The 282,379-nt window shown below is 43.4% G+C and overlaps 3 protein-coding genes and 1 long non-coding RNA gene across 14 annotated transcripts; 3 read left to right on the plus strand and 1 right to left on the minus strand.

Annotated features, from left to right (window-relative positions):
- Window positions 1–603: 603 nt before the first annotated feature.
- HS6ST1 (heparan sulfate 6-O-sulfotransferase 1) lies at window positions 604–40,330 on the plus strand. The gene is made up of 2 exons (XM_031451182.2): window positions 604–1,206; window positions 37,111–40,330. The coding sequence occupies exons 1-2, from the start codon at window positions 680–682 to the stop codon at window positions 37,817–37,819; spliced, it is 1,236 nt and encodes a 411-aa protein (XP_031307042.2). The 5' UTR covers window positions 604–679; the 3' UTR covers window positions 37,820–40,330.
- A 28,804-nt stretch (window positions 40,331–69,134) lies between these two features.
- UGGT1 (UDP-glucose glycoprotein glucosyltransferase 1) lies at window positions 69,135–175,416 on the minus strand. Of its 2 annotated transcripts, XM_031451183.2 has the most exons (41): window positions 175,206–175,416; window positions 170,191–170,326; window positions 165,336–165,418; window positions 162,958–163,088; window positions 152,453–152,565; window positions 150,500–150,674; window positions 149,274–149,370; window positions 148,261–148,339; window positions 145,760–145,860; window positions 144,964–145,063; window positions 143,766–143,826; window positions 139,795–139,886; window positions 137,860–138,010; window positions 135,738–135,857; window positions 134,557–134,642; window positions 130,941–131,076; window positions 128,847–128,978; window positions 123,958–124,122; window positions 111,885–112,005; window positions 109,174–109,272; window positions 108,376–108,399; window positions 107,779–107,873; window positions 105,704–105,910; window positions 104,704–104,835; window positions 103,781–103,911; window positions 100,706–100,801; window positions 98,556–98,658; window positions 97,606–97,685; window positions 96,358–96,547; window positions 92,281–92,439; window positions 91,636–91,721; window positions 89,838–89,922; window positions 88,668–88,756; window positions 88,041–88,145; window positions 86,560–86,644; window positions 85,340–85,522; window positions 83,974–84,134; window positions 82,804–82,918; window positions 75,547–75,663; window positions 74,931–75,099; window positions 69,135–73,159 (listed from the first exon to the last, which is right to left on the minus strand). In XM_031451183.2, the coding sequence occupies exons 1-41, from the start codon at window positions 175,261–175,263 to the stop codon at window positions 73,134–73,136; spliced, it is 4,674 nt and encodes a 1,557-aa protein (XP_031307043.2). In that variant the 5' UTR covers window positions 175,264–175,416; the 3' UTR covers window positions 69,135–73,133. The 2 variants fall into 2 exon arrangements, with proteins under 2 accessions (XP_031307043.2, XP_031307045.2); XM_031451185.2 differs by lacking the exon at window positions 108,376–108,399.
- An 89-nt stretch (window positions 175,417–175,505) lies between these two features.
- LOC116152971 (uncharacterized) lies at window positions 175,506–195,950 on the plus strand. 2 transcript variants are annotated; one of them, XR_010380528.1, is made up of 4 exons: window positions 175,506–175,757; window positions 179,947–180,096; window positions 191,529–191,624; window positions 192,902–195,950. It is a non-coding gene; the product is annotated as an uncharacterized LOC116152971 (long non-coding RNA). The 2 variants fall into 2 exon arrangements; XR_004136588.2 differs by lacking the exons at window positions 191,529–191,624; window positions 192,902–195,950 and adding an exon at window positions 181,281–187,536.
- Window positions 195,951–208,814: 12,864 nt separating this feature from the next.
- SAP130 (Sin3A associated protein 130) lies at window positions 208,815–281,180 on the plus strand. Of its 9 annotated transcripts, none has more exons than XM_031451190.2 (21): window positions 208,815–208,962; window positions 210,604–210,724; window positions 217,413–217,648; window positions 218,367–218,525; window positions 219,696–219,807; window positions 221,087–221,211; window positions 222,854–222,978; window positions 231,631–231,778; window positions 231,929–232,019; window positions 232,231–232,335; window positions 236,909–237,050; window positions 239,654–239,775; window positions 243,346–243,648; window positions 244,347–244,524; window positions 248,311–248,415; window positions 262,346–262,704; window positions 266,818–267,066; window positions 267,243–267,368; window positions 278,706–278,809; window positions 279,978–280,091; window positions 280,260–281,180. In XM_031451190.2, the coding sequence occupies exons 2-21, from the start codon at window positions 210,610–210,612 to the stop codon at window positions 280,416–280,418; spliced, it is 3,177 nt and encodes a 1,058-aa protein (XP_031307050.1). In that variant the 5' UTR covers window positions 208,815–208,962; window positions 210,604–210,609; the 3' UTR covers window positions 280,419–281,180. The 9 variants fall into 9 exon arrangements, with proteins under 9 accessions (XP_031307050.1, XP_064340730.1, XP_064340729.1 ...); XM_064484660.1 differs by having other exon boundaries at window positions 266,821–267,066; XM_064484659.1 differs by having other exon boundaries at window positions 244,350–244,524.
- Window positions 281,181–282,379: the final 1,199 nt, after the last annotated feature.

Consider the following 282,379-nt stretch of genomic DNA (forward strand, 5'->3'; position numbering starts at 1 on the left):
TTCCTCGGGAGAAGCGGGGAGAGGGACCCAGGCCCCAAAGTCACCCCCTGCCGCGAGCCCCCTGCAGCCCTAAAGGGCTGTCCGCGCCCCGCTACACGTTTCCCCAGTCGGTCCCCACGCTTCTGCAGACGGAGATCAGTTCCCTGTCCTCGCCGCCAGCCTCGGTGCGGCGTCGCCGCGGCCCGGAGACCCGCGTCCCAGAGCCCAGACCTGGCCTGCAGCCCCGCGGCTCCGGGGGCGGGGCCGAGGATCGGCGCGGGCGGCGACAGCAAGAGACGCGGCGGGGGCGGGCCGGGGGCGGGCCGGGGCGGGGCGGCGGCGGACTGCGGAGACGCGGCGGCGCGCGGGGCGGCGCAGAGCGTTCTCGGCGCGGCGCGGAGCGGAACGGCGGGCGCGGGGCCGCAGGGGGCGCGGGCCGGAGCCGGGCCGGAGACGAGCCAGAGCCGAGCCAGAGCCGAGCCAGAGCCGAGCCGGGCCAGGGACGGGCTGCAGAGCCGGGGCCGGGCGGAGAGCTGCCATGGCGCCGCGCAGGGCCGAGGCCCGCGCCGCAGCGGGCGGCCTGGGCGCCGAGTAGCCGGGCCGGGCCGGGCCGGAGCGCGGGCGGCGGAGGCAGCTGCGCCCGCGCCCCCCGCCCTCCAGGCCCTGCGCCCCGCGCCCGGGCCGCCGGCGATGGTGACACATGCGGCGGCGGCGCGCCGGCGGCAGGACCATGGTTGAGCGCGCCAGCAAGTTCGTGCTGGTGGTGGCGGGCTCGGCGTGCTTCATGCTCATCCTTTACCAGTACGCGGGCCCGGGGCTGAGCCTGGGCGCGCCCGGCGGCCGCGCGCCGCCCGACGACCTGGACCTCTTCCCCACGCCCGACCCGCACTACGAGAAGAAGTACTACTTCCCGGTGCGCGAGCTGGAGCGCTCGCTGCGCTTCGACATGAAGGGCGACGACGTGATCGTCTTCCTGCACATCCAGAAGACGGGCGGCACCACCTTCGGCCGCCACCTCGTGCAGAACGTGCGCCTCGAGGTGCCCTGCGACTGCCGGCCCGGCCAGAAAAAGTGCACCTGCTACCGGCCCAACCGCCGCGAGACCTGGCTTTTCTCCCGATTCTCCACGGGCTGGAGCTGCGGGCTGCACGCCGACTGGACCGAGCTCACCAACTGCGTGCCTGGCGTGCTAGACCGCCGCGATCCTGCCGCGCTGCGCACGCCCAGGTGAGCACCCGCCGTCGGGCCGGGGCGGCGGGGTGCCGGCTCGCGGCCGCTCCCCCGGTCCAGGCCCCTGCAGGGCTTTCCTGGGCCCGCCCTACCTTCCCTGCCCTCTGAAGGGTCCCTGCTCGCCGCCACCCTTCTGGATCCCCTCCTGATGTCAGGGCGCCCGAGGCCCCCAGTTCGTCTGCTGCCCTCCCATCCCATCTTACCTCCTCCTCGACGCCTCTTTCCTCTGCCCCAGCAGCCGCCGCCGGGCTGCACAGCACCTGGGCTGCCCGCGATAACCGCCCCCTGCCCGCGGGCGGTCTCCTGCCGTGCCCCAGTTGTGGGTCCAGGCTGGCCTGTGTCGTCGGGCAGGAAGGCAGGTTTCTTTGCGTGTGTAGCGCACCTGGAGTCTTCGCTTTCGAGCGCCGCTTTCCAGCCCAAAGCAGAAGCGAGGGAGGTGAAGTGGATTTTCCCCTGTACTTGTGAGCCACCCACCCCCCGACCCGCCAGCCTGCCTGGAGAGGAATGGGGAGGAGCTGCCGGGGAAGGGGGTTGGCTCTGCCTTGCCCGAGTGTGTGCAGGTAGAACAAAGGCCCGGGTGTCACCTGGGGCCGGGCCGGGAAGGAGGCCGGGCTGCCGGCTCCTGCGAGCTGGCTGTGAACGGGGACCAGAAGCGGGCCAGCGGCGGGTGCCGGGGAGCCGAGCTGGCCGGGGGCACCTCTGTCGCCAGATGCCTTCCCTGGGGACCCCATTTCTGTGGAGGTTGGCAGCGCAGGGCTGATCTGTGGGGTCACAGCTCTCCTGGGAAGCGACTTTGTAGCCAGAACACCCCGCCACCCACGGCTGAGTTTCCAGCGGTTAAAGTTGGGATGCTTTTTCTCCTGTTGGTACTGGTGCCCTGTGAGGCCTCCTCCGCAGACTGTCTGGGCTGGGATGGGTCAGGAGGGGGGTCTTTCTTCCCTGTCTTTTGTGTATCTTCCGTATTTGCCCGAAGACTACGTTCACCCACAGGGTGGGCATGGAGGAGCTTGTGTGAGCCAGGTAGCCCTGTTTGTCAGCGCTCTTGCATCGATGGTGCAGGGTCTCGGTGCTTTTGGGGGGTGAAGTTTGGGGACCTGGCCTGCTCCGAGCTCTCTCTGCTCAGCCCTTCAGTCCTTCTCCTGTGCTCTTTCCCAGAGTATGGGGAAATTCAGGCCCTCAAGTAGTGGAAGTAGAGGAGTCGTCCCACTTTCCTTTGGCTGCTCCCCTCCCCCCACCAACAGCAGCTACCAGCCTGAGAGGTGATGTTCTAGGTCCCTTAAGGCTACATCGGTTGCCAGTCGGCCTGCTCAGGGCCCTTGAAGCATTGTCTCCTGCCAGGCCTGGGTCTGCCCCACACAGCTGCCTCACACATCTGGGGGGGGGTGTCGCCCCACCCCCCATGCCCCTGCTTCCTGAGGTCTAGCCACTCTGTGCTGGAATGAGCTGGGCTTGTGCATTTGCAGTCACCTGCTCATCCATCCTTGTGCTCATCAGAGCTATTGGTTCCTGGAACTGGGTGCTGACCAACCCACATAGGCCCAGGTGGGCACCTCTCTGCCTGCAGGATGTAGGGAAGTAGAGGGGATCCCCAGGTGCTGCAGGAGGGAGGCCCCGGTGCCCCCTCCTCCAGGTGGGCATGTGTAGCAGGGATGGAAGACACAGCTGGTCAGCCGGCAGCTGCCTCCTGCCACAGTGGGCTGCCACCTGGGCCTGGCCTGAGAGTTGCTGAGCTCAGCAGCGGGCAGCAGTGGAGGAGGGGTCTCCAGGGTCCTCAGGAGGCCCGCCCTCTGCCGGCTGCTCTGCTCGGGGGAGGGGGCTGTGCCACCAGGCAGATGATGGAGCCATGCTGTCCGTCAGTGTCACCCACCTCTCCCTTTGTTTCTGGTCCAAGCGCTGGATAGGTTGCTTTTTTAATGAGCTTTTTGGAGAGGCTGGGGCAGTCTTGGCTTTGTGCCTTTACAAGTCACCTGCTGAGTGCTCCCCTCCCCTGGGCTGGGCTGGGGTGCTGGGGGATCAGGAGGCAGCTCTCCCATCTGCCTGGGGACAGCACCCGGCAGGGTAGTGGCAGTGCACAGCCTCCATGGGATGCCTGGTGCTGGCTGGTGCCTGGTTTGGGGAGCCTCACGTGTCACCCTCACCCTCCCTCCCGTCCCCCCCATGGCCCTGAGGTGTGGGAGTGACCACCTAGCTGGTGAACTGAGCGGGGACAGGGCACTCGGAACTGGGCCCAGGTGAGAGTCCTTTCCTCCTCCTGTCTGGCTCCCCAGGGTCAAGCGCCTTGTGGAGGTTGGACGAGTGCCTCCCGCTGTGAGCTTTGCTTCTAGAATCTCTCCACCCAGCCTCTCCTGGTTCCTGGTGCCAGTGTCTGCAGCATCAGGGGCCTGCGGGAGGTGGGCCTGGCGGTGCAGTGCGGGGAAGTGAGGTTTTCACGGCTCCCGCGCCTCCTCATGACGCAGCGTCAGCCCAGGTGGCTCTGAGCTGGGCATGCGTCGAGGTGACAAGTGGAGATGGACGGGTTTTCACCGCCTGGCTGGTTTGGAATTCTGAGCATCTGCTTAGTGCTTCCTGACTGGGAAGAGAGAACAGGTGTGCCCGCTGAGCGTTGGCATGTCCCTCTGTGGTCCTGTGTCCACACCTGCTGGCATCAGCCAGGGGTGCTTGTGAGGCCCCCAGGAAGGACAGGCCTCAGAGGGGTGGCTGTCCACGGGCTGCAGGCAGGAGGCCCACTGCTACCAAGGGCCACTGTGGTTCGTTCTCAGCACCCCATGCTCCATGTCACCTCAGGCCAGAATGTCCCTCCTGCCTCTTCCTGTTGGCCTGAGGAAGACAGAAGAGGGGACACGTTCAGAGTCTTGCCTGGGTTGCCCTGGAAACGTCCTCAAAATCATACAGACTTTATTTGGGCTACCTTCATGGGGTCTTCTCTGCAGTGGGGCCCCTCAGGGGCTGCCAGCATCCTTGAGGTGACCCAGCAGAGGCTGAACTTCCTTGCAGGAGGAAGGAGTCCTAGCTCGTCACTGCTGTGTGCCTGCTCGGTCCTGCAGCCTTGCTCTGGTCACACACCCTCCCCCGCCATCCCAGAGTCCTCTCTGGTTTCAGAAAGCTGCTGGTGCTGGCAGCTGAGCCCGAGCCACCCTCCACCCGGCGCACCCTCCTCTCCTGCCGCTGCTCTGCTCACTGTTCCTCTCCCTTCAGCCTCAGCTCTGCTGTCCCTTCCTCCAGGAAGCCTTCCCTGGCAGTGCCCTGTGGCCTTAGGTGCCCTTGGCTACTCTCCATCTGCCATCCTGGCCAGTCTGCAACATGTCAGCACTGGCCAGAGGCCGAGTGGGTGCTGCCAAATTAGGCACCAACGAGAACGTTCACCTCCTGGTCCCGCAGCCTCTCCAGGAGCTGCACTCTGCCCACCCTTCCCCGAAGCATCCTCTGCTGAGTCAGGTTCAAAGAGTTAGCCTGGAGGCCAGTGCCAGTCCCAGAGAACCTCGGGGGCTCCTTGGTGGGCCCAGCCAGGTTTGATTGGAGCATTTCTAAGGCACTGGACTATTTGCACCTTGCCTTCACGATCACTTTCTTACGTGCAATCAAGGGACAAAACCTCACTTGCCTGCAGTGAGGCAGGTGTTACCCAGAGCACGTGACAGGGACAAGAGAGCGGGGCCTGGTCACCTGAGGGACCTGGTTGGCATGTCACCATGGCCTGAACCACCCAGTCATGCATGGGTTGAGATGAAGGGAATGTAAGGTCAAAAAATGCACAGTTAGATTTTCTTCAAAAAAAGGAAATTAAAAAAAAAAAAACCTTTTTAAGCAAATGCATGAGAAGACAAACTTTCAAGTGACTTACCGGTGATCATTTTAAATGGTACCCTGGTTGTGAAATGATCGTGCCCCGCGACTCGTGCCTTTAAATACTGCAGGATTTGCAAGACCAGGGCTTTCTTGTAAAACTGGAGGCATTGCCACGTGAGCTGGACTCAGTGCTGGGGCCTGTCTACCCCCAGCCCCCAGCCCCGGAGCCCAGGGGCCACGAGAGCCCCTGGCCTTTGTGGAGTCAGTTGGGGTTTCTTTCTCAGTAGAAGGACCGAGGGGTTTGGCTGCTGCCCTTGGAGAGTGGCAGGTGGCCAGTGGGGGCCTGGCTTTGTCATCCTGAAGGGGCCCTGAGTCTTTTTCTTTCACATTCCACCCCCTTTTGTTACTGTTTTAAAGTAGTGATTACAGTAGATAATTGGGAGGAAATTAAGAAGACAGAAGGAAAGTCGCTGTATTTTCCGTGCATATCTTTTCTTTTCATTATAACTGGAACCACAATGTAAATTCTCTCCAGATGTTATTCCATCTCATTGAAAACTTCATACCTAGTGGCTGCAGGCAACTCACCCCTGGGTGCCCTGGAGTTGGTTCTCTGTTGTTGAAGGTGCAGGTGTCCCATCTCTGGCTCCTGTAAGTCGTGCTGCACTGGACATCCTTGTGTCTAAGTATTTTGCATAGCCCTGATCTCGTTTGAAGTCCCCAGGGGTGGAACTTCTGAGTTGATGGTCTGAATGTTGGTGTGCTGTCAGTAGAGATGTCAAATTCCTTTTCAGAAAGCCTGCACCTGACTTTGTCACCACATGTGGTACTAGAGTGCCCGTCTCGGTGCTAAATATCATCCTGTGTTGACAGAGTTTACTTTCTTAAGGGAGCAAACTGCATCTATCTGTGGTTTTTAATTGAAAAGTCCCACCTGACAAGTACACCCTTGGTGGGGGCATCACTTTGTGGAGGGCTGGGCCCAGTCACCCCAGATGCCTGCCCGTCTGGTCACAGAGACTGAAATGCCAGGCTGCCCGGAGTAGGGTGCTGCTCTGCCATCCGGGGTCTGAAGGAGAGGGGAGATGGGGGCCTGAGTCCCAGGGGGGCCAGGGTGCAGGGAGGAGGAGGTGCAGACAGGAGGCTGGCTCTTGTCCCCTGAGCAGTCAGCAGGAACTTGGAATGGGTCATCCTGTCCCCTCACATCCCCCTACCCCAAGCAAGCATGTGACGACTGTCCCCACCTTCCTCACAAGAGAGTCAAGGCCCAGAAAAGGTATGGAGGTGGCATTCCGACGCCTGTCTGTCCCCAGGCCTGAGTGCCCTGCCCTCACCCCAGCGCCCCCAGCTGGGAAGACTGATCTGATGAGCACAGCTGCCATCGGGTCCGCCCAGCCAGCGGTAGAGCCCCAGTTTCCGCAGCCCTGGGCAGACATGGGCAGCTTCCTCGGTTTACTGGGGAACATCTGGTGGCCAGCACCAATACGGTAGTGAGACAAGAACCAGGCCACGTCCTCCCAGTTCTGGCGGCGCCGTGCTGCTGGCAGCTGAGACCCGCCACAGCGCATGGGGGCCTCCTTGGTGACTGGGTCCTTCTCGGGTGGTCCTGGGCCTGCAGCCACCAGCCCCGCCACCTGGCCCTGCTGGAGGGGTGGTGGGATTCAGGCCAGGACGTGGTTCAGCTGGTATGCGGGAGTGGGCGCAGGCCCTCCCGCCCAGGTGGGTTCTGAGCCCGTCTGCCCCGCAGCGACTTACAGCCATGGATGCCCGGCCTCTTCCTGCGCCCACATCCTGGCCTCGCTTCCAGCACTTGCAGGTGGCAGCCGCGTGTGCGGGGACTCTTGTTCTCGCCTCTTCCAGGGAACTCAGTTGGCTCTTTCTCTTTCTGTTCCGTTTTTGCTGTCTGTTTTGGGTGGGGGGGCGGGTGTTATGCAGAAAAAAGGTCGTAAGCGTGGCAGGGGCCCCGGGAGTGAGATGCTGTCCCAGTCACAAAAATAGGCAGGCCTGTGAGTGATGGCTGCGGAAGGTATGACCTGCAGCGCCCGAGGGGCTGGGCGGAGGCACCTCTGCGCAAGGTTTTGCAGGACCAGTGGGAGTTTGGGCAGGAACCACAGTTACTTCATCATCTGCGACCCGCGGCCAGTTGCTGGGACAGATGGTAACAGAAGAGGGCCATGGGGACAGGCAGGCAGTGTGCATGGAAGAGGGCGCTCCCAGAGGCCCAGGCATTGGTGTCCAGTCTGCCCTCGTTGGCAGGCCTGTCACTGCCTGGCTATGGTACTTGTGGCCCTCTGTTCTTCCCTGGGTAAAACGTCCCCTTCCGGGTATGGCATTGTCCCAAGTCCCCCGCCTACAGGGCTGGTTATTTTGAAAAAGCGTTGCACAGGCATACCCACACCCCAGAGAGTTAAACTGCTGCTCCCAGATTGCCTGCCCCAGGGTGGACGCTGTTGGAGGGCGACAGGGTCGCGGGGTGGGTCAAGGGAGAGGCCTTCCAGCTGCTGGAAACCGCACACATCCTGCCCCAGCCTTGGTGTGGGCCTGGGGCCATTTTCCTTGCCGGGGCAGCAGAAACCAGCCAGGGCAGCCCTGCTCTCCCCCGCCACTGACTGCCTCGGCCGGGCTCCCTGCCAGTCCTGTGGATGCTGGGGATTTGCTGGGGATGCGCAGAGCCCCCACCCCGGCTGTGGGCCTGGAGCCTCGGCTTGTGAAGGTCCACCTGCAGGGCAGGGACTGACACACCTGAGGTCCACAAGGCCATGGCAGGCCCAGCTGGGAGCCAGAGGAGGAGCGGGGAGCCCCTGGGCAGCCTCTCTCACCTTGGGTCTGGGGCCAGTGGGTCTTCGGGACACAGAGGAACCGCTCCCTGAGCCTCAGTTTCCCATCTCTAAAATGGGGACATGGAGCTTGTCATTGGGTTCTGTAGAGGAACCAGGGGCCTCTTACCCATGACTTTCTCTGATCTTATGGTCTTTCTAGACCCAGATTGTGTCCACGTCTTATTGGAGCCGTGTCCACACAGAACTCCTCAGAATTCTGCGATGCGGGAAGGGGCGCCGGTCCTCATCTGTGCAGTACGCTGTCCGCAGCTTCCCACAACCCCACACGAGGGAAGGGGATGGGGCCTGGGGCTTTGGGGGAGAACACTGGGCCGCCTGTGAACATGGCCCAGCACGGGATAAGAGTCAGAGCAGATCAACAGTTGCCTAGAAAGATGGTAACTAGAGAAATAAAAACTCTGGAGCTGATTGTTTATGAAGCTGTAGAGTTGAAGGGCGTCATTGGCCTTGAGGGACCCCAGTCCCTACAGGCAGGACCCTCCTCAGAGGTTGCAGTCGCCCCGGCGCGCAGGAGTGGACATTTAAACCCTCGAGTCAGGCCAGTCTGGGTTCCAGCCCTGGGCCTGCTCCCCATCTGAACACACTGGGAACTCTCTGAGCCTCATTCTCCTGACCTGCTTTGTGGGAGGACTCAGTGCGTAGTCAGCTCCAGAAGCTTCTCTTTTCCCCCCAAGACGAGAAAAGACAGAGGTTGTCCACGGGCAGCCCAGGAGAGGGGAAGTGGGTCTGGGAGAAGACAGCCCAAAGCAGAGGAGGGAGCAGGAGCAGCAGGCAGCCAGGCCCCACCTCAGAGCCAGGGGACCCTGAGTCTGTTCCAGGGGTGGCAGCTGAGCAAGGGTGGGGATCCTGGTTCTGCCACGAGCAAGCTCTGTGATTTCTCTGCCTTTTTCCCATCTGTAAAATGGGCACACTGACAGTGTTTGCCTCAGAGGTCAGTGCTTAGAATTATGCCTGGTTCTGGGGGGCGACAAGGCATCCCCTCTGGGGACAGGGAAGAGCCCTTCAGCATCAGCTAGGAGTTCAATTCCTGTCCCTGCTCTGAGTTGATCAGGTCAGGGGCCCGTAGGGCACTTCCCTGACAGCAGCTGAAGTCTAGGGAGTTTTCTGGTATGTCCCCCAACTGTCACTGGCCTTCCAACATGATGACCTGGGATGTGCTGTGCTTTGGTCACTGGGGTCTCCTGCCCACCCTGGGCTGTGGCATCAGGGACCCCCTGCCCTTTCCTGCCTGAGCCCACTTGACAAAAGGACTTTGCGGTATTCCCTCCCTGGATGTCTGGGAAGCCCCTGCCGGCCTGGCTGGCAGCCCAGATCCAGGGGCCCTGTGATCCCAGCCAGCGCGGAAGGACAGTGCGTGTTGGTCCTGGTGTCTGGTGTGTGTCGGCAGCAGCTTGCCTGCCTGTGCCTCTGAGACACAGCCAGGAGAAACTCGGGGAGGGGGCGCAGAAATGCCAGGTAGGTCCCACAGCCTTACTCCTCTCCCCTCCAGGGGTCCCATCTGCCCTGGCTCTGGGCTGCAGTCACCCACCCACAGGTGAATGGAGTGGAGTGTTTACGAGGTGATAGCCTCTGTCCCTCCCCATCACCACTGTCTGGTCTCATGTCTCCCCCACCCTCTTTTACACTTTCACTGCAGACACGTGTAGCCCTTAAACAGCACACAGCGCTGTCGGGTGCTATGCACTTTCTAGGACCTGCATCAGACTGTACTTGACCTTCTGCACCTTGGCTGTCTTCACGCAGCCTGGCTGTCGAGATTTATCTGAGTTGGTCCATGACACGCATGTTTAATTCATCCGTTGCTGGGTTTCACGCCATTTGTCTAGACACGTCTTCCCTCTTGCTGGGCTTTGTTCTGTGAGCAGACGCGAGGCGCATTTCACAGACCAGGTGACAGCGACAGGGTTGGCCTGCCCTCCCCAGGATGTCCATCCACAGCCCGGCTGGACGTGGCCAGCGCCCTCCGGATGGGCTCCACTGGCCAACCCCCCATCCAGCCACGCCCGAGGCTCCCCACCATTTGGCCTGCCAGGTGGTGTCATTTCTGCCAAGCCAGCAGCCGAGAGATGGTCCGCTGTGGTCTTAGCACGTTTCCTGTGATGAGGGAGACAGGCATCCCATTCTGTGGTTCCGGCCACTGAGGTTTCCTCCCAGCTGCTTGCCTGTTCACGTCTCCTGAGAGGAGGCTTGTCGTCTGTGTGTATCCTGGTCCGAAGTCGTGTGTGTGATGTGCTTGCTGGGCACGCCCTCTTGGTTGTCCTTTCACTGTGTGTGGCTCTGGGCATTTGGTTTACCGGCGCCTGCACAGGTAGGGGCCGGGCACGTCCCTGCCCTCCAGCTGACGGCACCGGGAGCACGCACAGAGGGTGGAGGGGACTGTGCCTGCTGACCTCTGACTCCTCTTGGACCCCCTGTGGGGGATCAGCCAGAAACCCAGGAGGCTGAGTGGGTAGACAGACGGCCGACCGGCCAACCACCCTCGCTGCAGCAGGGACACACCCAGGGCCTTCGGCGGGGGTCCTCTGCAGCCCCCAGGGCAGCAGCCACACGCGTCCACCAAGTCCAGAAAAGCCGAACAAGCAGGCAGAACCTCCTGCGGTGTCTCACGCCATTAGCCCTGGTTTATTGGAGTCCCTGTGAGACTGGGTTGAAAGGCTCCTGAAGCCAAAACTAGAGCCTGTAGCCCACCACTCTAGGGTCATGGGCTCCTCCTTCCCCTCCTGATGGAAATTTGGGCGAGGCTTCCCCAGAGCAAGGCCTGCCCTTGTCGCCCCCCAAGCCTGGCCTAGGAGCCAGAGGCCACTTCCTGTATCTCCACCCCGATGTCCAATCCCCCGGCTGCAGCCACACCCCAAGGACTCACCCCTGTATGGTCCTCTGTGGACAGAGCTTTCTCCTGGAAAGGAGCGTGGGGGCAGGGCAGTCTTGGAATGCAGCCCGTCCCCACCCCCAGCCCCACTTGGCCCTGGCCCATATCTGCAGCACTTGCTTCTTGACCACCTTCCTCAACTGGTCTGGGAGGAGTGGCCCTTAATTCACCATCCATCTGAGAGTGAGACAGCTTCTGCCGCCCCAGGGCCCCCAGGAGAAAACACAGGCACACGTGGGCAGTGGATGAGCATCTCCTCTCTGAGTTACAGGCTTTAAAGGCTCACTTGTAAATATTTACCTCCCTGGAGCACTGGTGTCCTTGGAAAACGAGGACCTGCAAACATCGGGGTTTTGTGTTTGCATCATCAGGGAGCAGTGAGGCCAGGGTTTACTCTGAATCCTGGCCCAAGTTCACTGTCTCGAGAAAACCTACTGCAGCAGGAGGAAGTCCTCCAGCCAGACCACAGCCAGGGAGGGAAGGGCTTGGGGAAGGCGCTTTTCCATGCACCCTGCTTACAGGTTGTGCACCGTACTGAGGCAGGGTGAGCTGGGGTCTTCCTTTACACCTGACTGCTATGGCCCTGCTTTGCAGGTGACGAAACTGAGGCTCCGAGAGACTAAATAACTTGTCATCCAAGGTCACACGTGGCAGGGCTGGAGTTCACACTCCAGCCTGCGGCTCCAGGGTTTCCTGTTAAGCCCTCCCCAGCGACAAGGGGCAGACAGGGTCCCCTGGGAGGGGAGAGCCAGGCATCACCTGGGCGTCTGGTTCAAGCTTGCCACCCTGCCTCCTGCGGTAGAGGGTGATGTGGCTAATTCGAAGGCAGGCTTTCTCAGCAGCCTAAGGCGGTACAGGGATTCTGGGAGGAGGCCCCGAGTGACCGCTGACCCACCCTCCTGGGGGCCCAGCTGGATGAATGGCCGCCTGCTGGAAACAGCCAGGCTGCTTGGTCTGATGTGCCTCGAGGCAGGTGGGACCAGGGAAGGCAGAGAAGGTCTCCCAGGAGTTTGGAGGTTTCTCATGTCACCTTGGGGAGGGGCCCCACCCAGGAAGGCACAAAGCTGGGGAGCAGGTGGGCTGCAGCATGAGAGCACAGTTCCCACCTGTCTGGGGGGCCAGGCCTCACCAGTCCAGCCTCACACCCTGACCATGGTGCTCTGCCCCCAGGCCCCCGCAGCCCCTGGCCTCTGTCCTGAAGGAGAGGCTGCAGCTCGGCTGCAGGACCTCCCTCCTTCATGCCCTCGGCGAGCAGGTCGGCAGACAAGCAGGTCTGGGCACCTTATCCTGCTTGGGCACGTCCAGACAGCAGGCTGCCTGTTGGCCCACCATCCGAACCCTGCACAAATTCAGGGCCTCCCAGGTCCTGCTTTAAGACCATCCGGCGCCGGCTGTCAGGAAGCCCAGGACTGGAAGAAGTTTGTTGCTTTGCTTTCCTGGAAGCTGGGCTGGCGACGTGCCCAGCGGAAAAGACTGTTCTTATCAAGTCAGAGGCGGTCAGGTTTCAGCCAAGTGGGTCAGAGGCAGGCGACGGAACTGGTGTGGGGCCCAGCCGGCGCGGGAGCGGACCCCCATCCTCGGGCACTGGGTCAAAAGGGGGCCCAGCAGGTGCCAGGCAGGACTCTTCATGGGGCCCAGACTGCGTGGGGGTCCCCGGCGGCCTGGCCGGCCTTCATCTGGCCCACTCCACAGCTCGGGCCCCTCTCGCCTTGCGGGGCCCCCATGTTGCCCATCAGGCCCACAGAGCGCTTGAGAAATAGAGGCTGATGGCCAGTGCCCCGGGCCCTCACACCACGGGCCCCGTCCTCAGGGCTGACACTTCCCAGGAGACCCTCTCTGGGCTCAGAGCAGTTGAGAGTGGCACAGCTCCCCAGGGGCTGAGGGGCCCCATGTGGTTGGGGTGGAGGGCCAGGCTGGCCCAGCAAGGCTGAGCAGGTCCTTTCAGTCCCTGCCAGGCAGCCAGGTGGTGGCGGGCATGGAGGGGTGGTCCCGGAGCTGCAGGTAGGGCTGACTTAGCACAGCCCTCGTGGTGGGTCAGAGCTGGGGTGGCGGGCAGGGGTGGCGGTGCCTCCTGCGCAGCCAGCACATCATGTGAGCTGTTTCGGGTCATTTCCAGAGACAAAGACTTTCAGAGGGTCTGTGGGTTACCGCAGAGCCTGAGGGTGGTGGCCTGATAGTGTGTGACCCTTGGTCACCGGCCTCCCCCAGCCCACACCAGCTCTAAGCCCTGGCCAGCCACACAGCCCACCAGCACAGGGTCCTGACCCTTGTGGGCCAGCAGCTGCTGCCTGCTGAGGAGGCACTGAAAACCCCAGCCTTGACTGGCCTTTGAGTTATTTTAAATTTGTTCAGCCCCTGACTGAGCCCTCACTCTGTGCAGAAGGGTGCTGGTGTGGGATCCTGGCCCCCGGCCCTCCCTGCCAGGGCTGCCCAGATGTGGGAGGGCCCCCAGGTCTTGGCTTCCAGCACCTCCCTTGGGTTGCACTGGTGGCCCCCAGTTCACAGGGTTCAGTGTGAGCAGTGACCCCTCGGGTGTGGACTCTGCTGTTTAGTGACCAGGCCACACTCTGGTTTTCTCCAACGGACATCAGGTCAGGGTCCCTGGTGACACACATTTTGCTCTGCCCAGTCTGGGTGCACCCTGGACCCCCACTCACTCTGCCGGCCTCTGGGCTCTTGGCCCTGGCTGGCAGGCACTGTCCCAGGTGCGCTGTTAGGTGGCTCCACCGTCCTCCTGTTACCGATGGGGAAGCAGAGACACAGAGAGGTCAGGGGACCTGCCAAGGGTCACATGGCCCAGGCAGCAGACACGAGCCAGCGTCCTGGGGCCTGGCTGTCCCACCCACACCCCTGGCTGCAGCACTGGGCCAGTGTCCTTCTGGAGCCGGTCCTCAGGGAGGGGGCGATGCTCCGGGTGGGCTGCCTGTCCTGCCCCAGGAGCAGTGACTTACGAAGGGAAGGGCATCGCAGGGATGCAGCCGGCATCGCGGGCAGGGTCGGAGGTCGCCCAGAGCCAGCCCAGTCGGCCCCATGTACGGCAAAAAGAAAGCTCAGGGTTGTGGAAAATTTAGTGCTAGGGCAGAAAACTGTTTTTTTAAATATTTACCTTCAGTTCTTTCTCCTCAAAACAGTGGTATGTGCTCTGGCTCAGGAGGTGGCCGGGGAGTTGTGGGGCGGGATGGCATCCTCTGTCCGAGGCCGTCTGCAGCAGCCCAGGGCCCAGGGCCTGGCTGACCGCCTCCGTGCTGCGGCCACACTGTGGGTGGCCGGGGGTCAGGCAGGCGTTCCTGGGGACAGGATTGGCTTCATGGGTCAGACGGGTGTTTTCTGATGGACTGGGCCTTGGCTTCATGCAGGGAGAGGATGGTGGGCCCGTGAAAGGCCTGGCCCTTCACCGCTCAGCCTCAGGCCCAGCTGGGACCTCTGGGTGGTTCTGGCTGGGGAGGCGCGGGCCATCTGGGCCCCAAGGACACCCAGCTGTGGTTTCCACAGGTGTCGGGAGACCCCTGGGGGGAGCAGACTCTGGAGGGGCCGTGGGTCTTAAACTTGCACACTTGAACCTCGGGCTGGGGCTGGACTTCCTCGGGGACGCTGGCCACCTCCCCAGGGAGAGGGCAAGGTGGGATGTGGGGGGCATCCCAGGGCAGACCCCAGGCTGCATTCGGTCACACACACCCTGGCACACGTACACACTCCCGGCAGCAGCTTGCGCTGTGGGGCCGGCAGTGACTCAGAAACATCCTGGAACAGGAACCCCCTTCCTCCTCACGAGGGGTGGGTGCTTGGGACGTTTCCTCCTGTTGGAAACCCCTTCCCGCTGGTGCCCTTTAAGAGCTAAGAGATTTTTCCACTCCGTGGCTGGGCCACCCCCCACCCCGACCCTGCCCCTTCAGAGCAGGCCCGGATGGGACGGAAATGTGCATACATGGAAAATTCGCTGTCTTTGCAGACTCCGGGGGTCAGGGTTGAGGGTGCAGCCTGGAGCCGAGCCCTCAGCCCCCTGCCCGCACTAAGGGCCAGGCGGCCACCACAGCGATGGGACTCCTGGGACAGCTGGACCCTGGGGCTCCCTGCCGCCCTCCTGGGAAGGGGACCCCAGCTGATGGCCTTGAGGCGCTCCCTGGGTCTGGCACCCTGGCTGTCCTCACACACCCGGAACCTGGCAGCAGCTCTCCCACGGGAAGAAGGCTCAGCTGGGGTGAGGGGCTGCGGTTTTGGAGGGGAGATGCTGGCTCAGCCGTGTCCACCTCAGGCTCATCCTTGGGGTGGCCTCATGGATGACTGGGGGCTCCTGGGAGCACTGCTGAGCTGAGGGCAAAGGTGACTGTAGGCGGGGTGCCGGCCCCGGTCTCGAGGTATCCCCAGTGCTCCGCACGCACCAGGCTGTCACTCAAGGTGGCCAGCCCCTGCTGTCCTCCCTCCTGAGTTGTCCGTCAGGCCTCCCTAAGGAGATTAATTACAAACTGGCCGCTGGACCGAGAGGGGCCTGGAAGCCCTTGCTTGTGGTGGGAGGGGCTCTGGGAACGGGCCTGCGGGAGGGGCTGTAGACCTCCAGCCACGGGAGCTGCTCACATGCTGAGCTGGAAGCCCAAAGACAGCCCCACGGGCTCAGCACCTCTAAGGAGACACCCCAGGCACCCACATACGTGGGACCCCCAGAGAGACACAGTCCCCCGAGGTACACACATCACACCACACGCACACACCAGTCACACGCAGGCCCCTCCATGGACGCCACTCCTCCGGGGCCCCAGCCAGGGCCTGACATCCCATGCTGCCCCGGCAGGGGAACCTGGGTGCAGGGTGTGGGCAAGAAGGGCCCACAGGACCCCCGGCCCCGAGCTGGGGTGCAGCCCTCTGCCCAAGCCCCCGGACCCCTGCCTGCCAGATGGGCAGTGTTTGCAGGGCTGGAGAGGGTGAAGGGCCTGCTGGCCTCTGCCCACCAGCAGCAGGGGCCCTCAGGACAGACTCAGGCCTCCGTGACCCGCCTGTGGGTCCCAGCTCTCTGCTGAGGACCTGACACAGAGTAGGTCGTGACTTTCAGAGACAAGCCTGGCTCAAGCCCAACTGGCACTGTTGAACTGACAACCACTGGGTCCCCACCCCCCCATGCCCACCCCCCAGGATAAGCACCAACAGGCTATAGCTGCCGGGGAGAGGCCACACGTGGCCTGGCCTGGTCTCCAGTTTGAGCCCCAGAGGGGAGGACACTGCCCAGTATCTCTTCAGTCCACCCTACTGTCACAAGTCTGAGACCAGGGAGCTCTCAAAGGGCCACCAGTCGTTTCCCCATCACCCTGGGCTTCATGGGGTGGTTGAGGTCTCCTGACCTCTCTGTTGGCTGGCCTCTGGGAGTCCCCGTCTGCTGGGAGGACAGGGAGAAGCAGAGCCCCACCTCTCGGGGTGGGTTCAGGTCACCAGCACCATGGAGTGCAGGGTACAGGGGCTGTGTACCCTGTCCCCACAGGGGAGGCAGGTGCTTACCAGCCCTGCTCTGTCCAGCCAAAAACAGAAGTGGGGTTCTCGGCCAGGTCACACTCTTTATTTTCTCTGTGGTCCCCTAGAGAGCAGAGGAAGTATCCCACCCTGGGCGGGCTCCATCTGTCACCCTGTTCACCCTGTCGACCCTGTCGGAGTAGATGTACCCAGAGAAGGGCCACCCCTGCTGTGTTTCACTTGCCCAGCTCCGGGCTGGTCACAGACGCTCCATCATAGGAGAGCCTTTGTGTGTGTGTGTGTGTGTGTGTGTGTGTGTGTGTGTGTGTGTGTGTGGTAATATATACGTAAGAGTTACCATTTTAACCATTTTTGAGCATACAGTTTGGTGGCGTTCAGTACATTCACCTTGTGCACCCAGCACCACCAGCCATCTCCAAAACTTTTCCAACTAAAACTCTGACCCATTAAGTAGCTCCCTGTCCCCCTCCCTCAGACCACGACAGCCACCGTTCTCCTTTCTGTCTCTGTCAGTTTGACTCCTGCAGGAACCTCGCAGAAGTGGAATCCCACAGCATTTGTCCTTTCGTGACTGGTTTATTTCACCGAGCATACAGTTCTCAAGGTTCATCCATGTAGCAGGTGTCGAGGGTTTCTGTGCTTTTTAAGGGCGAATAACACGCTATTGTATGTATAGACCGCGTTTTGCTTTTTTCGTTTATTTTTCTACAGGCGCTTGAGTTGCTTTCACTTCCTGTTAACTGTCAGCAGTGTTTCTGAATGGACATGCGAATACCTATCCAATCTCTACTCTCTGTTCCTTTGGTGTGTGTCTGAACGTGGGTTTGCTGAATCAGGTGGCAGTTACATGTTTAATTGTTTTAAGCAATCACCGTCCTGTTTTAGTTTACTGTCAGGAATGCATAAGGTTTCTCCACGTCTTTCCCAACATGTCTCATTATCTGCTTGGTGACTTGTCATGGCCCAGGGCAGGATGGTCTAGAAGGCAATGCAGGAAGGCTGGGGTGGGGGTTTCTGGGGGTCTCAGGAAGAGACTGGCAAGGCCAAGTTCGGACTTGGTGGGTCCAGGCGTTGGGGGAGTCCAGGGTGCAGGACAGCACTTCGTGGAGTTTGGGGCGGGTGTCCAGCAGAGGGGCTGGGTGGGTGCAGGAGTGGGTGTTCCCCACCCAAGAGGCTCCAGTCCACTGTCCTGGAGCTGAGCTGAGACTTGGCAGCTGCATGGCATACTTGTCCCTGCAGTGGCCTCAATGTGGGCCCGTGACCCTGGGAATCCCAGCATGGCCAGTTCAGCTTCTGCCCTGTTCAGCATAGTCATTCCGTGGTCTGAGGCTAATTGGGGGACTAACTGGCCACAGACCCCTCCTCTGGCACTCAAATTCCTAAGGCTTCCCACCTCCCAGGTTGGTCGGTAATTCCTCGGCCCCCGTGGGTCTGGTGGGTCTATGCTCAGGGTGACTGCCTTCTTCCCCAGTGGCCTGAGGCCACACGTGCCAGGCCCCCCAGTGTCCTCTCTGCCAGTCTGTCCCCAGGGGCCCATGCTGGCCAGGCTGAGGGTGCTGGGAGCCTGCGCCGACCTCTGGTGGCCTCGGGGACCCTGGGCTCATGACAGACCTTTCCACAGGGTCACCGATGGCTGTGGGGGGTCCCGGGTCTTGGGCCTTAGCAGGCTTGGGACTCCTCCCCTGGGCGCAGGGATCTGGGCGACCAGCAGGATGTTGGGGCCCGGCTGGTGCCACTGGGGGGCCTGTTGCCTTCACATTTACTTCCTGTTTCCCACCAAGATTGTTGTCACATCAGGGACAGTGCGGGAGTCTTTGCCTCCAAGGCCATTGCTCAGGGGCCGAGGCCCTGGACGTGCAGGGGGAGGCCTTCTTGTCTGGCAGGAAGGACCAGGCAGCACACTGGAGGGCTGGAGACCCCAGTCCCTGGGCGAACCCTCCAGACAGTTTGGGCCACGTTTTCATTCTTCCTTGTGAGAAGGTTTGGACATGTGTGTGTCTCCAGTTGTGAGGCCCCTGCCTCGTGGCTCCCCACCCCCACCCCAGGGCCCCAGGCGAGGTTGGCCATAGGGTACTGAGGGTGTGGGTACAGGAGGCCGTGCAGCGGGGTCTCTGTCCTGCTGCACAATGCACACACACCCCACCTTGAAGCGCCCTCCTCTTCTGGGCCCCAGTGGTGCCGTCCACACCCAGGCCCAACCTGCTTCTCCACGCACGCTGCACCCACCCTGAGGCTGTGGCCTCAGCCAGCGGGAAGCCCATCCCCAGGTCCTTTGGGGCCTGTGGTTTGCTGTTGCTGCTTCAGCTCAGAGACCCCTTCTCACTAAGGGTGGGAGGAACTGTGGTTTCTGGGAAGTCTGGAAGCCACCCTCCCCGCCTCCCCACTCTGTGCCAGCGGGACGCTGGCTAGGTGGATGAGGGTGACCACCACCGACTGCCTTTGGTCTGGGCTTTAGGGAGTGAATGTCGTGCTCCCGGGTCAGTTTCATTCCCAACCTCAGAGCCTTAGTTGTTCTCTGAGTCCTCCGTCTCTCCAGGCCTCGCACTGGCCCTGGGGACCTGGGTAGTTGGGCCAGGCCAGTGAGAGACAGGTCAGGAGAGGAAAACAGCCCTGTATTGTGTGACAAGGTTGAGAGGTGGGCCAAGGCGGGGAGGGTCCCGGGGGAAAGGGGGGGTCCCTGGAACAGGACGGGGTTGGGGTGGGGACCAGCGCTCCTTGCCAAGGAGGCCGGTGTGCAGTGTGGACTGAGGGGCCTGGCCGGTGTGGGGGCCCCGCTGCACACACGGAGGGCTTGGCCGTCAGGGCAGGAGAGCGCAGCTTGGAGGGTTGCTGAGAGGGGAGTCGCTCCCCAGGGCCCCTGAGACAGAGACCTTCAGGCCCTGCACAGCAGAGGGGCCTGTGGCTGCACAAAGAACCCCAGACATGGGCCTGGGTGCCAGGACCCAGGCTGGGGTGGGCCCAGGGTCAGCTGTGCCAGGTGGAGGGCCAGCAGCATTGAGTGGCTCTTCATAGACCCCCCTCCACCCCGGCCTCCCAGCTGGCAAGGCCTACCGGGAGCCCCACAGACAGGCCATGGACCACTTGGGGAGCTTGGAGCGATGCATATCCAGGTAGGACTGTTGGCATGACCCTGCATCTAGGGGAAGGAGATGAAGGGGGTTGGATAACCCTGGGCTGCAGCCCCCTGCACTTGCCTGGAGGGGTTGGTTCTCCAGTCAGGGCCCCGGGGCCCTGATCTCTGGGCCTAGGCTCCCTCTATCCCTCCCTGGCTCTCACACACTGGTTATGATCTGTCTCTGAGCCCGAGGGAGGCCCCAGGTTCTGGGTTCCATCTGCTGCCGCAGCAGGAGGGTGGGCAGCCTGTTGGTGCAGTGCTGGGTGCGTGTCCACTGCCTCAGGAAAAGTGCTCTGGTACCCAGAGGCGCCAGTGCGACCAGGCAGGGCCTCCCTTGCCCGGCCTTCTTTTCCATGATCTCCTGTGAGTCAGGCCTCCTTTTCCAGTAGGAGCCTGTCAGCTGACTGTACCCCATCTGCCCCTGAGCCCCGCTGGGTGCCCAGTGAGTCACACCACGTGCCCTGGCCTGCAGCCCTCAGAGGCCCTGAGCCTGGGTCCCCACTCACTTCCTCAGATGCGGCTCTGGCTGCTTCGGGCACCAGTGTCCCCACCCGAGGGCCAGCTTATCCCCTGCAGGACAGCCCAGCCTCCGCTCAATGCCCATGGCCCAGGGAGCTCTGGCCTGTTCACGTAGTACCTTCCCCAACCCATACCCAGGGGTTCCCAGGCAGACTGTCAGCCCTCCCTGAGGACAGGATGCTAGACCCAGACCCTCTGGCATCCTCCCCTGCCCTCCCCCGTCACCAGGCGCGGGACCCCTGCTGCTGGGCCTTCCTGCCTGCTCTCCTGGGAAGCAGGTCCCTGAGCTCCTAGGAGCCGAACACTCTGTCTCCTTTAGTACATGCTGGATCCTGGGGTGTGTGTGTCCAGGATGACCTGGGCCTGGGCCCCCTGCTTCCTTGTCCACATGTGGCCTGGGTGTCCCTGCCTCGAGCTCCGGGCCTGAGTGTATGGTGCTGGAGGGGCCAGGAGCCCGTCCAGGCCGGTATCCCACCTGGTTTGGACTCCGCGGAAGGACGGGCCTGGGCAGCTGGGGACAGCCCCTCTCAGGTCTCACCCCTTTCCCCCAGGCTGGTCCCCGTGACGGTGCAAGGGCCTGGGGCTTGCCAGGCCCCGGCCCAGTGGCCTCCTGCCCCAGCTCTCCCTCCAGTCCTTCCCGCTCACTGCTGCCCCCGCTGCCTCCCCAAGGTGGCACCCTCCACCCCCAGACAGGCCCAGGCCCCTCTGCTGGGCATGCAGGGGCCTCCTCCTGGGCCAGACCATCTTCCCCACGGCCACCCAGGGGTCGGGGAGCATGGTGGGACTTCGCCCGGGTGGGCCCAGGGAAGTGTGTATGTTTGGCTGATCCTGAGCAGGGAGGGAGTTGGATGGAGGGAAGGGAGGGCCGAGAACCATCGATGGGGAGGTGTGTGCTCAGAGGAATCGCACCGCTGGGCCCCTCGGCCATGTCACATGCAATGTGAGCAGCCCCAGGGCCTCTGCGCTCAGGGCCCAGCAGGGCTGCTGGAAATTGTCCTGGCGGGGACCATCCCTCAGGGTCTGTCCAGAGGCCTCAGGATCCTGGCACCACCTCCGCTTCCTGAGCACACCTGTACCTCCCGCAGATGCAGACGGAGACAGGCCGGCTGATGTCAGGCAGCTAGGGCTGGTGCCAGGAAACGAGAAGCGGGCTTGGAGAGGCCCCACATTCTGGCCTCCGGAGACCCCGGATCACACGCCGGAGGCCCTTCCACTGAGCTCACTCGGAAGCGGGCACTGGCTGACGCATCTGCTGAGCTCATTTGGGGCCTGGAGCCCTCCCTGCCTGAGGCCCCAGCCCCGGGAGGCTCAGCGCAGGGAGGATGCAGCCTGGTGAGGCCACTGCTCATTAGGGTGCGTGGCGCCCCCAAACCTCTGGGACCCCCTGTCCTTTAACTGTGGGCGCTCCAGGCCCCAGCAACAGGCACTGGGTGTGCAAAGCAGCTCCCTCCCACAGCCAGGGTTCTGCAGGTGAATCCTCAGCCCTGGGCCTGCACACAGGCGCTCAGCAGACAGGTGGACAGACAGACTCCTTGTCATTTTAGCGCGAGAGCTGAGAGCAAGCATCTCTGCCCTGTTCCTTGTCTTGGAGGAAATGCATCGACTCTTCCCTACGAGGAAGGTTCTAGGTTCTTTTGGATACTTTATCTTTTAATCATGAATAATTAAATTTTAGCAAGTACTCCTTATGCATCTGTTGACATCGGTGACCTGTTGATGTGACGAATCTTGTATATGGACCTTCTGTGAGACCGTCCTCGTGTACCTGGGATACCCTGACTTGCTCGTAGTGTCATATACTGGCGTTTGATTTGATAAGATATTTGTTCTCAATTTTTTGCCTCTCTGTTGAGAATGAAAAGGGCTGTAATTTTTCTTTCCTCTCATATGTTTGTCTGATTTTGATACTAGGATTATGTTGACCTCGTGAAATGAGTTAGGGGTGGGACGGGCATACATTTCTTTAATGTTAATAGAAGAGTTTGCATAAAGTTGGATAGTCTGTTCTTTACTATTTGGTAGAGGTTTTCTTTGTAGGAATTGGTTCCTCCCACTTTTTATTTTGAAAAATGGCAGACCTACATAGTGGTTGAAATAGCAGTAGAACCTTAGCCCCTTCACCTGGACACATCGATCGTTAGCGTGCTATCATTTGGACACACGTCCCCTTGCGTGAGTGCTGGCTCTTGTCCTTGGCGTGTCCGTGTGTGTGTCTATATATGTGTCCATGTGTGTGGCCCTTTTTTGTTGCATTTTGTTTTGCTTCTTTTTTGGAAGAACTGTGTGAGAGCAGGCTGCAGGCCTTCCTTACTACTTGAAAACTTGTAGGGAGATTTTTAACTACTGTTTTGAATTTTTTAAGCTTCTGGGGCTACTTGTGATTTTCTGTTTGACTGATGGCTCCCTCCCTCCTCCCCTCCCTCCCTCCCTCCCTCTCTCTCTGTCTCTTGCGTGTTCTCCTGGTGCCCCTCCCCCCTGGCCCCCCTCTCCTTCCCTCATGGCTGGTCTGGGGGTCCCTGGGATGGCCTCCCTCGTGCAGAGGGCATGGTGTCTGTATCCTGCGGTGAGGAAACGGATGCTAGAGACGTTCCCTGGATTACCTGTCAGGGCTCCCAGCTCCTGCGTGGCCGAGCTCGGGGCAGGTGGGGAGACCCGTTCCCTGTGCTGACAGCAGCACAGTTCCATGGGCATCCTGTCCCAGCTCCTCCCGGAGACCCCGGCTCAGTTGGCAGACACACATGGGGTGTGGACAGCTCTGATAACCAGGAGACTCGCCGAGGACCTCCTGAGCCTCAGTTTGCCTGTCTGCAGAGGGTGTCTGACAAGTGTGCCCACCCGGAGGCTGTAGGGATAAAGCGAGTGAGTGCGGCCACCCTCACCCCCACCTCCAGCCACAGAAGCACTTGGTGGACGGGCCCCTAAAGTGGCCTGGGGGTTCCTGGTTCTGTAGGGGTCGGTTTCCCTGGCCCCAGGACCAGGACTGAGGGACACTGCTGGGTGACCACCCTCCCAGCCCATCGGGCGCTGCCGCTGTGGGAGAGCAGGGACCACGGGACAGGAGAAAGCGGACACTGCCCTTCATTTGGGCATCAGACGGTTTCTGTCGGCGGTGTGCTGTTTAGGCTCTGAATTTCTCTATCTGGGGAGAAATAGTTTCCTTTCAAAGAGTATGTGAGGCCATCACTCCCTGGCCCGCTCCACGCCTGTGTGGGGGGCATGTGGCAGCCCCCTACTCTGTTCAGAGGCTCTATGGGGCCACGAGTGCGATTCTCCTGGGAGGAGGGGTGTTGTGGGGCGTGGAGCCAGCCACCAGCTGTAGGGTCAGCAGGCTGAGCCTGGAGTGGGTACCAAGGATACCCCCAGTGGCCCTCAGACCAGCTCAGCCCTCCTGACCCTCAACAAGCAGATAACTGATGGCTTCGGAGACGTGTGCAGCCTCTGAAGGGGCCCCCCAGGCCTCTGACTCCAAATCTCCAGTGAGAAAATCAGGTTAGGTCAGGTGCATAAAAGGCCTTAAATCTTTTTGTCTGTGTGTTTGTTTTGTGACACATGCTTGGTTATCTCAAATTGGGAAAATACAAAAACATTAAAAGCAGAAGAAAAAGTTGCCCCGAGCGCCAGGCCCGGGGGCGGACCCACAGCGGGTGGTGTGTTGTGTTTCTACCTCCTCTTTCCTCTGTACCCCAGGGTGTATGTTTTCCAGAACAGGCATTGAGTGGTAACGTGAGCTTTGACTTGGTGCTTATGCACACAGGAAGTGTGCTCCTGTGTCATCGCAGAGTCCTCAGAAGGGCTGTCCCTGTCTCCGTGGAGTCACCAGGTGTAGGTTTCACACCATGTGCCCCTGAGCTCACTGTGGGCCCTGAGCTGTTGGTGACCTGGCAGGGACAGCGTGTGCAGAGCTATGTCGTGTTGAGGGGGCCTCTGTGCTCGGTCCCCATGTGGGGTGTGTCCCTGGCACAGAGACTCGAGGCTGGCGGTGCCACAGGTCCCTGCATCACCCTCCTTGGACCCCGACAGGTCTGCATTTACAGGCTGGGAGGACGTGGGGGCCGAGTTTGAGCCAAGGCCTGGGAGCAGGAGGAGTGAGCCCAAGAGCTCTTGGCCGAGACTCAAGTTGATGACAGGGGAGGGGAGGGGAGGCTCCAGAAGGGGGTCTCCAGCCAAGTCAGACAGCACCCAGCCCCACCCTGTCACCTTTTCTTCACCCCAAGGTGGGAGCATGTGTGTTCAGGTGGGGATGTCAGAAGCCAGAAGGCGCCGGATATACAGGCATGAGATGTGAACGGCAGCCCCACGGGGCCCTTGGGCCTGGGCTGGGGTCCCCTACCCCAAGCAGCACCCACTTAGCTGGACCACTGCCCGGGAGCAGCTGGCAGGAGCTTGGAGGGCAGAGGGAGTCCCACTTCCCTGCAAGGCCCCAGGCAGAGCACCGCTTTTGAAGCTGGGTGGAGAGTCCAGGGCTGGGGCCGACGCTAACCACGGTGGGTTTGGGGACAGCAGGAGTTCCCAGAAAGCCTCCAGTCCTTTGCTTCCTGGAGAGGGTGTCTCTGGAAAGGCGTGTGCTTGGGTAGGTAGAGGGTAACCCCAAGCCTGGCCTCAGCTGGGAGGACGCTGCCAACACGTCCTCCTGTGGCCCAGACCCGGGGCAGGGCTTCCAGAACCCCCGGCAGCCACAGCCACCTGCCCCTGGGACCCCCTTGCCACCCCCCAGCTAATCAGGGCAGCGCCTTGGCGTCTCTGCCGCAGAGCCGGGGGCGAGGTCGGCCGTGCTGTTTTCAGGGAACTTCGCTAACCTTGTTTATGAGTTGAGGGCAGATTTTCGTGCGCCCACATGGCTCTTAAGTGCTATCGGGGGAGGGGCGGGGCTGCTGAGGTATTTCCTGAGCCTCAGCTAGGGAGACTTGTGTCCCTTCATCGTCAGCAGCTTGGAATTCTGAAACAAGGACAGAAATTTCCTTTTTTCCAGCTGTTTGAGAACAGCGTACTTTCCTTGTTGAAACCACGACCCCTTTCTGTGCCTGCCCCCGACCCCCTCCCCTCCTCTGTGTCCTCAAGATCTCAGGTCAGATGTCACACCTCCGAGGCCAGGCCTGCCCTGACCCGGAATCAAGCATCTGATCACTTGGCACTCGCTCATCTGCGTCTTTCCGGGTCATGTCTCCAGCCAGTCCAGAAGCTGCAGGAGGGCAGGGCTGTAGCCGCCCTGCACACAGCAGGCGCAGCCGTGAAGGAGAAGGAGATCAGTCAGACTGGAGGGGACCGTGGAGTCCGGGACAGAGAGGGGAGGTCACCGAGCTCACACCCTCAACCCGCCTGGCTGTGAGTCCCTGACCGCTCTGCATCACTAGGCTGTGATGCTTTGACACATGCTCTTCCTCCTGATCCTCGCGGGAGCCGGGGAGGTGCAGAAAGTAGTAACCAAGGCTCAGAGAGGCCTGCGGCTCTCAGGCCACATGGTGGGGGTGGTGGCAGCTGGCAGAGCATGACCCGCCCCCTTTGTAAGGACACCTCAAATCAAAGTGACAGGGTGCAGAGCCAAGACCGCTCCCGCATCCTCACCCCACTCTCTCACCCCACGTTCTTAGGCTCCTTCCCGGGGCCGCTGTCTGGGACAGACAGTGCCCATGTCTCCATGCTGACCCCGGAAAAGGGGTGGGGACCCTAGCTCCCAGGACCGCCCCTCTGAGCCAGCACCGGGCAGGAATTGGCAGCCAGGGCCTCCCAGGTGGGTTGGGAGACAGTGTATGAACCTCAAGGCAGGAGTTTGCCTGGCAGGAGGTGTGCAGGCCGGGGATACCTGGGGAGGGGGCTTCTGTTGGGGGCTGGCTGGAAGGCCCCATCCCCAGGTCCCACACTCCGGAGTCAGACGACCCCCATCACCCTGGTGCGCTGCCCTTCCTGGGCCTGCTGGCACCCCCGTGCAGTTCTGACAGCCCCCTCCCGACAGCTGGTACGTACCAGCTCTCCCCTGCAAACCGTGTCCATCCCTCAGGACGTAACAGCCCTGGAAGCGGGGAAGTCACAGAGGCCTGCGTCTGGAGCTGGGGCCCAACCCCTCGTCCTCCGGCCATGCTCTCCGCCTTCGCCTCCGGGCGGGAGCTCCTGGTGGTGGCTTGGGCTTCTCGCTGGGAGGTGGGCTGTGAGGCAGGATGGGGAGCGCAGGGGGCAGAGCCGCTGAGGCACTGAGGTCGGGGCTCACAGCCGCCCGGCTCTCACCCCTGCCGTCCCTCCCACCTCGGCAGGGACACGCGAGCCCCAAGAGAGCCCAGCCCCTCTGCGTCCATCTAGCTTCGCAGTGGGATGAGAGTGCTGCTGGGACTCCCCCCAGCTGTGCCTGTGGTAGTGTCATCTGCCGTCTGCCAGCAGGAGGCGGGAGCTGGACGGGGCTGTGAGCAGAGGACAGCCTGTCCCTGAAGCCGGCCCAGTGTCCCAGCAGGGTGCTGCCTGCGGTGGGGAGGGGGAGACCAGGTCCGGGACTTCAGCTCTTCCCCGCCCGGGACAGTCGCCTGGGGAGCTGTTAGAATGGTCACAGCTGCCGGGTGAAGTGGTTCAGCTCAGGGCTGGTTCATCCTCACTGCAGGTCTGGCTGTTTTCCCTCTGAGCAGAACGCTGATTCTTAATTAAACTGTGCCTTGAAGGAAACGGATTATAGATTGTATTCATAGTTTAGTTAAAAATACCGCCACTCCTGACTGTTGTTTGGCAAGTGATCAGCAGGTGGCCGGGGCCAGCCTTGCAAGTGACATGTTTGTGTGCCTTCTCAGGGCTGTGGCTCAGCAGTTGGACAGTTCTCATCAGGCAATTACAGTTTGGTCCGAGGGGCCTGAGCTCCAGCCCTGGCACTGCCACCAGCCAGCTCTGTGACCAGGTTTGCTATGTAGCCTCTCTGGACCTGTTTCCTTATCTGCAGAATGAGGCCATTTCCTTCTTTCAGGGTATCTGAGTGTTCAGGATGAGCAGGGTAAAGATGGAAGCTTCACTAAATTAATTAATTCAGTTTTTACTGAGCCCCCTGATGCCCCAGGCCTCATCCCAGACCTGGCCGGCCTCACCCCCAGAGTTCACGCTCTGATCATACCTGGGTCCTTTGTGCATTGGCCCTGAGTAGCTGGATTAGGTTCAGAGACCTAGATAGGGTGGCAGTTTATTCCTCTCTCTTTGAAAAGGAGCCCAGTGTAGACAGGCCAGGCAGGTGGGACACCCATGGGAAGCACCAGGATCCCAGGCTCTTTCTCTTGTCCTACCATCCCAGAAAGCAAGGCTTTTGCCTCATGGTCCAAGATGACTGCTGGCGCTCTGCAGTCACACCCACATTCCAACCAGCAGGAAGAGAACAGGAGGGAGGGGTGTCTAGGGACATCCCATGGCCAGGTGTAGTCACACAGCCACACCTGGCTACAAAACACTTCCTGGGTTGCTTCCTCCTCTGAGACGTCCATGCTGTTTGCTCAGCCGTGGAGTCACCTGGGCCCATACTCCTATCGCTGGGCTCTTCCCGCTGTCTAAGGATTCAGCTCAGTGGGTGACCCAGGGAGGCCCTCCCCACTTTGCTGGAGATGCGCAGGGCAGAGAGCAGAGTCGTGAGGCCAGCTGGATGCCAGCCTGCGGGAGTCCACAGTGTGTGTCCCCCCTGGAGAAGGACCGCAGGGCCCCTGTGCCTGGTGACCTTGGGCCGTCATTCTACTCGCCACCCCTCTAGCTGGGACGATCTGTGAGGGGCCTGCGCCAGAACCCAGAGCTTCCATTCCGGTTCTGCCAAGGATTGTTGCAGCTTTAGGCTCTGCCCGCTGTGGGTGTCCCAGGCCCAGGGGCCCTGGGAGGAACACAGGCACTGGCCTGTCTGCGCGCACCTGGTGCCTGACCTCTGGTGCTGTGGGGCTGCTCTCCTGACCAGGTATTTTTGGAAGCAGAGTCTGTTCATCGACAAAAATAACGGCTGTGAGTTCACAGCTGCTGTGCGGACATGTTGCCCAGGAGGGACGGCCTTAGGCCAGCGTTTCCTAACTGCATCTGGAGACAGCTCTCCTGCCCGCTGCTGCCAGCTCAGCGCTCCGTGATCTGGGCTGCCCAGAAGGTACCTGGGAGGGCGCTGGGCTCCTGGGCTGAGCGCTGGGTCTGGGGCAGGGAGGTGAGGGCGGCCCGCAGAGACGCTGCCCATCCAGTCAGGTGCTGGTTCCCTCTTGTACTCCCGGGGTGGTCTGTCTTCCCACCCAAGCTGCTCGGAGCCAGGCCCTGCCCCAGGGAACTGTGCCTGCAGCCCCTCCCTGTGACAGGAAGGCACTCATCTGCTCCCACCTCACCCTGGGAATCAGCGCTAAAACCAGGCTTGCATTTTCCCTGAGGCACCAAATCCCTCATCTGGATTCTGTGCTGCGTTGTTTTACTGCGTGAACTGCACTCCCCAGAGCTGGCCTGACCCTCATGCAGCACTTACCCAGGCTAGCGGACCATCGGGGACAGCCCGAGGTTGGCCAACGGGGGTCATAACCTAGGCGGTTCACGCCATGACCCCCTGAAGGCTGTCATTTTCTTCCTGTGCGGGGGACCCAGGCCTTGTGGGGGAACCAGCTTCCCTGCCCTGGGATGCCCATGGGCCCTGGGATGGGACGGTCATCAGGGTGGGCTTCCGGGGGCCGGAATGCACAGTCTGTCCATCCACCTGAGCGCTCCTATGGCTGTCTCTCCCCGGGTCCTCCTCAGAAATTCCAGATGCCTCTCAGGTTGATTTAAAAAAAAAAAAAAACCTAACCATCTGTACCTTGGCATCATGGTGAGACCTTTGTCCTCATGAAGGGGGACTGCAGTACATAGTTGGGGCAGAAGGGAGTTAAGAAACCCCTCACAGAGCTTGCCTGGCCACTCTGGGCCCCCAAAGTTCATCAGGGGGCAGTGAAGTGATGTGGCAGTGAAGGCAGTACCGCCACGGCATTAATTTTTTTTTCAGTGACTGTATGTCAAGTAATACAAGAGTGTTTCTTTAAAAAAAAAAAAAAAGCTGTCATTCTAATTCTACGTTAACAGCATCGTAACCCACAGTTAGGGTGCTTACAGCTCTGCTATCACTGATAGGAAAATCTACCTTGGTGTCTGAGTTTGTTCCTGCAACTTAGACCCTTGTTTACAAAACCCCTGCCCTTGGAGCCTGCAGCCCAGGAGGGGAGAGGAGGGGGTGGCATCCCCAGCTGGCGTTTTATCATAGAGGTCACATGCACACGAAGCTGGCCCTTTCTGATGGCCTGTTTGCACCCCAGCACCCCATCCCAGGCAGCAGCAATGTTTTCTAACCTTTATTCCTGTGTCTCAGTTATTGAAGTCCCGTGTGCTCACTGCAGACAATACAGAAGTATATAAATAAGGATTTCTGGTCAAGGTGGCAGAGTGGTAGGACCACGAGCTCGCCTCTCCTCGCGTCTACAACAAAGCCACAAACAACCATTGGGGAAAAAAAGACTGGAACCTAGCGACGAAGATCATCTTCAACTGGAAACATAGAGGGAACCACAGCAGGACGGTAGGAGGGGCGTGCTCGCAATATCATCAGACCCCATACCCCTCAGGTGGGCGACCCACAGCTGAAAAATAATTAAGTCGCAGAGGCCCTCCAACAGGAGGAGAGTTCTGAGCCCCACATCAAGTTCCCCAGTCCGGGGTTCTGGCATTGGAAAGAGGAGGAGACCCCAGGACACCTGGTTTTGAAGGCCAGCAGGGCTTAGCTCCAGGAGCCCCACAGGACTGGGGGGAAAGATACTTCACTCTCTTGTGAAGCGTACACAGAATCCCTCTCGCAGGCACCAGGTCCAAGGGCAGAGGCGTGATTTCATAGGAACCTGGGCCAGACCTGCCTCCAGGTTTTGAAGGGTCTCCTTGGGACATAGGGGACACTGCGGCTCACCCTGGGGACATAAAAGCTGGTGGAGGACATTCAGGAGTGTTCATCTACGTGAACTTTCCTGGAGGCTGACATCTTGATTGGATCGTTAGCACCAAGACTGAGCCCCACCCAACAGCCTGCGGGGAAGCCTCAGGCCAAACAACACACAGGGTGGGAACACAGCCCCACCCATCAGCAAACTTCCTAAGCCACAAAGGCCTCTAGACACAGCCCTACCCACCAGAGGTCCAGGACCAAGCTTCACCCAGCAGTGGGCAGGCACCAGCTCCTCCTGCCAGGAAACCTGCATAAGCCTCTAATCTAGCCCCATCCACCAGGGGGCAGATACCACAAATAAAAAAACAATCCCAACACCCATGGAAGGAATCCACAAACACAGGCCAGACTCTACTCTGGGACCAGCTGGACCCTGGACCTTGGGTGACAAGGGAGGAGTGCAATGCTGGGACGCATAGGACGTCTCCCACAGAGGGCCAGTTCTCCAAGATCGAGAAACATAACTAACCTACCTAAAAACACAAACAGAAAGAGACAATATGAGGCAGCAGAGGAATATCTCCCAGGTCAAGGCACAAGATAAAATCCCAGAAGAAGAAATAAGCAATGAGGAAATAGGTAATTTATCCAAGAAGGAGTTTAAAGTAATGATGGCAAAGATGTTCAGAGAACTCAAGATGAATATAGATACACAGAGTGAAGTTTTTAACAAATTGGAAAATACAAAGAATACCGAAACAGTTTAATAAAATCACTGAAATGAATAACATGAGAAGGAACCAAGAATAGACTAAATGAGGCAGAAGAACAAACAGATCAGTGAGCTAGAAGACAGATTAGTGGAAATCACTATTGCAGAACAGAAAAAAGAAAAAAGAATGAAATGAAAAGAAATGAGGATAGTTTAAGAGAACTCTGGGACAACATGAAGCACACTAATATTCACATTATTGGGGTCCCAGAAAGAGAAGAGAGAGAAAAGACCTGAGAAAATTTTTGGAGTGATAATAACCAAAAATTTTCCTAACTTGGGAAAGGAAACAGTCACCCAAGTCCTGGAAGCACAGTGAGTACCACACAGGATCAACCCAAAGAGGAACACACCAAGGCACATAGTGATCAGATTGACAAAAATTAAGGATATGGAGAAAATATTAAAGTCAGCAAGAGAAAAGCAACAAATAACATACAAGGGAACTCCCATAAGGTTATCAGCTGATTTTTCAGCAGAAACTCTACAGGCCGGAAGGGAGTGGCACGATATATTTAAAGTGATGAAACGGGGAAACTTAAAACCAAGGATACTCTATCCAGCAAGGCTCTTGTTCAGACTTGACAGAGAAATCAAAAGCTTCACAGATAAACAAAAGCTAAAAGAATTCAGCACCACCAAGCCAGCTTTACAACAATGTTTAAAGGAACTTCTCTAGTCATCAAACCATAAGAAAAGAGAACAAAAAGAAGAGGAAAAAGGAAAAAGACCTACAAAAGATTGCTGTGGCAATTCAGGGTCTTTTTTGGTTCCATATAAATTTTGGAATTGTTTGTTCTAGTTCTGTGAGAAGTGTGAGTATTTTGACAGGTGTTGCATTGGGTCTGTAGATTGCTTTGGGTAGTGTGGCCATTTTGATAATGTTGATTCTTCCAGTCCAAGAACACAAGGTATCTTTCCATTTCTTTGTATCATCTTCAATTTCCTTCATCAGTGTTTTACAGTTTTCAGAGTATAGGTAACCTCCTTGGTTAAGTTTATTTCTAGGTATTTTGCTGTTTTTGATGCAATGGAAATGTTTATGCCAGTTAGAAAATTCAGATTTTTGAAGTTAAAAAAAAAAAAGTGGACTATAAATGGCAAAATATCCTTCTTTTTTATGGGTGACTTGTATTCCATTACATATATGGTGCATCTTCTTTATCCACTCATCTGTTGATGTGCACTTATGATGCTTCCATATCTTGGCAATTATAATATAAATGTTAATAGCAGGGTGTGTGTATCTTTTTGAATTAATGTTTTTGTTTTTCTCGGATATATGCCCAGGAGTGGAACTGCTGGGCCATATGGTGGTTCTACTTTTAGGTTTTTGATAAACCTCTGTATTGTTTTCCATAGTGGCTGCACCAATTTACATTCCCACCAACAGTATCCAAGGGTTCCCTTTTCTCCACATCCTTGCCAACATTTGTTATTTGTGTCCTTCTTGATGGTGGCCATTCTTACAGGTGTGAGATGATACCTCATCGTGGTTTTGATTTGCACTTTCCTTGATATTAACAATGGTGAATATCCTTTCATGTTCCTGTTGGCCATCTGCATTTCCTCTTTTGGAGGGATATGTGTTCATATGCTTGCTTGCTTTATAATTGAAGTACAGTTGAGGGGAGGGGCTGTTGTGCTTCGGGTGCTGGCTCTGGCCTCTGCCAGTCCAGTGTCCCCATCATTGGTTAAGTGTGGGAGATGCAGTGTCGACCTCCCAGTCGGGACTGTGGGCTCCCACTTGCCTGATGCCCACAGGACGGGGCAGGAGAGAGAGGGGTTCTCTCCCCACCCCAGCCTTACCGCAGGGCAGGCCCTCCAGCTCCTGCCACTCAGTCACCTCGCAGCTGCCACCTTCCAAGGAAGGAACGCAGGGCTGCACCTTCCAGAGTTTTCCCAGAGGCCACCTGCGTGTCTGTCATCGACAGAGCCCGGCTCCCATGCCCCTGGTCCCCCAAGAACTCAGACGCTTACAACTGCAGAGCCAGCCACTCCCTGACAGCAGTGTTTGCACCAGGAGCAAAGCGCAGCACTTGTCCACTAGGGTCTCACGTGATTGTGGGGTGCACTAAAGCTGTGCACACGTAAGTGTCAGGACAGCCAAGGTCGCAGACAGCATTAAACCGAGCGTAAGGAGACACGGGTAGCACGATCCGGGCAGTACATCACGTGGGCTGTCGGGAGTGGTTGTAGCCCGTGTGGGCTGGAATTATTTCACAGCAGGAAGTTTCATTGAAGTCAGATGTTTTCTCTTTGAAATCCGTGTGAATTTTGCGCTCCCACTGCCATGTCCCATCCAAGAGCGTTTTCCTGTGAAATGGACCAGACCCTTTTCCGCCTGGCCCTGCCCACCTCAAGCCTGCACTGCCCCCTCTCAAGTCATGAAACTGTGTGTCCCTCTGTCTCTGGGATGCCTTCCTGCCCTGTTGGTGAGTGGTGCTGCTTGTCACCTCCTGGCTTCCTTGGTCCCATGCCATGCCGCACCTTGCTGCTGCACCCAGACGTGCAGGGCGCTGCCCGGAGGGTATTGTGGTTCTCCAGCCAAAGGACAGCCCCAGCTGGCCCAGGAGTCTGGCCACCCTCACAGTCCCACAGGGGTCCTCCCCTCCTCCCTGGACCCTCTCCCTCCCTTCATCAGCACGTGGAGGGTGAGGGAAGGGCTATGGACCCCTGGAGTTGGTGGGCACAGCGGTGGGAGGGGGCGTTGGTGGCAAAGGTTGGGGGGGGGACCTGTGCTCTATGGGGAACTGAGGCTCCTGGTTTGGCAAGAATGCTGGTTCCTCTGCAAGGCCAGCTGGGGCCCCACAGGTGGCCCTTGGGAATTGTGGTTTTAAATTTTTTTTTATCACAAAGTGTTGGGAACATACGAAAAAACTTGTATGATGTGCATAAGAAACAGCGCAAAAGTAAACACCTGCACCCTCACCACCTGCCTTAAGCAGGAGGATGTGGTCATTGCCACCGAAACGTCACCTCCTCACCTTTTTCTTTTTAATAGTTTCAATCTATATGTTTGAACCACTGAATAGTATTCTTTTTGGTTTTATTGTTGGAAACTTGGCCCACAGTGTCATCATACTCTATTAAATTTTCTTAATTTGCTTTTTTTCCTGCAACACGTGACTTACCACGTTTACCCGGGTTGATGTGGGCAGCTGTAGTTGGTTCATTTTTGTTGCCGAGCAGTGGGCCGTGGGAAGAATATACCATTTGCGTACACACGCCCGCGGGGTGGATGTCTGGGGCGGTCCCCGGCGGTGTGCTGGGGATGGCCTTGTCCATGTTTCCTGGGCCACGTGGACAAGGCTTCCCTGAGATGTGTGTCCAGGAGAGGCCTCGAGGTGTGTGTGCCTTCAGGCTCCCCGTGAAGACACTCCCTGACTGTGCCCAGCCCACATCCTGGAAGGAGTGGTCAGAAGTTGCCATCGCCCCACTTCTGTCCTGCTGCTCACTCCCGTGGGCATCACGTTGTGCTGAACGTGTCATTTTCTCAGTGACTAATGAAGGGGAGTGTCTCTCCATGTGTTTTTTTAGCCGGTTTCCTCATTGTTTCCTTTTTTTTTTCAATAATCCACATGCTTAATGACAAATAGCTCCAAGGGAGTTATGATGAAACCCAACAGATCTATTTTGCTTCTCCAATCTCTACAAAGAACTTCCTGCACCTCTTTTCAATAGTCGTCCTGTACTTACCTCCATATTCCTAAATAAGGCATAGAGCTATTTCCTGGTTGATTGATTAAAGCATTATCTGTGTGCTCTCTGTTTTGATAGACGAAATGTTCTCACCCTTCTCCACACCCCATCCATCCTCTGAGTAGCATTAAAGCTCAAGTTTTTATTAAATCAGTGATCACTGTGTACATTATGCTGTTTCTAAAACAAGTGTTTTCTTCTGAGCCTAGTAGTGTGCTTCATTTCTTCTTTCTGTAACTTTTTGTTTTTCTTGGAGTTAACAGTTGCCCTTGGTTTTACTTGCTTTGTCTTCTGTCTTCATAGACTTATTTTTTTCCAAATGATTCCAAAGATCCGCCATGTACCTACCATTCATTCCTCTTTTTTTTTTTTTTCCACACGAGTGCTCTGTTGTGTTGGGTAATCCACACAGACAGGACAGGGTCCACATTCCTTTTTTTGGAAAAGGCCCAGCAGGATGCACAGTGAGTATCCTAGGTCTCTCCTGGGCTGGAACCCCTGTCTCCCACGCTTTTTTATATTCCATTTACTGGTTGCGATACATAATCTAGGATCTCCCTAAAGCAGGATTCACAGAAAACAGATTTCCCAAGCCCTCACATGTCTGAAAAAGTGTCTGCTTTCCCCTCGCACCTGGCTGACAGCTTGGCTGGTTATGAGATCAGCATTTCAAAGCCATTGCTCCATTAAGTCTTAACACGTGGTGTTCCATAGAGAAGTTGAGTCATTCCAACAACCGACCTTCTTTACATATTCCAGTTTTCTGTGCACCTGCTTCGTGGGTCACCTCTCTTACCCTGGGTCTGGTCTCCACTTTCGTCTACTGGGCAGTGGGTGAGCCATTTCACCCAAAACGAATTATAGATTCCCCTCCTCACTGTTTCTTTAATCATCTCCTCCCCCATGTCCCCTCTCCCCTCCTGCTGGAAGCCTGGAGGGCAGGCGGATAGGGGGTGGGGCGAGGGCAGGACACGGACTGGCCAGGCACAGCAGGGGGCCCAGCATGTGCAGTGGCCCGCACGCAGCACAGCACAAGTACACGTGTTTCTAGGTGTGTCCCTGTGTCCGTTGCTCTGTCTGCCCATCTGTCATGGCCTCTTCAGAAGCAGTGTCCTGGTCAGGGTTTATAAATGTCTTAAACTAAGACTCTAGAAAGCTGGCCCCAGGGATGGACTGACCTCCTCGTCCTGGCCACGTTTAAGGGCTTCTCACCTGCCCACACCCACCAAACCAAGCGGAGAGGAGCCTGGCTGCCCCTCCTCCCCCAACTCCAGCACTGAAGCCACTTGGGGCCTCCAGGCAGCTGCTTAAATTCTTCCCCTGGGGGCTGAAGGTGCTATGGGAGGGGTCCGCCCTGAGGCTCCCTCTGCCTTGTCCCCTGCTTAATGCACACACAGGAGTCAGCTCCCGCCTGCCTCCTTCCCTACCCTAGGGTGAGCGGAGAGGTCAGTGTGAAGTCACCGCTGTGACAGAGGCCCAGGAGGGAGTGTGTCTGCAGCAAGAGGCCTCCCTGGGAGGCAGTACTGGCCAAGGTCTAGAGTATGAGTCAGAGTCAGCCAGTGAAGCAGTGAGGGGTACACAGCTCATGCAAAGGCCCTGGGGTGTCTCCTGCAGGAGCCAGCAAGTGGGCCAGGAGGAGGTCCTGGTGGGAGTGTCAGGTTCGGGCTGCAGGGCTGCCCTGCTGGAGGACTGGCACAGGAGCTGTCTGCAGAGGCTGAGAGCAAGTGGTCAGTGTCTGGGCGGGGGCGGGGCACGTGGGGGGCTGCTTCTAGAGCTCGCGAGGCCTGAGGCAGAGAGCAGACAGGAGAATTCAGGCTTCGGGGAGGGGTCAGGGGTCGGGATGCCCTTCCTGCTCTCTGCTCCCTGCTGACTCCCTCCCCAGCCCTCTCCCCAGTCTGCCATTCCCGTGGTTTCTGGATGTGGCCCCTGAAGCTGGGGTGACCTCCAGTGGTACCCCGCCACCTTTGCCCTTGCTGGTTAACATGCCCATACCTCAGGCCCTCCCACCCCAGAAATGTGGTCAAATCAGGGCACGGCCAGCAGACCCTGCCGGGTGTCTTGTGCCTCAGGGTAGTGGGGAGGGGGGCGCTCTTATTGGGCCTCAGTAAGAAAGGGGAAGTGTGGGTGCAGCTTCTATGTTGCCATCTGGGTAGGTCTGGGGAGGGTCCCTCTGGAGTAGTGTGTGGGGCCCAGCTTTTGAGAACATTCTAGACTGCCCACCCCAGCAGTTCTCCTTGGCCTGAGACCTGCCCCACGCTGTACCGGCAGCCACTTTGCCAGCCCTGGAGAGGGCCTCCGAGGAGGGCTGCAAACCCTGCTGGGGCGACCCACACATGTCCCAGGCTTGTGAGGGGAACACCCAGCACCAGGGCCAATCATTACTGCACGAATCATCCTAGGGGCCTGTCACCCAGAGGATGGGGGAGAAGGGGCGGAGCCTTCCCTGAGTCTAGTCTCCCATGGTCCAGATGCCCCTTCCTTACAGTGCAGGGAGGTGGCGTCTTGGGAATAGTTCCTGGGAGGTGGTATAAATTACGAGTTACGGCTCACCCGGGGCTCCTGGGCTGGGTGGTCTGGTGCCCCACCGCCACAGGACCTCTGCAGAAGCTGGGGTGGAGTGAACCTGGTGGGAGGCCCTGACCAGGCCTGCTGTGCAGTCTTCAGCCTGGGACTGGGTGGCACCAAGCCGGCCACTGTGCACAGCTCTGTAAACTGCTGGTTGCAGGTGGCGTGGGCCCTGGGGCCACCCTCCTCCATCCAGCTGCAGGGCAAAGTCAGGTTGTCCCTCCCAAGGAAAAAGCGGGCAGGAGGGCAGGCCTGGGGCTCAAGAGAAGGCCCTGGAGGAGACCCTGGGCCCAGGTTCGGTGTTCAGACTCCGGGCTGCAGCCTCCTCCCTCCTTTGCCCAGAAACGGCTCCTGCGTGTCCCACACCTGGTGCCCTGGCCTCACCCCCTTCCCGTCTCGTTGCAGGAAATTCTACTACATCACGCTGCTGCGCGACCCCGTGTCCCGCTACCTGAGCGAGTGGCGGCATGTGCAGCGGGGGGCCACGTGGAAGACGTCGCTGCACATGTGTGACGGGCGCACGCCGACGCCGGAGGAGCTGCCGCCCTGCTACGAGGGCACGGACTGGTCAGGCTGCACGCTGCAGGAGTTCATGGACTGCCCCTACAACCTGGCCAACAACCGCCAGGTGCGCATGCTGGCCGACCTGAGCCTGGTGGGCTGCTACAACCTGTCCTTCATCCCCGAGGGCAAGCGGGCACAGCTGCTGCTGGACAGCGCCAAGAAGAACCTGCGCGGCATGGCCTTCTTCGGCCTGACCGAGTTCCAGCGCAAGACGCAGTACCTGTTCGAGCGGACGTTCAACCTCAAGTTCATCCGGCCCTTCATGCAGTACAACAGTACGCGGGCGGGCGGCGTGGAGGTGGGCGAGGACACCATCCGGCGCATCGAGGAGCTCAACGACCTGGACATGCAGCTCTACGACTACGCGCGGGACCTCTTCCAGCAGCGCTACCAGTACAAGCGGCAGCTGGAGCGCCGGCAGCAGCGCCTCCGGAGCCGCGAGGAGCGCCTGCTGCACCGGGCCAAGGAGGCGCCGCCAAGGGGGGACGTCGAGGAGCCGGGCCGCGTGCCCACCGAGGACTACATGAGCCACATCATCGAGAAGTGGTAGTGGCAGCCGGCGGGGCGGGGTGGGGGGCCCGGGACAGGACGGACGGACAGGCTGACACATGCGGCCCCCAGAACTCCAGAAAGAGAGCCCTCATCCGCTCATCTGAGCCAAGTCGGGGGAGTTGCGGGGGTGGGCTCCTCCTGCCCTCCCAGGCCGGGGTCTGAGAAGTCAGCCCGGGAGCCTCCTGGGTCCGAGGGATGCGTGCTTGCTGGATGGCCTGCCCGGGTTGGGGGCAGATATGTCCCCGCCCTCCCAGCCCCCACCTCACTATCACGACAGCCGCAGGTTTGAAGATGAGGAAAGGCCAGCTCAGTGGAGAGCAGACCCGCCAGGCCAGGAGCGTGATTCTGCCCGCGCTCTCCCCAGGCTCAGGCCACCCAAAGCCTCTCAGCCTCTGGGGACCCCCTGGCCCCAGTGCCTGCGTGCAGCCCCCTCCCTGGGGACACAGGCAGCCTGAATGGAACTCCCAGCTCGCCCACCCCTTCTGAAGCCAAGAAAACTAGTCCAGCCCCTGGAAAGCCCACTTTCCTCTCTGGCCCAAGGTCAAAAACCACAGTCCGGCTTCATGCTTTGGGTCGGGAGATCAAAGCACATCCCCTGGTGTGCCCCCCCCCATTTTCCACAGTCTACAGACTGAGGGGATATGGGGAGACAGGCCCCAAACTGCACTTCCACGGGCAGAGAGCATCCCACAGTGGGAAGTCCATGGTGAGGATGCAGCTGCCTGTGTCCAAGCAGTCCCCCCAGCTGACCTTTGGGGTAACCACCCAGCCAGACCAGCTCAGACAGGGAGAGGGGTGGAAACCTGGAGCTCTCCCTGCCCCAGCCTCCTTTCTGACCCTCTGGGCCTTGTTAGTGGACTGGCCACAGCCCCACGACTCCATGAGTGAAGTTCCATCAAGCATGCATTGGCAGGAACACTGCAGACCATAGCCACTGCCCATGAGCCATATTTTGGGGCCATGGTGGCTCATGACGGCCAGGAAAGAGTACTCGGGCTTCCAGATTCTCAGCTTGGGTTGGAAAAAACAGCTCTGGGTGGCTCCCTAGTATCCAGATGCACAGCCCAGCACCCCGGGCTTCCCCATGTTTCCCTGCACCCCCGCCCCTGCCAGCTGCTCGGGCCTGTTCCCAGCAGCCCTGCAGATTGGAGAAGCCATGTTCAGTTGATTGTAGAACTCTCCCCACACCCATCCCCCATGTGCTCAAAGAGGTCAGGCCAGCACTTCTTCCGGACGTGCCCTCCCCGCATGAGACCCGAGCTTTGGGGGCTGAATGTGAGCCCCACCCGAGGGGGACGGGCACCCTGTCTCTCCAGGAGGAGCCTGTGTGCCCCCAGGCTGCCGCCTGACTCAAGGAGGGCAGATCCTGCCCGGGTTCCCCACCCCAGGTGCTCGCCTATGGAGCGAAGAGGTGGGAGCATAGAACCTTGCACAGCGCAGGATGCGCTCAGGTGTGGTCCAGTGAGGGGCTACCCGGAAAGCAGCGGCTTGAGTCCTTGCTGGTCTGGCATAAGGGCCCCCTTTCAGCTTCCTACCCTGGCCACGTCATCTTGCAGTCCAAGGGCAAGTGGTCAGCCGGCTGGGGTGGGCCCCATGCCAGCCCAGCCCAGGACCGCCTCCGGAGGGGACGTTATGCTGAGGAGGTGAGCGCTCAGGCGATTCAGTGGCTCTTGTAGAGGAATGCAAAGGTCAGCGTGGGGGTCTGCTCTGGTACTTGGGGGTGGGCCGTGCTCAGGAGAGCCCTTGGGGTCTTGCTGTGGCCCCCTGTCAGGCAGAAGGCTCAGCCCTGTCCTGCCTGAGCCCCTGGGCACCCGTCTGGTGGCCTGGCTCCTGCAACCCTCGTCAGGGTGGGCTCCTGCGTGTGCAGGCCTGAGCGCACGATCTGTTCTGTACATAATGGAATGTTTAACTTATGGCCCGTTGTCCCAAGTCACACGGATACATGGCCTCACGGTTTCTCTGCTGCCCCTGGAAGGAGGTCCCGGCTCTGCCAGCACCCGGGTCCACCTTGGTGCCAGGGACCGTGCCCCTCAGCTGCTGGGGTCTCCCGTCCAGCACTGCCCGCCCAGGCTGCCTGCTTTGCGGGGAAGGCTCCTTGTGCCCGCAGCATCTTCTAGGCCGCAGGCTGGGGCTCCAGGGAAGGGGTAACCCCCTACGATGGGCTCTTCCCAAAGCTGAGGGACAGAAGTAAACACAAAGTGAGGGAACAGCCCCCCACATGCGCCATCCTGCACCATCCTCTCCCGGAGGAGGACCCGGGGCCGGCAGAACTGTCCAAGCAACGAGTCTGTGAACTTTTTGGGAACTGGAAGGGTTTAACTTGAACCCAGGAGCGTTTAAAGCTTTATTTATTTATAGCTTCTTATTAAAAAAAAAAAAGTGTTGAGAAGAAACCTTTGGTTACTCAAAAACGAGTCAATGATGGAAAAACCAAGTCATAATCACTTAATTGTTTTTGTCTAGGTCAAGAAGGAATGTTAGCAGATGAAATAAACCCTGAAAAGGAGCACTGGTGTGCGTGGTCTGTGCCCACACAGCAGCCTGCCCAGGGTGGCGCCGTCCCAGTTCGATTTTTCCCAGTGAGCATCTGAGATACGGCAGTCAACACTGGAGCAGACAGGTGGCCCTCAGGGACAGGCAGCGCAGTGAGAGACGAGGGCGCACAGGGTGTCACTGATGCTTTGTGAAAGTGAGATCTGACCATCAGCACCGCAGGGAATCGCCTCTTAATCATTCATCATGTATTAACCATCTTTCATTGAAAAGTCAGGCGCTCTCTTTCTAAGTGACCCTCTGCCGCTCAACTCTTAATTTTGAAAGATTGTGAATGACAAGTTGAGAGACTAGTTCACGGACACCAGCAAACCCCTAGCCTAGATTTACCAGGATTCACAGTGCGTCTCGTTTTGTTATCCTGCGCTTCACTGGCTTTCTGTCTCTGTACACACACATCCCACACGTCATACACACGGGGACACGCACACGTTTTTTGGAAACATTTGAAGATAAGTTGCAGTCCCCAGAATACTTCTAAACAGTTCAGCGTGTACCTCCTAAGGATAACATTCTGCCCCCAAAATACACCATTATCATATCCCTGAAATATAACTTAAATACAAAAATACTAGCTGATGTCCAGTCCACCTCCAGGTTTTCCAGCTGTCCCCACGATGTCTGCCGAACACTACTGTGACCCACACAGGGCTCAGCTGTCACGCCTGTCCCATGTCCTTCCACTGGGCAGAGGCACCCTCTCTCTTCCTGCATCTTTCTTAGCATTGACATTTGAACATCGGCTAGTTGTCCCTTAAAGGTCTGCATGTGTCCGCTTTCTCATGACCGGATTCAGTTAAACGTTTTGGGCACAAATGCTGCACAGGTGAGTTGGTTCCCTGGCTGCTCGTGGAGTTTCATTCTCTGTCCCATGGGTCGGGAGGAAGACCCTTGCTCGATTTCTGAGTCCTGATGTGATCACGGGGCTCACTGCTCTTTCTCCGTGGAGATGGATCTGTTGTGCTCAGAGGTTGGGCCAGCTGTGAGGGCCAGGGGCCTGGTGGACCAGATCCACCCTGCTCCTGGCGGGCGCTGTCCATGCCAGGCCCCAGACCCCCAGGCCTGGGGGCGTCTTTTCCTCCTGGCGGGCGCTGTCCATGCCAGGCTCCAGACCCCCAGGCCTGGGGGCGTCTTTTCCTCCCCGTCCCAGTCTGTGTCAGGGGGACACTCCTGCCTTGTGGGTGCGGGAGATAGACGTAGATGCAGCCAAGCTCAGGGCAGTGGGGCTGATGGGGCCAGAGCACATCCAAACATCTGCACTATTTCAGTCCTGGGCAAGGGGGCCGGGGCTCACTCCCCACCCCCCACCCACCCCCGCCTGCAGAGGAGGAAGGACCGAAACCCAGGGGATGGTGGTCAGTTAGGACCATGGCTGTGCCTGGGGCAGAGGCGGCCCGTTCTGCTCACCCCGGCGCTTTCTCTCGTCCGTGGGGGAGGCAGGGTGGGTGGTGGTCACAGCTGCCCCTTAAGATCCAAACACCTAGCGTGTTCTTGACCATCTGAGTCCGCGAGGCAGGGCCCTCTGACATCGAGGCAGAGTCCCGCAGGGGGGTGTAGTGAGAGGAGACCCCATGTAGGCCAAGTCACAGCCTGTCCTGGACATCCAGTGTGCAGCCTCTGCCTGCTCCTCCCTCGGTGAACCCAGGGGGAAAGCCCTGCAGGGCCCATGTGAGCAGACAAAAGCCGAGTTAGCCCTGAAAACACCTCCCCACAAAGATAAGAGCTTTCATCATCCCCCTATTTTTTTTTTTTTTTTTTAGTGAATGTAGATTTATTTAGAGAGCGACATACTGCATAGACTGTAGGCTGTTTCAAAAGTCACGAGACAGGCCACGAGGCATGGGGGTTGGGAGCTCAGGTTAGAGTAAAAGTAGGCACACATTCCACAGACAGGGTGCGGGCCGTCTCCGAAGGGGAGGGAGCGAGAGAGGCGGCCCATCTTCCCACTGTTTAAAGTTGAAAGTCACTTCTTTTTATTTCCCTTCTTTTTCACTTTTTAAAATATTTTTAAATTTTTTTAAATTAAAGTATAGTTGATATTCAATGCATTAGTTTCATAAAGGTCACTTCGAGGTCTTCCTGAGCCCGAGACCCGGTCCCAGCCCTGTCCTTCGCCCCCCTCCCTATGCTTGCCTAACCTGTCACCGTCCACCCCTCCTGTCCCCCTGCCCCTCGGGCCCCCCCCCCACCAGCCTCCCCACCCCCGAGTCCCTTGCTGTTTCCTCCTCACTCCCGACAACTCCAATGGCTGCCACCTCCTGGGGCGGCTGCTCCCTCTGCTTCCCCTGAATCCTCAGCCCTGGACCTCCACGCCTGCCAGGATCCTCCTGGGGAAAGCAGGCCTGACTCCCCATCCGGGGCAGGGCAAGCGCCCTTTGCCAAGGCACCTAGAGGGCCATGCTCCCGGCCCAGGGCACGTGGGCTTCTCGAGGGGCCATCACCAACCCTGAGAGGACCAGAGCCCAAGGTCCCCTCCAAGACCCAGAGGTCTTGGGGAGGAGCACCCCAAATGACCGGGCCCCACCCCAGCTCCTGCCCTCGCGGACAGGGACAGGCACCCACCCCCTTGCCAGGGCCTGACATGGGAGGCTTCGCCCCAGGCATTCGTGGGGGCTTGGTCTAGGCTCCCCTCCAATCCCCCAGTGGGCACAGCCCGTTGTCAGGTCAGGGCTTGGATTCTGACCGGCCCACTGTCCTGCGTCGGCCCTTCTCCGTGAGATAGGAAGGCTGCTGTTAAGGGCTCACCTGGTTCCAGAGATGGAGCCGGGCCCAGGTGGGCCATGCCGGCCACTCCAAGCCACACCACCTTGTCTCCAACCCTGATCATAGACCAGTCACTGGGAAGGGGGGCTGGTTAAAAGCAGAGCCCTGATCCTCCCCATGACCAACTCAGTCTCCCCCACAGAGCAAGGCCACACAGGTCCCCACCTCTGGACCCACCTACCAACTGTCCCTTTAATCCTCCCTTTCCCTCACAGGACCCTGATGAACTGATTTTCCAGGTCCCTCCCCCCCACCAGCCCCACCCATCCCCACCCACCCCCACCCAATCAGCGCCATCTGGTTTCCTGCCCTAGGAGTCGGGTGGGTAACCCACTTGTCTTCTCTCTCTGCCAAAGACCCCCTGGCCTGCTGGGCCTCTCCCTTCCCTGCGCTCCCAGCCCAGCCCTCCCCGTCCTGAGGCTTCTCCGGTGGGACCTGAGTTTCCGGCAGGCCCAAAGGAGAGGCGTGAATACGCAGCACTGCCCAGACTCACCCCTAAAACATGTCCTTTTAAAGAAATTGCTCACATCCTGACTTTAAATTTCCGTTCTCTCTGAAGTGTGATTTAATTTTTTGCATTCGTGTGTTCCAGTTAACCATGTCTCCTGGTGAGAACCAGTGTGCTAGGGGTCCCCCGGCCTCCTCTGCTTCCTCTCCCCTCTGGGTGGCAGACACCTGGGCACAGGGGACACTCCTATTCCCCAGTGATGGGTGGCAGGGTGTTCATGAATGCTGTCCCCTGCTACTTTGTCAAGAAGGCCATCAGGGCCCCGGCCAGGACCACCAGCCTCTGTCCTCACCAACTCCTCCACATGGTGTCCAGGAACTCGGGTCATCCTCGGTTTGGGAGAGGCAAAGAGATCTCTCCTGTGGGCTGGCCCTGCTCCAGCCCCTTCTCCTGCCATGACGACACCCCTGCCACCAGCAGGCATGGGATTCTTAACCACCCCCGAGACAGATGCCCCCAGCCCACCAGCCACAGGAGGCCTGCTGAATGCCTCGGCGACACCTCCACTCCACTGCAGTTGACCGTCCTTTGGACACACAGCCCCGAGGCCCTGAACAGGCTGCCCCTGGTCCTCATCCCCACTGCAGCCCAGCCTGGTCCTGGCAAAGGCGCACTGGTCCCTGGTGCCTTCCCCTCCATCTCTGCCCGGAGTCCCCCCTCATGCCCCATCCCGGGCCTGTCCTCGCCCACCCCACCCCCATCGTCCTGCCCACCCTGTGGCTCCTCAGAACCCGGGGATTCCTCTGTGAAAGGAAGCCTAGGACTGCGGGAAACACTTTTCTCTCTCAAACAAAAAGCCAAGCATTCAAGATACAGCCTCTCCCAGACTCCAGGGAGCCAGCTTGGAGCCTCGGGGCTGGGGCTCTGCGGGCTGCTTTGTTCTGCCCCAGGCCTGCCCTTCCCCAGGAGCCAGGAGGCCCGGATTTGGGGCCCGGGAGCTCCAGACAATATTGTGGGGGAGGTGTGAACACATCAGTTTAACAGCTCACAGGGCCATCTCCGGGGAGAGCCTCTCACACAGGGTGCTCGAAGGGGCCCCGGCCAGAGGGCTCCCAGGACGGCAGAGGCTGCCTCATGTGACCCACACGTTCTTTAGGAAAGATGTTTTTCTTGTTCTGTTTGTTATTGACATACAGCTGATTTACAATGTTGTGTTACTTTCTGGGGTGCAGCATAGTGACTCAGTTACACATATAGACCTGAAGATCATCATATTAAGTGAAGCCAGAAAGACAGATATCATATAATATCACTTATATCTGGAATATAATATCACTTATATATGAAAAAAAGGAAACAAATGAACTTATTTACAAAACAGAGCCAAAATCACAGACATAGAAGACAAACTTATGGTTACCAGAGGGGAAAGGGGTGGGAAGGGATAAACCGGAAGATCGAGATTTGCAGATACTGACTACTATATATAAAATAAACAGCAAGGTCCTGCTGTACAGCACAGGGAACTATATTCAATACCTCATAATGGCCTATAATGAAAAAGAAGATGAAAAGGAAAGACATCAAAAGCTCAGTCCGCCCGTGCGCTGCCACTGCGTGCTGAGAGGTACTGCACGGGACGTGGCCTGGACTCCACGCCGGAAGTGACTTGTCTACGTCAAAGGATTCCAACCTTGGGCATCGCTGCAGAGCCTGCTGGCTCTGTCCTCCCTGCCTGCCTCAGCAATAGAGCCCCCATCCTCCACGTATCAGTGGGCACATAGCCAGCCAGGGTCTAACCTACACTTCACAGCCCCTCATAATGACGCCTGACTTTTCCACCTACACCCATTGGCATTTCTGGGTTGGTGGCTGCTTCTGCTCTGATTCTGGGATACGTGAGGCCAAAGAAAACTCAGGAACTTACTGCCATGTCAGTCCTTGGGTCTCAAAGGCCCAAGCTGGCCTGTCTTCTTTTCTCTATCTTTTAGAGCCAAGATAGATATAGATAATAGATAGATAGATAGATAGATAGATAGATAGATAGATAGATAGATAGATAGATAGAAAGAATATGCTATAGATAATATACATTGTAGTCTATATAGATATAGAGAGAGAACGCTAACTTACCTCTCTCTGTATACATGTCTATAAAATATGCTATCTCTACCTCTGTCTCTCTCTGTCTCTCACTGTATATAAAACATCCAGGGTTTTTAGTTCTACTTAGCAGGAGGAATGGGGAAAAGTGTGTCTACTACGTATTCCCAGAAGTGGGGCCTTCCTATCTAGAAGAATTGCATTTTGAGCAAGCTGCCTTTGGACATGGTTGTTCTTTTCTTTTTTTTTTTTTTTATTGAAGTATAGTTGGTTTGCAATGTTGTGTTAGTTTCAGTTGTACACCATAGTGATTCAGTTATGCATGTATATATTCCTTTTCAGATTCTTTTTTATAGGTTATTACAAAGTATTGAATATAGTTCCCTGTGCTGTACAGCAAGATCTTGTTTTATATTTTTTATCTATTTTAAATAGAGTTGGGCAAAAAATGCTGGGTCTGCAGTTTTATTTAAACAGAACGCTGAGCAACCATGAATCATGAGCTTGCATCGAAAACCACACAACTTCATTTTTAGTCATGTGTTTGCATATTTCTTTTCACAGAACAGGGCCCAAGGGTCAGGGATCAGCCAGCTGTGGCCCGTCTGAGCTAGACAGCCTGGCCACTATGCTCGCAGGGCCACGGTCCCCGCACACGAGGCCACCCCGCTTCCTGCACCCTCTGCATATCCACACACTCAACTGCAGTGCAGACAGCCTCCTGGGAGCCCCAGGCTCAGTGCTCAGGCCCCCTGGCCCCGGGCCCTCCCCGCACATAGACTCGGCCCCCGTCTTGGGTAGAGCTGGCCTCCACTCCTGAGGGAGGCACCCACTGCCTCTCCAGCCACAGCTGCCCTGTCACCCTCCAGAGGGGCCACCTTGACCTCCCCACTGTGCTTGTCGGCCACCAGCCCCCAGCTCAGGGTGGCCACCTGGGGCCACGTGCGAACGAGGTGTCTTGACTTATGTTACTTTCTGAGCAGGTGGGTTCGTCAATCAAGCCACCCGTGTGCATCCTCACAGCACATCTCATATCCCTTCTCACCCCCATCACCACCACCTGGTCCGCTTGATCATGGCAACAGCCTCTTCTTGGGGCTGCTGGCTTCCCTCTGGACCCTCTGTGTGTCCCCCACACCACGGCTGGAGCAGCCCTGTCAAAACTGAGCCACGCCAGGTCTCTGCTCCAGCCCCTCAGCAGTTCTTTGTGTCTCTCAGGGGAAAAGCCAAAGTATTAAGCACAGCAGACAAGGCCACATGTCACCAGACGGCAAACTATGGCCCACAAGCCACATTGGGCCCACAGCCTGTTACTTAAATCACACACATTGGTCCATGACTGTCTCTGGCTGCTTTCCTGCTACAGTCGTTCATCTGGGACCACCAGGAAGATACTCAAGTAGCCCCATGGAGAGGCCCACGGGGGAAGACCAAGCCCCCAGCCAAAAGCCAGCGGCGCACTGCAGCCACCTGCATGCACCGCCTTGGAATGAGGCTCCGCCAGCCCAGTGAGCCTTCAGGTGACCGAGGCCCCAGCTGACCTCTGACACCAAGAGGAAACTGCCCAGCTGAGCCTTTCCCCAGGGCCTGACCCAGAGAGTCTAAGAGCACGACATACAGATGTTTTATGCCACTTGCAAAAGGCCTGCTTATAGTCCCATCCTTTCACGTTCATTTGGCAAACACACCTCTAATTACATAAAAACGTCTGCAGGCAGATACGTGTGTGAATATATTTGTGGGTAACCCTTTATATAAACGCAGAAGAATGGGTTCGTTCTCATTTATTTTAATCCTTTTTCTTTTTCTTTGCTTGGCTCCACATACCCGCCTCCTCTCCCACCTACCTCTTGCCTCCCGCACAGACTATCTTCATAACCTCATTTGCATTCCATACATTCTCCATGGCTCCTGTCCACACTCATATGTAATAATCATGAAGCACATATATGCATTTCAATGCATATGAACATATACACATGTGTATCAAGAGAGGGTTTTGGTTAGTACACTTTACAAAGGAGGACCCTGCTTCACACTTTCCTGCATCTGGATTTTCTCACCGAATGACATCTCGTAGAAATCCCTGTGACGTCTTCCGCCCAAGCAGTCACCGCATCTCTTCCATGGCTGCCTGACGTTGCAGCTGTGGACGGCCTCAGGGTACCAGTGGTACCTTCGCTATCCCACACGGCCTCACCTCCACGCTTGATTTCTACGACGACTGCCCAGAGTGGCTGCTGGGCCTGATGTGTCTTTAATTGTAACAGCTGCTGCCCGACTGCTTTCCAGGGGGCCTGATGTCCAACCCCAGGAAGACCTGAGCTTTTTCTTGCTGCGAACACAAGCCCACCCATGTGTGGGGATGTCTCGGCTGCTCGGGGACCAGACTGCTCCAGCTCCCACAGCGCTGTGCAAAGCCTCCCATAAAACCACGTCCCATTGTTTCTCCAACTTTCCTCCAACTAAACTTCATTAGCTGGTCAACACCACTAGGTGTAGATAAAAATCACACCCCAGTTGCCCTCTAGAGTTTTGCTCTCAGAGACGAGACACTGCCCATCAGTGGTCCAGGGGACAAGGATAGCTTGGGTCTCCACCCCTGCCCTCGAACCCCGTATCCAGGCCCCTCTGGTGTCCTGCCTGTCCAGAGGGAGCTGCCAAACCACACACACATGTGGGCACCCCTCCTGAGGGTGGGAGTCAAGTGTCAGAGGCAGAACGATCTAAACTAGGGATCCCCATTACTCTCTCAAATCAGAGAGCTCTCAGCACCTCAGAAATACCTAAAGGGTCCATTAATTAAGGAGTTAGGTCTAAACATTTAACAAGTATGTATATGCTAATAACTCAGTAGCTGTTTGAAAGTCACATACAGAAGTTTACAAAGAGATCACTTTTTAAATCAACTATACTTCAACAAAAATTATTTTAAAAATTTAAAAATAAAAAAAATTTAAGAGATCATTTTAATTTCATTTTTATCTATCTGCCATTAGTTACTAACGGGACATGTGGGTTTGTTGGACGCTGCACAGCTAATCAATCCTTGCAGTCAGATTGTACGCCGCCTGCTCTTTGGTGACTTCCACGTGGTACTAAAACCCACCTTTGTGAAGACATGGTCACGGAACAGATCGCACTGTCACCCTTTGCGGACACAGCCAGGACCCACAGCCAGCAGCCGCCGCGTTCAGCAGAGGGCGCTGTGGGCCCCAGAACTGAGCATGCGTTGCTCCTCCCTCCGGAGGCTCCGGACGCCCCGCCCCTCGCCCCTCCACCTGCGCCCGCAAGAATCGGAAAAGGTCTGGAAGCAGAGACAGGTCCTGGGCCGGGGCCTGGTGTGCCCAGGCAGGAGTCTGGCCCGGGGGTTGTCGCTAGCATGGAGCACAGGCGCCGCGGCCCCTGCTCCGGTACTGTGCGCGCTGGTCTCCAGATGCTCCCCAGGACGGCGCGGGAAGCAGCCGGCGGGAAGGGGCCCCAGTGGTGGGATGCGCACCCGCCTCTCGACTGTCCTCGGCCACCGCAGTGCCGACCCTGAAGGACCGCCAGTACCCTGGGCAACTTCATACTTGGCCACCTGACGCGAAACCAGGATCAGATTCGCTCTGGCAACGAGCCAGGCATGGTCCACCGTGCGGTCCCCGGAAGCCAGTGAGGCCGGAAGACTGAGTACTGTCGTTTCGGAAAAGGATCCAGAAATGGCCTTGGGCAAAACCTGCTTTGCAAGTTAAAGATCAAAGGCCCTGGAGGCCTGAGTTCCAGAGACAAAAAACTAGGCTTGAAGGAATAAAAGATAAACTTTATCTCCGTTACACTAACTAGTATACCTAGTCACCATAAGACGAGAAGCTCAACTATAAATTTTAACCCTATCTGTTCCTGGGCTTTCCTGCAGAAAATTCTCATGCATTCCTTTCCCCTCACAGCACTCCCTATTCCCAGTAGTCCCCATGGAGCTGCCTGCTGCTGATCGAAGTTTGATGGTTTCTGGAAATTACCAGTGATCAGGAGACAAACCCTCCCTTTGTGTTATAAAGGCAGCTCACCCCTTCTCCTGGGAGCTAGCACTTTTTTTTCTCGTCTTCTTTCTTGTGTACAAGCTAGCTCTTTCAATAAAAAGCTTTGCTTGCCTGGGAGTCTTGTGGAAGCGGTACTCATTTCTATGGTGTTGCTATCCAACAATCTGGAAAGGGCCCGGTAGTACCAGAACCAGCCCCGGGTCCCTCTGCGGCCTGTGCAGTCTCGGAAGCCATCCGGGGTTGGGGCCCTGGCCTGAAACACAGCTGGGGACGCAGTAGATACTCTATATAGGCGTTTAAAGAACGGACTCCACAAAAAGAAGACAACAAAAAATAGGCAAGCGGTATTCACAGTATTTACTTTTTAAGTGAATACACAAGCTGTTTTTCTTGTTTTTCTGCATATTTCAGACTTTCTAAACTACACAAGTTATCACCAGAATAAAAATTTTTAAAGCAATGGTTGACTCATAAAGCCACGAATTCCTCTCCATCTTAGAGAGCTAACGTCTGGAAGGGGGGGTCTCAAACTCAGACGCCTCCAGGTGCCTGGTGAGTTGGGTAAATGTGAGGTCAGGGCTGAGCATAAGCAATAGGGAGTGCTGGGGACTGCGGCCAACCAGCTGCTCTGAAGGAAGCAGGCTCTTCCAGCTCCAGCTGTTGCCAAGATCATCTTTAATCGTCATAAAAGCCCTGAGGGCAGGCCCATTTTGAAGCCAGAAAAAAGGGACACAGAGCCCGAGGTGGCAGCGCAAGAAGCCGCGGCACGGCGCTCGTGGGACGGGTCAGGAGTGCAGGAGCGTGGCTCGGGCGCCACCTGCCGGTGGGCGTGGCCGCGCCTTCTCACTCGCTCCGGGCCCCGACCATGGAGAGCTCGTGGCGCCTGGGGGAGACGGGCGGGGTATGCAGTGATGGTGGGACTGATCATGATCCAGGCAGTGGCTGCCTGGCCTCCATTCACCCGCGCAACGCAGCCGCTGTCTTGACTACGGAGGAGGCGCAGCGAAAAGACTTGGAGACTCATAACTGTCAGTGTGGGAAGCATACCAATGAAAGTTAAAAGGCTTACAAAGGAGACGCTTTAAGGTCTTGGGGGTAAGGAAGATTTCTAAAATTAGATCAAAAAGAGCATAAACCAAAAAGGAAAAGAATGGGATTTTTTTAATTGTCTACATTAAGAAGTTTTGGTCTTTAAAAGACACTGTAAAGAAAATGGGAAAAAAAAGCAACAAACTGGAAAAAAAAAAAAACCACCAATATTTGCAGTACATATACTTGAAAATGATTTAAATCCAGAAAAAAAAAATGTGTGTATATATATAGTCAGTTACAATGTGTCAATTTCTGGTGTACAGCACAATATCCCAGTCATGCATACACATGCATATATTCATTTCCATATTCTTTTTCATTAAAGGTTATTACAAGATATTGAATACAGTTCCTGGTGCTATACAGAAGAAATTTGTGTTTTTAAATCTATTTTTAACATTATATATATATATATACATCTTTTTTAAATAAGTCTATGTACCAAGAAGAAAAAGACACAGCTCAATAGCTTAAAACCTAAAATATCCTACTTCTTAGGAAAGGAAACAGGAGGGCCAGTAATTAAGAAGATGCCAAACCTCCCTTATTTTCAAGAAAACATACATTAAAACAATGATATGCAATTCCATACTCACTAGATTATCAAAAATTCAAATTTCTGTCAATACAGAGTGTTACGAGAGATTTAGGGAAAAAAGAACTTTCCTGCACAGCCAGTGGAATCGTGAAATGGAGAGATCACTTTGGAATCCAGCTTGGCATCTGATCCAGGCAGACACCTAACAGAGGTGCCACCCCATCACCCGGGATTCCGCTCCTTCATACATGTACCCTAGAGACAGGTGAGCACATGTGTGCCAGGACCCATGTCAAAGAATGTTTGCGGTCATGCTGTTTGTAACAGCAAAAATCCCCAAATTCAACCCAAATGGCCATTAACTGGAGGAGTGGATGGCCTATATTCAGTTTTGTATGGTCTGATCTAATGCGTTGCTTTAAATTACATATGTTATGTATGTAGGAGAGAGAACTATTAAGAAAAGTAAAGGAATGATTAATACAAATGTTAGAAATATGATAACCTCTAGTCGGGAAAGAGGGGCAATGACCAGAGAGGGGTTGGGTGGGGAGGAGTTGCTTCTAAGATACCTGTAATGTTCTCCTTCTCAACTGGAGTGAAATACATTGTTTTAGTTTGAATCTTTAAACCGAACAGATGTGTTTTATACATATCTTCTTTGTATAGGACATATTTCAAAATTTAACAAGAATGTAGAATAAAACCCCACACTGATATGTACTATGTGTTGGCCCACGTTTTTATTCCTATCCAGGTGCAACAGACTTGTTAAACACCCACCACTGGGCCGGACCAGAGAGGGAAACCTCCATCTTCAAGAGGCACCCCTGGCTTTCCAGGCCTGCCTCTTCAGTAACTCCAAGCCCCACTGACATGAAAAGATGTGCGGACCCACACACCAAAAACTACCAAATATTGCAGAGGTAAATTAAAGAAGACCTAAATAAATAGAGAAACTATGTTCATTGGTTGGAAGATGCAGTATTGTTAAAATGTCTGTTCTCCCCAAATTGATCAAAGGTGAATTCAGTTCTAATCAAAATCCCAGCAAAATTTTTTGTAGACATTAAGTTGATTCTACAATTTATATGGAAATGCAAAAAACCTTAAAAAGCCAAAATAACTCTGAAAAAGGATGTACACTACTTGATTTCAAGATTTATTAGAATGTCACAGAAACCAGTACAGAAAGCAAGAAAAAAAGGAAGGAAGGAAATAAGAGCAGAAGTCAATGAAATTGAAAGTGGGAAAAAATAGAGAAAAATAAATGAACCCAAAGCAAGTTTTGAAAAGATCAATAAAATTGATAAATCTTGAGTTAAACTGATAAAAATAAAAAGAGAAAAGATACAAGTTACCAATATCAATATAGATCCTAGAGATATTAAAAGGATAAAAAGAGAATATTATATTTTTTAAAAATAACATATAAATTCAACAACATAGATGAAATGCACCAATTCCTAGAGCCACAAACTATCAAAACATACCCAAAATGAAATAGATAACCTGAATGAGTTCTATATCTATTAAAGCAATGGAATCTATAACTTAAAAGCTTCCCCAAAAAAGACAACTTCATGCTTCGATAGTTTTCCTGGAGAAGTTTATCAAACATTTAAAGAACTAACTCGAATTCTATACAATCTCTTCCAGAAAAAAGAAGAGAAGAGAACATGTTCCAACTCATTTTATGAGGCTCCAAAACCAAAACCAGAAAAAGACCATTGATAAAAAAGAAAACAATTGGTCAATATCTCCCATGAACCTACATATAAAATTCCTTAACAAAATATTAGCAAATTGATTTGAGCAATATTTAAAAATAATTATGCACCATCATCAAGTGACATTTACCCCAGGAATGCAAGGCTGGTTCAATATTTGAAAATCAATCAATATTATCAATAGGCGAAATAAAAAAGAACACTCACATTATCATATATCAATTAATGCAGAAAAAGAATGTTATAAAATTCAACACTCATTCATGATAAAACTCTCAGAAAACTAGAAATAAAAGGAAAAATCCTCAACTTGATAAAATGTACCTACAAAAAAAAACTATAGCTGGCATCACATTTAGCAGTGAAAGACTGAATACTTTGTCCTTAAATCAGAACTTGACAAGGATATTTGGTCTCACAAATCTTATGCAACATAGTGCTGGAAGTTCTAGCCAGCACAATAAAGAAAGAAAGAAAAGAAAAGGCATACATATTGGAAAGGAAGAAATAAAAGTGTCCTAATTTGCAGACAACATGGTGATCTACATAGAAATCCTTAAAGTAATAAATGAGTTTAGCAAGGTTGCAGGGTACAAGATAAACATTCGTAAATCAATTGCATTCCTATATACTAGCAGGTGAAAACCAGAGTTAAAGACACAAAACTATTTACAATTCCTTCAAAAAACTAAATTAAATATGTTATAAATGTAACAAAACACACAGAACTTGTGTGCTGAAAATTACAAAACATTTATGACAGAAGTCAAAAAAGCTTTGAGTAGATGGAGAGATAGACCGTGTTCATAAATTATAAGAGTCACATAGGAAAGATGTCAATTCTCCCCAAATTTCTCCCCAAACAGAATGAAACTAAAGGCCAGAAAGATTTTTTGGTAGCTACGGAGAAGAGTATTTTAAAATTGACATGGGAAAAGTTAAAAGAACTAGATGAGCTAACACCATTTCAAAAAAGAAAAACGAAGAGGGAGGAATCACCTACTCAATGTTAAAACTGTACGTCTGCAGCAATCTGGACTGAGCAGTACTAACAGAGGGACACACACACAGAGCAGGGAAACAGCACAGAATGTTCCAGAAATATGGAACTCGCAAACAGACACACACAAATCTGCCCAAGTGATTTCAGACGAAAGTGCAAAAGTAATGCCATAGAGGAAGGATAGTTTTTTCAGCAAATTGAGCCAGAACAATTGGACAGCCTTTGGCAAAAATGTGAATCTCAACCCTCATTTCACACTTGGAAAAAATCTAATTCTAAATGGACATGGATTTAAATATAAAATGTAAAACTATTAAAATTTTTACAAAGAAACAAATCTTCAGGACCTAGAGCTAAGTGTAAAGTTTTTAGACCGAAAAAAAAAAACTGGATAAATTGAATTTCATCAAATTAAAACTTTTGCTCCATAAAAGACACTGTTCAGAGGATGAAAAGACAAACTACAGAGTAAGAGACAACATTTGCAAACCACTTAATCCTACAAAGGACTGGTATCTGGAATATACAAATAATTCAAAATTCAACAGCAAAAAACAAATGAACAACAATCCAATTAGAAAAAGGACAGCTAACATGAACAGGAGAGATATAAATGGAAAATCAAGCAAAAAGATGTTCAACATCTTTAACCACTAGAGAAACACAAATTAAGATCACAATAAGATATCACTACACATCTATTAGAATGACTACAATTAAAAATAGTGACAACACCAAAAACTGGTGAGGAAGCAAAGACATTGATCTCTTACACATTTCTGATGATAAAATGGTACAGCCAGTGTGGAAAATAGTTTGATTTTCTTGTATTAGCCTAATTATGTATTTACAAAACAACCTAGAAACTGCACTCTTGCACATTATGCCAAAGCAATGAAAATTTTTGTTCACACTAAAACCTATACACAACTTTGTTTTCTATGTCCAAGAGTCTATCTTTGGTTTGTAACTAAAATTTGTATCTTTTTTTTTTTGGATTACACATGTCAGTCATAACATATGATATTTGCCTTTCTTTGTCTGACTTACTTCACTTAAGGGAAAGGGTAGGGGAGGGATAAATTAGTAATTTAGGATTAACCAATACACATTACTATACATAAAATAGATAAACAACTAGGACCCACTGTATAGCACAGGGAACTGTATTAAATTTCTTATATTAACATATAAGAAAAGAATATGAAATATATACATGTATAACTGAACCGCTTTGCTGTACACCTGAAACTAACACTGGAAATCAACTATATTTCAGTAAAAAACAAAATTTTAAAAATTCATGTTTATTTTTTTAAAAACCTATACATAAATGGTCATCCAACTTTATTCATAACAACCAAAACTTGAAAACAGTAAAAATTTCCTTCCTGGGTGAATGGCTGAAAAAATGTCTCTAGTGTATCAGTACAGTGAAATACTATTCAGCAGTAAAAAGTAACAAACTATTAATATACACAATAACTTAAATGGGTCTGAAGGGAATTATACTAAGTGGAAAAGAGTATATATCGAAAGATGACACTGTATGAGTCTACATTCTGCATGACATTTCAGAAATAATCAAACTACAGAAATGAAGTACAGATTAAGGATTGCCGAAGGACGGCGCAAGGGTGCTGGAGGTGACAAGAACCCTAAAGGATAGTAAAGGAATTTTTTCACAGTGATAGAACAGTTCCATATCTTGATTGTGGGGGTGGTTATAGAAACCCGTATATGAGAACAGATCGCTTGTAACCACACACGCGCACACACGCGCGCACACGCGCGCCCATTAAAAACCTGGTGAAAATGGAATGAGATCTGTAGTCCAACTAATAGTGTTGTATCATGTCAGTTTCCTGATTTCCACATTGTCCTGCAGTTACTTCTTCACTAGGGGAAGGTGAGGGAAGAACAAATGGATCTCAGTACTGTTTTTGCAACTTACTGTTGAGTCTAGTTATTTTTTAATTAAAAGTTTTTTAAAAGCTAAAAACGTTTACAAAAAGAGGGAAGGTATGGCTCAGTGGTAGAGCGTGTGCTTAGCATGCCTGAAGTCCTCGCTTCAATCTTCAGTACTCATAATAAACAAACCAACAAACAAACCTAAATACTCCACCCCCTCCAAAAAAATAGAAAAAAAAATTCAAAAATGGAAAGGCAAGCCACAAATGCAGAGCTTTGCAAAACATCTATTTGACAAAGGAATTGTGTCTAGAATCCACAAATAATTCTTAGAACTTAATAAGAATACAAACAGCCCGATTTTTTTTTTTAAAGGACAAAATATTTGAACAGATACCAAAGAAGATACACTGGTGGCAAACAAGCACATGAAAAAATACTCAACTTCACTAGTATTAGGGAAGTGCAGATTAAAACCTCCACGAGCCCACTCCACACCCACTAGTATGGCTAAAATTTTAAGACTGACCATACCAGGTGTTTGCAAAGATACAGTGAAACTGTAAGTTTATACCCTGATGGCGGAAATAAAAAGTGGTGAAAAATCGTTTTGGAAACCAGTTTGACAGTATCTTAAAAAGTGAAACATGCACTTTCCATGCGGACCAGAGTTTCCACCCCGATGTATAGACCCAAGAGGAGGGAAAACATACGTCCCCACAAAGGCTTGTCTATGAACGTTCAGAGCAGCTTTCTTTTTCGTGGCTGCCATCGTGATGACTCAGCAGGAGCCTTCCAGGCAGTGAGGGGCAGAGGGCAAATTTACACACTGCAGTTCCTCCGTGTTTAGAGCTCAGTTTCATTCCCACAACTCATGTGGGTATTTATACTCGTGCAAAGGGTTGTGGGCAGGAAGCCCGGGGTGGGCCTGGGAACGGATGTGGGGGACAGCCCATCCCTACCCACCCCCTACCCCAGCAGAGACATCAGCTCGGTCTATCACCCAGTCCTAGAGAAACTGCAGCCCCGCCCAGCCACTCCAGCCCTCTTAAGCAGCTCTCTCTATAAGTAGGAGCCTCAGTGCCCCGCCTTACCCTTTGACGTTCCTCCCACCTCCAGCTCCACCTCCCACAGCCGCCAGAGCCAGCTCGCTAAAGCATTCTTTCCTTCATCCAACTAGCAAGCAATTTTTAAAGTGCTTTTATGCAGGGCTATTGACGATGCAAAAAGTGTGTGTGTGTATGTACGTATGCATGTATTTATAGGCATACTCATAGACTGCTGGTTCTGGGAGGCATTTTGCAACTCAGATTGTTTTTAAACCTTAAAAATGTGCAAACCTGTCAACCATTGGAGGAATTAATCCTAGAGAAACAGTTTAGCTGTTTAAAAAAAAATAGCTCCCAGCAAAGTATTTATAATAAGAAAAAATAGGAACAATTTTTAAATGTTCAAGAGAATGCAGAAAAATTATTCCCAGCCTCAAATTCCATACTAAGCCAAATAGCATCAACTGTCAGAGCAGGATCAAAACATCTTCAGGCACCTAAGGACTCAGAAATACCCGCCATGTATTCTTTCGTAGGAAGGATGTTCTTTGGCAAAACAGGGTAGGAATTCAAGAGAGAGGAAGCCCAGGACATGGGGCTCCAACAGCAGAGAGGCAAAAAGGGGTCTCCTGTGATGGAGACTGGGGGTGGCGCTGGCCTTGATCCTCCTCCACCAGGATGGAGGCCAGACTCACATGTCCAGACAATCTGAGGTGCATGTGTATTCAGAAAGATGACAGTAGGACATTTAAATAGACCTATTGGAGCACTTGCCAAAAAAAAAATTAATGCACAGTAAACTAAACAAGTGACAGTAAGAAACTTAACTCTAGTTAAAATAAAGTAAGCTATTTCAACAAGGAAAAAAGTTAAAACGCATAGCTTGTTTCAGAAGTAAACAACATTCACATAGTGATTAGACCACTACTGATTTGGCCAAATAGATAAGCTTCTGTATACATCTGTGAGGGCTGTCACAACCAAGTACCACTGACTGGATGGCTTAAACAATTGAAATTAATTTTCTCACAGTTCTGAAGGCTAGAAATCCAAGATCGGGGTGCTGGCAGGGTCAGGTTCTGGTGAGAACTTCTTCCCGGCTTGTAGACAGCTGCCTTCTCGCTGTGTTCTCACTTAGCATTTTCTCTGTAGGTGCACAGCCCTGGTGTCTTTTCTTCTTCTTTTTTTTTAAAATTTTCGGGGGGCAGGTGATTAGATTTGTTTTATTTATTTATTTATTTATTTATTTAATGGAGGCACCAGGGATTGAACCTAGGACCTCGCACATGCTAAGCGTGCGCTCTGCCTTCTCTCATCTTCCTCTTCTTGTAAGGACACTAGTCACATTGGATTGGAGCCCACTCTTATGACCTCCTGTAGCCTTAATTACCTCTTTAAGGCCCCATCTCTAAATACAGTCCCGCTGAGGGTTAGAGTTGCAAGATATAAATTTCCCAGGGACACAATTTAGTCCACTACAGCACTGTACTCAGTTACATGGGAGGGGACGTGAGCAGACAGGAGACATCGCTGTCGGGAAGCCAAATAAATCCTCAGTTACCATGAGTATCAAGAAATAACACTCTATAAGTATATTCTTGAGACGTCTGGAGGGAATACTGGAAGAAATAGCTTAAAGAGTTGGAAAATATTTGCCTCTGGATGGAGCAGAATGGGTCAGCAACTTGCTGATTTTTTCATGTATATTTTTAAGCACTTTGATTTTTTTTTTAACTTTCATGGTAGACATTGTGATGGACTTGCCAAAAGTCACTCCTCAATTCCCCCAGCCCCCTGTGAGAAAGCAGTTAGGGGAAACTGGAAGAATTGACTTCAGCCCAAGGGCTGGGCTTGACTGATAGCAGTGACTGGCTCCAGGGCAGGAAAGGCTTTCGCAGTCTTCTAGAAAGTTCCTCTCGACAGGAAAGATGGGGTTGTCACTGTGGGACGACAGTTTCTCCCACTATGTTGACAAGGAAACAGGAAGCATCCAGTGCCATGGGGGGCTGTCTTAGTCCAAAGCTGATGCTGTGGCTGGCAGAGCAGAGAAACAGGAAGAACCTAGGACCTTTGTGACATCTTTGAACACCTGAATCACTCAGCTGGAAGATGGTCCTCACTCTGACTTCCGATATGTGAACTAATACATTTTCTTATTTGGTATGCCAGCCCAAGGAGGTTTTCCTCTTATAGGCACCTTAAAGCATCCTAAGACATACAACTCCATTCATGTATAGAATTGTCAAAAGTAAAACTGTAGCATATATAGTATGGTCCTATTTTTGATATATATGTATATGTGAATATATATGCAAATATGTGAAAATATTAATAGTAGTAATTCTTGGTAGTAGAATTCCTTTTTTTTTTCTTTTCCATATCCATCAAGTTTCATTCAATAACAAGTATTGCCTGTGTGATTGGATAATTTTACTATATTCTTTGTTTGTTTTGCTGATTGTCAATCTTCTTTTAAGTTTTATTTAAAATATATTTCATATTATTTGGTAAGGGCATTGTAAATGTGGCTTTATTTACACATAATAAATACTGCTAACTCTTATTCAGTATGAAGCCAATATTACCCTAATACCAAAACCAAAAACTTTTCAAGAGATAAAACTACATCTTATGAATATAGATGGAAAAATCCTCAACAAAACACCAGCAAACTGAATCCAGCAATGTATAAAAAGAATTATATTTCATGACTAAGGGGGAATTTGTCTCAGGAATGCAAGGTTGGTTTGATGTCTAAAAATCAATTAATGTAACACATCATATCAATAGAAAACAAAAACAAAAACCACATGATCATCTCAATAGACACAGAAAAAAAATCTGACAAAATCCAACAAACTTCATGATAAAAATATTCAACAGAATGGGAAGATAAGGGAACTTCCTCATGTTGGTAGAGGGTATCGATGAAAAACCAACAGCTATTATGTTGGTTTTTCCCTTGTTCACAGGAACAAGACACGGATGTCCACTACCACCAATTCTATTCAAAATTGTTTTGGAAGTTTCAGCCTGGGAAATTAGGCAAAAATACAGACATCCAGATTGGAAAGGAAGAAGTAAAACTGTAACTATTCACAGATGACCTACTCCTATATATAGAAAATCCTAAAGAAATCCACTAAAAACTATTAAGCTTCTCAACAAGTTCAGCAAAGTTCAATATACAGAATCAACTGTATTTCTCAACATTTGCAATGAACATTCCAAAAATGAAATTAAGAAAATTATTTTATTTATAATAGCATCCAGAAGAATAAAATACTTAGGAGTCAATTTAACAAAAGAAGCGTAAAACTTACACTATGAGAACTATAAAACATTGTTAAAAGAAATTAAAGATCTAAATAAATAAAAGACATGGACTGGAAGAACTCATATTGTTAAGATGGCAATATCCAACAAAGAGACCTAAAGATTCAACAAATTTCAGATTTTTTTTTTTTTTGTGCAGAAAGTAAGAGACTAATTCTAAAATTCATATTAAATTTTATGGGACTCAGAATAGCCAAAATAACTTTGAAAAAGAAGAACAAAATAGAAGGCTTCACACTCTTCTTTTCAAAATGTACTATAAAACTACAGTAATCAAAATAGTGTGGTACTGCCAGAAAGACAGACATATAGACCAGTGGAGTAGAACAGAGAGTCCAGAAATAAACCCTCATATGGTGCTGGGACAACTGGAAAGCCACATGCAAAATAATGAAGTTAATCCTTTACCCCACACCACAGACAAAAATTAACTAAAAATGGATAAAAGACTTAAATGTAAGAGCTAAAAACTATAGAATTCCTAGAAGTAAATCTTCATGTTCTTGAAATTTGTCAATGGATTCTTGAATATGACAAACTGTGTGAGCAGCAAAAGAACAATAAGATAAAAAGACACTGTCAAAAGTGAAAGGACAACTCACAGAATGAGAGAAAATATTTGCAATCATAAATCTGATGAGAGCCTTGTATCAAGAAGATATAAATAACTCTTTCAATTCATCAATTTGAAAAAAACCCACAATTTTTAGAATAGGCAAATTCATCTTTTCCAAGGAATATATTTAAATAACTAATAAGTGCATGAAAAGATACTCAACATCATTTTTCATTAGGGAATACAAATCAAAGCCACAAGGAGATACCACTGTACATCCAATAAGATGACAATTTTTTAAATAGAAATATAACAAGTATTAATGAAGATGTGGAGAAACTGGAAAACTTGTGCATTGCTAGTGGGAATGTAAAATGATACAACTGCTGTAAAAGGCTACTATGGAAATTCCTTAAAAAGTTAAATATAGAATGGCCATATGATCCAGCAATTCCACTTCTAGATGTTGACCCAAAAGAATGCAGGGGCTCAACCAGATACTTGTTCCCCAATGTTCACAGCAGCACTATTCATGAGAGCCAAAAGACAGAAACAAACCCAAAGTCCATTGACAGATGGAGATATATATATATATATATATATGAAATGGAACATTACACAGCCTTGAAAAGGTATGAAATTCTGATATATGCTCTAAATAGTGCACTAAATTGTGTTCCCACTCCCCAAATTTGTATGTTGAAGCCTTAACCCCAATGTGATGGAAGCTCAAATAGGGCTTTGAGGGATAATTAGGTTTAAATGAGATCATGAGGGTGGTGATCTCATCAGGAAATTTGTGCTATTATAAGAGAAAGAGACACCAGAGCTCTCTCTCTCCGCGCCATGGGAGGACACAAGAAGGTGGCCATCTGCAGGCCAGGAAGTGAACCTGACCATACTAGGACTCTGATCTCACACTTTGGGATTCCAGAACTGTGAGGAAAAAAATCTGTTGTTTAAGGCAGCCAGTCTATGGTGTTTGGTCATAGCAGCTTGAGGCAACTAAGCCCCCCCTCCAACATGGGTGAATACTGAGAGCATTATGCTAAGTGAAGTAAGTCATACACAAAAGGGTGACTATTGTGTGAGTCTACTTCTATCAGGTACCTAAAAGAGAAAACTTCATAGAGACAGAAAGTAAAACAGAGGTTACCAGGGCCTGGGGGGAGGGGCAGTGGGGAGCTGTATAATAAGGAGTTTCGATAGGAGCTGATAAAAAAGTTCCGGAGATGGATGGTGGTGATGGTTGCACAACGTTGTGAATGTACTTGATGCCACTAAATTATACACACAAAAAAGGTTAAAGTTTGATCAATTTTATGTTATGAATATTTTACCACAATCAAAAAGTGTAACAAAAATACACAGACTTGACAGAACTAACAGTAGAAACAGGTTTCTACACAGTTACGGTTGGAGATTTTTTAATTAAGGTTTTGATTTGCATTTGCTTCATGATTAATTAGGATATTTTCATGTGCTTATTGGTCTTTTGTATATCTTCTTTGGAGAAATGTCTATTCAGTCTTTTGCCCATTTTTTAATTGAGTGGGTTTTTGTTTGCTTGGTTTTTTGTTTTGTTTTTGCTGCTGAGTTGTAGGAATCTCTGTATATTTTGGATATTAATCTCCTACCAGATACATGATTTACAAATATTATTCTTGTTCTATGGCTTGTCTTTTCACTCTCTTGATAGTGTCCTTTGGTACACAAACTTTTCAAAACATTTTGATGAAGTCCAATTTACTTTTTCTTTTGTTATCTGTGATTTTGGTGGCATAATTGCTAACTTGGTAGGATTCAACTTCATTCTTTTGCATGTGGCTATACAGGTGTCTCTGCATCACTTTTGAAAACAGTGCCTTTACTTCATCAAATTGTCTTGGCAGCCTGTTGAAAAGCAATTAACCATATATGTAAGGGTTTACTTCTAGGCTCTCTAGTCTTTTCTGTCTATAGCTCTATCCTTATGCTAGTGCCACACTGTTTTGATTAATGTAGCTTTGCAGTAAGTTTTAGAATTGGGAAGTGTGAATCCTTCAACTTTGTTCTTCTATATCAGGATTGCTTTGGCTCTTCAGAGTCCCTTGACATTCCATAGGAATTTTAGGATGAGTTGTTCTATTTTTGCTGAAAATGCCTGTGGGATTTTAATAAGAATTGCTTGAATTTGTAACTAAATTTAAGTAGTGTTACTTCAACAATTATTAAGTCTTTCAATCCATGAATGCAGTATGTCTTTCTATTTATTTAGATATTCTTTTATTTTTAATTGAAGTATAGCCAATTTCCAATGTTGTGTTAATCTCTGGTGTATAGCATAGCATAGTGATTCAGTTACACACACCCACACCCACACCCACACACACACACATATATATATATATTCCTTTTTATTATAGGTTACTACAAGATATTAAATGTAGTTCCCTGTGCTATACAGTGGGACCTTGTTGTTTATCTCATTTAGGTATTCTTTAATTTCTTTCAGCAATGTTTTGTAGTATTCAGTATACAGTCTTTCGCCTCCTTGATTAAGTTTACTCTAAAGAAAATTATTATTCCTGAAGCTATATAAATTGAATTGTATCCTTAATTTCCTTCTTGGATTGTTCATTGTTAGTGTATAGAAATATAATTGATTTTTCGTGTGTCAAGTTTGTATCCTACAACATTGCTAAATTCAACCTTTTGTGAATTCCTTCAGATTTTCTACATATCATGTCATCTGTGAACCAAGATAACTACCTCTTCTTTTCCAAATTTGGATAGCCATTATCTTTTTTTTCTTGACTAATTTCTGTGGCTAGAACTGCAGTACAATTTTGAATAGTGGCAACAGGAGGCATCCTCATCTTTCTCCTGATCTTAGGGGACAGCTTTCAGTCTTCCACCACTGAATATGATATTAGCTCAACTGGGTTTTTCATATATTGCCTTTATCATGTAGAGAACATTCCACTTCTATTTCTAGGTTATTAAGTGGATTTTTTTTTGCATTAGTTGAGATGATCATGTGGCATTTTTCCCTCATTCTATTAATGTGCTGTATTACATTGAATAATTTTCATATGTTGAACCACACTGCTCTGAGGCTAAATCCCACTTGCTTGTGGTATATAATCCTTTTAATATGCTGGAATTTCATTTGGTAGTATTTTGTTGTGGGTTTTGCATCGATATAGATATAGATATCTATATCTATATATCTATATATCTATATCTATATCTATGTCTATATATAAGGGACATTGGCCTCTAATTTTCATGTAGGGTCTTTGTCTGGCTTTTGGTGTCAGTTAGCTAGCCTATAGAATTAGGGAGTGTTCTCTCCTCTTCATTTTTTGGGAAGAGTTTGAGAAGGACTGGTTTTAATTCATCTTATATGTTTGGTGGAGTTCACAGGTGAAACCATCTGGTCTTAGATTTTTCTTTACTGGGGTGTTTTTGATTACTGATTCAATGTCCTTACTTGTTATAGAGCTAGTCTGATTTTCTATTCCTCTTGCATCAGTCAGCTTTGATAATTTGTGTGTTTATAAAAATTTACCCTTTTAATCTAGGTTTTAATCTAGGTTATTCAACTCGTTGGTGGACCATTGTTCATTGGACTTTAATAATCCATTTATTTATTTCTGTAAAAGCAGTAGTAATGTCTCCACTTTTCTTTCTAATTTTGAATTTCTCTCTCATCAACCAGGACTTGTCAATTTCATTGATATTTTCAAAGAACCAACTTTTGATGTCACTGATTTTCCTCTAATTTATAAAACTCTAATTCATTTATCTCTGCTCTAATCTTTATTTCCTTCCTTCTGCTTGTTTGGGTTTAGTTTGCTTTTCTTTTTTTAGTTCCTGATTTGTATTTAAGTTATTGAGACTTCCTTTCTAAGTAGGAATTTACTGCTGTAAATTTCCCTTTTAACACTGCAGCCCATTACTTTTGGAATGTTGTGTTTTCACTTTTATCCATCTGATGGTTTTAAAAAATTCCCCTTGTTTTTTCTTTGACCTGTTGGTTATTTAAGAGCATGTTGTTTAATTTTTGTGAATTTTATTACTGTGAAATTTCCAGTTTTTCTTCTATTATGGTATCTAGTCTCATTCCATTGTGATCAGAAGACACTTTGTATGATTTCAGTCTTGTAAAATTCATTAAGAATTGGTCTGCAGCCTACCGTATCATGTGTCCTGGAGGGGGTTTCACGTGACTTGAGAAGACACATTCTGCTGCTTTGTGGAGTGTTCTGTTTACGTTTGTTAGGTCTATTGGTTTATAGTGTTGTTCAAGTCTTGTGTATTCTTATTGATCTTCTGTCTGGCTGATCTATCCATTTTTGAAAACAGGTACTGAATTGTCTAACTATTATTGTCAAACTGTTTTTCTCCCTTCAGTTCTGTCCATTTCTGTTTCATATATTTTGGGCTCTGTTGTTAGGTGTGCACAAGTTTATCATTATTAAATCTTCTTACTTGATTGGACCCTTTATCAATATATAATGTCCTTTGTCTCTTGTAACTTTTTTGAATTAAAGTCTATTTTATCAGACAATAATACAGTCACAACAGTGACTGGTTGCTATTTGCATGGAATATCTTTTTCTATCCTTTTATGTTCAAACTGTCTTTGTATCTGATACAAAGTCAATTATTGACAACATATAGATCATGTCCCCCGCCCACCCACCCCCACCATCTCTGCCTTCTAACGTAAGAGTTTAACCCATTTACATTTGAATTAAATACTGATAAAAAGTTACGTACTTCTGCCACATAGCTATTTACTTTCTGGGTGTCATACATTTTGTTCCTCAGTTCCCCCATTACTGATTTTTTTGTGGGGAGTATTTATTTGAACTTTCCTCATTCCCTGCTTCTTTTGGGTTGTTTCACATTTTTTTAAATTTAAAATTTTCCTACCTCCTCCTTTTTGTTGTTTTGATTTTTGGCAATAACTATTTTTTCACATGGTTGCTCTAGGAAAAGCAATATGCTTTCTCAGCTTACCACAGTTTACCCTGCATTATAGTCACTCCAACTCACATATAATGTAATAGTCTCTTAACTGCCATCCCTTGTGCAGTTGTCATGTATTTTACTTCTACATGTTATTTACCAAAAATACAGGTAACATATTTGCTTTAAGCAACCAATAGTCCCTTAAAGAATAAAAAATAGTATATTAAAGAATAAAAAATAGTATAAAATCCCATATTTACTGTTTCCCAGTGCTTTTCATTCCTTCCTATAGACCTAAATTCCTATCTGGCATCATTTTCCTTTTAGCCAGAAACGTTAACCAATTTTTATAGTCCAGGTCTACCAGCAATGTATTCTCTCAACATCCAGTTATTCTGAAATAATTTTATTTCATTTTCATTTTTGAAGACTATTTCCCCCACATAATGTTACAATAGCTTCTTTTTCTTTGGGGAATTTAAAATTTTTATTCCACTGTCATCTGTTCTTTTCTCCTGATAAAAAGCCAGCTATCATTCTTACTGCTGTTTCTATGTATGATGTATCTTTCTTTGTTTTCCTGGCTACTTTTAAAAGATTTCCTGTATCTTTGGTTTTCAGTGTTTGACTATAATGTGCCTGGGTGTGGCCTTCTTTATATTTATCCTGCATTGGGGGGTGGGGTGGGCTGGAGCGGTGGTGGTGGTGACATAGGGTGAGGCCACAGAACAACAGAGAAACCAGAGTTTCACAGTTTTGTTACATCACAGTTCACACCACACAGGACCACTCAGGAAGCACGAGGGCTGGTCACTAGGAAGGAGGCAAGGGAGGAACTGTGGGCAAGAGCCTTTATTGTGGTTTCTCCAGGGAAGGATGGGTCGGGCAGGCAAGAAGGCTTAGGACTGACTGGCTAATTTGAATAGTTTCAGTGGGCTCTGGGGCATAAGAGTTGCCCTCGATCGTCTGGTATCTGGCCTTGGGAGATGAGAGTGAGTGTATAGCAACCCAGAGCTGAGTCCAGTAAGTGAAGTGGTTAAGGTGTGGCCTGGATTGGCTGCTCAAGATAACCAAATGGCCTTTAGCCAGGGCCTCAAAAACTGGGTCAAAACAGCATTTTTAAAAAATCATATTTCAAGAGTCACTAAGGCTCTTGGATCCATGAGTGTATATTTTAAATCACATTTTGAAAAATTTTGGCCAATATTCCTCCAAATATTTTTTCTTCTTTTAAAACTCCACTTATTTGTTAAAATGCTTGATACTGGCTCACAGGTTATTATATCTCTATTCATTAATTTTTTTCCCAATCATTTTTTCCTCTTTGCTCCTCAATTTGGATAACTTCTATTAATCTATCTTCAAATCCCGTGATCCTTACTTCTGCAGTGTTTAATCTTCATTTAAGCTCCTCCATGAAATTAGTTTTTAGAAAGTTTATCTCTCTCCTAAAATTCCCCATATCTTCATCCTTTGAATCTATTCATTCTTGTTGTTTCTTCAACAAATTTATACTTATTTTAAAATTCTTTAAACATTTTGTTTTTAAGTCTCTTCGGTTTATTTTAAAATTCTTATTTGATAACTTCAGCATCTTGGTTGTCTGTGGTCCTGTTTCTTTTATTCTTTCCCTTGGTTATGAGTCATATATTTCTGTTTCTTATGTCTGATTTGTGATTGTGTGCTAGGCATTCTGAATGATAGACTGTGGAGACTCGAGTCAGTCACTTTTCCCATGAAAACTGTTCAGAGTCTTGTTTTAGTAGGCAGTGAAGTTACTAGCAGATCATCTACATTATTTGAAGGCTTGATTTTTGGCTTTATTAGAGTGTGTCAATTCTAGTCTTGCCCTTAGTCCTAGGGCGTAGACTTGCTCAAATTTAGTGGAAAGTCCCAAATATTTACCAAGCCTAAACGTCCCCTCTCCAGCACCAGACATCTACTGAAGTCTCTGCTGAACTTTTCCAGCCCTTCCAGCTGTTATTTTCTGTTTTGGTTTCTTGGAATCCTGTCTTATTCACGTATAATTTAGGAGTCAGCCGAGGATTTGAGGGGAGTGCGCAAGGCAAATTCAAAGCCCTGTGGCTCCTTCATTTCTGGAATTTCCCCCTTCAACCTCCAGCGGCTCAGACAGCTGTGAACTCTGCCTGGGCTCCCCAGCCCTGTAAGACTGCCACTTGTTTTATTCCCTGTGTGCCGCAGGAGGAACAGTCACTGAAATGTGGATCTCATCCAACGTGCTTTTCCTCCTTCAGTGTTGAGTCCCCTCCAGATTTTGCCCATCTCTGGTCACTTCCCAGTGCATTTCAACAGGGTGTATAATTACTGGTTGGAGGGCTAATCTGACACGATGTTCTTGTCATTACTGGAAGCCACACTGTAATCAAATGTTTAAATGTTATTTAAAATGAAATCCAATTTCCTTTTCTTTCTTTATCTGGGTGATGGTTATACAAGTGTGTTCACCTTGAAAATCTATCAAGGTGACACGTTTGCATAGTTGTGCCTTCACGTGCTGTACGTCAGTAGAAAGTTCATTATAAGAAAAAAAGCAATTTCATGTTGGTACCCAGTTTAAAAATCCCTCAGGGGCTTTCTGGTGGCCCCAGGATTGAACTCAGACCCCCCTCCAGCACCTCTCTCCTGGCCATGACTGGCCACAGAGCTTCACCAGCAGCTCCCTGAGACACACCAGCTCTTGCTCCTCCCTCTGGCCCCATCTCTCTCTTCTACATGAATAACTCCTGCTCATTCCTCAAGCTTCAGTTTAAGCATCGTCTCCTTCTAGGGGCGCTTCCTGACCACCAGATGCCTGCCCCTCTCCTCCACCTCAGGTGCCCTCCGTTGTGTTCTAACAGCCACAAGATCCCCTTTCCAACGTCCACCTTGGCAAGAGCACCCATCACACTACTTCCAGTGTCCAGTGAGCACCTGAATAGCAGGAACCCCACCTTTGACCCCAAATCTAGCCCCAAAGTAGGAGCCCAGAGAGTCTGCAAAATGAACAAAGCCTGCGCCACCCTTCCTGCTACAGCTAGTACTTCTGGGGCAGGTCCCCAAAGCTGGGGACCTGGAAGAGACAATCCAGAGAGCTGCCTGCAGCTGGACCCAGCTCCACCACCACAGGCTGTTTGGGTAAAGCTCTGCTTCCTGCCCAGACCTGCTGCTCCTGTCACAAGGGGTGGGACTCGGTGCTCTTAACGACCTGCCCTTCCTCAACATAAAAGTGAAATGACTGACCAGACAGTTTTAAAGAAGAGAAGGAAAATGTTTATTGTGTTCAGCAGACCTTGTTTTCATTACAGTACCAGGAAATTCATTCTCAGTTCATTTCAGGTGCAGAGGGCTTTGCAGGCATTCAGAGGCCCCGCGCTTGTTCCCAAGCAAGGAGCAGCACCTGGACCTGGGCTGCACTTAATGGAGGAGGATTACAGTCAAACAGAATAGGTACAAAGGGTTTTCTAAAGTACATGGTTTCTTTTAAAATTCTAATGTTTTTCTCTGTTTTTCCATGTTTACCTTATTACCAAAAATAACTGGTTGGAAATCATGGTACTTGATTATCTTTTTCTCAAATTGTTGACTTTAGGTTACTATAATTTGCTACTTTTACTTTGAAGAGGAATTATGCCCATTTCTGTGGAAATCTAAAAGGTGACAAGTAAGGCAATGCGTAAGTTACAGGGGGATGAAGGCCTTAGCTCACACCCTAACCTGGGTCCTATCGCAAAATCGGCCACACCTGGCCTCTGTGTCGCTAGGGCACTGGGAGAGACAGGAGATGGCCTCTGGTTTGCAAAAATCATTACCACGGAGTTGAGACTTCTGGACTACTTCTGGGGAGCATGCAGCTGCTTACAGCCGATTTTGTGGTTTGTTTTTATAAACTGTCAGCAGTCAGGGACACGCTGAGGAGGGGAGATCCTCCACTCAGGGCACTGACTCACGCCCCCTCATTTCTGTGGTAGATCGAGAGATCAGAGACCACATAATGAAAGAGAAACTGGTATCCTCCAGATACTCTGAAATAACAACGACCTGAGTTTATGAAGCCTAATTTTCTTGAATTCAACCTGGTGGTCACCAAAGTCCTGATTAAGATCGTTCCTCATTATACACACATGATTTTAAATAAAAAATGTTATCCCACCAACTAGACACATAACAGTTATAATTAAGTTGATTCATCGTCCCACAAAAATATCCCCATAAAAATCAAATACTTAAAAAACAAGTTATTAAAGTTACACAATGGAGTAGTTATTTAAATAACTGCACACAACGCACCCTCCACTTGTTACCAAGAGAAAGACTCCACTCTGTAGTTTTACGCAAACATTTCCATTTCCATGAAACTCGATACCAGAATACTAAACATTTCATTCAGACAAAAAAAATGCACTAAATGTTCCCTTGTAAATTGATTGGATTATTTCTCTTATTCATGGCAATTTTGGAAACAAACTGCTTTCAGGTACCCAAATTTACTCTTAGGGGAGAAGTGGGTGAAGGGGTATCATTTTATACTCACTGCTATGAGGCTGGTGTCTGACCTGTTCCAAGTTACAATGTCAGCAAAGGATGATCCCCTCTGCTTCCTCCCTATTATCCGTGAGACTGCATCCCCATCCCTAGCTGTCAGCCCTTCATCCACGGACTCTGCAACCAGATACACACTGTTCATGATATGAGGACCTGAGGACGGCAGAGTAAATTAAGCTCCATTCTTAGAAACTACGTCTTAATTTTTATAAAACCTTTGCTCGCCCCAGTGCTGAGTCCACACAATACATGGGCCTACCCAATGCGTGGGCACTTGGTAGGTGGACAAACAGCTGTCTGTTTCCATTTGAAACGCCATTTGGACAGATTCAACACTTTCTCAAGCTTATGGTAAAAATAAACACTACAAATCATTCTCAATGTGGAAGGTATTGAGTACAATTTTAAAACCAAACACAGGCATGCTCCCACAGCCCCCAGAGCAGGCTGTGTACCCCTGTTTTGACCTCAAACACCACTGTTTACAGAACATGCATGTCATTTGGACATGTCGCATTGCTTCGTATCACTCTGGCACTGATTCAGAAGAAAAATTTTCCATTACGGCATGATGAGAGAAAAACAAATCCATGAGACATAAACAATGGTTAAAAACAGTGCTCTGTGAACAGTTTCTAGGAGCCTGAAACGCATCAGTGAAGTCAATTCCTGTTTCTTGGCGAAGATCTCTCCTGTCTATCTTTTCAGTCACCATTTGCTTCCACACAGTAGAGACAACAGACAAAGGCCACTGAGACCAAGTTTTCGTGGTAAAGTCACTTTCGAGGGCATCAGAGGTTCACTGTGAAACCTGTTTATGCCACATGAACCAAGAATTCCTGGCAGGAGGAGGAGGGCCCTAGGCCATTTCAGAAGAAAGCTGGGTCTTACATGTTTAGATCCAACAATCAGGAAGACTCAGGGGGGTGACAGAGAAGGGGCAATGATACACACAGACAGAGGACAGATGCCACACTGCGCCTTCCTCACACAGGACGTGTGGGAGAGACCTGGCAGGAACCTGGGCCGAGGACCCAGGGAACTGGCATTTAGAAAGCACATCCCAGTTACTCCCCCCCCAGTTCATCGCCTGCTTGAGCTCCCAGGAGACGAACTGGGGAAGTGTACAATTCCGCCCCTGGTTGTAGACAGAAGTGGCAGCAGCAGAAGCCTCTCTGGCGGCTTAATCAAGCCTGAGATGAAGGCGGCCAAACGTTTCCCACTCTCACACATTCCGTCCCTTCGGCTGCTCTGACCAGGTGAGTCAACAGCAACGGTGTTGAGGGGCCGTGTTAGTCTCGGATCAATTTATCGAAAGAAGTTTTGGGTTCCCTCCTCCCTAATTTTTAACGAGATTACAAAAGCAAACTCAAAAGCTCCCTCAGACAGACTAAGAGACCTCTGGGCTAACTTTTGCATGTGAATATGGAAAAAATGAATTACTTGATAGCTGTCAGAAGACTCTAGAAGGAGGGAGGGCCACGCTGCTGGGCCCTGGCCCTCACCCCTACATGGGCCAAGGACACCTGGAGGCCCCGCGGTGGGGGCCGCCCAGCACTGCCCGGTCACCGGGAAAGGCCGCTGTGGGAGGGCTGTCCTGGGCCGCTGAGGGGAAGACAGGAAGCCACGACTGCAGGGCTAACCCTGCTTCAAGCTGCGACTCTGTGGCATCCATCAGAACGGGCAGAGCCCTGGCCAGTTCCGCAAGGCCAAGGCAATCCACCGCACTCGACTAAAAGGAGAACAGGACAGCGTATAGGAAAACATGGACACAACAAGACCTCTCCTGGCCTTGGATCTGGGCCTTTTGTAGAGAGAAGCCAAAGCCATGTCCCTGGGGTTTGAGAGAGAACAACCCTGCAGAGAGGGAGAGGGCACAGGATGCGGGGACCTTGCTGAGGGAGCCCTGAGCCCGTCAAGATGGATCCTGGGGGGCCTGACTATGGCTTATCCAGCGAGGAAATCCACGACAGAGCTTTCTCCCGAAAGTGGGAAGAGAAAACAAAGACTGTCACAAATATAAAAATTGCTTACAAAACAATGACCTAAAAAGTTCAGTGGGGCTGGGTGGAAAAGAAGGTGGTTTTTGCTTCTGATCAGTCACAATGGGACTAAGGGTTTATAAAAGAGAACAGCTCACTCCTGGTCTCCCTCCATCACCCCCCACCCCCGCACTCTGGAGCCCTCCTGCTCCTGATGCATCCCGCCCTCACCCAACCCACCCCCACTATCCCCAGATGAGTTTGCCCCGAGCCGACCCTGAAGACACACGATTGTTGTGGGGTTTCAATTTGATGGGGAACCTGATGCCCCGGGTGGCGCAGACCCGGGCGGTGCAGCCCTTGGGCAGAGCTCCCGAGCTCCGGCTGTGAACTGAGGTAAGGAAGGCCGCGCGCAGCCCGGGGGTGCTCTTGGCTGTGGGCACCACAGGGCTCGTCGTCGTCCTCCAGGGGCCTCTGCCACCTCCCCCTCTGGTGAGAAGACTGCTCTTCACGGCGTCGCCGAGTCTGGCCACTTGGCTCCCTCTGAGGTGCAAATCTGGATGCAGGGCCCGCCGGCGAGCAGAAGTCACAGTCCGCGGTGGGCCCCCCGCCCGGCCGGGGCATCAGCAGTTGTATAGACAGATTGGAAAAAACTAGCATTTAATATAAAAAGTGTTTTTCAAACGGGGTCCTTTCCTGTATTTCCTAGCCTCCTCTGGAGATCATAATTCTTCACGTTTCTGAAGTCCTGCGTGTGGAGGAGGACCATTGAAAAGAAAAAGGAGATTATCTTCAAGTTATAAAAATACAGATTGGGCATTTTCTGGCACTGAAACCTACTGTTTGTACCCCACCTCCACTGTATCTCTCTTTTTAAGTTTCTAGGAGCTTCAGTTTGGTGTGTTTTTATTATATTTTGAAAGCAAAAACAAAATTTATGGTTAAATTTTTAAAAGCATCGAAACTACCTGAATACCCCCAAGTCCACCTAAATTGTGTTCACAAGTACAATATTTATTCCTAGTAAAAATGTACATATGTTTAGTTGGGAGTCTTCTGTTTTTCATTTAATAACAGACAAAAACATTTTCCTATGTGGCAGTGTAAGCTCATTTACCATTCTCTATTCTTGGATGTTTAAACTGTTTTTAATGCTTTTGGCTTACAAATAATGATAAAATAAATGTCTCCATGTATATGATTTTTTTTCCTGTGTTGAATTATTTCTTTCAAGGTAAATTCTCCAGAGAAGAATTATTGAGGATATAAACATTTAGTGGCTTCTGATGACTGAGTCAGTGCTTTATAACAAGGATTGTACAAATGCATGAAGATCAACAAGGTACACCCAGGAGAGTTTCACCACCATCTCCCCAACAAACGGCATTATCAATATGTACATTTTTCTATGTACTATATATTAATTCCTTTAATTTCATTACCATTTCCTCAAATTCATTTATTATTTGTGTTTTCCTCTTATTTAAATAGTATGCTACATTCTTTGCCCATTTGCCCATGAAAATTCCTGAAATTTTACTCATGAATTTCAATTAATTATTCTCATGATGAATATCTAGCCTTTAAGCTGTGATTTTTAATATCATGTTATAGTTACATCTAGGTGAATCACTCAAGATCCATGTTCTATAATTGCTTTTTTCTGGAGGGGGGCAGGGGAGGTAATTTGGTTTATTTAATTTGTTTATTTGTCTGTTTTAACGGGGGTGCTTGAGACTGAACCCAAGACCAAGTGCATATTAAGCACATGTTCTACCACTGAGCTACACCCTCCTGATCAACTGCTTTTTAGAATTAGTTTTGAGCTGAACAAATGAAAATCCAGAGCCCAGCTCACTAATGTTTACAAAAGGCCACTTTTGTATCCTAATGATTTTTTCAGACTGGCCATCATTCGAGATAGACATATAGCAGAGGAAACAGTATATGAAGACTAAGTCCTTTCTATTCTTGGTTTAAATTAAATATAAACACTCCAACCCCAGCCCAATATGCCTGTTTGAAAGAATAATACTTTTTTCAAACCAATATGTACTTTGTCTTGATCCTAAGTGCGTTCATTCACTCATGCCTAGACAGATTTAATGGAAAACCAAGGAATCTGACAAGAGGGCCCCAAATAACGTCAGGTTTGGGCTATGTATCATAAAACTTATGAACCTAAATAACAATAAGCACAATTAAAGCACCCTTTCTGAAAGAAAGAAAGAAAGAAAGAAAGAAAGAAAGAAAGAGAAAGAAAGAGAGAAAGAAAAAAAGAAAAGAAAAGAAAAAAGAAAAGAAAAGAAAAAAGAATAAAAGGGCAGCAACTGTCTTTAGTAAATACTGTTTAGAAGCCCAACTGAATAAGGAAAGTGAAAAATACACACTAGCAGATATCAGGATGGAAGGATTAACAAATGATTCTTCTTTTCCTTTTATTCATTATCCTGTTTGTGAAACCAACAGAAGTCAGAAAAGCCAAGAAGCTTTACCTAAAGCCAAAAGTCTGTACTCACCTTCTCGGCTTGGCTCTTTTGTCGTCTTGTCTCTGAACAGTGTTCCTGATTCCTTCTCCTCCTGAAAGCGGGTCTGCAGCTGTTTGATCTCCTGATCGTAATCCTGCCACTCCGGGACAATTCGAACAGCCGCCTCCAGCTTGGGCTCTTTGGTCATTGGATTGTTACACTGCACAAATTGAAACGACAGACTTCAGCTGATGTGAAGAAAGGGTGTGTTACACAGAATTCAAAGCTGTTTCTGTTCCTGGGCTACAAGTCCCAGCTGGACAAAAAGAACCATACTGAGGAACCAAATGATGTATTTATTAGCAGAAGCAATGTGGCAGCGGGTTATATGAAGCTTCTGCAAAGAAGCCGTGGAGCGCTACCAGAAGGTAGGAAGAGAAAGTCCATTTGGAAAATTACAAGGCACAGAGTGATCTGGAAGACAAGCAGTAACATCACTGATTTTCAGCAGTGAGAACGTCCCCTCCAGACACTAGAGGATTTGGCTTCCCGCCGAGGTGCGAAGTTCTGCAGTCCCTAAACTACACAAGACAGGGAAAGGCTAAATAAATGTCTAGCTGTACGTCACACTGGACCAAGATGCAGAAAAGAGCCACAGGCAACTCACCAAATCAATTGTTTTTGCCTTCTTCTTAGAGGCGTCATCACACCACGTTTCACACCAAAGCCATTCTTGAGGGAGGGATTTAATTGGCACCTGATGGATCATGTTATTGGGCAAATCCTGTTTGGTAAAGATGATAAAACACAACAACCTGAAGTTTGGGAGAAATTTGAATACATGCACAGCAAATGAGTGATGTGAACTGCTTACATACCACATGCCAATCATAAATATTTAGAACGGAAATGGTCCTTACCAAAAACCTCAGAGAAGCTAAAATATTGATTTATGGTGTTTTTAAAAACCACAAAGTTTAGAGGGTCCATAAAACATCTACCCATAATAAGCACCTGAAAAACCTGAGCTTAAAACTCACAAATAGCCTGAATGTAGACTTCCCTCAGTGACAGCAATTCTAAATCAACTAAGCATAGACTGTGGTTCTTGTCCTTCACACGGTCTTACTTAAAGGAAGCTCTGAATCCGCCCTGTCCACTGAGCCCACGTGTTTTCTAGCCAACTGTACTCTGTGCTTTGAAGCTTTTTTCTCAGGAAAACTTTTGAGCTTGACACAATAGAATGTTCCATTGTCCTAAGCCACAAACCACTGACACGATTCAGGAATTCCACCACTTCTGGGTAGATACACAAAAGAACTGAAAGCAGGGACTCAAAGAGATACTCGTACTCATACACCAATGTTGGAAATAAGCCAAACGTCCAACAACAGATGAACGGATAAACAAAATGTAGTGCAAACATACAATGGAATCTTATCTTATCTCAACAGGAAGAAAATTCTGATACGTGCTACAACATGGACGAATCTTGAAAACATTCTGCTGAGTGAAACAAATCGAACACAAAAGGAAAAATATTGTATGATTCCAAAAGTACCTAGAATAGGCAAGTTCATACAGACGGAAAATAGAATGGAGGTTACCAGGGGCTAGGGGCAGGAGAAAAGGGAGTGAGTGTTTAATGGGTGCAGAGATTCTGTTTGGGACAATGAAAAAGTCCTGGAGCTGGACAGCTGCACAACACTGTGAATGTCCTCAGTGTTACTGAACTGTACACGTACAAATAGTTAAAATGGTACATTTTATATTATGTACATTTTATTTTACCACAATAAAAAATAATCAAGGTAAAATAAAAACACTCCCAGACAACAAAAACTGGAAAAAATGTGAACTTGATGCTCAGGGTTAAAAGTAAAGGATATTCTTCAGACAGAAGAAAAGGGATCCAATATGGAAGCCCAGAAATGCAGGGAAGAATACAGAGTAACCTAAAGGGTGACTGTGACTAAACCCGAACAGATAATGACTATTTTAAACACAGATTTATAATACAGAGATCTAAACTACATGACACCAAAGCATGAGGGGTGAGGGTAAATGCAGGGGTGAATTTTAACACAGCATGTGGACTTGCAGCAGAGGCTGCTAGGAATGCAGATTTCTAGGCCTGATCACACACCTACTGAATCAGCCTGTGCAGATGGGGCCCAGAAATTAATGCTTTAATAAGTTCTTTGCATGATTCTCTTACATATGCTAAAATTTGAGAAGTGCTACTCTGATGTTTTCACATTATCTGGTAAAGCAGTAAAATATACTAATTAATATTAGCCTTTGCAAAGTCAGAAATGCGTACTATAATCTCTAGGATAATCATTAAAAATTATTTGTAAAAAGTGATTACTTTAAGCTAATAGAGGGAAAATGGAATTATAAAAAATTCTCAATCAATCTGAAGGAAACTGACTAAGGAGAAAACAGCATCACAGAACACATGGAGTAAGTAAGAGGCCAGAGAAAAGTCAAACTTCTCGGTGATTTTACATTAACTATAAACGGGCTAAATGTTCAGATTAAATGGCTGTCACACCGAGGAAAAAACAAACAGATATAAGCTATTATAAGAAATAAAACATAAGGACAAAGAATGATTGAAAATAGAAGGTTAAACTAAAAACTACCATGTAATACTAACCAAAAGGAAAAACCGGTGTAGCTGACTCAGATGAAACACACTTTAAGCTCTCCCCACCAAAGGCATTAACAGAGATAATAAAAGGTCAATTTGTCAGAAATACATATAATTTCTAAGTTTCTAGGCACTGAATGATATAGCCTCTAAGTACATCAAGCAAAATTGGACAAGACCAAAGACAAGAAAGATTTCACAATACAGAAAAAGATTTTTAACACAATCTCTCGGTAACTAACAGAAAAAACAGACAAAACAAATATAACAACATTTTGCTAAACCTGACCTAACAGACATACATAGAAAAACAACACACCTAACAACTGCAGAATATAAAACCACATTAAATGTTTACCAGAACTGATCATATCTGGGCCAAAAAGCAAAGCTCAACAAACTTCAAATGCCTGAAATCATATAGGATACATCCTCAGACCAGAGCAACCAGGCTAGAAATTAATAACAAGCACACAAAGTAGCTGGGAAATCTCTATGTATTTGGAATCACTTCTAAATAACTCAGGAGTTAAAGAAGAAATCACATGGGAACTAGAAATATATTGAGTCAAATGATAAGAAAAATACTACATATAAAATATGTGGAATGTAGCCAAAGTCTTGCTGAGACAGAATTTAGAAATTCCAAATGCATACATAAGAAAAGACTAAAAATCAGGAACTAAACATCTATCTCAAGAAATCAGAAAAAAAATCAACAAATTAAATGAAATAAAAGGTAAGAAAACAATAAAGAGCAGAAATTAGTGAAACAGAAAAGAAACACAGAGACAGGATGAAAACCATTTAAAGCTCGTTCACTGAAAAGACACATAAAAGTGATTTATTCCTGATGAGTTGACCAAGGGAAAAAAGAGAAAGCACAAATAAACAATGTCAGGAATTTAACAAGAGAGGAGGGGAGAGAGAGAGAGAGAGAGAAAACATCAATACAGACCCTACTGACTTTGAAAAGATAACGTGATGAAACCATTCTGGCTCTTAATATACATTTTTCATAGTTGGTTAAACAGTGCGTTTAAGATCTGAGCATGTCACTGTATAAAAATTATATCTCATTAAAGACAGACAATGAGAGGATAGTATAAACAACATTAAGACAACATATTAGGAAATTTAGGTATAACTTAACATAGATTTATGAAATAGAAAAAATATCAACAGACCCATAACTATAAAAGAAAGTGAGTCATAATTTAAACACAACGGAATGTCTATGTGGCTTCACTGGTGAATTCTACCAAACATTTAAGAAAAAAAAAATGAAGCCAATCTTACACAGACCAATTAGAGGTAAATGAAAAAGAATAAAACCCAACTCATTTTATTAAGCCAACATAGCTTTGCTATCAAAGCCTGACAATATTACAAGGCACTGTCATATAAATATATACATGCAAACTTCTTAAACAAACACCAGCTCTGAAACTTCACCTCTTCATAAAAGCAACCAAAGAATCGAGAAACATAGAATCAACTTTTTCAGAAGTTTGCAATTAACGAAAGGCTTGCAGCAATCCAAGGAGTCAACAAAAATGGCTGAATGTTGGTAAGAACAGTGAGCTTTGTGGTGTTTTAACTTACCCTATTCCCATCAGTCTCAAAAAATAACAGTCTGCATTTCCATACTGGGGGCAAAGAGAACAAGGCTGGAGATCTTTCAAAGCTTCATTCCCAAAACAGACTCATCATTTGATGTGACTGGTGGCTCAACCTAACTTGAACTTGCTCAATGTGAAAAGCTTCTCCTCGGCAGCACTTGTTGGATGTATTACGCTTCCTAAGGCTGCCTGAGGCAGAAAAGACTAACCGAAAATCTTAAAAGGAGAAGCAGAAGAACAAGATGTCCACAGGAGGCTTTGAAAAGAGAAGGCATATTCCTGGGAATGCAGAAGGCCACGTATGTGTGTAAGGCTCTGAGTGTGCTCGGGGCTGTGTGCGTAACCAAGAAAGACCTAAGAAGGTTTAAGGTCTCCGCTCTGGCTGACCTTGAGGCTCCAGGCAGGGAAGAAGGCTAAGGTAGAGTTGGAAAGTGCCCGGCTGATTCTTTAAGGTGTGTCCCAACATGCATCCAAAGGTCTTTAGCAAAGACTGGGAGTCTCAGTGGTTCTGAGCACTTAAAATAATTTCTGTCCAATTTTAGGTGACCATAAGCTAATCAGGCAGACAAAAAAATGCAGACTTCACAGAACTAGTTTGGAAATCACAAAAACAAACAAGCAACTAGCACAACAAGTAGCAACAACAAACCCTGGAGAGGGAGCAAAATCTAATTTCCAGAGTTGCTACACTAGATTATTTGAAATGTTCAGTTTCCAACAAAAATGAAGAGACACAGAAAAAAACAAAAACTAGAAACTATGACCCATATATGGGGGGAAAAAAAGCAATCAATATAAACTATACTTTTGGAGGCCCAGACATTGGACTTAAAGACAAAGATTTTAAATCAACTATTTTAAATATGTTTAAGCAGCCAAAGGAAACCACGTCTAACAAAACAAAAGGAAAGTAAGAGAATGATGTTCCAAAAATTAGAGACTATAAACAGAAATAATACAAAAGAACCAAACAGAAAATCTGGAGTTAAATACTATAATAACTGAAGTGAAAATTCAGTTTGCCCACAGATTTGAGCAGGCAGAAAAAAAGAATCAGGTCAATTGAAGATAGGTCAATTGAGATTATCCAGTCTGAGGAGCAGAAAGAAGAAAGAATAAACAGTACCTCACAGTTCTGTGGGAACCATCAAAAATATCAATACACACATAATAGGAGTCCCACGTGGGGGGGGGGGGCAGGGGGGAGGCAGGCACAGAAAGACTATCTGAAGAAATACAGAAAATTTTCAAAGTCCGATGAAAAACATGAGTCTACACATCCAAGAAACTCAATGAACTCCAAGTAGGATAAACTTTAAAAAGACTGACACAAATACTATAATCAAACTGTCAAAAGACAGAGAACTTTGAAACCAGCTGGAGAGATGGTGACTTATCACAGACAAGGCAGTCTAAGATTAACAGGTGATTTCCCAGCAGAAACCATGCAGGCTAAAGGCTGTGGGACAATATATTCAAAGTGCTGAAAGAAAAAACTGTTAAGCAGGAAGTCTATATCCACCAAAACTATTCATCAAAAACTGAAGGAGAAACTCACAGATACAGAGAACAAATCAGTGGTTACAAACAAATCAGGGGAGAGGTTAAGTGGGAGGGGAAAGACAGAGATACGGCATTAAGAGACACAAACTACTACGTAAAAAATAGATAAGCCACAAAGATATACTGTATAGCACAGAGAAATACAGCCATTATTTTGTAATAACTTTAAATGGAGTATATAATCTATAAAATATTGCCTCACTATGTTGTATACATGAAACCAATATAATATTGTAAATCAACTATATGTCAACAGGAAAAAAAAAACCAGAAAGAAATTCACACATTCCCCAACAGTGTGTAGCTCTGGAGCCACCCTACCAGAAATACTAAAGGGGTCCTTCTGGCTGACATGAAAGGACACTAGAAGTAACTCAAAGAAGAAATAAAAGCACCAGGAAAGGTACAGAGGCATATATATAAAAGACAACACCAATGTATTTCTTGTTTGGAGCTCCTTTTTTATTCTCCCATCTGATTTTAAAGACAGCAATGAAAAATGATAATTCTAAACATGTGTTGATGGGCACACAATGTAAACTGCATGACAGTAACAGCATGGGGGGTGGAAATGGAGCTACCTAGGAACAAAGTTTCTGTATACTACAGGAAATCAAGTTGTTATTTATTCAAACTAGACTGTCATAAATTAAAGTGTTCGTGATAAATCAGGACAACCACGAGAAAACTACAAAATTCATAGTGGAAAAAACAGGAAGGGAATGAAAACATCTATATAACATAACTGAAGGCAGTAACTAGGAACTGATAAACACAAAAAACAAGATATAGAGAAGACAAATAGGAAATGGTATAAATCCTATCTCACTAATAATTACATTAAATATAAATGGATTAAACCCTCCAATTATAAGCCACATGGGATGCCAGCTCACATCTACCAATTTAACAAATTAAACAGTAAGTATTAGCCAAAACATGGAGCAACAGGAACTCACGCTGCTGACGGGAGTTTAAATTAGAACTATTTTGGAAAACTGTTTGGAATTATGTAGTAAAGATAAAGATGCACCAATCTGATGACCCAGCAATCTAACTTGCAGTTGTACACACAGCTGAAACACATACAGGACACACATGCATCAATCAAGACATGTGCACGAATGGTCACAGCAGCATTATCCATGAAGACAAAAATGGAAAATAACCCAACTGTACAGGGAACAAACACCACTACACACAACAACGTGGATGAATCTCAGTAACATAATAACGTTGAGAAAAAGAGGTTAGACTCAGCAGAGTTCACCTTTTATAATCCCACTGAGACAGGCAAGACTACAGTGTTTAAGGATACAGTATGGTAATACAATACAGAAATGGGTGCTGGATACTTCTGTTAGAGGAGAGGGGGGCTTCCAGGATGCTAGTAATGTTGTATTTCTTGAACTGGGTGGTGGCACATGGGCATCTGCTCTGTGGCAAATTCACCGACACATATGAATATGTATATACTTAAATATTTTTGTTTTGTACACTCGCTTTTCTTTAAGGATGCTATCTATCACAATAAAGGTTTAAAAATGTTTAAGACACACATAAGCAAAACAAAATGTGTGAAACTATGTATCTAAAATACAAACTATAATCTCACCTTTAAAAAATGTTTAGAATTAATAAAGTAGTGATTCAGCTAAACTTCTTAACAAACACCACGGTTTCTGACACAGAAAAAAGGTTTATTGTGATACCATATTCTATGCTGTGAATCCTGAGCTAGTTAGTTCCTAATGAAGAGTGACAAACTGACCCTAGCAGGCAGAGAAACTAATTTGTCAGACTAGCTTGGGTACAAAATTAAAAGATACGGTGATTGTTTGGAGAGGCAGCATCCTCCTTCCACCGCCCTCCCCAGACCAACATCAGGCCTAAGACATTTTTCACCACTATGTCCTCCCTTAAGGACACATAAAAATCTCTCCCTTTCTCTCTCTCTCACACACACACAATTCCTTTCCATTAAGAAACAAAACACGGTCCGAACAGAGGAGACTACTTCATTTTCTGACACAGCGTCGTATGCCCATCACTGAAACTGTTAACCAAAAGAATAGCCACTTACCTGATCAAGATTGGAAAGGCTGTTAGGATCCTGGCTCAGACCTTGGTACTGTCCCCTGAGTCTGTCACCAGCAGCTATTTTCCTAAACTTCTTCAGATCCACGACATACAGTGCACTGGACAGAGAAGAGCCATCTGTTATAACCACGGATTATGGCAGAGCAAGTCCCCCCCATTGCCCCGCTGATTCATGGATTGGATCACCAGGCAAACCTTCTGGCTTCTCTTTGAAAAGGCTGAGACCCGACAGTGGGGCTCAGAGTCAGGACTGCTACTTCGAAGATGGCTAAGGAAGTTAGTACAAAACCCCTGTTCTGGTACCATCAGCTCACAATGACACTCTTCCTTATTTAACTGCCCTCCAAAGGAAATAATCTCTGACAAAAGAAGATTTCTAGCAAATGTCAGCAGATCTGGTTTAAAAAAAACGGACAGTAATTGATGATATTCTGATGATGTCTTAAATGTTACAGGGGAAAAATACCCCAGTGTTACTGTTCTGTTGGACCCAGAACATAAAGTATAATACTGAGATCACCACACCTCAACATTTATCTCCTTATGTGCTGCTTCCTGCCAGTCCGCTAGCCTCCAAATCACACTGGGCCCAGAGGTGATGCAGTGTTCACCAGAAAAGCAACGAATGCATACTGTTTACCCTAGGAATTCTACTTCTAGGAATTTATCCTACAGATATACTTGAAACGTACAGAAGTTTGTATTTAATTATTCACTGTAACATTGTATGCCACAGCCAAGACCATAAATAATACATATCCTGGAAAAAATATGTTGATGTAAAAAGGAAAAAGGTCTCTCTCTCCCTGTTGATAGGTTTACTAGAGACGTTAAGTGAAAAAAGCAAGGAACAAAACTGTAAATAGGATAGTACATGTTTTGTGTAAAAAAGAAGTAATAGTTGTTTACATAAGAATTAAGAAACTCTGGAAGGACACACAGTAAACGAATAGAGGAGGTTATCTGGCGTGGGAGTGGGAACTGGGCAGAAGAGAAGCAGAATTGGGAAGGGTTTTTTCTCACTATACATTTTTAATACTTTTTACTTTTGATGCACATTAATGTATTACCTATTCACGATTTTAAATACGCAAAATTAATTTTAAAGGAGAAACCTCAAACAACAGCATCCAAAGTCCTCCTTTTTCAGTACCTTATGTGATACTTCCGTCCCGCTAAATGACTGGCCCAGTAGCCCGACTTCCAGAACCTGTAACCGTCCATCTCTCTTCGGCTGTCACAGAAGGGAGTATAGCCGTAAGGAGCACCATCCAGATTGAAATCTCTCAACTCTTTCAAATCTGTTCGTACAATCTGAAGAACAGAGGATCACAGTCATTTGTTAAACAACCACACGGACAGCAGTGTCCGTAAAATACACGGTGTCTCACTGTGGCACTGCGGAGGGTAGCTCAGGGGTCAAGGGCGCCAGGGGTAGACCCAGTGTGAGCCCGGATTCCTCTGCTGAGTAGCTGACCACCCTCACTGACATGAAAGACGCTTAGCCTAGTGCCTGGCACACGGGATTCTGAGTATTCAGAAAAAGGAGAAATAAAACGAATTGGCACTGCTTAGACTCAGTTTCCTCATGTGAAATGAAGACATCACAGGGTGGCTGGGAGGATACACGAATTACTGTAGGGACTGGTGGGGAAGGGGGCCCGGCACCCAGGATGCGCTCAGCAAGGATTCAGTGTGATTACAGAAGAACTGGGAAAGCACGCTCAGGTCGAGCCAGAGGGGATGTTAAGTGAGCCAAGTGAGGCGGGATTCCAAAGAGCGGGATGAAGTTTTGTCCCCGTGACTTTGGCACACGTTCGGTCACTTCCGTGCAGATAATGAAGCTGGGCTTCCGCCAGCTCAAGGGAAGAGGGAAAGCTGCAGGGCTGAAGTGTATTTGCACTTTCTGAGTTTGCATGCTCCAAAATTACAGTGTGTTCCTCTTCATTAAGTCAAATGTTGCCCACAGGGAGCCATCCGAAGAGTCCCACATCATCAAGGCCAGGCTCCTGGCTTCCCGTCTCTTACCCATGTCAGTAACTCCTAGATCGGGGGCAAATAACTGGAGATGATGCCAAGCACTGCTAAACCTCAGTTTTCTAGAAGGTAGTGGGGTGGGACGGGTATAGCTCAGTGGAGGAGCACCTGCTTAGCCTGCACGAGGTCCTGGGTTCAATCCCCAGTCCCGCCTTTTAAATAAATAAATAAAACTCAATTTTCCAACTTTTAGTTTGTATGTTAAATGAATTAAATTTACGATGCAAAACTGCGCACGTGATGTAATCACAACTATGTAAAAGAAGCATAGGAAAAAAGATGAAAATACTCTAAATAATGTAAAATTGAGCATGTATTTTAAATAAGGTAAAATACATTCTTCAAAACCATATAGTCTAAATCGTGTAAAGCAAGCATGTATTTTTCCCACAACTGTAAAAATAAAATCATTTAAAAGGGAAAAGGAAGTCTAATGCCTTTAATACCAACTTGCCGTTGAAACCTGGCCTTTAAGAGCTTACCTGATCGGCATCCACGAAGAGGAACTTGTCCACTACAAGCGGGAAGAGCACATCCAGGAAGAGGATCTTGTAACCCCAGATGATGCGCTGTTTTTCCGTCTGTTGATGAAGCCACCGGGGCCATTTGTACTGAACAAGCTCATACTGAAAATTGTATTTGTTTGCCATGTAAGGTATAAACTCCTATTTTTTGAGACAAGGAACAACAATCATTTACTTTTTTTTTTTAAACATTTACCTTAAGAGAAACAACTTCATAAGTAACTCAACCAACCAGAATTACAGCACCAGTGACGTTTACCACGAGTAGCTGAACAAAGAAATGTCACCCTGACTCACTTGGACTATACAAAAGAACACATACAAACTTTTATCAAATCTTCATTTTTATGGCTTCTAATCACCACATGAAATGAGAGAAATCTTCAAGTGAAGGCTTTTAGGTAACTAATTTACATCTGTGTGTGTGTTTAAGGGAAATGTACTTTTAAGTTCGTCTGTCTAAACTTGATTTCAGTAAAACATTTTTTTACCTGATTTTAAGCCTTTTTTCCCACCAGGTCTAACCCAGGGCAAACCCAAATACTTTGACCAAATTTGTTGCAGTAACTCTTTCAGGTTCTAAATAGAAGTAATTTCAGGGGACCAGAAGTGAATTACTTATCTAGGAGAGGTATTACTGAATGCATTAAAAGTTGCTCAGTAAATTCTATAGAACAACAACAACAAAAAAGATGCAAATAAATAAATTCAGATGACATATACTAACTGATATAAATAAAGCAGGAAACTTTGCAAGTGTGTTCTTGTTTTGCACAGATGAAGCATTACTTCCCTAGATCACTGGGAGTTGTTCACGATAGAACTAATCATCCTGCTCACTAGAAACCAGTACTGTGCTTTCCAATTAAATGCAGACATGCATGCTCAGAGGAAGAGAATGTGACTTCATCAAAACAAAAGATACAGACTCTCCCCTCTTACGATATCCAAGCTTCAAACAGGTCATAATTTTGCGTTCAGTTTTATAACAACTATTTCCCCCAAAACAGACCAGTCTGGAAGAATAATCAACACAGAATTATACAACTGAATCAGGGTAACTTAATAAAAAAATTTTTTTAAATTACACAGATAATATAGAAGTAGTAAAAAGTATATTATACTGTACAGATCTCCTTAATAAGAACGTTTTCCTTTTCAAAGCCTGAGGAACAAACCTTGAATGTGGGGGACAAATAATTCTTCAAGAACCAGAATTTCACAGGAGTCTTGGTATTCTTCAGCACTGATAGCATCATTATGCTGTCAAACAAAAGGAAGTAATAGTAACAATCTTCCAAATCTTCTTTTTTTAAATTTATATATAATATAAATAAACCTAATATATATGTGGGGGGTAATTAGGTTTATTTATTTATTTATTCTAATGGAGGGACTGGGGATTGACCCCTGGACCTCGTGCATGCTAAGCACATGCTCTACCACTAAGCTATACCCACCTCCCACCCCTAGTCTTTTTAATCTCAACAAAATCAAGCACCATCAATCACGAGACCACTCAGTGCTCTTTATGGCAGAGGTGACTCATGGCTCAATCAGGCAGAGAGAGACTCTTAGTAGTGGAAAATGGGAAGCTGCACTTTCGCACTTACAGATTATCACTGGCTGGGAAGAGTACTTTGTACCTATCGAAATATACCTAGCTGATAAAGGCACATGTTTTAATTCTCTAACTAAACTGCTTCGTGAACTGATACGTTAATTATGGTACAAGTGAATAATGGAGGTTGTGCTTAACTGACTCCATCCCTCCAAGAAGAAGCCCTGCCCACCTGCAGCTCGTGTAAGCACACTGCCTCCCACGGCCCATGCCCGCTGGGGAGGGGAGCCTGGGGAGGTAAGGGTGGCGGGGAGTGGTTACAATGGCAGGATTTCCTACTTTGAAAAAAAATAAAAACAAATTTCAAGTCAAGGAATTTAATTAAATTCAGTTGTCACTAACACCTGACATGGCTATTCTTTAGGTTAGATGAGATTCCCTAAAAATATGAGGGTTAAATAGGAGTGAAATGACACTTGACTATTCGCTATACAGGTTTGTAGCAGAAAATTAAGAGGGAAAAGAACCCTGGCGTTAGGAAATCTCCTCTCAGGCACAGCCGGGCCCTGCTGACCACTGCCCACAAGGCGCTCCTGGGGGCCTTCCCCTGGTGACTGCTGAGACAACCAGCCTGAGCCTGTGCCTCTCCTTGGCTCTTGCTGGGTGACGTGAGATGCGCCCCCATGCCCCTCAAGTCTCAGCCTGTCTGTAAGAACTAAGACCCCTGCTGGCTCTAAAATCCTACGACTCTTTAGAAGGCAGGCCCTGTTCCATCTCTATTCTCCACGTCAACCTCCTAATTTCTGGTTTAAGCGATGCTTGGTGGACAATTAACACCATTCTTCACCATGTGTGCACAGTGATATTAAAGATTTATAGCCGTGTGATATCCACACAGATGCATTTACTCTACAGTGACACTCCACGAGACTGGCCAGATCAAAACCACCACAATTATGTACAGTAATCTATTCGCCATCCAGAGTGCTTCAAATACACAGAAGTACAATGGGCAGAATCCCATAAAACACATCCTCCCTAAGTAAGAAGGCTGTGACAAATTCATGCATCTGCCCTGAAATAACCAGCATGACTAACCGAAGAAATCTTTCATAGAGATGACCAGATGCAACGGAGAAAATGTTAATTATGTCATCTTTGTCTTGTTTCACTTCCTCCGCCTTCTGTCCTCCTGTGAAGCCCCTGTAATAATAAAGGTAAAACAAGAACCCGTGAAATGCTGGAAAGGACACACTGCCCTTTGAGGGGAGGGGTCAGGACATGGTGCTTTCTCACTCCTGCTTCCTCCCCACGGCGCGGGCACTGAGCATCCGCTCGTGCCCTGGGAGAGGGCGCGAGGACAGCAAAGCAGCCCACGGGACAGACAAGGAGAGGGATGCTGCTGGACACGGGCTAGTCCACAGAACAATGCAAAACGTACGACTGAAAGTGAACTGAGCAATTAGCACTCAACTCTCCAAGGAGAGAGAGGCAAATCCAACTGGTGTCAAGAAGGATGGCACAGAAGTAACCTCACCACGAGGGGACACCGACCTCTAGTCAGTCAGTGGGACACACTCAGCTACACTACGTACGAGTGCAAGATGTCGGCCGCACAGAGCGGAATCTGAAAAGCCCAGACAGGATTATTATATTCAGGTGAAGGGAAGGGAAGGTGCTTATATCTCATTTTTCCCTTAAAAATAGTACTTCTTTATGATTTACCATTTGAAGGAGTCCCAAAACCCAGACTCATTCTCATTGGTTCCATCACTCAGCAAGTCTTCATTCACCATGTCCGCCTTCTTCTGAACCTGCAATCAGTCATACAAGAGGAATCTCACTCCTCCTACTGGGTTTCATAGGCATTAAACTGCTTTCTCCTGGACGTACACGGGGAGTACTGGCCCCAACAGGGAGTTAGTTCTCCAGCCAGCAGGCACAGCCCACTCAGGGTCTAGACGTACTCAACAGAGCTATGTTCGTCACATCACAGTAAAATCTTAAGTGAGGAGACAGCAGCCTCTTTTAATTAGACAACAACTGTTTGCAGTGAGAAAAATGGGCAGAGAACCTTAGAGTCTGAGTAAAAACAGAAGCACAATTCTCTAGGCTAACAGCCAGTCCCAGGGAAAGAGTGCAGCCCACAGGACTCACTAGTACAAAGAGGGGCTGAATCTTCTCTACAACACGGGTCGCTTTCCTGCTCAACCACATGTGGCCTGCTTTTGAGTTTACTGTGCGTGATGATTATTTATTCCGTAATATCTTTTCCTTGAATTTAAGGCACTAAGAACTTCAAAATTCTGAGAACAGAAAGCAGAACTTAAATAGGGCTACCATTTATTACTGCTGTTGAAATTTTCATTGGCATTCTCTCCAACTTTCTGAGAATAAAATCATAATAATAATGTGAATTGTGGCTATACCAGCAACACGTTATCTGTGAAAACATTTTACGGAAAGTGAGACTTGTATTGCTCACTGAGATTACCCAAAAGGTGCAGTCTCTCAGCTGAAGAAAGTCACAAACTCACATTTACAGAAGACATTTTGCCTTTCGAGCAGCATTCCTATAAATGCTACAGTAAAATTCCAGTGGTGAATTAAAGTCTTGGGCTGGTTTCTTTCTTTATTCCTCAGCTTTACTGAGGTATAACTGACAAACAACACTGTAAATGTAAGGTGTACAGGGTGATGATTTGGTATAGGTAAATACTGTGAAACCATAACCAAAATAGTTAACTCCAGCATTTCTGGAGTTAACACATTTCGTCACCTCTGACAGTTTGGGGCTGGTTTCAAGATACCAATTTTCACATAATAGCCACCAAATACCAAATTGCTGCTTTTACCAACCCTAATAGAGCAGCTGCCTTAATATACCAAACTCACCTTCACTTTAATAATTTTGCTCTTGAAGTTGTTGAGGACGACAACAACTTCGTCAGCGTCTGGTGGAGAATCTGTGCCGTCGTGACTGAGGGAGAAAAACGGGAAGAAGGTGAGAGACAGATTACAAACCACAGTTGCCTACATGCAAGAAGCGGTCTGACGTCAACCGGCCGTATCTGTCCATCATTTTTATCACAAAGGAGATTTTTCTGAGCAGCCTGTTTTCGCACAACCTGCAGAAAACCCCTTCAAGCTGCACGGAGCAGCTGTCACAATCTCCACCTTACACGGTGAGCGTGCCCATGGCTCACGGCCCGGGCTTTCTTCTTGAGTTCGAGTTTCTCCCACAGAAGGAGAGGCCCCCGGTGCTGACAAGCATGTGCTCACGTGTAGGAACCGTGTGTTCCCGAGGCCTGAGCCGAGCGCAGTGCCTTCAACAAAGGTGTGCTCGTGGCCCGGGCCACCGCCCAGGATATGCAACCCTCCAACTCTGTAACTGACAAGAGCAGAATGTGGCTCGAGCTCTGGTTCAGTAAAGGTCTCTGCTCTGTCCTTCTTCCTGGAGCCATACAGCCAAGTCCAGGCCTTGCCCTCGGTCTGGAGGAAGAACTACCATCAGCTCTATCTGCCAGCAGACGGAGCCGAGGAGGAAAAATTAAAAACAGTATTTCCCTACTAACCAACTGCAGTGCCTAAAATTCTCAGTTGCCAGTTTTTAAGGTGTTAGCTACAGAAAGCCACGATAAAATATGAATTCCCTGGCTGCTCTGTCACCTGGTAAAGGTGAGATTCTGAGAGGGAGCAGGAAACATCCCAGAATCTCAGAGGCACTGGAGGAAGAAAGCCCTTGCCCGCTAGGTGCAAAGGAGGCATGTGTGCTCTGGCCACCACAGAAGAGTGGACAGAAAAAGGACACACAGCAGGACAGGGTTTAGAAAGACAACAGATAAGCTTTTAATGACAATATTAAAATTCTACAAAACCGTATTTGGGGAAAACACTGGTTGGAAAAAAATCTACTATTTTTTGAAGGCGTTAATAAAATAGGAAATATGCAGACATCACATTGCTCTCATGTGTGTCAGGTAATCTATGAGGCTCAGGTGAGGACACAACAGAATGATGTTTTAGATCAACAACAATGGGAATCATCCCCTAAATGCACCGACACGAAGTCTTCTCACACAGCTTCAAACTAATTTAAATTGAGTTAAGCAGAATTTAGACCATGCTTTTTTAAAAGGCAGTATAAATTTTTTTTGAATTAACAGTCATTTGTAGCAAACCTGAAGGTAAAAACCTGGCTCCTGACCAAATGCTCTGGGAGTATCTCCATACACAGCCCTGGAAAGACAGGGCTTGCACAAAACTTCCACGGCCAAAGCTTACATGTCCTGTCAGTCTCCAACTCACTCCCGGTAAAGAAATATACTATCCTGGGTTGAAAAGTCTGACTGTTCATCTCTTTTCTCCTGTCTTGAAATGACTCAATTTCTCATCTGCCCATGGTTTTTTATCACAGTGACAGAATGATTTGATTCTGGGACTCTGTTAGCACAAAAGAATGACTGAAGAATCCAACTTGACTATATGTGTTATTACTATTCAACCTGCTTATTATCCAATTATACCCTGACAATTCTTCCATATTTAATTTCCTGGAAAAGCACTGTTTCATCACATACAATTGCAAATTAGATTCTTATTGCCTGGCTAACTGTCAGTGTAGCAGTTAATGCAAACTGATTCGTCTTGCAGGATATTCTGAAAAAAATGTACTTGCATCACTTAATCCTACCTGTAGATTCTATAAATATCTTCAGACCGTCCTTTCCTTAGTCTCAGAATCCAAGCTCCTGGGTTGGCTTTTAACTGGAAGTAGCCCTACATACGACAAGTAGAAAAGACATATTTCAATTCTCTTGGAAACATCAAAACGCTACTTCTGAGGGATAGGTATTTCTTTTTCTGATATATCAGTCACCTCTATTTTAAATAAGATAATTAACAACCCAATGCAACTCGTCAACTCTACGCATTAGAAACACTAGCAAAATACAGGACCATCGAGTCAAGAAGCCTGCCCTTCAGCTGTACTTCAATGAAGAACCAATGTGTGAAGTGTGAATAAGCTGAACTCTTCCCCCACCCCCACCAAAAAAAAAAAAGAGAGAGAGATACTGTCAGCTCAAAAGCAATGCATTTTCAGGGGCCAGTCCAGTTAGAGCAGAATATTCTGGCATGTTTTCTTATTTTAAGTTGTCGTGTAATTTCAACCTACAAGTTTAGCTAAACTGATGATTTGTATATTGACCAAAGTCGGTCAATCAGGAATTTTAACCCCACACAGGCTCAGAGCACTAACTGCTAACTGCTCCATCACAAACTGTGGTGGCTGAATCAGGACGACTCAGCATCGCCACCTGCTGGACCGACACTTTACCAGATTGGCCATAACAATAGTATCCACGATGACTGGCTGCGCGGAAGTTCCTAATGTGAACTGCAGTCCTCGCGGGGGCTGGCCCGTGGTGATGTCATAGCAGTGCCCTTCCAGTAACAGGTACTCCAGCTCGTACTCAGCAGCCACTACGCTGTCCACCTGCAATATCAAAATTAAATCACTCAGGGCTAGGGAGGGTATACAGTGGTAGAGTGCATGCTTAGCGTGCATGTGGTCATGGGTTCAATCCCCAGCACCACCTCTAAGAATAAATAAACACTAAATAAATCTAGTTATCTCCCCCACCAAAAAAATAAATAAATAAACTTTATTTTTAAAAATCCCATTAAAAATTAAATCACTCAAAGACTACTCAGCAATAACAAGAAACAGACTACTGAGACATCCAACATGAACGAATCTCCAATGCATTATGCAAAGTGACATAAAGGGCTATATACCATATGATCACATTTACAGAAAATTTAAGAAAAGGCAAAACTATAGTGATAGAATGCAGATCAATTGATGCCTGGGGCCTGGGGAGGAGGGGACTGTCTTCAAAGGGGCATGAGAGAACTCTCTGGGGTAAGGGAAATGCTGCGTCTTGATTGTGCTGATAGTTAATAGCACACAATTTAAAAATTCAGGTGGGTTGGCAGGAAAGTCAGGAAAAGGGACACAGAAAAACAGTAAGAAGGTGGGGAGGGTACAGCTCTGTGGTTAGAGTACGTGTTCAGCATGTACGAGGTCGTGGGTTCAATCCCCAGTACCTCCATTAAAATTAATTGATTAAATGTTTTTTTTTAAAGAATGAACAGATCTAAAATATAAATAATGGAGAAGATAGATAAGACAATCCTACAAGGATTAGCCTATATGAGAAAACAGAAACAATGAGAAAGATCAGGAAAAGTGCAAATTCATCCTGGCCTTGAAAATACAGCTGAAAATATTGCTGTTCTTAATGTAAATGCCCAAGATGTATTTGATGGCTCCATAACGGCATGAAATCATTCACGGTCTACACCAGCTGCCTAAATTATTGCTAATTCTGTGCAGAAAATATGATTGCAAGGTCTTAGGGCAGCTTGGCCTTAGCTAATTAAAGAGTTTCTATCCCAGACTAGTTCAGGCTTGATTTTATAACCCTATATAATGCTCACAACGAACTATTTGGAGCTTAACATGTTACTGCAATACTAAATTCCAACAGCATAATAATTAGAGGTAAGAGGTAAACCTCCATATGCTCACAAGTCTCGGGCTCTATGTTGTCGACGGAATGCAGGGAAACGGGAGGAACCCTAAGAAAGAGCAGCAAAAACTCTGGAAGATCCGGAAGAAACCTACTTTGCATTTGATTCTCTACTTCTTTGCACTGTTCTTTAGTGCTTTTTGTGGCCACGTGATAATCCCTTCAACAAATCCTCAAAGGCAAAAATTGGATTCCCTATTTGTTAAAAGTATGGTGTACAGGACCGGGGTGGAGAAAGACAAGTGTGTGCATGTACGCACACACACGCTCTCTCTCTCTCTCTCTCTTTCTCCCTCCTCCACCAACTCAGTACCTAAGGGATCCTTCTTAAAGAAACTGGAGTTATTCAACCTCATGAAAAGAGGGCTGCAAAGTCCTTTGGTTATTAAATCTTCAAGATCCCGGTCTCTCAATTTCCAAGGAGACAGAACCAGAAAACAGGCTTCAATTTTGTTGGAGATATTGTGACCAGACATAGAGACAAATGTCTTAAAAAGGAAGGAGGCTCTGAGGCACTGTAAGTAAGCTTTGAAGTAAAGACCACATCCCTTAATTCCTTTGCTAGTACACTCAGAGCTCGGGATAGAGTGAGGGACGAGACATCTTCACTATCTTTGAAAACAGATTAGTGGAGAAGGATCATTTTCCTCAGAAACTCAGAATACAGTCATATGGAAATAAATTATATAGAGAATGGAAAAACAATAAAGAAAAACCAATGACACCAAAAGCTGGTTCTTTGCAAATAGCAACAAATTGACAAACTTTTAGCTCGACTGACCAGGAAAAAAAGACAGAAGTGCCAATTTGCTGAAACCAGCAAAGAGAAAGGAGACATCACCATTAAATTTAAATTAAAAAGACTACATGAAAATGCTCTAAATGCCAACAAATTAGATACCCTAGATGGAACGGATAAATTCCTAAGAGACACAAACTTTGAAAACTGACTCAGAATAAATAGAAAATCTAAACAGACCTACAACAAGAGATAGTATCAATAGTTTACAATTTTTCCCAATTAGGCAAGAAAATAATATAAAAGCCATCTGGACTGAAAAGAAGTGAAAACTACCTCTATTTGCAGATGACAAGATCTTGTATAGGCTAGTAGACTAAGAACTACAAAACACTGTTGAAAGAAATTAAAGACCTATGTAAATGGAAAGACTTTCAGTATTCATGGTTCACAACACTTACTACTAGTTAGGATGGCAATACTCTCCAAATTGATCTAGGGATTTAACACAATCCCTATCGAAATCCCAGCAGCCTTTCCTGCAGATATTAGCAAGCTGATTCCAAACTGCAAAGAACCCAGAATAGCAAAGCTACCTTGAAAAAGAAGAATAAAATTGGAAAATTTACATTTACTAACTACAAAACTTACTACAAACTATAGTAAACAAGATGGTGTGGCACTGCCCTAAGGACAGACACATAGATCAATGGAACAGAACTGACAGCCCAGAATTAAACTTTCATATTTATCATTAACTGATCTCTGACAAAGGTGCAAAGACCATTCAACAGGGAAAGAACAAGTGTTTAAACCAAATGGTGCTGGGACAACTGGATATCCACATGCAAAGAGTAAAGCTGGAACCCTACTTCACACCATACATAAAGATTAACTCAGAATAAATCAAACACCTAAATGTAAGAGTTTAAAATTGTAAAAGCCCTAGAAGAAAACACTGGAGTAAATATTTGTGACCTGGGATTAAACAATGGTTTCTTGCTATAACTCCATAAGCACAAGCAACAAAAGAAAAAATAGGCAAATTAGACTTTATCAAGATTACAGACTTTTGTGCTTCAGAGGACACCATCAAAAAAAAAAAAAAGAAAAGAAAAGAAAAGAAAAGACAACCTACAAAATGGGAGAAAATGCTTGTAAAGCATATATCTGATAAGGAACTTGTATCCAGAATACATAATGAACTCTTACAGTCAACAATCAAAAGACAAGCCAATTTTAAAATAGGCAAAGTATATGAATAGATATTTCTCCAAGGAAGATACAGAAATGGCCAATAAACACATGAAAAAGTGTTCAACATCATTTGTCATTAGGGCAGGAATGAAAAATGATGCAGTCATCTTGGAAAACAACGTAGCAACCCCTCAAAAAGTTAAACACAGAATTACCATATAATTCAGCAATTCAATGCTTAAGGATATACACAGGGGAAATAAAAGAATGTCTACAAAAACTTGTACACAAATGCTCACAGCAGCATTATTCAAAATAGCCAAAAAAGTAGAAACAACCCAAATGTCTTTCAATGAATGGATAATTAAAATGTGGTATATCCATACAATGGACTATTTTCTGGCAATAAAAAGGAATGAATGTACTAATACATGCTAGACCATAAATGAAACTTGAAAATAATTAAAATGAAAGACACCAGTCACAGAAATACTGTTTAGATGAATGTCAGAACAGGCAAATCCGGAGAGACAGAAGTAAATGAGTGGTTTGCCAGCAGGGAGGGGGAGTGGGGAGTGATCACTAATGGGTGTGGAGTATCTCCTAGGTTGATGAAAACGTTTTAAAATCAGACAGTGGTGATGGCTGCACAGCTCTGTGAATATACTAAAGCCACTGAACTGCACATTTAAAAAGCGTGAATTTTATGGTATGTGAATTAGATCTCAATGAAGCTGTTATTTTTTTTAAAATACAATTATACTGGAACACTAATTTCTCAGAGGCCCACTGAGGCTGTGATCCGGTCTGTTCAGAGACTACCACCAGCACCTTCGACAGGCTTTACACATGATTAGACACTTGGAAGCAAAGATATTCTTACCTCTTCTAAATAAATATTATCAAGATCATACGGTGTTCTGACAGACTCCACCATCCAGCTCTCAGGTGTGTTCAAATTCAGGGTGAACAGAGGAGACTGTGGCATATCCAAAAATTTGGCTATTGGACCCTTAGCAAAGCTATTGTCTGAAGTAAAAGAAATCTCTGGTTCCAAGACATAACGGTAAAAGCTGAAATTGAAAAGGAAAATGTTAATTTTTTTAATGCAACCACTGCCCTTGCTTTTAGAGGCATCCATATAGGTAAATAACTGGCTTAAGAAAAACTAGATTTGGAAGCACATCCTTCCGGATTGAGCAAAGTGTTTCCAAAACTATCTCTTGACCTAACTGTACCTCCTGCAGTTGCTGAGGATCAAGAGGAGAGCAAGAGGGACGGGACTGAGAGGGGAGGTCATGTCTCCCTGTGCTGCGTAGGGAGGTGCTGCTGGGGTCGCCAGCATTTCCTGGGCACCTGCCTCCCTGTGGTGAGAAAAATTCCCTTCTCTCTCTCTCAAAATCAAAGTCCAAAACAGTGACTTAGTTCTCAGGCAAGCCCTGAAGACATTAATCATTTAAATATTTCCCCTATACAAAGACAATGTTGAAAGCTAGAACCCTTTTGTTACTTTCAAACCCTGTTTCAATTCACTTAGAATCTAACCTATAGAACCCAGCACATTTGCAAATTAGGAATTTCTCATTGTCTCCAAATGTGCTATACTATTACTATTAACTGCTTTTTTAATAACTTTTTTTCATAAATGACCATCCCACAGCTCAGACAATATACAGCTAAGCCTGCCTTCCTCTTCAAGATACATGCAAATGAGCCTCAGCAAGCTTCCTGTGACATACAGATACTCCAACTTAGAAATGACTGCTCTTCGAAGAAAAAGTATATACACAAGTGTCTTTCTGCATCAGGGCACATTTTAACTACATAAATTTGATCCAAATGTTTTTAGAGAATCATATAATTTTGACAAAAAAAAATAGAAAGTAAAAAAGCAAAAGAAAAGCAAACTACAGGTGCAAGGACCCTAGGTTAATGCCACCTAAATGCTCCCATGATCACACCAAGTTCCTGGAACTTTTGACTGCAGCAAAAATTTAGCAAAACTGAACTTCAAAAAGTGATTTTTTCAAACATGACGTCCAGATATAAGCCCACTTTATCCTTAACATTCAATTTCAGCTTTCAGATTTAGTGCAATTCTTCCAGTTGCTGATTCAATAGCTTGTGTTACCTTTTTAAAGGCATGTCGGAAAGTTTAGATTGGCAGTTCATAAACACTCTTAGATTCATGTTGATCAGCTGAGTTAAAACCTAAAATAAACCAGAAGAAAAAACATAAAAATTTTCCTGCAAAGTGACTGATATTTGAGACAAAATATTCCCATTTTCTCTTCAGAAATTTTATCACTTCTCACTGAGGTAAGAGAGAACATTTCTTAATACGCCACCAAAGGATACAAAGACAATAAATGCTGTGAAGTCTGCACTGGCTGAATCTCTGGAAATCACAACTCTGGTGCACAGTCTAAATCGCACACACATATCACGTGGGCAGAAACACGGGAAGTAGGCTACTGCACATTCCTGCTCCCCGTGGATACGGGGAGGCGAGCCAGACAATGGGTAGCCATCTCCACAAAGAAGGTTTTCCAGGTTCATCAGTGCAGCTTACATACTATCGTATGAAAAAAATATATAAACGCCCACAAAAAAGGTTATCTGATTATACTTGAACAAAACTTCACTTTAAAATACAACTCAAAAAAAAAAAGAAAAAGTTGAGGCAACTATTTTTGGCAGAGCACTTTTAAATTTGCTTAGAATTGCAAGATCTTACACATACCTAAAGGACATGCAACCAAAAATGCTAGTTATAAAGAAGAAAAATGATAAAATAGAATTTGCCTTTTTTCTTCGCCAATGTAAATTATGGCATAAATAAATGTAATGCAAAGGCATCTTGCTCTAAGATAATTCTTTTTTCTTAATTGCATAAGGTAATCAAACTTGTACCAACTTTCTAAGGTTATACAGTTGTTTTCAGAGCCATTACCACTCTTTATGAGAACATGTGCTCTGCCCAAGATTTCCAATGCCCTTTAGACACAACCTCAGAGAATCACAGGGCTTGTGCCCACTTCAGATAATGAGGACGTGAACACCCTGTGCAGATGTCCCTACCAAAAGCAACGGGGCCAGTCTCTGTGCTTCTCTGGTGACAGGGTCAACGATGGCCACGACATCAAAGTACGTCTCGCCTTCCTTTGGTTTCAGTTTAATTGTACTACAAGAGATCAGAAAGAAAACATTAATCTAGAGGAAAGCAGGAAACAAAGTTGAGGGAGACGGTGAAAGGGGCCATTCCAACATAACCAATCAGCCCTCTTAGAATTAAAAAAAAAAACTCTTTAGATCTAAAACAAGGCTACATGGTGGTCAACTCTGTAACTGTGTCTACCTCACAGTTTGCAAAACCCTCTAACGCTTCTGATACTTGTCAATGACAGTTACAGAACATTATGCCAATTTTCATTTCTTGGCAAGAGGGTTATGAGAAGAAATTGATTTTTTTAAATAATAAAAGGAACATAAGAACATTACAAAAAACTTGCAAAAGAGAGAAAAAGGAAATAAATAATTGTAAAATCTTACCATCCCATCTCAACTACTTTGTGGCATATTTCTACACAGTCCTCCTTAAATGCCTGTGTAAATCATTCTTTTTCTTTCTTTGAGTTTTACTGAGATATAATAGACATCCAGTACTGTATACTTTTTTGTGGGAGGGAGGGAGGTAGGTTTTAAATGCCTATATAAAGATCACATGCACCCACAGAATACCAGCAATTTTATAACGATTTCATTCCTTCCTCTAGAGATTTATTATAAAGATTTTCCATGTTGTTACACGTCAAATATCCTGAATAAGAATCTTCTATTTACCAAGTGAATCTGCCACAGTTTACTGAAGCTATTCCTTTTTCTGAAATTTATAAATGTTGCTGCTTTATTTTGCTTTTTGCTTATTTGTTTTTTATGAGGGGAAGGTCATTAGGTTTATTTATTTATTTCTATTTAGAGGAGGCACTGGGGATTGAACCCAGGACCTCGTGCATGCTAAGCATGCGCTCTACCACTGAGCTATGCCCTCCTCTATGAAGCTATTCCTTAATGCTACACATTTAGACAGCCTCTAACCTGTAAAGAACTTCACACAGTTTTTTTCATACTTGGAAATTTCTTTAGCATGAATGAAGTCCTAGATATGAGATTACTGAGTCATAAGATACAAATATGTTTGTGGCTAATATGTCCTGTCAACCACATTTCCTGAAGAATTAAACAATTTTACAAGGTCAAGAAATGAACGTCACCACATCTTGTCAGCATTATTACAGATTTTATCTGTTCTTAATAAGTGAAGAATGACAGTTGGTGAGGTTTCCATTTGTCCTCCTAGGATTCCTGGGGAGAATGTGCATCTTCCCAGGTGCAGTTTCCAGTGACATGGCCTCCTTCTAAAGCCACTGTGTTTAGGTGATGAGCAAGAGCCTCTGATCCATTTAAAAAAGAAATAAGCCGGAACGGATTTAAAAATCCACCCAAGTTTTCCCAATTAATTGTTGAAATCATTGCTTACCTTTGCTTATTCTGAACAATATATTAATGTGGTTTCGATATCAATCTACTTTTTATGCAAGAACATACCACTGTATCAAGGTTAAAGTGCTGAGCTTTGCTACTAGTATTGAGATGCTCCTAGTATTCAGGAGACACATGGCAAAGAGTTTAGGGACGATATATAATGACCTAACACACATGGATAAATGTGGCAGAATGTTAACAACTGGTGAATCCAGTTAAAGATATTTGAGAGGTCACCGTGATAGTCTTTCAACTATTCTCAAGGTCTGAAAATTTTCAAGACAAAAAAAACTGGAAAACAGAAGACAAAGACTTCCTCATTATGCTATACTTATTTTTATTTTATTGAAAACAAAGCAGTTTTCAATAAAAGGTGAAAAAGACACATGCTCTAACAAGGTGTTTACTCTTGAATATCAGAAACTCACAACTGATCTGTTTCATTAAATGTCTTCTGTTTTCTTAATGGGTGCATTCAGAACTATTTCAGACTTATTTAGAAATAAATGCCAACTCTTATGCAACTGAGATCTGTTTATACCAGTTTTACATAAGAATATAAATATATATAAAAACCACATGCCCAATTTTCCATTCCTGTAAAAGCTGATATACACACTTTATACGGAAAAATAAAGGAGATGAAGTCATGGTAAATATGCACAAATCTGACATTGGTTCTATACCTGTGTCTGTCTTCGAAAAACTGGTACTCAATTCTCGCATCCCCTTTGGGCTGAGCTGACAGGAGAGCGTCCACCTTCATTACCAAGTCACTTGCCCTGAAAGGCACCGTTGGTAAAAATTTAGCATCTCTGTAACTGAAGGTCTTCTAATTGGTGCTGAACATAATATAATCAGCTTAACAAGCTGGCGTGGAGAAAGTATACACTTTGTACCAGGCATGAGGAAAAAGTACAGATTTGGTCACTGATTCGTTTTACAGCCTCGGGGAAGGCGCTGATTCTTGCATATGTGAAATGGGAGATAATGCCTACTTTGCACAGTGCTCTTGTAAGTACCACACTGACTAAACATATAAAATAAAGCACCGCTCACGGTCTGGCCCATTACAGACTGTCAGTGTTATTTACATTCTCCCTCACCCTCTTCTAAATAACTTTATTACTTTTTATGATCATCAGAGTAGTAATTCATGGAAAAACATGCAGGAAAAAATATAAGGAGGCAATAGAGATACACACAACAGCATTTTCAAGAAACAAGTACTGGTGACATTTTGGTTCATTATTCCTCTATATTTTTAAATACATAAATATCTACACACACAAAAGTGGGATTACATTAGTTGGTAACCTGATTTTTCCTTTAATATATTATAAACATGTAAAAAATATATTATAAACATCTTTTGTTGGTTAATAAATATAAGGGTGTATCAGTATTTTCAGTGACTGCGTGCTATTATATCTATGGCTACACCATCATCTATTTCACTATTACAATCAGCATCACAGTAAACAACGGAGAAAAAGTGTTTCTGCTGTCCTCTCCCCTCCTAAGTTGATTTCTAATCAAGGAAGATCTCGAACTAAACCACGGACTGAAAGAAATGCTCTGAACTGTGGAACTGAGGACTAAATTCTAAGAATGCTAAAAGAGCACTTGTGAAAATATCTGAACTGGAATCAAGCCTACACAGTCTCTCCTTGAACCAAACAACTATACTGAATTACCTCTCCTGGCACTTCTCAGACCTAACTCTGAAATACATATAAAACAGACCATTGGTTTCCTGTGATGTGTCCACACTGTCACAAAACACGTCAATGGGCATTTGGTTACGTGGACTAGGATGAACACCATGACCAAAGAGCCCACAGCTGAGCTTCCGAGAGCTGAAACGGCCTGCCAGCTGCAGGTCTGGGTTGTGCATGGCTGTCCCAGGGGCCACTGCAAGGTGGAGCCGCCCCGGCATGACGAAAACCCTAGGCAGGCAAAGTCATCCTGAGAACACCAACAGTTTTAGCATCAGTGTTTTTTGGCAGCCCCACGCCTACCTTGTATCCCTAAATTCACCCAGGACAGACCCAGAGCTATCTGTGGCTGGTAAAAGGCACGTCTTTTGTGCACAGTCTGGCAATTATCAACCCCCAGGGACCCCAGGGGCTCCCCTAGAGCCTCCACAGAGAGAGGGAGTGGTCCAAAGGACAGCACACCACGCCTATGCCTGTAACAAGGTGGCTTCAAGTCATGGGGTACCTCCCGGCCTTCATCAGGGAAGTGTTTCACAGGCGAAAACGGAGCTTCACTGAGAACCACAGAGGGAGAAGGCAACCGCTTTATCTGCAGCCCCTGTTTGGCTGAGATGAAAAGATTCCTTCCCACTTCACACAGAACTTGGCAAAGGGACTCCTCCGGCAGTGACCAGAGTCAGCACTTCATTAAGACATGCATCTTGAATTCTTCAGCAAGATGGTATATGAAAAAGATGAAGGAAAAACCAGAAGAACTTTAAAATTTTATATCCTCCAACTATGCCTCGAAGGACACTATCAAGAGAGTCAAGACAACCCATGGCGTGGGAGAAAATATCTGCACACCATACAGCTACAGGGGATGCATACCCAGAATACGTCATGAACTCCGACAACGCAACAACAACAGAGCAAACAAGTAACAATGAGCAAAGGACTTGCACAGACGTTTCCCCATAGATACACAAATGGTCACTACGCACATGAAAAGATGCTCAACATCACTAATCACTAGGGAAGTAGACATCAAACCACAAGGAGATATTACTTCATGCCCATTAGAGTGGGTATTACTGAACAAAACAAACAAAATAATAAGTGTTGATGAGGATGTGGAGAAATCAGAACCCTTATGAATTACTGATGGGAAAGTAAGATGGTAGAGCCTCTGTGGAAAAAAGCACAATGGTTCCTCAAAAATTAATCATAAAAATATACCCTCCAATGACACATTCATTTGATATTTAATGCAGAACCCATGTGTGTAAGACTCTGCGCTCCAGGGGTACAGCAAATACACAGACCAAATGATTAATTTTCTTCCATTGGGAAACAACTTATTGAAATATATAAGCTAATAATAACACTGAAAGAATTAAAGTAAAAATAGAAAACCAACAATAACCAACTCATCATTACCTTTGGAAGATGCAAGAGAAACAACTGCCTACTCCATATTAGCACACAAAGGCACAGAAGCATTCAACCTGCCTTTCTTACAACAAGAACCCACTGTACAGCACAGGGGACTGTATTCAATTTCTTGTGATAACATACAATGAAAAAGAATCTGAAAAAAATACATATATGTATGTGTACAACTGAATTGCTTTGCTGTGCACCTGAAACTAACATTGTAAATCAACCACACTTCAATTAGAAACAAAAACAAAACAAAGCTTGCCTTTCCTTTCCTAAACAAAATAAAACTAAAGGGTAATTAAAGAAATAATAAGGGAAAGTATTTCTTTACATACGTAATCTAAAGAAATAAATCAAACCACCTTTCTACTTATGTATATGTTTGAAAGTTTCCACAATCAAAAGTAAAAAAATAAAAATAAAAATGGAGAGAACTAATGCAGCTCTTTCAATAGCTGGCTACAAAATAAATTCAACTTTTTTCGACAGAAGCATAAACAAACACTTGAGTTGAAGAACATTATTTTAGAGCTGGAAATAAAACATCTTAGAAAAGGCCGCATGAGAAAAAGCCCAGCTCACAAAGCCCCCATGACTGTTTTCTCTGACAGCAAAACTTACACATCTTCTTCTACCCGAAGCTGTTGAACATGAGATTTGATTTTCTGCCCTGAAGTTTTTAAGATGATATTTTCCAGGAGGTGGAAATCGTCTTGATTAAAGAGTTCACTGTCCGCCAGGGGCCCAATGACCTGAAAGGAAGAGCGGGGGCGGTCAGTGTGACAACCAGTGAGCTGTGGAGAAGTCCTTTGTTGTCCTCAGATTATCCTATAAACCAAATCACCTCAGAGCCCCCAGACATGTTCATGACTAAATCACATCAGTGAAAAACGTGAAAACAAAACCCCAGTCGACTCACACAGTTATTCACTAGTTAATTCCCCAACGACACAGAGTGTACGTAGACTTGAATACTTTGCAATATTTTTACAGTGAGCAAACTCTGAGGTCAAAGAAAAGAGCAGTATTGTTTTCATTGCTTCTCACGCTTCTCACTGAATATAAATAACAAAGCCAAAATAGAAACATAGTGGTAGATATCAGAGATTTTACCCTAAGAGCTAAGAGTTTAAAGTCTGGTGTGTCCGCCAGTCTCATTTCAGTGGCCGAAGATACTTATGGGTTATTCTCAGCCTAACCCAGTTCAGTTCATACAGACGCACAAACCCTACACAGGGTCCCATGCAGGAGGAACACTGTGTGTGTCAAAGGCCTTACTGAGAGCCACCACACTGTTAACCCCCTGCACATGGTAGGACAAAGTTAAACAGGAGAAAGGTGTCACATGAGGACGTTTATGTCAAAATGAGCAAACTCCCTTCGAAACAAGGGAGCAGAAAGGACTGTCAACACTGGAGAAGCCCTAATCACCTTCGGGAAAAGAGTGGCTCTGCTGGAAGTGTTTACTAGCTTCAGAGGAGAATGCTGCCAGGACTGTTCACTGATCTAATCTGAAGTCAACCTTGTTAGGACAAAATTCTCACCCTTCCGTTGCTGATCACTGCCCTCTGTCCCTTCTTCAGCTTCAGAACGTCCCTGCAGTACATGGCATGAGACAAAATGAAATCCATTTTGGAAGACTCAAAGACCTCTTTAAATAGACTGAAATCCATGCCCTAGGAAAGTAATTGTTATTAAGATCATCAAAATGAAGAACCATATGAATAAATCATAAAATGCTCTTTCAGTAGAAAGAGTAACTAATTTCCATAATTCACATTATCTCTCCATTCTCCACTCTCCCATTTTCCCCAGCCTCCCACTTATCGAGCAATGCTTATTCCCTTTTCCTGTTCCTTCTGCGACTGTTCAATTGGCAAACTATAGTTCATGACACCTTTATTCTGCATTTTAAAATCTTGCTAATTTCAAGTGAGAGCCTTTTTTTCTAATGGAAACATCAAGTACAGTCATCATTTTATAAGAAATTTTAAAAATACAAAACATTTAGTCAAATCAATCAACATGGGCTTATTTCGGAAACACATCAAGAACACATAAGCCTCATGAAAATGAATATATGTATGTTTGTGTATGACTGAAGCATCATGCTTCACACCAGAAATTGACATGACATTGTAAACTAACTATACATCGATAAAATTTATATGTGTGTGTGTGTGTGTGTGTGTGTGTAAAGAACACATAAGCCCCTAACTCATAACTCAGTAAGTGGCTTAAATCTCTATATGCAATTTTTTTTTGCTCTACAAACAAATCAAATATTGTCTATCTTTTAAAAACTATACAAAACCAATGGCTTTGTGACTTAAAGCATACATAAACCTTCTTAAAGCATATCTAGAAACCCAGTAAGTTTAAAAGTAATAAAGGGAATACGGCAGAATTGTTATTTCTTGGAAAGATGCTTCCAACTTAAGGAAAAAAAAAACTCTCTGAGCTCAGAACAAAAATCACAAATCCTGATTAGGAAGACGAACAGGTCACAGCAGCCCGTGCAGCCTGGGCAGCACAGAGACTCACCCCGACGGAGAACTCCCTGATATCCACTCCAGCAGCCAGGGCCTCTGCCGTCTCCTCCTTGGCCATTTTTGTGATGAAGTTCTTAGCATAGTTGGAGGTCTGCGTTTGGAGAGCCGCCCAGATTGCCCTGGAGATCTGAGTTTTCTCATAACTTATATCTTCACTGGGATTATTGATCATGCTTATTCTAACATTGTTACTGGATTTCTATTTACAAAATGGGAAATAAGAGTTACGTGGTAGATGTGTTGAATTCAAAAAGCAGCATTCACATCAGTCATACTCCCTAAGTAGCAAATAATACTCCCCTCTAAGTCTTCAGTAGTTTTTCTCTGCACACTGGATACAATTAAAATGCTATAAACCAGGCATTCAAACCCCTACGTGAATTGGCCCCCAGCCTACCTTTCCAACTTCATTTCTAACCATTCCTGTAAAAACAGCACATATGACAGACCATCGAGTCCTGTATTTCCCCAACACATTTTGTATTCCTCTAATAAACGCCACGCCTCACACTGGCACGTGAACCCCATCTACACTGCATCGTTACTTCCTTAAGTCCCCAGCATTCTTTAGGTCTCTGCTCAAACCCTTCTTCATTCACATGGCCTCTCCAGATTGCTAGCAAAAATTGTCTCCCTGGGTGGGAGAAGCCATGTGGGAGAAGATATCTGGGACCCATAAAAGCAAAAAAGGGTTTGTATCAAGACTGTAAGTGACAGAAATTCACACTTATGCACGTCTAAAAACATGCACAAGAGTATTCACCGCAGCATTCTTCTAGCCCCAAACTAGAAACAACCCAATTATCCATCAACTAGACTAAACAAACAAAACTTTGGGGTACAGCCAGATGATTCAATACTGCCCAGTGAAAAAAAGCTAACGACCACTACATGTAATATCATGGATAAGTCTCGATGTTGAGTAAAGAAACCAAACACAAACAAGTACGTATTATAAGATTCCATTTAAATAAAATAAAAATAGACAAACTATTCTCGGATGTGCGTGGAGGGCAAGGGGAGGGAGAGTGACGAGGTCACAACAGGCACGTGCTTTCAGGAGTTAGCTAATTCTCTACTTCTTTACCTGGGTGGTGGTCACAGGAGTGTGCTCACTTTGTGACACTGCACATCCAACAGTTTGTGCTCTTCTTTGGAACCCATATTTCACTTCAGTTAAAATATTTTAAAAATTCAAATCTCCTTCCCAGTTCTCCAACTTGACCACTTGAGCATTTACCGATTAGAGTCGGAGTGTGTTACACACACATCTATCATCCTTCGCTAGAAATACCCCTGATATAACTTTGAATTGACCACACCATCTAGTCTGTTCCCTTAGACAAGAAAGGTACTCGGCACTTCAGTGAAGCCGAAACTATCGTTAATTTCTCTATTTCAGTAAGTCTCCTTGAGACACAGGGTGGCAAGGGGACACAGGAGGGGTGTGAAAATTGGATGGAGATCCAATCTGAAACCGCTCAGGAAAAGGAAATGTAACGTCTCACTCTCTGACAATGACAATCTCTAGAAGAGTCCACTGCTTTTCAACCGTTCACCACTGATATTCACCCCACTTCTATGGTTTATATGCCGCATGTACACAGCTTTTCATAGACAGAGTTATCTATAGCTTTCAGACCACCTGTATGTGCATCCCGCTGCGTGTCTACACCTACTGCTATGACGCGCGAATGGGCCTCCATGGTGTTTCACCCATATCGGGACCTCTCTACTGTAACAACCCGGTCTCTCCCATATAATACACAACACGATCTCTGCAGCATGTCCGCAGCAAGAACATCAACAGTCACACAACCAAAACTTGTCTATGACAAAGAGCTCATTATTTTTCCCTCTCAAAGAACCTATTCCCTGCCATAAAGTCAGGATATTGCGGTATTCTCTGTTTTCTTACTAGCTGCCAGGCCTCTGAGAAAACAATGTTCCCTTCCTGCAAGCACTAAAAAAGGAGGACTCCAGCCTCCCGAGCAGAACATCAGCACAAAGATGCCCACGAAGATAGCTGCAGCCTCAAAGGCACAAAATAAAGCTGTAGGTACTTGCCTGATGTTTAATGGCATCATACAGTAACTGCCTTCCCGAAGGGCTGTCGAAATCCCCAACAATCCAGAAAGTTACTGGCCTAATAAAAGAATCATCTGTAGAAAAACAAAAACATACTGAGTTGGGAGGAAAAAGCACACCATACGTTTCAACATTGTTATGAATACAAATAATTTCTGAAAACCATGCAAAAATTAAGAAAACAACAAGTTTAATAAAGACACAAAGCAAAAGTAGTGAAACTCTTGATACGAGAATGAAAGCAGGGTAATCTTCCATGTGGCTTAATTACAAACTAGGAACATGCACTTATTAATTCTATTTTGGTTTGGGCATCTGTTAGCGAGTAAAATGAGAAAGAGTCTTTGAATGTGTGGGTAACATATTATATAGGCTTTAGCCATATTCATTCGTAACTTTGTGAAATATAATTCTTTGCAAACATTTACACAAAATTTATCTGCATTGATAAGTTATCTGTTACCCACAGGTTCCAGAAACATGCCAATAGTGTCAATAAATTTGAATTACAAAGGTGCCTGAAACCACTTAAGGTAATTAATAAAAGAAGTAGAACATTCTGAGGCTTAAAGTCACCATAGATTTCCTTGGAGGACATTCCTGGATGAAAGTGAAGGAGAAAGAGTAGAAGAAAAGTAAATGTTATTTCTGTAATTAATGCCTATTGTAAAAGTCAAACTTTAAATACTGCCCAACATGACCTATGCTTCTTTCTGCTCCTTTATCCCATGGAGTTCTAGCACTGTTCCAGTGCCCCTCAGAACCAATTTCTTTGAGAAACCAAAGGGAGCAATTGCCTGTACTTCCATGTATCTGGGAAACTGAAAGTTCTCTCTAGGAGATGACCACAATGAGGATAAAAATAGCTGCCTTAAATGACAGTCCATGCTTTGAAATGGTCGTAAGTGTGACCAGAGGGGAAGAGCATTTGTCTGCCATTAAAAGGATATCATTTTAAACAATTTTAATCTGAATAAATAGCTACATAAAAATCAGTTTAAAAATGAACACAAGGATTTCGAGCCAAGCTTATCTTCTAAATCCCTCCAAAATTTAACCCAATGTTGTCACTGAGGAGGCAAGTCAAACCAATATTCAATCCATTAACCTATTTTTCCATTGTAATTGTTTTTTCATTGGAACCATGAAAAAATTTTCTTTTGCCTTTACTATCTAATAAAATTTATAAAGCTATCTGAATTTTCAAATATATATAAAAAATTAAATTTTAAACATACTTTCTAGACTCAAATAATAATACAAAATAATTAATAAAATTATGGAATCCCCCAAAAGACACTGAAAATTAAAAATTTTTGCAAACACTAAAAAGAAAAAAAAAGTTGAATTCAAGATAAGCTTAAAATGTGTTACCTTTCTTAGACAGGTAATTCATACTATTGGCTATAGCAGCAGTCTTGCCTTGGGAATCCAAGATAGAAAATCGAGCATAATCATCCACAAAAAAGTTATCTGAAAAAAAATATTTATAATTAATATGCCTAAATTCAATCTAATATTAATATTCAATGGATAATCTGATTTGACCTAATATGTTCTAAGGCATGAATGAAATACATTAAGTTTCATGTTTACTGAACAAGTTCACAACATGATCTCTACCCCACTGATCACATTTTAAGACACAAATGTAAACATACACATCTCTCACATCACTCTATTATATGTATTTGTCAGTTTCATGGTTTAAGTTGATTCTATTCCCACTGTTTTCACTTTACAACTAGAGGATGATCCTTCATAGAGGTCCACTTAGCTTCATCTCTCCTTCCATAGTCCGTCCCCACAGTGAACTCTTCCCTAAACTATTTGGGGGTGGAAGGGGGTTGAATGAGAGAGAAAATACATGAAAACTCTTATTATTTCATGTCTATCAAAATATCATATCTTTAAGCTTAACAGAAACGAAAGGTCATTTTCAGATACGTATCTTCTCCAATTAGTGCCCAAGGGCAAAGCTCTTATTAACCATTTCCCCCTCTTATTGAAATCCCAGTTTCATCAAGTCATTCCCCTGCTCTAAACACCTGGTCATTTCTTCCTACCTACAAGATGGTCTCCAGTATGGTGTCATAAACCCACTTTCTCCAGCAGCCTTCCCAGGCTCACGCATTACTGACACCCCAATACAAATGCCATGCTTCTCGCACGGTCCTCCAAGCACAGCCTGCCCGCCTGCCCTCCCCTCGATTCCCCTGTCCACCCACTCAGCCGTCTACCCGTTCAGTCAACAAAGCACCGCGAGGGCCTCCTGTCTGTTCAGTCACTGGTCTAGTGAAGGTAAGCCCTGGTGAATAAGACAGACACAGCCCATGACACCATGGGCAGGAGGGGAGGAAATACCAAGGCCTTAGAACTTAGTTGCAGGATAGCAGAGGCCAAGAGCAGTGTAGGTGGTGGGGCCGTGACCACTGAGTTAGGAGGATGCTGGCAGCTCTTTCATTGATTGTTCCAAAATGCTCACCAAGCAAACTGCATCCTGGCCACTGTGAACTAGCGTTGTTTCACTGCTGATTACTACAACACTCAGTGGAGAAAGACATCCAAAAACACAGAACGATTTTTATGTTCCTTATTCACGAGTCCTCCAAAGATAACCCTTTACAGCTGACAAAGACTCAGAATACTGCTTGCCTTGCTCTAATAATACTTCTGGCAAAAAGCTAAAATCTAGCTGTGAAGAAACAATTTAGCTCACTTTCTTACAACTTTCTTTTTCAAATAAAAGCATATATGTGCATGTTCTTCTGCTTACATTTAAGCATTTTCTTCTGCCTGAAAGAAAAGGAATTTAGTTTCAAGTAGAATAGTGACAGTTGCAATAAGGTAACAACCATAAAGAGACCTATATATTTAGTGTATTCAGTTACAACAAGCGCCCTTGGTTTTGACTTCACCATCACACATGTCCCTTCTTCCCCAGTGAGATTTCCTGGGCACGGGATGATAGCTCTGCTTTGTCTCCAGCAGTTTGTTGAAGTGGCCTCAGGGTCCCAAGAGAAGCAAAAGGAACAAATTGCACCTGGGCTTAACCTCTTAAAAAGGTATTCTTGTGGAAACCACCTAAACACCCATCAACTGAGGAACAGATAAGCAAAGTGCGGCCTCTCTATACAATGGAATACTTATTCGTCATAAAAAGGAATGAAGGTCTGAGATGGGCTACCATGTGGATAAACCTTAAAAATCTTAGGCTAAGTGAAAGAAACCAGTCGCCCAAATCTTCCAAGAATACCAGAATAGAAAATACCCAGAATAGAAAAATCCATAGAAATGAAAACTAAATTAGGAGTTGCTAATGGACAGAAGGGGGAAATGGAGAATGACTACTAATGGGGTACGTCATTTCTTTTCGGGGAGATGAGAATGTTCTAAAATTAGTGTGGTGACTGCACAACTCTGAGAATATACTAAAAATCATACACTTGACAACTGTACACTTTAAGAGGTTGAGTTTTTTGGCATGTACCCTATTTCTCAATGAAGCTTTACTTTTTTAATTTACTTTTTTTAAACTTTTTGGGGGGAGGTGGGGTGGGGAAGTAATTAGGTTTATTTATTTTATTGTAATGGAGGTACTGAAGATTGGACCTAGGACCTCATGCACAGTAGGCATGCACTCCACCACTGAGCTATACCGTCTCCCCCGAAGCTTTATTTTTCTAAAAAGGGATTCTTAAGTTCTCAAGAGTAAAACTGCCCGAGATATTTGTCAACACTATTGCTGACTGATTCCAAAATCAGGATGAAGACAGCTGCTTACGAGCTCTAGGACTGTAAGAATATCAACAGTCCAGGTCCTTTGTTATCACCTAAGGCCTGAGTTCAGTTGGTATTTAAAAGGCATTGACTATCTTTCAGAGTTTAACACACATTTACCCAGAATGACTTGAGAGAAGTCATTCTGAATTTAGAAACTTACATAATGAACTCAAGGAGCAAAGCTTAAACATAAAATTGAGTCACAATCTCGGGTTATCTTCTGAATGTTACAATCCAACAACTGCAAAGATTCCAAAAGACCAATCAAAAAAGCCCCAAGTTGTTTCTGAAATCCTCCTTACTGGCTGCTGTTAAATCCAGGTATTCTCGCTCAGCGGTCAAAATCCTAGAGTTGATGCGTGGAACGACGTTTGGCTGATTCATGATATACTCCACCACGTCTCGGTCATGGGCCAGTTCACCCTGCCGGAAAGAAAAGAAACAGGTTGGGGGTGGGATGCACGTTAAACAAATGATCAATGACAGTTTACTAAGAACTAAAAAATTATTAAATTTATAGTATCTTCTTACGTACTGCTTAACTCTGAAAGTAGAAGTTACCACGTTAGAGGTTCCTGTCATAGCCAAGCATGGTGCTCTAAGTATAGTATCTCTAATGTGGTCAACGATGTGAGGAAGTTGTGGCACGGAAGGGTTAAAAAACTTACTCCAAGTCACAGAGCTAATGAGAAGTGAGTATGACATGCAAACCTGTGTTTATTTGATCTCTCCACTCGCCACTGCGCTCCTCCAGAAGCAGGCAAACTCTACAAATTAGTTAAGAGTTAACACAATTCCATCCAGAGATCTACTCATGGCTAGCAGCTTCTCTCCAAAGAAGAAAGCCAAATGCCTTGTCCCAAGCAGTTACTATACTTTGTAATAAAAATCACCCAAAGCTTTTTTCAGTTTCAGGCATCCAAGTAATCCTACATTTCCAGAGTCACAGTTACACTGGGGGAGAAGAAATCATTTATCATTGATTCTTCCCTTTCATACCTCTCATATTACAGAAATAATTGTATTTCACGAAGGTGATTCTAGTGTAAATGGCTGTGAAACCTATAAGTCTTTCACACTTAAAATATTTCATACAAAACCATATTTCCACATGATTTTCAGGGGGAATAGATATGACTCAAATATACACAAGTCAAGTCTTAAAAATTCCAATCAGACATCTTCTGTGGCTGCTTACCCCAAGAGAGATAACTCGCATACAAATTCTCAAACTATAAGCCAACAAGGAGCGTATGAGCCAAGCACGCAATTCAGAAGACTTACAAAGGTACTCAATAACTGTAAGCCTATGTATAAAACTTTGGTTTCTATTATAAATCTGAAATGATTCCAATTAAAAGCCTAACTAGCTCGAGGTGGGCAATTTGACAACATCTATCAAAACTGTAAATGTACATACCTTTTAATGCAGCCACTTACAAACACACAGACACACACATAGACATACACACACAGTAGTTGTTTCCAGAAAGAGAAGATGAGTGGCAGGGGAACAAGAGTGAATAAGTGACAGTTTCTTTTCACTTAGATCTTTACACATGCTTTGAATTTCACCCTACCTGCATACATATCTTTTTATAGTGAATTTAGTGCAAAATTTAAAATATACATTGCCCTTTGACACAATTCCAATCATTGGTATTTCTCAAAAAACTTACAAAGTACAAAGACGTACATATTAGAATATTTATTGAGCACTATTTATAAAAGTGAAAATCTACAAGCAATATCCAACATGAGGAGATGAAATGACTGTTCACTCTTAAAAAGGAATACTATGCAGCAATCTAAAAGTTTTGAGGCAGAGTTGCTATGATCAGAAGTGCAGTGCTAAGATATATTCAATTAGAAAGGTAAGCTAAAAAGCTAAAAAAAAAAGGCACCAAAGTTATATATAAATCAATATACATGGAGACACAGAGAAATATTCCTCTAGGGATTGGGATGAGGGAAAGAACTTTCATTTTCCCTTTATACAATTTAATATTTCCCAAACTTACTAATTTCTAAATACATGCAGAAGCACATATGACTTTTGTCACGATATTTAAAATAAAACTTAACTGGATCAAACTAAAATTCTCACTGGCAATACAAAGGGATACAGAGGAAAACTAGTATTCAAAGAAGGAATAATGTTTGAAAATGATCATTCTCTTAAGCCACAGATATGTTAGTACCTGAAAAACAGGAAAAGGAAACTTCTGAATTTTTACATCCAACAATGTTAAAGAGAAATGTGTTAAATTAAGGCTGGAAAATCAAAATGTTTGAATTATCTTTTACCTTTTCACTAAAATCCCTAAACAAAAAGAAATAAAGTAATTACCATTTCTTCTGGACTATTCTTAATTTTGGAAAATAAGTCACATTCATGCAAATGAAAACTGTTTTCACATTTCATTCCAATAGCTCCATGAAAAACAAATTCCTTAACAAAACTACTAGGATGTATCCTTATTCATGAGAAGACATGCAGTTGAATTTAGCCAACAACATTTCTTTGTGTGTGAATAAAGGCATTTAACAGTCAGTATAAGAAGTAACTCCTTTTTTAAAAAAAATTTTTTTTAACAAATGATGCTGGGAAAACTGGACATCCACACGCAAAAGAAGGAAGTGAGACCCTTACCTCACACCACATACAAAAATTAACTCAAAATAGATCAAAGGCATAAGCATAAGAGTTAAAACTATAAAACTCTTAGAAGGAAACACTAGAGGAAAATCTTCAAGACACTGAATTTGACTGAGTTCTTTGATATGAGACCAAAATCACAAGCAACAAAGAAAAAACAGACAAACAGGACTTCACCAAAACTAGTTTTAATATTAATAAATACTATACAAAAGTTATATGTGCTTCCACACATATTTAGAAAATATTAAATCTGAGAAATGTTAAATTATATAAAGTAAAAGTGGATCCCAATCTCTGGAGAAATGTTCCTGTGGTCTCCATCTATACTGATTTAGATATATTTATATGTGCATTTTTTAGGTTTTTAGCTTACCTTTCTAATTGAATACATCTTAGCACTGCATTTATGATCATAACAACTCTACTTCAATACTTTTAGATTGCTGCATAATATTCCTTTTTAAGAGTGAACAATCATTTATTTCATCCCCTCACATTGTGCACTACTTGTAGAAACTTGTGCATAAAAGGACACTATCAAGAAAGTGAAAAGACAATCGAAAGAATGGAAGGAAATATTTGCAAATCATATGTTTGATAAGGGATAATATCAAAAATACCTAAAGAACTCCTACACTCCAACATCCAAAAACCTCAATCCGTTTGGAAAATGGACAAAGGACCCAGACAGATGTTTCTACAAAGAAGATATACAAATGGCTAATAAGCACCTGAAAAGATGTTCAGTCTCATTAGTATTTTTGGAAATATGATTCAAAACCATAATGGGATACCATTTCACACCATCCAGAATGGCTATAATCAAAATAACAGAAACTAACAGGTGTTGGTGAGCATGTGGAAGAATGGGCATTTTTGTACATCTGCTGGTGAGAATGTAAAATAGTATAGCTGCTATGAAAAAGTTTGGTGGTTCCTCAAAATGTTAAACATAGAATTACCATATGACCCAGCAATTCCACTTCTAGGTCTATATCAAAAAGAATTGAAAGCAAGGTCTTGAGCAGGTATTTGTACACCAATGTTCATAGCAGCATTATTCACAATAGCCCAAGGGGGAAAACAACCCAAATGTCCATCAACACATGAATGAATAAACCAAACGTGATACACATATTATTCAACGTTAACAGGAAGAAAATTCTAATACATGCTGCAACATGTATGAATCTTAAAATAAGCAAAACACAAAAGTGACAAATACTGCATGATGTTACTTACACAAAATATCTGGAATAGGCAAACTCAGAGACATAGAAAGTAGAATAGTGGTTGCCAGGGGAGAGGGCAATGAAGAGTTATTTTTGAACGGGTAGACAGTTGCTCTTTAGGATGGAAAAAAAGTTCTGGAGATGGATAGCGGTAATAGCTGCACAACATTGTGAATGTACTTGATGGTGCTAAACTGTATACTTAAAAATGGTCATATGGTAAAATTTTATGTTTTGTGTATTTTACTACAATAGAATTTTAAATATACATATTTCTGCTTAGGGTTACTGTTATATCAATATTTACAATAAAATAGTATTTGAGAGCGACATTCAGCAGAAATGGCAGAGTAAAGATCTTTGAAAAACCTCTCCCCCTAAAGCGTCAGGAACACTAGAGAAAAAAAAAATTGTCAAATCAAACTTTTTCGAAACTCTGGAAATTAACTAAAGGCTTTCAAAATTCCAGGGGACTTTCATTCAAGAAAAAGGCTAAATAGGGAAAGTAACCTTTATGACATTTTAACTTGCCCTATTACTCTCTACCTCTCCCCAGCTATGCAGGAACCTCAAAAACCAACAGCCCTGCAATAAAGGTGAAAACCAGCAGACTAGGAAAACTTCCAGGCATTCTCTTCATTTGAGCTGAATCAGACCTTACTCAGCGCCAAGTGTCTTTTTCCTGGAGGTGTTTGTCAAAAACAATCAGGGATAATTGTTTAATGTCTCAGTTGTTTAAGTGGTGATAGCAGTTGGATTAATACAAAGCTGGTGAAAGAAACAGAAGAAAAATTTAGGGAATGAGATATCTACAAGGGGTCTTGAAAAGCGCTCATATTCCTTGGACTCTAAAAGGCCACATATGCATGGTGGCCAGGAAAAATCTTTGAAGACCCTCAACTCTTGGCTCTAACCTTGACACTCTGTGCAAGCAAGAACTGAAGGCTACAGCAGAGTTGTAAACTGCCTGGTTGAGTGCTGAAAGCATACCCCAGCATGTATACAGACACCTTTGGGAAAAACTGGAAGACTTTTTTGGATTCATGCATTTAAAAAAATTTGTTTATTCGTTAGGTGACAATTAGCTAATAAGCAGAGACTTGAGAGGCCACACGTAGGCAAAAAAATACATATTTTAAAGTCACTAAATACAGTCAAGTCACTAAACAAACAACAATTGCAACAACAACAAACCTCGGTGGGGCAAAGACTTTGATTTCTAGAGGTGTCACATGACATTAATTAAAACATCCAGTTAACAACAAATTTTGGAGACATATAAAGAAACAAAAATGTGACCCATACTCACAAAAAGAAACAGTTGCTACATACTACTCCTGAGAAACCCCAAGCATTGGACTTACTACACAAAGTTTTAAAACCAGTTATTTAAATATATTCAAAGAACTAAAGGAAATTCTGTCTAGCAAACTAAAGGAAAGTTTGAGATTTATATCTCACCAAATGATATGAATAAAGAGAAAGAAATTAAGGAAAAGAAACAAATAGAAAACTGGAATTAAAAATATAATAACTGAGATGAAATATTCACTAGAAGGGCTAAAAAGATTTTAGCTGACAGTAAAAAGAAATTAGTGAACTTGAAGATACAGCAATTGAGATTATTCAGTCTAAGGAACAGAGAAAAAGAGACCTGTGGGACAGTAGACGGTATCAATATATGCATATATGCAGAAGGAGAAGAGAGAAACAAAGGACCAGTGCATAATAAAGAGTTTGGCTAGCTCCCTGGTTCCTGGGAAGTAACCTCTTAAATCCTGAAATCTCCTGGAAGGTAGGAGTGGTGTGTTTGTTATTTACGGAGGGCCCCAAAGACCACATTTGATAGTTTATACTAAGGAGGTGGTTCATGGTGGGCCCTCAGTTTATGCTAACAAGATGACTCAGAATGGAAGCTGCCTAGGCCAGAAAGACCAATCATGCGATTAGAGGATTGGAGTGTTTGTTTTTTTTTTTTAATTGAAGTATAGTCAGTCACGATGTGTCAGTTTCTGGTGTTCAGCACAATGTCCCAGGCATGCATATGGTTTTGAGCAGCATGACCTCCACAAACAGGAGAGGGGCTGCAGACTGAGTTCAGCTACACGGCCAATGATTCAATCAATAGTGGCTGTGGACTGAAGCCCCAGTAAAAACTCTGGACGCCAAAATCTGGCTGAACTTCCCTGGTTGGCAGGACCCCACATGTTATCTCACATCAGTGACCTGGGAGGGTAATGTATCCAGACTTCATGGGGAAAAGACACAGAATTTTTAGGTTCCAAGCTTTCCCAAACTTGCCCTATGCACCTCATTCTTTGGCTGGTTCTGATACATATTCTTTTATTAAGTAACACTGATCGGAAAGATAGCACTGTGCTGAGTTCTGTAAGCCATTCCAGCCAATTAACAAAACTGAGAGAGCCCTTGCAGTCGTGGCCAGCTGATCATAAGCAAGGGTGGCGTGGGGACCTCGGAACTTGTGGCTGTTGTCTAAAGTGAAGACAATCTTGGGGAGGACCATGTCCTCAATCTATTAGGACTATGGCCTAACTCTGAGCAGTGTGGTGTCAGAAGTCATAACAGGCCAAAAGACTATTAGAAGAAATAAAGGGTAAAAAGTTCCCAGATTTGATGGAAAACATTAATTTATATATCTAAGAAATGTGATTAGGGTACATCCATATAATGTATGATTTCTCAATCTCAGCACTACTGACATTTTGGACTAGATAACTCTCTGGAAGGGAAGGGATTGTCAGGTGCATTATAAGACGTTTAGCAGGGTTCATGGCTCTTACTCACTAGATACCAGTAGCACCCCTCCCATCCCCCAGAACCAGTAATGTCTCCTCACACTGCCAAATGTGCCAGGTGGGGCAAAACTGCTCCTTCTGATTGAGACCCACTGATGTGATGGATACTACACAGGTATCTAAATAACTGAGAATACTCTATGCACTGAACTAGAAAGACCTATAATTTAGAGTTTGCTAAGTGAAAAGGCCAAGGTACAGAATAGTTATGTAATATACTACCACTTTTGAATAAAGGTTAGAAAGGAGTAAATATTCATTTAGCAAAACACAAAAAATACTTTGGAATAATTCAGAGAAAACTTAAAATAGCAACCACCTGTTATTGGATGGTGGGTCGATTGATGGCTAGATATAGGGGGAAGTATTTTTTATTTTATTCTTTATGATAGATTTAGTAGCCATGGGAATTTTTAAATAATTAAATACAAAGCAGACAAATCACCTGACTCTTTCCACTGGTTCTGTCTTAATAATCATCACTTTAAGGGTGCTGGACCTTGATTTCCCTCTCAAGCTACTGAGAATCCTGAAGAACACTAAGATTTTCTTTGCCTACACATTGGTTTGGGTTCCTGAAATGTGTACAGTCAGTCATGTTTTGAAAAATGAAAAATTAAGAGAGTAGAAATACTGTAGGGAGGGAAGGGAAGGAAGGTACAACAAGCAGGAAAAACTCAAGAGCTCCACACCTAGACAGAATTATTAAGTGTCAAAAGTGAAAGACAGAAGAGGATCCCCAAACAGGAAGAGAGAACAGACTCATCAACAGACCAGCGCCTCAATAAGATTAACAGCTGATTTCTCAAGAGAAACCACAGAGATCAAAAGGCAACAGAATGACATACTCAAAGTGCTGAAAAGACCGTCAATCAAGAATTCTATATCCAAGCAAATTATTGTTCAAAAATGAAGGATAATGAACAATTTCCAGCTAAACAAAAATGTAGAGAATTTATCACTGGCAGACCTAACCTACAATAAATACTCAGGGCACTGCTTCAGGCTAAAATGAAAAGACACAAGCCAATAACCCAAATCCACACAAAAATTAAGAGCATGAGTAAAGGTAACTATATAGGTAAATACATAGAGTACAAATATATTTTTATTTGAAACCCTTTTTTTCTAGCTCACTTAAAAGCCAACTGTAAAAGGCAATAGTTATAAATCAATGCTAATGGGCATATAATGTGGAAAGATGTCATTTATATGACAATAGCAACATAAAGAAGGGGCTAAATAGAGATTTATAAGAGCTAAGTTCTTCTATACTATTGAAGTCAAGTTGATATAAAAAACATCAATATACTTAAATCTACAAATACTAAATAAAGAGGATTACACACCATAACAAAGTGGGATTTACCCCAGGAATTCAAAGTTAGGTTAACATAACAAGACCAATCAACATAATACATCATATTAACAGATAAAGGACAAAAACCACATGACCATCTCAATAGAAATACAGAAAAAGTATATGACAAATTCCAACACATTTTAATGAAAAAAAAAACCACTCAACAAACTGATAATAGAAGGAAACATAGATAAGCCAATAAAAGAAATTTGCAAAAAACAAAAACAAAAGCCAACAGCTAATATCACATGTGCTGGTGAGCAACTGAGAGCTTCCTCCCCTGAGATCAAGAACAAACAAGGATGTTCACTCTCACTACTCCAATTCAGCACAGTACATACAAGAAGCTCTAGTCAAGGGGATGGAAGGGGAAGGGGAAGAGGTAAAAAGCATCCCAATCAGAAAGGAAGAATCAAAACCACCTCTATTTGCAGATGACATGTCCTTGTCATCTCAAAGATGACAGTATTTTCCATACAGAAAATGTTAAAGAACCCACACATACACAAAAAGAATCCACAAAAGTAGTAGCATTAATAAACAAGTTCAACACGGTTGCAGCATGTAAGAACAATATACAAAAATCAATTGCATTTCTATGTACAATCAATGAGCTGTCCAAAAATTAAATTAAGAAACTAATTTACATCAAAAAAGGTAAAATACTAAGGAATAAATTTAACAAAAGAAGTGTAAGATTTCTTTATTGAAAACTACAAAACATCACTGATGGAAAGTAACAAGACCTAAATAAATGGAAATACATCCTGTATTCATGGGTTGGAAGATGCAGTATTGTTAAGATCTCAATACTCCCCAAACTGATTTACAAATTCAATGCAATTCGTACCAAAATCCCAATGACCCCATTTTTGCAGAAACTGACAAGTTGATCTTGAGTTTCACGTGGAATTGAAAGAGACAGAGAAGAGTCAAACATTCTTCTTCTTCTTTTTTTAAGGAACACCAACGCTCATCCTGTATTTTTATTTAGATAAAAATCGTTTCTCCAACATATTAAGGGCATAGTCAGGCTAAAGAATGGCCTTGTTTCTAGCAGGAGCCATGTCACACTACACAGCTGTGGTCATATTTATGGTGACCTAGTCATTTTCTCTCAGTAGCCTATGTGAGTCCTTTACATTTGTGTAACTAAAGAGCCCAGATTGGGACTTTTTCTAAAAACGTTAGACTGCTCCAAAGCAGAAATGATGTCTCCACCTCCCAAAACTAAAAATTGTTTAAAATTTTAAACAATTATACCCCAATTTCAAATCCTCCAGTTACAAAACTTCCATGAGGAAGGGAGCACCCAGCTGTCACCCTGCTACCAGGTATGTGGGTAAGCTCCTGTGTGCACACATGCATCATGTGTTTTGTGTGTGCATCAAAGACTGATAACAGGTACACAATCACAAATGGTGGCAAAGTCACAGTGAAGACTGTGGGCTATGTTAATTGTCTTTTATTTGCATTTTGCGGTTTCTTTTTGCTTGGATTTTTAAAATTCACCTGAAGCTGAGCAAGCACAAAGCACACATGCTAAGCTAAGCTTTAGAGGCTTTTGCTGGTTTTAAGCCCCTAATATTCTTTTTCTCTTCCCTCGATTTCTCCTAAAAGAAAGCCCCACATGTCTGATTAATTAAAGTTAATCAGATTTTATTAGGTATTTTACAAGTTTTACAAAGTGGCCTGATGCAAAATGGCAGATGGGGCCCATCTGATCACAGAGAGAAGCCCAGTGAAAAGAGAAGCCTGGAAAGCAAAGGTGTTCATTTAAATCAATGGGATCTGGAATTGGAAGATTTTGTTTCAAAAAACATTCATTTTAGCAAATAGTGAGTTGAAATTAGTGCTGTTTATTTGAAACTACATAATAAGTTTTGAAACCACAGGGGCATCTTAATTATCTTGTCTGTAGCTCACTCTTTGGACTCGATTCTGACTTCTTAAAAAAAAAAATTTAAAACTTTGGTTTTCTCTGTGCTTGAGCAGTTTTCTATCTGTCAGGTGGCCAATGGGCTGGTGCTTTTCAAAATACCTTTTTATTTCAAATTACCAGTGTAATGCATATTCATTGATGAAAATACCATACATCCAGAAGAGCCCAAAGAAAAACAATCATCCGGAATCTCACCACGCTGTTCATGAAAATGTTGCTCATTTGAGGTGTTTACTTCCAGCCTAACACACACACACACACGCACATGCACACACACACATACATACACACACGTACAGACACACCTACATGTGAACACACCTACCCAGACACACTCACATACATTCAGTAACACACTCAGCCTGGGCACAATGCTTTATAACCCGCTCGCTCTAACTTGGCAACAAGTCGGAAACATGTCTTGAGATATTCTTAGTTAATATCTTTTAAATGGCTGCATTGTGCTCTGACATATCATTGTATATTTAAATTATTTCTAATTCTTCACTATCATAATGACTACTTTGGTGTACACATATATTTTATATTCATTATATACTTATGAAGTTTTTGTTCACAGAAGAACCAAACATTCTTAAAAAAAGAGAAAGTTGGAAAACTCACTTGATTATGACAGTAATCAAAACTGAGATACTCACATATGAAAAGATATATAGGTCAATGGAAAACAAGACCATCCCAAAATAAAGCTATATCTTAACAGGCAATTTATTTCTTATAAAGGCACCATGACAATTTGGTGGGGAAAGAGTTTTTTTTTTTTTCAATAAATAGTGCTTGGGACGGTTAAGCATCCAAAAAGCTATCCAGTTGTATGTTAAATTGGATAAAAAAAAAAAAGGGTGGATTCCTACCTCACTCCACATATGAAAATGAACTGAAGACTGATCAGAGAACTACATGTTAAGAGAAAAAACTACAATATACTCAGAAGAGGAAAAAGAAATCTTCACGACCTAGGATTAAGCAGGTTTCTTACATGCGATAAAATGGCACAAGCAACAAAAGAAAAAAAGTATCTTGAACTTATCAAAATTTAAAACATTTGTCCTATAAAAGACATTATCAATAAAGTAAACAGAAAAACCAGAAAATGAGAGAAAAGACTTGAAGATCATACATATAAGGAATTCATATCCAGAACACATAAAGAATTCTTACAACTAAACAGTAACAAAAGAAATAACCCAATTAAACACAGGCCAATAATCTGAATAAACACTTCTCCAAAGAGAAAATAAATGGTCAATAAGCACAGGAAAGAATGCTCAACATCATTCGTGTGTGAGTAATGCACATCAAAACCACAGTGAGATGCCACTTCACACCCACTAGGCTACATTCAAAGACAGACGATACCAAGTGTTGGCTAGAATCTGGAGAAAGTGGAGCTGGTAGGAATGTTTAAGAGTGCAGCTGCTTTGGGAAAACAGTTTGGCAGTTCTGTTAAAAACAGAATTACTGTTAAAAACAAAATTACTACATAAGCAGGCAATTCCACTTCTAGGTGTATACCCAAGACAACTGACAATACGTGTCTACACAAAAACGTGTCCACAATTGTTTACAGCAGAAGCATTATTCATAGTAACCACAGATATGTATCAACTGGTGACTGGGCAAGCAAAATATAGTTGCTATATCCACTTGAGGGACTATTATTTGACCATGAAAAGGAATGAATTACTGACACATGCTCCAACAAGGATAAACCTTGCAAACATTATGCTAGGTGAAAGAAATCAGTCATGAAAGGCCAGATAGTATATGAACCCCTTTATATAAAATGTTCAAAACAAGAAAATCCACAGAGACAGAAATTACATTCATGGTTGCCAGTGGGTAGACTAGGGGAAAATGGGGTGTGATTTCTACTGCATATCAGGTTTATGAACCTAATAATGTTCTCAAATTAGATGGAGGTGACAGTTTCAAAACTCTGTGTAAATACTAAAAACCACTGAATAGTCCACCTTGAAAGGCTGAGTTTTATGGCATGTAATTATATCTCAACAATAACCATATATATAAAACATTTGAATTTTTCTAAGTCAAAATTCCTTACAAATAGAACAAATGCCTCTTAGAAATGCTACATTCTTAAGAATTTTTAAAATAAAATTTAATCTTGAAGGCAATAAAATTAGCTATTTCAAAAATAATCTACAGAAAGCCTCATGGATATTTCCATTACAGCAGAGCTTGCTGGCAGTCTGCAAATTAGTTAGGAGTGGTGCATAGAAAACAGTGATCCTTAAAGAATTTTATGCCTACTACAGAGATGACAAAAATATAAGCAAATCATTCTCTTTCAAAACCAGCCCTGAAGCACTACTTACCAAGTACACTGCTCTTTGGAAGAAGGTTGTGGTCTCCAGGATTTTGTGCATTGTGATGGTTTCCAACTCATCAGGGTCTAGCTGCTCCTTTTCAAAGGGCATGCCATTGAACAGAACGACAGGGAGTGGACCGACTCCCGTCTGCTCATAGTAGGCTCTTGCTTCCTGAAACACATGGACCCACAAACCACATTATTGTCCTTCATGGGACAAATGGAGCAAAGCATTCACACATACGTGTTTTAACAAGAAAAAAAATCAACAGAAATATGGAAACCAAGAAATAACTAAAGAAGAAAATTTTAATATATATAAAAAAAAATCATACTTAGTATCCTACTAGGTAAAGCTGAGTTTAAATGACTGTGTTTTAATAAAATCTTGCAAATTAGGAAGTGGTTGAAGGTGGGGGAAAGGTGATTTCAAGCAGTCCAGACTATCAGACCTGAATTACATCACTACAGCCAAAGCTACTTAAATAGCCTTTCCGCAGTGACGGAGATACTCTATCCCCACTGTCAAAGGCAGCAGCCACTAATGACGTGTAGTTACTGAGCACATGAAGTCCTTTAATTTCCATGTTAAAAACCATGTGTGGCCACAGGCTGCCATAATGGGCAGCACAGGTATAAACTCTCATAAGTTATTAGGCAGATAACTTAAGATGAAATGTTTATACCCAATTCTAAATTAAAAAGGGTCCCTATTACTAAAAAAGAAATTACATCTATAGAAAACCAAACAAGGTTGGTGGGAAAACAGTGCTCAAAAATCACTCTAAAATATGCTAAACTCAATCTTTTTCCTTCTCCAGGACAAAAGAGGTTCCTTGGCAGGAAACACCAGGCAAATACATCTGTGGTGGCAAATGTATCTGGGACTTTTCCAACTATCAGCACACATATATTCCTCCAGGTATCTGGGGGACATCTCCACTATTTCAAGGAAGTTCATAAAACCTCAATTTTTAAAATTAAAAAAACTCAATTTTAATAACTTTGAGTTTTGAAAATCAATCCCCCAAGAAAGCAAAACAAAACCCACATTATAACTTTAAGTGACAATAAGAAGTAAGTAACACTGCTTTTCTCTGGAAGTGGCAACTGAGTAAGAGTCAAGGGCGGGAGGTAGATGTTTTGACTATACATTTTCCATTTTTACAACTTGCAAATAGATTATTAGACCAAATAACAGAATGCAGGCCAATTATCAAAGAGTCACGCTTAAAAGTTACATGTGAGAGTGTCTATCAACTGATCACTACAAATGTTAATTACACATAATTTTAAAACATTAACTACAGGGAAAGTCATGAATGAGCCATTCACGAATGATAACTGAGATTAATAAAGACTCAGAGTTAATATGTCAACTGTAAAATGTCTACATGTATAAGTTAGAACTTTTCTTAAGTACTACTATCTACTGGCTTTGAAAGATACAAATGTGCACCCCTCAGACTATATTCTTTTCAGTTTAAAAGATGTACTTTAATTGCACTACCTCATTTTAGAAATAATTACTTCTTTCAAATGTCAGACCCAGAAGATGACATAACTTCAAATTTGTAACAAAAGGTACAGATATTTGTCAGGGTAATAACATTTGCTAAATGCACTCATTCTCCTCTTTAAAAAAAAATGAACTCATTTCTCCTTTTCAAAATACTCTATTTTCCTGGGCTTTTTCATATGGAAGGGTGTTACGGTTCTTGCGACTTAAAAAATCTTACTGATACTTAGATTCTTAGAACCTCTGGGAATCTTACAACATCCTTCTCTTGAGAGTACATGTCTACTTCAATAGCCAGGGAATTATGCTCTGTACATACAAGAAGGGCCTCTGGTCAGCACAGATGAGGAAAACAGCCAGGTCTGGGAAGCTACTAAGGACCGAGTTCTGTGATACTCCCAACTGATTCTTCAGCAAAATCAAGATGTCAGTGCATTAAAGACAACATTTAAAAATACCCTTTTCCCCAGTTGCCCACTGTATTCAATATTTTTCAAGCAACTACTTTGATGGAGCAATCATCCACAAAAATAAGGCAACATGTACTGTTCCTTCAACAGGATGATAGAAAACTAGAGCTAAGCATTAAGAAAAAAAAATTCCAAATGTGAAATATGACAAAATTCCATTAGTTTCCTCAAATATTCCCAAAGTGGCCCTTCTTTTATTTTACCTTTTCTTTTTCTCCAGAGCACTACTCACGCTGTTTGTGAAAATGTGACAAATCACTGGGTGCCCATATCAACAGTATTTTATTTTTTAAAAAACATAAAAGGTAAGTGATTGAACAGAAGGTTGGAATACAGTAGTGGAACCATTTTCAGTCTAAACTGAGGAGATCTCCTGACTAGCTTCGACTCCAAACCTGACTGGATATATCGTAAAACAAGGAGATTTAACACTGAAGCAGGAATGATATTACCAGCATCATGGCTAGATATGATGTCCCTCATCGCTGTCTCCAGCTCAGAACAACAGTGATTCAGCATCCATCTACGGATGCATTCAAGTGTCTCTGTGGGAGCTTTGAGATCCAGCACCATACGCCAAGTGGCCCCGAGAAGTGTCACCCACTTGTAACAGGTAACAGGCAGGTAACAGGCAGACAGGCTTTGACCTTGACTGTGGACTCTGCATTGGCCCATCAGCTGGCTCCAGGCCACAGCCTGGGAACCTCAGGGAAAAACTGTCTTAATTAATCACCTACAGACAAGGGAGCCTTTGCGGAAGTCTAGGTTTGCAGAAGAGGAGTTCCAGGACACCGTTAGAGCAAAAAGATACGAGTCTGGACACAGTGGAGAGGGTCAGAGAAACAGTCTGACTTTACTCACATCACCCCTCTCCCAAGACAGCACTGTTTAGAGCTGTGAGACATCTTCTGGGCCCATGATTTCTCCTACAGAGGAAGTAAGGGCAAATGATTGAGTGCTCAACCTCTCCAGCTATGTGAGATGCCGTCAAAGAGGCTCATTTCTCTACTGCCCCAACCAGAACACCGAATTGTGAGCCGCCTCAGGTGGCTGGGAGGGCAGCAGACAGTGCTAGCAGGGGGCTTTTGCACAGCAAAGGAAACCACTGACAAAGTATAAAATCAACCTACTGAATGGGAGTAAATGTTTACAAATACATGACCAGTAAGGGGTCAATATTCAAAATATACAAACAGTTTATACAACACAACATTAAAAAATACTAAACAACCCAATTAAAAAACAGGCAGAAGAACTGAACAGACATTTTTCCAAAGAGGACATGCAGGTGGTCAACAGGCACATGAAAAAAACGTTCAACATCACAAATCATCAGGAAATGAAAATCAAAACCACAGTGACACATCACCTTACACCTGTCAGAATGGCTGTCATCAAAAAGACAATAAAAAAATGTTGATGAGCACATGGAGAAAAGGGAACCCTCTTGCACTGTTGGTAGGAATGTAAATTGGTGCAGCCACTATTGAAAACAGTATGGAGATTCCTCAAAAAATTCATAGAACTACCATACAATCCAGCAATTCCACACCTGGTTATTTATCCAAAGAAAACAAAAACACTTATCAAAAAAAATACATGTGTACCCCTATGTTCATCACAGCATTATTTACAATAACCAAGATACAGAAACAACCTTAACGTCCATCAATGGATGAATGGATAAAGAAGATGTGCTATATACACACACAACAGAATACTACTCAGCCATAAAAATGATGAAATCTTGCCATTTGTGACAACATGGATGGACCTTGAGGGTATTATGCTAAGTGAAATAAAAAGACTAATAAATAAACAAAAGCAAAATAAATGAACAACTCAAACCGAACAAAAACAAACACACAGATACAGAGAAGACAGTTGTGGATACTGGGAGCAGGGAAACAGGTGAAGGAGACCAACTGTACAGTGATGGATGAAAACTCAATTTTCTGTGGTGAGCAAGTTGTAGGGAATATGGACATAGAAATACAATGCTACACACATGAAACTTACATAATGTTACAAATCAATGTTACTTCAAAAAATAGGAAGGAAGGAAGGAAACAAAAACAACTTGAATGACTAGAAAAACAAAAAGGAGAAAGGCTAAAAACAACTGGTGCCGAATTAAGTGTGGGTAAGACTTGGGAGGGATACTATCGATCTAGGATTCTGTACTTGGATATAAGAGGAATTATAAACACATTATCAGTATGGTTTCTAATGGAATGATAGCTCGGATCTCCAAACAGCAGAACCAATGGCCTGTCCTTCATTTGAAAAAAAGTTGGTAAATAAATATACTTCCATTGTTTTAAATTAAAACGTTTCAGAAATGTATTTGCTTTCCTTGCCTTCACATTTACTTTCAATAAACTGATCACCTTGTTCCTGCTTACAGTAAAAGGTCCTTTGCTGTGCTTACTGTCTCACGAGAAACACTATTATCTTTAAATAAAAATGTTAAAAAATTTCCCTGTCTTTATTATCACATGTTGCCATTCTGTTTCTTACATTTCTTACTACATTCCCATCTTTAGCCTGAACAACTAGATACATGACACACATAAAGCCAGACACTCTATCTCGACAAGCATACATCATATACTCCCCGTGATTTTATCCAGAACATGCATCACACAAGCACCACCACTGCGTTGTAAAAACAAAGTTTTTCCATTTTAATAGTTAACAGGCCAGCTAAAAATCGACGATATCATCACACAATTGAAATATAAACTATATTTGCAAAGACAGAAAAGTGATCTGGTTTCTAAACTTTTAAATGCCAAGTACCTAGATACTTCACCACCACCACCTTTACTGACAAAAACCCCCAAAAAGGGGAGGCAAGGAAAGTACCATGTTGCAGCCAGATGAGAAGTGCCAAAGAAGTCTTACCTTCCGATTCTGATCATAAGCAGAATCAATCCCCAAAATGCTATTCACTTCCACGTAGGGGTATTTCTTCTCCAGGACACTGACTACGTGTTCAACTTTCACTTTTTCTCCGGTCCTTACTTTATTATATATCTGAAGAAAGAAAAACCAGGTAACCGACTACACTTTGAAATCCAAATTTCAGAGTATTTATTATAAAAATTTCAGAACATAGAGGAAAACATTGCTATTTCTCTTAAAAAAGCAAATTGGCTGTATCAGCAATTCTCTCTCTTCCAGGTACTTCCTTATGCCTTCTTATGTTAGAAACTACATATTCTGAAAATGACTCAATCAGTTCATACATTAAGTCCTAAGTGCAAAAATGTGTTATTTTTTAAAAATCTGAATACATGTAAGTAATCCTTGAAGTAAGACCTCATGTCCATGACGTTTAAGGGGAAAAAAGTTTCAAAATATGTATGGCATAATCACTGTTTTTAAAAAGCAGACATAAAACAAATAACACAACTGTGTCTGTATATGTACGATTAAGTACCTGGAAGGATACAAGGCAAGCTTTTAACAGTGGCTGCCTTTATGGAGCAGGAGTAAGGAGGGGAGAGACAGAGATTTTAAACTGACACACTTTAATATTATTAAAAAAAAATTGTTTGCAGTGAACGTAATTCTTTTTACTTTTGCGATTAAAAATAAACAAAAAGGAGTGAAACTCACTATCCTTTCCTTCATACACGTAGTTATGAGGGGAAAAAAAACTTTAAAAAGCAGACTCATTATCCTCAACGATGTCTTCTGAACTTATTTCATTCTCCAAGCCCTACTGCTCACTGCGGTCCACCATCATTTCCCACAGAGATCACAGCAACTGCTCATCGACTCGTATCTGTGCCACTTTCTTTATCCTTCATCAGCTCCATCTCCAAGCATCAGAATGAGGTTTTCAACTGGAGTTTGACTCTGCTATCTGGACACCTGTTATCCAGCCCAGTGGACTCGAAGACCAGGTTTCCATCTCCACTCTGCTCTCACAATACTCCACTCAACTCACACGAACAACTTGGAATCACTACCTCTAATCTGTAGCCATTGTTCAGCTGACTCCTGTTCTTCCTGCACTCAGCTGGGACAACTTCCCACGCCACAAAAACACCCAGGGCCAGCCCCAGTGGAGCGAGGTCCCAGGGCTGCTGGAGCCCCTGTGCTCCCCACACGGTACTGAACCATCTGAGTGATGGTGTCGCCCACCAGATTCTAAGGCCTTTGAGGATGGGGGAAAATGTATTCTGAGCAGCTTCTCTGTATCCCAAGCAGCCAGTATGGCCCTGGCAAATGCCGAGTCTTTAACAGAAGTTGGCCAAATAAACAAACGAACATTTTAACTAATAAAAAAATGCCCCAGACTGAATCTCTGAACAATAAACATGACGAACATCATAAACAGCAGGCTCACATCACATTTACAGGTAAAAGTGGTGACAATCAATTACTTTAAAGATGTGTTTTCAATAATTAACACTACTCTGTAAACAAAAGAACCATTAGTTGTAAAGTTTTTTATACTCAAAAATAGAAAGAAAAAACAAAAAACAAGGAGAGTTCTCTGTCTGAATTTGAGCAAGTACCTTGAATATATATGTAAATATCAGGGTACTTCAGACTTCCCAGTTAAAATAGAGAAAACAGACAATAAGAATTTTATGACTTAACTATTAAACTGATTCCTAATAAAATATCATGCTGGTCTCAAAAGGAAAAAAAAAAAAACACTCTTTTAAGCAAGTAGAGAACATCACATTTAGCAAAAGGCATTAATTAGTGATTTCACATCACCAAAAGGCAGAAGACTAAGATACATTAATATATTAGTATCTAAGGAATTAGGATCTAAGGAATCTTAGTTAAAATCACAGCCATCTATTAGTAACATTGGTGTATCAATAAAGGCAACTCCAGAAATAGAAAATGCGTAAAGTTTGTGTAAATAATTTACCTTTTTCTCTTTAAAAAAATTTAGAATCCCCTTACCACATACTGTTTCTTAGAGTAAGTTAGATTCTAAAAAATTATTCATCATGTTGAATGAAAACATACATGTGTCAGAGTCTGGAAGGCATGATAATCATCCACCTCCTGGGCAACATAATTATACGCTCTCAGAACAGCCACTCCAGCATCCTGCATCCCATCAACATCTTCAGAGTCATTAACCACAAAGATTAAACCAAGTCTGGAGGAGACAGGGAAGGGAAGGGCAAAAAGAAGAAAAAGAAACATCTCAAAGAATGCAACCAGTTAAAAAAGGAAAGGTATCCTTGTACCCCCACCCCCCAGAAATACTACAGCTAATAGAAGAAGACTATCCTCTCTTCAAAAACACAGCTCACATCATACTGGAACATGGTTGGCAAAGACATTCATCACTCACAGAACAAAAAAGCAGGTTCCCAAAGGCAGCTCAGACCTTTTTCACTGTGGAAGCAAGCTGTTTCCACATCATGAAACGAGGCTGTGACTGACATGAAGGGTGTTGCTATAATTTTAGATGGAGATTTTATTGTTTTTAAACAAGAATTCGGGGAACTGAACATTTTCAGAATATGAAAATATATAGAAAAGGAGGGATTTGGAGATTTAATATCAGCAATATGAGCTTCATAGGTCACTGGAAAGTGTAAAAATATTTACTACTGTCCTCAGACAAAAAGCTACAACCAAAGTTAAAGTTTACCACATTTTAAAACTTAAAGGAATAAACCGTGAGACACCATTACACCTCTACAGACGGGCCAAAAAAATCCTGCACTGGCCATTGTAGAGGCCACTAGCCTCCACACTGAAGTAAAAGCAGTGGAGAAAGGACTGTCTTTTTAACAAATGGTGCTGGAACGACTGGACATCCACCTGCAAAATAATGAATCCAGACAGAGATCTTATACCCTCACAAAAACTAACTCAAAACGGGTCACAGACATAAATGTAAAACACAAATTGTAAAATTCACAGGAAATAACATAGGAGAAAATTAGGTGATCTTCAGTTTGACAATGACTCATTAGATCTAACTTTAGATTACCCACAACAAAAAGAATTTTTAAAGTGGATTTCATTTAAATTAAGAACTTCGGCTCTGAGAAAGAAACTTAAGAGAATGAAGACAAGCCACAGGCTAGCAGAAAATCTGTGCAAAACACCTGTCTGATACAGGACTGATGTGTGAAATATACAAAGAACTCTTAAAACTAACAAAAAAGTTTAAAATGGGCAAAAGAACTGAACAATCACCTCCCCAAATAAGACATACAGCTGGCAAATAAGCTCAACTTAAAAGATGCTCAGCATCCTATGTCATTAGGGAATTTCAAATTAAAACCATAGTGAGATACCACTACGCATCTATTAGAGCAGCTAAAATCCAAAACTCGGACACCACCAAATTCTGGAGAGGATGTGGAGCGCTAAGAACTCTCACTGCTGGTAAAAATGTAAATGGTACAACCACTTGGAACACAGTGTGGTGGTTTCACAAAAAACTAAACATGGTTTTACCATAAGATAAAGCAGCCCTACTTCTCAGTACTCACTCAAATGAGCCGAAAATACATCCAAACAAAAACCTGAATACCGATGTCTGTAGCAGCTTTATTCATAACTGCACTAACTTGGAAGCAAAGATGTCTGTTAACAGGAAAATGGATTAAAAAAAACTACAATACATCCATATAATGGAATATTATTGGCAGTGATAAAAAGAAATGAGCTATCAAGCCACAAAAAGGCATGGACAATGCCTAAAAGCCTACTCCTAAGTGAAAGAAGCCAATCTAGAAATGTTACAAACATCATGATTCTGGAGAAGACAAAACTATGGAGACAACAAGGTCAGTGGTTGCCAGGGCCTGGGAGAGAGGGAGAGAGGAGGGGAGAGAGGGACAAAACTGGAGCACAGGGGATTTTTAGGGCAGTGAACTCATCTGCATGACACTACAGAGGGGAAAGGTCATTATTCATGTGTCAAAACCCACAGAGTGTACAACAAAAATAATGAACCCTAATGTAGACTAGGGACTTTAGTTAATAATAATGTTACCAATACCAGTTAATTAATCAACACTGTTCTAAAAAATACAAAGTTGATTTTTTTTAAGTACAGCCTAAAAATAGAAGATGAAAATATAAACATATATCAAACATCATGCCCTAGAATGTGTGTATACATGGATGAGGTGGTGAGAGTCTGTTTTTAGATGAAAATTGTCTTTGTTTTTTTTTTTTTTTAAATCCCACTTATGACAGAAATCATATAAGTAAGCTCCAGGCAGAAATGACCTAAATATTATTCTAATGAAAATAAATTACAGGCTAGCACCTAATTATCTCCCCACAAAGTAATTCCCTTTCTCAAGTACCCAATTTCTAGAAAGGATGTCAGAGTTTCCTGTTAGCTAGACCTCAAAACTCAGACTTCTGAATTCTCAGATTTGTCCCCTCGTCTCCTCGGGTCCTGGTGACAGCTGAGCATAGCACATCACCTCAAACTAAGGAAACCAGCAGCTGGTCTGCCCTGGGTCTTCCTGCCAATTGTCCACAACACGTCTCTTCACTGCCTATGAGTTGAGTGTCTTCTTCTCACCTGCCTTTGCAATCTGAAGACCACATTCCCTCTCTCTGTCCCTCAGTGCAACTCAGTAAGTATTTAATTAGTGCCCACTGCATACTTCTTCTGTGTTCTTGTACTTCTCTTGTAATTAAAACATAGCACTGGCTATAATTCAGTAGTTTATTCATCTATCCAACCAGGCAGTATTCATGTGTTAAACTAAAAATGTAATTAAACTCAAAATCTCTGCTCTTCCATCAATGAAAACTCATCATTTTCTTCAAAGCCTATCTTAAATTCAACTTTGCCATGAAATCTTTGTCCGTCCCAAGTATCTGCCCATAATCTTTCGTTTCCTGAAATTCTAAAGCACTTATAACTAGTAGGACATAACCTAGCACTTGATCAAATATCTTACTGGAAGTACACACGGTATTTTTTTCCAAGAAGGTAGAAATGTGGCTTACACACCACTCACAGCACTTAGCTCAGTGCTGAGTGCAGAACACACAACTGTTAGCTGAACAGTTCTTTTCTTCTTTGTTTTCATGTTTCCTAAGAATTCAAGTTACCAGAGACTACGTTATTCAGAATCTAAGTGAGAATGTCTTAATCCTTATATGTAAACCCTTGAAACACTGTTCTTAAAAGGCACCGTGGAACCCCAGCCATTCCAGTACCCTGTTGGCAGACTTGGTAACACAAGTGACATACATGTGTCTGTGTGCATCACAAAAAGCTGTATAAACATCTGGACAGTCTAACAAAAGTTCTTGGCAAAGGTCCTCATCTCTCCTGAAAGTGGAAGTAGGTTCTGTGACGTGGACGCTTACCTAGGAGGGCTCCCTTTCGCTGGGAGCAAGATGAGACCACGTGCTATTTTTAAACAGGCTATTTGTTAATAATTCAACAGTGGTAAGATTCTATTCATTGAGAATCAAATTCTCTATCCCAAAAGATACTGGTTTCATACCAAGCAAAGATAAAACTGCTGTTAATGATCCCCACTATTAATTATCCTGTAATTCAGCAGCACCAGAGCCGCTCTTAAGAAAGACAAACACAACCTCAGCTAAATGAGACAGACCGTCAGATCAATACCGCCGTTACCTTAGTGGTATATGATTACTGAGGAACATCTCAGCTGTGTTCATCAGCTCTGCAGTGCTCTCATGGGCAGGGTCAACTAGGAAAACCTGCAGGGGAAGAAAAAGGAAAACATGAAATCACATTTACTCACATGTCACCGGGCCAATAAAAATGACTTCTTTATACTTGCAGGCCACCTTCTTCCAGGCACTTTTGATCCACACAGAAAAGGAGTTACATAGCACCTACCCTCCCTTTGTGTTGAAAGAACGTGGAACTGAAAGGCTCAGTGATCTTCCCCTGGTATTATGCTAATAACGTGGGCTTGTATCCAGGTGGCTAACACCTAGTCTTTACTCAAGTTCTACTAACCCTCCCGCCTTAGAAAATGGAGATTAGCTTCTTGTGTACTCATTTCAAAGGACCTCTGAATTAAGAATTCACTTAGAACCCAATTTTTAGACCACAATACTAGCTGTCATGTATTAAGCTCTCCTGATGTGCTTTAAAAAATAATTATTTCATCTAATTTTATTTAGTCAAAATTATCATTTAATAAATTATCTTTCGGTAAGCGAAAAAGAAACTGAAACTTTGACTGGGAAGGAAAAAAGTGGTTTCAAGAGTGAGGGAAGTCAAGAGGACCGTTTCCCTTGCATGTTTTGAGGAGGCCAACCTCGGCCCTCACCTGCTCCTGTCTCTTCAGGAGCTGCATGAGGGAAGAGAAAGAAATGAGGAAATGGGAAAAGACAGCCAACCAAGAATCTTCCTCCTCTATCTCTCCAAAGCAGTGAAATACGGAATAAAAAGTAGGAGCTGACAGCAAGACTTATTTAAGAGAATAAATTGAACCATTAAATTTTACAGATTAAGATATTCAAGAAAAACGGTAGCAACATTCTCATCTTCTGAGGAGAAAAGAACCTTCTTAAAACTCAAACAACACAGCCTGAACCATCAGGTTAAGGATGAGAAGCACTCCTTATATGCTGACATCTTTCTAGCTGTACAAACGATCCACACATTTCCAAGTCCTTTCAGTTTTAGGATGGGGCTATACAACGGGCACATTTAGCAGTGGCAGTGGTGGGAGAAACAGCTGGGGAAGGAGAGAAGTGAACATTCGCGATATGACAGGAAGGGAGGGGACAAGGCACAGGAGAAACAGAGATCATGGCCAGGCAATGTGGAGTTTTACTCACCATGTTATGCAAGTTCTTCCTGATCTGGCGGATAACACCGGGAAACGTGGGGCGAAGTAACTCCTGTAGACTAGAAGGCCATGAATTATAGCGGCTGTCAACCTCCAGGTTGTTGATCCACTAAGGAAAAATGAACACAAACCAGTGCATACACTTTAGTCACTACCAGTGAAATCTGCAGAGGCAACAATAAGACTTTAAATTATTTTAAGAGGAATTACATGGGAAAAGACCATTTTCAAAAATACAACGATTAAATAGAAAAATGAGTGACTAAAACACAAGCCACAGAATTGAGAAGGCAGTTGCAACCTACAAAATCAATTCAGAACTAATGTCAAGAATATCTGTAGAAATTTAACATATCAATAAAGGCGAGCAACATATGAGAAATGGAAATGAGTCAAGAACATGAGTAAGAACTTTACAGAGAAAATTCAAATGGGCAGTTAACACAGGAAAGATGTATGCCTTCACTTATAATAATTCAAGACATATAAATTAAAACCACAATGAAATTTCACACTCATTAAACTGAAAAAATTTTTAAGTTTGTCAATATCCAAGCACAGGCAAAAACAGAGAGCAATGGGAACGCTCACCAATTCTGGGGTCTGGAACGGTCACTTTAGAGAAGGTGACCTAATAAAGCTGACGCCTTTATTACTATCCTACCACTAGTACTCCAGCTCCAGGTATCTACCCCAAATAAATTCTCACACGTATGCAGGAAGAGAGGGGTACAGAAAGGCCAAAACAGTATGGCTTGTAACAGCAAAAAATTAGAAACAACTTAATATCCATAAGGAAAGCAATGGATAAAGTAGTACGTAACATTTGCATAGAAAGAGCAGGGTGGGAAGATATGCATGTATTACCTTGCTCAGGTGGATACAGAGTATTTCTGGAAAGGTATACAAGGAATTGATAATGTCTGTTGCTTCTGGGGAGAAAAACTGGACATCTGGGTGAAGAGTCTTTACAATAAATACTCTTTCGCATGTCTTAAATTTTAAACTGTGAATTTATAAAAGATACTTCAAAAAATAAGTTAAAATATATAACATGGTATGATAAACTTGACCTATATGTATCAACCTACTGAGTCTTGAAAAAACTGTTGAGTAATAATTAAAAAAACAATTGATGAAGGAGGCTAACATGGCATTTGTCAAAATTTTAAAGGATGCAATGGGGAAGAAAATGATCCAGTAAGGGACAGGAGGGAAACATGCCAACCTCAGGAGAGGAATTACTGCATGGAGAAGAGGGAGGGACTGGGAAGGGATATAAGGAAGGCTTTGGCTGAAGCATTTTTTTCTTCCAAGACAACAAACCTGACACAAAATGATTAAATGTTAACATTTAGTAAATATGCTGATGGTCACATGGCTGTCAATTACATTCATCTCTTTACTCTTTGTAACTGAAAACATTTTAACAGGAAAACAAATGGCATAACAGTATTCATCAAAATAACAGTTATACCACCAAATGAGAACTCAAATCGTTGTATCTACAGTCTATATTATTTCTCTTTCAAAAAAATCCCTCAAATAAATGCAGCACAGACACCAAGAAAAGGGGACTAGAGAGTTGAGGGGGTGACAAGCACGTCTCCATCACTGATCTCACCTTCACCACCATTGCCCGAGACTGCCCACGACTCCCCCCGCCTCTTTCACAGATGAGGAGACAGAGGCCCAGATACATCACAGAGCAGATACTAATCTTTATAAATCCTTCAATATAAAATATCAAAGTTGTTAAAGAAGTTTATCAGCTAAAAATTGTGATGTTTGTAAACAGTATCACATAAGACATGGGAGCAACTGAGAAAATATAAGCCAAATACTTTCCCAGGAGATGCTCAGCTGAATCCTAGAGGGATTTTAAAAGTGGGAAAATCACTGTCTTAAGCACATTAAGCATAATAGCTCAACTTTCTGGAGCATTTAAGAGCCTACTTTATTATATACACATAGTCCCATATAAGCAGTTGTAAATCTTTGATGCCTACAAGAGACGATAGGGACAACCTACTTCTCACAAAAGACAAATGAGAAAACCATAGTAACACACGTGGCCAGAATGCCCCGTGGACACGCCCAGAGACACCTACCGAAATGGCAGGGCTCCTGATGTCCACGGCATAGTCGGCCTCAGAGGGCTGGATGTTCAGCTTCAAAACGTTATGCAGGGAAAGGCCTTCTATTCCCAATCTGTGCAGACCCTCCATGACCCGAGCTTCATTCCTCAGCGTATCAAACAGACTGGAAAAAACAAAAGACAGAAAAACAGGTATTTAGTAGAAAAAGCATTAAAAAAAATTCTCACCATGAAAAAATACACTCAACGTCCTACCAAAGTAGTTGAGAAATCAAAAAAGGGAGCTCTTCCCCTGCTTCGTTTTCTCCAAGTATGTAGAACAAAGTAGGTAGGACTTGCTTCATGGTTCATGTTTATTTATATTTATCAACGTATACATTGCTTATAGAAATCATCTTTAAATAAGGGAAGCAAATGGCAAAATACCCTTCTTTCTTATGCGTGAGGTATATTCCATTACATATACATGTTGCATCTTCTTTATTCATTCATCTACTGGGGTGCACTCAGGATGCTTCCATATCTTGGCAATTATAAATAATGTTGCTGTTAATAGCGGGGTGTATATATCTTTCTGAATTAATTCTTCTTTTGTGGTTGGCTTTATTCCTTTAATAACTATGTAAGTTTAAAAAGATAAAGCTCTAATCTATTCTTAGAAACAATAAACAGTACATATATGTCAATTAAAAAATATGTGCAGTATATTGTGTATATGTATTTACATGCAATATATTGTATATGTGCAGTCAAATTGTAACAATTCTACCTAATAAAACTAAAAACTGAAAGGAGGAAGGAAGGAAAGAAAGAAAGAAAGAGCGAGTTATGGTAACTTAAAAAAAAAAGAAATCATCTCTGAATAAAAACACACAACTTGAGAATGAAATAACCCTAAGTCTGGATTTTACGCTGCATGTTTTTAAAAATACTAATTCCTCTGCAATACTTCTTACAACTGCACATATGAACCTACAATTATCTGAAATTAGTTTATTAAAAACCCCCAAAATACACTAGATTATATATGTTAATATATGCTTTAATATCAGTATCAATTTACACAGGCGCACACACGTACGATCACAGAAAAAAGGTCTGGAGGAATTCCTACCCAAGTTAGAGGTATGCTGGGTGAGGAACAAGAAATAAGAAGATGAAATGAAGACTTTACTTTTTAGTTCCTTTATCTCTGTACTATTTAAAACTGTTTACAACAAGCAATTACACAGTTTGTGATACTACAGAAAATTAAAGAGATATATTTTTTAATAAAAATATAGGCAATCTTTTAATGTGTTGTTTACTAATTTTTTACTAGCTCTGTAAAGCAATATGTGGACATAAAAGCTTAATTAAAATAATTAATTTGAAAAATATCATACTCTGGAAGCTACTTCTTCTGAAGCCTTAGCAATAGCTACTTTTTTATGATTACGAAGCCACAGTGTCAACTGTATCAATTTTAATTTCAAGGATAAAATCTGAATTCTACCTGTCCATTGCACCCACCCCTAAAAATTCATGAGGACAACTTAGAGCAATTTAGTCCTGAACCACATTTTAACAGAAAAAGACACATATTTATATAACATATGTAAGACAAAACCCCTTCTGAGAAACAACAGAGGCCGCATTTTGAATGAACTTACGTCACATTGTCCCAGAAGCCAACAACCCTGTTCTTTTCTGTTCCCATGGTTGACAGGAAAACTATGGCTCTACAAGGAAATCCTCAAAAGACACGTGGGCCTTAAAAGTCCAAGGCATCAGATAAAATGGCCAACTATCATGTGCTCAGAACACAGGCACATGTACACACACTCCCTGGGCCTGGGACGTCATCAGGCTTTGTAACTAACTACATCAAGGAGGAACCAGTCTGAACACGTCACCAGGGGCCACATGTTGTAAAAACTTTTCAGGGAATGAAAAATGTCACCCATACCTGAATATATCCTGTGTCTCTAAATCAATGTGAAGTCCATTGATGAACAGGGCTGACTCTCCAGGCTGTAATCCTAAAGTTCCCTTGAAATACTGAAACATTAAAAATTTATTAAGGAGCAGGAAGAGAATGTTCAACAACAATTTCCATGTTCGGGGCTTTATTCTATGCACAAATGTTGACATCCTTTTATTTACTATGGGAAACTTCAGGCTGGGTTAAGATTTCCTTTAATGGACCCTCACAGACTGTTCTTAGCACTTACTACAACGGAATAAAACTGCTGGTCTATGTGGCTTACACCTCACCCCTCTTCCTCCCTCCTTCCCTCCTTTCAATAATGATTAATACCACCGCTTCCTACAACGTCAGGGGGAAGGAGGGTACTAATTAAGCCAAGTGCTGAGGGTCACTTGTCTGTTAGCCTTCCCTGTCTGTGATGCTAGCCAAGGTTGCCCCAGCAGCCATTAACAGCTGTGCCCTCTTGACAAAGTCCAGGGATCTGCTCTAAAAGAGTTTCAAAACCCCATGCCTCCCTTAAACCTTCAAACAAAGGCCCACCAAGAAACCGTGAGTTGCTGCGGTGAGGACAGCACTTACATGCAGCCTAGTTCTCCGAGACCTGACCTCTGTGGGGCCCTCCAACCCCTACTCCCTGCGACAGCAGAGCACATGTTGACTGTGCAGCCCGCACAGCCCTCAGACCCGCCTGACCCATCAGAAACATCACTTTGGGGCCATATTGTAGCTTCTGTTGATTTATATCCCCTCCATTCAATTCCTCTTCCTCTCCAAGGAAACTGGGGCTGTTATTCACATATCTGACACCACACAGTAGGCGAAGGAAGAAGAGGATCAGATCCCACAGACAGAACTTGATCCATTAACTCTCCCAGGGCTGGAGGAGAGGGGCAGGGACCACTGAGCTCCCTTTGCTCCCTAGCAGTCAGGGGACCAAGAGGAATAAACTCTAAGATCTAGTGTTGTATGGGACAAACACAAACAAAACAAAACGATGTGGAAGCCATGGCTTTTGCATCTTTGCCTTGCAAGGATTAAATGGCAAGCGAGGTAAGGGAAGAACAGAAGAGCTCAATCAATGAGGATCAGAATTTTTTGCATGGGAAAGAAAATCTTCATGTCCACTCGCTCCCAGGGTGCAAATACAGCACCCTGCGACTGGGAGAAAGACTGACGCTGGCCTGGTAAACATAGCGCAGACCTATTTCTAGATCTGGATGCTGGAAACACAGGTGGGTTCCCTTTGTGAAAATGCATCACACTAAAGATGCAGGATTTGTGCACATCTTTGTATGTGCCTTATGTTTTTGTATTTTATACTTCATTAAAATATTTTTACTCAAAAAAAAAGTAGAAGTAGAAGAATCCATGAAGTACCAAAACACAGCCTGTGTTTAATGTTTTATCATCAGTGGAGGGGAAAAAGCCCTAAAATTAAGGTCATATTTGATACTGTTATTCTGGGAATTTAAAATTAAGTAAATAAAAATGGTCAATAAGGTTTCTTCAGTTTAGTAAATATCTGAGGTACATCTGGATTACTTATTCCTTGGATCTATTTAATTAACTAATATACATAAAGATTAAGAAAATCTGGGGTAAAGAGTAGACTGAACACAAGCATTTCTTCTTTTTTCCCCTCCTGAAAACTCCCTTGAAATGCCATTTTTTTTTAAAGGGCCTCTTTTAAAGTTATAAGTCTGGGGGAAGGGTATAGCTCAAGTGGCAGAGCACATGCTTAGCATGAATGAGGTCCTGGGTTCATTCCCCAGTACCTCCTCCAAATATAAACAAATAAATAAATCCAATTACCTCCCCCTCACAAAACAAAACAAAATGCAAAAATAAATAAATTTATAAATCCACAATGACGAAGAGAACAGGAAAGAAAAAGGGCAACTTATTGTGGAAGCTGGAAAGGAGATGTGGGAGGAGCAGCTGTCCCAGCAACCCTGAGAAAGCCAGATGCTAGGCTGACAGTGGAAAAAGCCAACAAGAACCCCAAGTGACCTTGTGGAGCTCCCCCAAAAGGCTCAGGAGTTGGCAGCACGAAGAACACATGCATGAAGAGGTAATTAACAGGCAAAAAAAAATGGCTCTGATAGAATATCTTTTCAAGATGAGAGCCCCCAGACTCCCCTGCTGATTTCATGCAGGCAGATGACTGCGGTCATGACTCCCTCTGCTCCACAAAAGTGGAGGCTCATTCCCTGGAAAGAGGAAAACAGAAAATCTGGGAACTATGTGAAATGAAACACAACTGAGGGCGGGGATCCCACACTGAATACAGGGGACTGAGTGGAAGTTACCAAATGCTCTTCCCCTCTGGCCTTCCACAATCCTGCTGGCCAGACCTCACCCTCCAGGCAGAAGATCAGAAGATCCTTTTCTGGAGACCAAACGGCTCAAGAGGGAAGGTTTAAAGATTCCGCCATTGGAGTTCCCTAGGAAACGGCCAGAACTCCACAGCCTACAGTCAAAAAAGCTACACCGTTAGGGCTTCCAATCAGCTTTTTATTGCCTCACTCCTCAATATGAGCGGTTGGCCACAGACCACCAGACATCTAAGGAAAGTCTCTAACATTAAAGACAAGAGAACAAGACAAAAAGAAAGGCAACTTAAGAGGCAACAGAACATGCAGAGAGAAGGAAATATGCTCATAAAACACTGATATCTTCAGAAAGATAAGAGAATACTATAAAAAGAAGAATCCAAGAATAACAATAACTCTTGTAAGTTAAAAATTTGACAACTAAAGAAAAAAACTCAACAAATGAACTGAAAATCCTTCCCAGAAAGTTTAAAAATAAAAGACAAAAGAGCTAGAAAATAGAAAAGAAGAGATTTTTAATTAGGCCAAACTAGTCAAGGAGGTATAACATCTTAAAAATAAGCAGAGTTCTAGGAAAACAGAAACCAAAGGGAAGAAATGCAAAGAAATAATTTCAGAAAATGTCCCAAAACTGAAAGAAATGATTTTCCAGGCTTAAAGGACCCAGCAACCACGCAACAGTACAGAGACTTTTAAAAAAGGCATATCACTGTGAAATTTTGGATTACTAGGGTCAAAGAAAAGATCCTAGATGATTCAAGAAAGAAAAACCAGGTCTCATACAAAGGCTTCAGACCTCCCAAAAGCCACAATAGAAACCAAACTTCTAAGGAGCAATGCCTTCAAACTTCTAAATGACTTCCAATCTAGAATTCTATATCCAGCCAAGCTATCAATAAAAACAGAAATGAAAACTGGTTTCTTAAGAGTCTGACATTTACCTTGCATGCAACTTTTCTCATGAACAATGATTTGCCGCACCAAAATAAAGGAGTAAATCAAAAACAAAGAGGACTTGGAATCCAAGAAATAGGCGATCCAACAAGAGGTGAAAGAAAAGTCCCAGGAGAACTGGTATGCACTAAACATAAAGAACCACCAGTCCACATGAAGCAGCTCAAACACTGATAAAACCACAACAATACAGGGAGGGTAGGGAGGTGGGGAAAGTCCAGTATGGAATATTGGAAGATACTGAGGGGAGATGAGGGACAGGAGTGAAAGAAGGTTAAACCTCATCCTTGCGATAGAAGGATCCAGAATGGAGAAAGCACCAGTTTAAGCTTACTAGAAGTCCAGAGGTAAATAACAAAAGACTCAACCAGGAGTTGAAAGCAGATGCTTCTGGGAAGGGGGACACCAGGGAGTAAGACATATTGGGGAGGTGCCATTTTTCTAAAGAGACTGGTAGCACCATTTGATGCTTCAAATTATGCTCATATTCAACTTTGATTAAAAACTATAAATATAAAAAAGATTATAGAAATGAATCAAAATACCACCATCTTTGATAAAAGAAGAGTAAAACTGTTAAATATCACTGATTTAACCCAGACTTCCTCATCTTTAAAGATATTATACAAAATGAAAGGGCCACTGTTTTCCATTGGTTAATACCTTCTGATTCTCTTCCACTTCAGTTCGAAGTTCTGAACTCACAGCTGTCTTTGTTATTGCTCTAAGGAAATAAAAACATGATCAGTGCTTGGCTTAGTATTTGATAGAAACATCTATTTCCCTATATTTAAGTATGAAACAACACATTGCTCAATAAATTACAAAAAAACTGATGAAAAAAACCTTAAATCTTTATAATTGATAAATATATTTCTCCTCTCAGATATCTGTATTTTTTTCATGATCACAAGACACAAAGCCAAGGGAAAGTCACAGTAGTAGCTGCATTTTAGTGCAAGTGCAGTTATTTTCAAGACCTTAGTTAAACGCATGTAATTCTCTTCCCATATAAGATCTCTGCAGTTCATGGGCTAAAGGATAACGTTAAATAAATCAAGGCAACAAACTGTTCATCCTGTTTAAGCACTTCCAATGGAGGCAGAATCCTGCAGGGGTATCTTCAACAGCAATGCTTGACTAAATGAGAATGTACCACATGATTGACAGATCCCGGCTGAGAAGGATTTTCTAAGACTAATCAAATAAACAAATTTATTTACAAGATATCTCATATCAGAAGTCAAAACACTTCATTCAGTGACTCAGGAAAAAGACTATCATTTACACTTCTAAAAATTTGGCTTTTGAAACAATTTTGCCTTGAATTTATGGGATGTGGAAGACCATTCCATGACTGAAAGCAATAGCAGAAAAGCTGCATTCAAAATCTGAACCCATCATTATGAACAAGTCAGCCTCTATAACTTGTTTCCTTCATCAAGATTGAGTAAGATGATATACATGAAACTCTTCAGTAAGAAAAACACCAGAGTCATGCCAGACCCTAGATTAGTTATGGCTGCGTATATTAGATTTTGTTAACTCATCTAATCCTGAAAGGTAGGTATTGTTATCACCATTGTACTGCTGATGAATGTGAGGTCATGGGAGGTTGTTTATTTGTGAAGTTCACTTGCCTGGCAGGCGGCAGTGCCAGGAACACAACCTAGACTGGGCTCCAACCACACAACACAGCAACTGGTCACCTTCTCAGAAAGATAGTGTCATCAGCAGCACAGTGCTGGTGGGGAGAGGACTCTTAACTTCTTAAGAATTTTCATATTTGAATGGATTCACTTTACATACAAACATGAGGATGATTAGGTACATGTCTCAAAGCCTTCTCCCTCTAAATTACCTGGCTTTGGTAGGAAAATTTTGACTAAGATCCTTCATAATCACCAAAGCTAACTCAACAGGAGCAGCCAAGATTCGGGCAGCAGTCTGGAAACTTAGATCTGCAACAAGGCCAAATAAAAAGTAAAGTGTATTACTCTAACGCAGTGAGACATGGGGAAAAACACATTTATTTCCCACTATGTTCTTGGTAATTAAGAATGCCCTAGAATGTCACCACTTCAGAGAGTGCCCCATGGTTTAATGTCAGGTTTTATTCACTTCTGAGGCCCCTGGAGTGTTTATTGTAGCCATTCCTTGATCTTCCTGCATAAACACCTGGGCATACACCAACACACTTTGCACAGAGTAAGTCCATCCCAAATCCTGTTCCTTCTAAATTTACAACATGTCACCAAGTCTAGCAAAAGACATTGGTAAATTATGTTGTAGGAAAACCTTGATATATAGTTCTTTGGACCAGAAATGCACACATCCATCCTGCTATAATCACATGCCTTTAACATCTAACTGTTTAATAAATGTATACACACAGAAACAGAAAGATTAAGACACGCTTCTTTCTAGTATTACAAGCTTATACATCTGGTCACACAGAGAACGATCTGGCACTCATTTATAAATATGTATTACTTGAAAAGTGTTATTGCCTACAAAAGGACTTTCTTCCTTTCTTTTCTGATAAATCATAATAAATTACATGATTCTTAAAATCTATGAATAAATATAATTAAGTTCAAATTCTGGTTTTTAATATCATAAAATTTAGGCCTATGATTCCTCTATGCTTTTATCACCTTGCAACTGCCAAACTTTTAAAGGGGCCATTTCATTGGTGCTCTCCACAAGATGCTTTCTGAGTTCTTTCAACTGTCCCTTCAGGTCAGGGTGCAGGTCTCTGAAAGAAACATAACATCAGTCCTTTTCACGTGACTTCTCTTTCTCAAAGAACATATAGAAGTTGACTCCAATTTTATCTACATGATTTTCCCCTTTTAGTAAAATTTCCTATTATTATATTCCTACATTGTAGGAATTATACAAATTCCTACAATGTAGGAAAAAAAGTATACTTTTCTTTAAAAAGAAGTTAATATAGAAAAGTATAAGTTAATTTAAAAACCATAAATTTTACAGATCAAGCCATGACTCACTACAACAGTGACCCCTATGCTGGGGGAGGGAAAGGAGTGGGACTGAGAGCAGGGGACAGAGGGGATCTCACCTCTACCTGCTGTGTTTCACTAACCTTGTTTCTCTCTTTCTTTAAGTAAAAGAAGGCATTATGTTGTGGGGAGGAAACCCTTAGTAAATAGATCTTTGGTACAGAAAAGCAAGTAGGATAGCAACAATCAGCTCTGGGTGGTGAGTACATGGGTGTGTTATGCTAGTCTCCATCCTTTCCTGAATCTTTTTAATTTCTCAAAGTAAAACTGGAAATACACTGCTGCCAGTCCCAAAATGAATTACTTTCTGCTACACACTCACAAGTCCTTTAGTCACATGAATACAATTCAAGCTAACCAAGATTATTTGGTTTTGTTTAGTTTTACCTTCAAATATAGTACATTCTATTTCAAGTTAGTAAAACAGAAGTTATCAGAGGCAGAAATACATCATTTAGATCAGACAGACAGATGGAACAGAGTAATTCTGTTTTTAAATACTAGAAAATCAAAATTTCTTAAATGTAACATGCAGAAAGTAAAATTTTACTCAGATTCTTCACCTTCCAAGAACCAATTCCGGTTACTACCAACTCTTCTTCGTGATAAAAATATCTTAAAATGAGCCAATTACTTTAGACAGCTAAATAACTATTCTGAATGTCTAAAAGGAAAATGTCTTTATTATTCTGCATGCTACCTTTGTGCTAACTAAAGCTCATCTACAACATGAATATCAAAGGGATTCTGGAAACTTGAGTCCAAAAAAAAATGGAACCTGACTGCATACTAGTGAGGCCACAACTAGTGTTAAACACAAAGAAATGTACATGTGTGTAGGATGAAATCAACATGTGCACAGTAATTGAACATGGACTATGTACGTCATCTGTGCCAAACGGTTAATCTCGTTAAGTCTTTCATCAGCCAAATGTTAAAGTATATGAAACTGCACCTACACATACTAGTTCCATTAACAAAAACACACTGTGGATATCCTAATTAACATTTCCAGGTAAGGCAGAATTCAGGGCTCTGAACAATTATCAAGTTTTACCAGAAATAATTCCAACAGGGGAGAGTATAGCTCAGGGGGAGAGTATAGCTCAGTGGTAGAGCATGTGCTTGGCATGCACAAGGTCCTGGGTTCATTCCCATGTACCGCCGCCATTAAATGATTAATAAATAAATAAACCTAATTACCTCCACCCCCCCAAAAAAAAACCTACTAAAAAAAAAAAAAGAAAGAATTGCAATAATTAAAATAACAGCCAAGAACACTTTTCAGCTATAAAATTCTGATGCTTTCATAAAAGTTACAGAATTTTCTTCAGAAAAACATTTCCTAGCCTCTTTCATATAAAGCAAATTCTAATAAAATGTGTTTCAACTGAACAGGCATAAAATCTACTACACCTCTTTTGCAATTTTTCAAACTAGTTTAGCGTAAGTAAATAGTCATGACCTCTCTAACTTAAAATACATTTGATTTTCTCAGGAAAGGACTGAGGGAATCAATCAGATTTCTCCTATTACAGAGATAAAAAAATGGCATGTAACTTTATACCATCAACTGCAAGACCCAGAAAAGGAAATCAATTTGAGCCATAAGCAGGCAGCCATGGTATCATGTCAGAATAATGTGCTTCAAAATTACCAGAAATCAGGGGGAGGGTATACCTCAGTTGTAGAGCACATGCTTAGCATGCACGAGGTCATGGGTTCAATACCCAGTACCTCCGTTAAATAAAAAAAAATAAGAATAAATAAGTAAATAAACCTAATTCCCCCCTTAAAAACAATTCATTGTATTTCTATACACTAGCAATAAACATACAGTAATGGAGTTAAACAATTCCATTTACAATAACATCAAAAGAATAAAATGCTTAGAAATAAGAAATGCAAGACTTGTACACTGAAAACTAAAAAAAAAAAAAATTAACAGAATTAATAAGAAATCATAAAGTGTCCTACAAACTTAAGTGGTCATCTATTCCTATAAGAATTTATATACAAAGTACTGTTGGGAGGTCTGTAACTCAGACAGTAATGAGAAAGATGATCTCACACAGCGAAGAAGCCTGGAGGTTTAAAGGGAATAAGATCATTTCCCAAAAGAATATACACACCTTAATTTTCCAAAGAGGAATCCTTGAACTTCATCAATAGGATCGTTTTCACCAATCACTGTGGTGTTCACTTCAGTTCCTACAAAAGCACAGCAAATACATGTCTAATCACTCAGATTAGAAATAAAAATATTAACTTCATGAAATTTGAAAATTGTAAAAAAAAAAAAACAATTTGAAACACCTGAAATTGTAACAGCTTTGAAAACGTTGAATATCTCAACTAAAATTTTTGTAGTGGTAACAAACAGAATAAACGTGTTTTTGATAGAGCCTGTGTTCCTGGATAAAGTAAGAATGTGTTTTTCCTTAAACTCTGGAAAAATTTACATGTTAAATATTTCAAAATTAATATTTTTAAAATTATGAATGATAGTATTCAGTATCAAAATTCTGAGGAATTTGCAACGAGGCAACTTAATCCTAAATACAATTATTGAGAACAGAATGATGATGAGGTAGTAGGCTATCTTATCTTCATGCACCAAAACCAACCATTTCTACCTTGAAAACAAGCCCAAAAGACATAAAAAGATGGCACATAAAATTTGTTGAAATAATTCAAAATCCTAGAATATTAGAATAGGAAGTACCCCCAGTAAACTGTTCCAAGTGTAGAAAATAATAAAAAACATAAAATTGTTCGTTGATTATATGACAGTTTAAGATTTCACATCGGGTCACAAATTAATCACTATTTGTAAACTACTCATCATCAGTAACAACAGCTACTACTTACTGAACCTTTCTGTGCAAAAAACTTTGTTGAATTCTTTACCTATACATCTAATATTCTCCTTGCAAATACTTTAAGAGGCATATATCATCATCTGCACTCAACAGGGGATAAAATTAGGACCTAGAGAATTTGTCATCCAACTCAGATATAACAGTACCAGGATTCAAACACAGGTTCATCATACTCCTAAATCTATTCTCATCAAGGAAACAAATTCCTCTTTAACTCATATTTAAAGCCAAGAAAACACATTGGTCTTAATTTACAAATTCACCTTTCACCTGAGTATCATCCTTGGCCTTGTACTCAGTGCTCTTAATGGCCAATTCCACACCGTAGCCAGAGAGGTAAACAGGCTCCTTCCTGGGATTCTGCAAGCAGAGCAAGTATTCTATCATTACCTCCCCGTTCGTCCTGCCATTACTACCGCCTCGCTCTTTACGTCTCACAGCGTGCAGCGCGCGACCATGTTAATGCCACGGAGCCATCGCTGAGGGTTATTTATGCATCCAAAATACGCTTGAACTTCCATGGCAACCTTCAGATCGAGGATCGTGCCACAAGAGTGAGAACAGGAATTTCAAGGTAGAAACAAAACCAGACGAAGGGACGGCTAAGAGGGCAAAAGTAACCACACCAAGCGAACAAATGGAGAAGGCGACAACAAAGTTCCAGAATCTACACAGGGTTGAAAATCGGTAGGTTTCAAACCCAGAGTGCTTTGTTAGGACCATGTATACAGATACGTGTGTGTGTGTGCGTGTGTGCAAGCACATTTTATTGAATTTAAATGTTTTCAGGCAGGGTTTGGGCTGATCAAGTGTCACAGGTTCACCACTACCCTGAATAAGGAAGGCCCTTGAGACATTGGAATCTTTAATGCCAGCAATAGAGCCTGGAGGCAGGGTTAAAAACTGGATATTGAAAAATCTGTTTCTGCTCATACAAATTTTCATTTAAAATTTTTAATTTTATTTTTGCATGGACTTAGCATCCAATATTTACTGAGCTCATTATGACATAGAAATTTTAAAGGCTAAGAGTCTTTAGATATAAATATTTTAAATACTAAATATCACACAAGGTTTTAAAGGCTTAATTTTAAATCAATTCTGCCTGATTTCACCCCATTAGAAATCTTCCCCCTTCCATCAAATGAGAAGATTCCAAAAAGAAAAAGTTTGAAAAGGAACTGAATTCAAGAATCAGTTCCATACTATGATGACCATATTAAATCTGGACAAAATTAATTTATATGGTTTATTTTTAAAAAGAATGTAAACTTTACATAGCCATTTTTTAAGCATAATTGTTTTACATTTCTTCAGAAAGGCAAGCAAAGTACCTCCTGTGTGCAAATAACAGATCTGATGAAAGTATTACATTTCTCAAAAAAATAGTTCAAATCATTCTATAAAGGGGCAAATTATTAGCTTAAGTGCTAAGGCTATGCTAGGCAAATTAATATTTAAACCAGTTATAAAATGAATCAATACTTACAGATATATAATGTCTGAATACATAATTGATTTTGCCTGCATTGCTTTCCGATATAAGTTGTTGGTGGAAACTATAAAATTCCTCAGAGCCAATCTCAGAGTAGAAAATAACCACCGGGCTTTCAGGATTAGATGAGGGGTATCTGTGATCTCCTTTGAACAATAAAGGTTTGGGTCTGAAAATAAATATTAAAAGCTTAAAGTTGTTAACTTAAAAAGTTTTTAAACATTAAAAACAGTACAAAATGTAGCTGCAGCAATGATAATGCAAGAAAGGATTATAAACATTTTAATATAAAGAGTATCACAATCACAAATAGTTTTCAGCTAGTAAGAATACTAACAGGTATGAGTTTTTATTTGTTCATAATTTAAAATAATAAATTTACATTATATACATACTAACTATAAAATGTATACTTTGACTAATAATTGTTACCAATTCCTAGAGAAGGGGGAAAAGCCAGGAAAAGGATATATATTTAGACCTCATAGTACTAAAGCTTTAGCAAATTATTCTACCATATAAACAGAATATAATGATCCCTTTATCTGAAAACCTAAGTGCAAATAATGTAAATAATGCAGAGATAACTCTAAGCATATAAGTTCCCAATTACAGCATCTTCCTCCTCTGTCATTTTTACTATTATGATCCTCCTACTAACAGATCTAACATTTAAGTTTTCCTCATAAATTTTAAAACCTTGCCCTCAAGAAAGTTTCTCTAAGAATGGCATCAAGATATTTATAGATCTTAATGCATAGACTTTATGATCTACCAATCCCTCTGAAGGAGGTACACCTACATGTACTAAGTGGCAGACGCTGTGCATAAAAATAAACCTACCTACCTGTATAAATTTATAACCACAGAAAAAAGTATAAAAGGATACATGCCAAACTATTCAAAATAGTAACCACCTCTCAGAAGAGGAGACATTACCACTTTTTTCTTTATAAAGGTCTGCAGTGCATTACTGTGGTAACAAATTAAACAAAGAATTTTTTAAGTCAGTCAATTTTGTTTCCCCACAGGGCACCACCATACCTCACCCCTCAGAAAGTTGAATGCTCACTGCACTTTTTGGTTACCACCCCGAGGAAGAAGCACTTGTGTCATTTGGTGGGCAGGGGACAGGTGCTGGGCAGATCAACTTACTAAAGAAGAATTTCCCCACCTAAAACACCTTTGGCACTTCTAGTACAGCAGAGCAACATCACAGAAAGATCACTGCTGTCCTCTGGATAACAGCATTAGAGGAAGTACAGAGGGGTTCCTGCCCTAGCCAGACAGCAAGACGTACCTGGTATATTTGTCCACCACAGGAGACCTACCTTTAAGCCAAAAAGCCAGCCCATCAAGTACCAATTTAATATTCAAATTAAGCTTGCAGTTACCTTAACGTCTCCTTTGGCAGGGAAGGGTATAGCTCAGTGGTAGAGTGTGTGCTTAGCATGCACAAGGTCCTGGGTTCAATCCCCAGTACCTCCATTAAATAAATAAATAAATAAATAAATAAATAAATATATAAATACATAAACAAAGAAATAAACCTAATTACCATCCCCCCAAAAGGTCTCCTTTGTCTGAAACTAACACTATCCTGAGAGCTTCAATACACAGAATATTCTTTACTAAGCTGACGACAAAGCCTAAGTAATCTCTCTGATACAGTCAATACCAAACGACAATCATATTAAGTACTCTTACTATCTTCATCTCAAAATGAGATAAGGAAAGAAAGGTTATGCAATTTGCCTAAGTTCACAAAACTATTTTAAGTGATGGAGCTGGGATTAAAATAAATCTAGTCAGTCTGGTTCCAGAATTCATATTCTAAACCACTAGACCTCAGACTGTAAAACCCGTAAGAGAAACCAGAAGGCGGACTTGATATAGAAGAAAGCACAATGAATGCACAACATTTCAGTAAAGAAACACACAATCTACCTTTCGGAAGCTGTCAGGAGAAGAGTCTCAAGGGTATCAAAATGACAACTCTTCTTTCCATGCACCGAAAAAAATGAATTACATCCTTCTGGTGGAGGTTCGTCAGCTGCTATCTGTCATTTAAGACACAAGATGTTTTTGAAAATAATGTCTAACCAAAGATAAGATAAAGACATGAATATTCTAAGTAGGTAACAAAATAATAAAACAACATCAATAAAAGCAAAAATTAGTATCTACTGAGCATCCATTAAGTAACAGGAAATAAGAGCCTTACGTTTCACTGCTTTCCATGTATTGTCTCATCTATTTCCTCCCAATATCACCCCCCGAGGTAGGTGTTATTATCCCCAAAACAGAACTTCAAAATTCTATCTCAGAAGAAATCAACAGATATCCAGGGAATACAGTATGTACCTTTTAGAAACTAAGCTTACAAATGTCAACTGTATGTTCCAAAGTATAACAATGCAGCCGAATTAAGTATACTATGCAGACAAATGTGAAGCCTCTCCCTGAAATAGGAAGAACGACACTGAATTTTAAAAAGCAACTGGGCCTAAAAAAAGAGTAGATGGAAAGGCTGTGAAATTATTCAAGGAGCACAGGAAGATATTCAAAGGAAAGGCTTAAGGAGATATGAGTTTATGTTTGGACTGAAATGCGTGAACACCAAGGCATAATGAGACAAGTTCACCTGCAACTTCATCGAGGGGCGCACTGAGCAGCATGAGGGTGAAGAGAGGGACAGAACATAAAATTAATGGAAGAGGGAGCCATGCCAACCTCTAAAAGTTAAGGAGAACTAATGTCACATCAAATTGAGCAGAAAAAGACTCAGTGTCAAATCCCATACAAAGCTATTGTAAGAAAAGGGGTGGGGGGTGGGCAGAGAACAGAATGACACTCTTATGCTTATACATGAGTGCTGTACAGGAGAAATTTCTGCAAGGACAGAAATCTACGTCTGCACTGCCCAGCAGGGTGGCCACTGGCTACAGGTGACTATTGAGCACCTGAAATGTAGCTAACGCAACTGAAGAGCTCAGTTTCTCATTTCGTCTAACTTTAATTGGTTTAAATTTAAACAACCACACATGGCCAGTGGCTACCATACTGGACAGCACAGCGACAGTCAATGAAACCATGTCAGAAACACACAGCTAGAAGACAGACAAAATGTAACCCACTGCAGGGGAGGGAAATAGCTCAGTGGTAGAGAGCACACTTAGTATGCACAAGGTCCTGTGTTCAATCCCCAGCACCTCCATTAAAATTTTAAAAATTAACAAATAAATCTAATTACTTCTCCCATCCCCCCCCAAAAAATTAAAAATTTAAATTAAAAAGTAACAATTTCAAACAAATTAAAATATATTAAGAAAATTATATAAGATGTAGAGAAAAACCTAAGTCAGAATTAGAGAAATTCAGAAATGAGATGACAGACTAAAGAAAAAAATCAGAAGTAAAACAAAAATCATTTTAGAAATGAAAACTAAACTAGAAGGAGTACCAAAAAAATGAAAAAAAAAAAGTAATGACTTAAGAGAAAGAGAAGATGAATGGAGGAAAAAAATTTTTAATTAAAGAGAAATAAAGAAAAGAAAGATTCAAAGGAAAGTGACAGATAACAAAGCTGAGCAAAGAAAATTCACTATATGGATGATATGAATTCCAAAATAAGGGACAGAACAAACTATAGTAAGTTCTTAAGAAACTTTTCTTGGAATAAAAAAAATGATGTGAAACTCTGTATTAAAAGAGCATACTGTATACCTAAAAATACTGAGCCAGGACAATCACTGGTAAGCTTTATTCTAGTAAATTATGACTTTAAAGAAAAAGAAAAAAATCCTTTTCGGTGCTAGACAAAAAAAGCAAGAGACTTTTAATGGAAAGGAACTCCTATTATCTTCACATTTTCGGTAGGACAACTTCGTGCTAAAAGAAAATGAGACAGTATGTTTAAGATAGTCAAGGAAAGAATATATATCCCAAGGATTTTATATCCAGACTATTACATAAACAAGCAAAAACTGAGGAAATACTGCTCCCATTAACCCTTCCTGAGAAATCTTACTGGTAAACAAGTGTCAGAAAAGCCAACTGACTAAAGATATTTGGCAAAAGGACCAGTGGTGAGTATTAAAGATACAAATTATTTATAAAACAAAGACTAAATGAGGCTAAAGGGGAGACAGTATAATAAGAAACGTCTAAGCTCTGTGTAGAATACACTCATTTTTTAAAATGGGGGGAGGAATGACAGAGTTGACTAGGCCAAAAGAAAAAATTTTAACTGTTTTCAGTAACGTAGTTGTGGCCACAGTATGACTGTTATTAAGGCTACTATGTATGTGACGTGGATAAAACAACTGAGTAACCATGAGACAGTCCAATTCCATCGTCCTTTATATCCTTGAGAACTAAGATCTCGATGTGGAAGAAAAGAAATGTATGTGTAACATACAAACTAAGTGATCTTCAATTTGAATTCAACGCATCAGAAAGAACTCACGCAGTATTTCATCTTACATGGCTTTGTATATTTTGTCTTTAGATATATTGGTAGTTATTTCCTATCTCCACCTACGTAGGAGGCCTAAGAACAATGACCAACCCATTAGCAATGATGCCTAGAGGACTATGCTCTTAAAATACCATTTCTCCCCACACACACAAAAACAAAAACAAAAACAAAAACTTCAGTGAGCCTCTTAGCAAAACAGTTGATTGCAAATCTAGGACCAGAGATGTACAAAATGAACCTGAAACTTATTATACCAGATAGCAAGGAATCAATCAAAGACTAGTAGAGTGGCATCAAAAGACCTCGATAGAAGATTCATACTTTCAGATTTACCGACTTAGTACAAACCTAGAGCAATCAGAACAGTGTTGTACTGGCTTAAGTACAGACATATAAACTAATGGACTAGAGCAGAGCCCAGAAAGAAACCCTCACATATATGATCAATTGATTTTCAACAAGTGTGCCAAGACCCACCAACGGAGAAAGGACAGTCTTTCAACAAATGGTGCTGGGAAAAGTGAGTATCTACATAAAAAAGAATGAAGCTGGACCCTTACTCTATACCATATACAAAAATTAACTCAAAATGGATCCAAGACCCAAAGTTTAAGAACTAGTATTACACTACGGAACTCTTAAAAAAAACATAGGGGAAAAGCTTCCTGACAATGGATTTGGTAATGATTTCATGGATAGAACACCAAAATCACAGGCAACAAAAAGTAGGAAAGAAACATATAAACTGGATTTCATCAAAATTAAAACCTTTGTGTATCAACAGACACCATCAACATCAAACTGAATGATGAAAAGCTGGGTTATTTCGGGGGTTTTGGTGTTGGTTTGTAGGAGTTCTTTATATACTCTGGGTATTAATCACTTTTCAGATATGTGCTTTCCAACTAATTTTCCATTGTGTGGGTTCTTAGGTACTTTATTCTTTGTGATGCGATGGTAAATGAGATTGTTTCCTTAATTTCCCTTTCTGATATTTTGTTGTTAGTGTATAGAAATGCAACAGATTTCTGTATATTAATTTCATATCCTGCAAGTTTACAGAATTCATTAATGAGCTCTTGTGGTTTTCTGGTGGCAATTTTAGAATTTTCTGTGGATAATATTATCTCATCTACAACAGTGACAGTTTTCCTTCTTCCTTTCCAATTAGGGTTCCTTTTATTTCTTTTTCTTCTCTCACTGCTGTGGCTAGGACTTTCAAAACTATGTTGCATAAAAGTGGTGCTGGGAAAACTGAACAGGTACCTGTAAAAGAATGAAATTAGAACATTCTCTAGCACTATATACAAAAATCAACTCAAAATGGATTAAAGACCTAAATATAAGACAGAATACTACAAAATTTCTGGAGGAAAATATAGGCAGAACATTCTGTCATAAATCGCAGCAGTATTTTTCTCAATCTGTCTCCTAAAATAATGGAAATAAAAGCAAAAATAAACAAATATGACCAAATTAAACTTAAAAGCTCTTGCACAGCAAAGGAAACCATCAACAAAACAAAAAGACAACCTACAGAATGGGAGAAAATACTTGCAAATGATACGATCGACAAGAGATTAATTTCCAAAATATACAAACAGTTCATACAGCTCAATAGCAAATCAATCAATAAAACAACTCAATCAAAAAGTGGGCAGAAAATCTAAACAGACATTTCTCCAAAGAAGATAATCCAGATGGCCAACAGGCGCATGAAAATATACTCAACATCGCTAATTATTAGAGAAGTGCAAATCAAAACTACCATGAGGTATCATCTCACATTGGTCAGAATGGCCAGCATTAAAAAATCTACAAATAATAAATGCTGGAGAGAGTGTGGAGAAAAGGGAACCCTCCTACACTGTTGGTGGGAATGTAAATTGGTGCAGCCACTATGGGGGACAGTATGGAGGTTCCTTAAGAAACTAAAAATAGACTTACCATATGACCTAGCTACCTCACTCCTGAGCAAACATTTGGAAAAGATGAAAACTCTAATTCGAAAAGATAACATGCACCCAACGTTCATACAATAGCCAAGACATGGAAGTAACCTAAATATCTGCTGACAGATGAATGGATAAAGAAGACATGGTGTGTATATATACACATACATACACACACACACACACACACACACACACACACACACACAATAGAATATTACTCAGCCATAAAAAACAATGAAATAATGCCATTTGCAGCAACATGGTTGGACCCAGAGATTATCATACTAAGTGAAGTAAGTCAGACAGAGAAAGAAAAATACCATATAATATCATATAATATCACTTATATGTGGAGTCTTAAAAAATGACACAAATGAACTTATTTATAAAACAGAAACAGACTCACAGACATAAAAAACAACCTTATGGTTATCAAAGGGGAAGGGGTGGCGGATAAATAAGGAGTTTGGGATTAACATATACACACTATTATTTTAAATTAGATAAACAACAATGCTCTTCTGCTGTAGGACAGGGAACTATATTCAATATTTTGTCATAACCTATAATGGAAAAGAATCTGAAGAAGTATATATATATGTATAACTGAATTACTATGCTGTATACCAGAAAGTAACACAACATTATAAATCAACTATACTTCCAATTTTTTTTTAAAGTGTGTTTACAGAGAAATGTATTAATCCAGTAAATGCATTGTTAGTGGCTTAGTTAAGTGCTATACAGTAATTTTCATTTTTATTGTTTTAAAATTTATACTAAGGGGGAGGGTATAGCTCTAGAGTTAGAGTGCATGCTGACTGAGCATGTACAAGGTCCTGTGGTTCAATCCCCAGTATCTCCATTAAGAAATAAATAAGCAAACCTAACTACCTCCGCTCAAAACAAACAAAAAAAGTGCAAAAAAAAATTTATACTAATAACCTATGAAAACATACTATTAAAAATGAAAAAATTCAAAATATTTTAGAATAAACATAAGAAGTTCCCATTCACTAAAGATAATCTGTATAAACAATTTGCATTCTTTGGGGGCTTTTTAAAAATGCATTTTAAAATATTTACTTTTTGCAGGAGTGGGTATAGCTCAGTGGTAGAGCATATGCTTAACATGCACAAGGTCTTGGGTTCAACCCCCAGTACCTCCATTAAAAAAAAAAAAATACACACACACACACACATATAGAAAGAAAGAAAGAATTTACTTTTTGACTTTGAGTTTTACTACATATGTACAAAGGCCTCCCTTATTCCATGAATTTAAATAAAATAATCATATACTTTCTCCTTACACAGGGTGACCAGAAGTTCTGGAAGCATAAGTATACATAATAAATGGCTTTTTGACATTGTGTTACAATAAATACATTCAGTGACATTATGATATGTTCAACGTGTTTTCCCTTATTAGTGCTACATAGTTCAATGCACTACAAATTTGCAGCAAATGTGGTACATTAACATGGAATTTCCACATGTCCCTGCACATGCATCTGTGATACACTGATTTTTTTCTCTAATTTTCACTGGCTAAACCTGTGCCTGTAGCATATCTCAGAAGATGTCATCAAAGACGTTCAGTTTGTAAATATATATTTATATTCGCATTATATTGTAAATAATATAACTCTCCAAAAATAAAAACAGAAAAAAAAAACCCAAATAAACCAATTCAAAAATGGGTAAAGGTCTTAAGTAGACAAGCTTCCAAAGGAGATATTCAGATGGCCAATAAGCACATGAAAAAATTTCCCACATTACTGATCATTAGGGAAATGAAAATCAAAACCTGTGATACCAATTCCCACCCATCAGTATAGTCATTTTCAAAAACAAAAACAAAAACAAAGTAACAAATGTTGGCAAGTATGTGGAAAAAGTGGAATTGTGGTGCATTACTAGTGGGAATGTAAACCAGTGCAGCTGCTCTGGAAGAGTCTGGCAGTTCCTTGAATTGTTAAACATGGAGTTAGCATATGATTCGTGAACTACACTCCCATGTTCACATTCAAAAGAAGTGAAAACGGATTCAACCAGACACCTGTTTCCCTATGGTTCACAGCAGCATTATTCACAATAGCCAAAAGGCAGAAACAATCCAAATATCCAATGGATAAATAAAATGTGTTACATATATCCAATAGAATATTATTCAGCCATAAAGAAGTGAAATTCTGACATATGCTACAACATGGATGAACCTTAAAAACATGATGCTATGTGAAACAGGCCAGACAGAAAAGGATAAACATTTAGGAGTTCACTTATATGGGGTGTCTATAATGGGCAAATTCACATGGAGAGAAAGTAGAATGGTGGTGGCCAGGGGTTGGCGGGGACAGAATAGAGAGAAAGGGGAGTTGTTATTTGATGGACATGAGTTTCAGTTTCACAGGATGAAAGGGGTTCTGAAGATGGATGATGGTGATGATTACACAACAGTATGAATACCACTGAACTGTACACTTAAATGTGGGTAAGAGGATAAATTTTAGTTTATGTGTATTTTACCACAATTTTAAAAAGCTGAAGTGAAAAATTAAATGGTCAAAGTAAAAGGAAGCTTGTGACTCAAATGCATTTAGAAACCTGTTATTTAAATAAAAGGAAAGAAGTATGCACTCAGCCTTTCATATGTGCACAATACCGTGACCCAGGACCACATGAGGGAGGGGCCTCTTCTTTTTTTAATTATTATTTTTTTAATTGAAGTACCATCAGTCACAGTGTGTCAATTTCTGGTGTACAGCACAATATCCCAGTCATGCATATATACATACATATATTTGTTTTCATATTTTTTCATTAAAGGTTATTACAAGCTATTGAACATAGTGCCCTGTGCTATACTGAAGAAACTTTTTTAAAATCTATTTTCATATATAGTGGCTAACATTTGCATATTTCAAACTCCCAAATTTACCCCTTCCCACCCCCTTTCGCAGGTAACCATAAGATTGTTTACTATGTCTGCGAGTCTGTTTCTGTTATGTAAATGAGTTCATAGTGTCCTTTTTTTTTTTTTTTTTTAAGATTCTACCTATGAGTGATATCATATGGTATTTTTCTTTATTTCTGGCTTACTTCACTTAGAATGAAAATCTCTAGGTCCAGCCTCTTTGTGGCAAATGGCATTATTTTATTATTTTTATGGCTGAATAGTATTCCATTATATAAATATACCACAACTTCTTTATCTAGTCATCTGTCCATGGACGTTTAGGTTGTTTCCATGTCTTGGCTATTGTATATCGTGCTGCTATGAAGATGACTCTTTATATCCATGCTCCAAGAACAAATGAAAAGAAAAGATGAAAGAGTCACCACTTTACCACCCCCAAGAATTAACAAGCTAAGCATAGAGTGGTAACGGCTGCTAAATCAAAAAGAGAAGAAAGCACACACTAGGTGCCTCCTAATGGAAGAACGGCACACCACTGACAGACTTGCCAAAGGGATGAAACACAATTTGGACCAAGACTCTGGATCCAGCCACCAATTTTCAGGAACACAGATCAGAGGAAAATGCAGAAGGTACAATGCCTCACAAGTGTGTGATCAACAAAATGTACACTGTGAAAAAATCTATAGGGCACACAGTCTGTTATTCACCAGAAAAGAAAGGGATGGAGGGAGAACCTGTAAATTAAGAGACTATCCACCCCCCAAAATATGATCAAATTTTTAAAAATTGGGCAGGACTAATGAACTCTACTGTGTGGAGATGCTCTCTTGGGCAATAAAATGATTAAAAAAAAAAAAACAGCAAGTGATTCCAACAGAAGGAAGTGATTCCTCTTGAAGGGCAAAGGCAGCTGTGACAATGGGGACAGAGCACATGAAGGGCTCATAGGGTGCCTGGCTAAGTTCTAGTCTATTTCTTGACCTGGCTGAAAACTACAAGAGTGTTCACTTCATAATAATTCACTATACTATGTTTTGTGAGTCATTTTCTATACCTGTCTTATTTCAGAATTTTAACAACAGTTTTAAAATTAACATTTCTTTTATACGAAATATATAATTGGTATACACACATCTTTGATTTTCTTGCTCTCTACTTTTTTTTTTAACAAGTTTGTTCAACTCAAAATCCAACAAGATCTACACATGCATTAAGCTGACACATTTTTTTAAGTCTCTCTTGAAGTTCCTCCTTTCCTCTTTTCTCCTCCTTTTAACTTATTTGTTGACAAAATCAGATCGTTTGACCACAAGGTTTCCCACATTCTAGACCTTCCTGACTGTCTCATATGATACGGCTTCACATTTCCTACCTCCTGTGAACTGCTTTTAGATCCACAGGCTGTGATCAGACTTTAGGGTTAGTTGGTTTAGCAAAACTACAGCTCCTCTCTCCTGAGCTGTGTTATATAAACGAAGTTTTTTGTGTGCATATTCTTTTTCTTTTTTCCTTAAATGAAAAAAATGGGGGGGAGGGATAGAGCACATTTGGTAGAGTGCATCTTTAGCATGTATGAGGTCCTGGGTTCAATCCCCTGTAGATCCATTAAAAAATAAATAAATATATTATAAAACTCCTAAAGGAAAACATAGGCAGAACTCTGTTGGACACAAACCACAGCAATATATTGTTTGAACCAGCTCCTGGAGTAATGGAAATAAAAGCAAAATAAACAAATGGAATCTAATTAAACTTAAAGGCTTTTGCACAGCTAAGAATACCATGAACAAAATGAAAAGACAACCTACAGAATGGGAGAAAATATTTGCAAATGATGTGACCGACAAGGGATTACTTTCCAAAACATAAAAACAGCTCATACAGCTTAATATAAAATTAAAAACACAAGCAACCCAATCAAAAGATGGGCAGAAGATCTCTATAGACATCTCTCCAAAGAAGACATCCAGATGTCCAACAAGCACATGAAAAGATGCTCAGCATCACTAATTGTTAGAGAAATGCAAATCAAAACTACAATCAGGTATATCACCTCACACCAGTCAGAATGGCCATCATTAAGAAGTCTGCAAACCATAAATGCTAGAGAGGTTGTGGAGAAAAGGGAACCCTCCTACACTGTTGGTGGGAATGTAACTTGGTCCAGCCACTATGGAGGACAGTATGGAGGTTCCTTAAAAACACTAAAAATAGACTTACCCTATGATCCAGCAATCCCACTCCTGGGCATATATCCGGACAAAAATATAATTCAAAAAGACACATGTACCCCAATGTTCACAGCAGCACTATTTACAATACTCAGGACATGGAAACAACCTAAATGTCCACTGACAGATTAACTGGATAAAGAAGATGTGTGTATATATGTGTACACACACACACACACACACACACACACACACACACACACACACGGAATACTACTCAGCCATAAAAAGGATAAAATAATGCCATTTACAACAACATGGATGGACCTGAAAATTGTCGTTCTAAGTGAACTAAGCCAGAAATATAGAGAAACATGTCATACGAAATTGCTTATATATGGAATCTAAAAGGGAAGACACAAATGAACTTATCTACAAATCAGAAACAGACTAACAGACATAGAGAACAAACTTATGATTATCAGAGGGTAAAGGAGGTGGGAAGGGATAAACCAGGAATTTGAAAATTCCACCTCTTGGGGAGTGACGGAAATGTTAACTATTTTGATTGTGGTAGTGATTTCTTTGGTGTATATATCTATCAGAAGTCATCAAATTGTACATCAGAAATATGTGTAGTTTACAGAAAGGAACCACACCACAATAAAGGTGTTAAAAATAAATAAATATATACTTTTTTTAAGTTTTTAAAAAATAAGTGCAAATTATATTTTTTATAATGTATGATTTAAGTATTTAATATCATCAGCTTTGCTTATAATTTATGAACACATTGTAAATCTAGAAAACCTCAGGCAGAAGAGGTCTAGTTGTGTAACACAACTCCAGGACAACTGCAACATACCCAGTCATGTTACACAAGCCCTGAAAACACTGTTATGTGGAAGCACTGAACTCACCTGTTGGAAGGCTTGAATTGTAGCTGAGTAGGCACGAAGAGACAGACAAAATTTCAACAAATTCTGCTGTAGTGGTGACAGAAACTGAAATGCAGCTTCCAATATCTCATGATAATAGGAATAATCAGTACCTGTCAAGAAGAACATTAATCAAAATCATCATACACGACTAGAGCCATCCAAGTCAGACAGCTCATGAAGAACACGATGGCGAAATTTCTCCGCTATACTCTCTAGAACTGCTGGCAAATGCTTGCAATTCCTTGGTGCACACAACGCAGCTGGACTCTTCCTCTCCTTTTCCTTTGCTCAGACTCTTCCCTCTCCCTGGACTGTGATGTTCCCACTTCCCTGGATGACTGACCCCTACCTACTTTCTCATGAAGAATTCAGCAGTGAGATCACCTATTCCAGGGAGGGGCCCCCAGTCCCCACTCCATGCCTCACCGGACCAAGTTCATCTCTTCTGTGCTCCCATAGTATTTCATTGTCACACCATTTACTAAATTACTTATTCACTATTACATCTCCCCAAATGGTCTTTGAGCCCCCCAAAGGCAGAAATTATGACTTGCCTTTGTGTTCCCAGTGCTGGGCACGTTATCTACTCAAATAACCCAAACAAACTGAGCAGGGTGATAAGGAAGTTCAAGGTATTAAAGGATACTGAAGAAACTGTAGTTTGGGGAGAAGCATTAAAACAACAACTGAAAGTGAGGAGGGTATAGCTCAGTGGTGGAGTGCATGACTAGCACGCACAAGATCCTGGGTTCAATTTGCAGTACCTCTGCTTAAAAAAATAAACAAAAAGAAAACCCAAAATTACCTCACTCCCTTAAGAAAAAAAAAAAAAGAAAAAATTGAAAGAAAAAAAGGTAACAAACAAACAACAACTGGAAGAAATTATCTGAGGGAAAACAAACATGTACCAGTATGAAAAAATCCCCAGGATATAGTAAATGACAAGTACAAGGTACCAAACAATGTATATAGTACACTTTTTATACTGCAAGAAAGAATAAAAAAGAATAGATACATATGTGTTTGTTATTAAAAAAAAAAAGGGAAAAAAAAAAACACTGAAAGCTAGACAAATTAATTTAAATGCCTATAAAAATCAGGAGAGAAACAGAAGAAAAGGAAGATTTTTCTGTTATAGACTCTCATATAGCTTTGACTTTTAAATCAGTTATCTATACATAAAAAAATTTTAAGAAAAATATTAACATTTCAAATAGCAAAACAGAAAATGCTTCATAAGGCATTAGCATCTTCTAAGTAGAAAAAGAGATCAGAAAGAAATACTTCAAAATGTTGCCAGAATGTTAACGGTGAATATCTTTGGGTAGTGGGACTATAAATAATATTTCAAATAAAACGTTTAACATACTTTTATGATTACTTCCAAGAACTCATACTCCCTAATTTTCACAAGAACACATTATCATTTATATTGAAGAAATGTCATTGTAAACGTCAGAGTTCAAATTTCATTTAAAACCCACTTGATAAATTTGTTTTATGAAATCATAAACTAAAATTTTTTTTTTTGATAACGCAAACAATTCTACTTGACTCTCCATTCCATCACTAAAGCTGGGAGATGCTGGTTCAAAACCTTTAATTTAGGTACTTAAATCGCAACAAAAGAGATTCAGATTTGACTTTTCAAATATGTATTAATTTTTTAAAAATCAAAAAGTTAAAAATCAGCTCAGCCAAATATTAACAGCAGTCATATGATTCTTACACATTTTCTCTTCAACAAGGACTTATGCCTGTCAATGTAATAGTCAAGGTTTTACAACTCATGTATCAGCATCTTTGACAACTAATGTGTACACTCTACGTAGCTTCTACCAAATTAGAAAATGTTTGTCAAAGTACATCAGAAACTGTAAACAACTGCTACCTTGACAGTCGAGTTGTGGGTGGCTGGCATGCAGGATGGAAAACATTCTGAATGGCACTGACTTAGTGATAACAAACAACGGATAATAGAGCACTTGTGAAATCAGTTTGTAACTGAAATCAGTTTGTAAAGAGTGAATCAAATCGGATGGTTATTAAGTTAATACTAAATGATTTTAAATGAATTTGACTTCCACAAAATATTCACATAGCACTTTCAATAAAAGAACTCAAAAGAACAAAAACAAGGGGAGAAAAAAAAATCAAAGGTAGTTCTTACAGCCAGTTATAAACTTCAAAAATAATTATTAGTTTGTGTTGGTTCTGCTGGTGACCATCACAACTCTAGTCGTTAAAGATAAAAATGTTTTCCATTACCTGCAATGTCACACATACTCTGACAGAAACCAATTTTTCTAATACTTTCCCAGACACCAAAGTCACAGAAACATTTGCTTCAATTTTACCATGATGATCTGATGATCCAAAGTTTTGACTGGCTTCTACAAAATTCCAAAATTTCTCTTGACTGTCTTCTGCTAAAAACTCACTGGGAGGAAAGGGGGAAATACCAGAAATTAAACAACTTATAAAATCTTCTAATATAAGCTATATTACTAAGGAGAATAAAATTCATTTTTTAAGTTTCCAAATGTCTATAGTTTGGCTTTTAATTTATAATATATATTATACACAAACATGTATAACATGTTTCTTAATGATAAGCAAGTCTTCCTAGCTGATTAGCTATTAATAGATAATTAGCTTCGTAGTTTATTCACTTAATAACTTAAAGAGTATGCATTAAGAAACCTAGAATAATAAAAACAATGTCACAACAGGGAAGTCCCAATATAAAGAAAGCTTATGAAACCTCATTTGTGAAAATGCTGTTGGCACTGGAAGCAGAATTAGGAATTGATAATTCCAGTACTAGTTCTGCTCACTCATTTTCTGAAAAACTTAACCAGGAACAAAAAATGTGTTTGCCTAAGGTCCTCCCAAGGGAAATATAAACCCTAGAAAGATGTCTAGGACATGAAAGGCAGCATGTTGTAGTCTTTTAATATCCATAAATTCACATTTTCGAGATCAGATTTTACTTTAAAGTTGGCACTAATTTAATAAAATCGGATCCCCAAATTTAATGCCATCTTAATTTTTTTCTTGACTTTATATTACTGCCCTAAAATAATGGCTATGCTAAATTTCCCTTCATTCAAAAGTCTAAAATCCCTTTAAAAAAAAAAAAAAAAGCATGTTCTAATTGAACGGTTCATGTAAATTGGTCATCTTCTCCTCCAAGCCACAAGGATGGAGTGGTGGTCTTTCCCTGACTTAAAGCCAACTACAGATCTGGGTCTCAGCTTACCTAGCCAAAGGAAGACTTTCCCATTACTTGTCAACACTGGGCTGTACAACTCTCACGCTACTCCACAGCTAGACACAGAAATATGGGGAAAAATAAGAAGCATTTCCTGGTAATGCACAGCTTCTCTAAAAATAGGTTTCTGAAAACACCCATTATCATAATGTATTAAATTATCTAGGGCCTCCTTGCGTGGGGCATTTTCCTAGGCTTTCTAATAACTGACACAGACATCATCCCAACCTTATAACAGCTTATAGTCTAAGAAAACAGGTACCGAGACAGATAGATTATGATATGCAAATACACACTAAATTCATGAATTATAGCTGCACTTAACAAGCTAGCAGAAGAGGGGAGAGAGAATACACCCGTCAGTTGTGGTGAGAACATGGATTCACTTAAACTAAGACCCTCCTACAAAGGCCACTTGCTCATAAATATACGCTTTTCATATAATTACAGGAAAACTTCTTAAACACACAATCTTTTGCATCCCACTGCATTTATAAGTCTTACAATATATAAGTGTCAAAGAGTCTTAAGGAAATTAATTACCATATCCAATGAACTAATCCATGGAAGACAGGAACAATATAAGGTATTATTAAAAGGAACGCTGCCAATTGTTTCCATTACACTTACATGTGTTTGCTTTTCGTTTTAAATTGTTTTGTAGCTTCTTATACTTATTCCACTCAGTAAAAAAATCTAGTTTTACAGATGAAATTGAATGATGTCTGGGATTTGCTTTAAAATATTTCAGTGGGGGAAGGGAAGAGAAGAGTGTGGTGGTGGTGGTAGTTATTGGACTTGAGCTGACAACTGCTAAACCTGGGCGACAAGTAGAGGGAGGGAGGGCACATTCCATACGCCACTCTCTCCACTCATAAACGTTCTGAAATGTCACAATAAAAAGGTTTTCACCTATGGCAAAAGAAAGAAAAACTAGAACAACCCGAATATCCACCACATAGCAAATATCTGGTAGTAAACTTGTTTAACAAGGTTACTGTGGGAGATCAGAATTGGTCTTCCTTCTATACAGAAGGAAGGGGAAGGGAAATGCACATTTAAGGAGGGCCTACGACATGACAGGCACTGTGCTCAGAACACTCTCCCATGTCCTCAAACCCTCAGAGCCACTCTGAGTTACAATCATTTTTTAGAATAAAGAAACTGCAATTCAGAGAGGTTATTAACTCACTTAAAGGCACAGAGTTAGGAAATGAAAACTGTAATTTACATTCCAATCTCAATCAATCAAGTCTATCATGCTGCATTCTTGGGCCATTACAGTATCTAAGAACTCAATAAATGATCACTTGTTTCAATTTTAATAATTACTTTATTTACACCTATTTCTGTTAGTAACCATAGCAGCTCAGAACATATTCAGGGGTCTACCTAATTAAGTATGTATCACTCCACGGACAATCAGAAAGCTACAAACCCTAAGTCAACATCAGGTTCAATCTAAAAGTACACATGGGAGTATTTTTAGTCCCTAAGAGCCAGATGCAAGGAAGGCAAAAGGTCTGTGTGAGCCACATGCCTCGATGTGTGGATAGAGTCTGTTCCTTCTCCCTCCCGCCATGGACTGTGCTGGGATCCACCATCAACGTCCACCCTGGACCCGGAGGGAAGGCATGGCCTCAGCCTTGGAGGTGAATGTGGAGTGATTTCAAGTAAGCACAGATCATCTCTGAGTTGCCTACGTGTCCCATTACCTTGGCAAATTGTCTGCAAACAGCCACAGGAGAGGACTAAAAATAGTGAACCAAGACGGCAAATGGCCAGTGTACCATGAAAAGTGGTGACGCTTGCGATAGGTAACTTGGTGAAGTTTACAATACTCCCTTCAGAGATCAAAGAAACTGAAAACAACTGATCAATTAAGGTGGACAATTTTAGCATACTTTCTCAAAAGTCCACACGCGTATGTCATCAGAGTCTTCTAAGACGATATACAAAAACCAAGAAATATGTTAGTGTGAGTGAGAGGAACGCAATGTCACTCAGTTAAGAATACTAAGCAGAATATATAAAACATCTGCTACGGTGAGTTGCACAAAATTATTTAGAAAGTGATAGTAAGTCTCACTGACTTAGTTTTATACCAGACAAGTCAACCAGACTAAAGGCAGCAGAAAGGAAGAAATGTTCAGTTATGAGGCTCAGGCTGTCTAGGACCGCAAACAACCTTCAGCCACTTCACTCTGACAACCACCCGAGATCTAACAAAGTGCTGAGGCCTGAGGAGCCCCACCCACTGACCCAATCAGTTACTGTAACATTGCTATGAAATACATGCAGTGGGGGTCTAGGGCCCGAGGGGAGAAGGGGATTGGTTGGTTGGGTTTTTGGAGTTGTTTTGGGGTTTTGCCATTTTGTTGCTGATATTGCTGAGAAAACGGACAGAGAAGTGATGGGAGAGAGTGTGTTCAGCAGAAAGTCCCGGAGGCTTCTCAGCAAGTCAAGACCAGCTCCTACGTGGCCCACGTTCCCACTGGCCTCTCAATACCACATGGGGCTTTTCCCTAGGAGATGCAACTGTTCATATACACCATCAACATAAACTTTTCACTCACATTCTTCTAGGGATTAAGGGGGAAGACATTCAAAGATAAAATTCTAGGCTGAAGCTAACAAAAGTAAGACCACAAAGTTAAGTGAAATAACGCAACAGTTCACCTTTCCAGCACTGTCAAATTCTGAGGATTTACCCAATGCTTGCTGTTCAACCCACTTAAAGGTATGCTTTAGAAAGATCCTCTAGAAGGAGGGTGGAGCTCCGTGGCAGAGGGCACACTTCACCTGCATGAGGTCCCGGGTTCAATCCCCAATACTTCCATTTTTAAAAAAAGAAAGAAAGAAAGAAAGACTCCCTATAGATCCTAGCTGTATATTATCTGAGATACAATAAAAATAAATTCCTATCTATTAACAAAAAACTGGCTAAAAGAGAGGCATCTGGTTGTATTTATATTATGAACACTAACTAAACAGTACACTTGGATTATAAAATCGCCCAAGAAATCACTGACTATATTGCATTTTATCAATCTGAAGACACTGTCAATTTTAAGACATGTCATTATTTTATGAAACACTAAGAATGAAAGACGCTAACAATTTTAATTGTAAGCTAACATCCGTTTTTTTATTGAAGTACAGTTGGTTTATAATGTTCTGTGAGTTTCAGGTATACAGCAAAGTGACTATATATTCTTTTTCAGATTCTTTTCCATTGTTATTACATGACATTGAATACAATTCCCTGTGCTATACAGTAGGCTCTTCTTGTTTACCTATTTTATATATATATAGTAGTGTGTATATGTTAATCCCAAACTCCTAATTTATCCCTGCCCTCCCCGGCCCACCATATCTTTCTGCTTTTGTTAACCATGTAAGCTAACATCTTGATTTGATGAAATGCATCCTGATTTCGGAGAGGTTAAAATTAGATCAACTGGGGCCACTTCCTCAGCCTCCCTTGTACTCTCTACCCTGGGGGGTCTCCTGCCAAGTTCTGAGGGGCATGTCCTTGTCCCCCTCCCTGTCACACTCCCTTCTCTTCCTTTCATTACACACCTCCTAACACCTTCTTCGGATAAACAGAAAATGTCCTTTAAGTACAATTGTCTCTTTCCTTTTGACCACATTTATACTTTTCCTGGAAGATAACATAATAATTTAACCAATTTAATAAATTTGTCTAAAGAAGTCCCTAAGTATTATATTATAAATACAGTCGTTGCCTGCTGACAGATGCTGGGTGCAAACGGCCTGTGAACAGCACACAGCACAGTGTGCCCTGAAAGAGGCTCTTACTAAACGCATATGATGGCAACCACACTCCCTAAAAAAGCTCCTGAACATTCACTAGCTGAGCCTACATTTTTACTCTAACATGTGAAAGAGAAAAAAGGAAAAAGAGGCCTCCTTACCTGGCTTCCAGCAACAAGGGAGTGGAAAACCATTTTGTTGTAAGAGAGGTTGTGATGGCTTTTGAATCTGCCTTCACTGAGGAAAACAGCCACAGTCCAGTAAGAACAATCAAAAGTCCCATTTTATGGCAAACCCCTAAAAAGGGAGGGAAAAAAATGTTTTGTTACAAGGCAATGTTTAAACCTGAGTCCTAATACTTAGAGACACACAATAACATGAATATTACAGAAATAGAAATGCTCCCGAAACCGAACAGCACCCACTGTCTAGACAGTTCAATAGATAATCTGCGGAGTGACCGACACACAATGAAAGGTGTGTGGTTCATTACACTCTCCCACAAAGGCTCCACTTGGTTTCCTGGGCACCTACACTACACAGAAGTGTAACAGTCATACTTTAAGAAGCATAGGAGGAAAGCTGAGACAGAAGCTCAGCTTCTGGATGGATGTAACAGGCTGACCTGTATGCCCCAAAAAAGATACAGCAAAGTTCTACCCTCCCAGGACCTCGGAATGTGAACTTGTCTGGAAACAGGGTCTTTACAGAGGTAATCAAGTTAAAATGAGATCATTAGGGCAGGCCCTGACCCAATGCCTGGTGTTATAAAAAAGGGGAAATTGGGGCAGAGAGACAGGTACACAGAGTGAAGGCTACGGTGAGGAGACACGGAGAGAAGGCCAGGTAAAGACGGAGGCAGAACTGGAGTTTATACAGCAAGCTGTGAACACCTGGGGCTCCTAGAAGCTGGAACAGGCAAAGAAAGATCCTCCCTGTCAGGTTTCAGAAGGAACACGGTCCTTTGACACCTTGACTCAGAGATTCCAGACTCCATAACTTTGTAAGACAATAAACGTTGTTCCAGTTTATTTGTTTGTTGTTTGTGGTCATTTGTTAGAATGGCCTTAGGAAGCTAGTATGATAAGTCTTGAATGAAAACTCAAATCTAGGTTTGGGAATGAGGAAATGTAGGAAGTCAATAGGTCCACATCTACAAAATAAGGAAGTTGGGGTCACTAGTAAATCTCACGGCCATAGGATGCAGGCTTCCTAAATCCCCAGCTTCCTCAGCACACTGCGACCCTCATGGCATCCACATCATTCCAGAAAAAGGTCTTCAGTTGCAGACTTCTTTGATCTGATTTTTCAACAGAACCCTAACCAGACTTCCCCTGGGCTATAGAAAAGTCTGCATCCAAGTTCCACCCATCTGAATGGAAACACAAGGGGACATGAATCCATGGGAAACACTAAACCAAACTTGTGCTTCTGAATGTTAATGGCTCACCCCAATTCCCTGACACTAGTTATAAAACATACTGTTGGGGGAGACAATCCAATCCATATTGCAGTGACCAATCAGTATCTTCTTTTTACAAAAAGCATTATCGTTTGTGTCAACATCTTGCTTCATACAACACACAATGTCTCTGAAGAACAATGGTCAAAAGCAAAATCAATTATAAGAAATAGAAAAGTTGCTGTTACAAGAGTTTTAACTTTAGGCACTGCCAGTTTCTTTGGAAACAAACAAAAAAGAATGAACATCCCATTTATAAATAAGAACTTAAAAAAATCAACACCGGTAGAGATTAAGACTAAAACCTAGGGCAGACCTCTGACAATGAAACCTGCCAGCAGTGGCTCCTGGCTTGGGGATGCGGGCGTTGTGGTGACACAGGCCCCTTTCAGAATGGAGCAATAGTTATCGACATTTCCTGCAGGGGAGCAAGAAGGACCCTAGCTCTTACATCCAATGTCAGATCATTCAAAAGCTCTCTTAGACACCCTCCCCTGGAGGTCTGTGGACTGCAGCATCAGAAACCCGCACCGCATGAGAACACAGGCTAGTAAAAAAAACCTTTAGAGTCAGGGACCTGTGAGCAATTCCTGAGTTTGCTACTTGCTAGCAGTTTAACCACAGCTAGGCGCGTTACCTAGTAACTCCTCCACCCTCAGTCTCGCACACTCTAGAATAGGAGTAACAGTACCAGCCACACCAGGTCACTGGGAGACAGGGAAAGCAATGTGAAAGTCACTTCGTAAAGTGCCAAGGACTATACCAGAATCAACTGTTCCAGTAAAATGGGTCATCACAAGGAAAAGAAACAGAAAGTCATCTTCTACATTATAGAATAACCCTCATCTTTATTACATGGTCTCAAAAATAAGTCTTGGAAAGGTATCCTCTGTGGCTAGGGGAAAAAAATCCAAAAAGTTCTCCCCCAAAGTCTCTTAGCTTCTAAACTGGAGACAGCACAGGAACTATGTTGGAGCAATATTATGTTCCGGCTACGTTTACAATGTGTCCTGAGGGACCTAGACGTGCGCTCCCCCAGAAGTGGTGATTCCAGGTGAGAGATGGGATGCCACTGCGCACTGATCCACGCTGACAGCATGCACAGGGTGGGCAGGGGCCTGGGAGTGGGAGAAGGCCCCAAGAAGACACCAGCATTTACTGAGCAATGACTCCCAGCAAAATCACCCTGGACAGCGGCACTGTCAGGGCTCGGCATACACCACGTTATCCCGTCTTCCACACAACACCCAGGAGGCTGCAGCTCCCGAGGGTGGCTGCCTCGTCCTCTCTGCTCACCACAGCCAACAACAGACAGCCCACAAATACACTGCTTAAGGGATGAAACACTATCAACCCCACTTTAAAAATAAGAAAACCGAAGCTCAGAGAGGCCAAGGAACTTGCCCAACTAATAAACAGCGAAGCTTGGAGCCCACATCTGCCTATTTTTAAAAGTTCTGCAGTACCCTGCTCTCTGCCCTGGCTCTCTGGCGTTAGAAGGGGTAAGAATTCACACTGCAGACCCAGACTGAGGGAGGGCTTTATTGTGAGACCCCAGGCAAGGCCAAGGATATTCTAGGGGCAGAGTCCTTGGGACATGGGTGGCTGAGAGAGGGACAGTTTCAACCTGAAACCAAGGGTGCGGGCCTGAAGTTGCGACCAGACCAAACGGAGCAACTAGCCCAACAGACCCACACTTGGGCTGGCTTTGGGGACAGCACATGAGCTCCTCCAGAGCAGGGAGTTTCGTCTGTCACAGTCACAGGCCCAGCACAATGCTTGGAACACGGGAGGCACTCAAAATGAAATAAACAAATACGGGCTTTGTTCACCGAGGGATGAATGAAAGCCACCGGAAAAAAAGACATGGCACCAAGAGCAAAGATGCTATGAAAAGCCTAGGATTTGAGAAGGGTGAAAATGAAAACTCTACGCACTATGACTCACCCAGAGATCCCCTTGTTCCTGGGAGCACAGTACAGCACCAGTGTGGATGAGAAAGGGAGGAGAACCATACATTAGAGAAGAGCTTTCCCACCCAGACCCCACCTCCTAGATACCACAGGGGACACCAGAGGCAACAGCTGTCCAGGGAAGCAGAAGTAAGAACCTCACTGACATGGCCTTTTGTTTGAGGATGCCTTCATTTTACGAGATCTCTTATCCCCCTGACCCTCGTGGTTCTTAAATGTTGCTTGTAAAGAGGAACAGTCTCTGAAATAACTGTCAGAATCCTCAACGTGACACTGCGTGACTGTAGGCATACTGCTTGTGGCATGGTGGAGAAATTAAAAACAATCTTCAGTAAGTTCTAGGCCCAAATGTGTATCATCTGTAAAATCTAGTATGTGGCTCGGTTTCTCTAGTTTAAATTAAAGACACTCAATTTTGCTTATTTACCTACAGCAAGGTATCAGAAATGTTAATCAAAATTATATCATGGCAAATGCTTTTTGCTTTAGGAAAACAGAAGAGATATAAATTTCTACGTCATTACCAACTTTTTCTTTTTCTATTTTTACGCTGAAGAAAACAGCTAGCAAACTTCCAAAAATCAACTTGCAGCCTGCAAGTTAATAGCTATTTGAGTTTCCACATATATGGTAACAGCAAGGAAAAAACATTAGGAAGCACCCTTCCTGAGAAATAAATTTATTTCTGAAATAATTAAACTTAATATACATTTATACATATTTGTTAAAAACCCATTTCCTGTGAGCCACATAAATCTAATTTCTGATTAAAAGATAATACACATCTGATATGAAAATGATCACAAGTAACTGCACAAAAGGTCTAACAGAATTTTCTCCATAGTTCAATTTATTCCCCTCAAGTTAAACGTGCTCTGTGAAGGTGCCACGCTGCTGTACAAAGCCATATTTATTTCCTACTTATTGTAGGAGTTTCAGCCAAATTTATCAAAGCAAGTCAAGTAGAAAGGCTACAATCATCCCTAATTTTGTGATGCTGTTATATAGCTATCTAAAACGTCTTCAAACATCACACTAAAATTGGCTGGCCAGGTGCACGATGAATGTTTCCAAAATAGTGTGGCATAGTAAAGCGTAAGACCTCAGGACTTCAAATGAACAAAATAAGCCAATTCTCAAGTTGGGCAAGAAATGGAAAACAATCCAGAGATTCCGGCCAAGGAACGCGAGCAGCTCACACCCATAACTTATTGGCGATGGACGCGGATCTTATTCTTCCGGCAGGTCCCACACGAAAAGTGAAACCGGATCACTCAATTTCCATCCAACAGATCCCCACATTAATTGAAAACGGCAACCAGTATTCATCACCCGAATTCATTTTAGGGAAGACCGAGATCTACAAAAAGATCCAGTCGTTCTCCAGTCGGGGTCCTGCAAATTGCTGGTCCTCCACCCAGTCAGGGTCAGGCTCGGGCTAAATTCAGGTTAGGGCACTTCCCCCACCTCCTCCTGCACTTGGGCACACGGGTCTCAGAGCTCTTCAAGCAGGGCTCTCAACGGCTCCAGAGAGCCGCGGCCACCCTGGCAGAAAAGGCATCCTGCCCAGAGGACACTGAGGGGCAACTTGGGGCGCTCACAGGGAGGGGGAGGGCTAGGGCATGGGAGGGAAACTGAGTCAGGGAAGAAAGCGAAGCTCAAGGTGACCCGGACTCAGAGTGGCCTCGCGCCCAGACCCTCGCCCGGTCCGCGCGACCTCCCCCCGCCACCCCGGGGGTACCTGTCACCGGCCGCGCGGCGGCGGCACACGCGCCGCTCGCATCCCCTCTCCACCCCATGTCGGGACCGCACTCCGTCCGCCACGGCACCTGCCACAACGCCTGGGCGGGGCGGGGCGGCGGCGGAGGCTGCAGCAGCTGCGCCAGTAAGCAGCCGACACGCGCCTTTCCCGCGGCTCCGCTCGCAAGCCGGCCTCGCACAGCAAGCGCCCGGCCGCCGACCGCCCTTTACTTCCGCTTCCTACTCGCCAGCCTCGGAGGACTTCCGGCTACCGAGTCGTGGTCGGGCCGCCCAGAGCGCCGCGCGCGCCGCCATCTTACATCTGAGGAGGCCCGCCTTTCCTTGCTTCCTGCCGTCAGAGTGGTCGAAGAGGCAGTCGTCGTCCAGGTTCCGGGGAGACTTATCGGGCTGACCGCTGAGACCCAAAAGCTTTACCACGTGCTGAAGCCAGTTAGGGGTTTCGCACTTTTTTCTGATTTGAACTCTGGGGAGCTTCAGAGTCTACTTCCTTAAACCCTTCTATTAAAAGCACTGTTGCGCAGTGAAGGACAAGGTGACTTAATGTTTCTGAGCATCTTTGTTTTAAACCCTGAACTTCAATAGCTTTCCTCTTTCCAGGGAGCAGAGGAAAGGAATTTTTTTTTTAATTTTACGCTTTTTATGATTTATATTTTATACTTAATCTGCAAGGATTACTTTGTCTTTCTGAACTTTTTTGGGGGGTGGGGATAAAAATCAACTATGTAAACTTTGTTTTAGAATATGTGACACTGAGCAGATCATTTAGCCACCCAGGATATGTCTTTACAGTGTGTGTGTTTTAACTGTTAAGGTGAACTAAAAACCAAAAATACGTTAAGAAGTACATAAAAAGTGTAAAATTTTAACTGACTTTTGATAATATGACAGTCATTCCCTTGAGAATACCAGAATAAGGACTAAAACCGTTTATCTTAATCTGATGTGTCTGTACTGTGCTTAAGAACTGGAGCTGACTGTTGGGTTTTCTGTTCCTTGCTGGAATAAAAGGAGTTCAAATCATTGTAAGGAATGGAAAGGACCATATTAAAATGTATTTCTCGAGGGAGGTTTTGTATTAATAGCTTTCCACTGCATGTTTTCTACACCTTTTAAAATCGCTTCAGGTGATGCTTCCATAAGAAAGGAATTTTTTTAACCTTTTGGGGGGGGGCGTCTAATTAGGTTTATTTATTTATTTTTAGAGGAGGTAGTGGGGATAGAAGCCAGGACCTTGTGCATGCTAAGCTATACCTTTCTTTCCCCCCCAGGAATTTTTTTTTTAACTTTTTTATTGAGTTACAGTCATTTTACAATGTTGTGTCAAATTCCAGTGTAGAGCACAATTTTTCAGTTATACATGAACATATATATTCATTGTCACATTTTTTTCGCTGTTAGTTACCATAAGATCTTGTATATATTTCCCTGTGCTTTACAGTATAATCTTATCTATTCTACCCAGTCTGTCCCTTCTCAACCCACACCCGCTTGGCAACCACAAGTTTGTATTCTATGTCTATGAGTCTGTTTCTGTTTTGTATTTATGCTTTGTTTTTTTTAGATTCCCCATATGAGCGATCTCGTATGGTATTTTCCTTTCTCTTTCTGGCTTACTTCACTTAGAATGACATTCTCCAGGAGCATCCACGTTGCTGCAAATGGCGTTATGTTGTTGGTTTTTATGGCTGTGTAGTATTCCATCATATAAATATACCACATCTTCTTTATCCAGTCATCTGTTGATGGACATTTAGGCTGTTTCCATGTCTTGGCTATTGTAAATAGTGCTGCTATGAATACTGGGGTGCAGGTGTCATTTTGAAGCAGAGTTCCTTCTGGATATATGCCCAGGAGCGGGATTCCTGGGTCATATGGTAAGTGTAAGGAATTGTTTTTTAATTCACCACAGGACAGAGTTTACTCTTTCTGTTTTAACTTGGTTTCCTACTATTGATGCATTAACAGCACCAATGTTTACTTAGTTATAGTAAACTGTCGACTGAAGTAAAATCACACAATCTGAAGTTTGTGGGTTAAGTTTCATTTGGGGCAAAATGAGGACTATAGCCTGGGAGACAGCATCCCAGAAAGCTCTGAGAGACTGTTTCAAAGAAGCAGGGGGAACTCAATATTATATATGATTTCAGTGAAGGGGGTACATGCAGTCAAGCACGTGTTGAGACAGAGGCTGCTGCTAGTCATGAGGAGCAGATGTCACCATTAATGATTTTAGTGCTTTTCTAGATATGAGGAGGTACAAGAATTAGGCTCATAAAATCTTCTAAAAATAGCTAACTATTTGAAGGCCTGTTCAGCCGTTTTCCCAGAGCACCTCATTCCTGAACTCCTTTCAGGGCATGTTGGAGGTCAGCAGCTGCAGCAGCTCTAATTTAATCCAAGCAGAATTAGATGGCAAGTGCCAGTGTGACACAATCCTTGTAGAGGCAGATGGCAAGTGCCAATTTTTAGTTAGCAATACAGTAAGTGATCATGCATCTCTTCTAAGAAAGTTGGGTTTCTCTTTTGCTGAACCTCTCTCAGAAAATTCAGTGCTGTGTTATTTGAACCAAAACAGATTTGTCCTTACTGTTTTAACTTTTTCTTGAAATAATTACAAAGTCATAAGGAACTGCAAAAATAGTACAGCGAGGTCACATGTAGCATTTACCTGGTTCTCCTGATGCTCACAAATAGCTATACTACTGTATCAAAGTCAGAAAATTGGCATTGGTACAGTGTGTTTGTATAGTTTTGTCATTTCATCACTTGTGTCGATTTATGTAACCACTACCAAAATCAAGATATATTCCAGCACCAAAAAGATTTCCAGTGCATAAGGGGGGAGGAGAGACAAATAGTGGGGCACAGAGGATTCTCAGGGCAGGGAACCCATTCTGTATGATATTCTCATGGTGGATACATGTAGTTATACATTTGTCAAACCCAAAGACTTCACACCAGGAATGAACATCAGTTGTAACAAATGTATCACTGTGGGTGCTGGTAATGGACAAGGCTGTGCCTGTGTGGGGTTGGGGTATACTAGACGTCTGTCCTTTCTGCTGAGAATCTAGAACTGCTTTAAAAAGTAAAATATTAAAAAAGAAAACCATAAGTGTTAAAGATGGAAGGAGTATAAGAAATAATGTAATACCCTATTCTCATTGGAAAATGAGTAAAAATGAGACTCAAACTTCTAAAAATGATTAATAGACTTTATTTTTAGTAGTTTTTATTTTACAGAATAATTGAGCAGATAGTACGTACATTCTGTACATCCATTCCACCCCAATACCTGATACTCAGTACAGACTTTCCCCTATTATTAACATCTTGCATCAGGGTAGTACATCACTGTTACATCCTTATAATGGAATATGTGGAATAACTTTCTTTTTAAAAAAAACATTTATTTATTTATTATTGTATTATTTAATTTTGGCAGGGAGGAAGTAGGTAGGTTTATTTATTTTTGGAGGAGGTACTAGGGATTGAACCCAGGACTTGGTGCATGCTAAACATATTCTCTACCATTTGAGCTGTACCTTCTTCCCCAGAATAATTTTCAAATGGAATAATCCCCAAACCACAGGTCTGACAAAGGACTTATATCTAAAATACATAAAGAACTCTCTAAACGCAATATTGTAGAAATAATACTGATACATTAGTATTAACTGAAGTCCATAGTTTACATCAAAATTCACTCTTAACGTTTTACAGTTTTATGAGCTGCACAAATGCATAAAAATGTGTATCCATTATTACAATTTCATGCAGAATAGTTTCACCACTTTCCCTGTTCACCTATTCACCTCTCCCCCAAGCCTGACAACCACTGATCTTATGACCATCTGCTGTACACTGAAGATTTGCGTTCTGCCCCTAAATTCATGTGTTGAAACCTAATCTCCAGTGTGATAGTATTTGAAGGTGGGACCTTTGGGAGGTGCTAGGTCATGAGGGTGGAGCCCTCATAAATAAGACTAGTGCCCTTATAAAAAGAAAAGGACCCAGGAAGCTCCCTTGCCTTTCTGCCATCTGTGGACACAAAGACAAGTTCTTGTGTGTTGTCCACTTTTTCCATTAATGCCTTTAGCAGATTAAGCAAAGTTACTTTAACATTCTAGTCTGATAATTCCAAAATCTCTGCCATATCTGAGTCTGATTCTGATGCTTTATATCTTCAGATTGTAAGACATTCAGTTTGCCTGTTAATTTTTCCTTAAACCTAAACATGATGTACTTTGGTGAAAGGAACTGAGGTAAATAGGCCTTGGTGTGAAGTTTTGTTTTTCTGGCTAGGAGTTAGGCTCCTGTTTGCTGTAGTTGTATGTGTCAGAGACCTAAGTTTCCTCTGCTGTCTTGTTTTGGTCTCCTCTGTTGTATGTGCATTTCCCTAGAATCTGCTTCTTAAGTAGAGTCTTGAAGTTACAGTTCTTTCAGCTCTAACCCACATATTATACAAGAGCCCAGAAACGTTGGCATTTGGAATGGGGGGAGGGCTTCCAGATCTTGATTTTCCTTGAGCACTTCTATACCCCAGGGGCCTTTGTTTAACAAGACGTCTATGTCAAAATAATTTCTTTCTGTTCTTTTACTAGAGGTTCAATTTAATATGGGTTCATCCTCTCATGCCTGGGCTGATTTCAGTTATATTGTTTTTTTTTAAGCATTCGTTATTTTTAAAATTTTTAAATTTTATTTATGTATTTTAACAGAAGTACTGGAAATTGAAACCAGGAACTCATGCATGCTAAGCACATACTCTACCACTGAGCTGTACCCTCCCTGCCTCAACTATTCTTAAAGAAACTTGAATAATTACCTCTTGGTGAATATAGTTCAGATCTTCATTCTGCTAAAATAAGGTAAAATATACTTTTTTTAGACTACTTTTTAAGATTGCTTCAGGAGGTTGTGGGGAGATTTGAAGAGGACCTCCAAAGATCCTTGCCTCCTAATATCCACACCCTTTCGTGGTCCTGTGATATTGTGATTTATGAGAAATATATGTATTTGGTCATTCAGATGACAAAAATATACCTCTTATATGTATTTGGTTTTTATCCACAATTCCTGGATCATAGTTCCAAAATGCTTAGAATTTCCTAAGTGATGAGCGCTTAAAGGTGTCTTTTATATTAATGAGATAACTTTTGAAAAGCACAGAAGGTTGGGGGCTGGTTGCCAGGGGAACCAACCATGTGATTAGAGGGTTGGAACTTTCAGCACCCTCCCTCCCCCACCTCCCAGGAGGGGAGAGGGGCTGGAGGTTGAATCAATCACCAATGGCAATGATTTAATTAATCATGCCTATGTATTGAAGCCTCAAAAAAAAAAAAAAAAACTCAAAAGGGAGGAGCTGGGAGAGCTCCCGGGCTGGTGAACACATGGAGGTTTTGGGGAAATGATGCTCTCTGAGAGGGTGAGGAAGTTCTGTGCCTTTTCCCACACACCTTGCCCTATGTACCTCTTCTATCTGCCTCTGCCTAAGTTATATCCTTTAATAATAAACTGGTGATCCAGTGAATACAATGTTTCTCTGAGTTCTGTGAGCTGCTCTAGCAGGTTTATCAAATCCAAAAATAAAGTCATGGGAACCTCTGATTTATAGCCAGTAGTCTCACAACTGGCATCTGAAGTCCAAGGAGAGGGTTGTGGGAACCTCTAATCTGTAACCCATCAGTCAGAAGGACAGGCAACAACCTGGGTTTGTGACAGGTGTTTGAAGAGAGGGTGAGGAGTCAGTCCTGTAGGACTGAACCCTTAAGCTGTGGGATCTGACTCTGTCTCTAGGTAGACAGTGTCAGAATTGAGTTGAACTGTAGAATACTCCACTACTGTCCAAGAATCGCTTGGTGTTGTGTGGGAATCCTCCCCCACACTGGAATTGGGATCTGGACACTTTTAGGTCCCCTCCACACTGAACATGGATGACTAGGTAACCAATAGAAAATTGTGGAAATTATGGAGTCTGTGTTTTGAGATTAAGTCATCAAAGACATTGCTACTTTCTTCTTTCTCTCTCTTGCATCACTTGCTCTGGGATAAGCCAAAGGCCATTTTGGTGTTGAGAGTCCAGCAGCCCCAAGGAGAGGTCTGCGTGAGTAGATGGACAGGCGTCAAACTCATGGCTGTGTGTGTGTTTCCATGGCGTTGGATGCTCCTGTTGGATACTGTTTGATGGCTGCAGTCTCTGCCTGTATCTTTTTTTTAAATGTTTTTACTAAAGTGTAGTTGGTTTACAATGTTAGTTTCAGCTGTAAAGCAAAGTGATTCAGTTGTACATATACATACATATACATATTTTCTTTTCAAATTCTTTTCCATTGTATGTTATTACAAGAAATTGAATATAGTTTCCTGTGCTATATAGCAGGTCCTTGTTGTTTATCTATTTTATACATAGTAATATGTGTCTGTTAATCCCCAACCCCTAATTTGTGCCTCCTGGCCCTTTCCCCTTTGGTAACCATAGTTTGTTTTCTATGTAAATGAGTCTGTTTTTGATTTGTAAATAGAATTTGTATCAAATTTTATAGATGTGATGTATGATTTTTTAAAATTTTTTGTAAGTGATGTATGATTTTTTAAAATTTTTTACTGAAATGTAGTTGATTTACAATGTAAGTTTCAGATGTACAGCAAAGTGATTCAGTTATACATATACATCAGTATACTTTTTTTTTTTAGATTTCACATATAAGTGATATCATATGGCATTTTTCTGACTTACTTCACTCAGTATGATCATCTCTAGGTCCATCCACGTTGCTGCAAATGTCTCTGCCCATATCTTAATTGCTCTGATGAGAAGTGGCAAGCCAAAACCAGTTAAGCTCTCTGATCCCCTAAGTAGTTCCCCTGACTCACAGGAACTATGTGAGATAATGATCCTTGTTTTTTAATGCCACCATTTCAGTGTAATCTGTTACACATCCCAAGGCCACAAAGCAGCATGGCCCTGTGCCAGCACACACAGAAGGGCCTGGGGCACATCAGCCCAGGCATAACTGGAGGTGGATGGGAAAGGACTCCCCATGCTGGGAGTAGAGGCAGCAGCTGGAAATTGTATCCTCATCACTCTGACCAGAAATAGAGGTTTGATGGGAAGCAGTCCATGCTAGTTTTATGTAATTTCTGAGGAATCCCTTTTCCACATGGTCTATAGCTCAAAGATGCTTTGGAAAGAAACCCTCTATTCACTGGGAATTCTTTTTTGTTTTTCTTACTATTGTGTCTTTGTAAACAGTCTTGTAGAAAAAAAAATGTGTAACATCCCAGAACCCCAGACTGTTTGAACATGAGATGAGGCCCTTCCATAGCAGCTGTATTTTAATGGTACTGTCTAGAACGATCTAGAACCCTGTTTAGACTGCAACAGACAGTAAGTAACGTTTCATTGTGACCTAATGCTCTAAATGTATGTAGAAAACTGAAAAATATTTTGTGAAGCAACACTTCAAACTTGCACATTTGATCATGTAAAAACATTGCAAAGTTGATATTCAAATATTATTCTATTCATATGTATATATAACCCAGGAAAAACATAAACAGTACAAAAACAAAAAATTAGAAATGGCTTTGTTTAATGACAGTTCATGAATGTATTTCAGCCCCAAACACACAAGGACAAAGCTACTGTGCACATATCTGGTTGAGACTTATCTGAACATTCATAATTAAAACTCAGTGGAAACCATAAGTAAAATAAAAAGACAACCTACGGAATGGGAGAAAATATTTGCAAATGAAACCGACAAAGGCTTGATCTCCAGAATATATAAGCAGCTCATATGACTTAATAAGAAACAACCAAACAACCCAATCCAAAAATGGGCAAAAGACCTAAACAAGCAATTCTCCAAGGAAGATATACAAATGATCAATAAGCACATGAAAAAATGCTCAATATCACTAATTATCAGAGAAATGCAAATCAAAACTACAATGAGGTATCACCTCACACCAGTCAGAATGGCCATCATTCAAAAATCCACAAATGACAAATGCTGGAGAGGCTGTGGAGAAAGGGGAACCCTCCTACACTGCTGGTGGGAATGCAGTTTGGTGCAGCCACTATGGAAAACAGTATGGAGATTCCCCAAAAGACTAGGAATAGACTTACTGTATGACCCAGGAATCCCACTCCTGGGCTTATATCCAGAAGGAACCCTACTTCAGGATGACACCTGCACCCCAATATTCATAGCAGCACTATTTACAATAGCAAAGACATGGAAACAGCTTAAATGTCTATCAACAGATGACTGGATAAAGAAGAAGTGGTATATTTATACAATGGAATACTACTCAGCCATAAAAACTGACAACATAATGCCATTTGCAGCAACATGGATGCTCCTGGAGAATGTCATTCTAAGTGAAGTAAGCCAGAAAGAGAAAGAAAAATACCATATGAGATCACTCATATGTGGAATCTAAAAAACAAAAACAAAAACAGAAAAAACAAAGCATAAATACAAACCAGAAATAGACTCATAGACATAGAAATACAAATTTGTGGTTGCCAAGGGGGCGGAGGGTGGGAAGGGATAGATGGGATTTCAAAATTGTGGAATAGATAAACAAGATTATACTGTATAGCACAGGGGAATATACACAAGATCTTATGGTAGCTCACAGAGAAAAAAAGTGACAATGAATATATATATGTTCATGTATAACTGAAAAATTATGCTCTACAGTGGAATTTGACACAACATTGTGAAATGACTATAAATCATAATAAAAACTCAGTGGAAGACATTAAAAACAAACTCATGGTTACCAGAGGGGAAAGGGAGTGGGAAGGAATAAATTGGGAGTTCAAGATTTGCAGGTACCAACTACTATACATAAAATAGATAACCAACAAGTTTCTACTGTATAGCACAGGGAACTATATTCAATAACATGTATAGTAACCTATAATGAAAAAGAATATGAAATGGAATATATATATATGTACATGTATGACTGAAACATGATGCTGTACACCAGAAATTGGCACAACATTGTAAACTGACTATACTTCAATTGAAAAAAAACCTCAGTGAAAAATCTCATACTTGCTAAAGATAGATAAAATTCTCATGCATTTCACAGGTGTGAATTCTGTTCATGTTAATAACATCTTGATAACAGTCAAACTGTCATTTACTGGTAAATCAAATGACACCTGTAAACAAAAGCTTGAAACACCAGTAGTAGCCAATGTACCTCCCTGGCACTGTCTCACTCAGAAACTTGTCACGACTGGCATCAATATTTGTCACAATGGGTGCAGTTTGGGGGTAAGAATCTGTGAAATGCACTGTGATAATTTTCTGTTCTTTTTTAAATAGTTGTCATAGCCCATGGATTTGGAGGGTTGTGATCTGCAGATTTGAAAACACTGGGTTAGAAGCTTTCAGCTTTTGCACAGATGCTGCATATGGTTTCCTGCTGGTATTAGTTTCCTGTTGCTGCTGTAACAAACTACCACGAACCTAATGGCTTAAAATGACACATTCCCTTACAGTTCTATAGGTCAGGAATCTGACATGGGTCCTCCTGGGCTGCATTCCTCTCTGGGGGGTCTTGGGAAGGACTCACTTCCTTGCTTATCAAGGCTTTCACAGAATTCAATTCCGTGTTGTTGTTGGATTGAGGTCTCCACTTCCTTGCTGGATGTCATCTCAGGCTACCCTTAGCTCCCAGAGGCCTCTCTCCCATCCACACACACACACACACCCTGCAGCTCAGAGCCAGTAACAGGGCACTGAATCTTTCTCTTTGTCCGTTCTTGCATTTGTCCCACTGCAACTTGGAAAGGTTCCGCACTTTTAAGGACTCGTGCGATTAGATTGTGCCCACTTAGATAATCTCCCCATCTCAACCTCCATACCCTTAGTCACATCAACAAAGTTACTTTTTCCATGTAAAGTAACATTTACAGATTCCAGAGATTAGAGCATAGAAAATATTGGGACTATTAGTCTCCCGACTGCACTAACTTCTAGGCATGTGCTTACCTATGTACATTTTATTGATAACAAAGCTTTGGATTGCTGAACATAAGTATTTATCATCCCTGAGGAGGTTTTAGATGCAGGGCTTTTGGGAACATGAACCTTATAAGTTCCATCTGGTGCTTTCTCCATAGACCTCAGAAAGCCATTTGCTTTTCCAGAAGGTGTTTAACACTGATACATAAATCTGCATACACACAAAAGCACACAGGACTCACATTTAGGTGGAAACTCAGAATAATATTAAAGATAAAAAGGAAACATGGAATGTCGGCTCATCAATTGTACCAGATACACTACACTGATGAGGGATTTTGAGGGTAGGGGAGTATATATGTGTGGGTGGGGAGGTCTATGTGGGAACTCTGTATTTTCTGCTCAATTCTGCTGTAAACCTGAAACTGCTCTAAAAAAAAAAAATCTATTAAAAGAAAAAAGTTCTCATCATAAGAAAAAAACTGTAACTATGTATGGTGGTGGGCGTTAACTAGACTTACTGTGGGTATCATTTCACATTATAAACATATATTGAATCATTATGTTGTATACCTGAAACTAATATCATGTTATATGTCAATTATATCTCAATAAAAATTTTTTAAAAAGAAACATGGAAAAACAATCAGGTCCTGCTGTATAGCCCAGGGAACTATATTTAATAATTTGCAATAACCTGTAATGAAAAAATATGAAAAAGAATGCATATATATATGTATAACTGAATCACTATACTGTAGACCAGAAATTAACAACATTGTAAATCAGCTATGCTTCAATTAAAAAACAAGAGATTTTGGAGGCTTGAGCCGTGGGCACCAGAAAGGATACAGGAGGTACCTCCACAGCTGACACAGGATGGCCTGCGGCCTCAGGGAAGATGCTTTGGGAACAGGATCAGGAAGCATTCAGGACACCAGGACCCTAAATGAGCCTGGACAGCAGCACAGGGGCAGTTCAGTCCAGGCTGGCGCTGGAGGTACCACCCAGGCCACATTCAGGAAGATTAATGAAAGTTCTGCTGTGGAATAGTGGTAGGAGGTCCTTCCGTGCTCTCCAGCCAATGTACTGCTGCTTTATTTTACTTCTATGTGAACCAAGACTTTGCCTCATCACAGAAGATCCAGAAACTTCATATCTTCCACACTGCTCAGAGCTCCATGACAGTTAATTGGGGAGAAATTGCATCTGAGTGTCTGCCCTACATTGCAGATTTGCTGTCTGTCACCTTCAAATTTTCCTTTTCACATCTAACAAATTACAAGTAAAGACTGGCTGGGGGGAGAAGGAATATCTCAGTGGTAGAGTGTGTACCTAACATGCACGAGTTCCTGGGTTCAGTCCCCAGTACCTTCATTAAAATAAAATAAATAAACCTAAATAAATAAATAAATAAACTTCACGTATTACAATAATCTCTCAGTTCATCCATGTTGCTGCAAATGGCATTATTTCATTCTTTTCATGGCTGAGTAGTATTCCATTGTATATATGTACCATGTCTTCTTTATTTAGTCACGTACTGATGGACATTTAGATTACTTCCATGTCTTGGCTATTGTAAATAGTGCTGCTATGAATATTGGGGTGCTTGTACCTTTTTGAATTTGAGTTTTCTCTGGATATACACCCAGGAGTGGGATTGCTGGATCATATGGTAATCAGTTGCATTTCTATAAACTAACAATAAACTATTAAAATGAAAAATTAAGAAAACAACATTTACAATTGCATTAAAAAGAATAAAATACCTAGGAATAAATTTAACCAGGAAGTGAAAGATCTACTCTGAAAAACTATAAAACATTCATAAAAGAAATTGAAGAAGACACAAATAAATGGAAAGATATTCTGTGCTCATGGATTAGAATTAGTATTCTTAAAATGTCCATACAACCCAAGCTATCTACAGATTCAAGGCAATCCCTATCAATATTCCAATCGCATTTTCACAGAAATAGAACAAACAATCCTAAATTTTATATGGAAACCCACAAAAGGCCCCAAATAGCTACAACAATCTTGAGGAAGAAGTTCAAAGTAGGAGATATCAAGCGTCCCAATTTCAAATGATACTACAAATCTACAGTAATCAAAACAGTATGGTACTGGCACAAAAACACACAAAGATCAATGGAAAAAAGAAGAGAGCCCAGAAGTAAACCTACACATTTTTGGTCAATTAATCTATGAACAAGGAGGCAAAAATAAACAATGGAGAAAAGATAGTCTCTTCAATAAGTGGTGTCAGGAAAGCCAAACAGCTACATGTGAAAAAATGAAGTTAGAGCAATTTTTAACACCATATACAAGAATAAACTCAAAATGGTTTAAAGACCTAAACATAAGAGCAGAAACCATAACACTCTTAGAAGAGAACATAGGCAAAACACTCTTTGACATAAATCATAGCAATATTTTTTTGGATCTATCTCCAAAGGCAAAGGAAACAAAAGGAAAAATAAATAAATGAGACCTAATTAAACTTAGAAACTTTTGCACAGCAAAGGACACCACTGACAAAATGAAAAGACAATCTACTGAATGGGAGAAAGTTATTTTCAAATGATATGACTGATAGGGGTTAATATCTGAAATATATAAACAGCTCATACAACTCAATGTCAAAAAAAAAAAAAAACACCCTCATTAAAAACTGGACAGAAGACCTGAATAAACATTTTTCTGAAGAAGACATACAGCCAGCCAACAGGCACAGGAAAAGATGCTCAACATCACTCATCACCAGAGAAGGGTAAATCAAAGCCACAATGATAAACAACAAAGTCCCGCTGTACAGCACAGGGAAGTATATTCAATACCTTGCAATAACCTATAATGAAAAAGAATATGAAAAAGAATATATACTTATGTATAACTGAATCATTATGCTGTACACCAGAAACTAACACAATATTGTATACCAACTATACTTCAATAAAACACACACACACACACACACACATAATGTGATATCACCTCACGCTTGTCAGAATGGCTATCATCAAAAAGAGCACAAGTAACAAATGTTGGTGAGGATATGGAGAAAAGGAAACCCTTGTACACTGTTGGCGGGAACATAAATGGGTGTAGTCCCTATGGGAAACAGTATGGAGTTTCCTCCAAAAAACTAAAAATAGAACAACTGTATGATCCAGCAATTCTACTCCTGGGTATATATCCTAAAAAAAACAAAAACCACTCATTAAAAAAACACCTGCACCCCAATGATGGTCACTACATCATTATTTACAATAGTCAAGATATGGAAGCAACCTAAATGCCTATCAGCAGATGACTGGATAAAGATGTGGTGTGTGTATGTATTATACATATATATAATGGAATATTACTCAGCCACAAAAAAGAGGCAGTAGACATACTACTTGGTATTTTTAACATGAAGAAGTTTTATGTCATTAACTTTAGACTCTATTAACTACTAATCTAGTGAGTTAGATTATGTGGTTGTCAGACTCTGTCTCTGAGCCTCCCACTCCCTACTGCACTTCTAGAGTGAGAGTTGATATTTTGGGAGTGCCCCTCAAAAGGCACCACTCAGACCTCAGCTGCTTTCCTGCACTTACGCTCCTGTCCCTCAGGTCCTAGGGGGATCCACGGGCAGCTGTGTGAATCACTCACCAAACGTGTGCCGGCGTCTCACAACTCTGCGACTCCAAGGTCCTGTGCAAATCACTTGTAGGTTTCACTGGGAATAAAAAACTCTGCCCCTTCCTTAGCACTCACTACTTTTTTTTCCCAATTTTTTTTATTGTGGCAAAATACACATAACATAAAATTTACCATCCTAACCATTTTCAAGCAATTAAGCATTTTTAACCATTTAGCCAATTTTTCATAAATCCTTATTAAAAAGATATAGGAGAAGAGTTCCTGTGATCTGCACTCTGCTTATGGTGTCTGGTGCTGAAACTGGCTTCAGGAAAGGGCTGAGTCTCATCTTCTAACACCACTTAAGTTGAATAATGTCAGAGTGGAAAGCATGTCCCAATAGTCTGGTCTGCTGGGGAAGATTATTTGAGTGTATAAAGAAGGAAGCCCCCAGGTTTTATGATCTCCATGGCTTTGATTAGACCAGAGAGCAGTCACCTAGGTCACCGAAGGGATACAGATTCAGTCCTGAGAGGATGGTTGGGTTCATCACGATTTCATCAGGAAAACAGAAGCCACTCCAGAGAGTCTAAGGAAAAATAAGAGGTTTACACAACTGTGCTGAGAAGATGCCAAGATGGCCCCAGTGGTCCCCTCTCCTGGTGTGTACACCTCATGTAATCCCATTTCCATAAATATGGACTGGCCTAGCAACTTGCTCCTAACCGGCAGAATGCAACAAAGAGATGCATTCTAAGAACATCAAAGGAGGTCACCTTGGTGAGTAGGATACAAGAGATTGTGACATCATCGTGCGAGGGGACTGTTTCTCCTGCCTCTTCTATTTGTGTTGATAAAACAAGCAGTCGTGTTGGAAAGATTCAATGGCACAGAACTAGGGTGGCCTCCAGCCAACATCTAGCTGGAAACGTCACTCCAGCAGACCACAAGGAACTGAATTCTGCCAATAATCACTCAAGCCTGGAAATGAATCTTTCCCCACTCAGACCTTCAGATGAAGCCCCGACCAACACCTTGGTTTTCAGTTCAGCTTTGTGAGAAACTCTGAAGCAGAGGACCCAGCGAGGCCATGGCCAGACTTCTGGTTCAAAGAAATGGGGAAGTAATACACGCCATTTATTTTAAGCTGCAATTTATGGTCATTTGTTTTGTAGTAACAGATAACTAACAGAATAATTATTGGGCTTTGTAATAACCTCTAATGAAAAAAATATGAAAATGAATATATGTGTGTATGTGCATGACTGGGACATTGTGCTGTTCACCAGAAATTGGCACCTTGTAACTGACTGTATTTCAATAATAAAATAAATTTTAAGAAACAGAATAATTATCGCGAGGCTCAGGGAGTGAATGTCCGGGGGGCTCCTACTGTCTTAGCTGCCTACAGCACCAACGTGGTAAAGAACTTCTGCCCTGAATCTGAAATTGCTACCATGGATTCTCTTCTGCCTTCAAAATCTTGTGCAAAGGAGAACATGAGTCTGGAGCATCTTGGATGCCATAAAATAAGGAAGGGCTTGAATAAATATGGGGGAATGCTGAAAGAACACACAGCCAACCAGAAGCTCCCAATGGCCAATGCTCAAGCAATTTGGGAAAGAAACTAAGTAATGATAGTAGGAGACAATAACTCATAGCATACACTAAATATTCATGACTCCATACTGATATTAATTAATAATTGGAGAGAAGGGACAGCTTTTCCTTATGGAAGAATACCAACTATAAATGTAGAAGGAATAAGAGAAATGTAAAGTAACCATCAGCAAACACCATAGCAACAATTTCTGGAGGCAGGTTTCACCAAGGGATGCTAAAATCTGTGGGCAGAACAGGATGTGAGCATCATCTCAGAATAACTCCTGTAGGACATTTATCAACTACAAAGGGGGAAAATTGGTAATTTTACCTGGAAGAAACCCAGCAAATAACACCTTAACCAAGTGGTCCAGGTCCACCTCCTGATACGACACACTGAGAAGTACACAACAGCCCATATATAGTTTCAGTCAAATCACAAGAAAATATCAGACAAACCCAAACTGAGAGAGATTCTACAAAATTCCTGACAAATGCTCATTGGAAGTGTCAGGGTCATGAAAGGCAAGGAAATGAATTAAAGCAAAATAAAGAAAGACAAGTTGGAGGAGACAAGGATATGTAAAAACTGAATGCAATTTGGAATTCTAGAATGATTCCTGGAACATTTAAAGGAACTTAGAGGATAAACAACAAGGTTCTACTGTATAGCACAGAGTGCTATATTCAATATCTTGTAATAACCTATAATGAAAAGGAATATGAAACTGATTGTAACTGAATTCATATATAGCTGAATTACTGTGCTGTACACCCAAAATTAACATATTGTGAATTGATTCTACTTCAATAAAAATAAATAAGTGAAAATTTTTATAAGAGGACATTAGAGGAAAACTGGTGAAATTTTAAGGTCTGTGATTTAATTAATAGTATTGTACCATTGTTCATTCCTGATTTTGATCATTATACCATGATTATAGAATCTGTTAATATTAGGGAAAGTTGGGTGAGGACCCAAAAATTTATACCATTTTCACAAATTTCTGTGAGTCTTAAGTTTTTTTGAAACAGAAAACTCAACATACATACTCTTCTATTCATATTTGAAGGGCCAACAAACAGCAATCATTCCACCCTCCCGGTTCTGCCTAACATCAGAGATGCCCTCATGCCATCAGAGATGCTCTTCTGCTTTCCCCAGGAAGGTGAGCTCCTGAGTCCTACAAGTCATTGTGATATTCACTCCTTCTCTAGATCAATTGCAGTCCACTTTTGCTATATTGTCATCTAAAGCCTGAATTACAAGGTTACTATTAACAAATACAACTTAAGTTCAGTACTAGCATATCATGCAGAACCACCTATAAACCCAGCCTGAGGGAAAACCTAGTCTTTCTCAGTCATTTGATCATAGGAAACTCCCCCAGGAAGCCAGAATGTGGGTTGAGAGAGCGGTGTCGATGCAGCAGGAGGAACTACCCGGGAACCTAAGCCCTCACAACTCCCTTGTGTCTTCAGGACATGTTCATGCGCAATCTTATACATTCTGCTTCTGCTTGATGTTGAATTGCTGGTACGCACGACCAAGTTTATGGCGTCAGAGATCCAATAACACTCAGATCATGACCAGCTTTACAGCTTCAAATAACACTTAGATCATGACCAACTGAGATCAGATAATAACTTGGCTTCCCTTTGGTCTCTACGAGGCCTAAGGAGTAAGTTAGGAGCTGTTCCTCAAAAAAAAGGAGATGGCATTCAGAAGATAACATTACTTTGCTCCAAAAGCCTGGAAGTCTGAGCTGAGATTCCCTATTGGGGTTTTCCGGAAGCCCCATCATAGCCATCCAACTGTGAGATACTTTGGAACCGTTGAATCTGCTGGGTTATTAGCCTCGAGTGGCGGGGCAGCTAACAGTAAAGTGAAAGAAACTGTCATGCCTTCTCTTGCTCAAAATGGAAATAGTGTGTAGGACTCAGTAAGTGGGTCAGAAGACACACTCAAATGCATATGTTGCCTCCAGAATCCAAAGTGACCCACTGAAATGTTATGCCTCTTTGTTAGTGGTGGGGGCGCACACACTGCAATTATTCGTTTCATTCAGGGGTTGGGGGGCGTATCTCAACTTACCCTCAGACCAAAGAACCTCTAGAAATGTCAACAAAGTGACAACCTTTTGGATTTTTATGAGGTTTACCTCCTACCTCAGACATGCACATGTCTTAAAATGAAATCTAGGGTATTTGAAGCACCTTCATTATCAGATCCAAACAGTGTCACGTGCTCACTGTCATAGGCCAGAATGATGACCTGATTTAAGAAGATTGTTTCCTGCGGGCTGCATTATGACACAGAGCCAATTCAACATCTTTGAGGAAAGATAAGTATACTGCTGCTATGGTTGTCAGGTCAAAACGAGTAACTTCTGATAGTTTTTTTTAATTGATATTTTTTAATTTTTTATTTTATTTAATTTGCCAGGTCAATTGCTGCAAACCAGTTACCAGATATGCCAATTTGCTCTGAAAAGACAATATTATGAAATCCGATGCAACTGGAATTAAATTGGCAATAATTCTCTGTTCTCCAAAATCAGTCCTTTGCACAAAACTAACAGGCATGACAAATGGGGAACCATTACCCTTGTGTCTTTCTTTTCTTTCCTGGTGATGTTAAGGTCTGAAATTTCCCACAGCATGCTGTATTTCTATTGTGGTGTGTCAGGGTAACTCCTGGGTCTCCCCTTGGCACTTCCTACCGTAATAGCAACCTTCTCTACGGGTCAGAGAGCCACTGTGGGCTTTTACCAACTATTGTGTTCAGAGAAAAAAAATACAGAGAGTGTTCACAGCCCACTAGACCTACTGTGAGGTGGACATGGACAAAACTCCATTTATCATATGACTCCAGAAGTCACCCATCTGACTAGTAAAAGGCAAAGTCTCATAGTTTGGAGATCAGAAGCTTAAAATGGGTCAGCAGGGCTGCATTCTTTCTGGAGGCTCTGAGGAAGAATCAATTTCTTTGTGTTTCTCAGCCCTAAAGGGCCTCTCTCTTTCCTTGGACCTCGGCTCCACACACTTTGACCTCTGCTTTTGTCCTCATATCCTCTTCTCTCTCTGACCCACCTGACTCCCCCTTATAAGAATCTGTATGGGAGGAGGGTATAGATCAGTGGTAGAGTGCCTGCTTGGCGTGCACGAGGTCCTGGGTTCAATCCCCAGTACCTCCATTAAATAAATAAATAAACAAACAAACCCGATTACCCTCCCCCTGAAAAAAATGACCCTTGTGATTACATTAGCCCCATCTGGGTAATTTAGGCTACTGTTTCCATCTCAAGATCTTTAAGGACACCTGCAAAGTCATATATTCACAGGTTCCATTCTATTCTGGGGCTTAGGTAATGAACTAATGTGGGAGGGCTCTTCAGCACACCACACAACGGTTCATCATAAAACAGCATCAATTAAGTGACAGCATACAGTAACGCTTGGAAATTCTTGGTGTTTTCCTTCGCACAATACACAATTACTCTGGTAAATGGCCACAGATCCCGTGCGGAAGGCCTGGAAGAAAAATAGCAGTTCACACTTGTGGCCACGTGGCAGGGTCTTTCCTCGGAGAGTTTTCCCTGCCCTTCAACTGAAGGCGCCCTAGGTTTGCAAACCAGCTCAGGTGTGAGAATCAGGTGAGAGACTCTACAGTGTACGGCTCAGATCAGCTCTGTGGACACCACCACTAGGACGTTTAATACCAAGTAAGTCTTTAGTGGAATTCTCATATATTTTTATTCCTCATCATGTTTAATAAGCCAACAGCAAGGCCATCTTGAGTGAGCCATTCTGATTATTGATCCATCTATGCTTGCTGTCCCCTATGTAACCATGGCTGTTTTTAATGGTATTTGGCCTGTGTCTGGCTTCTCAAGCAGAATCAGGACCAGGCCCAGGAGAAGCATAAACGGCAGGCCCAGGGACTGGCCCTTGGGAAGAACTTGGCACCTGGTGCCTGCCCCTACTGATGTGGTGCTGGAAGGCCAATCCTCCAACTGAATAACAAATGGCCTGGGGTCCTTGGGGATGGGGAGCTCATCAGAGCCACTTCTACGGTATTCAAGTTTGCTATAGGAGAACGTTCTTATTCTCAGGAAATGCATACTGAAGTATTTTAGGATGAATCATCTTTAAAAAAAACTTTATTATGGTATGATTCTTGCAAAGTAAACTACACATATTTGAGATAAACAATTTGATGAGTTTTGATAGATGTATACACCCATGAAACCACCACCACAATCAAGATAGCTAACGTTTCCATCACTCCCCAACAGGTGCAAATTTTGAACTCCCAATTTATCCCTTTCCACCCCCTTTACCCCCGGTAGCCATAAATTTGTTCTCTATGTCTGTGAGTCTGTTTCTGTTTTGTAAATAAGTTCATTTGTGTCCTTTTTTTAAAAGATTCTACATATAAGCTGTATCATATGGTATTTTTCTTTCTCTTTCTTGCTTACTTCACTTAAATGAAAATCTCCAGGTCCATCCACGTTGCTGCAAATGGTATTATTTTATTCTTTTTTATGGCTGAGTAGTATTCCATTGTATAAATATACCATATTTTCTTTATCCAGTCATCTGTCAATGGACATTTGGGTTGTTTCCATGTCTTGGCTATTGTAAATAATGCTGCTGTAAACATTGGGGTACATGTGTCTTTTCGAATTACATTTTCCTCTGGATATATGCCCAGGAGTGGGATTACTGGATCATACAGTAAGTCTATTTTCAGTTTTTTGAGGAATCTCCATACTGTTTTCCACAATGGCTGCACCAAACTGCATTCCCACCAACAGTGTAGGAGGGTTCCCTTTTCTCCACATCCTCTCCAGCATTTATCATTAGTGGACTTTTAAATGATGGCCATTCTGACTAGAGATATCTAGTGTGAGATGATATCTCATTGTTTTGATGTGCATTTCTCTAACAATTCGTGATGTTGAGCATCTTTTCATGGGCTTGTTGGCCATCTGTAGGGTGAGTCATCTAGATAGCTGGACTGACTTTCTAATGGTCTAGAGGGAAAGAGTGAGTGTAGACAAACACAATCACATAGAAAAGGATGAGTGAGGGCACAAGGAAAGCAGATGTTAAAAACTCTTGTGCAAAATAGCAGAAATGGAGAACAGATTAGTGGTGGTCAGGGGTTAGGGACTGGATGGGAGGGTGTGGAGAGAGAAGGAGATGGGTATGACTGCAAGGGGGATGTTTGTGGTGATGGAACAGGGCTGTATCTTGATGGAGTTGATACACAAATCTACACATGATAAAACTGCATAGAACTTTAGACACACACAAGTGCATATAAAACTGGAAAAACCTGAGTAAGATTCGTGGATGGTACCAATGTCAATTTCCTGGTTTTGTTATAGTTATTAAGACGTTACCATTGGGGAAAACTGGGTGAAGAGTACAAGGGACCTCATTGTACTTCTTTTTATACTTTCTGTGAATCTATAATTATTTCAAAATAGAACATTAAAAAAGAAATCTTGAAAAAATTGTGTAATGTTGCAAATTGTTGAATCTAAGTGAGTGGAAACTAGCTGGTCATTATGCAACACTTTCAAATCTTCTTTGTGTTTGAAAGACTTCTAAATTAAAAAGGGAAAAAAGCAAAATAACATAGCGGTGAAGGGCTCCTAACAATCAGCTTAAAGGCAAAAAACAAAGCTAAGTGTGGTGCAGAGCATTGTTTAGTCTTAGGCAGAAGACTGAATGCGATTAGACAGACACACTGGTCCCAGACTGGTTGCTTTCCAGATATACTCACTGCATCTGTTTGTTAAAATCAGGCATCTCCATGAAGGGAGGGCTTGGGTGCTGCTGGTGAAGCCCGGCTAGGCTCAGCAGTCAAGCATCTATTTGGATCAAGACCCACTACATAGATCATTGTTGGCAGTGGGCAGAGACTGGTGGGAAGCCGACCAGACAGAGTAAATCAAGTAGGGCACTCCTGCCCAAAGGACACTAAAGGACATCAGTGAACTTAGGGTATGTGGCGGAGACAGGAGCCCCATTCCTCAGGACAGGTGGTGACCCGAAGTTCCAGCTCCCCATCCCCTGAAGGCTTAGGGCTACTCCTCCTCCTCTTCCTCTTTCCTGGGGCTCCCTCTAGAGGCCAGAGGGTGCCACTGACACAATGGCCAGGCAGGAGCCCCAGCACGTGGTGGATCACCCACCCAGGGGATGGGGGGAATGCGGGGTGGGGGGAAGATTTTGCATGGTCCTTGCCCCACCCCCACCCAGAAGGTATCACTCCATTCTTTGTGGAAACATAGAATTAACTGCCCCAGTGCAGCCAAGTGGGAGTGCTGTGTGCCTGGGGAGGCCACAGGGAGTGGAGACCCTAATTACAGTGAACTGTCAGACAACGCACTATGGGAGATGGACACACTCCACATGGCCATCGAGGGTGGGTCATGGACATGTGGACATCTTGGGTGTGGAGGGCTACAAATTCAGGCCATGATCTGGACGTCTAAATAGGAAATGAAGTGGTTTGAGAAGCCACAAAAGTAAGGCGAACACCCTCCAGAGGCAGGGGAGGTCCACAGGACCTAGAACCAAAGGGTCTCCTTCTGTGCTGCCGATGTTATGTTATCAGCTGTTTTTCTAATTGCCATCAGCTCCTCGGGTGCCTTGTGACCCAAGGCACCTTCTTCTGGCTCTTCCTCAGCATTCTAGAAGGCAGAGCCCTGTGGGGCCATTTCTCCGGCCCTTGGGCCGCCCTGCAAGAGTAGGGGTGCAAACACAGAGGCTGCCTTTGGAAAGATGTCAAGTCCAAGTTAGAACTGAAGAAGGTCCTCAGTGAAAAGAGACTGGTCAGAAGGAGAGTCTTGCTCATAACCAAAAAGATGGCAGCAGAAAGAAACAGCTAAGAAAGGACTCAGATGAAACACGGCAGAGGCAGGACCTGAGGCTATAAAAACAGAGCTGGGGAGATTTTCCTTAACCAGTTAGCTGCCACAGACACCCTTTGACAGCCTTGTAAAGTCTCAGGACCCTTCTCAGAACAATGTTCTTAAATGCATAAGCTAAAATACCTAGGGTTCCTAGGGAAACAGATTATATACAAACATGGTTATTACCAAAATATATATTTTTAAAGAATCTGTGCATAGTAACACAAGTGCTCCTTTATTAATATATTAAGGAGGGAGGATATAGCTCAGTGGTAGAGGGCCTGCCTAGTATGCATGAGGTCCTGGGTTCCATCCCCAATACCTCCATTAAATAAACAAACAAACCTAATTACCTCCCTCCTCCAAAATATATATATATAAAATAGCAAGCTAGGTCAGTAAATCTAATAACCAGTATACTTTCAATATAGGGAGAGCTGCAATTTTTATTCTGAGGTACAGCTTGTGTAATACGATATGAAAATATATGTGATTTCAATTGGTGACAAATTTACAGGGACTGTTCAGGTTACTGCAATCTGTTACTTCTATTTATAATGGAAGGAAATGGTTGTTTTCTGGTAGACTTTAGCAAAAATTAACATGTAACTTTTTTCTCTCCAAGTTCACAGGCCCTATAAATTCTGTCCCCAGACTCCACTCTGGAACACTGTTCTAGAGTCATTTTCATAAGGAACCCAAAGCCTTAGAGGCCACTTCTTTGCCTCAGCCCCTCTATGGGAAAAGTGGAGCCAAAATTTCTCTAAATTTGCCTAGTGGAAAGTTCTAGTTCAGCTGGCTGGTTTTAGAACTGGGAGGCAAAGCCCTTCATTTCTTCCAGCTCAATGTTTTTCAAACATTTTGACCAACAACCCATAACAGGAAATGTATCTTGCAGTGAGACTCAGTGCATGCACACCCAACTGAAACTAAAATTTCATAAAATAATACCCCACTGCATATAGGATACATATCGTATATAGTTTGATGGGGTTGCCATAACAAAATATCACAGATTGCGTGCCTTAAACAGCAGAAATTTATTTTCTCACATTTCTGGAGGATGGAGGTCCAAGATCAAAACGTCAGCAGGTTGGGTTTCTCCCAAGGGCTCTCTCCTTGGCTTGCGGACGGCCACCTTCTCGCTGTCCTCACACGGACTTTTCCTCTGTGCAAGCAGGTCCCTGGTGGCCCTCTGTTCTAATCTCCTCTTATTAGAAGAACATAGATCAGATTGAATTAGAAACTACCCTAATGACCTCATTTTAACTTAATCACTTCTTTCAAGGTCCTGTTTCCAAATATTGTCACATTCTGAGATACTGGAAGTTGGGAATTCAACACATGAATTTGGGGTGGGGAGAAGATACATTTCAGCCCATAACATATTTACATAAAATGTTATTTACTAGTAAGTGAAAACATAACTATATTTACATAAAATGTTATTTACCAGTATTTAAATGTAACAGGTTAACCCCCCCCCAAATAAAATTAGGAAAGATTTTATGTATATTTCAATGGATGTGCTTGATTGGTAAGTTTAGTACAGCCTGAAACACACGGGACAATTTAATTTGCACAGCTGATGTCTTCTCAAGAGTTTCTTTTCATTTTTATCAGGTCAAGGTTGAAAATTATAGTTTACACTAATAGGTCACTGAGAATAGTGATTATAATAATACACTCTTTTCACTCAACAATTGAATTTTTTTCCTCTTACTTAATGTCTTAGAGTCATCCTTCAACGTAAATGAGAAACCAGCTTGTTCTTCAGACTCCAAGTATAATTCAATGACCAGCAAATGGATATTTTCTCTAAATAGTTTTCCTTAATGTTTCATATTTTTCTTCTGGAAAGTAAGGAACAAAAGTTTGAGACAGATAATGTGAGAGGTAACAATATCTCTAATCGTGTTTGTTCATACCATCCTTTTTTTTCATTGAAGTACAGTCAGTTACAATGTGTCAATTTCTGATGTCCAGCACAATGTCCCAGTCATGATTTTCTTCATGTTGTAACTGGGGCAATCACTTTTGTTTTTTCCCTACTTGCTGTAACCATTATGTCTTTGGGGCTTTTAAATACCCTGAATGTGTGGAAATCATGCTTCTCTGTGGTTTCAATTTAGTTTAAAAGGATGCCAAAAATTAAATTAAGTATGCCAATTGTGTTGCCCAAGTATCAGGTTTTAAAATATTTGCCAAATGAGATTGATTTTCAACTAGTAAATGTGCATCTCATTCAAGTACTATACTCTGTGCTTGGTATTATTTCTAAAAACTTGAATAGGATACAATGAGTAGTTCTGATTTGCCCCAGCTTCTCATAAGAACATGTCTCAAATCGGGCTAGTCAGCAACCTGACTTTAATAAAATCAACTACTTCCACTGCGTTTGTCAGGACATCCATGAGATTTGACAAAATTTCTTTGGATACCAGAGTTTCATGATGGATAAAACAGTGATTCCACCCAGCGTTTCTATAAGCAGCATAGATATTAACTATCTGTGCTATGTTCTCTGATAATATTCACTACTCCATAATTCCTAATTATTTTACTACATTTTAAATTTAATTTATGTTGTTCAACCTTGTACTTTTCCAATTCTATACATTTCCATTCGTGTTCAAGGTGGATTTCAGACAGCACTAAGTTACAAGGGCCCTGAGAAGAGGTCTGTTTTGTTCACTGCTGTGTCTCCACCACCTGGAATAACGCCTGGCTCACGGTATGCACTAAATAAATGTGTGATAAATATATGAACAAATACTACCTACAACAGTCTTGCCACACAATTGGACATAAACGTAAAATGGTTGCACAATTTATACCACCATTGCTGTCATCAAGTTGGACTGAAAATTCTGTAAGTATTCTTTTAAATGTTTGTCAGTGCCACAGGTTAGCTGAACTATTCTACTGTCACTTAAGGATATTTTTTAATGTATTACTTGATGTATCAAAAGTCAAATGTCCTATTTCCGTGCATGATAGGGAAATAGTTCTTTATATGTCCTCTTCCTTTGCCACAAAATATGCCCTTAAAATATGACACCCATAAGGCATTTGCATTAATATTTATATAACAATTAAGAAATTGGATGATAATTTTATTTCTTTTTCTTTCTTTTAACATATTTAAAGGGCTTATCCATATGTTCAGCATGAGTTACTTTTTATCTACACTTTGAGGTGGGAGTCAAAGTTCATTTTTCTTTCCATACAGATATCCATTTGTACCAGCAACAGTTATTGGAACGATTATTATATCTCCATTGAATTGCCTTTGCACCTTTTTGAAATGCAGTTAATTGTATAAGGGGGGGGGGTCTATTCCAAGACTTTCCGTTGAATGGCCCATCTATCCTTACCGAAATACCACGTGGTTCTGATTATGGCAGATTTATAGTAGGTCCTGAAAGACTTGATATCAGAGAGTATAGGTCCTCAGAATTTATTCTTCTTTTTCAAGACAGTTTTGTCTCCTTTAGGTCTTCTGCATCTCCTAATTCTAAAATGAGTATCCCCAAACACATATTTTTTCTCCCAATTAAAATTCATTCACTGGGACTAGTTGTGCTTCTGCCCCTAGATGAAAACTTTCTGAAAATATTTGTGCAATTATGAGGCACTATGGTAAGAAACTGACACAGCCAAATTATATAATAATGAAAACTGTGAGCTTATTTTAATATTAAGATTCCTGCCTTCACTGACACAGTCCTGGTTTCCAAACACTTTTTAGAATCAGCTTGTCAATTTCTGCAAAAAGAGCTTGCTGGGATTGGAACTGGGATTGGGGTTGCACTGAATCTATAGATAATTTGGGAGAAATTGTCACCTTAACACTTAGTCTTCTAATCCAAGCTTTTGCTCTTAGACTTCCTCTACTCTCATACTCTCCAGGGAACTGACTTGTTCCACCTGTCCTGAGTCAGCTTGTACATGTGGTTCTGCCAATCGGTTTACCAGGCCACGAACTCCTGGGGTGGCCTTCTAGCTCAAAGATAGAAGTGTCTGGCCAGGGTTGGACAGCTGACTAGAGCAGAGTTGTGATAGAAATCAGACCCCCTGACCTGCAGTGATTAATCAAACATGTAGTATGGTAGGTAAAATAATAGCCTCCCAAAGATGCCCACACGCTAACCCCTGGAACCTTACAAGACGAAAAGGAATTTGCAAATGCAGTTAAGTGTGTGGACTTTGAGACAGGGAAATTAACCTGGATTATCCAGGTGGGCCTAGTTTAATCACGTGTGTCCTTAAAAGCAGAGAATCTTTCCCCACTTGGTCACAGAAATGAGATGAACAAAGAAGGAAAGGAGATTTAAATCCTGAGAGGGACTTACCCTGCATTGCTGGCTTCTTAAGGATGGAGGAAGAAGCCAAGACACAGGGGATGTGGGTGGCATGGAAGCTGGGAACAGCTGTCAGCTGACAGCAGCAGGAAAAAAGGATCTCAGTCCTACAACCGCAAGGAACTGTTTTGCCAACAACCCAGATGAGCAAGGACATGGATTCTCCCCCAGATTCTGCAGAAGAGAAAGCAGCCTGACTGGTACCTGATGAGATTCACACTGGTTGGGTCACCCACAGGACAGGAAGACGATCCACATAGGGTCTTTATGTTTGTGGTGATTTGTTATAGCAACAACAGAACACGAATTCAGATACATACTGGAGGGCACACAGAACCAAAGGAATAGCTGAAGGAGCAGACTTGGGGTGGGGACATTCCAGAACCTCGAGGGGCTTCCACGGGTGACTGGACTCCACGTGCACTCAGTGTCTGCACAGCTGCACGCAAGTCTCCCATTCATGTGAAAGAATCCACTCTTCCAGTGGGCCTCACACCCATCCCAGGGGTCAGGGGACAGGGCCATGTGTGGGTCAAAATTCCACTCGGGGTTATGGAGACAAGGGGTCCCTAACAGGAAGGACCATGGATCAGCCAAAACACCAGATGCTCCCTATGATGTTTAATCATGGTTCTTCTACAAAAAAACATTTGAACAACGGTTCTTTTTTTTTTTAACTGAAGTATAGTCAGTTTACAGTGTTGTGTCAATTTCTGGTGTACAGCATAGTGTTTCAGTCACACATATACATGCATATATTCCTTTTCATATTGTTTTTCATTATAGGTTACTATAAGATATTGAATATAGCCCCCTGTACTATACAGAAGAAACTTGTTTATCTATTTTATATATAGTAGTTAGTAGCTGCAAATCTCGAACTCCCATTTTATCCCTTCCCACTCTGTTCTCCGTGGTAACCATGAGTTTGTATTCTATGCCTGTGAGTCTGTTTTTGTTTTGTAAATAAGTTCATTTGTGTCTTTTTTCTTTTTTTTTCTTTTTTAAGATTCCACATATGGGTGATATCATATGGTATTTTTCTTTCTCTTTCTGGCTTACTTCACTTAGAATGATGATCTCCAGGTCCATCCATGTCACTGCAAATGGCATTATTTTATTATTTTTTATGGCTGAGTAGCATTCCATTGTATAAATATACCACAACTTCTGCCAGTGGGCATTTAGGTTGTTTCTGCGTCTTGGCTATTGTACAAACTATAGTTCTTGACTGAGATTTCCATGGCCACACATGCCTGGGAGTAAAAATGTTGTCATAGTAATGGTCACAAATTATTAGTTCTTTTCTTTTAAAAATTGTTTTTGTCTTTTGTGTGTGGGGGGGGTAATTAAGTTTGTTTGTTTGTTTGTTTATTTAATGGAGGTACTGGGGATTGAACCCAGGACCTCCTGCATGTTAAGTACACGCTCTACCCCTGAGCTGTACCCTCCCACAAATTATTCGTCCTTTTACTCTGTCTCTACCTCTCTGCAGGGAAGTTTTATTATTTTTTTGTGATGCTCCCTGACAGTGGTGATGGACCTGTTTTGTTGGGCTCCGCATACCTGGCCTCTGTGGAGAGCTCGTCACTCAGTCCACTGGTAGAGTGTGTGGCCCATCTTCCTGTCTGCTCCAGGGGGCGTGAGCCATTGTCTTCTCCTCTGGTTGCTAGGGTACTCTCTCCTGTCCCTGCTGATACGACAAAGACAGTAACCTCACCTCTGATGTGGGCACACTCACCTCTTATCTGGCAGCCACTCTCGGGGGTACAGTCCAGGACACTGGCATTTTTGGTTTTTTTTTTTTTACTATGGAAACTGCTTACAGCCATATTTAGTGGTTCCTTGACATCGCAACTTTCCACAAAGTGAAAGAACTTGCTTTCTGCCTTTTGTGTTCATCTCTATCCTTTGGGTAAGTTTTATGCAAATACCTCTGGTTGCCTACCAAACAGCCAATCTTCCCTTCTTTCTTTTAAATATTTTTAAATTTAAAAAATCATTATTTTTCCCCGAGTTTTATTGAGACATAGTTGACATGTAGCACTGTGTACTTTTTTTGGAGGGGGTGAAGGGAAGTAATTCGATTTTATTTATTACTATTATTTTTAAATGGAGGTACTGGGGGTTGAACCCAGGACCTTGTGCTTGCTAGGCACGCGCTCTGTCACTGAGCTATACTCTCTGCCTCAATCTTCCCTTCTTTCTTGAAAATAGTATTTTCAACTTTTAACTAGACACATAGCTGTCAAGGTAAAAGTCTATGTTCCCCAGGTCCCTTGCAGAATGAGAGGGTGGGGACTTCCAGCTTCCCAGCCTCTAGGGATGAAAGGAGAGCTGGAGACTGAGTTCAGTCATGTGGCCAATAGTTTAATTCATCATGCCTAAGTAGTGATCCCCCAACAAAGACTCTGGACACTGAAGTTCAGAGGAGCTTCCTGGTTGGGAACACGTTGATGTGCTGGGTGGGTGGTGCACCCCAGTTCTATGAGGAGAGGGCACGGAAGCTCTGTGCTCCCCCTCAGACCTCGCCCCGTGTGTATCCTTTATAATAAAACTGTAATTGTAAGTATAGTGCTTTCCTGAGTTCTGTGAATCATTCTAGTGAACAAGTGAGCAAATTCATGGGAAACCCCAAATTGGCAGTGAGTCAGCCTGAAGTGTGGGGGTCCTGGGGACCCCTTGAGACTCATGGCTGACACCTAAAGTGAGGGCGGCACTGAGGAGGACTCTCTCCTCAGCCTGTGAGCCTGAGTTAATTCTGGGTGGTTAGTGTGGGCACTGAACTGCAGTCCACTCAGCATTAGACCATTGGGGTGGAAACAGAGTAGATGGCTGGAGCTGGTGCTGCCGGCTTGGATCAGGAGGCAGCAGATGAGACCTGGCAGAGTGGAAGACAGTACTCTGGATGCTTACAGATCTCCAGCCATCTGATCAACTCTGCATTGTCTACCTCCAGACTTTGCACTTTAACTTGACAGCTTTCAGCTGCCACAATCCAACTCACTCAAGTTACTGTGAATTTATCAAAAAGTTACTTGTGGTGCTAAAGAAGATGGGTGTTCATGCCGTGTCATGAAGAGTGGGCTGCAGAAGAAAGTCCATGAGGCTCCTAGTCAATTCCAGAGACTGAGCTGGCTGGTTGTCCCGCTTGCTCAGAGGTATTTGTCCATCTGCCACCCTGTGCCTGGTGAATTGACCTTTCCCTGTTTCTGCTTCCCCAGGCTGCCCCTGACTGCCGGTTGCCTCTGGGAACCCCATGCTTCTCTTTTTTTGTCCATGACTTCAGCCCATTTCTGGCTCAGTTTTCTTAGGGCTTAGAGCCCGGAGGCTCAGGCTTTTCAGCTCCTGCTCCTTCTAATCTCTACATCACTTTCCAATTCTGGGGAGAACTGAGAAGGTTGGTTAATTGCATTCCTTCTAGTTTGGACGGAGCTTTCCTTTCAGACAGCTTACAGAATAGCTGCCCTAGGATCAGATGCCATCTTACTCTTGATGTATTAGTTAGCTATTGCTGCATAACAAATCACCACAAACTCAGCAGCTTAGACCAGCACACACTGATTATCTCACAGTTTCTGTGGGTCAGGAGCCCTGGCATGTCTTAGCTCCATCCTCTGCTCAGGGTCTCACAGGTTACAATTAAGATGTCAGCTGGACCAGGTTCTCATCTGGAAGCTCAACTAAGGAAGAATCAGTTTCCAGGCTCACTCAGGTTGGCAGAACTCATTTCCTTGCTATTTAGGACTGAGGGTCCAGCCTCCTGCAGGTGTGCATTTGGAGGCCACCCTCAACTCCTAGAGGTTGTCTGCAGTTCCTACAGGCCACCCCCAGTTGCTTGCCATCTGACACATGGCTGCCTCCTCAGGTCAGCTAGGGGAGTCTCTAGACTGAGTCTCACAGCCTGACAGTCTTTTATAATGTAACATGGTCAAGGAAGTGACATTTCATCACCTTCGCCATAGTCTATGGATTAGAGGAAAGCCCCAGGTCCTGGCATATTCAAGGGAAAGGAATTATACAAGGGCATGAATACCAAGAGGGGGATCACAGAGGGGCATCCTGGAGTCTGTCCACTGTACCTAGATAGGTCCACTTGGGCTAGGGACAGTGGTATTGAATGTGGTGCCTAGAGGAGACAGATTGTGAGTCTGGCCTGGGTACCAGACCAAATAAAGGTAACAAAAACAACAGATGTGGGCAAACTCAAGAGCTTCATACTCCTTGTGTGTGTAGCTCATTTAATCTACACAATAAGATTGAGGTAAGTAACAGTACTCTCATTTTATAGATGAGTTAAGTGTAAGGGACTAAGTTTCCTTGGCTGGGGAATTGGGCCAGAAGGAGTATGTGGACTCAGAGGAACCACAGAGGCAATATCATTAGACCACCAGGCTCCAACTGAGAACCATCTGGGTTCAGTGGCAGAGGCCAGCGAGATGTCATCAACACTTGCAGACCACCCACTGACATTTGAGTAACCACCACTTGCATTGAGAACCTTCCCTCTTCGTTGGCAGAGGACAGTAGTTATTTGTTCCCTAGTCAGCCACTCAGAAGATGTGGTGCCTGATGATGTCTTTGTTCAAGCCATCCAAACTATCTCACATGGACATCATTTTCAAGGACCCAAGATACTAAGGAGCCCCTGCAATTGGCACAGGGGCTTGAATACCTGAGAAGTGTGGAAGGTTCAGCCTAGCTGGGGCACAAGGAGGCTGTCTTCAACCCACTGAGCTAAGTGGATGGGAATCCTAAACTCTAGCAACACAACCATGGGTGAAACGTCTGTTTTCCTTCAAGCATCCACTCTGTGAGGGACTAGAGACATGAGTGAAGAAAGCAAAGACTGTCCCTAGTAACAAAGGAAAATGGAGATTTCATTCATGTACTATGGATGTGTCTGTGTTTATACTCAGCAAACATTTATTGAATCCTTCCTCTTGATGGGAGATATAAAGATGAATAATTTCTCTCTCCATCTAGTCCAGGAAGAATACAGGGTAGATAGATCAATGCTAGAACAAAGGTACTGAAGGAATTCCATGGAAGTATCCTGGCAGGTAGAGGAAGGAGAGGAATTCAAGGAAGTCTTCCTGGAGAAGATACATCATTTTCTTCCCAGCTGGGCATTGTAGAACTGAAAGCACTCTGCCATATGACTGCTGAAGGGTGAGGCCAATAGAAGGCATTGTGGCTTGAGCCCTGGAAGCCAAGCCGTGTGGAGAATTGGTGGAAGCTCTTGTTGAGAAAGCATCCAGTGTTTGGAGAGGTAGAAGAAACTCAACTATCACAGCCTTTGATCTAGGGTTAGGGGTTTTGAATATACTCAGAAGTTACTGGAACATCAAGATGGGAAAACAGATTCAGATGAATGCTTTACAAAAAGGACTCTGTGGAGGACAAGTTGGGCGTAGGAAGAGATTGGAGTGGGGGCAGCCCTACTATAATCCAGACAGGAAATAATGAAGGGTTGAACCAAGGCTGCAGAAGCAACAGGAAAGGGGATATGGAGGCACACAGGGTGGGCAATTCTGGGAGATGAAAGAATAAAAACTGACAAGGAAAAAAATCAAAGGCAGAGAGGATATAATGCCATTAACCAAACCATTGACCAAACCCAGAAATCAGGAGGAGAAGTACAAAGGTGGGGCAAATCAATAAAGGTGTTCAATATGTTAAGTCTCAGGGGCTTATAAGAACAAGACATATTTGGGGAACTGTAGGTGTACAACTCAAGACGGGTCCTCATGGGGATACAATTTTGAGTCATTTTTGAGAATGATATTTGGAACTGTGAGAGTGCATTAAAATAGTTTGAGAGATAGTACAGCACCGAGAGAGGGCTGGAGCCTAGGAGAGCACTGTACATGTGAGAAAGAGGAGGTATGAAACAGCTTAATAGGGATAAAAGTAGAATCAGGAGAGAATGTGGTTATGGAGGCCAAGGGAAGAACGTTTGAAGGAGGAATTCCTGTCGGTAAACCGGACAAGATGAGAACTAAGCAAGGACCACCGGGTGAAGGTGAGTGTCACTGGCAACTTTAGGGGAGCAGTTTGAGAAGAGTGGCAGGAGCAGAATCGACTACCTAAGGAGAGAGGAGGCTAAAGTATATCACACCAGTTACTTCTAGAAGAAATTTGAGAAGGGAAGTGTGAGAAAGTGGCTTGGGGAAGGAGTATTTGAGACATCCTTGTCGCCATGAGCTACTCCCGTCCGAGCAAGAAACCATCTGTGCACGATAAGAAGAAAGGATTTGAGCTCCTATTTATTTCTTTACATAAAACTCCAGGCCAAAATTACCACCTGGGGAGGGAGGAGGGGGACCTCATGTCTATCATCAGATTCAAATTTTGCTTCAGCCGCTTTGGCTAAGACTTCTACAGCTGTCTAAATGCCAGCTCTCCACTCCAAACAAAACAACAAAACACCACCACCCTCCTCCGCTTCTCCGAAATCTGGAAAAATCGAGCAGGTGCACCGTGCCCGAGTCCGCAGCCCAAAGCCCCGCTCCGAGCCGGCTTTAACCCGGGGATGCTCGGCTCCGGGGCAGGTCTGGACCAAACCGGACAGAGTCGCTCCAGTTCAGCAACCCCGATCCTCCCGCGATGCTCAGGCCCTGCAGTGGCCTCGGCGGGGACAGCAAGTCCCACATACGGCGCCGGGAAGCGAGCAGAGTCAGGAAAACCCTCGGCCCTGCCGCCGGCTACTTCGGCCGGCCACAGTCGGCCTCCATTACCCTTTTCTCGCGCCGCACCTCCCTCCGGAAAATGAAACCTGGTGCCGTCAGCGGAGGCAAAGGGGTGGGAGCTTTCTACTATGCAAGGAGAAAAGGCAGAAGCGACTCCCGACAGCAAAGAGGTGCGGAGACCCAGCCAGGTCGCCGCAACGCCCCGCCCAGGCCCGCCCTCTCGGAGCCAGGGACCACAACTCCCGGAGGCCTCCGCGGCCCCGGGGGCGGGCCCGTCCGCTCTCACCTAACACTGAGCGGTGACTGGCTTCCCCGGAGGAGGGCGGGGCCTACCCCAGCCAATAGGGGAGAGGCTCGTTACGGCAGCGGAAGCAGCGGCGCTGGGCTGAGGGGTGGGGGGCAGAGTGCTAGCGCCTCGGCGGCGGCGGCGGGTCTGGGAGCCCGAGGACGTCGGGTCCACAGGCGGAGAGCGCACGGGAGCGAGCTCGAGGCGGCGCGGCGGCCACTCGGCGCAGCACCCAGGTAATGGCGGGACGGGCGCCCGGGAGGGGAGGGAAGGGGAGGGACGAGGGGGCGGGGCGGGGCGGCCGAGCCGGGCTGCAGCGTCCGTCCCGCTGCGCGTCCCCGGGGAAGGGCAGCGGTGCCCCGTCTCCTGCGGCGCAGACCTGGGCTTTTTCGCGAGCTGAGCACAGCTGTTGGGCCAGCGGCAGGGGCTGGGTGTCCTGCGGCAAGGAAGGGAGAGGCGCCGGGAAGGCAGGGCGGATTCGGGCGTGGGGGCGTGGCGGGCGTGGGCCTTGGCGGGGAAGTGGAGCGGCCGGGGGAGCGCGGGAGGGCGGGCGGGCGGCCCAGGGAGTTTGGCTCCTGAAGCAGTTTAAAGTGACTCTCCACATCCGGGCCCTGCGCCCGCCGCTTTCAGACCCCGATCGAGGCGGGGCCTCCCAGCTCCCCGCCCCTTTCGCCGGCAGCGTTCGTCTTCCTCTGCCATTGGCTCAGCCTCGAGGGGTTTGGGCTGCCCCGGCGAGCCTCGCGCCTGATTGGCTGGCAGTCGGCGGGAGGGTGGGGCGGGATCACCGCTCGCCGGCCACCGCGGATTGGTGCGGGCCCTGGAGTGACGCGCCCGGCGTGGGGCCAATGGGCGGGCGGGGGAGGTAGGGGCAGGTTCCGGGGAAGAGGGCTGGAGCCGAGCGGCGGCCGGGCGGCGGGGGTGAGCGGGGCCGGCGGGGCTGGACAGCGGCGGGCCCGAGGCGCGCTGCGGCGCGAGTCCTCCTGGCGATCTCGGAGCCCAGCGCTGCCACCGAGATGGGTCCTCCGCGGCACCCCCAGCCCGGCGAGGTGGACTCGGGAGGGGCGGGCGGCGGGCGGCGGCTGCAGGTAAAGAGGCACCCTGGTCCTGGGGCTCCTCAGAGCGCCTGACCCGGCCCAGACCCGGAGTCTTACAGACCCGAAGGGTCGGCAGACCTGTGCCCTCTGGTCTCAGCCGGGGGCTTCAGAGTAGGGGTAGGAATCCGGGCGAATCGGAAACATCGGCAGAGCTTAGCTCCTGCGGGAAAAGTGGGGGTCGATTTTAGAGAAGGTGGTGAAGGTCTCGGATCCCTTGGGCTCAGTGGAGGTCTCTGAAGGAGGGTGGTGAGGAGAAATCCGTAAATGAGGCCTGTAAGAAAAGCGTTTGAAAATTCCTTTTGGATCAGGTCTTGATGTGAGGTTCCTGATCCTTCCGTAGGACAGGGCGTCTGCCCGGATTCCTCGTGTGACATACTGATGACAGTTCTGTTCACACTGGTGTGAGGCTTAAGTCTTTCAAACGCACATACCATTTGTCTTGAAACTTTACATAGATACACATGTATTAGTACCTGTCATGTGGCTATTGTGTAGGATGCAATGTCGACTTTTTAGTGTGGCAATCCACAAGTATTATACGGGGTAGGGAGGTCATAGTATCCCTCAGTGCCACATAAACGGTTTAACCATTCGTCGAACCTATGTACTTCAAAAACTTACAGAATTTAGACCATTTCTGCATTGTATATTGATGACAAGTATTATTTTAGATAAATGATACTGCATTTGCTTTTCTAAGGGGAAATATATAAGATGCTTTAATTTCTCATCACTGATTCCAATCTCAGTATCCAGTAATAACCATATGACTGTGCACTGCAGGTGGAAATGAGTTCTCAGCAGTTTCCTCGGTTAGGAACCCCTTCCACCGGGCTAAGCCAGGCTCCTCCGTCACAGATTGCCAACAGCGGTTCTACAGGATTGATAAACCCAGCTGCTACAGGTGAGATGTGCGATCTTCTCTATTACTTCTTGCTTCAGAAATGTTGCCAATTTTCTAGTTTAAACATTAGCAAATTCCTTGTGGGGTTTTAGTGAATATTAGGTTATTGAATTTGAAGAAAGAATGTATTACAATTCTAATTTAAATAAGGGGTTTTTTTCCTTCCAGTTTTAACCATTTTATTTACATGTACCAGAGTGTACATGAAACTCACAGCAAAGCATGCCTATAAGAACTGTTTCTTAAAATGTATTAATGTGTTCTTATTTCATTAAGGCCCAGAAGTATAATAATAATGCCATGAGGGAGCGCAAAAGTGTGTAAAGCATAGGTCTTGCGTTTTAGGAGCTTACTGTCTAGGAAAAGATTTTTTTTAAGTATGTACATATGTATGTATGTATATAAATATATATATTTATATACACCCATATTTGCAACTTGATTTTTAGTTGTACAAAATGCTGTAGATCAGAAGTCCTTCAGCTGGTGATGATTTGGCCCCCCAGGGAATATCTGGCAATGTCTAGATACATTTTTGGTTGTCACAGGTAGAGGGTGCTATTGGCATCTGATATTTAGAGGCCCGGGGTACTGCTAAACATCCTGCATCAGACAAGACAGCCCCCCACAGCAAAGTGTCCAGTCCAGTCAGCAGTGCTGCAGTTGAGTTACTCCTTCAAATAATGTGTATATTGTATGCGTCAAGTGGGAAGATGGTATTGCAAAGTGAAATAAAGTACTCCTTTTTCTATTCCTTTTCCTTTACTGCCTGATTCCTGTATTCCTTATGGGAAATGGTACTACCATCTACTCATTGTTCAAACCAGAAATGCAGGCATCATGTTTAATTGTTCTGTCTTTGTTTCTTAGCTCTGAGGTATGGCCCTTTGTCTAATGTTTCAGCCTCATTTTCTGTTGTCTTGCCTCCTTCCTGCCAACTTAATTTTTGCTACAAATTTATTTTAGTTCTCTGTAGACTTGAAGTAACTTTAAGCTCCTTTAGTCTCCTGCTTAATAGTAGCTGCTCATATTTTCTGAATGAATGATAAAAAGTTCCCAATTTTCTTGACCTTGGGACTTTACATAGTCTGGGGTTTTTTGGGTTTTGTGTTTCTGGCTACAATTTTTCTTCTCCCTTTCCACACTTACTTATCTGGCTAATTCTTTGTTCTTCCTTGAGGTTTCATCTCAGATGTCACTTTCTCTGGGAAGTCTTTGCTGACTCCATCATCCACAACAATTCAGGGTAGGACCTCCTCCCAGAGTGAAGGCCAGGACCTGTCCTGTCTGTCTCATGCTCCTTTGTATGTGCTATACTTGCTGCAGTGTAGATGTCAACAAATTCTTACACAGTTCTTTACTTCTTAACAGATATCTTTGACAATAGTTTGGCTTTGATATAAATTCACAGCAGAGTAATTTAAAGGAGCATAACTAAAGAGAGTATTTCTGAATATATATTTGCAAGGAGTTACAGTGCTCGTTAAAAAAGGTATTAATTAATAATAATTGCCCTCAGATTTTGTTGAGAAGGAAATCATTAATTTAGACCAAAATTGTCTGTAATTTTACTGCTGAAATGTGTTTTTTTCCTTTCAATTGCTCTTGAAAAGAAAAAGGGTTTCCCAAGTAGTTATTTATCTCTCTATATTTCCTATTGCTCTTATTGGAAGAAGTCTAAGCATGTCAGGATTTCAAGTGTGTGTTCACAGTTCAGACGTATGGATTACAGCCAGTTCTCTTAACTACTGCCTCAAGAGTTTTTTTCTGATAAAAATTAACTGAAAATAAAGAACTCCAAATGTCTGGAAGAAAACAATAAAAGGTTCCAAAAAGAGCTTAATAGGAAATGGTCAGTGTGGTTCTATCTTAATGAAACTGTCAAAAATCAAGGTCTTCCTGGACCAATAGGTTTGGGGAAAAGTTACAAAATTGTCCATTTCCCCTAAAATTTTAATTAGGAGAAAATCTGGACAAGTGGAAAGGTTAAAAATTAATTGATAATGAAAAGACAGAAGTAAAATTGTCTTTATTCACAAACATGATCATGTATGTAGAAAATACTAGAGAATGTTTTAAAAAAGCAATTAGAACTAAGACTGAAATTAGTAAATGTTGCAGGATTAAAGTTCAGTGTATAGGAATCAATTATATTTCTAAATAATAGTCATGAACAGTGAAATTTTTAAAATGTCATTTACAGTAGTATCAAAACAAAAAAACCCCACAAAATACTTAGGAATAAATTGACCGATTATGTGTAAGACCTGGGGTTAGAGAACTATGTAAAACATTTGTTGAGAGAAGTTAAAGACCTAGATAACATGAAAAGATTTATCATGTTCATGGATTGGAAAACTCAGTATTTTCCTTTACCCAAGGGGATGTATAGATTCTAACAAATCCTAATCAAAATCACATCAGGTACTTTCCTAAAAATTGATAACCTGAATCTAAAATTTATGTGGAAACCAAAGGACCTTAGAATAGCCAAAGTAGTTTAGACAAAGAAGAAAAAGAGAAAAAAGGAGGAGAAGGAAGTGAAGAGGACTCTACTACCTCACTTCAAGACTTACTGTAAAGCTGCACTAATCAGGACAGTCTGATATTGGCATAAATCACTGGCTCATTAGAACCAAGTGGAAGATCCTGAATAAACCCGCACATAATGGTCAGTTGATTTTTGATGAAAGTACATAGATAATTTGATAAGAGATGATAGTTTTCTCAACAGAATAGTGCTAGAACCCCAGCCTATCCATATGAAAAAAAAAAAATGAGCCTTGACTTTTCACCACGCGTGTAAATTAGCTCAAAATGTATCGTTATGGCCCAAATTATAAAACCTAAAATTTCTATTAAAAAAAAGCTAGGTGAAACTGTTTGTAACCTTGGGGTAAGTAAAAATTGCTCAGGGCACAAAAAACACTAACTATAAAGGAAGCAACTAATATGTTGTACTTTATCAAAATTAAAAGTGACTGCTCTTCAAAAGACACCATTAAGAAAAAGGCACACCAGAGAATAAGAAGACATTTGTGATAAATGTATCTGCAAAGGACTTACATCTTGAATATACAAAAAACTGTTGTAACTCAATAGTAAAAAGGCAAACGGCCTGGTTTTTTAAAAAAAATCTGAACGGATACTTCACCAAAGATGCTGTATAAAGGCCAGATAAGCACTTAAAAGGTATTCAGCTGTATTAATCCTCAGGGCAATGCAAGTGAAAATCACAGTGCAAATCTGCTACAAGTGGACTAAAATGGCCGAAATAAAAAGACTGCCGTTACCAAGTTTTAATGTGTTTGTGGAGCAAGTAGAACCCATACATGGGTGGAAATCCAAAACAACCTAGCCACTTTGGAAAACAGTTTGGCACAGTATCTTAAAAAAAAAATTAAACAGAAGCTTACCATCCAATCCAGCAATCTCATTCCTAGATATTTACCCAATGAAAATGTGTGTCCTACGTACAAAGACTTCTACTTCAGTGTCTATAGAAACATTATTCATAATAGCCCCAATCTGGAAAGAACCCAAATTTTATCCAGTTTTTTTTTTTTGCTCACTGGATAAGCAAAGTTTGGTTGATCCGTACAATGGACAATTGGACGACAGTAAAAAGAAACAAACTTCCAGTGTACAGAGTAACATGGAGGAACCTCCAATGCATTATACTAAGAGAAAGAAGCCAGACACAAAGGACTGCATACGGTATGGTTCTGTTTATACGAAATTCCACAAAAGACAAAGCAGTAGTGTGGTTTCTAAGGAGTAGGGGTGGGAGGGAGGGGACTGACTGCAGAGAGGCGTGAGTGAGCTTGTCAGAATAACAAAAAATGCTATCATAATGCTGTTGTGTCTTAGTACCCAATACATTTGTGAAAATTTACTTTTATCCAAAAAAATAGTAGATTTTATATGTAGCTTGTACTTTGGTCAGTAAAGCCGATGGATTAAAAAATGGACAAAAGATAGGAACATATACTTCACAAAGGAAGATATATACAGATGGCCCGTGATCACGTAAAAAGAGGTCCAGCACTACTGGTCACCATGGAAATGTTGACTGAAACCACAGTGGGATCCCTAGTGCACTCCCACTTGAGTGTCTGTGTCAGGCACTGGTGAGGATGAGGAGTGCCCGGAGCTCTTAAAACACTACTGTGGGAACACAAGATGATACAACCACTTCAGAAAGTGCCTGGGCAGTTTCATGTGAAGTTTCCCGTGGGGACCCAGCCATTCTGCTCCGAAGTTGTTAGTGAGAATGTAAAAAAAAAAAAAAATCGTTGAACTCTCTACTCTTAGAATAGCCATCTTACTGTATGCAAATCATACCTCTGTAAAGTGGCTTTCAAAAGCAAGGTTTTTTAAAATGAGGGGGGTAGGTGGGGAGGGTGAGCTTGAGGTCCTGGGTTCAACCCCCAGTACCTTCACTGAAAGATAAGTAAATAAATAAACAAATGAAATTTTAAGTCTGAATGACCTAGGAGAAAAGTCAATATATAGCGAAATATAAAATACACGTTAAAGAAATATATACAGCAGTCTTTTCTCCCAGCACTTGGAAAAAATTAGAAAATTGTTCCTGAGGAGATCATGGAACGAGGACTAAAAGTACGCACGGATATGTACTCCACAGTTGTGGATAGTAGCAAAAATTTGGAAATAACCTAAAAGCCCATCAGTGACACAATGGTTATAAAAGCTATGGTACATCTAAGCAATGGAATTCCACTTAGCACTTTTAAAGTGATGTAGTATATATTCTGTATTACTCAGCGATTCCACTCTTAGGTACATATCCAATAGAAATGGTACAGAGGGTCCCCAGAAGACATATATGTGAATATTACTCGTACTACTATTCACAATAGTAAAAAACTGAGAACGATTTAACTGCCTACTAGCGGTCAGATGGCTAATTTGTGATTTATTGACGCGATGGTACAGTATACTGAGAATGAAAGGTTTATAGCTGCGTGCAGGAACATGCGCGTATCTCATACCAATAAATGAAGAGGCAAGACAGCCGGGTATGTCTGTTGTGAGTGTATTTATATAAAGTTCAAAAGTGCACAACAGTCATCTGTAGTGTTAGAAGTTAGCATAGTGTCTTCGGGAGAATGCAGACTGGAATCAGGCTGCACGGAGAGTTTCTGGGGAACTAGGAACGTTCTGCTCCTTGATCTAGGTACTGATTACTCAGGTGTGTTCAGTCTGTGAAAGTTCACTGAGCTATCCCATCAGTATGTGTGCACTTGTCTTTATGAGGGTTACAGTTCAATAAAAATTAAATAAATCAAAACTGACCCAAAATTCAAGAGGCAAAAAGTGTCTGAAGATTTTACCAAAATAGTAACTGTTGGCGCCTTGGGCAGGGTAGACCGTGGGAGCAGCTTTACTTTCTCTATAGTTTTCCAAATAATTAAAAAGTTTTACATAAGTGTAATGTTTATGTTCAGAGAAATAATGCTGTTTTGGAAAAATGACAGTGCAAATTAATATTTTGACAAACTGTCTTTTTTTATGTAAGTTCCTTGATATTTTTTAACTTAATTTTTAAATAGGCTACGTGTTCCCACGGTCTAAAATGCCAAAAGAAAAAAGAGTATACGGTGAAAAAAGTATCTCGCCCACTCCTGTCCTCCAATCATCCACTTTCTTTCTCTTCAAGCAATCACGGTGCTTTGGAGATACGTTATACAAATACAAATGCAAATGCATGTATTAGGGGGGAAGGGTATAGCCCAGTGGTAGGGTGTATGCCTAGCATGCATGAGGTCCTGGGTTCAATCCCCAGTACTTCCACTAAAAATAAATACACAAATAAACCTAACTACCTCCCCCCACGAAAAAAGAATCTTAAAAAACAAAACAAATGCGTGTATGTTTGTGTGTATTTACTTTTTCACTATTCTGTACCTTTCTATTTTCCTGTATTTTTCCATAGTATATATTATACATTTCTCCATAAGAGTACCTAAAAAACTGTCTTGTTTTATTTTTATAGTTATGTGGTAGTCTGTTGGGTGAGTATACCGTAGTTTATATAGCCAGCCCCCTATTGACGGACGGGTAGGTTTTTTGCAGTTCCTTTCCAAGTATGAATATGCTGAGACAAATCACCTTGTACCTAAGTCATTTTACACATGTGTTTTGTGTCTGTAGGACACATTCCTGCAAGTGAAATTGTGAGTCTCTCAAAGGTTGAGTCTATTCAGTGCGTCATAATAATGATAGAGGTTTACATGCTCACTCTGTAGGGATTTGGACTGAGAAATTTGTTTTGGAATACTACATGTTCTTGGACCTAAAGTCTATACTTAAATTATCTTTTCAATATTAGTTTCTTATAACCTTTTAAATAAATATTTTAAGTGAAATTGTCTTGAATCTTGTCTTATAGTTTCAACCATTTGAGCCCATTTTCAGTCCTTGTCAGGTCCTTTGTTCGTAGCAGTGGGAAAGCCACAATATCTAGACCAAGTCCCGTGTTCCCCAGGTGTGACTTTTGGGTTTGATATCCATCAAGGGAATCGAATGCCCTCATTCTCCTCGTTCAGAAAAATCTCACAAGGAAATGGGTCGGTTTATCAGCCCTGAAACTTTAACTGTGGGGGCCCCTCTGGCATGTGCTGTTACATTCATTAATCCCGTTTCACCTTCATGTCTTTACCAGTCAACGATGAATCTAGTCGAGATGCTGAAGTCACTGCCAGGGAGCACATGGGTTCCAGCAGCTCCCTACAGGCCCGTGAAGAGAAGCAAGAGCCTGTTGTGGTAAGGCCCTATCCACAGGTGCAGGTGTTGTCTACACACCATGCTGTTGCATCGGGCACACCTGTCACAGTGACAGCCCCACCAGCACATCTGACGCCAGCAGTGCCACTCTCATTTTCGGAGGGACTTATGAAGGTAATGGAGAGGTTTAAAATTTCACATTGAACCACAGCTAAGACTGGCTAGCATTTCTGACAGTTGTCACCAAGTGTTAGGCTGTAGCCTCGGATCCTAGTTTTTCCCCGTTGACCTCTCAGTTCAGCCGTCTCTGTAACTCAGAGTCCTGCTGTTCTGCAGTGCCTAGTCTCGTGCCGCTGGGCAGTGGGCATCCCAGGACCTTTCTAATACCCATCTGACATTACTCGGTTCAAGTTATGGGCATGCTGATAGAGTTTTTCTCTTGGAGTGGCACTCTTCTCCAAGGTTTTGTTTTAAACGCTTGCTAATTTGGGAGTCTCTGAGAATATCGCTTTGTGTATTACCTTGCGGATATGTTTCAGTTACTGGGAGTTTGGGAGTTCTGTTTACTTCCCCCTAGACTTGGGAGGCAGCACTGTACAGAAGAAAGAGTGTGGGCTGTGAGCCATGCAGCTCTGGGCTTTATTCCCAGTTTTAGTCTTTGCTGTCTGTGTGGCTTTGAGCAAGTGACTTAGCCTTGCTTTGTATGTTTTCTCACCTGTAACATGGAAATGCCAGTACTTCAATGGAAAGCCTCTGATACTAAGATAAAATTCAGGAGGCTTCTGGCATCCTTCCTGGCCCTCTCCAGGTTTGATTTGTGTACGTGTATAGAATGAAATGCATCACTAGTAAAAAGCTATTGATATGTTTCGTGTGGTTTTCTTGTTTGCAGCCACCCCCGAAGCCCACCATGCCTAGCCGTCCCATTGCTCCTGCTCCACCTTCTACCTTGTCACTTCCCCCCAAGGTTCCAGGGCAGGTTACCGTTACCATGGAGAGTAGCATCCCTCAAGCTTCAGCCATTCCTGTGGCAACAATCAGTGGACAACAGGTTTTTTTCCTCTTAATTTGCTGATTTTCAAACTGAGATGCCCGACTGTTGATCATTATTTCCTGAATGCCAGCAGTACGTTAGGCACTGTACTAAATAAAACATGAAGTGGTCACTGATATCTGCAAGGGGGCAGTCGTAGAGGTGACAGCGGAGGGTGACACAGGGAATCAGACGAGTGTGCACAGCGGTCTTGGTCACTGAGCCCAGGGGTGTTGACTGTCTGCTGTGTGCGATGCAGATCCAGATGAGACAGCCGAGACCGTGAGCTCACAGCCCGGCTGTGCTTGGCTCCGGAGCAGCCTCACAGCAGTAGTGCTCCTCTGGGTGGTTCTTCCCCTGAGGTGGGTGCACCTCCTGGGCGACCGGCAGGTCCCCTCTGCGGCCCGCCAGTCGTGAGCATTTACTCTGAAGTCTCATGTTTTAACTTCTTTTTCTTTTTTTCCCGAAATTGCAGTCTTACTCCATAATACGTATTTGGTTTATTTAAATATTTTCAATGACTCACCCATGAAAACAATGTCAAAGCTCTTTCCCTTTATGTTTTCAAGAAAAAAAATCGGTGTTCTGAAAAGAAGCACCGAGTTTTTCTTTCATTTTGTCATTCTGCTGAGTCCTCACTCCCAGAAGTGCTGGAACAGCCACCGGAGAAGCACTGGCGTCAGGGCTGGGCGGGTGTGAGGAAGGGACACCTCGGGGTGACTGCAGAGCCACTCAGAGGGTGCCTGTTGGATGCTAGCTAAATTTACTGAGAAATCCCGGAGAGCTTGCGGGATGAATGAATGCCATGGGGTGTAAAGGAAGTAGTGAGAATAAGGAAAAACAAGCTTTTGGCCAAGACAGAGAAGACAAGCATGATAGACTAACACTGAGAATGAGAGTATCTGAATGCGGACAGTCAGATGTGTCGTCAGCAGTAAGGATCTGGCCACTGGCTGGACTCCAGGCAGTTGATGGTCCTCCCAGTCGCTTACCACGTGCCTGCTGGCACAGGTCAGCCCTCGATACACTGACTTAAAAACCCAAGCGTCCTCTCCCTCGGGGTGCTCACTGCCTAAAAGGAACAACCTGGCCCACATTTGGAGGCAACTGACTCCCTAGAAGCAATGGCTAAGCACCAGTGGCTCAGACCAGGCACATGAAAGTAACATGCCATCCTGTTTCTTGCAGGGACATCCCAGCAACCTGCATCACATCATGACCACAAATGTACAGATGTCTATCATCCGCAGCAATGCTCCGGGGCCGCCTCTTCACATCGGAGCTTCTCACTTACCTCGCGGTAAAGACTGCACGTTTTGTTCAGACGTGTAAAATGTGATGGCACAGACACATTTAGTAGAAGATAGGGTGACACAAAGCATGTCCAGAATCAGCTTGTTAAATTGTCGGGCAGCCAAAATAAACCCAGAGTCATACACCTCTTTAGAATGGTCTAATAGGTACTTCTTACAGTTGTATTACAACAGGTGTGTGTGTATTACATAAACTTAAGGCAATTTAAATATTTAGTGTGGTCTACAGACATGGAAAACCAACAACAGAGGGTGGAGGTGGGGAGGGACAGATTAGGTGTTTGGGATTAACAGACACACATACAACTACATATAAAATAGATAAACAACAAGGACCTACTGTATAGCACAGGGAACTATATTCAGTTTCTTATAATGAGCTATAGAGGAAAAGAACCTAAATATATATATGTGTGTGTGTATGTGTATAACTGAGTCACTTTGCTGTGGACCTGAAACTAACGTAAATTGACTGCACTTCAATAAAAAATAAGACTTAACAAAAAAATACTTAGTGTGATCCAAAAATTGTCCTTATAACGAGGAACTCCTCAAAGCTGTGGTAATCTAACCATGGTCTTCATTTTTAATAAATAAGTCACGAATATTAATACTGAATATTTTTGAAATTCAGTGATAAGGGTTACTCAAATCTTTTTACTCACATAACAATAAGATGAATTTATTCTTACAATTAAGTTGTAATAGACCGTATGGTATTACATTTAATGAGGTTTTTCAGCTACTTGATCAGAAATCATCACCTTCTATTGGAGAGAATAAAATTACTGTTGGCAAAATCAGGCCAACGGGTACTCGATCATAGTGTAGCTTCGTGGTTCTCAGAGTGAGGGTCGCAGACTGCAGTGGGGGGTCTGTGTAAGGTCAAACCTAAGACATCATGCGCCCTTTTCATGGTGTTCTAGGTGCACCAAGGGTGCAGAGGCAGTGGTGGTTCAAATGAACTCACTGTCCGGTGGTTAAACTGCTGGAGCCTGGGCCTGAATTGTGGTGATACTTGCAATTTAAAAAAAAAAAAAAAAAAAAAAGGCAGCCAGTTTCATGTAAGCACATCCTTGAAGAAGCAGTTCAGATTTCAGTCTTACTAAATCTCAAACCCTCGCGTGCACGCTTTCTGAATTTTCTACGTGATGAAGTGGGAAGTACCCATAAAGCGCTTGCACTGAGCACTGGCACACCAAGTTTATAGGGCATGTGACTGGGGCTACTCAAAGCCATACTGATGCCAAAATACCGTCCTTCCAGGGGCCGCAGCTGCTGCTGTGATGTCCAGTTCGAAAGTAACCACGGTCCTGAGGCCGACTTCCCAGTTGCCAAATGCAGCCACGGCGCAACCGGCGGTCCAGCACATCATCCACCAACCGATCCAGGCACGTCGCAGCTGTGGGTAGCCGGCCAGCCGGGATTCAGGGCCTACTCCGACTTACCCGCTACGCTAGGCACCCTGCGAGTCCTTTGACCTCAAGTGACTTTCCATCTAGTTGCCAAGGGATAGAGAAGGTTGAGTCATATACAATGTCGTGTGATCGCAGTAGGAATTTAGGAGAGAGGTAGCAAGGCAAGGCTTCTGGTTGGGATGGGTGTGGCCATGGGGGTTCAGAGAAGGGAAGAGGAAGTGGTGGGGGCAGTGCATGAGCAGTGAACAGTTCAAGGACGAGAGGGATGGTTGTCCACAATGTTGGGTGCAGGCTAGTCAGAATGAAGGGGTTCTCATTTGGATGGGGTATGCGAGCCCCTAAACGTTTAGGCACATTTTTATGCACATACGTATGCTTTTTGAGGAGTTCAGTTCATGCCTTTCAACTTGTTTTCGAGGAAGTCTATGACCCTTGCCATAAATGTATTACCAGGTGATGCTGTGGTGTCTCTGCATTTGGAATGCTAAGATACTGAGTATAAACTGATTATGTACACAGCAGAGAGCCACTCTGTGTTTTTTTAGTATAGTGAATATATGATCAAAAAGATATCTTTGAAAGATTAATCTAGCCGAGTTACATACAGAAGGCGGAAGTTCAGATGCCTTTGTGGATCAGGCTGGTAGGATGTGTGAAATGGCTGGATTTCAGATAGTAAGGAAGAGGGCTGAGTAGGACACTGGTTCTACATGTCTAGCCTGGAGCTGTCAAATTTAAAGCAGAAGAGCTTGCTGGCTACCAACACATCTGAGACCGTAGGGCCCCAGGAGATTAATGATCTGTAGGAAGGACTGGAGAACGAGGAGACCCTGGGTGCACAGCTCACAAGTGAGGGAGACAGAGCTGCAGTCCTGGTATGAGACAGCGGCCTGGACCAGCTGCGTGGTGGGAGGAGGCCTGGAGGTGAGAAACAGATGGAGGATGGGCAGAGTCTGCCAAGATAACTGCCCGTGTTGGGATCAGGAAAGAGGGGCTGCACAGGAGAGCTCTGGTGATTGGAGGAGTGGGCAGCGGACGAGCAGGTGAAGCCCAGTGTGGAACTGGTTTGGCAGGTGAAGGTGGGGCACACGGATGGAGTGATAAGAGAAGTGCATCCGTATGGAAACATCTAGAAGGTATCTGAGCACCGGGCATCGTCTGCTGGGAAAGAAGACCAGTACCACGCGTTTTCCTTTTGTGCGCTTAGATGCCCCGAGAACCGACGGCTCTGTCATTGCTGTTGGGCCCTCTGTGGGAAGCACTGGGTGGTGTAGCAATGAAAGACATCTACTCTGGGACCAGCAGCAGTTCTCTGGGAACTAAGTCTGATGGGCCAGCTTCCAGTTTGTACTAAAAGTAGGACAGAATTTTGAATCTGGTCGTGTTTGGAGAGGAGGGCCTGGTGTATTGTCCAACCAGAACTGGATTTTGTTGATGCTTCTGACTCTTGGTCTTATAACCACCTATTTGAAAAGAGAACTTCATCAGGACAGTGAGAATTTATTTTCATTTGGACATAAACATGCTTATTTAGAGGCCCAGCTTAGACTTTTAGTGTTTGTCATACTGGATTTTGCTTTTCATTTTAAATGAAATTTTTTTTTTTCTCTTGTAGTCTCGGCCACCTGTGACCACGTCCAATACCATCCCTCCTGCTGTGGTAGCAACCGTGTCAGCCACCAGAGCTCAGTCTCCTGTCATCACTACGACAGCCGCACATGCTGCCGACTCGGCACTGAGGTATATCTAGGGGTCCAAGATCAAGCTGTCCCGCCCTCCTCCCTTCATCTCGCCCTTCTTACTTTCCTTCTTTCCTTCACTTAACTCAGTAAATATTTATTGAGTGCTTCGTAATGTTCTGCATACTGAGGAAAACACAGTAAACAAAAAGAAATTTCTGCCCTCAAAGAGTTTCTATTTTTAGGGGCTGGAGACATACATTAAAAAATAGATTTTTTAGGTGGCAAAAAGGGCTTTGGGGAACAACTAGGGTGAATGGGATTTGGGATGACACTGTAGGCAGTACAGGGGGCTTACTAGTTCATATAAAGTGATCAGGAAGGACTTTGTTGATAAGAATACATTCAAGCAGAAAACTGAATGGTGAGATGAACCATAGGGCTGTCTAAGATGTGAGTGTCCTAGACGGTGAGAATGGTAAGTGCAAAGGCCCTGAGGCAGCAGTGTGTTTACCGTGTCAGGGAGCCACAAGAGGCTAATGGTAGGAGAGTGGCCAGAGATTATTTTAGGAGGTAACAGGGCCCCAGTAAGGGCCTTATGACCCACTCCAAGGATTTGGACTGTGCTGGGGTGCAGCGGGAAGTCAGTTCTCAGAGCAGTGTTGTGATCTGAAGTGTTGGATCAGCCACCAGGCTGGAGAGAGCAGGCTAAGTTGGAAACAGATTGTTTAGAAGGGTTATGGCAGGAGTCCAGGAGAGACGATTATTGAGGGTGGAAGGACACGGTTAGATTCTGAACAGGATTGTACAGACTGTCAGGATTCTGAGGACTTACACATGGGACTAGGAGAGCACGAGGAAAGTCGGATTATGCCCACGCTCATCGGCCTGTGCAGCTGTGAGGGTAGAGCTGCGTTCATGTGAGTTGGAGGATGGGGGGAATCCCAAACTTTGGTTTTTGATATTTTAAGGTTGTGCTGCCCTCGGAGCACTCACATGGAACCATAGAGATAGGTTAATAAGAGTCTGGAGTCCATGGAAGAATTCTGGAGAGATAATTTAGGAAGACAGTCTGGGTGGGGAAGAGCTTCAGGGAGAACAGGGCTCCCATTGGGAGGGAAGCCGTGTTCTCTTGGGAGGACCATAGTTCCTTAGGGCGGGAGGGTAGAGGGTGTGTCCGCAGAGGTTGAAGTTATTGGGGATTTTGCTGAAGGTGAATTGTGAGTCCAGAGGGTATAGTGGAAAGGTTGGGTGTTTGACAAGTGAGGATAGTACAGTTAAGAGATTACAGAGTTGCACAGGAATGACATCTGGTTGGTGAGGGATGGTCTCTGATGCTCCTTGGGGGTGACACAGTCAGAGTTGAGGACATGGCGGTATTTGTCCTCATGCTCCCCAAGCATGTTGTGGTGGTGAAGCTGTGAAACTAGGGGAGGGCAGTGGGACACGAGTCTTGTCAGGAGCGAACAGAGGTCTGGTGGTCCTTGATTCTTGCCGTCGGTTGTGTGGCTGCCAGGGAAGGAGCCTTTACACTTAAACAAGAAGGGATTCACTGAACAAAAGGGGTAGTGGGCATGCGGAACAGAGCTGTCACAGACCATCCAGAAGACCTGATGGCCAGTTGGAAGCAGTCCAGAGGTGCCTCCTTGGTTTCTTCCTTGCCTGACTGAGTAAATGGAAAGGGAACAAGGGAGAGAAAGCAGATTTTAGAGAGAAGGCTGAGTCTTGGGATGCTGAGTTTATCTGTGGAACAATCAAGAGGCTGTTGTCAATAGGTGGTTGAAGGCTGTCTGTGCCTGAGACAAGGAGTTATGAAGTCATCAGCCTATGGGCTACTGGTAAAGCTTTAGGGATCTGAGTCCAACCAGGAAGAGGGCCTAGAACAGAACTCCGAAGAAAGTAACATTGAAATGAAGAATAGTGCCTGGGACTTAACTTTCCCCCAGCTCTGTCATTGACTAGCTGTGTGACATTAGGCAAATTGATTACCTTCCTTGACCCTTAGTCCCCTCTTTAATAAAATGAGAACATTTTACTATTTGGTCATTGATATATCGCCTGAGGCACAAAGAGACCCAACTACCTAACATAAAATAGACTGTGTGTTACTCATGTTAACTTTGTATTGCCTTTAAAAAACTAATTTATTCAGATGGCAGGATGAAATTCAAAAGGTATAAATGTGTATAGGGTTAGACTTTTTTAAACCATGTTGTTGAGTTATCTGTCTTTTCTAGTGTATTGAGTTTTTAATTTAAAATATGGGTATTAGCGCTCACTTCAGCAGCACATGTACTAAAAAATGGATATTAAATTTTGTCAGATGTTTTCAGCATTCACACCTACAACAGATACTCACTATGTGCCTCCTATGTGCCAGTCACTGCTCTAGGCCCTAGAAATACACTAGGGAATTAAACAGACAAAAACCCTAATGATCAGATGATTTTTCTATTTGCAGTATCTCTAACGATAAATTCCTAACCTCTAACTCCCTTTAAATTCTAGGGATAGAAAGTTTAAATGGACCAATTTCCATAGAAAAAAATAGAAAGAAATTTCAAAGCACTATGTCTCAGAAAATCATCAGGCCCAGCCAGTTTCACTAAATTCTGCAAAGCTCTCAAAGACCAGATAAACCAATAATTAAATTGATTCAAGGCATAGAAAAAGATAGAACATTCCAAAATATTTAAGTGGTACAACTTACTCCTTCTGTTAAATGGATTCAATCCTGTCTGCCAGTTCTTTGGTGGTGGTGGTTTTTTTGTCATCACTTAGGTAAATGAAATTTATTCTCTTACTTTCGTCAAGGGCTGATGGAACCAATATTTTGAGGTTTCGCATGCTCTGACTCATTTCTCAGACATCCTTATATTTAAGCAGTAGTTTGGCTAACAGAGAATTTTTTTGGTTTCTGTAATCTTTCCATGAGTACTTTATAAGTATTTTTCCTCTGCTTTCTAGAACTGGATAATGCTGTGCAGTAGTCTGAGTCTAGCCTGATTTTTTTTTTTTAACCTCTTAAAAAGACCTAGATATTTTTGCCTGATTGCTTAAGATTGTTTATCTTTGAATTTCAGCAACTTTACTAGGATGTGTTTCATGGTGATCAGTGTGTATCATTTTGTTCTGGAACCTGACGTGCCTTTTTAATCTGTAGCACAAAACTATGAAACATTTTCTTGAGTAGTATCTTTATATACTCATTCTTTTCCATTCTGTTGCCAGGGAGCCAATAATGTGCTTGTTGGATCTTTTTGCATGATTCCTTATCTAAATCCTTTTAAACTATTTTTTCCCCCTTTTGGCTCTGCCTACGTTTCTCGTGATTTGCTCTGTCCCTTCCTGAGTTTTCAGCACTGTGTCTCATGTTCATCTTTCAATTTTACCTTCATTCCTAAAACAGCCGGATGTTTTTCTTTTCTCTCTTGAGCTCTGCCCATTAATTTTGTCTTCTTTTGTTGTCTTGTCATCACTTGTCAATGAGCTCTGACATCTTTGCTTTGTGTTTTCATTTTGTGGAAGCAGTTGTATCATTCAGTTTCTTAGTTCATGGCACCATTTCTGCTTAGTAGGAGCATTTATAGTGAACTTCCTCATTTCTGTCCACCTTTTTCTTGTAGCTTCTTTAAATAGATCCTGTGCAGTTCCTTTCTGAGTCCTCATCTTTCAATGAATTGGATTTATTCTGGGTCAACTGATTGTAATTATAATTGGAGGCTGAGCTATATGCTGGGTTAGGAGAAATTTTCCTAATGACTCAGGATCCTTGTTTTGAGGTTTCTTGGTGGTTATGTCTCTCCTGCCGGTGAAGATGCATACACTGCTCAAATGGCAGAGTTTCTCTTCCTGGGTTCACCATACACTGTTTCCTATGTGGGCCTTACCTGTGTCTCTGTGATTCCTAATTCATGCCTTGCTTCTTGGATCTTGAAACTGGTCAGGGTTCAGGTTCCACTTTACTGCCATCTCCCCCTGGTTTTTTGTTTGTTTGTTTGTTTAATTTTATTGAGTTATAGTCAGTTTACAATGTCAGTTTACAAAGTCAGACAAGGACCCAAATGAATACTGGAGGATGGTCATGAGTCCACCTGTTGTTAGAGAACCCCTATTTTCTGTATCTGTCAAGTGTCTAAATTGGGTCTCTAGCCCTAGAGTCACCTTTGAGGCCATTACAAAAACCGATTGCTGGGAGAAATAGTATAGTGATTAAGACAACAGATCTGGGAGCACTTTCCAGCCAGCTGATCTTTTTTGGGGGGAGGAGGGATGGCAGGAGTTGCCACTGTGTACTCAGGGATTTTTTTACTCCATGTGTATTAATCCACATCCCTTTCTTTTTCTTTAAGTTGCCCTAAATTTGGCTCGTGAAAACCCCTTTGAACTGGCTCAAGGGTCCTTTTGATGAGTCCTATGAAGTCTTTAAGTACATTCTTTCTAATACGTGGTGAATCAGGCTTCCTTTTACTTCCTCTGCTTCTCTGGTCTTGAAATCAGCCATTCCTCCAAGAATCCTTGATTCCTTTCAGTGGAGGATGGTATTTAGAACCCAAGATCTAGGTACTAGGAGTAGACTTGCTTCTGGGTTATCACTGCTTTGGGGCCCTTTCTGTGGACAGAGGTAGTCAGTATGTAAAGATAGTCATATTTTCGTACTGATACTTACAAATAAAGTTTAACACTACAGATTTTTTTCTTAGATTTTATATTTGTGCATCTTTTCTGTTATACTGAAAACCTCATTTTCCGAAGACATTAATGTAACTACTTGGGTTTTTGTCCTCAGACTAGATCCCACTAAGCAGAGGGAATGTATCCAAAAGTCACTTGAAGCGATTCTTTCCTCTGTGGAGTATGCAGTAACATTTTCTTTTTCCTAACATACATTCACCTGCTTTCAGAATAGCAACATGTAAAAAGGTGCACAGCGAGGAGCTGTCATTGCTCTCATCCCTGTCCCTTGGGTACCAGCTTCCCATGTTCTTGCTCCTCGGCTTTCTTTGTAGCCTGTTAATACTTTTTTGGTTCTTTTCAGTGGGTGTTTACTGTCGTTTAACATACAGTTAGGATTATTTGTTTACATTTGTTTCTAATTTTAGGATTTGCTTTTTGATTCTATTTTGTAAAATACGTAAATTATTGATTTGGTTCAAAATCCAAAGCTTTATAAAAAGATGACTCACGAATATCCCCGTCCCCTTCCAAGTGGCCATCTGCTCTTAGTAGGTCACCAGGTTATTCCTCTCTGACTTGGCTTCTTAGGAGTCCCCCTAAGGATTTCTTTTTATGAGAATAAGTGTACACACAGATAAACACACTTTCCTTGTTTCTGCTCCTTTCACACGGAAAAGACCTCATATCGTATTTCTGTATTTGTTTCACACTTTGCATTTTTCTCTTAACAGTATATTCTGGAGATGACTCCAGATCATCCGTGCATGAAAATACCTATCTTACTCTTTTTTTTTTTTTTTGGCCGCATTGTGCCCTAGCTTATGGGTGTACTGACGGACCTTTTGGCATAGGCTGTTGCGTGTTAGTGATTGTGTGCTGTCAGGGTGCATTCCTGGACGTGCAAGTGATAGGCCAAAGAGTGAATGTCTCAGTTTCCTCACCTAGGAAATGGTAATATTGCCTACCTCTGTATGTAAATATTAATGTGTAAAAGCACCTTAACACTTAAATATGTGTATCAGTACTAATATATAAAGCACTTAAATCATGCCTGACATGTAAGTCATTATGTAAATATTGTTATTTTTCATTAGAGGAAATGAAAATCAAAGACTATTCTTTTAGGAACATTTAATGTACCTAAATACTTAAGAAATATTCCTTTCGGGCTATATTCTTGGATGAGTGGGACCTTTTAAAATATATGAGCACATTGAAGTTTGAATTTAGGAGATACTTTCGTGATGATTCTGTTGGCACTCTTTTTTGTTACAAGTATCTTCAGAATTGTTCCCATAACTAGGTTCAGCCATCCTCAAATATGTTGTCATTTTAAGTAAGTTTCCATGTGTCTCTCTGAATGTTGTTCGCTGTAAGTCCTGGGAGTGGGTGGCTTTCATGGCGCTGTACTTGGTGACCTGTATGATCAACTATTCACAACCCAGGCTCCAGTCGTAGGCTCTCTCCTCCGTGAGTTCCCCCACGCGTCACAGCTGCACCTGTGGCCAGGCTCTCAGCTTGCCTTTGACCTTAAATGAGAAGCTGTTTAGTTCTCTTTCTGTAGGGAGAAAACCATCCTCTGTTCAGTTTATAAACTTTATTCACAGAGATCCCAGCAGGTCGGATTTTAAAACATTTTGAGGAAACCGTTGCTTAGTTTGGTTACATGGAGTCCCAATCGTGTTTCACCCGTGCAGCTCAACTTTTCATGTTTTCTTCTTCCTAATCTATATTCACATGGTTCCAAAGTAGAAAACTGTAAAAACATAGACAGTAGGGAGTATCACTTTATCTGCCGGCTACCAAGGCCTCTGTTCTCATCCCTTTGTCTTTCTAAAGTAGCATGTTAGTAGCTTTCAGGGTATCCTTCCAATGTGTCTTAAATACAGGCACATTCAAATGCAGCTCTTCATTTTTATCCTTTTTACCCAAAAGATTGTTTAATTCATGTATTCCTAAGCTGCCTCTCAGCGCAGCCGGCAGTGTGTTAGTCTCATAATTCACATGTTCTCCTTTGGTTTTTTTCATGTAACAACACACATTGAAAGCTTTCCATTTCAGTACTTGGAGCTTCATCATTCCTTTAGTAGCAGTGCGCTGATCCTTTGTATGAACAGATTTGACTTCACTATCATAAACAGTATTGCGGTGAATAACTTTATACTTAACGTCAGTATGCACGTGTGCAAGAATATCTGTAGGATAAAGTCCCCAAAGTGATCAGGGGGTATACGTGGGTGTAATTTATTACCTGTGTCTTATTACCTTCCATGGGGTTCATACCAATTTACACTCCATCCAGAATGTTTAAAAATGCTTGTCCCTGTACAACTGGAACAACAGAGGACACTGTCAGTTTTTTTTATTTTTGCCAATCTGATAGGTGAACGATGATATCTCAGTGTATTTTTTGATATATTGTATTTATTTATTTTTAGTTTGGTTTTTGTTGGTGGGGGGATTAGGTTTATTTATTTACTTAGTGGAGGCACTGGGGATTGAACCCAGGACCTCGTGCCTGCTAAGCATACACTCTACCACTGAGCTATACCCCCCACCACCTTCTCAGTGTATTTTAAATGGCTTTTCTCTTCCTATGAGTGAGACTTAGAATCTTTTTCTTTTGTTAAGGGGCCATTTGTGTTTTCTTTTTAGCAAACTAGCTATTCATATCCTTGGCCTGTTTTTTTGTTTGTTTGTTTTTTAATTAGATTGCTATTTTTCTCATTGATTTCTAAGAGCTCTTAGTATGTTAAGATTACACTTTCATCTCTGAGTCTTTTTACTTTGCTTGTAGTTTATTTTGCTGTATTAGGAGTTTTGCTTCTTTGTTCATAGAGTCAAATTTATTGATCTTTTATAGCTTTTGGATTTTGAGAGCTTTTAATTGTTAGAAAGCTCTCCTGCACTTCAAGGTTATAAAAGGGTTTTCTTTTCCTTATATACTTTTTAATTTTCCACTAAGTCTTTCATGATTTTCTTATTTATCCTGGTGTACCATGTGAATTATGGATCCAATTTTATTGTTTTCCAAATGGCCATGTAGTCTTTACAGCATCATTTATTAGATAGCCCATGTTCATGGCTCTGACTTGAGATGTCTACTTCCACGTACTGTCAAGTTTTATTGCCATTTTGGCAATTTCAGTGGCTTGCTACCAGGTAAGCTGACATGCCGTCTGGGTTGAGATCCCTTCCAATTATTAGGCAATCATAAATGTGACTTTTTATCATGTGGTAAGGTATGATATGAATTGGGGGATGGAGGTCAGTGCTTCAAGGGTCACAGGTTAAGCTGTGAATCAAGGATTTCTGTCATCTTCCCTTGTAACAGTTAGAACCTTGGTGTATATCTCCAGCTTGGTCCACAGAGCGACGTGTGTTTGTCATAATAAGGCTTAACTCAAGATTGTCAGAGGGTGCTGGTTAATTGTATCGAGGACCCTGAGAATGACTTAGGGTTTCTTTATTTGGTTCAAGGAACACCTTCATCCTATTTTTTTTTTTTTTTTTTTGAAATACAGTCAGTTACAATGTGTTAGTTTCTGGTGTACAGCACAACATCCCAGTCATCCATATACATACATGTATTCGTTTTCTTTTTTTTTTTATTAAAGGTTATTACAAGACACTGAACATAGTTCCCTGTGCTATACAGAAGAGACTTTTTTTTAAATCTATTTTTATATATAGTGGTGAACATTTGTGAATCTCAAACTGCCGAATTTATCCCTTCCCATCCCCTTTCCCCCGTAACCATTAGATTGTTCACTATGTCTAGGAGTCTGTTTCTGTTTTGTAGGTGAGTTCATAGTGTCCTTTTTTTTTTCTAATCACTTTTAAAATGAAGCTTCCGGCAGTTTCTGGGAGAAACCCAATAGGCCGTTTCCTTCCTTGGTTCACCTGCAGGCTTCACAGATGTGTGAATAGATAAAACCCATGACTGTGATCCAGCACCAGGTAACCAGTGGCCTGGACTGCCTGCGCTGCGTCTGGAGACACGGTATAAATCGTAGTGTCTTTTCTGTCTTTCCAGTCGGCCCACTCTGTCTATCCAGCATCCACCGTCTGCAGCAATTAGTATTCAGCGTCCTGCCCAGTCTCGGGACGTGACCACAAGAATCACACTGCCTTCTCACCCTGCTCTGGGGACGCCAAAACAGCAGCTTCATACCATGGCCCAGGTAAATCAGAGGCGGGGCACTGCCTGTCTGCCCCGGGGCAAAGGCAGGATCGGGCAAAACTTGTTCAGATCGAAGGCACGATTGCTTTTCAACTAGATTCAGTGGGAAATGTTCTCGTTGATAATTCTGTTGTGGGTTGTTTCCCCGCAGAAAACCATCTTCAGTACTGGCACCCCAGTGGCTGCAGCGACAGTGGCACCTATTTTGGCGACCAACACGATTCCTTCAGCCACCACGGCCGGTAAGTCAGCGGGCAGCCCTGCGCCACCTGCCGGGGAAGAAGGAGCCGGAAGTCCTGGGTTAATTTTTCATTTTTCAGCTTCAGTCAGAGAATGAGAATTAGCCTAGAAAAATTCTCGTAGCTCTTCCCAAGAGCTTTTCTCAGGTTTGGGAGCATCCATAATGTGTGCAGAGAGGCCACTGTTGAAGACTTTCCCTCTCTCTCATTCCAGGATCTGTGTCACACACACAAGCTCCCACGAGTACCATCGTTACCATGACAATGCCCTCACACTCATCCCATGCTACTGCCGTGACCACGTCAAACATCCCGGTCGGTGAGTGCAGCCTGCAGACAGAGGCTTATGAGGAATATTTCAGCCCCCTTGACCGGGTCTTGATCTAGGTGGCCAGTATCGATTTTTATTGTTGAATGAAGAGTACTGCCTCTAACTTGTAATAGTATTTGGTATACAGATTCAGCATTTTGACGATAGGGGGAAGAAGAGAAGATAATCTTGGAGAGCTCAAAGTAAGCTATTTTAATGGCACTTTTGACTTCTTCATCAAACTTTACCTCTTCTCCGTGGACCTTTAAGAAAAGTAAGTTGACTTTACAAGAGCAACACGAGAAGTGATAAAGAATCCGAGGACTGGAATGAAGAGAGCTTGTTCCCTGATAGATCGTTCAGGAAAAATCTCAGAAGGGATGCAGTGGGGGAAAGAGTGTAAACCTGAGGCTCTGATTTGAGTGCCATCCAAGATACTTCACAACCATCCTAAAATTCCTTCTAGGCTTTGCTTATTCCCCTTTTAAATGTCTGTATTAAAAATTCTTTGAAATTACAAACTCTTTGAAGAGTTTCTGGCAGGCAAACTGTAAATGACCAAGAGCAGGGATTGGCAAGCTTTTCCCGTCGGGCCAGGTAGTACACGCTGTGGGTTCTGCAGGCCTCGTGGGCCTGTGCCCCAGCCACTCAGCTCTGGGCGATACGTAACCAGATGGGCCTGGCTGGGTTCCAGTGAGACTTTTATGGACACAGAAATTTGAATTTCATGTAATTCCTTTTTAAAAAGCTTTTCAGTTTTATTATTTTTTAACTGAAGTATGGTCGATTTATAATATGCTAATTTCTGTTGTACAGCATAGTGATTTATTTATACACGTATATATTTTTTGTATTCGTTTTCATTATAGGCCGTTACAAGGTGTTAAGTATAGTTTGTTGTGCTATACGGTAGAAACTTGCTGTTTATCTGTTTTATATATAGTAGTGTATATCAGCAGATCCCAAATTCCGAACTTATCCCTCCCTACCCCCTTCCCCCTCTAGTAACCATAAGTTTGTTTTCTATGTCTGTGTGTCTGTTTCTGTTTTGTAAATAGGTTCATTTGTGTCTCTCTTTTTTAGATTGCACAAATAAGTGCTATTATACAGTATTTTTCTTTCTCTTTATGGCCCACTTCACTTAGAATGATGATCTCCAGGTCCATCCATGTTGCTGCAAATGGCATTATTTTATTCCTCTTTATGGCTGAGTAGTATTCCACTGTGTTTATATACCACATCTTCTTTATCCAGTCATCTGTCAATGGACATTTAGGTTGCTTCCGTGTCTTGGCTATTGTAAATAGTGCTGCTGTGAACATTGGGGTGCATGTATCTTTTTGAATTAGAGTTTCCTTCAGGTATACGCCCAGGAGTGTGTTTGCTGGATGATAGGGTGAATTTCATATAATTTTCACGTATCACAAAATATTCTTTTGAGTTTTTTCCCTCAACCATTTGAAAGCGTGAACCTGTTGTTAGCTCAAGTAGAAGCAGGCATGGGCAGGGTCTGGCCCACAGGTTGCCCTCGCCTACCTGGAAGCTGTTGGCTCCTGTCACAGCAGAGACTGGCCGTGAGGCAGAATGCTTCCCTGTGTAACCTCAAGTCACAGGTTTTAGTTTCTCATGTTACCTGTGTCTTGGTTCTGTTAGTGTGCTATCTGCCTGTTCTTCACTCCCAGAGATGTGGGGCAGCCACCGTATTTTCAGTAGACTGCACATGTAGAAGTGAGGATGCGTTGTCACCCTTAACTGTCAGAAATCTGGTGGCCAGACACAGAAGTGCGACTCCCCTGCTGGCCGAGTCCCAGCATTGGGGGTCCCTCCCCACCTTGCTTCCTCTGCCTGGGAGATGGGCTGCAGCATCACCACCCTCTTAGCAAACTTGCAGGGCACTTTTCCAGAAGAATGTTAGGACCCAGGACACCCTTACTCTCTTTCAGATCACTGGGCCATTCCAGCCCTTAAGCTGATACTAAGCCCCAGCGAAGGCTTTTAGCAGACTTCTCTCACACCCTCTGAATTCAGTTTCGCATCTGTGAAGTTACTGTGTGTGTGTGTGGTTTCAGCATTGATGTGCTTTTCTTGAAAAAGATCATTGATTGTTCCGTGTTGTCATTTCAGACCATTTTCTGGCTGTACTTCACAGTGTCATCTATTCCCCTCAGCGCTGTAAAGTCAGAGCCAAGGTTGTTCTTTTCATTTTTATAGTCCAGAGTCTCACCAGGGAATCTATAGCTCCTAAGAAAATCAGACCAGTAAAGAGGGGCCGTGTACCCTACAGGGGCTCTCTGGTTTTGTCTGGAACTCTCTCTGTGAAGAATTATTCAGAGATTAGTTCTCGTTAATGTCACTGTCTTCCTCAGAGTAACATTGTGAAGTAACCTCACAAAAAGCACCAGCAGACAGTGTTCATTCATTTGGCTGAAACTGCCAGCTTTTTGCCTTCCGTGAGTTACTGTGCTGCTGTACTCTGTGTCTCCCCAGCTCTTTTACCTTTGAGTTTTAACCATTCCCTAAATTGTAGACACGAAAATCGTTTGTCAGGGTTGTTCAGATACAACATCTGCCAGTTAATGTGATTGGTTTTGTCTAAGTTCCGGCAGGTTTATGCTCTAGTTTTGTCTTCCTCTTTGATAGTATCCCAAATATTTGTTATACCATAAGAGGATTTCCTGTACAAAGTACCTCAGTTGAGAAGGGAAACCTGATATTAAGTCTAGAGCACTGATTTTCAAGATGGGGCTATAAGAGATACATTAAAATCACCTAAGTGGCTTTTTCTAAGTGTCACTTGCTTTCTCCAGCTGAGATAAAATTTTAAATTCAGCCATTGTTATTAATAGGAATGTTATCGATTCCTTGTTATTAAATGTTATTAATTCCTTGTTATTAATAAGAATGTAATAGAATTAAAGGGGAAAAACCTGATTAACCACTAGCATAGGGTTTTCACCTGCAGTGAGTGCCCCTCCGCAATAGAATACCATCCTCGTTTTCTCCACACAAGATGGTGGTCTCAGAATAGAAAAAGCAGAATCAGATGATCACAGCCTTCAGAAACCAGGGATTATCTTTGGAAATAGCCCTAACTTATGATTTCTGCATTATGTTTTTGTAAAGTTTTTTTTCCTAATAATTGAGGATAAATGGCTTTTTTTTTAACACTATTATTCTTTTCAGTGGGAGAAGGCAGTTAGGTTTATTTATTTATTAGTAGTATTTTTTTTTAATAGAAGTACTGGGGATTGAACCCAGGTCCTTGTGCATGCTAAGCACACACTCTACCACCGAGCTCTACCCTCCCCATTAATGGCTTTTTTAACTGGAAAAAAAAGCGTGTGTGGTCACCAACCTCTGCTCAGCTACTCTGTCAGATGACAGCGCATTCCCACTGTTTTCTTCTACCTTTTATGGGCTTTTTCAGTGAAAAACCAAGACTTAAGTTGCTTTTTAGTCAGCACCCTCTCTACTTCCCGCTGATGGAAAATGTCAAGCCGGCTTCTCTGTGTGTGAGCCAGGAGGTGCCATCCTCAGTGGCCGACCTGGCATCCCACCCCTCATCCTGCAGAAACTTCAGTGCCTCCCCCAGGAAGCAGCTGGGCGTTGTTGGGGTGTGTGCTGCCTGCCCGCCGATGTGCAGTGCACTGCGCTTTGGCGATGGATTGGCATCAGTCGTCTCTCATGTCAGTGGTCTTTACCCACATGGCAGCTGTCCCTCTGTCTTCTGAGGTCACAGCTCCCCTTTTCAGATTCCCAGTCACAGCGTTAACACGCAGGTTGATAAGAAGGGTTCAGCTCTACCTTGTAAACAAGATTTGACTGCAAATTGTAGAGAAGAGCCAGCTTTGAACCTCAGATTAAACTTGAAAACCATGGTCATTTTAATTTTGCCACAAAGTAAATTATGCAGAATCACAGAACATTTCAGAAGACTTTAGAAATTAAGCAACTATCTAGAGAAGGCCTCCTCATGGATGAGGAAACTGTGACTTGGAAATGGAAATGATCTCATTAGCTTCATAGTACCAGGTGTGTGCCCTGGCGTAGAGTCTAAGGTGTTTGCCGTTTCTATATTCAAATTTTTGTTGAATTTTTTTTTAAAGTTTTCTCCTTTTTAAACAAACAATCTCCAAGTACCTCCTCCAAACATAACTAAATGAATAAACCTAATTACCTCCCCCTTAAAAAAAAAAAAGGGAAAAAAAGTCTCCTCTCCCCAAAATAAATAAATAAATAATTTTTTTTAAAGAAGAAAATAAAAAAATAAATTAAAAAAGGTCTCCAAGAAACCAGGTCAGGGGAAAGGGGCCTGGTGGCTGATACTTTTGTTGAAGTCCTCATGTTGAAATGAACCCTGCCTCGACAAATAACAGAATGGTTATATCAGTGGATTATTATATTGAAATAATTCTGTTGAACCATGAATCCTCATCTTTCATTTTTCATCTTAAAGAAAACTAAGAATGCAGGCTTCTTACTACCGTTTGCCTTCTTAAGATGGTTGCTGTCCAGGAACGCGTCGGCGCACCAGTGAAGGCGCGTGAGAGTAACGTAACTGGATTCTTTCTCCTCTTTGTAGCTAAGGTGGTGCCTCAGCAGATCACACACACTTCTCCTCGGATCCAACCCGATTACCCTGCAGAGAGGAGTAGCCTGATTCCCATTTCAGGCCATCGAGCCTCTCCGAATCCTGTGGCCATGGAAACCCGAAGTGACAATAGGTAGGAAGGAATGTGTCCCATTGTGTCACGTTGTCCTGATTTTTCAGTAAAACACATTGTCCTACAAATACGGCATATATTTACTTATTTTCAAATTTCCCCCTGAAGATAATACTTTATGTCATTTCCATTTCAGTTTTATGAAAATGTGCTGTATTTATTCCATCATTCTCCTTGACACGGGTCTTCTCCTAGTATCCAGTTGTTTGATTTGCATATTTCTGTTTGATTTACTCTGAGAGTAATGGTGGCGGCATCGTGACCCTTCATCCCTAAGTATTTCCATTTTCACCTCCAGAGAGCAAAGCTGTTCTTTATGTAACCACAGTACGGGTATCTGAAACAATCCTTTAACTTTCCATTCTGTTTCACACGTTGACATTTTTGAGGAGTACAGATCGGCTGGTTGTTTTTGTAGAATATTCTTCAGTTTGGGCCTGTCAGATTGGTCCTCGCAGTTAGATGCTGGCTGTGCATTTTGGGAGCAAGTACCACTCAGGTGTGGTGGTGGTCTCACTGGTGCCGCATCGGAGAGCTCACGCTGTTCCAGTGTCAACATTCCTTACTTAGCGAGGGTGACGTCTGCCGGATTTTTCTACTGTAAAGGTGTATTCTCCTTTGTAAGTAACTAATCTGTGCCGACCTACCTGAAGACTATTAATATCCTCTCCCCCGTAAGCTTTCACTCAGTGGTTTTATCATCTGTGGATGATTCTTGGCTGAATCAATTGATGCTTGTTGCTATCCGATGGTTGCAACATGGTGACTTTTTCTATCACTTCCACATTTATCCGTTGGCATTCCGAGGTAAAGAAGTTTACTCATCTCTGTCCCCATTCATTTACTGTGTTGTGTGTTTTATTTTTTAAAATCAGCATGAGCTCATGGATTTGGTTTCCTTTACTCCATGACTGTCATCTGTTTAGGTGCTCAGATCGTTTCCAGTTTAGTCTCTGGGAGCCCTTTCATACCCTTCCCGTGGGTCTGCTGTGCCCTGGTCGTTCTCGCCCTTCCTGCCTCCTCAGCACACCAGCACAGTGTACTGGTGGCTCCCCCTACACTTGATCTGTCTGAGCCCTGGAACCTGCCATCCCTCTAAGGAGCGCTGGCTCCTTCTCATCGTTTAGAAGCCACAGTCTAGGTGTTAGCTCTGTGTTGTTACTGGATTGTCCTTTCTCCTGGCCCTTCCAGCAGGCAGAGGTAGGAGGGACATAGCATTTTAAAAACCAGTACATTCTGGTGCTTCTGGTTCAGCCTCCTTACCTGCCCCCATTCCAGATTTGTATCTCCCTTCTTCCAGTGAGAACCTGGTGAAGTGCACTTGAAGTGATTTCAGAATTGGATCATTATACGTATTCTTGTTTGATTATTATTGTACATAGAAATGCTTAGTAAGTTTCAGTATACTGGCCATGTGTCCACCCAGTTTAGCTGCCTGTTAGCTCTGAAAGTTTGTAGATTCTCTTGGCTCTCCTATGTGGATGTCTGCAAATAAAGACAGTTTTTTTGAGGGATGAGGGAGTTTTCCCATTTCCATTTTGTATACCTGTGTTTTTCTAACAGTTGGCTAGAGCTTCTGATATGGTGCTGAATAGAGCAGAGATGGCGAGCATCCTGGTCTTCTTCCCGACCTGATGGAAGTTCTTCTGAAATTTCATTACAGGTTTTGGTAGATATGATTTCCAGTTTGAGGAACAAAGTTTGTTTCTATTTCTGCTTTCTTAGGCATGTATATCATGAATAAGTATTGAACGCTGTTACTTTTTTTGGTATATCTTTCGTAAAGTTTCCAACGATTGTTCTCTTTTAATTTTTTACTGTGATATAAAACATTAATAGAAATTCTGATATTGAAGCATTCCTATCCTCCTGTGATAAATCTTACTTGATCATGATGTATTTAATTTGATATTGTACTTAATTCAATTTATTTAGGAATTTTTGTGTCGATGTAGAAAGTGAGATTTGTTTATAATCTTATCTCACACTCCTTGTCCAGTTTTGGTATCAAGGCTATGTTAAGTTCAAAAAATAAGTTAGATCTCTTTTCTCATTTTTCTGGTCTCTGAATCAATTTGTGTAAGTTTGGGATTATCTGTTGTCTATATGTTTGATAAAATTAACCAGTAAAAGCAATCTGAGCTTAGAGTCTTTCATGTGGAATTGAACAGGGAAAACTTTTGATTACTGAGTTGTTTTTTTTTAATTTTTATTGGGGGGATATTAATTAGATTTATTTATTAAATTTTTTTTAAAATGGAGGCACTGGGGATTGAACCCAGGACCTTGTGCATGCTAAGCACACGCTCTACCGCTGAGCCATACCCCACCCCGATTACTGGTTTTTTTTGAGTCCATTTTGATAATTATTATTCTATATATTTTTTCACATTTATTGATATAATTACTTATAGTATCCATTTATTTTTTTAAATATTACTCTCTCCAAGTCTGTGTCCTTTGGTATAATATTTGGGGGACAATTTGGGAAATGTTGGGTGGTGGTTAAAAGTGTGAGGAGGAGGATGATGGGGGTAAGATCATCTGAAGGTGAATAGGAAAATAGACCGTTTGAGTTCATATTGTCTGTGTTTCATCTGTAGACCGTCTGTTCCTGTTCAGTTCCAGTACTTTCTGCCAACGTACCCACCTTCTGCATACCCACTGGCTGCTCATACCTATACCCCAATCACCAGCTCTGTGTCCACCATTCGCCAGTATCCAGGTATGAGCCCCACTGTGAAGATGACTTTTTAACATTTTAATTTTTGCAAGCAGTGAGGTGGAAATTGATCACTGAGTCTTTTGAGTATGGACTTAATTACTCTAACTTTCGTTTTCAGATGCAGATAAGGCTAAAATCTGAAGCTTTAAGATTATAAATCACCATCTCAGTGACCCATAAAAGGTTGTTACTTACTGGTGATATTCGCATGATTTTATCCCACCCCTAGGATAATTATGTTAACAGTTTTTATTATCCCTTAAAATGATAGCACAGTTGAAATGAGCAAAGCTGTACTCTTAGGGGCTTCTGTTGTTTTGTGGAATATTTGTTGCATTTTTGACGTTAGTCTAGGTATGCTCAACATTCACCATCCAGATGTGTGTTCTTTTTGCCAATCCAGAATGAACAATCCTTAAACCTCAGAGTCTGTATAGTGTTTTCCTGTGGAACCCTCAGCCCACTTTAGGTGGAAGAAAGCCAGATGGTTCAGGCTGTGGCTCTCGCCTCTCTGCTGTGCGGTCCAGGACCACAGCCTGGCCATACAGGCCCTTGAGCCTTTGAAGGGGGACCTGGCACAGAAGGAGAACTGAATTTTTTGTTTTACTTAATTAAAAGGAGAGAATCTTCAAATATGTGTGGAACAGCTTGTGATGCAAAACTACTGTTTTTCAAAATTGTAGATTTTATGGAATCGAGGTACAAATCAAATACTTCTGATAAAAATTTAGTATCTGAATTGAGATGCATTTTAAGAGTAAAATGTACCCTGAATTTTGAAGATATAATATGGAAAAGAGAATGTAAAATATCTTACTGATAATTTTCGTAGTGATTATGTTTTGAAATGATAATTTTTGGATATATTGGGTTAAGATATATCATTAAAATTAATTTGACCTGCTTTTTTACTTTATTAACATGGCTATTAGAAAATTGGAAATTCTGCGTATGACTTATATTTCCATTGGACAGTGCTAGTCTAAAACTTTCAAACGGTAAGGTATTAATATTTTTTTAATAGACTGTATTTTTTTAGAGTAGTTTCAGGTTTACAGCAGAATTGAGCAGAAAATACAGTTCCCACACAGCCCTCCCTTCCCACACATGTGTACTCCCCTACCCTCAACATCCCTCATCAGTGTGGCATATTTGGTACAATCGATAAACCAACATGGTCACATTTTTATCAACCTAATTCCATAGTTCACATTAGGAAAACACTAAGGTATTTAAATAGCTTTGAAAACAGGTTCCTCCGTCGCTGCATTGTTTTGGTTTTCTTTTGTTTTGTTTTGTTTTGTTGTATTTTGAGGGGCTTTTTTTGTGGGGATGGCTATTTATTTTTCAAAACTCCCCCAAGTTTTATTTTAATTTTTCCTCTAGTGTGGGAAAAGAGCTAAATTCTGACTCTTCTGTCCTGTTTTGCTGTACCTCAAAGTGATAACATCTTTTTAAAGGAGATTTGTAACAGCGTTCTTTATTAATGATCTTACAAAGATAAAATCATGTTTAATTGATTGTTGCCAGAAGTAGGATGCAAAAAGTGTCATAGAAGCATATTGACAATTAAGAAGTAAATATCATGCTCTAAGTTTGTGTGTGTGTGTTTGTCTGTTACACGGATTGCTTAAAGTTCTTTTTTTTTTTTTTTTTTTTTTTGTGAGGGTGATAATCAGGTTTATTTATTTATTTTTAATGGAGTTCTGGAATTGAACCCAGGACCTCATACATGCTAGGCACACCATTTTATATCCTCTCCATCGCGCCCCGCACAAGCCCCCCCAAAAATTCTTAAGTCTCCTTGTCAGTAACAGCACTTGACTTCAGGTTCCTTTGTCCACTACTTGGGCCAATTGATGCTTCTATAACAATGCAGTCAGTTTGCCTTTCTGGAGAACGTAATTCATGGCCAATATGTGTGTCTTGGAATGCTAACCAACTGGAAAGGATTTACAGCCTCTCTCTTGAGCTCCAACCAACCATGCAGACACTCCTGCTTTATGCAAACGTTTATTGTAAAAATCCATCATAAGACCCCTGTCTACAGTGTTGGGGGATCTGCCAGTCATCTCTTTCTCCACATTATTCTTTTTCCAAGTCTCTCCTTTCACCCCTGCAGTAGCCCTGCTGGACACTAATACAGAAAAATGAGTAAGACAGTCAGTAACACTTTATTCCTTCCAGTACCAGTACTGCCATTGTTGGGCAGAAGAGAAGTGATAAATTATTTCTCAGACATACAAATCTATACATGGAAAAACACAAATGAAGAATGATTTATTAACTGCTTACAGTGTCTTATTTTCAAGTGTTATGGATTCATTAGCTCATTTTAAAGCAGATGTCTTCAAGCCATGAAGAGAACAGGAAAATTTGTATACAGTAGGCTCTGATCTTGTCAAATATGAGATTACTCTAATACATAGTTTATGATAGATTAGAATCGTTGTTCATGGACTCTCGTTGCTTATAAAGACAGAATCTTCTTGGTTTCTCAGTTATAAGTTAAATAGAGAGGTGAATATATAATTGTGAATGTAGATACGTAATCTGCAGTTTGTAGGAGCCTTCGCATATTTTTTCTGAAATTTCACTTGTTTCAGAGATGTCTTCCATTTCATTCATTCATTTATTCCTTCATGCATTTATTAATGCATTCATTCCACAGGTATTTATTGGAACCCTACTGTATGTAAGGTCCTGTGCTAGACTCTATTTTTAAAGTTGACTTTTAAGCAGATGTTGCTTTCAACACCTTAGAGTCTAGTAGGGAGATTAGACATGAAGAGATATTATAAGGTGCTAAATCCCAAAAGAGAGGCTTTGATGACTGAGAAGAAGTCTTTTGTGTTTGTTTTCTTTCCACAAATACTGAGAAATCCCTTCTTTTTTGTTGCTTCCTGGAAAGGTTTTTGTTTTCAATTTTGTGGTGGTTGAGTTCATTTGTTTTTAACATACACAGTAGCTGATATGTTTGCCTGACAGGAAAAGGGAAACTTGATTATTCTCTGACGTCAGTGGATATTATAGAATTTAAAACCCACAATTACTATATTTCAGAAATGCCTGTGATAGCGGTTCTATCAGTTAAAGGGAAGATTCCTGACCTGGAGCCATGGATTTATCAGAAGTTTCATATTAACTATGTACACAGTTGTCTGGCTTACATTTGGCATTTAATAAATGATTGCTTTTTTCTGGCTTTAATGCTATTTCTAGTAATCTGCAGAAAGATCATATCGAATTGGTAGGAAGTAAGGAGGGAAAATCCATGATATGTAGAGTTTTATGGAGTACTTTTTTAAACTGAAGATTCAGGTCTTGAAAAGTGGAAAAATTCTGATTTTTTGCAGGGGATGGGGGTAATTAGGTTTTTTTATTTATTTGTTTTTCTTATTGACGTACTGGGGCTTGAACCCAGGACCTCCTGCAAGCTAGGCATGCATCCTCCCTCTGAGCCATACCCTCCCCCCTGAAATATTCTATTTTGATTTTAGTGTTTTTCTCCTTATGCAGACCATGTCTAATCAGAGCTGACATTCTTGTCCCTTTTTGCACCATTTTCAGTTTCGGCTCAGGCTCCAAACTCTGCCATCACAGCTCAGACTGGTGTTGGGGTGGCATCTACAGTCCACCTGAACCCCATGCAGTTGATGACAGTGGATGCATCTCATGCTCGACACATCCAGGGGATCCAGCCAGCCCCCATCGGCACGCAGGGGATCCAGCCGGCCCCCATTGGGACCCCGGGAATACAGCCAGCACCAATTGGCACACAGGGGATTCACTCGGCAACACCAATCAGCACACAGGGACTTCAGCCTGCGCCAATAGGGACCCAGCAGCCTCAACCCGAAGGAAAGACCTCAGGTAATTTTAATTTTTGGCTTGGAAATTGATATGAAAGAAAGAGGTGCACTGGATTTAAATCAAGGGTCTGCCACATGCTGGCTCTGTGGCCTCGGGTAATCTTGCTCAGCCCTGGTCTCTTTGTAACATGAGTTGCTTAGAACTCACCTGTCAGGGTCACTGCAGTTACTAGAAATTACAGTGATAAAGAGCCTACTATGCATTTGCACGTGGGAAGAAGCACTTGAAAAGAGCTCTGAGTTGAGAGAGTACATTTACCTTATAGGAGAGCATTCTCATTCCATTTTAAGATACTCTTTGGAGTTGTATGTAACACTGTGAAGTTAAGATAGACTGAAATGTTGGTAACATTACTAGGGACGGAGCAGCAGTGGTATTTTACCAAAAAGCCGTAGGAGAATGTTTCTTGAAGTCTACTGTGTACTCTGTGTAACTTGTCTCATTTATTAGTAATCACGAATGTAGGGCAAAGAGAACTGGTTATTGATCGTGCGTCAGTGGACTCTGTGACCTCCCTCTCCGCCGTCTGCTTTTAGATAGTGCACACTGTGCTCTTATTCCTTACCTTCTTGAAATCGGACAGTCACACACAGGGAATCTTAATTCTGGTGGGCTGGTGGTTTTTATGTGACCTCTTTGTCATGTCTCTTCCATTCCCTCTCTCCATCCTTCCTTCTTGCCCTCTCTGTGTCCTCCAGCAGTGGTGTTGGCAGATGGAGCCACGATCGTAGCCAACCCCATCAACAGTCCGTTCAGCGCTGCCCCAGCAGCGACGACGGTGGTGCAGACCCACAGCCAGAGCGCCAGCACCAGCGCTCCGGCCCAGGGCTCCTCCCCACGGCCAAGCATCCTCCGGAAGAAACCCGCCACGGACGGGTGAGTGGACCCAGTGCTGCCAAATGACACCTCTGGTTCTGGATAGAATTGGTGTAAACAGTAGGCACTCGTCCAGTGCTGAGAGCAGACTCTAATTTCTCGCCTCCTGTGTTGTTTTTAAATTTCCTCCAACATAACTTGACCGCAGGCTTGTTCAGCAGAGCCTCGCCACGCTCAGGCTGTGGGATGGTAAGAATCCGAGAGCCAGTTGGGTGTCAGTTGTGAGCATCTGTTGCGTAGTTCTTAGGAGTTCTCTCGGGTTCGGAGAGTTTAACCCTAGAACCCTGAAGTACTGAACTCTAGGCTTGTCCAGCTTGCACGTTCATGTGTATTGTATACTTTTCCCTCTTCATCCCTCTTTCCAGTTCACTTCTCCCTTTTGGCTGACACAGCCCTGGCAGTTGAACTTAATTAACTCTGTTGACAGCCAGTGAGAAGAGGGCTCTACGCTCCCTCGGGGGTCCATCTAGCCCAAGGGGAGGAGCTAAAGATACCAACACTTTTTTGTCTCCAGGGCTGTGAAATTTCACGATAGTTTATCGCGGTGCGTCTGCCAGCTGACCGGCACAGTCTGCTGTCCTCAAGCACTCCCCCGGGCAGCTGTGCCACCCCTGCTGCTCCCTGAGCTCCCCCAACCCATGTCCACCCTTAGCTAATGCGCGTGCTGCCCACGTTCTTGAGAAAATAGAAGCAACCAGGAGAGAACTTGGCAGGCTTTGGCTGTCACATCTCACATCTCACCCGCCAGCCTCACCCCCACTGGGCCTTCCCATCCCTCAGCCCCGTGAGCTCTCAGGGCCTTTCCCACCTGCTCCCGCCCTTCTCCCCCTTCCTACTTGGTCAGTTCTTTCTCTAGTGGATCAGCCACACAGAGTATCAACATGCCGATGTTTCTTCCATCATTTAAGAAAAATCTTTCTATGGAGCCACTTCGTCCCACTGTCTGCCCTCAAGTTGCCCCTATTTACAAAGAGTAGAAAGGAGTTGTCTCTCTTTGTGAGCTCCACGTCTTCTTCCAGTGTCTCTTTCTTCCAGCATTTTCACTGGCGTGTAGAAAACTGCACAGATAGTGTACAGAAGGCGTAATGAGTTAGCACAAAGCGAACACCACATGCAACCACTCCGTAGGTCAGGAAACACCATTACTAGCATTTTCTCCCAAAGGTTACTAACCAGTTTTCCTTTTTATCCTGTGGATTTGTTTTGCCTTTTTTTAAGCTCCCGTAAAATCACATATTATACTTTTTTGTGTGTGAGCCCGTCTTTCACTTGGTTTGTGCAGTACATCCATGTTACTGGATGTGATTGTAATTTTTTTATTGCTCTATAAAATGCCCTTGTATGTATAAAAATAGCATAGTTTATCCATGGAGATTTGGGTTGTTTCCAATGTCTGGCTGGAATGTTATCCTGAACATCTTTGTGCATCACCTGGGAGGCATCCATAAATGCTTTCGTGTTGTGTGCAGGGAGGGGACTTGCCGGGAGGTAGGCTGTGCTCGGGTTCAGCTCTGGCAGGTGATGCCCACAATTTGTGCAGGTGTCTGTATTTACACTCTCACCAGCAGTGGGGTCCGTGCCTTACACCACCAGCACTTGGTGTTTGGCACTCTTTAAGTTTGGTCATTCTGTGGGTTTATAATGGTGTATTTCATTAGAGGTTTGAGGGGGCCTTTCCTTGTTTTCGGGGCGGTGAGTGGTGTGGACTTGGTCTTGTTTTTAATTGAAGTACAGTCAATTACAATGTGTAGGTCTTGCTTTTTTGTTACTTTCTTACTGTTTATTAATTTAAATTTTAATTTTAAATTTGTTCATTTAATCTTGTTAGTTTCCTTCTGTTGTGAGAACTTTAAACATAATACAGACTTGACCATATGAATTTATACCCCTCATCCAACTTCGGACATTCACTTACCAACTCATGTTTGCCTATATACCTCCCCTCTCCTTCCTACCATGTTATTCTGAAGCAAATCCCAGGGAACTTGTCATTTCACTTATATATATTTCTGCATGTGTTTGTTAAGAGATATACACACACACACAAAAAAAGCAAAAACCCCTTAATGTTATCAATTATTTAGTCATTGTGCAAACTTCCAGTGATCTCAGATGTCACAAGTTTTGTTTTCTTTTACATTATTTATTTGAGTCAGTGTTCAGATAAGGTACATGCATTAAGATTAATTGATATGTCTATTAAGACTCTTCTAATAAAGAAGTTTCCTCCATCTCTTTTTTTTCTTTCAATTTATCTGTTGAAGAAACTTGGTCTTTTGTCCTCTAGACTTCTCTAGAGCTTTTTCTCTCCCCCACTCTCTCCCTGAGCTTAGTCATTTGAATCCCCATTGTACTGGTTTCCTAGACTGCTCTAACAAGTTACCACAAGTTTGGTGACTTAAAACAACAGGAATTTATTCTCACAGTTCTGGTGGCTGGAAGTCTACAACCAGCGTGTCGGCAGGGCTGGTCCCTTCTGAATGCCCTCCGGGAGAATCCCTCCCATGCCTCTCCCAGTTCCTGGGGGCCCTTGGCAATCCTTTGAGTTCCTTGGCCTGTGGATGGACCAGACCACACCGGCCTCTGCTTCCGTGTTCACGTGGCCTTCCCTCCGTGTCTGTGTGTAGCAAACCTCCTCTCCTCTCTGTTACAGGGGCACCAGTCTTTGGATTTGGGGTCTACCGTAAATCTAGAGTGATCTTACCTCAAGATCCTTAACTTAATTACATTGTAAAGACCCTATTTTTTTACATTCACAGGTACCAGGGATTAGGACTCGGACATGTCGTTTTAGGGAACACAATTCAACCCACTGCCCCCTGAAACTAGAAACTGCCTAGTTCCACGTGTTATTCTCTCCTCCACACTTTCTCTTAACCTGTTACTTGGATCTAAAGGTTTGGTTAGGTTCGCTTTTTCTTCCCCTCTTGCCAAGACTCCTTCATCAGCGGTGGTTTAGTCTTTTACTGGGAGAACTATGCTGTCTGGTAGTGGGTCACCCTTTTTGAGATGCTAGCAGTCTTGATGGTGCGCGTCTGGATCTGTTAGTGACTAGGCGTTGCAGGAAGGTAGATTCTGGTTCCAGCCATCTTCTCTCTTTTCACCACCCTGCCCAAACAAAATACATCAAGCTCGCGTATGACTTTCACGTTGCTAAACCCCAGGAGTGAGTGATCGGTCTGAGCCCCGCGTGGCCCCTCTGCTCCCTGGCACAGTTGATGACCAGCTGCTTGGTCAGCTCTTTTCACTCAGCTTTAGGAACTTGCTCAGGTCACTATAAATACACAGATCTGATAATGATTATAAATGCTAAATGGATTTATTTTTGTTTGTTTTTTGCGTTTGTGGAGGGGAGGCAATTAGGTTCATTTATTTATTTTTTTCAATGGCGGCGCTGGGAATTGGACCCGGGACCTCGTGCGTGCTAAGCACATGCTCTACCACTGAGTTGTACCTTCCCCTACTAAATGGATTTAAACTTTACTGTTAAGTAGAAAGGAGATGCTAGAAGAAGCAGGTAAAAGAGTCACAACAGTGGGGATGGAGAGTGGGGAGGGCTGGGGAAGGGATCTGCTATATGTCATCAAAAGCTGTTCAGTTCTCTTTGGCTTTTTACATAAGGTGCCTTTATTACTTTGATTAAAGTTTTTTTTTTAAATACCTAGCACTGTAGTGAGACACAGCGAAAGCGCTGCGTTGGGCCGGCTCTGCTTGGCAGATGTGTGGTTCTCCTCCTTCACTGCCCTCGGACTGTTGTATTCCGGGTTTGTCTCTCGTCTCTTTCAGGATGGCCGTGCGGAAAACCCTCATCCCTCCTCAGCCTCCGGAAGTGGCCAGTCCCCGAGTGGAGAGCTCTATGCGGAGCACGTCCGGGTCGCCGAGGCCTGCAGGGTGAGCGCACGCTTAGGGCGGGAAGGGGCTGCTGCACATGACAAGGTTCCCATAATTTGCCTGTGTGCGTCTTTTTATAACCACTTTCTAGCTGCATGATCTGGACACGTCTCTCAACCTCTCTGATCCTCATTCACCTCATTTATCAAATGGGCATACTCACGACATCTGCCGCAGAGGATTCTTGTGTATTTAAAGCACTTAGAGCTGGCCTCCACAGTAAAGACCCAGTTACTGTTGCTGTCAGAAATGGCATCGTGACAGTAGTTAATACATGCTTTTTTCTTTTATTTAGCCTTTATCTTCTTGATTCTAAAAGTAATATTTTGGAAAAGAAAATGAGACAGTATAAAAATATTTTAAAGTATGGGGGGGGTGGTATAGCTCAAGTGGTAGAGCACGTGCTTAGCACGCACTGTCCTGGGTTCAGGCCCCTGTACCTCCTCTAAAAATAAATAAATAATAAAAACCTAATTAAACCCCCCAAAAAAAAGTTAGTCAAAAAAATATATTTTAAAGTACAAAGTGAAAATCATTGTCCTGTTCTCCACCCATCTCTCCAGTCCCACTCCTCAGAATAATATTGGTTGGTTAAGTTCTGTTAAGTATCTTTCCACATCTTTTTTTTTTTAACATTCACAGGTAGATACGTTGATAGATTCTTGAAAACAGAATTTTGTTGATGGCTTGTTTTATATATTGCATTTTTTACTTATGTCAGGAATAGCTTACCATATTCATGAATTTATAGCTACTTCTTCATGAAACTTCATTCAGAAAAAAATTACGAACGCCACTTGGGTGCCGAGTATCATTTTAGAATCTGGGATATGAATGACTAAAGCAAATTGTTCTCCTTCAGCTTACTACCTGTGGAGCATAGAGAAATAATAAGTATATGAAGACAAAGACGGCAGCGTAAAGGGAGTATAAGTGATGGGGGGAGGGGGCAATGGTTTCCGGAAAGGCTGCTGTGAGCCGAGGTTTGAAGAGCATGAAGGATGGAGCCACGCGCTCCTGGATGTCAGACTGTGTCAGGCAAAGGAAGGAGCAGGGCCCAATGTCCTGCTGTCGGAGACCCGCAGCCATCACTACACACTAGTGCAGGAGCGTGAGGACAACCACGCACACTGGAAGTGTGCACGGTTACTTAGCATTGTTCTGTGACTTTTAAACGAGGAGGAGAGTTGTACAAAATGGTTCAGAGATGTAACTGAGGGCCAGACTATGTATGCAGGGCTTTGTGGGCCATTCAGGGTCCTGTGCACATTATTCTGAGCAAGACAGAGAGCCATCACTGGGCGGGGGCACAGGAGTGATGTGATTTGACTTATTTCTGAAAGGATTGTTCAGGCTGCTGTGCTGAAAATGAACTGCGAGAAGGCAAGAGTAAAAGCAGTAAGACCAAGTGTGAGGCAATGAAGCCTTAGACTGCCTTAGTGGCTTGGACCAGCATGGAGGTAGTAAGTCTGAAGAGAGTTCACGTTCCAGTTATGTACTGAAGGTACAGCTGTCAGAATTTCTGATTGGGTGGAGAGAAAGGTAGGGAGGGAGTCAAGGATAGCTACCAGTTTTTGCCTGAGCATCTGCAGGTAAGAAATTAGCCCTCCTAAAGTGAGGAGACCTGTGGAGTAGCAGAGGGGAAGGAAATCAAGAGTTTGGTTTTGAACAGTTTATTTTGAGATATCCAAGTGGTTAGACATCTCAGGCGGCGATGTCAGGAGCGTAGTTGGTTATATAATTCTGAAGTATCTACAGTTCTGGAATTGAAGATCGAGGTCCATGCTGAGGGGTAAGATTTGGGAACGAAAGCAGGTACAGGCACACCTTGTTTTATTGCGCTTCGCAGAAAGTGTATTTTTTCATATATTTAGGTTTGTGACAGCCCTGCATCAAGCAAGTCTATTGGTGTCTTTTTTTTTTCCAGCATTTGCTCACTTTGTGTCTGTGTCACATTTTGGTAATTCTCACAGTATTTCAGACTTTTTCATTATTATTATATCTGTTATGGTGATGAGTGATCTCTGATGTCACTGCCGTGATTCCCTGGGGTCACAGATTATAGTTGGCTTTTATTAGAGACGAAGTATTTTTTTAATTAAGGCATGTATGTTGTTTTTTTATGCATAATGTTATTGCACACTTAGTAGATTACAGCATAGTGTAAACACAAATTTCACATGCACTGAGAAACCAAAAAATGTGTGCACCTCATTTTACTGTGATACTCACTTTATTGCAGTGGTCTGGGGGCAGACCACTGCGTTATCTCCGAGGTATGTTGTGTAAGTGCTTTTAACACCGTGAGAGCAGGAAAGATCCACTGATCACGAGTGTAAGTAGAGAACAGAAGTGGTGTGAGGACCAGCGCATAGGACAGACCATCTTTAGAGGTCGGGAAAATGCAAACCCAGAAAAGGAGACTGTATTCCTACACTGTGTGATGTTCTCAGCTGTGTTGATGCCATCCTTAAGTCCTCAATTAATGAACATGTATTTCCATTTATCACTGTAAAAGCAATACTGCGGTGAATCTCATTGTTCTATCGTTGAGTCCCTTTGCAGACATTTCCCTGGGATACATTTCTGCTTGTTTTGTTTGTTTTATGAGGGGGAGGTAATTAGGTTTATTCGTTGATTTCTATTTGGAGGAGGCATTGGGTATTGAACCCAGGACCTCGTGCATGCTAAGCATGCACTCTACCACTTGAGCTATCATACCCTCCCCCCAGGATATATTTCTGGAAGGAGCATTGATGGGTCAAAGGAAATGTGCAGTTTAAATTCTGATTTCCAATCACTCTACTGCCTTTTTACATTCTCATAAAATGTATGTTCCCATTTTCTCCACATTCTTGCGAATGCTAGATAGGAAATTTTACAGATGTTATACATTATCTTCCATTGTTTAAAATGTTTTTTCTTAAAACAAAGTAGCATATGGAGTGACTTTTAAAGTAGTAAAAAGAAAAAAATGCGTTTCTGAAGGTGAAGAGCACAGTAAAGTACAGAAGTACATCCCTCATGAGCAGCGTGTGCAGAAACGTGGGTGAGGAGGGAGACGCCTTCCTGGGCTTAGGATGGTTCAGAGAAGTTGTGGGGGTCGGGCCCCACACAGGTACCCACGCTGGCCCTTTCTGCAGTAGGCAGTCTGTTTCTGTGGCACCGGGAAGGAGAGAGCATTTGGACTGCGGAAACTACCCAGCGGAGAGAGCAGTCCTCATGCCCACACGCCCAGGCAAAGAGGATGTCATGTAAATGGCTGTTGTTTGCAACAGCCCGGCTCACTCACTGATGAGTAGTAACAGACGGATTGATGTGAGGATAACTAACAAGTCGGAAAAGAGCAGCAGTATAGACTCATTCATTCAGTAAGAACGCTCGCCAGAAAAGCGCTTACAGGGGACGGGTGACATTTGTAACAAACTATTTGACTACGAACATGAATTACTTAATGAAATAACCACCGCTTCTATGAAGGAAAACACAAAGATGAAATGCAAAGACTCCCAAGAAGAAATGACAAAGAGATGACACACGAGTTGACAGAACTCAGCAAAGATCTGGAAGAAACCATCAGAGAATGAAGGCGAAATTACAACAGAAAATGCTGTAGGCGTAGAGGGTAGAAATGAAAAAAGTGAACAGAAATTTTAAAAGAAACAAAGCACAAGCCATGTAGGACATACTATGATACAAGTAAGATCAAACACGTACATGTCACATCTCTGAAATCAATATATAACTTTAAATTGATTGCATGGTAATGCTCTGTCATTAATTAATGTATTTTTAAGTGGTACCCAAAAATATCAGTGTGTTGTGTGGTGCTGGCAATTTTGATTCAACAAAACACTGAACTGGAGTGGTATTGTGCAGAGATGGCCATGGATGGATTAAAGGAAGGAGGGAGAGCCTGCTCAATACATCTTCTGAAACGTGTCAATACTGATTCAAAACAAAACATTAAGGAAAGTTAAAGTATTGTAAAACAGTAGACTTAGAAAGTATATCCAAAAGCTAGCCAAATATAAAAATTGAGTTTTAGAAGAAGTTACACAGCACTACAAGGCTTCTGCTAACGTCAGCTTAGGTTTTCCTAGCCAGTCACTGAGTCATCCTCCAACTCTCCACCAATCCTATAGAGAAACTCCAAATACAGGTTGCCCTGTCAGGCCTCTGTCAGTTTCATTTCTTCTCGATGACATCCCTCCAGTCTGCACTGGCTGCCCTCTAGACTTGCTGCCCAGCTCAGCTCGTGTCCCATGTGCCTCCTTTGTCTGTGCTGAGTTCCCGTCAACCCAGCACCTGGAGCCCATTTACTTCCTCTTAGTTTGTGAGAGCATATCTTCTGTAGCAGAGAAAGAATACGTATTTTTCAATTCTGTAATGTCCACCTGGTTCTTTTTATAGTTTTGATCTCTTCTGATCTCTTCACTGAGATTTTTCTGTTTTTTTCAAGCGAGTATGTAATTGCTTCCTGAAACATTTTTAAGCTACCTGTGTTAAACTGCTTGTCAGATAGTTGCCACGTCATTCATCTCTTATTCAAGTTGTGATTTTCCTGGCTCTTGATTGGGCGAATGATTTTCTGTTTGGGCCTGGACATTTTAGGTATTATGAACGCTGGAATCACAGTGGACCCTTGAACAATACACGTTTGAACTGCACAGGTCCACTTCTACACGGATCTTTTTCAGTAACCACGTCCTAGAATACTGCACTACGCTACTAGAGATCTGTAGTTGGTTGAATCTGCAGATGGAGCACCTCGGGTATGGAGGGCCGATCATGAAGTTCTATGTGAATTTTCCACTACACAGAGGTAGTGCCCTAACCCCGACGTTGTCCAAGGGTCAGCTGCATATACAGCTTTGTTATGGCTGTCCTCCTCAGCTGGGGGAGGGAGCATTGCCTTACTAGCACCAGTGTGGGAATTGAAATCCAGGCTCCCTGCTTGGGCCCCTTTGGTACAGCTTTAGGAGTGGGATGGGGGAGGATTAAGGTGTGTCGTTACAGCCTGGCAGGTGTGGAGGTCTGGGTCCTCCACAGCCTTTGCCAGAGTGAATGGGGGTGGGGCCACGGTGTTCCCAGGGTGTTTCACTGGAGGAGAGCCATCATTGTCTGAAAGTTCTCCATCTTGCTGAGCTGCTTCTTTCTTGGTTCATTGGTTAGAGGGAGACTTTCCTTGGGATTTCTGTCTGTCCCCTTTGATATTTCTGGGTGCCAGCTCCTCAGCACTCAGTCTGGGATACATGAGGCAAAAAGGAAATCCAGGGAACTCACTGCTGTGTCACTCGAAGGATCCTGAGGTCCCAGCCGGTCTGTCTGCTCTTCACCTTTCAGCAGCTTTTTCGTTTTATACATAACACTTGTGACGTTTAGCTGTACTTCGCAAGAGGAATAGGAAAGTTGTATCTATGGCATCTTCCCATAAACAAAAGTCCTACCACACTCTTAGATAATATAATGACTGGGAGAATTTTTAATTGGAAATCTCTTTTGTTTGTGGGCAGTATTCTCAATTTTATCTTACAGCATTCTCTTTTTAAGTTCTTAATATGAAAATCTATAAATGTAGAGGAAAATAGAGAAAATAATATTATTCAACTAGATTTAACTATTTTAATACTTGGTCATATATTACCCTTTTTGGTGCAGTTTAATTACAGAGTTTCACTCTTAAATCCCTTCCTGTGGATTTTGATAATTTAATTATGATGTGTCTAGCTGTAGGTTTCTTTTTAGTTTATCCTTCTTGGAGTTCATTGAACTTTTGGGTGTAGAAGTTTCCCCTGCTGTCTGAAGGTAGAGTGTTCCTGTGAAACCTTTTGTAAACTGAAATGGCATAAAGCAGTGAAGCAGTTACCTTAGGACACATTTGCTAAGGGATGCACAGAATACATCAACATAAAGCAAAGATGCTCAGACAGTTCAGAGCAGTGGCAGCTGGATGCTGAGATGCTGAGTGTAGTTCCCAGGGAGGGAGCTCGGGGCTCACTGCCTCTAAAAAACAGCTCACTGCAAAACAAATGCTGAACGCTGTTACCACTGTTAGCCTTTTTCATGAAAGCGAAAATCCTCTTGGGATTTATTTCAGTTAGTGAAAACAGGTACTAATGAAGGTCTATTGTAAAAGCAAAGTGGTGTAAAGCGCACTTTTGACAAGCACAGGATACCTGTATAGATTCATGCTTTTCACCAGATTTGGGGAGATTTTGGCCATTATTTCTTCAAATATTCTTTCTGCCCCTCTCTCCTTTTCTGGGACTCCCATTATGTGTATATTAGGTTTTGTTTGTTTGTTTGTTTGTTTGTTTTTTGTTTTTTACTTTTTTAATTGAGTAATAGTCACTTTACAATGTTGAGTCAAATTCTAGTGTAGAGCACAATTTTTCAGTTACATATGAACATGTATATATTCATTGTCCTTTTTTTTTTCGCCATGAGCTACCACAAGATCTTGTTTATATATTTCCCTGTGCTACACAGTATAGTCTTGTTTATCTATTCTGCATTTTAAAATCCCAGTCTGTCCCTTTCCACTCCCCACCCCCTTGGCAACCACAAGTTTGTATTCTATGTCTATGAGTTTGTTTCTGTTTTGTATTTATGTTTTGTTTTGTTTTGTTTTTAGATTCCTCATATAAGCGATCTCATATGGTGTTTTTCTTTCTCTTTCTGGCTTACTTCACTTAGAATGACATTCTCCAGGAACATCCATGTTCCTGCAAATGGCATTATGTTGTCGGGTTTTATGGCTGAATAGTATTCCATTATATAAATATATCACATCTTTACTCAGTCATCTGTTGATGGACATTTAAGCTGTTTCCATGTCTTGGCTATTGTAAATAGTGCTGCTATGAACATTGGGGTGCAGTGTCATTTTGAAGTAGGGTTCCTTCTGGATTTATGCCCAGAAGCGGGATTCCTGGGTCCTATGGTAAGTCTATTCCTAGTCTTTTGAGGAATCTCCATACTGTTTTCCACAATGGCTTTTCTTGCTTCCCTTTCCCACTCTTAATGATTTAGATGTCTTCTTTTACAATTTTGTAATATGTAATTACAATTTTTGTAATTCATGGCAGTTATTTCCTTTCCAGTTATGAGTTTCTCATTTTTGTAGCATCCTGCTTCTTTTCTGTTTAGAGTAGACCTGTCAGTATTTGTTTTAGCATGGGTTTAATGTTCTTAAACTCTTTTAGTTTTTGCTTGTCTGTGAAGTTCTTTATCTCTCCTATTCTAAAGGATAGCCTTGCTGGATAGAGTATCCTAGGCTGCATCTTTTTTTCATTCAGGACTTTGAATATATCTTGCCACTCCCTTCTGGCCTGTAGTGTTTGTGTAGAGAAATCAGCTGAGAGCCTTATGGAGGTTCTCTTGTAACTCACTGTTTGATTTTCTCTTGCTGCCTTTAGGATCATTTCTTTATCCTTGACTCTGGCCATCTTGATTATAATATGTCTTGGTGTGGGTCTGTTTGGGTTCTTCCTGTTTGGGACCCTCTGAGCCTCCTGTACTTGAATATCTGATTCCTTTAGGTTTGGGAAGTTTTCAGTCATGATTTCTTCAAATACCTTTTCAATTCCCTTTGTTCTTTCTTCCCCTTCTGGAACCCCTATTATGCATAGATTGGCACACTTTATATTATCCCATAGGTCTCTTATATTGTTTTCATTGGTTTTTATTTGTTTTTCTCTCAGCTCTTCTGTTTGGATGCTTTCTGTTGTCCTGTCTTCTAGGTCACTTATTCGTTCCTCTGCATTATCTAGCCTGCTTTGTACGGCCTTTAGGTCAGCTCTCATCTCAGCAAATGAGTTTACTAATTCTACTTGGTTCTTCTTTATAGCTTCTATTTCATTTTTGACATATTTTATATCTCTAAACACTATTTCTTTTAGTTCCTTCAGTACTTTGATCAGTCCTTTTTTGAAATCTTGATCTAGTAGGCCATCAATGTCTATTTCCTTGATCGTGCTTTCAGGGGATTTCTCTTGATCTTTTAATTGGGAGTGGTTCCTCTGCTTCTTCATATTGCTCATATCTCTCTGACACTGTGGCTTAAGGAGTATCAGTTATCTAGTTCTCTTGGTGACGCTGTGCTCTTAATGATTTTATCGAGAGGTCTTTGTGTCTTTGCCCTGTTTCGCGAGCTCAGCTTGCTGTTTCCAGAAGCCCTTTGTTGGCACCCTCATCTGTGCTGCTCCCAGCGGCTGTCCGCTAGCAGATCATGCCCCCTCCCAACATTGGGTCAGGGGCTGAGCTCTTATCCGGTGGGTGGGCGGGTCACTCCCCCTCCCGATGCTGCAGTCAGATGCTGGGCTCAGGGGAGGCAGGTGGGCGGATCGCGCCCCCTCCCAGCAACGTGGTCAGGTGCTGCGTTCCTGCCAGGAATGCGGGTTTCCACCCGCCCTTACCTGGCGCCGGTTGCTCCGCTGCTCTGTGCAGATGCCCGCTCCGCCTCGGGTTGGTGTTCCGAAGGCGGGCTCAGGGAAGACTGCGGAATGGCCCTGCCTCTGCTCTGTGCCAAATCATTAGCTCCTTGTTTGTCTTGGCGGCGCGAGTTTTCTGAGGTGCCAGGGCAGAAAGATCCTATCTGCCTCTAGCTGTAAACAAGTCTCAGTCCTGCCTAGGAGGTTGCGGAGCCCCTGGGTGCGGATTCAGGGCTCGGCCCCGCCCCCGCCCGGGCGCTCGCACAGGAGGAGGTGGCAGCTGTGGCTGCGCGGCGAGAAGCGCCAGTAATGGCGGCGCAGTTCTGAGACAAAGGCTACTGCACCCCTCCCCCTAGCCCACACCAGGAGTGTTGTTTTGCTTTTTTCGCAATTTATGGGGGACCGAGGTTGTTCTGCTCCGTATCCCCTCCCAGCCACAGTGCGCAGACCCCCGCAGACCCCCGGGGCCGCCTCAGTGCGTCTTCCCCCGTCCTCCACCCAGCTCGGGCGGCCTGTCCCGGTCCCCAGCTCCCAGCTCGGGTCTCGGGCTGGGTGTCGCGGGGACCCTTTGTGCCCATTTAACACCCGGTCAAGGGGTGCTCGGGGCAGACCTGAGCCTCGGAGGCTCCCCCTCCATCCCACTGACCTCTCCGTTGGTGGGGGGAGACCCAGCGAACGAGCGTCAGTCCTCCTTTGCCACTCCCTCCCTGTGGGATCGGTCCCGCACTATTTTGCTTTTTCTTCTTTCCTTTTTCCTTTTTTCCTACCAGATTTTTGGCGTCTTTGTCTTTCGAAGAGAGCAATGTTTTTTCAGAGTTCGGCAGGTGCTCTGGTTGGCTGAGTGGGTCCGTAGATGTGAGTTTTGGTGTATTTGTGGGGGAGGTGAGCTGTAAGCGTCCTGCTCCGCCATCGTGCCTGTAATCCCTAGGTATTCTTATTACTGTCCCAAAGATCCCTTAGGCTCTGTTTATTTTACATCCTGGTTTTTTTTTTTTTAATTTTATTTTTGTTCATTTTCTCAGACTGGATAATCTCAACTGACCTGTCTTCAAGTTTGTTGTCTCTTATGCCCACTGACATGTGCTTTTGAAGACCCTCTAGTGTTTTTTTTTTTTTTTTCTTTAAGCTTTTATACTTTTCAACTCTGGAATTTTTGTTTTTTGGTTTTTTTAATAATTTCTATCAATTTATTGACATTCTCAATTTGCTGAGACATCATTTCATGCCATTCTTTAGCCATGATCTCCTTTAGTTCTTGGAACATATTTAAAATCACTTAGTTAAATTCTTTTGACTAGTAAGTCTAACATCTGTGCTTCCTCAGTGACGATTTCATGAGTTGCTTTTTCCCTGTTTCTGAACAATGCCTGTCACTTTACATACCTCAGGACGTTTTTGTTGAAAACTGGACTTTAAACTGTATAATGTGGCAAATCTGAAAATACCTGCTTGTTGTAGTTATAGTTGTTTGTTTAGTGACTTCTCTGATCTAGTTCTTTAAAATCCTTAGCTTTGTCTAGTGTGGTCACTGAAATCTCTGCTTGGTTTACTGTGTAGTCAGCTGATGATAGAACAGATTTTCTTTAATGCCTAGGACCAGTAAGTCTCTGTGTCTTTACCAAGGAAGGCTGTGTGTGTCTTGGGTCCCCCATCAACACGCGGGCAGGCAGTTTGCAGCTCTGCTTTGCCCTTCTCCTCCTCTTTGCACAGGGCCTCAAGGTCAGCCAGAGGTGAGAGCTTAGGGCCGTCTCAGTTCTTTCCTGGGCATGTGCACGGCCCCAGGTGTGCACACAGCCCCACAGCTATGTGTTTGTTGCCTCCTGGATTGCCAGAAACAGTCAGAGTTTTTCAGAGCCCCTAGGGATATTTCATTCTCCAGCATTTCCTTTAGGTTTTGGGGTAGCTTGTTGTTTGCCCTACCCAAAAGGCTGTTAACCATCATCTCAGTCAGCCAGGAAGCTGATCCATTGCCTCTGATTTTTTCCAGAAACACCCTAAGAGAAAGGGCATTTGCACTGACAAGCTCCAAGTCAGGTCACATAAGACAGTCTTGCAAATTGGACCAACCAGACAGGTCGTGTAACGATAATTCTCTGGTAAAGAGGGTTTGTAGTGGCTCCAGCCCCTCTGGCTGGTTTTCCCTGTGAGTGTGGACTGTTGGCTGATAAGCCTTCCATGGAGTTGGAAGAATGGAAAACAGCAGTTCAAGTCAACACGCCACACAGTTTACTGTTCTCACTAAGATTCAGCCTATTTTCTTGAATAATTTTGCCAAATTGTTGAAAACCTTCAGCTAATTTCTGGTGTTACGAAAAAGTTGTTTCTGACTTTTTTTTTTTTTTTTTTTTTTTTGGCCAGTTTTCGGTTGCTTTTATGAAAGAGGATTTTCAGAGGTCCTAACTCCCATATTTTTGCTGATGTCTTTGGTTACTTTATCTTTTAATTCTCTTGAATTCTAGAATAATCCTTAACCTCTACGCCATCCTTATTTTTAAAACACTTACTCCGAAATAATTTAAGACTCAAAAGAAGTTGCAAAAATAGTACAGAAAGTTCCCGTAATACGCTTTATCTAGCTGCCCCCAATGATTACATCTTACATAACTCTAGTACATTTTCAAAATGAAAAAAATTGGCATTGGTATAATGCTGCTGAATTAACTGCAGACTTTATTAGAATGGCATCAGTTTTTAAAATGCATTTTTTTTCCTTTTGGCATATACTGCTTTGGAATTTTACCACATGACTAGATCTGTAACCACTATTATAATCAGACTCTGGAATTGTTTCATTACCACAAAGACATTCCCTCATGTTCTCTGTGTGTGTGTGTGTGTGTGTGTGTGTGCGCGCGCACGTGCGCGCGCACATACATATACATATATACATACATACACACGTGGCTTTTTTTCACTCAGGATAGTACTTTTGAGAGTCATCCAAGTGGTAGCCTTGTAGCAGTTTGTTCTTTTTTGGATGAGTAGTGTTGTGTCATGTGGATGTACCAGAATTTCTCTCTCTGGTTGTTTCTAGTTCTGGGCTATTACAGAAAAAGCCGCTGTGAACGTTTGTGTACAGTGTTCTTGGTAGACACACATTTTCATTTCTTTAAGATAGAAATCCTAAGAGTGCAGTTGCCAAATTAAGTTGCATGATATGTGTATTTGTTTTGAATTGTATAAGAAACCTCCAAACTGTTTTTTTTTTTTTCTTTTTTTTTAAGTAAATGTAGATTTATTTAGAGAGAGAACATACTGCATAGAGTGTAGGCTGTTTCCAAAGGCAAGAGAAAGGCCATGACGTGTGGGGGTTGGGAGCTCAGGTTAGAGTAAAAGTAGATACACACTCCATAGACAGGGTGCGGGCCGTCTCTGAAGGGGAGGGAGCAAGAGAGGTGGCCAGGACTGTACCATTTTAAATTCACACCTGCAACACATGAGACACTTTTGTTCTTCAGCCCTGCTAAGCTCACTGTTAGTGCTCGGAGGGCTTTTCGCAGCTACAGTTGCTGCGCATCCTTCCTGCGCTTGGTACCACAGGGAAAGGTGTTTTCACCATTCCGGCAGGTGTGTGGCTGGGGGTGGTCTGTCATCGGAGCGTTGCTTTGCTTGTCTCTAATGGCCAATGGTGTTGAGCATCTTTCTGCGTGCTTAGTAGCCGTCTGAATATTCTCTTTAGCAAAGTGTGTTATTCGTGTCTTGTACCCTAATTTTACAATGGGATTGTTTGTTTTCTTACTGTTTACAGAGTTCTTTATATCTCCTGAATATAATTCCTCTATTAGGTGTGTTTTGGGTTTGTTTTTTTTTTAAACCCTCTTAACCATTTTTAAGTGTATGTTTCCGTGGTGTTCAGCATATTCACACTGTGGTGCATTTGATCTCCAGATCGTTTTCACCTTGAAGAGCTGTAACTACAGACCCCCTATTGTCCCTCCCCTCAGCCCCTGGGAACCACCTTTCTATTTCCTTTTTCAATGAATTTGGCTACTCTGGGTACTTCATATAAATGGAGTCCTGCAGTCCAGACATCCCTCAGTTTGCTCAGGGCATTGGTCCATGACCCTTGCCCCTGCAGGTACCAAAATCCCTGGGTGCTCAGGTCCCTTGTATAAAACGGCACACTATTTGCGTGTAACCTACACACACCCTCCTAGCTCTAGGGGACTTACAGGTGACTTATAATACCTAATACAGTGTAAATACTGTGTAAATAGGAGCTGGCATGCTGCAACTTCAAGCTTTGCTTTTTGAAACTTTCTGGAATTGTTTTGTTCCCTAAATATTCTCAGTTCACTGTGGTTGAATCTGCAGGTGCAGGGCCTGCGCATGTAGAAGGCCGACTGTGTTTGTTTTTGTGATTAGCTCATTTTACTTAGCATAGTGGCCTCGGGCTCACCAAGTATGTGCTTTGCAAATATTTTTTTCAATCTATGCCTTGTCTTTCCAACCTCTTAAAATGGGCTTTAGCAAAAACAAAAGTTTTTTATTTGGATGAAACCCAATTTATCAGCTTATTCTTTTATAGATTGTGCTTTTGGTATCATGTCTAAGAACTGTGATCTTGGGTTTTCTTTTGTATTTTCTTATGAAAGTTCCATACTTCCACATTCAGATTTATGATCCATGTTCAGTTCAGTTTCACATATGGTGTGAGGTTTGGGTCAATATTGAATTTTTTGTCCATAGAAATCAGTTGTTTTTGGCCTTGAACTTGAGGGTATTGTCATGTGTTGCTTTTGATACTCTGAAGTTTCAGCAGTAGTAATGTAAGTAGGTAAACCTTTATAGCTATTAAATGAAAAATTTACTTAGAAAATGTTTAAGAAGAATTTGTAGTGACATGAATGAATTCTTCTTATAAAACTGAAAGAATAGGATATACATTTTTGAACACTGTATTTGTAGTTACTTTCGATGTCTGGAGTCTCTGGCAAAACATACTGGAAAATTATAAGAATGGTGTCCCTAGGTAGAGGGCTGGGTGTGTGAAGTGGAGGGAAGTTATTTTCAATTTGTATTCTTTTGGATCTTCGCCATGTGCATGAGTTTCCTCTTTTATAAAAAATAGGTTTACAAGGAGCTACATACAAAGTGTGAGTATAACTAAGTTTTTTAAAAACTCTTAAGGCAACATATACGTTAAGGAGGTCTTGGAGGAAGAAATACATGAAGCTAATGAAAGCTGAATCAAGGAATAGAGTTTTAGTTGTGCTATGTGTTGAATTGGGCAAATATTCATCCTCTGAGATGTTGCAGATTAAGGCAGTTTTCTGTCATTTGCTACATCATCTTTGCTTTTGTTTCTTTTTTTTAATTGAAGTATAGTTGATTTGTGTTAGCTTCCAGTATACAGCACAGTGATTCATTTGTACATGTATATATATTCCTTTTCCTATTCTTTTTCATTACAGGCCATTACAGGGTGTTGACTGTAGTGCCCTGTGTTCTGCAGAAGGACCTTGTTGTTTATCATCTTTGTTTCTGTGTTTCAGTGCCAAACCCAAGTCAGAAATCCACGTATCAATGGCCACTCCTGTCACTGTGTCTATGGAGACCATGGCTAATCAAAACAATGAGCAGCCCACCATCGCCGTCCCACCCACCGCTCAGCAGCCCCCACCGACCATTCCAACCATGATCGCAGCAGCTAGTCCCCCGTCCCAGCCGGCGGTCGCCCTTCCAACCATTCCCGGAGCCGTCCCTGTCAATCCACCCATCACCACCATTGCCGCCGCCCCTCCGCCGTCAGCAGCTGTGGGTGGCAGTCTCTCGTCCGTCTTGGGCCCTCCTGTACCTGAGATAAAAGTTAAGGAAGAAGTGGAACCAATGGACATCATGAGGCCGGTTTCCGGTAAGTTCACTCTCAGATGCTCTCTGTTGGCAGTGGCCCCTTCCCCTTATCCACACCCTCCTCAGAGTCCAGACTCTCATGTGACCCTCAGCCAGGGAGTCTGACTCCTTGGTGCCCGTTTTTAAATCTGCATTTCATTCTTTTTTCATAAATAGAAAAAGTATCAAGCATCTCTGAAAACTAAATCCATTTTGCTGCCCTTTTATAATTAATTTTATCTCTTACAAAGTCATGAGAAAGATCATTTCAACAAGAGTATCTTTAAACATAGATTCTGTATGCATTAACTAAATGCTGTCATGTTGAAGGGACTCAAGATACGGTCATGGCTAAATGCTGATTAATTTATAGCTTATTCCCTACCGATTTTTGTTGCCTTGCGTATGCAGTAACGTAAGTTTGTTGAAAATCGTCTCTTGATGATCTTGTGACTAGTAAACTCTTAAAACTATTCATTACCTTTTTCCCCTCATCTTCTCAGCTCTAAACTTCCAGTTTGTGAAAGGCAGGTCACTTTGGAGATTCTCTATTTTGTTTTCTGGGTTTTTTAAATAATGTGTTGTGAAATCTTATCTTTCCTGACTACAAAAGTAACATTCAGGGTATGAAATTTGTGAAATACAGACAAAGCCAAAGTGGATAGCAAGTTGCTTTGCACTGTGGTGGCCCTGCGCCCCCGTCCTTGCCTCTCTGTGTGGAGGTCCCCATCTCCCGTGCCCCATGCTTAGTTAAGAGATGTGGCCACGCTGCATCTGCAGGTTTTAAACCTGCTGTTCATTCGTTGGCTTCTTTATTTCCATTTATGGTGCCTGCATTGTCCTCCTGTGGGACCCACGTGTAGTCTCCGCGCTTCCATGGAGAGGCACGGTGGATAACCTCGGAGGAGTGATGTGGTGGTCCCCGCCTTGCTGTGCATCTGTCGTTCTTGAAAGTTCCCCTCACCTCTCTCTGCAGGGAGCCAGCAGGAGTCCTTCCTCAGCTGCAGGCTCCACACCAGACTTTGTTCTACCACAGTAGAATGAAAAAACAGAATCACACTGAAGGCACCACCTTGAACAAAACAAACACACCTCCATCCTTGGGAGCTTATATTCTAGCAAGGGTGCCAGGCAGTGAAATACAGCCGGGGCCAAATATGAGGGAAAGCTAGGGCGAGAGCTGTGATTTTTTAAAGAGTTTAAAGGGAAAGCCCTACTCAGGAAACGATCTTTGAGTAGGGACATTAAAGAGATGCTAACCACGAAGATCCCTGGAAAAAGAGCTTTTGAAACCAAGAGAGCAGGAAGTGCAGAAGCCTGAGATGCAGCCCGTCTGCCGTGCTCAGCGAGCAGCAAGGAGGCGGAGGCAGGAGAGCTCAGTACGGAGGGGGTGGCAGAGACAAGGTCAGAGAACCAGGGTCACGGCGGTGACAGCCTCTGGGCCACCGCCAGGACTTTGGCTTTGCCGAGGGTGGCAGGGGGACCTGTCATTAGAGGGTTTTGAGCAGAGGAGAGACATGAGGTCACCTCTCCTCTCAAGAGAAAGCCCTGGCCGCTGTGCAGAAACACCGTGGGGACGAGGCTGGAGGTGGGGAGATGTGTTTTGAGACTGCTGCGTTACTTGCAGGGAGCGGGTGAAGGTTTCGGCCGGGGAAGTGGCAACAGAGGTGGTTGAAGCAGACAGCTCCTGCGTGGATCTCTGAAGCAGAACTGAGAGGACTGCCTTACAGCTTGGAGGCTGTGAGAGAAGGGCATTAGCGTCCGCTGTGAAGTTGTGGGTCTTAGTGACGGAGGTATCAGCTGAGGGGCAGGTTGCAGGGACGGCGTTTGTAGGCGGGGAGGGGGGGTAGTTTTTGCTCTGGTGAGCTCGAGGTGTCCGTCAGACCTCCAGATGGACTCACCAGGTAGGCAGTTGGATCCCTGAGCCTAGCTTTTCGAAGAAAATTAAGTTGCCAGTAGAAATTGGGGGGTAGTCATTGTATGTATGAATTATGTTTCAAGCCACGAGCTTGGATAAGATCACCGGAGGAATGAGTGCTGATAAGAAAGAAGCAGTTGTGAACTGAGCCTCAGGGCCCTGCACCATTTTGAGGCAGGAGCAGAGGCAGGAGCCAGCAAAGGAGACCGCATGGAGGGGCCGGAGTGACAGGGACAAAACTTGGAGTTGGTGATGTTCTGGAAAGCCAGGACAGAAATACTACAGAGAAAAGGGTCCCAGCTGTTGAGACCAGTGAAGGTGAGGACCGAGCAGCGACTGATGGACTTAGCAACACAATGGTTGTGGAGATCTGGAGAAGAGCAGCTTCCATGTGATGGTGTTGGGCACAGCAGGGTGGGGAGTGGGTTCAAAAGAAAAATTCCTGGGAGTGGAGTATCAGAGACAGCACTTGAGGGGCTTGTTATAAAGCAATAGCAAAAGGAAGGGCACTCGGTACCCGAAGGGAAATGATGCCGAGAGGAAGTAGGATTTGTGTGTTCACGGGAGTGACGGAATAGGGCGGGAAGGCTTGGTGCTGCAGGGAGAAGAGATGAGAGTCCTGGAGCCGGGTCTGAGGAGGTGAGAGTGGGTGGGGCTCCACCTTCACTGAGAGACAGGAGATTCCTGGTCACCATGCAGGTAAGGCAGGTGCTGTACGTGGTGGGAATTTACAGCCATTTCCTTCTGATTATTTCTGGGGTTTTTTTCTTCCAGTAAAGTAGAAAGCAGGGTCATGAGCTGAGAGTGAGGATGGTATTGGAGGTGTAGAGAGTGAATGACTTGGCAGACATGGGGGTCTGTCCAGCAGCAGCGACGGCCCACCCAAGCTCGGTGAGCACGCTAACCTGAGCCCCATCAGCCCTGCTTCGTGTCTTTCTCTGGTCCATCCCTCTGCATAGGTGCAGACTAGTTGGAGAGTTGGATTTAAGCTGTTGTCCTTTTGCTCAGTGAGCGCAGTGAAGCAAGAGAGGGGACAGTAAATGAGTAAAGCAAATCAAATTGATGGGAGAATTAAAACCCAGGGAGAGGAGGGAGGGGACATTAGAGGGATGAGAGACAGCAAAATAGTGGTGTGATTACTGGATAATAATTTCTGATGTCAAGGAAGTGTTGGAGGTGAGATACTGAGAGGAGTGACCTGGAAGGGTGGTTGGTTTGGGCTGGAAACTCAGATGCTGGAAGCTGAGATGTGATGACAGGGCTTAGGGTATGACTATGGGGAGTGGGTGGCCGAGGAGCGTGTGGAGGGAAAGGATGGGCCCGGATGCGGTGCAAGAGTTGAGGTGAGCTTTTATTGTGATTTGTGATTCCCTGGGTACGTGATCCACAGAGGCCCGAAAACACATTGTTGACTTTGTCCTAAGAATGCCGTCTGTCTGGAGGCAGTGGTTCAGGAGTGCAGTCTCCGAGGCTAGCCGCCTCCGTCCACCCCCAGCTCACCTGCTTCCTGCCCGCGCAGTTTGTGCCGCGTTTTCTCATCTTTTCAGCTGGCGGATAATAGAATGCCTGCTTGCTCAGATTATTTGTAAGAGTATATGAGTTCATGGGCTATCGCCTAGAAATTAATGCTCAGAGGCTTGAAAACTAGTGGCTTGAAAGTGGAAGCTTTTGTCATCTCCCTTGAAGCAGATCCTGAGGCAAACAGTCCAGAGATGGTATGTGGACTCCATAAAATTATTAGAGATCCAGGCCCCTACTACCCTCAGCCTTTGACCCTCGTGCTCCTGATTCGAGATAGCTGCTGGAACTCCAGCTATCTCATCTGAGTCCCAGGGGCACCGAAAGAAGACGAGTGGGTCATGCCTTCTTGCTTTTAAGGAAACCTCTTGAAAATGCTACAGAGCACTTGGATTTGCATTTCAGACGGCCATACCTGACTGTGAGGGAGACTAGTAAATGCAGTTTCCGCTGAGTTGCGTGCACCCATTTCCCAGGAGGGCTCCTCACTTGTGCTAAGGGGGGGCGGGGCTGAGGTGTTAGGAAACCATTGTCAGCCTCTGCCACAGTTAGGGTGCTTAGCACTGTGCTGGGCACGCGGGAGGACGCAGTCAGCGTTAGCTTGCCTTCCTGTCAGTCTTCCACATGGATGGACACCATTGACACTCCCCACGACGTGTGTGGGTTCTCACACGTGTGCACACTCTTCTCCCTTGACAGCAGTTCCTCCCCTGGCCACCAACACCGTGTCTCCATCCCTTGCGTTGCTGGCTAACAACTTGTCCATGCCGCCGAGTGACCTGCCGCCGGGCGCCTCCCCGAGGAAGAAGCCGCGCAAGCAGCAGCACGTGATCTCCACAGAAGAGGGGGAGATGATGGAGACCAACAGCACCGACGACGAGAAGTCCGCTGCCAAGAGCCTCCTGGTGAAGGCCGAGAAGCGCAAGTCTCCTCCCAAGGAGTACATCGGTAATGCCCGCTCGGCCAGCTTGGTCCCCGGACTCCTCCCCACTGCAGTCCCGCTGGAGGTGTCCCACCCGGGGCTGTGTCCCCGCTGGAGCTCACCTGCAGGAGCCGTCCCGGGAGGGTTGCTGCAGATAGGTAATAAGCTGTTCAATGTCTTCTTTTTCTTCTCTCTTGAATAGATGAAGAAGGTGTGAGGTATGTTCCCGTGCGTCCAAGACCCCCCATCACTTTGCTCCGCCACTATCGGAACCCCTGGAAAGCTGCTTACCACCACTTCCAGCGGTACAGCGACGTCCGGGTCAAAGGTCAGTCTCCCCAGAAATGTCCAGTGTTCATGCAGGTGGCTGGTCTTTCATTGGGCTGTATTGAAACCACAGTAGAATAAAAAGACAGAATCACAGTTTTCCAGTTTCAAAAAGAGCCATAAATTTTTGTTATAAAATCTTGAGACTTTAGCAGGGGAGGGTAGAGCTCAGTGGTAGAGCACATGCTTATCAAGCAAGGTCCTGTGTTCAATCTCCAGTACCTCCAATAAAAACAAATGTGTAAGTAAGTAAACAAACCTAATTACCTCCCCCGTCCAAAAAAATTAATAATAATAAAATGAAATCTTGAGACTTCAGTGTTTAACTTAAGCAAAATATTCAGTTGAGTATAAAATTTGGAAAATTATCCTTTGCCTCAGAAAGCTATGTGCACTTTTATCGGACACTCAGTCTAGGGAGTAAGTGACAACATTGCTTTTAGTTAAGTTTCATGTGTTACCAGCTCCCCAGGTGGTGACAGACGACCTCCTTAGCCCTTAGCCCCCAGAGTCATTGGGGAAGAGCCCACTAGATTATTTGAAGCAGTCCACAGTAGTCCCTTGGATACTCAGATATATAGGCGTCATAAGCCCCAGGAAGTTTATTTTCCAAAAGACCTTTTGTTTAACATGTGTGAAGCTCTTGGAATGGTTCAGGGCAGGCGCTAAGTAAATGTTTCTATTGTTAAGCTTAAGAATAACATCCTAATAAACCCACACACATGTGATAAAAATGGCTAATGGTACCTTGCAAATATCTGCAACTATTTCTGTGGACTTTCTATCATTAATCTCAGATATAATTGTTTGCACAGAAAGGTTATGTTTTCAGAGAATTGGTTGTGTTTCCCGTTCCCTCATATAAACTCTACTTGGAAACTTCTCTGAGGGTTTCCTTGACCCTCAAGATGAGTCTGAGTTGGATGGTACTGACTCGTGCCTGTTAGCAAGAGTGAAAGTCCTGGCGGTTCTGTCTCTGGACGGAAGCACAGAGGGGGCTGCACTGCCCAGCTTTTCTTCCTCACAAGTATACCCCAAGCTTTGAAAAGAGGGTGGGATTTCACACCCTCTTTGGTTTGGCAGAAGCAGGACCTGAGCCGCTAAACATTTCTCCACACCACGAGAATTCCATCCTAGCAATAAAATACTTACAGTTTTCCCTGGTGACACTTTAAGCCATGTTAGAAGGTTCTCACTGCTTATTGGGACTCACTCTTCAAGAGCTATCTCAAGAAAGATAATTTGACAGCTGAAAATATTAGTAATTCCTGAATCTTCTCTTTGGATATGTACGTATTTATCACCTTGTGCCAAGTCTTTTCTTTTTTTTTTTTTTTTTTTTTTTTGGTGGCAGGAGGTAACTTAATTTTATTTATTTATTTATTTTTAGAGAAAGTACTGGGGATTGAACCCAGGACCTCATGCATGCTAAGCACGGACTCTACCACTGAGCTATACCCTCCCCACCTCCAAGTCTCTTGACTATTAAACTTTAATTGAACTGCTTTGGCTGAACTTTAAAGTCATATTCATATAAAGAAATCAGGATGGAATTCTAAAAACAGGTAATTCACAGGAGGGAAGGAAGAGAGGAAAAGGGAACAAGAAGCACAGGAAACAAACAGAAAACAAGTAATAACAGGGCAGACTTAGCTTTACATGTCAGTAATGACCTTAAACAAAAATAGTCTGAATATACCAGTTAAAGTACAGATTGGCAACAGATGCTGATGGGAATGTGGAGAAAAGGGAACCCTTGTACACACTTGGTGGGAATGTAAATTGGTGCAACCACTGTAGAAAACAGTGTGGCGGTCTCTCAAACAGCTAAAAATAGAATTACCATCTGACCCAGCAATTCCACTCCCAGGAGTGTTCTGGAGAAAAGGGAAACACTAATTTGAAAATGCACCCCAAAGTTTATAACAGCATTGTTTACATTTGCCAAGACACGGAAGCAACCTAAGTGTCCATCAACAGATGACTGGATAAAGAAGATGTGGTGTGTATACACAATGGAATACTTCTTAGCCATAAAAAAGAATGAAAGTTTGCCATGTGCAGCAACATGAATGGACTTGGAGGGCATTATGCTAAGTGAAATAAGTCAGACAAAGAAGATAAATACTATATGATATCACTTATGTCACAGATACAGAGAACAAATGAATGGTTACCAGTGGGGGGGGGCAGTAAAGGGTTAGGGGAGTAGGAGGTACAAACTGTTGGGTGTAAGACGGGCTCAAGGATGTATTGTACAAGATGTGAAATATAACCAGTATTTTGTAATAACTGTAAATGAAAAGTAACCTTTTAAAATTGTACAAAAAACACAGATTGGCAGAGAGGATAAAAAAAATAGTTCCAAAGTTCCAACTATATTCTGTCTCTGAGAAAGTTCAGATACACTATATGGATAGATTGACAGTAAGAGGATAGAAAAATATATACAGTGCAAAAATTAATCAAAAAACAAGAGTGGTTATATTAATATCAAATAAAGTAGACTTCGGAGGAAGGACAGTTACTAGAGACAAATACACTACATACCAGTTAAAAATATATAGGCAACAAAAACCAAGAGCTTCAGAATACATGAAGCAAAAACAGCTGAAAGGAGTGATAGACAAACGTGCAGTTATAGTTAGAACGTCAGCAGCTCTTGGCAGTTGGCAGAAGTGCCTGACAGAAAATCAACAAGGATATAGAAAAGGAAAGAAGGAAGGAAGCCAACCAGCATCACGCAGACGTTTGCAGAACACTTGAACAGCAGCAGAACACATGCTCTGTGCACCCAGGACAAGTAAAGATGGACCACACTCAGAATCATTAACCTCAGCAGATTGGAAAGAATTGACATCACATACAGTATCTTCATTGACCATAATGGGAAACAAACCAGAAATCAGTGGCAGAGCAGTAACAGGAAAACCTCCAAGCCATGAAAGTTGAACAGCACACTTCTGCATAACTGGTCAAAGAGGACATCTCAAGGGAAGTTTTTAAAAATACTAAAAACCGAATGAAAATGAAAATAACAAAGAAGAGCAACATAAAGCAAGGACGGGAAGAAAATAGTAAAGGTAGCAGAAATCAGTGAAATTGGAAACAGAAAAATAATGAAATCAGTGAACAAAGCGAATTCTTTGGAAAAAATTGGTAAAATTAATAAATCTTTAGCAGGACTGATGAAGGTAAAAGAAGACATAAATCATGAGTATCAGAATGAAACAGGATATTACCACAGATTATGCAGCCATTAAAAGTGTAATAAGGAAATACTACAAAGTTGACCACTTAGATGAAATAGACCAATTCCTTGGAAAATCAGACTACCAAAACTCAACCAGAAACAGACAATCTGAATAGTCCTATAACCATTAAATCATTTGAATCCATAATTTAAAAGCTTCCAAACAGAAATCTCCAGACTCAGATACTTTTACTGAGAAATTCTGCCAAACGTTTAAGGAAGAATCAACACCAATTTTCCTGATACAAGAATGAGACAGAGTACAAAGACAGAAAGCTACAGATCAATATTCCTCAATGAATACAGAGGCAGAAATCCTTAACAAAGCGTTAGCCAATTGAATCAAGCAATACATAAATAGAATTTTACACCTTGATCAAGTGGGATTTGTTACAGTGGTGCAAGGCTAGTTCAGCATTTGAAAGTCAGTTTAATTCACTGTTATTATAATAGGCTGTATAGAGGGGGGAGGATATAGCTCAATGGTAGAGGGTGTGCTTAGCATGCACGAGGTCCTGGGTTCAATCCCCAGTACCGCCATTAAAATAAATGAATGAATAAACCTAATCCCCCCCTCAAAAAATAGGCTGTATTAATTTCTCAGGGCTGCTACAACAGAGAACTACGAAGTAGACAGCCTAAAACAACAGGTTTATTCTCTTACAATCCTGGAGACTAGGAGTCCCAAAATCAGAGTATCAGCAGGGTCATGCCGTCTTTGAAGACTGTAGAAGAGAGTATTTCCTCGCCTCTTTTTAGTTTCTGGTCATTGCCAGCAACCCTGGGTATTGTTTGGCTTGCAACCACATTACTCCAATTTCTGCCTCCATCTCCATGTAGCATTTCTCCCCTGTGTTTCTTGACTCTTTGGCTTTAGGGCCACCCCTAATTCAGTATGGCTTCTTCTTAACTTGATTACATCTGCAAAGACCCTCTTTCAAATAAGGTCACATTTGCAGGTACCAAGAGTTAAGACTATAACATACCTTTTGGAGAGAGCAGTTCAATCCACAGTGAAAGCAGAAGAAGAAAAATCACATGATCATATCAATTGATGGCAGAAAATTTCCTTGACAAGATTGAGAACTTTTTCATGATAAAATCTCATAAATAAGAAAAGAGGAAGACTGCTTCAACTTGATAAAAGATCTGCCAAAAAAAGAGAGAGCTAACATTGTATTTAATGGTGAAAGACTGAATGCTTTCTACCCGGGATTAGCAAATAGACAAGGCTAAGGCTGTCTTCTCTCACGGCTCTTACTTAACATAGATATGGAAATTCTAGCTACCCTGGAAAGCAAGAAAAAGAGATAAAAGGCTGTACAGATTGGAAGGAATAAGTAAAACTGTCTCTATTTGCAAATAAAATTATTGTCTACACAGAAAATCTCAAGGATTATACCCCCAAAAATCTCTGGGAACTAATAAATAATTTCAGCAAGGTCACAGAATATGGTATCAACACACAAAAATCTACTGTATTTGTAGAAACCTGGAATAAACTTGTGGAAATGTACTGAAAATATACTATCATTTATAATTATCTCCCCAAAATGATATACTTAGGTACAAATCGAGGAAAACACATACAGGACACGTTTACTGAAAATGGCCAAATGCCAATGAAAGAAATGAAAGAAGGTCTAAAGAAATGAAGAGACCTACAGCATTCACCATTGGAAGAACTCAACATAAAGATGTCACTTCTCCCTCGATTGATCGATAACTTTTACTACAGTTCCTACCAAAATCACAAAGGTTTTTATATACAGTAAAACTTATCCTAAACATTATGTGGAAAGGCACAGGAACTAAAATACAGTCTTGAAAAACAAGAAATCATTCTTACCAATAATAAATCTAATTTAGCTACAGGACTCAAAACAGCATCATATTTGCAGAGGGATAGATGTGTAGATGATTAGAATAGAAAATGCAGAAGTAGATCCTTACAAATATGCCCAACTGGTTTTTGAGCAAAGCACAAAAGCAATTTAATTGAGAAAGGAGAGTCTTTTTAGCAAATGGTGCTGGGCATCAAATGTTTTCCAAAAAAAAAAAAAAAAAAAAACCTCAACCTAATCCTCACACCTTATACAAACTAACTCAACATGGATAAAATGGATAATAGATTTAAATGCAAAATACAAAACTACGAAACTTTTCAAAGAGAACCTAGGGTGTGGTGAACAGTTCTTAAGGCATGACACCAAAAACACCATCTATAAAAGAAAAACAATAAATTGGACTTCATAAAAACTTTGTATCTGTGAAAGACCCTGTTAGGAGGATGAAAAGCAAGCTCTAGACTGGGAGGGAGCACTGGCAAACCACGTATCGCATAAAGGATTCATGTCTAAGATATATTAGAAAATCTCATTACTTAACAGTAAATGAAAACAATAATCCAGTTAGAAAATGGACAGAGGCATGAAGAGACATTTCACCAAAGAGAATACATGGATGGCAAGCCACTGAGATGTTCAGGGGAACATGAATCCTAGTCCGTAAGTGTGGGCTGTGTAGTGACTTTCATCCAAAGTGTGCAGTGTGGAAGAGGGTGGGGGAAGAGTAACGTTACAGTGGAGCACCTGATAAATGTCACCTCAGCCAGGTGATCAAGGTCAGTGTCAGTAGCAATGAACCACGCTAATAGTACGTGCCCTTCACAGTGAGGCTTCTCTGTCTCCTCTCAAAAAACCGTAAGCACAGTCTAATCCTAACAGAAACATTGGACAAATCTAAATAGAAGGGCATTCTATGAGATACTTAACCAGGACTCTTTAAAACTGTCAGGGTCATCAGAAGCCAGGGAAGTCTGAGAAACCAGCAAGCCAAGAGGAGTCTAAGGAGACATGACAAGGAAGTGTAATGTGGTGTCTTACCTGGATCCTGGAACAGAAAACAATGAAATCTAGTTTTTAAAAAATGTTTATCCCTAGCTGTTAGAGGAATTTAAATTGAGATGCCTACCAAAAGAGCGGAAATTAAAAATACCCATGACGCCAAGTGCTGGTGAGGATGTGGAGAAACTAGATCTCGCATACATTCCTTTGAGCATTTTGAATCTATTGTCCCACTGCCCTCCAGCCTCCATTGTTTCCTCTGAGGAGTCGGCTGTTAATTTCATCCACTATCTTGTAAGGGATGCTTCATTTTTTTCTCTTGCTGCTTTGAAGATTTTCTCAGCTTGGAACATTTTTACTGTGGTGTGTCTGTGAGTATCTTTTCATTTCTTATACTTGGAGCTCCTTGAGCTTCCCAGGTATATAGGTGATCGTCTTGCAGTAAATGTGGGAAATTTTCAGCCATTTTCTCTTTGAATATTTCTTCTCCTTTCTCTCTTTTTTTCTGGCACTCCATTACCATGTGTTGCTGCTCTCAATGGTGTTTCACATTTCCCTACAGCCCTGTTCATTTTTCTTCATTTCTTTTTTCCCTCAGTTCTTCAGCTTGCCTGACCTCTATCCATCTGTCTTCAACTTCACTAATTCTCTTTTGTACCAGTTCAGATCTACTGTTGAGACCCTCTACTGGATTTTGAGAATTTCATTGTATTTGTTTTAATTTAATATCTAACCAAAGGCAAGATTTTTTTTCTTATTGACTTACTTATTTATTGACATATAGTGGATCTACAACGTTGTGTTAATTTCTGGTGTCACTTTTGTACTTTTTAACTCCAGAATTTCCATTTGGTTCTTTTCTTAAGGAATCATTTCTGTCTTCTTAATGATAGTCTCAATTTAATGGGACATGATGATCACACCTTCTTTTAATTCTTTGCTCATGCTTTCTTTTCATCCTGTGAACTTACCTGTTACGGCTCCTTTGAAATCTGATAAATCTGATACCTGGTCACTCTCTCAAGCAGTTTCTGGTGCCTTGTCTCTTTTTCCCCATGTATGGGTCATACGTTCCTGTTTCTTTGTGTGCCTCATAATTTTTGTTGGAAACTGGACATTTTAGATAATATACCCTGTAGGACCTCTGGGTACCAGTCTCCCCACCTCTTGCAAGACTTGTTATTGTTATTTGCTTGTTTATTTGTTTAGTGACCGGCTGGATTCTTGTAGTGAAATCTAATCACCTCCACCCGATCGGCACCACCAAGTGTTAAGCCTCTGGTGTTACTCCTGAGGGAGGCGTAGCTTTGGGTGTGCCCACAGTCGTCCTGTGGTGACAGTGACGTTAGTAGGGCTCTCTCCCACTGTTTCCCAGACCACATCCAGCTGATAAACTGCACTAATTGCTTGCCATTTGATCCAGTAGAACGCAGTCCTGGAATTTGCCCTGGAACACAAATTCCTCTGCAGACTCACCCCATCGTACTGTAGCTCCCTGCCGGAATGGCCTGTGAGTTCAGTGTGTGATATTTGCTCTACCCCCAGGAGAGCTCCTGCCAGCCGCCTTATCCTCTGTTCTCTCCTGCAGACTAGTCAGCCCACAGTCTGGGCTGTGTCTTTGTAGCTCTGCACATTTCCTCACACTGCCCTTCACTGCCCCCTCCACTCTTCCCGGGTCTCCTTCTAGGCAGACTCTCTGCGCCCAGGGCCCTGGAGATGGAGGGGTTTGGTGAAGATGGGACAGTGGCAGCCTTCCCTCCCAGTAACAGTTTGCTCCAAGACGAGCATTCAGGGAAGGGAGGAGGGAGCAGCCTGGAGTCCACTGGGCTCGCTGCTCCTAGTGTGAAGCCACCGTTTCACAAGGCGGGAGAAGCATTCTCAGCCGCCTTGCCCCAGTACGGTCTCCGTTCCAGAAGTGGGGATTGAACAGAAGGAGGGAGCCCCCATATGAGTTAGCCTGCCCTGGGACAGAGCCCTGGAGCAGAGGTGTGAAATGCCCCGCTCTTCCTGGGAGGGGAGCCCTGCCCTCAGCCTCTGGAGGAGAGGGGCCCTGGGTCCGGGCGGCAACGGTCTGGAGTGGGGTATCTACTGGAGGAAGGAGGAGGGAGGGAAGGGCCTCGCTTCGGTGACCGCAGGCTTGCTGTTCTTACACACTTTGTAGGTTTGCTCGAATAGATGTTTCTGCATTTGCTGTTTGCCCTAAAGACCTTTCCCAGAGGTTTAGGTGGTTATTTCAAATATTTCACCACTTCCTCTGGGGAGCAGCTCAGTAGAACCTGTCACACACATCACTGAGCTACTCTGGAAAACAGTTTGGCAGTTTCATAAAGACTGAACATAGACACTGGGGGAGGGTACAGCTCAGGGGTAGAGCGCATGCTAGCATGCACGAGGTCCTGGGTTCAATCCTCAGTACCTCCATTAAATAAATAAATAAACCTAATTACCTCCCCCCTCCCAGAAAAAAAGAAATAAAAATTAAAAAATTAAAATATTTAAAAGAAAAAAGACTAAACATACACGTATCATAGAACCCAACACTTGCACTCCTGGCCATTCATCCCAGAAAATTGAAAACCTGTGTCTCCACATAAATCCGTACACAAGTGTTTATAGCAAATTTTGATGATAACCAGAAGCTGGAAACAACACAAATGGCACTAAATGGTTAAACAGACTGTGGCACCGTTGAAAACTGCCCAGGAACGGAAAGGAAAGAACTCTTCCTCATGCAACAGCCTGGATGGGTTCAAGGGCATTGTGCCTGCGCTTGGTGGAAAAAGCCAATCTCAGGACACATACTACCCACCCCTCAAACACCATGTGATTCTATCTATACAACAATCTCAAAATGCCAAAATTATACAGATAGAGAACAAACCAGTGGACCTAGGGGGAATGGTAGGGGAGGGGTGGTGTGACCGTAAAGGTATAGCACAGGAGAGTTCTGAATCCTGACTGTGCTGGGGTCACATGAATCTCCGTGTGACACCGTGACACGCACTCACTTTGCGTCAGTGGTAGTTTCCTAGGTGCCGTACTGGACTGTTGACATTAGGATGTAAACAGTGGGGGAAAATAGGGAAGCAGGACCTCCTGACCTCCCTTACTGTCTTTTTTCCAATAATAGCTTTGTTGTAGTTCACGTAGCATACAGTTCAGCTTTGAAAATATACAGTTAGTGATTTTCTAGTGTATTCCCAGAGTCGCACATCTGTCACTGCGGTTCGTTTTAAGACACTTTCATCACCCCAGTAAGAAGCTCGCCAGCCCTTAGCCGTCTCTTCCCCAGTCCTGCTGTCTTCACCCGTCCCTGCCCCCAGCCCGAGGCAGCCTCTCACCAGCTTTCCATCTCAGCAGATGTCCCGGTGCTGGACATTTCACATTTCACTTATCAGGCATCTGTGACCAGCCTGTTTGACGTAATGTTTTCAAGGCCCATCCGTGTAGCATGTATCAGTACTTCATTCTTTTTTCTTGCCAAATAATATTCTACTTTATGGATATATACCGAATTTTATTTATTCATTCATCCCTTGTTGGGTATTTGGGTTGTTCCCATTTGGGGGTTATTTCGAATAATGGTGCCACGATCCTTTGTGTACAAATTTTTGTGTGAACCTCTGTTTTCATTTCTCTTGGGCATATACCTAGAGATGGAATTTCTGAGTTGTTTGGTAATTATATTTAACGTTCTGGGAACTCCCAGATTGTTTTCCAAAACGAATACATTTTACTTTCCCACCAGCAGCACATGAAACGTTGATTTCGTCACATCCACACCAACGCTTACTGCCTCTTTTGTTTGATTATAGCTTCCTAATGGCTGTGAAGGGGTATCCACCATGTGAAGGGCTATCCACTGTGGTTTTGATTTCTGTTTTCCTAATGCCTAATGATGTTGAATACCGTCACATGTTTATTGGCCCTTAGTATATATTTTTTGGAGAAATGTCTTCGGATCTTTTGTCTTTTCTATAATTGAGTGGTAAGAATTCTTCCTGTGTTCTAGATATAAATCCCTTATTAGACTTACCTCTATACTGTCTTTACAGCTTCTGTGAATCTATAATTATTTCAAACCAAAAAGGGTTTTGAATGCTCATAATGAAATAAACATATGTCTGAAATTGGTTGACACCTGACTGGGGTCAGTAGATTCTCTCAATGTCAAGGCTGTGATATGGTCCTGTAATTTTGCAAGATGTCACCACTGGAGGAAACTGGATGAAGAGAGCACAGGATCTCCCTGAGTTATTTCTTACAATTACATGTGAGCCTACAGCTTTCTCAAAAAGTTTAAAAATTTTTTAATCACATTCATGCTATTATTTGCCTAGATGAGGGTTTTTTTTTTTTCAGTTTCTCTAAGAAGTAAAACTTGTCAATTTTAGGTTCGCAACAAAATTGAACGGAAGACAGAGATTTCCCATGTCCCTCCACTCCCCACACATGCAAAGCCTCCCGCTGTCGACACCCCTCAACACAGTGGTACTTTGGTTACATTTGATGACCCTACACTGACATTTAATCATCACCCAGAGTTCATCATTCACATCAGTGTTCAGTCTTGGTGTTGTACATTGTATCGGTTTTGACAGTCTATAGATTTTTTTTTCAAGATTAATTTTTTAAGTAAAATTTTTAATTTTTGAAATAATTTTTCATTTTCCATGTAACGTGTAAATACATTTTGAGTCCTAGCGCAACAGTAATATTCAAACTTCACAGATACAGCTAAACGCACCTTCGACAAGTGCCCCTCAGTCCTGGTTTGCCTTTCCCCAGTCCAAACGATACAGTTCACACCTACTTTACTACAGTGCTGGTTACTGGGCTTTTCTGCCCAAACGTAAATGTTACTCAGATTTGATCCCTGTGATTTCTCCAAGGTCGAGACAACAGCTTGGAGCTGCTACAACTTCGTGCCCAGCCTCCACCTGCTTCCAAGCATCACACATGCCATGGCTCCGACCCACTCAAGATCGCTTCCCTTCTTTTAAGAGATTAGAATATTAATTTATTCTTTTGAACTAACTAGATTTGAAGAATTCCTCTAGGGTGGACAAAAAGAGCTCTTATTCGTGTCACGACCTGTATCTTCAATGACTTAAATGCAGAGGATTGATTTAAAGATACTTAAGTGCAGAAATTTTTGAGAAAATAGTGTCTTGAACACAAATGACTTTAGCACTCTAAAAATCAGAATACACTTTTTTTTTTTTTTTAATGTTTCCAGAGGAGAAGAAAGCTATGCTGCAGGAAATAGCTAATCAGAAAGGAGTCTCCTGTCGTGCCCAAGGCTGGAAAGTCCACCTGTGTGCCGCCCAGTTGCTACAGCTGGTAGGTGGCGTTCCCGCAGCTGTGACGTCATGCTGGGGCGGCTGGATTCCCTGAGTCATTCTGAAGCATTCCCAGTGAACATGGGTCGTGGTGGAAGTTCTGTGTGTGCTGTGTAACATAATTATCCTGTCTATTCTGTGGATGTACTGTAATCTGAGCACATCTTAGCTCTGGTACCCATAACCGCATCTGTTGAACAGCCGTGGTGTGAGACCTGCGGTTCGGGTTCTGTGTTACGTGTTGCTGTGACATCCGATCGGGGAGCCTCTAACTGTGGTGTGACGGTCTGACAGTGAGCCCCACCCCTCGCCATTCTGCTCCTTATCGTGGGACCAACAGCGGTCCCGCTTCTCCACGAATAGTGGTCCTCAGTTCTCTGCCCACTTGAGATATTCAAGTAAGCCAGTCACACCCTCCCGTGAGCACCGGGGGCACCTCTCCCCCTGGATACTACAAAGCCTGCCTCCTGCAGCCCCTGCTGGTTCACGGAGTGCAGCCCCCACATGGCCCTGCGTGGTGTGCAGTGTCCTCTTCCCCTCGGCTGTGAGTATATTGACCAGTAAACTGCTGTTGATCTCACCTGTCTGGTGTGTTACGTGTTCAGCCATTTCCATCCCCCTGGGGTGGCAGTCCTTCCTTCACCAACAGGGTAAAGAGGAGGCGATCAAAATGATAACCTCACAGAGTTTGCCCATCTTTGGAATAGAGTGATCTAAAGAACATTGTCTTTAATGAGTTTGTTTTTTTTAAGGTAGTGCCAGGGGAGGGTATAGCTCAGTGACAGGGTGAGTGCTTAGCATGCATGAGGTCCTGGGTTCACTCTCCAGTACCTTCATCTAAAAAAAAAAAAAAAAGTAGTGCCATGGTTAGTTTTTGTATTTAGCAGAAATACAGGACTTGTAGACTTGTTTTTCAGAGGAATTGTGAATTCAGGGCAGTATTTAAAAGTTATCCTTGAAGGTAGACAGTGCCTTACAACAAATTGTGGGGTAAATTGTTGTCGATCGGTTTTCCTTGCTGTCCTGTACCTTATTCATTGGGAGAAACAGTTTTATCAGTGAAACAGATCTTTTCCTAGTTTACACAGGTGATTCAAGGTGGGTTTATTGGCCTGAGTTTGACAACAAAGAGAATCTCTGAGGTCACAACGCCCTCTTGTTTGTTGCAGACGAATCTAGAACACGACGTTTATGAAAGACTCACCAACCTACAGGAAGGGATTATCCCAAAGAAAAAAGCAGCAACTGATGATGATTTACACCGAATAAATGAACTAATACAGGTTTGAAGGAGTCCTCTCCCTCTTCTCTTAACTGCTCCCTTTTTCCCTCCCTCGTCCAGTAATGTCTTGAGTAAAAACCTGTTACTGATTTCCGCCCGTATTATCAGAATCACGAAGACCACACTGTCTTGAAGATGACGGTTGGTGACATGATGTCTCTCGTTCCAGGGAAACATGCAGAGGTGTAAGCTCGTGATGGATCAGATCAGCGAGGCCAGAGACTCCATGCTCAAGGTCTTAGATCACAAAGACCGCGTCCTGAAGCTTCTAAACAAGAACGGCACTGTCAAGAAGGTGTCAAAATTGAAGCGAAAGGAAAAAGTCTAGACCCCAAATCAGGACTCTGAAAACAGAATTGATGAAGAATGACGTTGGGGGTGGGGGGAGGGCTCCAGTTATTTGCAAAGTGGATTTTCCTTAATTCACACGTGAAAGCAGAGGGACCCGTAGCACAGTGACGCGGGGGGATCAGAGCTGGTCCGACACGGTGGACGCCAGTCTCTCTTCCAGGCGGCTCCCTCCCACACTTCCTGTCCCACACGTGACTTGTGATGCATCAGTGTCTCCTGGTTGAAATCAGTGACAAATGACCGGCTGGCATTTCTCGGCCTTCCAGCCGACAAACTGAATTTAGCTGATGGATTCCTGCAGGACCCATACTGAGCCTGGACTGAAAGTATCCACTCGGACCATCTGTTCTCTCTCCACTGAAACTCAGACCTCTCCCCTCACTCCAGCCGGGTCTTACTCCGTCTGCCCTTCAGATGCCCAAGCTGGCCTTCGAAAGCAGTGCCATGGCACCGAGCGACCTGCCACATCTCACACTCTAAAGGGTTTGAACTATCGAGTCTCGTCGTTTTTTTAAAGAACCATTTCACAGTGAAATTGTTATATTGTCTGTCCTGCGTGTGTCTGAGTTGGGTTTTTGTGGAGGTGCCGAGCCGGCAACACCGTAAGTTGCTCTGAGATCCCTGTCCTGAAGTACGTTCTTGGTTATCTGTACTTCTATAGCTGGTGTGATGCTGTTAATCGTATGTACCGCACATCTCCAAACGTTAATAAAGGACTCAAAGAGGTTTTTGTACATAAGCAGTTTGTATCTTTTTATAAAGTTAATCAGTGCCGTGCTGCACGTGTCTTTGAGTGTTTCCCCTCCTGTGGTTTCTCACACACCATGGGTGTACTCCGTTAAAGTTTTGTTATTCCCCACAGAATTCCATTTACCCTGGTGTTTTGAAGATGTCACAGATTGTGAAGTCTGATGGCTTTGGGTTATCTTAAATACAAGACGCTGTTGTATCCCATCGCACATAGAAGCTGGTCACACTGTGGAACAGTTGAGGGCTGCGGAACATCCAGGAGGGTGGATTTCCTTTACGAGGTTGCTCTTCCTTCCTGTGAACTTGCTGGAATGGTGAGGTGGCTGAGGCTTGCTTTTTGCCCTGACCTGAAGAGATCTGAGACGAGTCCATGCCAGTCCTGATCCCGTCTTTGGGACGAAGGTTGTAGCTCTCCTCCGACTGGCTCACCTGAGACGGCCTTCCTCGAATGGGAGCGGTGAGTGCTCATCTGGTGTAGGGTCGGAGAAGAGAGAAGCCAAGCAGGTGTTCAGCCTTCCCCAGGCTAGAGCACCTGCCTGCAGAGCCTCGGCTGCAGAAGTCCTCGGACAGGAGCAGTCAAGGCTGCTACACCAGTGTTTCCACTTGAAGATATGACTGCCCGCGTCCTGGACGCCGGCGTGGTGTTCGACGTGGTGGTGTGTGGCTGTGCCAGAACAGTGTTCTTTGCCTCAGCTTCTCATCTGTGTCTCTTCCCAGGGACACGTGGTGTGCCGGCGAGTGAAGGACAGGACTCAGGTATTTGGGACTCTGCATTACAGACCTGTTCTCCCGAAAGGTAGCATTACCTCCCTTAAACAGAGCGTCGATAACCCTGGTCAAGGAATCTGTTCGGGGCAAGCTTGCTGTCAGTGCAGGTTAGGACAGTAGCATCTTCTGTTCTCCCCCGCCTTGGGAGGACAGCACGATCAGAAGTTGGGAGGGCATGGGGGATGAACCTTGTCTACAGTACAACATTATTGAAAAACAGCCTTATCGAGGACTGATGGACATACGGTGAACTAAACATCTGAAAGTGTACAATTTGGTAAGGTTTGACGTGTGTGTGCCCTGAGAGCATCACCACAATCAAGAGTGAAAATGTCTATCAGACTCCTAAGTTTCCTCGCGCCTCCTTGTGACATCTTACCTCGCACCCCTCCCTGCCTCCGCGCCTCCAGGCCAACATTA

Source organism: Camelus dromedarius, chromosome 4 (assembly GCF_036321535.1).
Source record: "Camelus dromedarius isolate mCamDro1 chromosome 4, mCamDro1.pat, whole genome shotgun sequence".
Lineage (NCBI taxonomy): Eukaryota > Metazoa > Chordata > Mammalia > Artiodactyla > Camelidae > Camelus > Camelus dromedarius.

Excerpts from the sequence above, each read along its gene's own strand:
- HS6ST1 (XM_031451182.2), top strand. The coding sequence starts at position 680 with ATGCGGCGGCGGCGCGCCGGCGGCAGGACCATGGTTGAGCGCGCCAGC. Across the intron at positions 1,207-37,110 it reads GCCGCGCTGCGCACGCCCAG|GAAATTCTACTACATCACGC; the intron begins GTGAGCACCCGC and ends GTCTCGTTGCAG.
- UGGT1 (XM_031451183.2), bottom strand. The coding sequence starts at position 175,263 with ATGGGGTGGAGAGGGGATGCGAGCGGCGCGTGTGCCGCCGCCGCGCGG. Across the intron at positions 138,011-139,794 it reads GAGACACAGGATATATTCAG|TCTGTTTGATACGCTGAGGA; the intron begins GTATGGGTGACA and ends TGTTTTTTCCAG. Across the intron at positions 135,858-137,859 it reads TCAGGAGCCCTGCCATTTCG|TGGATCAACAACCTGGAGGT; the intron begins GTAGGTGTCTCT and ends ATTTTTCCTTAG.
- SAP130 (XM_031451190.2), top strand. The coding sequence starts at position 210,610 with ATGAGTTCTCAGCAGTTTCCTCGGTTAGGAACCCCTTCCACCGGGCTA. Across the intron at positions 210,725-217,412 it reads GATAAACCCAGCTGCTACAG|TCAACGATGAATCTAGTCGA; the intron begins GTGAGATGTGCG and ends TGTCTTTACCAG. Across the intron at positions 243,649-244,346 it reads ACCCGAAGGAAAGACCTCAG|CAGTGGTGTTGGCAGATGGA; the intron begins GTAATTTTAATT and ends TGTGTCCTCCAG.